At 38.6% G+C, this 278,282-nt stretch overlaps 17 protein-coding genes, 1 long non-coding RNA gene and 1 other non-coding gene across 21 annotated transcripts in view; 10 read left to right on the plus strand and 9 right to left on the minus strand.

The window, feature by feature from the left end:
- The window catches only part of LOC140928977 (DNA repair protein XRCC4-like), a 35,330-nt gene extending 18,123 nt beyond the window's left edge, over positions 1–17,207 (plus strand). Inside the window, exons 11-13 of the mRNA XM_073378788.1 lie at positions 11,845–11,960; positions 15,197–15,301; positions 15,879–17,207. Coding sequence (XP_073234889.1) covers positions 11,845–11,960; positions 15,197–15,301; positions 15,879–15,969 — 312 coding nt within the window. The 3' untranslated portion in view covers positions 15,970–17,207. The remainder of the gene's footprint in view (positions 1–11,844; positions 11,961–15,196; positions 15,302–15,878) is intronic.
- On the minus strand, positions 7,193–11,417 carry LOC140928917 (uncharacterized). Its single transcript, XM_073378718.1, has 5 exons — positions 11,387–11,417; positions 11,201–11,272; positions 9,062–9,625; positions 8,086–8,838; positions 7,193–7,941 (listed from the first exon to the last, which is right to left on the minus strand). The coding sequence occupies exons 1-5, from the start codon at positions 11,415–11,417 to the stop codon at positions 7,193–7,195; spliced, it is 2,169 nt and encodes a 722-aa protein (XP_073234819.1).
- A 1,854-nt stretch (positions 17,208–19,061) lies between the features above and the next one.
- Positions 19,062–29,734, minus strand: LOC140927173 (creatinase-like). Its single transcript, XM_073376819.1, has 7 exons — positions 29,600–29,734; positions 28,594–28,719; positions 27,431–27,629; positions 23,210–23,307; positions 21,958–22,264; positions 20,251–20,365; positions 19,062–19,710 (listed from the first exon to the last, which is right to left on the minus strand). Exons 2-7 carry the CDS (start codon positions 28,705–28,707, stop codon positions 19,260–19,262), a joined length of 1,284 nt encoding a protein of 427 aa, XP_073232920.1. The 5' UTR covers positions 28,708–28,719; positions 29,600–29,734; the 3' UTR covers positions 19,062–19,259.
- Positions 29,735–32,245: 2,511 nt separating this feature from the next.
- On the minus strand, positions 32,246–38,962 carry LOC140927174 (creatinase-like). The gene is made up of 6 exons (XM_073376820.1): positions 38,323–38,962; positions 37,713–37,911; positions 37,058–37,155; positions 35,885–36,194; positions 32,930–33,044; positions 32,246–32,792 (listed from the first exon to the last, which is right to left on the minus strand). The coding sequence occupies exons 1-6, from the start codon at positions 38,452–38,454 to the stop codon at positions 32,345–32,347; spliced, it is 1,302 nt and encodes a 433-aa protein (XP_073232921.1). The 5' UTR covers positions 38,455–38,962; the 3' UTR covers positions 32,246–32,344.
- A 7,440-nt stretch (positions 38,963–46,402) lies between these two features.
- Positions 46,403–89,289, plus strand: LOC140928978 (uncharacterized). Its single transcript, XM_073378789.1, has 45 exons — positions 46,403–46,951; positions 48,089–48,268; positions 49,401–49,476; positions 50,554–50,731; positions 51,688–51,747; positions 52,961–53,065; positions 53,202–53,348; positions 54,013–54,075; positions 54,690–54,804; positions 55,717–55,844; positions 57,524–57,552; positions 58,028–58,287; positions 60,591–60,754; positions 61,527–61,669; positions 62,351–62,593; positions 63,570–63,686; positions 64,186–64,285; positions 64,726–64,804; positions 65,551–65,681; positions 66,598–66,719; positions 67,235–67,456; positions 67,611–67,721; positions 68,555–68,722; positions 69,897–69,980; positions 70,287–70,363; positions 71,388–71,446; positions 72,396–72,451; positions 73,885–74,027; positions 74,719–74,822; positions 75,967–76,110; positions 76,733–76,773; positions 77,502–77,622; positions 78,291–78,407; positions 79,664–79,800; positions 80,812–81,004; positions 81,204–81,425; positions 83,009–83,080; positions 83,169–83,425; positions 84,240–84,373; positions 84,804–84,917; positions 86,188–86,315; positions 86,901–86,983; positions 87,325–87,415; positions 87,581–87,721; positions 88,887–89,289. The coding sequence occupies exons 1-45, from the start codon at positions 46,471–46,473 to the stop codon at positions 89,133–89,135; spliced, it is 6,189 nt and encodes a 2,062-aa protein (XP_073234890.1). The 5' UTR covers positions 46,403–46,470; the 3' UTR covers positions 89,136–89,289.
- A 2,705-nt stretch (positions 89,290–91,994) lies between these two features.
- Positions 91,995–105,343, minus strand: LOC140927175 (uncharacterized). 2 transcript variants are annotated; one of them, XM_073376822.1, is made up of 12 exons: positions 105,090–105,343; positions 101,627–101,697; positions 100,345–100,396; positions 98,485–98,552; positions 97,845–97,893; positions 96,297–96,394; positions 96,111–96,202; positions 95,706–95,766; positions 94,313–94,364; positions 93,704–93,768; positions 93,482–93,518; positions 91,995–92,281 (listed from the first exon to the last, which is right to left on the minus strand). In XM_073376822.1, the coding sequence occupies exons 1-12, from the start codon at positions 105,253–105,255 to the stop codon at positions 92,121–92,123; spliced, it is 972 nt and encodes a 323-aa protein (XP_073232923.1). In that variant the 5' UTR covers positions 105,256–105,343; the 3' UTR covers positions 91,995–92,120. The 2 variants fall into 2 exon arrangements, with proteins under 2 accessions (XP_073232923.1, XP_073232922.1); XM_073376821.1 differs by having other exon boundaries at positions 92,002–92,281; positions 96,297–96,397.
- A 211-nt stretch (positions 105,344–105,554) lies between these two features.
- Positions 105,555–121,775, plus strand: LOC140928979 (aldehyde dehydrogenase, dimeric NADP-preferring-like). Of its 2 annotated transcripts, none has more exons than XM_073378791.1 (15): positions 105,555–105,688; positions 106,892–107,038; positions 107,632–107,689; positions 108,189–108,362; positions 109,756–109,841; positions 110,299–110,465; positions 113,703–113,784; positions 113,914–114,009; positions 115,405–115,457; positions 115,924–116,050; positions 116,808–116,878; positions 116,985–117,100; positions 118,216–118,345; positions 118,829–119,026; positions 121,034–121,775. In XM_073378791.1, exons 1-14 carry the CDS (start codon positions 105,656–105,658, stop codon positions 118,989–118,991), a joined length of 1,503 nt encoding a protein of 500 aa, XP_073234892.1. In that variant the 5' UTR covers positions 105,555–105,655; the 3' UTR covers positions 118,992–119,026; positions 121,034–121,775. The 2 variants fall into 2 exon arrangements, with proteins under 2 accessions (XP_073234892.1, XP_073234891.1); XM_073378790.1 differs by having other exon boundaries at positions 118,829–118,964.
- Positions 121,776–124,452: 2,677 nt separating this feature from the next.
- LOC140927176 (putative aldolase class 2 protein CC_1201) lies at positions 124,453–129,909 on the minus strand. Its single transcript, XM_073376823.1, has 4 exons — positions 129,495–129,909; positions 126,685–126,847; positions 125,453–125,697; positions 124,453–125,113 (listed from the first exon to the last, which is right to left on the minus strand). The coding sequence occupies exons 1-4, from the start codon at positions 129,807–129,809 to the stop codon at positions 124,949–124,951; spliced, it is 888 nt and encodes a 295-aa protein (XP_073232924.1). The 5' UTR covers positions 129,810–129,909; the 3' UTR covers positions 124,453–124,948.
- Positions 129,910–132,687: 2,778 nt separating this feature from the next.
- Positions 132,688–140,449, minus strand: LOC140928980 (ATP-binding cassette sub-family C member 4-like). The gene is made up of 6 exons (XM_073378793.1): positions 139,790–140,449; positions 139,017–139,396; positions 136,287–137,701; positions 135,116–135,689; positions 134,259–134,395; positions 132,688–134,057 (listed from the first exon to the last, which is right to left on the minus strand). The coding sequence occupies exons 1-6, from the start codon at positions 140,357–140,359 to the stop codon at positions 133,144–133,146; spliced, it is 3,990 nt and encodes a 1,329-aa protein (XP_073234894.1). The 5' UTR covers positions 140,360–140,449; the 3' UTR covers positions 132,688–133,143.
- Positions 140,450–145,225: 4,776 nt separating this feature from the next.
- On the minus strand, positions 145,226–147,379 carry LOC140927177 (adenosine receptor A2a-like). Its single transcript, XM_073376824.1, has 2 exons — positions 147,343–147,379; positions 145,226–146,719 (listed from the first exon to the last, which is right to left on the minus strand). Exon 2 carries the CDS (start codon positions 146,701–146,703, stop codon positions 145,834–145,836), a length of 870 nt encoding a protein of 289 aa, XP_073232925.1. The 5' UTR covers positions 146,704–146,719; positions 147,343–147,379; the 3' UTR covers positions 145,226–145,833.
- Positions 147,380–162,577: 15,198 nt separating this feature from the next.
- On the plus strand, positions 162,578–177,339 carry LOC140928982 (NLR family CARD domain-containing protein 4-like). The gene is made up of 9 exons (XM_073378795.1): positions 162,578–162,754; positions 167,459–168,165; positions 168,498–168,683; positions 168,906–168,968; positions 169,986–170,237; positions 171,825–173,932; positions 175,475–175,591; positions 176,421–176,523; positions 177,200–177,339. Exons 2-7 carry the CDS (start codon positions 167,481–167,483, stop codon positions 175,589–175,591), a joined length of 3,411 nt encoding a protein of 1,136 aa, XP_073234896.1. The 5' UTR covers positions 162,578–162,754; positions 167,459–167,480; the 3' UTR covers positions 176,421–176,523; positions 177,200–177,339.
- Positions 177,340–185,932: 8,593 nt separating this feature from the next.
- LOC140927178 (uncharacterized) lies at positions 185,933–189,178 on the plus strand. Its single transcript, XR_012164538.1, has 3 exons — positions 185,933–186,003; positions 187,935–188,000; positions 188,584–189,178. It is a non-coding gene; the product is annotated as an uncharacterized lncRNA (long non-coding RNA).
- A 3,151-nt stretch (positions 189,179–192,329) lies between these two features.
- Positions 192,330–201,127, minus strand: LOC140928983 (vacuolar protein sorting-associated protein 26B-like). The gene is made up of 10 exons (XM_073378796.1): positions 201,030–201,127; positions 200,803–200,946; positions 200,254–200,329; positions 199,628–199,784; positions 198,641–198,742; positions 198,158–198,220; positions 197,514–197,620; positions 196,828–196,896; positions 195,439–195,581; positions 192,330–193,880 (listed from the first exon to the last, which is right to left on the minus strand). Exons 1-10 carry the CDS (start codon positions 201,030–201,032, stop codon positions 193,773–193,775), a joined length of 972 nt encoding a protein of 323 aa, XP_073234897.1. The 5' UTR covers positions 201,033–201,127; the 3' UTR covers positions 192,330–193,772.
- A 424-nt stretch (positions 201,128–201,551) lies between these two features.
- Positions 201,552–201,633, plus strand: Trnas-gcu (transfer RNA serine (anticodon GCU)). The gene has a single exon. It is a non-coding gene; the product is annotated as a tRNA-Ser (tRNA).
- Positions 201,634–205,248: 3,615 nt separating this feature from the next.
- LOC140928984 (uncharacterized) lies at positions 205,249–211,523 on the minus strand. The gene is made up of 5 exons (XM_073378797.1): positions 211,322–211,523; positions 208,667–208,886; positions 207,827–208,174; positions 206,473–206,773; positions 205,249–205,810 (listed from the first exon to the last, which is right to left on the minus strand). The coding sequence occupies exons 1-5, from the start codon at positions 211,499–211,501 to the stop codon at positions 205,465–205,467; spliced, it is 1,395 nt and encodes a 464-aa protein (XP_073234898.1). The 5' UTR covers positions 211,502–211,523; the 3' UTR covers positions 205,249–205,464.
- Positions 211,524–211,740: 217 nt separating this feature from the next.
- On the plus strand, positions 211,741–243,423 carry LOC140928985 (vacuolar protein sorting-associated protein 18 homolog). Its single transcript, XM_073378798.1, has 31 exons — positions 211,741–211,874; positions 212,097–212,170; positions 213,201–213,310; positions 214,990–215,138; positions 216,259–216,343; positions 216,944–217,017; positions 219,020–219,138; positions 219,559–219,644; positions 221,620–221,718; positions 222,504–222,585; positions 223,114–223,200; positions 224,448–224,508; positions 225,053–225,153; positions 226,406–226,466; positions 227,211–227,275; positions 227,823–227,958; positions 229,188–229,334; positions 229,737–229,830; positions 230,208–230,281; positions 230,892–231,047; positions 231,619–231,762; positions 234,084–234,215; positions 235,425–235,546; positions 237,000–237,090; positions 237,749–237,814; positions 238,313–238,368; positions 239,218–239,335; positions 239,437–239,465; positions 240,103–240,193; positions 240,667–240,725; positions 241,280–243,423. The coding sequence occupies exons 1-31, from the start codon at positions 211,791–211,793 to the stop codon at positions 241,341–241,343; spliced, it is 2,916 nt and encodes a 971-aa protein (XP_073234899.1). The 5' UTR covers positions 211,741–211,790; the 3' UTR covers positions 241,344–243,423.
- A 9,518-nt stretch (positions 243,424–252,941) lies between these two features.
- Positions 252,942–256,869, plus strand: LOC140928986 (tetratricopeptide repeat protein 28-like). Its single transcript, XM_073378799.1, has 2 exons — positions 252,942–253,919; positions 256,779–256,869. Exon 1 carries the CDS (start codon positions 253,069–253,071, stop codon positions 253,915–253,917), a length of 849 nt encoding a protein of 282 aa, XP_073234900.1. The 5' UTR covers positions 252,942–253,068; the 3' UTR covers positions 253,918–253,919; positions 256,779–256,869.
- A 5,635-nt stretch (positions 256,870–262,504) lies between these two features.
- Positions 262,505–268,497, plus strand: LOC140926391 (uncharacterized). The gene is made up of 3 exons (XM_073376142.1): positions 262,505–262,651; positions 262,769–268,400; positions 268,460–268,497. The coding sequence occupies exons 2-3, from the start codon at positions 262,949–262,951 to the stop codon at positions 268,495–268,497; spliced, it is 5,490 nt and encodes a 1,829-aa protein (XP_073232243.1). The 5' UTR covers positions 262,505–262,651; positions 262,769–262,948.
- On the plus strand, positions 268,478–269,753 carry LOC140928989 (uncharacterized). The gene is made up of 2 exons (XM_073378800.1): positions 268,478–269,481; positions 269,599–269,753. The coding sequence occupies exon 1, from the start codon at positions 268,514–268,516 to the stop codon at positions 269,210–269,212; it is 699 nt and encodes a 232-aa protein (XP_073234901.1). The 5' UTR covers positions 268,478–268,513; the 3' UTR covers positions 269,213–269,481; positions 269,599–269,753.
- Positions 269,754–278,282: the final 8,529 nt, after the last annotated feature.

A 278,282-nucleotide genomic window follows, 5' to 3' on the forward strand; every position in this document is an offset into this window, starting at 1 on the left:
TAACGAACAATCTTTAGATCATCCCTTTGCTAAGGGAATACAAGGTGCACCAGGAGTTGGATTTAATCTCACTTCAAGTGGGGATTATGATATGATAAATAAAAAACTAAGAAATGTTGGCGCACCTAGTGTTAATTCTGATGCTGCAACAAAAAAGTATGTTGATGACAATTCCACTGGAACTCCCTCAACATCAAGACTAACAGTTGATTCAGACATTGATATGAAGGATAATTACAGAATTACAAATCTTATCACACCACAAGATTCTAAAGATCCAGCAACAAAATATTACGTAGACAACACATTTCTTGACAGAGATGGATCTTACCCAATGAAAGGAAATCTTAATATGGCCAACAATCGAATATTAAATCTTCCTGCTCCAAATGGTGGTAATCAACCAACACCATTAGCTTTCACAGATTTGAAGTATCTCCACGTTGCTGGAACAAATAAAATGACTAATAATCTAAACATGGATAATAAAAAAATAATTAACCTTAGACCACCAACAGACTCCACAGACGGTGCAACCAAAAAATATGTGGATGACTCGATACCTGATACTAGTTCTTTTATAAAAAAGGATGGAAGTGTTGCAATGACTAGTAACCTAAATCTTGGAAACAAAAAAATAGTTGATCTCGCAACTCCAGTGTCAAACACAGATGCTGCAACAAAGAAATATGTGGATGATAATAGTGGAAGTCCAGATTTGAGTGATTACTTGGAAAAAGATGGTACTGTTGCAATGACTGGTAACCTTAATGTTGGTAATAATAAAATAGTTAACCTCAGTGACCCCACCACAGATAAACAAGCTGCTAATCGCGGATGGGTTCGTAAACAAATAGAAAGATTTGATCATCATTCTGGAGATGGAATAAGTGGTGTGTTTACTATAACAAATCCAGCTGCGGCAACGACTTTGTATCTACAATATATCTCAGGTTCATCATTTGATGATTTTGTTTTTACAACATCAGCACCTGGTCAACCTCTTGTAGGGTGGACACCAACTGCTAACACATACATTAACAAAATAGAATTTCAATTTGGTTCGCGAAATATAAACGTTGACTTTTTGTGGTTTACTCCTAGAGATAACTCTCATTCCAATTCTAACTTTTGGGTAAGTGGAAATCGCACTGGCACTTGGTCATTAAATATTCACAAGTCTTGGAATTATAATATGTCAGGAGTAAAACTAAGAACTCATAACAATTCAAATCACACTGCTATCACTTGTCGGTTATTCACTGATCTACCAAAAGCAATAACTAAACCACTTAAGAGAATAGAAATCAACACACCTAAAATTGTAATAAGTGGGGTTGTAAAAGCTGATGTCAACCTTGGTGGTAATAAAATAGAGAATCTGGGTCTACCAACCCAAGACAATGAAGCAGTAAACAAAGGTTATGTCGACAATCTAGTTCATCTTACTGCAGTTCAACCAAGTCATTATAAAGATGAGTTTGCTTATCTCATGTCAAGTGGGGCTCAATGGACTGATGAAACGGATGGAGGGTTTAGTTTTGTTATAACAAAAATAGGAGATTTAGCACCAAACAAAGGAAACTTTCACGACTATAATCACAAAGTAATTTACGCGACTATAGCAAAGAATGGATTTTTACAAAAATATAAGTATAAGATGGGAATTAATTTTTACAGACTAACTGCAAATACTGATTACACGTTGTGTTTGGAAATACTCAACACTGATTATAATCTTTGGAATAATACACAAATAAGTGTTGACAAAGGAACTTCAAAAGGATTATCAATTGGAAATGTAAGTGTAAAAAAACTTTCCCATAGGTATACTGATTCAACAGGGAAAACACAAACTATGTACTACCATAGAATAATAGTTAATTTCCGGAAGTTGTCATCTGGGAATAAGTTCTTTCTTCACATTTTGGTTGATATTCTTCAGGGTGGATATAACCTGTCTGCGTATCCGACATTGTTTAAAGGAGTTTACATCATTGCTTATGGAATTGAGGGTACATTTAGCAATATCGACCCAGATAAAGTTTACGACTATCACACCGCATTTGATATCAAACCAACAGAAGTAGTGTATAATGTTGATATTAATGCAAATCAAAAAGAAATTAAAAATATCAAACTTGACCGACAAAATGATAATAGTGCTGCAACAGTTGCATTAGTAAAAGAACTAGCTCCTCACACTAAAAATGCTTTGTATAGATTATACTTTAGTGATTTCTATGACTTTGCTGATGCGGATACTTACGGAATAAATATAGGCTCATTTGGAGTTATTATTAATTCTTTGAAACCTAATATAACACTACCAACAAATAAAGACCTAAGTGAAATAACGGAAAAAGGATTACATATTAATGGTTATGATATTACTTTTTCTCCTTCACATTCTTCAAAATCTACTTTATGTATTGTTTTTACTCATTGGAGAAATAGGAGTTCTACCCTAACTAAATATTTATCAACAAACAATAATATTTTAGTAAAATTGGATTATAATAAAACAAACAATAAAGTATTTTTAACTGTCAACAAAACAACTCAAAATTTTACTACGCTAAGTAGTTTTAATGGAAAAATAATTGTTTTATGGCTAGCAGAAAATCTTAGTGCAAATGTCACAAAAGCTTCAATAAGTAACTACAGCGCAACATTAACTATACCAGCTGTTCAATACAATGCTAATCAACGTTGGAAGTTTACAACTGAAGATGGAGTGATATTAAGATTAATGTACTCTACAAACTTTTACGACATCGGCTCTGAGCAATTTCACAAAGTAATGCTTCAAGAAAAAGTTAAGTGGAAGTTATGTAATGTAAAGAATAAATGAAAAGAAATAGTAGTAAAAGAAAGAGTATTTTTGAATTTAATCATATTGATAAATCTTTATCAGAGGAACAATATAATACTATTACTAATCTCTATAAACATTACCATAAGAAACATTGGTGTTATAAAAAATGTTATAAATCTTATAAATTTCTAGATAATTTTTTTTCTATTACTAGTTTATCTCTTATTGCCGTTGGCACTATTACAGGAGGATTAACACTCAATCCTGTTATTCTTGGTGTAATAAACGGAGCAGGAGTAATTGTGGCTGGAATTACAAAAAAGAAGGATTTTAAAAAGAAGATAGAAACATCAAAGCTGGCTTATACTACTTATGAGAAAGTGCTCATTGAATTACGATCAGCACTCAGAGGAGATGAGTGGGATAAGGAAGAGTTTGTAGATCGTATTAAGATTCTGGATGAAATGATAATTGATCAATCTCCATCTAGTGTTGATAACTTTGTTGAGAAGTATAAAAAGAAATTTAATATAGATTAAATATTAAAATTAATATTTAATCTTAATTACATTGTTTATATATTTTTTTATTCTTTTCTAAATTTATTTCATAATTATAATAACTTTCTTAAAAGTGTTTCTAATTTTAAAAAATTATTTACTTTATTACAATAATTTAATCTTGTTTTATCATATAAATCATCATGTGATTCACTAATTCTATTTAGAATTTTAATAACAGTATTTACTTCATTTAAATATTCTTTTTTAAATAAAATTTTTGGTTTAATACTATCTACATAGATTTCCATTTCTTTAATTAAATCTTCATTTGAATCTTTATAATTTAAATTTTTTTTAATATGTTCTAAAGTACTCTTACATGAACACCATTGGTGAGAATTTCTATTAATAAATATTTCTTCTTTAAGATCTAAATATTCTTTGTAAATATCAGGTTTATTTTTACTAGTATATTCTTCAAAAGAGTCAATGTTATTCAATCCCTCTTTAATCAACTCTTGTTCTCTTTTTTTAATTAAATCTTCCATTTTATATAATATTTTTTTATCTTTAAATTATTTTTCAATTTTATGAAATATTAGTTTTTGGTGAATTTAAATTTATATTAAATATTAATTCTTTTAAAAATCTTCTTATTATTAAAAAATCTCTTAATTTATCAATATATTTATATTTTGTTTTATTAGCCAACTCACTAATACTATTTATAATATTAACAACATCTTTTACTTCAATTAAATCTTCTTTTTTATAAAATTTTAGTTTAAGACTGTCTATGTAAATTTCAATTTCTTTAATTAAATCTTCATTTAGATCTTTAAAATTAATTTTTTTTTAATATTTTCTTTACCTCTATTAATAAAAAACCATTCTAATCTATTATTGTTAAATTTTCTTTTTTCAATAATATCTAAATATTCTTTATAAATATCAGGTTTATTTTTACTAGTATATCTTTCAAAAGATTCAATTATAAATAATCCCTCTTTAATCAACTCTTGTTCTCTTTTTTTAATTAAATCTTCCATTTATATCTATATAGTAATTCTTTAATTTATTTTTCAATTCTATGAAATATTTTCAAATGAGTATTCATAGTTTTTTTACTAAGAAATGCTTTTGGGCAGTATTTACAAAGAATACGAACACCACTCATATATTTATGTAATTTCTTACAAATATAATCATAATCATTACTTAGGATAAATGCAAAATCATTAGCTTTATATTTCTCTTTATTTTTTAGCTGTGATTCTGTTATGCAATAGTAGTTTGTGGGTGATTTGAATTCAATACAAAGCCCTTTATAATCTTTATGATAATCTAGTATCATTATATCTGGTTGCCCACGTGAAAAACCTTTCCTATAAATATCAAGTCTTTTTTCCTCTGTATCTTGATTTTCTCCGAGTCCAGCTACTAATATAGTTTCAGGATAATAATTTCTAATTAGCTGCACTACTTTGTAATGTAAATCTGTCTCATTTTCTATTTTGAACATTTTATTATTTGGGTTGTCAAACATTTTATAAAAACCATATTTACGTATGGATGGAAGAACTTGTGAGGTAATCCAATGTTTAAACTTTTTAGCTGATTCTAATTTAGAAGATAGTAAAAGTGAGTAAAAACCAGATTCATTTATGTAAAATGATTGTTGTAAACCCCCCGTCGTTTTGGCGGGGCCTTTATATTTATCTTCCTTATCAACATGACTCCGAATAGCTTTATCAGTATCTCGATATCCTAGTATTTTAGCTACATCTTTTCCAAGAAACCAAACATTTTGCTGTTTATCAATAAATGATTTTAACTCAATTCCTAAATCTTTATTTTTAAAACTTTTTTCAATCATGTTTGTCATTTTATATTAAATTTATATTCTTAAAGCTATAATTCATTTTTATTCTAATCATTAAATAGAAGATGATTAGTACAATAGTAAATTATGTTAATCTTTACTTTCCAACTTATAAAACTCCTCTTTACCCAGATAATTACATAAAAGCTTGTCTGATTTATCAGTTTCTCTATGCAAAGTATTTTACACAAAAACTAGAAATAGATAAAATTATTTACAAACTTATAGAAGCAAGACACTACCTAAATTCTGATTCAAATATCATTACCAACCATCTAATATTCAACCTCGCTTTTAAAGCTTTCTGGAAACACTATAGGATTGGAAGAGGATGTGTATATGCTATAAACACACCTTTCAAAAAATGTGAAGTACTTGGTTATCTCACTGGTATAATTTACTGGTGTTTTCATAAAGGTTTAATATAATTATTATATAAAATGGAAGAAGTAGTTATAAAGAAAAAAGATATAGATCGTCTTGCTAAAGTACTACTAAAAGAAGTTAAAAGAAGTATTTGATTTTTTTCATGATGAGTATATAATTGAAAATTTTTTAGAAATGAAAATACAAAAATCAAAATTCCTTAATAATCTTGTTTTTAATCATATTAGTTATTCCAACAAAAAAGATGAAAAAAATGAATTACATAATCAATTTTTAGAAAGTTTTTTTAGTAAAGAATTTAAAGGTTATTTATTTAAAAAAGAATTTGAACACCTTTCAAAACTTGTGGATGAAGCAATGAAAGATGATGGTATTGATACAGAAGGAATATATTTAACTCTTAATGATTTAAATTTAGATGTGGAAATTGATGGTGATTTATATTTTAAAAAAGAATCATTTTTAAATATTTTTAGAGTATTTGAAATTGGCCATAGTTACTTAAAAGAACTCACTGTCACTCCCCCCTCTAAAATAAGTTATCTATTAAGAGACCCCACTGACACTACTCTCTCTCAAATTATAAAAGATTAAATTTTATATTTTAAAAAATATAAAATTATTTTTCAACTAAACTTATTATATAAATCGTCCCATAACCATGATCTAAATATCTTCTAGCTATTTCTTTTACTTTTTTATCCATTTCTTCTGAATTAAGATTATATCTATTGTCATCCACTTTAGGTTCATTGTAATAATATATATACATTCTATCATAATCTTTTCCATGTACTATTACTCTAGGAGCTGGATAAGAATTAAAATAATAATATATTAAATTACTTTCATCTTCTTTACAAAATTCTAAAAATTCTTTTAATATTTTATCACTATGACAAATACATACTTTTTTATTAATATTATTTCCTATTTCAAATCTGTTACATGGATAATTTTCTTTTTGAAATATTATTGAGTAAATTTGACTAGGATTAGAAGCCATTTTATTTATTTAATTATTATCTTTAAATTTAAAATTATTTATTTAACCCTTTATAACAATTCCACCATTTTTCATAAATCTCTAAAGTTATAGAACTAATCTTAAGTTCAATAAGTTTATACTTTTCACAACCCATCTCCTCCAAAAATTTTTTAGTTAAATAATTAATATTTATCATTCTCTTTCTGAAGTATTGCTTGTTTAGTATTTCCATGATATGATTATCTATTTTTGTTAGTTTATCATAAAGTTCACATTTTTCTTCATCATTTAGGTTTATTCTTTTAGAAATTTCATTTACCTTTTTCTCATAGTGGTATTTCCTATGGTAAATACTCTTTTTTCTATAATGTAACCTATCCAAATCTTTTACATCAAATAATCCTAATACATTACCGTTTTGTGTTCCACATTCATCACAAATTTTGTACCCAGAATCTATTGTAAAAAATTCAGTATTTGAACAATTGGAGCAACCCCTTTTTACCTTTTTACTCTCAACTTTATATTTATTTAGTATACCCAGATATTTTTTTATTTCTTCTTCTGTATAAGACATTTATTATTTATACTTTATTTACTTTTAAAATGTTTTTTTATCTAAAAGCCAAAGTATGAAATTTATCATCTAAGACTATTCTTTTATCATCTTCATTACTTAACGCTACTTTATTTACTTCTTTCGAATATATATCATGATTTTCACTTCTTATTATCTTCATAGATCTCATTTGTTTTTCATCCAAGAATAAACAATTAACATAGTCATCAAAATCTATTTTCTTTTTTACAACATTTTTCTTTATTCCTTTACACTTTCTTACTTCCCTTTCCTCTTCAATTTTAAAACTATAAAGTTTGGGACGCAATCCAACAAAATGTGTTATCTGTTTTCCAGCTACTTCATCTTTAAACATTCCTATAACTTTTTTATTTACTCCTGTTGGTATTCCAGATTCATGATTAGTAGGATAATCTGAAGTATCAAACTTGGTTAAAATATCAGGACTTATATCTTTATAAAAATCTTTTGTTTTAATTTGATACATCAATGAATCCGTATCTGTAAACAATAATTCTGCGTTATTTCCATATTTTACTTTAATATATGTGTAATGAAAATTAAACATAAGTGTTTTTGATAAATCTAGAATTGCTTGACCAACATACACTGGTTTGTTAAAATACACTTCTGTCTTTTTCATATGAACTGCTATAAGATTTTTATCAAATATTGTCACTCTATCAAAGTTGGGTTTACTTGTTAGCTTGACAGCTTTTTTACGATTATCAACAAGTTCTATATTTTGTCTCTTCCTTATGTTTTCAATTGTCTTTCCAAAAACTGAGTTATTCATTAATTTAAAAAAGTCTTTCTCAAAACTGTTAGGTGCTGTTTTTCGAAGTTCTGTATTTTTTCTTATATATGGTTCCATCCAAGAAGACTGATAAAATGATATTCCTCTATGAACAGCAGTAATCCTCATACCCAACTCAAGATACTGTCTAAGATTTCGATAATGTACAACATAATTTTTTCGGGGTTTAAAATGACAAATTAGTTTTTCAACACCATTAACAATTATCTTCTCAGGTGCAAGAGGATAGTCATTATGTGTTTCCCATAGGTGAGGTGGATACTCTAAATCAACTTCAAATATATATCCTTTACTCCCAAGATTTGACATACTATGATTTGCTTTCTCAAGAATATCCATTACCTTTTCTTTTGTTATATTTTTCATCCATTTAAATCCATGTGTTGGAAGATTTTGAGACATCGCCCAACCGTATAGATTGTTTGCATCGAGATATTGAATAAATGTTGACTCCTTTTTAGGATTAAAATTTTTCATATATTTATTATTTGCTTCTGCATATCTTTTTGATATATGAGTTATACCTCCACGTATTCCGCGTTCAAACATCATTAACATATCATAATCATTTAATAACTGTAAATGCTGACCTGTTTCTTTTAGACATGCATCCCAAGCTAAACCTGGGGAAGTGTAATAGTGAACTGGATCTAATTTGTAATGTTTGAGACAAGTTTTCCTAAAGTTTTCAAATACATCTGCTAGCAGTAATACATCAGATTTGAGATAAAGATTGTGATAATCTCTTATTGTTTTACATTCAAAAGTATTCCAAACGTTAATAGCGTGTTGGTAATCATCATCGCTTATATCTTCATCATTTAGTTTTGAATAGAATTCCTCTTTGGGTGGAAGTTGTGTTTCTGTTCTTATCAAGTGATGAAACATAATCATAAGGATAAACTCCCTTACGAGTTAGTAGATCTACATTTTTCTTGAATACATGTTTTGTGTTATGAAAATCTTCTTTTGATCAATTTGAAACAAGATTGGCAAGTGATGTTTGAAGAAACTTGAATGAATCTAAAAATCGTATTTCAAAATTTACATCAATCATTTTTCCAAATTTTGAACAATAACACTCACCAACTTTAATACTTTTTGAAAAAGAAATATATTTTTCTTCCGTAGATGGAATACAGTTTAATTTTCCTTTTAATCTAGCAATTTGTTTTATAAACAAATGAGCATCATAACCTTGAAGATTATGAAATATAACTGGTAATACTTTTGGTTTACGACACATAAGATTACATTTGTTATGTGCTGCTCCACGATACTGGCCTGTAAAGTGACAATGATCTCTAACTTTATCATTTCTTAATTCACGACTACAAATGTGACAGTTAACTGCTTTCTCAAATAATTTTTGTTCTTCCTTAGTTAGTCTAAGAGGTTTTGGTTTTTGATAAAAATCGTTATAAATTCCTTTAGTTACTTCCACAAGTTTTTCTACAAATACTTTTGATATATCTTCATCTTCAGAAGTTTTTGTATAAATGATTGGTTTAATTTTTTTATCTACTATTCCCTTTACATAAAAACAAAATCCTGATGGTTCATGTTTTTGGTAGTTGTAATTATAAGAGTCTTTTGGATTAGGACTGCAACTATTCATTGGTTTGGTAAAGCATTCAAAATCTGCATAAACTACAAAAGGAACAGGAAGTTTCTTGTAATAATTTTTAAAATATAGCATTGTGTTTGGTTCAGGCATTTTTACAAACGCTGTTGCATTATTACTACAATATTTGATATGATTATCTAATAATTCTTCCTTTGTAAAATGACTAAAACATCTCTTACAAATAAATATTTTACCGTTATGACTTGTAGTTTTTTGAGACCTTACTAACCTGTGAAAATTTTTAATAAGAGTATAATGTGAAACACCATCTTCTTCATACAAAAATAAATCAATAGTATTTTTACAATCTCTCTTTGCCTCTCTCAAAGGATAAATAATCATTTTACCATCTTCAGAAAAAACATTTATTCCTGGAATATCTGGATTAAGTTTTTCAAATTGAGTAATATTATTTCCTTTCATTGGAAAAGTAATTCCTTTAGTGTTAAGTGAAAACTCATACTTTTCTAAATCTTTTATTCTTTCCTCATCTCTATCTCTTGGATGAAGATATCTAAGTATACACCAAAGAAAGCATTTGTCATCTTTATTTTTAATGTTAACAATTGCTTTTTTATTTTTTATCCAAGAAGGAAGATCAATATAAGATGAGCCCTTAGTTGGATTAAACTTAACAGTATTAACTTCAAGCTTTAAAACTTCTTTAAAATACCACCCGCTTCCCTTTTGATTAAAATCATCAATATCATTTAAAATTTTACTCATGCATTCTTTTACTATTTCTTCTTCATTTGATGATTCATAATTTTTAAAAGTTTTTGAACCAAAATATGCTTTAAATTCTTCTAATTCTTGAATTCCTTTATCTGTTTTAACTGCAATTCTTTCCATTAAACAAACCAAAATCATTTTTAATTTAATATTTCTATGCTCCTTCAATATATATAATAAAGTACCAAAAACTCTATTAAAATATTCAATTGGTCTAATACCAGGAATTCCTGCTAAAACATGCTTAACAGCAAAATTATTAAGAGCTGATTTTTCTATTTGAATTCCTTGCTCATGTTCATACATAGCACGCTCAAGAGATTTACGTAAGTAATCTGGAGTATCTTTGGGAATCTCTTTATTTTTTATACATTCCTCAAAATACTCTTCAAATGTTTTTATCTTTTTTTTCTTTTTATGTTCTTTTCTTATATCAATTCCTTTTCTAACTTTTTCTCTAGTTTTTGTTATTTTTTTATATAGTTTAATTAATCTTTTTCTTTCACCTAATTCTTTATAATCTTTCTTAAGTCCTTCTTTTTCTTCTTTTATTAAATGTTTTATTTCAGCTAAAGATAAATTCTGAAATTGTTTATCTGTTATAAAGGGTTGTGAACCCTGAAAACCATTAAGCGATTGGTTAGACATGACGTCTTCTAATAACTTATTATATTAAAAGACGAAAAATTTTAAATCATTTTTATAAGTTTAGAAATCATCACTATCATCATCACTAAATGGTAATATTATTTCATAATCTTCATAATCACTATAATCATCACTATCATCATCATCACTAAATTTTATTTGATTATATATTTTTTTAAATATATCATAGAATTCTATAAAACCAGGATAAGGTTTACCATCAACTAAATACTCTCCATTTTCATCATCACTATCATCATCATCACTATCTCTTCTATAAACAAAATCATCTTCACAAAAAGCATCATAACGTAGTTTATATAATTCAAAATTTTTATTAATAAAGATTAAATTGTTAGTACTATCACTTGGTATAATCATACCACTAATATTCTTTAATTTACCTTTTTCCTGTCCTTTAAGAAAATCTTTCATAATATTCTTAATTCTAACAACTGTTTTACTCTCAAATAATCCGTGATTTAATTTATCCAGTTTATTTATTAAATACTTAAAATCCTTATTTATTCCTCTTATGAAAAGATATTCTTTTTTATAATTTTCTGCATAATGTGGAATTTTATTATTTCTAATTTCCATCATTTTTCCGATTAATTCCGTTTGAGGGGGGGTACTAAAATGCGCTACAGATACCATTTTGCTAACTACTACAACACCTTTTGTTAGTGGTTTGAACGATTTACCGTAAATCCTCTATTTATTCCTCTCTTTGATGTTCGTAGAACTTAAGCTACGGGGGCGGGGAGGGGGGGGGGGAGGGGGGACGTAAATGAAGAAATTGTACAGGATGTTTTGACTCACTTGGCTTATACTACATGAAGTGAATTTTTTTCCATTTAAGTCGCCTGCCAAAGATTATATAAGAGAGACATTGGAGAAAAACGCTACGACTACAGTGTTGAGTCCATCGCTGTTGCTTGAAGAGGAAGATGAGGAGATTCAACCGACAGTTAAAAGGTTTGCAGAGGTTTATGTTGTTGTGGAAGAGTAATAAACGAAATTGGATTGCAACTGTAATTTAACCCCCGGTTAGTAACTTAACCAGAAGTTTGGTTCCGTCTGTGTCCCAGGCTAAATTGTCATCGACTGCATCCCAGTTCAGAAAGAGAAATGAAAGTCCCTTGTCGGTTCACGTCCTTCATGAAAAACGTGCCGAAAGGAACTGAGTTCGCGTCGTATTCGTGCAGTGATAGTGGAGACCTTAAGATAAACCGTATCCGTGTACGGGTACGGGTAAATTAGCCTTAAGCACGGGTAAATTGCCTCTTACCTGGGAGAAACAGGTATGCTACTGGGTAGAATGGTTACGCCATTATCACATCAGGTAAATAATGGTTGCCTTTTATAAAACTACGAGGTAAACATGTTCGCTTACCTGTACCCTTAGGCTGAAACAGTGTATCTTAAGGTCACTAGGAATAATCAGCTTTAAAATAATGTACCAAAAACGTCCGATGCATGTGCAGGGTTAAGCCTGTTGCTTTTTTGACGTATTTGTCTCCGTCGTTAACTACAGTGTGAGAGGAATTAGTACGATATGCTGTTCAGACTAGAGTTTATACAGACTCGTACCCAGTCGCTATTTAAGTGTTTTTTGGGGTGAGAGAAGATTGGGGATTAGGAAAATAAGAAAATTCCTTCTTCCCTTCCCATAAGACCCCGCGCGCGCCTCAACCCAATCCCCAATCTTCTCTCACCCCCAAAAACACTTAAATAGTGACTGGGTACAAGTCTGGAGTTTATGGGCACATTTTTTCTATTTCGAGAATCTGATACAAAGGCCTTGTCAATGTTTGTACTGCTTGTGTATTTTGAGATTTATGGTTGCCCTTGATGATTTGAGATAATATATAGATTTAGCCAGGGCTAAAAGCGAAGCTCCTATTAACTCGAATTTATGATTTAAATCAAACAATAAACTTGCAATTGTATTTTACAAATCAGTTAACTTTAGAGCACATTCATGCGACTTTTGAGGGAAAGGCTAAGTGATTTTAGAGAAAAATAATTTGCAAACAGTCCAAGCTAACAGTGAACTTAATCTTACATCGAGTTGATAGCCTTATATGTACACCCAAAAAATAGCAATCATCTTCGATCACATTCAGGAGCCATAATGGCTCTCGATCACTTACGAGATTAGGCCTGGCCCCGGTTGTTCAAACGTTGGATAGCGCTATCCACCGGATAAATCACTATCCAGCGGATAAGTATTACGGAAATCAATTACGCTATCCGCTATCAGTTAACTTTAGAGCACATTCAAATTCTCGGAAAACAAATCAGGCCCAATTTTTTGCGTTCGACAAGTTTACAATTTATTTTACAAAATCTTGCTAACAAGTCTGGAGACGTGCAAACCAACCTTTTATACTTTTTATACATCATCTGAGGTGAACAGTACCATGAGGCACTGTTTTTATCATACAGACCTCCGACAGATCACAATTTTGCAATACAAATTTTACTCATTCAACATTCAGGTCGATCGAAGCACGCGTGGGCTTTTACGGAAAACCGTTAAAAAAATTTCTAAAATCACCTATACGGCTTGCCGGTTCTCACTTTTGACAAGCGCCAAAGTCGACTGTTTAAATCAAGATTAATAGAGTTATACGCTTTAAAATGATAAAAAATTTATTATGTTTATTTCTTTGTTTAACGGTTTTATAACTATGTGTAATCTTCAAAAGCGTTTGATACACGCGGCATTTTGACTACTCCCGCAAGCGATGTTCGTGAGCGACTGAAAACAAACGGCACCGCGATTAAAATTGCAAAAGAGACTACTAACAATCGATAAAAGGATAATAATTCGGTGAAACATATACAGAGACAACAATTTTCATTCACGAAGACAAGTAAAAAGTGTCTCTGAAAATCCTTGTTTGTGTTTTAAGCCGGCTTCCCGGCGTTTGCTTTTTTCAAAGATGAACTCGAGGCAAGAAAATCGCTGAAAGCTTTCTTTTAAAGCCAGAATTATAACTAAATATTCTTTGGAACGTTTTCTTTCTATTTGCAGTGAGAAAATGTCTAAAGGCTTTTTAAGGTTCTATAAGCTTATAATCAAACCTGATACTCGGTCAGATCGATCATTGTCTCAAATCTTACAAACGTGCATAAACTAAATAGCCGCATAAACTACGCCCGACTTCATTAAATTAGATATAAAAAACAAACATCAAATACAATAATTACTCAGGCTTACCATTCGAGATGTTCTGAAAACTATCAAGTAAGGCAAGAATCGCTTCAGATTTTTCAACCCTCTTACGCATCAAGCAAGGTGAAAAACGAAAACGATGCCATCCGAAATCGGATTTCCAACTTTGACAAGTGACGTACTTCTCAACCAAAAACCCAATAAACAAGCCAGCTATGAATAACAGAAGACTCCTGATAGCAGCTGAATTTCATTTTGTCCACTCAGCGGAGAAAGACAGTTAAAAACATCACAAGTTGGCACAAAACTCTGTCAGCTTCAGCTGTCAAAGTAAACAAGTTTCAAGATGCTGCATAAATTTTCCGCGTGAACTCACCTGTCAAATTTTGACCAATCAGAGCATAAAAATTGGACGTAGAGCGTGACCAACGCGTGACCTTGGTGAGAAAAGTCAAAAGCAACTGGCATGTCTTCCCTGCCTGTAAAAACTGGCTGAATTTTAGCTTCCGAGGTCAGTTTGAAATCAAAATTTTAATTGTGCGGCACATATAAAACACAAAATATTTCATATGAATTAAAAAAATTAAACTTGAGCCTGCGATCATTTGAAAACTAGTAACTTGTCAGCGGATAACTTCAAAAAGATACTCGACCTCAATAGGTCGACACCTGAGCCCGCGATACGGTCAGGTGATACTGGTCAGCAGATACCCTGTTTTGACAGCTGTCAATTGATCACAACATTGATGTACAATATGTGTGCAATATCAGTCTTCCTGTGCTACCATTCTAGCTAGAAAGTGTGAGATTAAACATTGGTTTTCCTGTGGTGCGGACGGACGGTCGGGCGGGCGGGCGGTCGGTGTACGGTCACGTGATTACCAAATTTTCTCGGATGGGTAGTTTACCACATTTCTTTACCCATGGTGCTCCGCTGCGCGCTTCGCGCGCGAGAGCTCCGCTATTATCTGTTGGACACAAAATGTTATTTTTGAAACAATTAACAGTTTAATTCCTTCTTTTCTGTCAGACGTCGTCGACGAGAACCGAAGTCAAAGGAATCTCCTGCTGCCAAGCTTATTTTACCCAAGGTACCACCTATAAGGAAGACACCAAGCAGTTCCTCAGGGGAGAGGTGAGAGTGATTTTGCGAAAACAACAATAATCACGTATGCCGTTTGGCCTTATCAAATGAATCTCACTGATTCATAATTTAATTGCAAGAATTACATGCGGTATTTACCTGTATAAAATACGGAACAGTAATAATCAGTAGAGACCTCTAGATTCGATAGACTGCGAGCAGTCTCTTATTTTTCTTTGCAAAGTAACTCCACTCGTAACCCATGCGCACGGAAGATGGCTGCCACACCAATCCAAACATCAACCTCGTTGCCAGGGGTCTCTCCTGGGAACGAGGCTGTCCAAACATAATCAATTAGGGATTTGGAGTGGATTTATATCTGGTAAAAAAGGGAGGTTATAAGCGAAATAAGAAAAACGTCTCAAAACAAGCTGATAAGCCTACAGACGTTATATCATCATTTTAAGTCAAAATTTAAACTCTGATTTTAAATTTAAACGGAAGATTGGCAGAGATGCATGCATCTATAACCTAACCGTTGGGGGCCTTAGAGCGGGAATAAAATTTCTGTAACCATGGCCAAAGCTTAACAGGGAATTAATTAACCGTTGTCCGCTTCTTTTTTCAGTTCAACTTCATCTCGGTCTCGACTTGGGAAACGAACTTCAGTTAAGTCTCCACTAGATGCTGATGATTTGATGGCCGAAATGGAGATGTAAAGATCGTAGTGGAAGGCGAACCAAAGGATGGTATCGCTCAGCCTGCATGATAACAATAACATTTTAGGATTTGATATGTACCTTATTGGGACTTAATTTCGCGGGTCTTAAATTTCGCGTTTTTCGAGATTGTAAAAAAATCCTCGCGAAATATAAACACGAGAAATTTAATCCCATATAGAAAATGAAAATCACAGAGAAAAGGATTAACATGCAAGAACAACGACATTATACAGGATGTGTCTCGACAAATACGGACATTATTAACTAGTTTTATTGGTTAACTCCATTTTTTATCCTCTGTTCTGAAATAACATAAATTTGCAAAGACTAGCCTCACTCATCGAGTAGAGAATCTAGCTAACATCTTCAAATGAATCGGGTAGATTCGTACAAAAAAGAAATATGCCTTGTTATTGTACAAGTTTATCAAGAAATTTCTGAAAGTTCAGACTTGTTGAGAAATAAAGTGAAATTGAGAACGCTTTTTTAACGAAATTTAATGCCCGTTTTCATATTTTGCTATTTAAGTCTCGAAAATAAAACCCCTCGAGATACTGTCTCGCCCAATCGAGAAATTACTGAAGTACCAATAAGTTGTTACATATTGACAAAACGTTTTTTCCAGTACAGCTGCTAAGGATACTTAGTTCATATTCAGTAGAAAAAAAAAAAGACCGTTGTGTTAAAGTTATCAGGATCCTGAAGTATTAGAGTTGGCCATATGTTTTTCCTTCCAACTAAAGCTGCACCATACCTCTCTCCCCCCTAGAAGTCTCTTTATGCTACCAGTAGGAGGCTCGCGAGAGAGGAAAAGAGCACAGGGGACGATGGGTCTTTTCCCTCTTCCCTTGGTCCTCTGCGAGCTTACTTTTTTTTTCAAATAGGCCATTTCCGAGTTGCACAAAGCCTCCGTTTCAAAGCGAAGTTAAGTGCAAAGCTATTTATATGAAAATGACTTTTATTCTCTTGCAAATAAAAACTCATTTTCACAAGAAAGTAGGTAAGTTTTTGCACTAAGCCTCATTTTTTGAACTCGGGAATGGTCTATTGTTGTTTATTCTTGGATTACCAATAGGAACTTCTACAGTGGAGAGTGGGAAGGTAGTCAGTTCTTGCAAATATGCTCGTCTGATTTTAACTACCGTTACCTTTGTCTTTGCATTCTACTTTAAATACAGATCGATAATAAAAGATAATAAATCGATAATAAAAGGTATAATAATTTTTGTCTCCGACACAGGAGTCTTGATAGTTAGTTAGTTAAGCAGTCTGTCGAAGCGACTATGACTGTTCCATGAAGAGTTCAAGCTTTAATCAGGTTCGTCCAGGTCGTTCTGTCCTTTGCTCGCTACCTCCAAGAATCTACAAAAATGTTCCTCCGCTTCAGGTTTCTTGTCACGATGTCCTTGAATCTTAGCCTAGGCCGTCCTTGATTTCTCTTTCCATCGCGTAACTGGGAATACAATGGCCTAGGAATAAAACAGCTGCCTGAGAAGCCTTGCAAAGTCCACCCTCTCCACATGGCCGAGCCATCTCAGGTTCATGTGAATTAAAATATCAGCTATAGGCGGTAGGTCAGCCTTCTCTAGAATTAGTTTGTGATTTTGTCTTTCCAAGATATGTTCTTTATCTCTCTGAGATGGCGCATCATGTATGCCTGTAGCTTCTTCACTTGTGACTGGTACTGCCTCGTACCCAGACGTCTCTCTCTCGATGAAAATGTGCGCGCAAAGGAAGGCGGGGAGAAGACAACGGGCGAGACGTCGCTTCACCTTCTGTCTGTACCCTTTCCATGGTCTCTTGCTGTTCATTACCAGTCGCTTGCCTCTACCTTGCGAAAAACGAAGCGCTTGAGGAGGAGGCTGTGACTGGTATATGGTTCAAGTCTCTGCACTTTAGAGGAGTGTACTGAGCACAATAGCACGATATACCTTACATTTAGTCCTGATGGTAACATGTCGGTTTCTCCACAGTCTTTTCTGAAGTTTCCCGTAGGCAGCGCTAGCCTTACCCATTCTCAGCGTGATTTCTTGGTCGAGACTTGCGGATTGTGAGACTGTACTGCCCAGATAGGTGAAATTTGTGCACATTGGCGGAGCGGTTGGTTCTCCTCATTGATTGGTGTCGGCGCAGCAACAGTCAGGTATTTAGGTCGTTGGTAGAGGCACGCCGTCTTTTTAATGTTGATCTTAAGGCTAAACTGTGACGCGGCTTTGGCAAATTTGTCAACTAGGACTTGCCTATCGGTAGCACTGTGTGATATAAGAGCGCTGTCGTCTGCGAAGAACAATCCTCTGATGACTATCAGGTTAGTCTTGGTTCTAGCTTTCAATCGTGCCACATTGAACAGGTTGGCTTCCTTCCTAGTTTGGATGTGTACTCCTTCCGTGGCCATGTTTTAGGAGTCTTGATAGAGGGTGATAATGGAGTGTTGAAACGGTTAGCGGTTCATAAACAGGGAGATTAGGGAGCTTAAACAACAACGACGGCTACGGCAACGAAAACGTCTCTTAAAAAGAAAGCTCGTTCTTTTTCAGCTTCATCGCTTTTGTTCCACCGTGTTCAATTTGTCAAATTTTGGCGATGCTTTCTGGAGTTAAATCCTAAAGGTCAATGTCAAAGTTCACGAAAAGAATATGAAAGCTGTTGTCATGTGTTCACGTCCTCCATAAAACGCTAAAATATGACGTTTCACGTCGTAGTCGTGCGATAACGGCAAGTGTGTGGCGGTGATATGCAAAGTTGTTGTTTTGCCCATAAAATCTATTGCCTTTTTACCGTTCTCGTCGCCGTCGTCACTGCTTGAGCTCCCTATAATTATGGTTGAATTTCTTTCCAGTACGGTCGAGAGGAATCTTATAAAAAAGGAAACTGATTTAAAATTTGAAAATCGTTGAATTTCCAAGTTGCAAAAGTTGCTGTGGACCTTCAAGATTTTTAAAAAACCTTTATAATCTACGAGTCCAGGGGCCGGTTGCTCGAAGCCTGGTTAGCGCTAACGGTTGGTTAAGAGGTATCAAAATGTATAGGTTTCCATGGTATTTAACGCTGGTTAGCACTAACCATGCTTCGAGCAACCCGGGCCAGATAAGAAATTAGATTAAAAAAAAAAAAAAAGAAAAGAAATTAGATATTGTGGCTAGATAATGTTTTCGCGGGATATATTTTTACGACTATGCGGCTTATTTGTTTTAACTTTTACGCGCAAGGAAAAAATGTTTGCCGTTTTACGGTTGACAGTTAACCCTTTTTGAGACCGTCTGGACTGGTCTCTATTGCAAATGCCATCAGTCTTTGACAATATTCTGCTCTGGACCAATAGGAAACGAAGCAGTTGTATTTTCAGTTCCATTTTCCGTGATTATCAGCGTATCATGTTCCCTGTACCCGCCCGCTCCGGGTTGTCCCTCGGGAACCACTATCATGGGTTCCATGGTGATGACCATGCCTGGTTCTAAAACAGTGTCCACGTGTTCCAGGAACTCTAGACCCCAGTCCCTCCCGTAGTAATGAGTAAGAACACCCGTGGAATGACCATAACCAATGACACGGTACTGCAGCATGTCGTGTTCCATGTAGATCTCATTTAGCTCTCTTGCAACATCGCTACAGCGCATGCCTGGTTTGACTATCTCTAGTCCCTTTTTATGGACCTTATTGTTGACTTCCCATAGTTCCATGTGACGATCCGAAGGCACGTGATGGTAGAATAGAGTGCGCTCTAAAGCGGAGTAGTTTCTGTTTGAAACGAAGGAAAAATACCAGTCAACGCGGGAAGCAGGTGTTCTTCCTTGATTTGACGAACAGAAAATTTGCATGAATCCAAGAATGAAAACTTGCAACAATTTCAAGCGCTCGGTTACACATAATTAAGCACGGAAGAACATGGTAGCGTTTTAAGCAGGGAAATGCATGTGCAACGATTGCCAAGAACGAGAAAACATGCGACGTGTTCAAACAGGAAAAGTTCCATTAGCGGATACACAGTGTTCCCTAGGTCAAGCAGCGCTCTTGTGTAGCCAAAGAAAACAGCCAACATTTCGCGACGCCGGGAAACCACTAACCTCCCCGCAGACGTCCTTTGGGGTTCGTTTGTCACGCATTCATTTCTCTCGGGGAGAAATGAATGCGTGACAAACGAACCCCAAAGGACGTCTGCGGGGAGGCTAGGAAACCACCGGGGCGTCGTTTTCAGCTAGCCCTGACCTTACTAAACAAAATATAACGAGTTTTAAACATTCTCATCTGGCGAGGTGTTTAACAAATAATCATACTAACCCTGCTATCATAGGAAAGCAATTAAGACTGAGAATATCTCCTTTTTGCACTTGGCGAGTTGTTGGAAAGTTATGGGCTCCATCTGTGTTTACACTCGACTGAAACCAACTCCAAACTTAAAAAAAAAGCGCAAACAGACAATAAATCTCGTGTCAAGTTATAGGTCTAGTTCCTTATTCATAAAAACGGCTCTCAATACTATTTAGCCAGAAAGACTATTTACCTTTCAAGGTCCCGGATAAACAACTTCAAAACAACCAATCTCGTACTCAGATCTCACTCTGTTTTCAACTTAAACGAAACTTAATACACGCCATACTTGCTGTAAAATCAGCTTAAACGCCCAAAACAAACTGCTTACCACCTAAATCAGACGTAAGGTATTGATTCTACCCGATTTAGATCGAGTCGAAGCACTATTGGCCAGTGACTGGCAGTTTTTTCCTTGCTCTTCCCAGCCCCCTCCTCTTTACCATCAATTGAAATTTATTTTTGCCTGTAGGTTGACATTCTGATAATTACGGCAAACTCTACACACTAACGATAATTTACAGTAAGAGTAATATTGGAAAGTTTCGTGTCAACCGAAGCAAAAGACGAGGACTTAGATAGGAAAACTACAGTAGTTGTTACAAGCCCCGCAGAGCTCCATGTTAAGCCAAAGCGCAAAACACTAAGTAAAGGGGTGGCGAATTTTGAAATTAAAGACTAAGTTCGAAATATTCTCAATTCCACATACACACCCTAGAGTGTTGGGGTGTGGATGGAAATACTTGTCACGTGACTTTTTGAAACGCAAACCCCAGCCCAAGGCCACTCCTAACTTTAACTGTTAACTGATAACTCACTTGGAGGTCAAAGCATCAATACTTATTTTGTAATCCCAAGAAAGCCCCTTGGTTAGGGACGGACCATTAGAAAATTTATGTTGTGGGGCGGGCGAAGTACAAAAAAAATATTCGCACAAGGGAAAATTAAATGAAAAAAAAATTTCAAGCACGCCAATTAACCCTAAACAATATTCATGCTATGGCCTAAAAATATTCATACAAGGAATTTGATAACGAAAAAAAAATTTCTGCGGCTCAAAAATTCCCCATCCCCCCCCTCCATAACTTTTCTAATGGTCCGTCCCTTAGAGTCTAGCTGGGCCTTACATTTTCTGGGAGTGTCAAATATCTTGGTCACGTGAAGCATATCGTTCCCATAACGTCATCACCATCATCATCATCGTCGTCGTCGTCGTCGTTGTATCGTCAGAGAGCTTAAGCAACGACGGCGTCGACGGAGGCCAAAACGTCGCTAAAATGTACTGTTTCAAATTTTGTCGCTCCTATCACATTTCGTTCAGTTTGTCAAATGGTGGTGAATTTTTCCGGATTTGAATCTAAAGGACTGTATCTAAGGTTAAAAAGAAAAGTATACGACATTCGTTTCCTTGTGTTCACGTCCTCAACGAATTAGGCAGTTTCATTTCATTTTTCGTCGTGGTAGTGCGGTAATAGAAATGTACAAAAATGCGTGATGCACGTACAGAGCTTAGTTCTGCTAATCGAAACCTATTGCTTTTTGGCTGTCGTTGTCGTTGTTGTAGTCGTTGATGGTGCTTAAACTCCCTGTTATTACACTTTTTGCCTGTGACAGGGGTGGGGGAACCCCTCACCTGGGAAATAAGAAATAATGGTGTAAAACTAATAAACAACTCACCATCCCTGATATCAACGTGCGGATATGCCTTAGCTATTTCGCGTACCATGGTGTTGGTTGCAGAAAGAGTGACCTCATACTCTGGCACACCCTCATGAATCGTGTTTATCGCAGCGTATGCCCCAAGTTCAGCTATCCGAGATCCCTGGCGGATTATTTCAATTTCCTCCGGGGATTTAATACGACGTATATGCATCGCTGCATCCGCGACGTCGACTAGCTTGGCTTGTGGTAGAGCATCAGAGAAGTCTTTGAGGAATGCTCCTGCATCGGGGAACTCTAAACCAACGGTTTTTGCAGATTTAAGCTGGGGATTTAAACATTTCATTCATCAAAGACGATAGGGTCTAGGAATGGAGCAGCTTAAGACAGACCTATAAAGGGCTTCGTTTCTGATCTAGACTGCGAACAGTCCGCCTTTTTAAGATCCGTCGAGTTCTCAGACAGGGTGCGTTTGGCACTGAAAAAGCTTCAAGCCAAAAACGCACGCTCGACGATCTCTAGAGAGGAAATGGGGGTCTGTGTACAGAGAGAAGCGTACCTCTTACATGGAGGCAAAACCGTGTCACCAGACCGTCTGAACAGAAGGAATGAACATTGAACTGTTTTTATTTCTATTTTTATTGTATAATCATTTACCTGTATTTTATTCTATCCAGTATTTATACTTGTAGTTAATTGTTAACCACTTATGCGAATTTTCAATTCAAATTTTAAGAGCTGTTAAAAGATACGTTCTCTTGGTCTCTTGGGCTCTGGCCCTGAGGAAGGCTAATTTTGTTAGCCGAAATATTGGCCTATAATAAATCAGCCCTTTGCCGTAGTGCCAGCCCTGTATTGAGTTCTGTGTACAGCTAGGCTATTATTTTGATACAACGTACCTCCTTTCTGCTTTCGCGTGTAAATTATGTTTTTATAGTAACTAGTATTTTTTCAGTATAATTTCCATAAAAGTAGCTGGGAGGATTTACTAATTTAAGGTCATGTCACCTCCATGCAGCCTCACTCATAAAAAACTAAAATTCTACTCCATCTCTAAAAATGAAACAAAGTACTCTGAATTCACTAATCATATCAGGAATCTTGAACATAAACGTATCGCCTCCAAATTTAGGATAGGAAATCATAGCTCAGTTAGCTCCCTTACTTAGAAATCGAAACTGGAAGATTTATTATTCCCAAAACTCCTAAACAAGACTTACCATTCCATTCTACATGACCCCTTATTTCTCTGTATTTTATCCCTATTTACCTGTTGTTGAACTGCGTGGTAGAAATTATCTTTTTGCCAGTTAGTATAGCTGATGTTATCCCCGCTTGTTCGTCGCCATGGATATCCATAGTCGACGGCTGTAAAGCACAAAAGACCAGCCAATCATTAATTATTTGACGTTATTATTAATTCAAACTATTTCTCCGTTTCTGATTGGCTTAAATCCCCCGACTAATTCTTCATAACCATGTTTGTAATATCTGAAAAAAAACCAGAAAGGACTGTTTATTTGCGAAGATCTTTCGCAAGCGACGCTTGAAAAGAGGAAACCTCATTTGGAGAAGCTCAAGGAGGCCAAGCAAGCAGGAAAATCAGCATATTTTATCTTAGATCGTTTGATCATTCGTGATAAACCCTCCGGTTCTTCAAATGATTAAGTTAAGTATATTGCAAAATGTTTTTTGTTCGACTCATTAATGGGAGAATTACCGTTTACTCATTTAAACGAAGAAGACTTTCGTTTGGCTATATTTGAGAAGTTAAATGGACCTATACGTTACGATCCCGATAGGTTAGCTAGCCTCAGGTTTAATCCTTTATTATCTGAAACATATAAAAAATTTAGCCTTTCTAGCCATCATGATCCTGATGCTTATTTCTTCACGGAGTTAGTTGACTGCGAATATTATACCGAAGAAAACTTCAATGAAATGTTGCATCAGAAAAATATATCAGAAGTCAATAATTGTTTATCGCTTCTGCATCTTAATATTCGTAGCCTTCATCGTAATTTGGATAGCTTAACCACTTTACTAAAGAATCTAGAGTTGAGGTTCTCTTTTATTGGTATAACTGAGACCTGGCTTCGAGACTCATCGCATCATACCGATATCTCAGGTTATAATTTTGTCCACAATCCACGTAAAGATAGGACAGGTGGAGGTGTAGGTCTATATTTAGCGGACAATTTTGATTTTAAATGTCGACCTGACTTAGTTTTTTCTTGCACTGAATGTGCTGAGTCTTTGTTTGTGGAAATCAATAGGCCGAAAGAGAAAAATATAATTGTAGGTGTGGTTTACAGGCCACCAAATTCAAATTTACGCGATTTTATGAATAGCCTGGATTCGTTGCTTGCAAGTATCTCTAAGGAAAACAAGATTTGCTATGTTTTAGGTGACTGGAATCTAGACTTAATCAACCACCATTGTCACGACACAACTGGAGAATTGTTAGAAACTATGTATTCAAGGATGTTTTTTCCATTGATCACACGTCCGACAAGAATAACTTCTAACACGGCTACGCTAATTGATAATATTTTCACGAATAATTTAAACAACTTATCTGTTAGCGGGCTGATGTTTTGTGATATATCTGATCATCTTCCGATTTTCACACTGCTTCTTGATCAAAACAAGAACTTAAATAAAACTTCTTGGCTTTCTTTTCGTGACAAAAGTGGAAATAATGTCGCTAAGTTTAAAGATAGGCTTGCAAACGTTCATTGGGATGAATTATCTGAATGTAAAGATACTGATTGCGCTTATCGGTGTTTTCTTGATAAATACACTACCATTTACAATGACTGCTTTCCTCTCAAAAAAGTGAAAGTAAAGAATGTTACTTTGAGCAAACCATGGATAACTAAAGGTCTTCTTAAATCGGTAAGAAAAAAGAATTTATTATACAAGCGTTTCCTTGCTAACCCAACTCCATATCGTGAGAAACTTTACAAGAGTTATAAAAACAAATTGACACATTCCCTTCGCGTTGCTAAACGTCTCTACTACAGTAAAAAGTTAGATGAATATAAATCAAATGCAAAATCAACTTGGAAATTACTTAACGATCTTATTAACAAGAAGAAAATCAAGTGTAAGTTGCCTTCCATCTTCAAATCTAATGAAGAAGAAATATGTAATCCTACTCATATAGCAAACCGTTTTTGCGAGTATTTTACGAATATTGGACCTAACTTAGCTAAAACAATTCCGGCGTCTGACAAATCTCATCGCTCTTTTCTGAATGGAGGCTTTATTAATTCATTTTTTCTTCAATCGGCATCAGAACAAGAAGTCACTGAGATTTGTAGTAGCTTTCGATCCGGTACTGCTCCAGGATATGATAGTATCTCAATGAATGTTGTAAAAGAGTCTTTTAACTTAATCTGCGCACCATTGACGTATATAATTAACTTGTCTCTTAATTCTGGAGTTGTGCCCCAAGAGATGAAAATTGCACGAGTTATTCCATTGTTTAAATCTGGTGATAAATCTTTGTTCACAAATTACAGACCCGTATCGGTGTTACCAGTTTTCTCTAAATTCCTAGAGAGAATCGTCTACAATCGCCTCATTAATTTTTTAAATAAATATGATATTCTTTCCCATAATCAGTATGGATTCAGAAAAAATTATTCTACTGCACATGCTTTAATCCAATTGTATGACAAGATCTCAAATGCACTTGATAATAAAAGGGTAACTTTAGGCCTTTTCATTGACTTATCTAAGGCCTTTGATACAGTAAATCATGAAATTTTGCTCGACAAATTAGAACATTATGGAGTACGTGGTATTACTTTACAATGGTTTAAAAGTTATCTATCTTGTCGAAAACAATTTGTGCAATATAACGGTTACAACTCTTCATCATTAGATATCACTTGCGGAGTCCCTCAGGGATCTATCTTAGGTCCCCTGTTATTCTTAGTATATATAAATGATCTATGTAATGTGTCAAAGGTCTTAGAGCTGATACTATTTGCTGATGACACTAATATCTTCTATTCCCATACTGATGCTTCCTATCTTATGGAAGTTGTAAATTTAGAATTGAAAAAGATAACGTGTTGGTTTTATACAAATAAGCTATCTATTAATGTTAAGAAATCTAATTTTATCATATTCAGACCGAGACAAAACAGGCAAACACTTGATTTAGCTTTTAATATTAGTAATTATTCGATTGACCGTGTTAAGGAAGCTACTTTTCTTGGTGTAATTTTGGATGAACATTTAACATGGAAATCACATATACATAATGTTGCTAGGAAAGTGTCTAAAGCCATAGGTATAATTTATAAATCAAGTTTTTGCCTAAATAATTCCTCCTTACGAATGCTTTATTTTAGCCTTATCTACCCATACTTATTCTACTGTGTGAGCGTCTGGGCATCGACCTACCCATCAAACCTCAGAAGATTAATCACACTTCAAAAACGGGTCGTAAGAATAATGTCGAGGAGTGCTTTCGATGCTCACACTGACCCCTTATTTAAAAATTTAAAAATTCTGAATCTTGAGAGTATCTACAAACTTCAAATAGGAAAATTTATGTATCAATACAGATCTGGCTTACTTCCTTATAGCTTCAATAACATGTTTCTGGTGACACGCCAGGTGCATTCTTATGGCACTAGAAGTTCGGAGCATTTTTATTTACCACAATGCAGGACTAATATAAGAAAGTTCTCCATCAGTTTCCAAGGTCCTAAATTTTTTAACTCTCTTAGTTTTGAAATTCGAAATGCAACAAGTAGCGCTTCCTTTTGCTGTAAACTGAAAGCATTCCTCTTATCATAAATAGTAATTTATATATATATATATATGTATTTTTTTTTCTTCCTTGGCTCTTTTATTTTCATTTGTTTTGTTTTGTTTTTTCTTTTTGTCATTTCGCTTTTTTTAGCCTAGAACTATGATTAGTACGACTATCTAATATACTTATTTTAAGATTTACTGTAGCTCTGCCATTGATTTTCCCATGTGTAATTATGATAATATTTTGTTCTATTTATCTAACTGAGGGAGCCCATTCCTTATAAGCCTGGTGGCTTCTCTTAGGCTTCCTCGCCATGAGAGTTTAAGTAATTAGATTTCATTTGATTTGTATAATTTTTTGGCAAACAAAACAATAAACAATAAACAATCTGGTAAAATGATGTCAATAGTACATGTTATCGCAGAAGAAAGGGACGGCAACCAAAACTCCTCGGGGACGAGGTTGTGTTAGCCCAGCTGTTTGATAAATCCCCCCTTGATCTGCATAATTCTCAGGTAATACTCCGCCTTACTATAAAATTTGTTGAATATCCAACACACCGACTTAGTAGATCTTATTAGTAAGCTTTCCAGACTGACTGACTGATGGGAGGACGGACAGACGGAATGATGGATGAATTAAAAAAGAGAAAAGAGGGAAAAAGAAATACACGGATCTTCTCTTCTAATCATCCCTCAATGGGTACGTACTTACATGGAGTAATGGTGATGCTCGTTTCGTCAGTAACGATTAAACAGTATTGTCTTCCCATCGAACAATAAAGGAAATCGCTAAAATAGTACACGTTGTAGTATGATGTAAACACGCATGCGTCAATGCCTTCCTGTTCCATGTGACTGCGGATTCTGTTCAGTCGCCTATCCATTTCATTGGATGAAAACAGTTGCCTACACTGAGGAAAACAACAAAAACAACAACTCAGTTGAAGAATAAAATGTACATTGGTAACGTACAGGCCCCAGTTGTTCAAACGTTGGATAGCGCTATCCACCGGATAAATCACTATCCAGCAGATAAGTATTAGGGAAACCAATTACGCTATCCGCTGGATAGTGATTTATCCGGTGGATAGCGCTATCCAACGTTTGAACAACTGGGGCCAGATATACAAACAGTGGGGTTGTTTCTTCATCCCAAAATTCCCTTGACAAACTATAAGGTGGTGCTATGTCGACTGTAATATATCGTTATCTTTGTTGAAAATCAACATATTGAATGAAGGGCATAAATATATTGTAATTGTAAGGGTCTGATCTTTAGTTTAAAAACTAAATGCAAGGCTGATCTTTTCTATTTTCGTCATAAACATTCATCTCCAGGAGCTTCGCCGTATTGGAAACTGAGAAGACCCTAGGGACGAGGATGCAATTTGGTTACAGGTTTCCCTTGTATCCAAACTTTGTTGTTATGACCCGTTGTGGCAACGCTATTGAACATTCTCGGTGTTAATTTGTATAGGTAACAGCATGATTTGTAGTGATATTTGGCATAAATACCACGAGTGATATTTCAAAATTGTTATACGAAATTTCACGAGCCATAAGGCGAGTGAAATTTGAGGTAATTTTAAAATATTACGAGTGGTATTTATGCCAAATATCACGTTCAAATCATGCTATTATTTGTTTTTACTACTACCCACAAAAGGTTTGTAATTTTCACATGTAGGTATTTCAAATTAAGCTGAAATACCACTGCTTTAAGCCAATCAAATTGCTGAAACTTCTCATGTAGTAGTATAAAAGGTATAACATTTTGAAATGAAAGATCCAAAAAAAGTGTAGCTGAAATCTATTCTCAACGTCTTGCAAGTTCAGGAGTTTCTGAGATTAAGAGTACTGATTTATGTTCCTCACCTTCTTGCCATTGTATAGTTTCAGCGTACGTGGAAAGTAGTCATGTTTTTTTCGCAGAAACACCGGCATAACTACCTTGCCGAGCTTGCGGAAAAGTGACGATTGCGCAAGCATTGTCCTCGTAATCTGCAATGTTCCGAAAAGGAGATATAGAAAAGAAAACACCACTGAGAAAAGAACACAGAAAATAAACAAGTGAAAGAAGGAAAGTTTAAATACGCCACAGGAGATACGATACCCTTTAGGCGCAGATCTATAGGATAAATACTGGCCGATTTCCTAAATTTGTTTGGATTTCAACTTCCTGGGTTTCTGAGACATTCAGACAGGATGTTGGCCAGTTCCATTCTGGCCTCGGATGAAGCCTTACAAATCGGCGATTATTATTATTATCTCTTATGCACGGAAATTGGAAAAAAATATTATCCAAACCATTTTCCAGAAAATAAAAAATTGAAAATCTGACCGATTTCCGTAAAGCAGTGGAAACCGGAGTGATCCGCGCCTGCCGTTTTTGGAGGTTTGAGTTCCTAACAACAGCCCGTTCCCATCTCCCGTATCCAGAGTTTTAACAACCCTATTCCTCACTTTCAGTACAGACTACAGAAGTTTAGTTATGCAAATCGTGTGCCCCATTTTGTTTTTCTATAATAATTATTAAAGTGTAAATATCCGTATTGTTATTCTTTGGCAGAAATGAAGATTAAAATACATGCTAAATAGAACGCTATTTCCCAAGATCATCGTATAAACTTCGTTTAGCTGTCGAAGTATCCCGTCGGCCAACAATGATCGACGTGCAGGCAGGGTTGCTGCAGCTGTCGCTCGAGAGACCCTGTGTTAGAGCTTGAAAACTGGTTACGAAACGACCAGTTTCTTCATCTGATCTAGAGTGATAACAGCACTGATAAGCAGCTAGTAAAAACCCAATATTTTTGATTTTTTAACAGACTCAAGCTGGACTTGTCAACACTTGTGTACAAGTGATAAATTTTCAAAATCTCACCTTCGAAAAAGGACAACGCTTGTGGAATGGAGTATCGTCGACGCAGGACTTAATCAGTGAAAGAAAATTCGTTTAGGGCTCGTCAAGCCCGCCCGAAATACCGTCTGTGAAGAAGGCAACGGCTAATGTTACCGTACGTATCGATAGCCTCCTGCTTGAGCCGTTCTTTCCCTCGTCACGTAACGCTACGCCTGAGCCGTTCTTTGTCTCGTCAAGTAACGCTACTCTCTGCGTGACACGCAAAACAAAGAAGACTTCGTCAAAAAACAACTCTGTTCTGTAGGCTACATATACAAAAGAGGCCCAAAAAGAGCTAGCGTACGTCCTGCAGACTCGTCTACGCGGGACAACTATGCTCCGGACCGGTATGTCAATTAAAAATTTGAATGGCGGCTTTGTTAAAGATTTCACTCATCTGCACAATGTTAGAAAAATTTGGTTTTATCAACTGAGATTTCTTAGTTGATAAGGTAGTTTGGCCACCGCAGATATAGGAGACAGAGAAGCTGGCGGTTCGAGCCCCTAGCCCTTGCGTCGTCAGAGTGAGTCAGTGGGTGGCGAGTGTGGTTCGGAATTATCGGAATAACATTTTGTAAGCAGTTGGGAGTTTAATTGCGATGAAGGTGAAAGCCTCTACGGTTTAACAAGTTAAATCAACAATGAAGATTTTAGCAAGGTCAGGCCAGGCGAGCTACAAATCGTCCTTAAATTTAAAGTCGGCCTCAGATATAGGGGAGTATAGAAATATTAGCGCGTTTGTGACCGCAGCTACGTTTTGAGGTGCTCCATGTGACTCTTTTAAAAAGATGTCGCAGAAAAAAAAGGATAAGCAGATTACTGTACTGAATACCAAAAGCGTTTTTAAACTATAGTCAGGATTATACTTCATCGCAGTCCCCTTGTAAGGAAAAAGCGAGAAACAGAAACATACTTTTTAGTATCCATAACTGATATCTAGACTGACATTTCACTAGTCAGTTTTTGAAAAATGTTACATATAAAAAGAGATTTAATATATATCAAGAAACCTCTTCTGTTTCGACTACGCTTGATGCTCAGGCTTGGAATGTGTTCCTCACTTGATTTTAACATACAATCAGTTGATGGTATAGGGTTGACATACCAATGGCCACAAAACAAGCACCCAGTAAAAAAAATTACAACAATTTTAATATATTTTTGCACACCTGCGTTAGCTTCACAATCACATGAGTCTAAAATGATTCAGTTAGTAAGTTCCACTCCACACGACATCCAGAACGTAAAATCATAGGCTTTTACTAGGCAAACGGTTGATCATAATTTAAAATTTGTTGTTATCAACTGTGTGAGTCAATAAGTCAGTTCGTCGTAATAAAATGGTTGAAAAGGTGACGTTTCCCAGCGCAGGCCCTTCCTCAGGGCTGGCAAATTCTCTTAGAATCCGTCTCCTTGACAATCAATTCGTGGTGCTCCCTCCTAGGCTTTTCTTCTGAAATCGTTGTTATAGTCTCCATGGATACCAACATAGTAAGTTGAAAGACCGTCTTTATATCCATGAAGGATTCACAACGACTATTGCTTTAAAACGTTAGTTTTTCAATCTTTTAGGTGGCCTGGTGGCAAATTGCCTTTATCAACACACAGTTAGCACAAGCTCTACGTCTCTACTGAACTTTTTAATGTCACCTAATTTGAACACAATGCGTAATACGGAACAAAAAAATATCGAAATTTGTATGAAGGCAAAAATTTGCGATTTCATGACAAAATTACTTTTCATTTTTTTTCCATTAAATATCGCGTTCATTAAGTAAAGAAACTAAGACAGTAAGGAAGAAAGGGAGCCCTATAAGCTCATAGAGCTAGGGCTCCCTGTGTCGTTATCAACAAAGACATTTCCTCTGAAACTGACTCCTTCTTTTCTTGGTCATACTTAGACGCTATTGCAAGAGTGCGATAGTCGCGTATGCTAAAAAGTATAGCTAACTATTATTATTTATTCATTTATTCACTCATTGTATTCTGTTTTACTTCTCCTTCAACGTAACACTGACGTTTCTTTAGGAAAAGACCATCTTTTCAAATTAAAGATTGGTTCCTAACAGCAAAAAAAATACTAGTACTTTTTTTTTTTATAAAATTGCAACAAAAGAAAAGAAAAGAAATAGAATGTATAAAAAACGGCGAAAAAATATATATACCTAGCCGATTTTGGAAAATGAACCTAGCGAAAATTTCAGCCATCTGAGAGAAGACGGGACAAAAGCAAACGATTATTACTTGCAAGGACCACTTGGACAAACAGCAGCGAGGGAAAGCGGGATCTTGGGGTAGATCAGGATCAGTAATAAAAAAATTACCTATCCTTAGCTGTCCGATCAGCCTTGAATTCAATTTCTAAAGGACAAAAGGCAGAAAAATTTCGAAAATTACACTATCTAAAGAAAAGGAAAGAAAAGGAAAAAGAATAGAAAGATCCAGAAGGAAGAAAGGCGGAGAAGAGAAAAAGCTATGCTTGCACTCGTAGTTTATTACAGTGAAACCTCTATTAAGCGGACACCCTCTGTAAAGCGGAAACCAGGGAAGGTCCCGAAGGTGTCCGCTTAATAGGGGTTTCACTGTATATTGGCTTCCTTGGACATAATTTTTGGCCGAAAAAAACAAACTGCGTGACAGGAGGGGGCTATTTGGTGGTACTGTTTTCAAAAATCTTGCTAGATAAAATATATCATTAAGAATTCAAAAAGCTTTCGGCTGCAGTGGTTAATTTTTGATAATATTTTGCTCTGGTCCAAATGGAAACTTTGTTATATCCTCACTATCCGTCTCCTTGACAACCAATATATCGTGCTCTCTGTATCCACCCGCCCCAGGCTCTTCCTCGGGTATAGTTATCATCGGCTCCATGGATACTACCATATTAGGTTGTAAGACCGTGTCTATATCCTCGCGAAGTTCCAGTCCTGCTTCGCGACCGTAATAGTGGCTGAGAACACCGAAGGAATGGCCGTAACCAAACGTGCGGTATTTGAGAAGGTCGTGTTCAAGGTACAACTCATTCAGCTCTTTTGCTATGTCGCTGCAGCGTGTTCCTGGCTTAATTAGTTCCAGTCCCCGGCGGTGCACTTTGCAGTTGACTTCCCAGAGCTCCATGTGGCGGTCTGTTGGTACGTGATCACAAAATAGCGTACGCTCCAGAGCCGTGTAGTATCTAAAGAATAAATAAAATATAATAAGAAGCGATTTCGTCTTTTCCCCATTTTAAAAGTGTTATCTCAGCAAGTAATTTTAACAGAAATTTCTCTACTAAGATCCAAGTAACGTTTAAATAAACAAGTTTATACCCACCCTGCTATCATGGGAAAGCAGTTCAGGCTTAAAATATCGCCCTTTTGCAATCGCCGTGTCGTAACCGGATTGTGAGCTCCATCTGTGTTTATTCCTGACTGAAACCAGGTCCAAGCTAAAAAGAAACGTAACCAGAAAGGAAAAGTGAGGTACTGATTGTGGAGGGGAGGGAAGAGGAAGGAGTAGAAAGCAGGCAAGTCATCAGTTGGAACTCCACCTCAAGATTGTTCAGTCAAAACCAAGAGAGAATGAGCTCATTCTCTCTTGGTCAAAACAACATAGCAGTGGCGGATCCAGGCCTTCAGATAAGGGGGGTGGGGGGTGGGGGGAGGGGCAGTCATCCAGACCCACACTGGGGAAAGCAAAACACAAGCTAAAAGGAATTTACTGTCTCTTCTTAAGATGTAATACCACTGTCTAATATTCAGGATAAAAGCTACAATCCTGCATTGAAAGTCTATGGAACAATGATTGAGTATTTGTAATTTATTTGTGCCCTGGCTCATAGCCAGGTGCTACCCTTTTGAAAAATACCCTGTACTAAATCTATCACTGTTTCCCCACACCCTTTACATATTGAAATTGCGTGCATAAATCCAACGTAATTATTTCCTGTAGGGTGCAGAATAGGGTTGGGCATGCATGATTTTACATGAAAAACACAAATTAAGTCTAACTTGTTATAAGAATTTTGTCCATGCTTTTCTCAACAAAGGTATGATTAACAGCAATCCAACAGAGGAGGAAGGGTAAGCCTTGCTGGAAGCAGTGAAATATTGTTTCAACATGAGAAGAGAAATTTCATATCTCCGAGCGGCCATGCAATATGTTCCATTTATTTTATACCACTGAAATACTTAACTTCACTTATTAAATGAATAATTTTTTTTTCTGTAAAAGGTGTGAGTTGTTATATTGTACCATAGCAATGGTGATCTTTTCACATGCAAAGTAGACAACGAGTAGTCCCCCATTTTTCCTCAGGGATAGTAGAGCGAGCGCGTAAAAAAGTTCAATAACTTAGTACATTTTGTATCCATGTAATGTCAATTTCAATGTTATGCCTACCCCCTACCAGTATGTTTCTTTTAATAATTCTACTCAAGTGTAGCTCATATTATAGTTACCATTAAAGAACGAAGCATATACTTGTGTACTGTCCTCGTTTCGCGGGGCTTTTGCCCCGTTTCATAGCTTTACCGTGCTTGTTTTGACTCGTGGCTTTAAGCGTGCCAGTCCGTCTCGAATAAGGGCCCGGGGGACTTAGGGTTTAAAGAACGAGTTATGTTACGTGGGTACCGTGCTTGTTTCGACTCTTGGCTTTAAGAACGAGTTATGCCATTCGCGTAGCGTGCTCGTTTCGGCTCATTGCTTTAAGAACGAGTTATATTTTTTGTGTAGCGTGCTTGTTTTGACTCATCGCTTTAAGAACGACTTATGTGTACCGACGTCCGTGCTTGTTTCGACTCATGGCTTTAAGAACGAGTTCTGTTGCCTGTTAGGCTTGCCATTCTCGACTTAGGGCTTAAAGAACGAGTTATGTTACACGTGCAGTGTGCTTGTTTTGACTCATGGCACGACTAGACTTCCTGAGATTCCATCGGAATCGATGTGTTTCCAATGGATCCGATGGACTCCATCGGACGACTTTCCAACCCTCCTCTAAGTATTGTTTACACTTCCGGTTTCACTCATGACTAAACTTCCTGTTAGGCTTGCCATTCTCGCAGTGTGCTTGTTTTGACTCATGGCACGACTAGACTTCCTGAGATTCCATCGGAATCGATGTGTTTCCAATGGATCCGATGGACTCCATCGGACGACTTTCCAACCCTCCTCTAAGTATTGTTTACACTTCCGGTTTCACTCATGACTAAACTTCCTGTTAGGCTTGCCATTCTCGACTTAGGGCTTAAAGAACGAGTTATGTTACACGTGCAGTGTGCTTGTTTTGACTCATGGCACGACTAGACTTCCTGAGATTCCATCGGAATCGATGTGTTTCCAATGGAACCGATGGACTCCATCGGACGACTTTCCAACCCTCCTCTAAGTATTGTTTACACTTCCGGTTTCACTCATGACTAAACTTCCGGTAACTCAAGTGGACTCTACTGTACTTCCGGTTTTATTTTTCGACTAGACTCCGTCGGACTCCAGGTTTTGTCCACTGGAATCTGGTCGAGAGTATTGGACATGTGTGCTCAATTTGGTCTAAAAAAGCCCCTCTCCTGGATCCGCTTCTGTATAGTGCCTACCTAGCCGCGGCTTACCCAGGGTGTCGCAAAATTTGGTTTCGTCAACGTCAGTACCGTTTACAACCGTAAAGGGATTATATAAAAAGCTTACGCGTCGAGCGCTAGCCCTTCTACAGAGCAAGTCACGGGGAGGTCACGGGATTGGGGGTTGTATGTGGGATGAACATCAAACGGCGTGGTTATGGCATCGGTAGGGAAAATGTTAACCCAAAAAACAGGAATGAATTAGATGAATAAAAAAAAGGGTTACAAGAGTTTAAGAGGCTCCGAGAAGGAACTGAAAAGAGAGACCTTTGAACGTCTGAGAATCAGGCTATCCTAGGGTTTTGAGAGGAGCGCGAAAAGGGGGCCTATTGGAAACGTGTGCCTAGCGTAATTTATTGTAACTGAGAGGGAAGAAGGCTAACGGAAAGGAAAAAATGGGCAGAAGGACTTAAATTCCACTCATCTCTTCTTAACCTTTACCCTACTTTTCCTTTCGATTCTTTCAAGCCATTGAAGCAGTGTGCTTGTTCCTTTTTGCTTGTTCAAATTCTTTATAAACTGAATGATACAGCGCATTTTCATCTAACCAAGATGGCTGATTGACTGATTGACTGACTTACTGAAGGATCTTTGTGAGTTCTTATAATAAATAATGTACTCCATTAAATTTAACACGCCTGCAGTCTTCGCGAGCATGTAGCAAATAACTTACTGTCTCTGATTTCGCTGTGAGGATAAGTGGCAGCAATTTCTCTCACCATCACATCCGTCGATGCCAAAGCGATTTCGTGTTCCGCTGCACCTACTTTGATAGCCTTAGCGACCGCTTCCCCGCCAAGATCGGCGATCCGCGCGCCCTGCCTGATAAGTTCTATCTCTTCAGCGGACTTTAGCATTCTCATTTTCATGGTTGGTTGACCAACATCTACAAATTTCGCATTCGGCAAGGCATCGGTGAATTTCCGATAGTTGTCGAGGGTAACGAAGTCGAATTCCAGTCCAACGTTTTTGGCATCTCCAACCTTAAAAAATTGTTAGATTAATTTGGGTTAAGTGTTGGTATATACAAATATACATACCTCGATATAACGAAATACGGCTAAATCGGATTAAAAGGATAGTTTGTTACAGCAGGCTACGTTGTGTCGTAGTTCTATTTCCATACACATTTTACTAACAATTATATAGATTTAGCCAAGGCTAAAAGCAAAGCTCTCTTGGGATCTTTTAAGAAATGTCTTTCTGAAGCAATTCAACTTTCGCCATAAGCAAAAGGTCCACTGAATTCCTCTCGAAAAAATGGACCTGAGCCAGCGATCAGTTAAAAACCAATAACTACTCAGCGTGGAACTTAAAAAAAACGTCACCTCAATGAGTTGAACACATGAGAGCACGATACAGTCATGTGACACCGATCAGCGGTTTCACTTTTTTGGCAGTTGACAATTTATAACGTGGATGTCCAATATCAAGTTAAACACAGATTGGACTCCTTGGACTCCCAGCCCATTAACTCTCGCATTTCACATCCGCTAACAACTAAAATTTCTTGGATACATAGATAAACAAATTTAATACCCGAGGTGTTCCACTACCCGCGATTCACGCGCGCGCGCAAACTCCGCTATAACTGGCTTGTAAAATGCCATTCGCTATAGGAGAAGATTTTGCTATATCGAAGTAGTAGAACGATAAGATACTACCAGCGCAGATACAGAGGGAGGTAACCTACATGCTTTTTCGACGCCAAGGATGCCACGTTTTTTGACCACCAGAAACTTAATATTCACTTTTCTTGCCAGTTACCTGTCGCATAATCAGACGACAAATGTTCTATTTAGTGCGTAATAGAATGTTTAATTACTCAGGAATCATGTGTACCAACCTGCTGTTTCACAGCATAAAAATAGTTGTCTTTTTGCCAATCAGTGTAGACGATGTTATCTCCGAACGTCCGACGCCAGGGCTGGCCGTAGTCAATCCCTAACGAGAAACAATAAAGCACCAAAGATAAAAATAATGAAACATTGATAGAATATTGGACATACCTATCTAAAGATACTTCGTTGCAGTATGCTGGGGCCTTAATGAAGGATAGATGCCGGTAAAAACTATGGCAGTGATATTTCCTGCTAGGGGAACGATTTCATCGGTACTTACCCTGGTTTCTGAGTCATATTGTGAGAAGGGGTCGGGCATTGAAAATATATATTTTTTAGCCCTGTGGGCTTCAGATTGGCGTAAAAAAAGGCGCGCCTCCGGTAATTTTCCATAACTAACACTTTAACAAGAGTAATTTATAAGTGCAACTATAATTGTTTTCCGACTGTAAATATCTACACTTACAAAAGTTGTTTGAAATTTGCCCCTAAGTGAAGAGTGGCAGCTTAGAGAGAAGTTTCTTGTCGAGGAAACAACTCGTTGTCGCTGTCAAGGTTCGACCCGCCCTCTTTGCTTTGAAATTGGAGATATTAAATCTAAGAACACCATGCTCTCAAACTGTCATAATGAAACTTGGAAAAAAGATGAGATCGTCTTACCGGCAGAGACGCTAATTGTTTTGGTCGGTGTAACAATAAACGCGTAGGGGCGACCAAAATAGCAGAAAAGATAGTCACTGAAATAATGGATATTGTGATAGGAAGTAAATACGCATGCGTCCAGGTCGTTAGACTCCATGTGGCTTCGTACCATATCCAGGCGTCGATTCATCTCTTGGGCTGAAAAAGTTGGTTTTACCTGTAAATGGTAAAATTTTGTGTGAATGGACGCTTTTTTCCATATATTTTTTACATTCATTTTTTTCCTATTAATTTCTATTAACTTCTTTACGCTTCAAAGTCCAAGGACAACCTAAGGATGGAGAGGGGGAGGGGGAACGGTCAAGAGATGTCGGAGGGGGGAGGGGGTTATAAGGAGGCAATTCAAAACTTACTTTTGGCGCGCTCTTTGCTGCTCTTATCGTAACTAATTAATTACTTCCTTGTCTTTAGCAATCTGCGGATACTCGTGAATCCCATAGCTCATTTTCTTCCCCATAGAGAAAGACCAAATAAGCTAGTAATGCAGAGTTTTTGTTTCTTTCCAGTACGTTTAACGATCCAGGCAAAATCAACCCAAACTTCAGGGTTGATGATAATTATTACCCACCTTTTCACCATTGCGACATTCCATCACGCGCTGCTGGTTATGATCGCTAAGCCCACTCGCACTCAACATCCGCTGGAGGACTGGTACCCACGCTGAACGACATACCCGCACACTTCTGATCAAATGAAACATCTAGCAAAATCGAAAAAAACAACAACAAAAAACAAACAAAAACAAAAACAAAGAATAAAAAATTTCAATTAACAACACTAAAAGAAAAGATTTGAAATAAAACCTTTTCTCTTTTACTATTCACCCTGTTTTTAGCTTTTTCAGGCAACTTTGATCAGCAAAGGGTACTGAAATCCAAAGGATTTGATCCGCACCAAACTCTACTGTTCTCTTTTGCCCCAAATAAATCTAAAGGATTCTTTAAACCAAATACTTGTGGAAAAAACTACTAGCTACTTTTTGCTTGTAACAGAATGGCCCGCAAAAGTACGGACGAACAGACTACCCTTCAAGGTTCTAGTACGTATGCTCTAACCACTGATCTACTGCATGCTCTATGGCGAGCAGGGCCGAATTTTAACTATTATCACACCAGTCACAGAGAACCTGTATCGGGGACTTGTACGACATTTTTACGAAAAAAAAAATGTAAGGGTAATGTAACGAAAGAAAACAATTCGTGTGGCTCGAAAATCCCCCCCACCAAAATTCCTCGCGAAGCCAGGCGCGGAGCGCGAGCCGCGAGGTTTATAATCTCGTCGCGCGTGAAGCGTGCGTGTATCACTCAAGCATCTCAAGGCCAGCGTGATTTCCTCTTGGCTATAAATCTATCGAGTTTGGTTGGTGTCCGCCTTGAAGTCATCCAGAGTAGTGACGTTAAAGCGCATTATGGGTTTCCAGGCAACCGATTGCCATCGACGATAAAGCTCTGGTTTTAATTTTTCATCTGTGAATTATAACAATGTTTCATACAGTCGGCGAGTCACCGCCCAGTATCTCAGGTAAATAAAACAGAACAGCAAACTCAACAACGGTGGATTCAACAAGTGGCTGGAAATCCTCGCTGGGAAAGATTTACAAACAAAACCCCGTAATGTATCGGTCAAATCGAAGCTTCAACATGCTCCCCCGGGCAACCCCCCGGGCATTTGACTTTTTTGAAAATTATCGTTCAAATTCCCCCCTACCCGGGCCAAAATGCCGTTCAAATGCCCCACACTAGGGTCCATTCAGGTGATCAAATGCCCCCACCCCGGGGACATTTCACAGGCACAAAAATGACAGAAGGACAGCGGAAACACCTTCAGTTGTCGAACAAAATATTTATAAATATAACAAAAACTGAGAAACACTGTTAGCGTATTTACTACGAACAAAAGTCTCGTGCAAAACGGCGGAAATCGCTGCTACAAGGTCACTGAATGCTCAGCTTTTCTTCGTCATGCAACATACAAAAATTCTATAAAAAAAGCTTCCACCTATTGAGATTACTACATCATGACCATTTCACTGACATGCATCATCGTTCACTTTATTAATTAACATACTTGCAGAAGGTCAAAGTAGATGACCTGAGTTTTTTATCTTATTTTATTTATGTTGTTGCTGATTAAATCTCCGATATAGGTATTGTATTTCATTGTAAACACAACAATAAAATACATTCATACATACAAAGCCTGAATCCAATATTAAAAATTTTAAAATTTAAATACTTCAAATACGGCACAAAGCTTGTTTAAGCCCTTTCCTCGCAACCAATTGGCCACAAAGGCACAATCTTTTCCACGAAAATCCTCTAACACCGCGTCCCCCATGATAGCTCGCCACGCCAAAGATTTTACATGAAATCGAGGGTGCAGTTCAAATTCCCCACCCCTAAAGCATGGGGATCAAATTCCCCACCCCCTGGAAGACTCTGATAATCAAATTCCCTCCTCCCCGGGACGGCAAAGGTGTCAAATGCCCGGGGTATGCCCGGGGGGGGGGGCATGTTGAAGCTTCGATTTGACCGATACATAAGAGCGAGGACGTCGACTTTAAATTCAGCGCGAGTAACGGTACAGCGAAGGCAAACACTGTCAACTAGAGATACAGGTTATACAGCGACCACGAATATGTAAAGAGTAGCAACAAAATACTACAGTTACACTGCAAATTAAAGGAAGCCGAAGAAGAGAGGGAACACCGACTGCCGACGTTTCAGTATTCGGTCAATAGAATTCGCAAGGAGAGGCAAGTTCACAGTCAAATGCAACGGTAGGAAGCAAGAATTACACCATCTGTAAAATCGACACGAGGAGTATCTTTGCAACGGACTGAGGACAGCCGATCAGCCTTTTCACCGTTTTACAGTAAGCTTTATTTTACAATGAACAGTTTACAACACCGATAATGTGTGACATGTAGGGAAGCGTTACATTTTGTAAACAAAATCCTTACTGGGCAAAATTTTTCGTTTAAGCTTACAATTTTCATTCAATTTCCTTCACAAGTAAAATAAATGTATGTATAGCAGCCTTATACATAAACCCAGCTGTGTCTTTTAAGTCAAACATGACAAAAATTGGTTATTTCTGGCCCCCTATATTTTTGTTCCTATATTATTCGAAAATAACATCAGTATTTCGGATATCCTCAGAATATTAGTGTGTGACATGGTTGCCATACCAGGAACGTTAATTCCTTTCGCTGTTAGGGAAAATTTAACAGGTCACTCATAAAATTTCACTCTTTCAAAGAAGTCAGATAGAGGTGACATATTCACAAAAATAAAACATTTGTTTCATTGGCAGATGAAGATTGTTTCAAGAAATTAAACGACATGCAAGCAAATATTTATGTAGGGTTTCCCATAAGATCAATCCATCCTGCACTTAGCTTTACATTCACGATAAATGCATGTAATACAGGGAAAGTGTTCATTTGCCTCGTCTCAGTCTGGGAAATTAAAAATCTATGGCTCTGGCACTGTCTCAACAAGTTCATGCATGTTTAGAATTGAGACCAATGGAGAAACTGATTACCTTCAACATAACTTGTTTGTGGACATTTCATACAAATTCACTCTTGCATAGGGATTTGTTTCTTATGCATGTACACGAATCACTATGAACACTTGCCTAACTGGTAAAAAATTGGTACTTTTTACATGGATTCAGGTCTTGAAGGTGAATGCCCACATATACAATAATCATAAATCATGTTCACTTTAGTAATTCTCATGAACTGCATCCTTAATGACATTGCTACTTGTAATTTTCTATTTCAGTGATTATGTTTGCACTTTACTTTTACAAACAATATCAAGTGTGATTATGTACCAAAAAAAGTGCAAACACTTTTATAGCTGTAGTTTGCTGAACAATAAATTTTTTCTCCAATTAGCAGCATTTAGTTGTTGTTTTCACTTCAGCATTATCTGCTAGAATTGCCATCCACTCACTTCTACTGACACATTTCACAAATAATTATTGCACTTAATGGTGAGTTTTTATTAAGCAAATGCAACGGAATATTAGCTGGCAGTTATCCACTATCGCCCCCATTTCCTTTTGACCATAATTACACACATGTGGGAGGGTCAAATGGAGTGAACATGGGGTGATGGGACCTATGCAGCATTCACTAACAACAGCAACCCCATTTAAATCTCAGAAGATCCTTTTTAAAGCCACAGCACTAGGTTCAAATTTAATCCACAGGAGATTAAGTACATCTCAGCTTCCAATATTAGATCCACCCTCCCCAGTTACATGATTTACTTCATTTCTCTCCTGTCCTCCCACCCCTTATGGGCTACCCCCGAGCTTTGCGAGGTTCTGCGATACACGTATTTCTAGTATAACTTTATTTTCTAATGGCCGGCCGCCCCTGAAAATAGTGCTTTTCATTGACATACGTATAATTCTATTACGCAATAAGTGATTGGCTGTAGTCACTTTACTGAGACCAGGGATTTGTTTTCCCCGTTCTCCATTTCTGGTGTTGGTGATTAACTGCTTTGTTTATGAAACAAACCGTTATTTGTGTGATCTTGCAGGCGTTTTCTCAAAATTGTACGGTTGGATTGGTGGAGAATATGGCTTCCCATCTATCTGGTCACGTGAGTGAGTTGGGAGAGGGGACCCCACTGTCTCTGACAGCCTGCCTGCCTTGTGTGGCTCGGCCTCGTTCTCAAGCTTCCGCTGATCGCTGATCCATCCCTCGTGGTCAGTGGAGTTTCTTCAACAAAGTTCTCTCGAGAAGGAAGACTTTCTCAAAGCCCGTTTCCGGTTTATGCTTGTTAGGCGGTCAGTGTGATTTTCATCAAATCAGAAAAGGTATTAAAGTGCTTATTACGGTATGTATGATTTTGTATATTGGTAGTTTTTATCAGGTGATTTAAATGCGTTGCTTGTATCTAATTTCCACGAATACCATCGCTTTTTGTCAATTCAGTGAGTGAGAAAACAGCGGCGTTGAAATCGAAAAACAATATAAAAAACTGTAATCATTTCAACAGGTATTGTTAACAATGTCAAAAAATTGCTTAGTTATCGTTTAAGATAAGATTGTCTTTCACGTAGTCCGTCAAAGTAAAAGAAACTTTTTGATTTTGAAGGAACCTGGTATTTTTTCCACGAGAAATTGTATACCCTTTCACAAATTCTTTCTTCGATTAGCTTTACTAGGATGGTTGTTAACTGGGTAGCAAGTTTTACAACTAAATACGCGAATTTAAGGAAGAAAGATTGTTAGAGTGTAGCTAAATGTCGTGGGTCGTGGTTAGTGAGTAGAGATCGTGGGTCGTGGATGTGGGTCGTAAAACAAGAGTCTTTAATCAAAATGTCGGTGTCGACAGGCCAAGAACGGAAGCGCGAGTAATGTTTTTCCTTCGACCTATTTTTCAAAACGCTCTCCTTTTAAGAGCAGGGTAATCACTTTTTACTAAAGTTTTAAGTTTTTCGTTTGTTTTACTTACTGCATTATTCAAGGAAAAGACAAAAAAAAAAAAAAAAACGACGACTCGGCTACATAGAGTCTGGACTCTGGAACATCTAAACTTTAGCTAAAACAATTCACAAAGTCTTTAGCAACATCCTCGATCCTCGATCCCCGAATCTTGATTCTTAATCCTCGATCCCGATTTTCCAGGAAACCGCTACGCTTGCAATGTTCATGTCACAAAAAGCTGTCTTCTTCCGTTTCGCTCCCCCCGACCCTTAAACCAGGGGGGGTTAAATTTCAGTCACGATTGCTTTTACCAAGATCCAGAAACTTTTGCCCCATCCCGTACTAAAATTCTCGCTTTAGTCTTAAGAATGAACGTCACCGATCGTTCTTTTGTGGCGTCGGATTACGCGAGGCCTAATTCACGAGCACGGGATCGGAACGATCATTACAATCAGCTCTCACCTAACCTGCGATCAGGCGTTTTAGACAACCCGATAATGCATCTAAATCCCCGGCAAAATGAATCACAGATGTCTGACTGAAGTAAACACCCGTTATAATAGATCGACTCTCGCGACTGAGGACACCCTCGAACGTGTCGGCCGCAATATCTGGAGCTAAGCTAAGAGAGAGCTTTTAATAAACGGTTTATAGTTAATTTAGCTATTAAAAAAAAGCTTCAAAGAGAGCCCTTCATACGGTTAAACAATAATTCAACGTTTCACAGTAACGTACAAGATTATAAGGATTATAAATGGCTACACTCAGAAATTTGCATTGATGAAATTAACCCAGTCTGGCTTTGTGATCCCTTACTTACCACTAGCATGTTCGGTTCGGTCAGTGGAAACGAATTCTATCGGTTTCTGCAATAAGCTGGGCAATCAAACGACTAACGCGATCTTACCTTTGGCTTTTACCTATATGATCTTCGTAAACCAGAGATTCGTGACAAAGTAGGCTACATTCATATTAAAACCAAGGAAAGTACTGGCATGGGAGTAAATGGATCGGACTTCTGGATTGTCAGCTTATGGATCGGCACAAATATGGAGGCGAATGCTCGTTTTATTTATTTGCTTTTTTGTTTGTGTAGACTAATAGCTTTTTTTTCTTTCATTCAAATTGGGGTGAATGTCACGTTTTTTAAAACTTCGACGAGTGTTTTACATGATTAGAAAAAAAGTTGTGTGGAATCAGTTGTTTTCTTTGTGATGGATGGAAGATACCGGATTAGTCCAGAAGATTCCTTGGGTACTCTGAGTCCTCTGTTTCTTGTTTCTCTCCAAGAAATCACCGGAAAAACCATTTGTGCAATGACAAAGATTATAAATTTGAACATTAAAAACTTGCTCTTTGAGGCTGTTCATTGTTAAGCCTATTATTCAAGGATCTTTCAAGGTTGCTTCGCATGTCGAAATTTTACTCTAAGACGGCTTTATCACGACTCAGCTGGCGGCCGAGATGTGGTCTCAATAGATGACTGCTTTCGTGAAGCAGCTCAGGATATATATTACTATTATATTATATTATTTTATTATATGGAGGAGAGTGCTTTACTGGGAACTAAACCACTCGTAGATTCCATACGCCACTTCATCCGGGACCCGAGTGGCGTATTTTCCGTATGTCACCTTTGTGAGTGTCGTATCGTTCAATGACGTCACGATTCTCGCCTTTTGCTTTTGTTGAATTGGTTTCTCCATATAATAAAAAGAACATTACACGTTGGCTCGAAGATATGGATTTTATGTTCTCGTGGCAAGAACAATATCTCACTCGTTCGCTTCGCTCACTCGTGAGATATTGTTCTTGCCACTCGAACATAAAATTCATATCTTCTCGCCACCGTGTAATATCCTCTATATATTATTATGAATTTTGTTTTTAGAGGGCCACTGGGGAGGGAGAATAGTAGAATTTTTAAGATCTTTTATTATGATTACTATTTGTCAATAGGCTTTTTATCATGATTGTTGTAATTTATTATTTTTGTTTTTAGAGGGCCACTAGGGAGAATACTTTTCATAGTAATTGGTGCCACCCTCTTAAAATAAAGGTTATATAGGATGGCAAAAATGAACTTACCAAGTGGTGACGCGTTCGCCACGGTTCCTTCAAGTTTATACTGAGGAAACAGAAATTAAGTTTTGAACCGCTTATAGAAACTTTTACCAAAAACAGCATTTAATATGTGAATCTTCTTAAGATGCAAAAAGAAATCACTAAAACAGGGCTTTTTAAAGAGGAGGCGCAAAGCTTATTGTGTTTCATAACAGTTTTGCAGTTTTAAGTACATGTGTACTCTGTGTTTCGGTGTCGGAGATAATTGTTGTCTGAAACTGCGTAGAGTTTAAAGAACAGCCTTGAATTATGCAAACTCAAATAAAACAGGTTTACATAATGCCAAAGCGTAAGTGAGCGCAGCTTTCAATTTTTGTCACTTGTGGGTCACTTCTTGAAGAAGAAGCCTGTTTAAGGCTTCTGACACTTTTTAAATGTTTTTCAAGTTTTGATAAAATGGCTGACAGTCATCGAAACTGTCAGCATCATTAAGACGTTGAGACTGGCTATGTTTTAAGAACATTTAAATCGACTTGTGGGTCACTTGTTTCGAATAAGATTTCTCCTTGCTCGACCTCGCGAAGAAAAATTAAGGGGCAGCGGAAGATTAGGTGGCAAACTTATGGAGAATCGAGCAATTTTTCAGATAATTGCACTGAAATCATTCAAAAAAATCGATCGTTTTGGTTAACTTAGGAGCAATCCACACCGCAACGACGCAATTATTTACTTACTGCACAAGATTTGCCATTGACAATGTTGAGGATTAAAAGCTAATTCTTGCCACTTGTTTCAAAATAAAAGAACCCTCCCTATTAATTTTAACACGCTAGTTTTTGCAATCAGTCGCGGTGAGACGCCAAGTTTTCTCGAAACATTTCGTAGAACAGTTCGTTTAGCTATTCTATTTGATGAACGGGCCAGTTTGTGAAAGACACGGTTGTTAAAGACAAATATTGTTCTTGTTTTTTTGTTTTGCAGAGCTAAAGAACAAACTATGTCCTAAAGTATCCTTATTAGGTGCATCGGACAGCGTGAAAAATCGAATCAATGTCGCGCGCAAATTTTTCGCCAGCCCTTTAACACGTCATTGTAACGAGCACTAAAAACCGTTGCGTTTCATTTTGAAGGAGGTTTTGCGCTCGGCGCTACGTACACTATGTAGCGCCGAGAATTTTCCGTGATTTCCTCGCGAGTATGTCCTCTAATTGGGACCAACCCGTACAAGTAACGTTTCGAGGTGTATCTCTCGCTAATGAGGAACTTAGTTTCAAGAAAGCCTCTTTTGTTATCAATCCTCGTTCGGACATCCATCGCTACTGGGAAACTTTTAGCTCTGTTTGTATTTTCGTAACTTGCTTGATCGTCCCTTTTCAAGCAAGTTTCAATTCGGAATTTGCGACATTATGGGCTTTTGCCTACATCTGTGACGTGTTATTTTTCTTGGATATGGTGCTGAGATTTTGTGTTGGATATTTCAGCAAAGGAAACCTTATCACCGATAAATCATTTATCCGTAAACGCTATCTTCGCGGCAAGTTTTTGCTGGATTTACCGTCTATCGTCCCCTTGGATTTCTTAGTTTTCGGAGTTGGAAAACACCTCAGATGGCATCATACCTTGTCTTTGCTGAGATTAAACCGGGTTTTGAGAGTTTACAGACTCTTGTCGTTTTTCGGTAAGTTCACTCTGTAATACTGTAACGGTTTGAATTTGTGATTTGTTTAGTATTAAATATTGTTTTTTTATTACTTAGGATAATATCACCTTCAATTTAAGGCGCTAGCGTTAATAACATCGTAGTTTTTGAGGATATCGCCTCTTCGTAAAGACTTTAAAGAGCAAAATACATCAACGGAAGAAAAACACGCGCGTGCATAGTTTAAAACCTTCGCGTGCAACATAGCAACTTCACACGCAAGCAACTCCCTGGCAACGTAGTTCGCAACATCCACTAGCATTTTATATCTGTACGGCTTTGCTATGTTTCTCCAGTTGTATAAATCCATCGTCCATCGCTTACAAGAAATTGTAGCAAACTCTTGATTGTGCATGATAAATATAATTGAAAAATTTGCCAAAAGCTATATTGGGCCCAACTCAATATATAACCCATTCTTGCCTCATTCAAACTAAGCGTCAAGGTTATTCATAGGTTTTAAAGAAACTGTTTAATTAGTGTCTAAATCAAGTTTAAGAATTAAAATGCAACCACCATTTTGTACGATTTACTAGGCGGTAGTGGTCTTTTGCTTTCGATTTTTGACAAGCCTTGTTTCATGGTGCTTGCATGTAAGAAAAAACAACAACATCAACAATAACAACAACAAAACACCAGACGCTCTTTAATTGAGTGTCAGTGTATTTAGCAAGAAAATACGTGAGGACCCTGCCTTTATGTCTCCTCTACTGGAAACAAGACCGCCAATGTTGGCGTTGTTTATTATAAACCGCTTGCAGGACAGAGGAAGTAGCTTCATTTCTTAGTAGTCTTAGTTATTTTAAGACCCTGAGTAATTGTCCGGTCCGGAGATCGAACATGCGACCTTCCGCTCTACAACCAAGCGCTCTAACGACTGAGCTAGTCCTGCCATAATGGATTACCAGGCTATTTCCAAGTAAATTCCAAAAGGCCTCAAGTTGAAAAATGAGACTATGTACACTTTGCACTTACATTCGCTCAGGAATGAACGCCTGGACAATCTCGGGTTAAGAAAAATCGATTCTCTTTCTTCATTTGATGAAAACGTAGAAACAATATAAGGTCTTTAATAAGACTCAAAACTAAAACTTTTTTAATATTCCTAATTTTTAGGGTCACGAGAGAACGAACTCGGGACTAACACGTCTCTCATCCGGGCTATTAAATATGCTACGATCGGTACAATCACAGTTCATTTGATGTCTTGCGTGTGGTATTCACTGGCATGTCCAAACATCGGAGCAGCGGACACCTCATGTGATCCTAACAGCTGGGCAATGAAACTTAACACAGGTGAATCATTCTATACTTTCGTTTTAAGGGTACCTTACTAGACCAATATAAAAATAAAAAAAATGAAAAAAATTTTCTCCTTTTTTCTTGTTTTTGCATGCAAGTGAGATACCACTGATCGATACTTGGCGATTCATCTTGATACTTTTACACCGAAATATAAGGGCCCAGTTGTTTGAAAGCCGATTAGTTTTTTCTCGGATAATTTTCTCTATTCGTTTTAGAGCATCCAATTAAAATTAACAGCATTAATTTGCCTTTTAAGCTTTCATATCTAGATTCAAAATTCGCACTAACCCTGGGTTATCAAGACCTAGTTAATTTTGATTAACCCGGAAAAGAGACTTTTATTAGCTTATATTTTATCCTCTTAATTAATGAAATTCATCTCCTATAAAAAATACTCTAATCGTGTACTCATGTTCATTTTTGGATGAAAAGGTTTATGGAAGCATTTACCTTATCATAGAAAATTAACGCTTGTGTTTATTAAGGTATTAAAAGAAAACGTAACTTAAATTAGCATCGATGGATGGAAAAAACAACGTTTTCTATTAATTGAAACCAACGCGACATAAAATGAGTAGAGACAACAATGTTAGAAGAACTTTCCCCAAAGGAAGGGCTTTAGTTAAGCGAAGGAATTCAGCATCTTTTAGCGTTCTACGTGCAGTCAAGTGATACCGGTCCATCACCCACTCATGAAATAACGCTTTTTACTAGAAATCGGCACCAAAAAAATGTGAATTTAGGTCACAGAAATTAAAAACCCATTTAATTGCTTAATTTTGTTAATGAACGTAAGCAAAATCACGAAGCACTAATTTCCTAAAATAAGCTATCGAATTAATCATTTGCCTTCTGTACCATTTAAAAAAAAGAGTCGCATTGGATGATCATTTAAGTTCTCAAAACGCCAAAAATAAGCCTAAAATGTAGAAATAAACTTTAGCCCTCCTAAAGTTTGGGTGTCAGTTCTTCCTTTCTGTGTAACTTTGGTAGAATATGTGGTCATTTTAGGGTTCATATGGCACAGTTGGGGCTGCCTGTGCTTACTCAAAGAATTTTCCCTTCGCACTTCGCACTGGCCACAACTTCGCATTTTTTTCTTTTCATCTTTTTTCAAAAACAGGTATAGAGCTTGTTGGAGTTTGGAAGAAATACGTTCTATCACTGTACTGGGCAACGGCAACAGCAACATCCACCGGGTAAGACCACAGTCACTTGGTGCACATGAAACGTAATACAGTTTTTTATTTATCAGTAGAAATTATCAATCACAATCATTATCTCAATAACATCATCATCCTCATTGCCTCTCCTCAAGAAAGGAGTTTGAAGGACTATTTTAGCCTTTTATAGGCTTTCAGTTATTGACGACAACAGATACAAGTTTATCACATGGTCGCCTACGGAAACCCATTCTCGAAAACCACTACAGCTAGCACTAGTTGCGACCACCTTCATGAAATTCCCAAGGTGGTAGCAGAGGTAGCCTGCGAATACAGTCGTCTCTCTTTTTCTCTTCGCCGCTAGGGACTTTTCGCTGGAGAGAAAACGAAGGAAAAAAATGAAAAGAAAAGAAAAAGCGAAACGTCCCTTGTAGCGAGGAAAGACGGGTGTATTTTTAAGCTGCAAGGGAGGTCGCTTACAAGAGTATCACTGTGGGCCGAGTTAGCCAATACAATCCAATGTTAAACGAGAACACAAAAGCGAGCGGAAAAGTCTGGACACAACTTCCTTTGCTCAATTTCCCGCTTTGCCACTGGTCAAGATGGTTTTGATTTCTACGCGACCAATCCCCTGAGTTATGCATAAGTGATGAGTTCAAACAATAGAACTGATAATAATAATAATAATAATAATAGTTCTAATAATAATAATAACGTTTAAAATTTTATCATTGTAAAGGTGAAGGTAAAGCTCCTTATGTTACGTCAGTAACTCGTAACAACGGTGCGCTTATTTTACTCCCTCTCTCCATCAGTGCTCAGTTTTACAGCAATATTTTATAGTCACTTTAAACTACACGGAAAAAAAATGAGAAGGCGAATCAATGATTCTAGTAAGATCACGCCTGGGAATCAAACTCGGAATCTCGCGCACAGAAGGCTGCTCATGCGCACTTACCCACTGTGCTCAGTTCCTTGTTTGTCTTAATAATACCGCACTAATTATACTCCTTGTAATAAAACCACAATCAGAAAAGCAACTTTTAAATGCAGACATTTCGAAAACAGTAACAAAACTTGGATTTAAAATATCCGTTTTTGTTTCATTACCAGCTATGGGGATCTACACGCCGTGACCGAAGAAGAAAAATGGTTTTCAGTGTGCGCTATGTTAGTCGGAATCGGACTGTTTTTTGGTTTTATCTTGGGTGGAATGGCTTCCATGCTGACTAACTTGGATTCACAACGAGCAAGATATATACACCATCTTAACGTCATCAAGGATCATATGGTACGTACTGTGTCTTTTTTGATTAGTGAGTATTGCAAAAGAAAATTAGGAAATTTTTGTCAAAGAGTCCGCGGAACCTGCAATGTATACTTGGAACCGTAATTTGTCCTTTCCTATGAGGACGTGGGGTGCTGGGACTCGTTTCTCTAAAGTCTCGGTAACATTTCAAGCTCGAAATCAAATATCCCGATCAAATACTAAAGAATAAGAGCGCAGGTTCTTGATGATCAAGATCGATCTTGAAAAAAAAGAAAATACTGAACAGCACAGACATTCCGGGCCCGTTATATAATTATTTATTGAGTCTTTCAAGAAATGAGTTCCCGGGAGTTTTTCTTGCTGAGAGTCGCTTATTTCGTAGCTATGATAAAATTTAGCTGGAGAGGCAGGGCAAGTTCGAAGGGGTTGCATATTTAAAGTTGTGATGGTCAACTAGAAACTGAAGTGAATTCAGGTGCTCCTGGAAATCATAATTGATAATGTGCTATGGTTATGAAGCTTAGCTAAGCTTATCAGATTCCTTCACTTGTTGCTGTTAGCTTGATTGGACTTGACCGTGTACAAAGTTGGATAGCATTCCTATGACATCGCATTAATTTATTCAGACACAATTTGTGGACGAAAATTTAACGGATGGTGCACGGTCCTGGGAGCTCTCAACAAAGGCTAAGAAGCACCATTGTTTCTAATGTTTAGCTGCCTTAAATAATCAGTTTCCCCTTTCCTCCTTATAACTATGTTGAAATGGATCTGGTGAGTGAGGGTGCCCTTTGGGTATTCTACTCGTCTTTAATTTGTCAACCTCACCTGCAACAATCCCGCTTGTAAACATCTCTTCCCAATTAGCTGCCCATGTGTCTCCGTGGATGATACCTTACCATCCTTAAGCTCATTCAATCCCTTTAGTTTATAAAGTTTCACTTTCATTCATCAGTTCCCTTCTTTTTCTACTGCAGAACGACATGAAGATCTCGTCTTCTATACGCTCCAGAGTGATGGCCTACTACGAATACCTGGTAAAGACAGCCTTCTAATTTTTAGGTAGCATGCCGGCATCATATAGCTGGCGGTTTTGATGGAAGGATGGAACAGGGATTTTTCTATCCTAATCCAACAAATCCACCTGCTGCACAAGCTCCATTCTAAACAATCACTTTTTTATTTAAAAATCACGTTCAGTTAGCTTTTTAGGATTTCCTGCTTAGAATAAGGTATCCAAAATGATTTAACTGAGTGTACGTATTTACACATTAGGGAGATTTAGAGTGATGTTTATTGCAAACTGTAAACGTCAGATTCAAGTTCATAATTTCTCAAAATAGAAAACGTGCAGCTAAAACCAGTCCAAAACGATTGTTATGGACAAAACTAACGCGAAGTAATTAATTTTGGGGTAGAGCCTTGATCAGTAAAGCACAAGTTAAGGGGAAACATGGTCACTTGATACAAAACGTGACCTAAAATCTCTTTCAAATGAGGCATATAAATGGTGTCTTACAAAGGCAATTGTGCTGTAATCGTGTTTTGTCACCCGAGATAGCCGGATGAAACAATCGCGGTGAAAACTACAATTTGGGAATGATAAGTAGCAAGTAAGTAGGGTGAGATGGGGAGTTTAAGAGCTTAAGCAACGACTACGGCGACGGCAACGAGAACGGCAAAAATTATAAAAGTAGTAGGTTTAGATTTGCAAAAACACAACTCAGCACGCGCTTTAAGCTTTTTTGTACATTTCTTTGCCGTTGTTGCACGACTACGACAGGAAACGTCCTAATATCACGTTTTATGAATGACGTGAACACGAGAAAAAGATTAGATTTTTCTTTTTCAGAACTTAGATACAATATAATTCAAATCCAGAAAAATTCGCCCAAAATTGAACAAGATGGAAAGCGAAGAAGTTCGAAACAGCCCGAATTCACTTTTTTGTGACGTATTCGTTGCTTTCGCTGTCGTAGATTCTAAAGCTCCCAGTTGGCAAAGGCGACGGCAACGTGAACGTCAAAAAACACCGGGTTTGATTTTTAGTTAGCAAAACAACGACTCTGCACGTTTATCACACTGTTACGACATGGAATTTTCTTATAACTTCACGCTTCATAGAAAACGTAAACACAAGACGGTTTAAACTGCACGAGCTGTGTTGTGTTTATTGCATGATTGCATCCATTCTTTTAAAAAGTTTTTCTAGTTAAACTTGCTGACATTGTGATACATTTTACTTTTCAGTGGACTCATAATAGAGGCGTAAGTGGAGTCGGCATGTTCGATGATTTACCGCTAACGTTTCAGGCTGAATTGTCCCTTATGATCAACAAGAAAGTTTTGGAAAAGGTATTTAATAAACTTTTATAAACTCTTTTTATCCATTGGCTGATAAAACAAATAACGAATACTTGGCGAAACCATTTTTCAAGGTCATATACGAAAATCACTGTAATTGAATATCTGTATATTTGATCATTTGCAGGCGCCTTTGTTCAAGGGCCTTAACCCTGGCTTCAAGCGCATGCTCTCTTTGGTTATCCGTCCAGTTTTCTACATGCCCAATCAGATTATAGCCAGCAGAGGAGACATAGGCCATCACATGTTTTATATTCATCGAGGGCGCGCAGAGGTAAGTTGGTTTTACAGCCATCTCATGGGCCAAGTACTTACAAATTTGGCTGCAATTTGGGAGTTATTAGAGACATCTTTTCTGGCGATATACATGTATCATACGAGAGCATGAATTGAACAAATATCTGTAACTGACAAAAATGAATTAAAATTACTACAAAGGAGAATCGACCTGTTATTGAAAGGTAAATGTTACATCGGGTAGATTCAGCAAAGGAAACCGAAATCACAGTGATGCCGATGGTGCTTGCAGAGTTTAGAAACCGCTTTTTTGACCATTGGCAAACGGTAACCATATCAAAGAACCTGAAGTTTTGTCTGGTTCCTTGGGCGCTATTTCGCTTTCTCGTTTGACGTTGCTTTGTCTTAAAAGAAATCTACTTTGCGTGTACTTTTTGCTCAAGCTGAAATAGGTTCCCAAATAAGCACACCGAAATATCAAAAGCAGGCAAAAGTGGACCGCAAATTGTAACGTTTAGACTTGACACAAGTTAACCGCAAGAGCGTTGAAGGCACGAGGAACGCCTGCGCGCGACGCGTTTCCCACCTGACCACCTAACTAGCAGAAGCCGAAAACGGGCTTTGAAAAAGTCTAAATGACATTTCATGCTTTTGTTTTTCGTTGGATATGTTCTAGTGCGTTTTACATTTTTTCTCCAAAGATTCTTTGCGAAAACGATGATGAAGTCTTGGTAACTTTGAAAGAGGGAAAGTTATTTGGCGAAGTAAGTAAATAAGTCCATAAGCTCGACAAAGGCAATTTTTAAGAATCATTTGTACTTTTCTCGGGAAAAGAAAGGGGGATATCTTATGGGCGGAACGTGAAAGACTTGTCCAATATTTTTCAATTTGGCCATTTAGAATCAGTCCCCCTTTTAAATAGTAGAAAGCAGAAGAAAATTGATTCATCAAAAGTACGAAAACAAGCTAACTAAAGACATGAAGTAAAATTTCTTAGGGCGATTGAGTCTGTTGTAAACAAAACAATCCGCTTCACCGGCCCTCGAAGAGCTACTTATCGGGTAGACCCCTGAAACAAAAACTTTTATCATCTGACTGATTCCGCCCCAAGGATGTTAAGGGAATCCTGTGTCCTGATAGACTACTCGAGGAGACTGAAGATTGGCCTCTCTTTCTCGAAATGTAATGAAAAAAACCCTTTTTTAACCTTATTATAGCTTGAAATAGCAGGTCTTGTGCGCTTAATATGTGCTTTTATGGAGGAAACAAAGAACTTGGCCAATACCAGCCATCTTCATCATCCAAGTCCCAGCATATATGTATTTGGCTTGCTCATACTTATTTCTCAGTTTTTCATGATTGTATTCTCTTATATTAGGTAAGCATGGTATACAATCTCCCAAGGTCAGCTTCTGTACGCGCAGCCACACCATGTATTATCTTTTTACTGGATCGCGCGGATCTTAACAAGGTTCTTAAGCATTATCCTGAAGGTTAGTGAGTGTTTCCAGATTGAGCAAAACAAACACAGAATTGCTACAAATTTAAGCTCTTTTGTGATAACAATGAATTTATTTTCTACTTACTGTCAAGAGAAGTGCAGAGAATATTGAACCGGACAGTAGGCGACACCTTTCACGATGTCCACAGTACATAAACATCAAGACCTGTCTTACCCCAGTCACGTCTTGAGTAAGACGCGAACTTCTCGTACAAATTGCGCATTTGGTCGGAGATAAGACTAAACCTACCTAAGAAGTGTCTTATGTTTCCTTTTAAACCGATTCTTAATTAAAGCTCGTTTAAGCTAAGGCAGAGAAAACCTCGTACATACTCTTATGTTAGATGCGAACGCATAGCACGCTTGCGTTATTTCAATACGCGTCATATTGGAATTCCGTTGCTACAGGTAACATTCACACGAAAACGAGTCTTATTTTAAAGTTACTGAGCATAGACCTTGATAATGATGGGTAACACAGTAAACTTAGAACCTCTGTTGCGGACGGGAAAGAGATCCTAGGATCTTTAGGAGGCAAAGGCGGTTTGGAGACAGCCCATTTACTTTGCGGGGTGTTTTAATGACTCCCGTACAGGTAAAATATTGGCTTGGAGAATTACTCTCGAGGCATTTCCTAGTGTCCGATAACGTTTTCAGCAAGTATGGCTAGGAGCATTAGATGGCTGGTTGCACACGATGGCCAGTCACGTGACGCGTTTTGCATTTTTCCGAGAAGCTGCTAAAAATTTGTAGCCTACTAGTTAATTTGAAATTTTCTATATTGGAACCAGCCTGAAAATAAGCTCCAGACCAGTAATTGTTGTTTATTGGTGTTTATTTGGATTAATCGAGTAGTTTTTCTTCAAGTTTTATATTCAGTGTAGAAATATCTCTTAACTTTCAGTGGCTGAACAGCTGTATTTAGCAGTCGAACATCGATGTGACATCAACAACTTGCAAGTGGGAAGCGACCAAAATGTTTACCTGGATATGGAAAATGAGGAAGCAGAGCAATGGTTAAGGCAGAATGTGGTTAGTATGATTTTATGTTAGTAGTATACTTAACTGGCCATCGTTCCACGGATCACTGATTAAGAATTTGGGAAGAAGGACGGCTTGTCCGTCTCAAATATCGCGAAACCCTAAGTTGCTTGTCTCTTTGCTGTTTTGTTATTTATGTCTATAAGAATTGGACTCATTGTTCTGTGTATGAACAATGAGGCGGATCTAGAGCATTAGCCAGGAAAGATATCGGGAAAGAGGTTGGGTGGGTGGGCACCTCAAAAATACCTACAAACTATGTCTAGTGACTAACAGCCCCCCCCCCCCCCCCCAATACCCCAATCCCTCACACCATTTCTCTGGGAAAACACGCTTCCTTAAAAATTGGAAAATTGTGAGATATCCTTGAAAAGTCCTTGCATTTTTCACAGTCGCAAATATATAACTTTGTGTCAATTCCGTGCTTTTCTCACATTCAGCGCTTAATCAACTCCCGTGGAGCAGTTTTGGCCAGTTTGAATAGCGTGTAGATAAATGTAGTGGCAATGTAGTGATCACTGCATTTTCAACAGTCGCGAATACATAAATTTGTGTCAATTCCGTCCTTTTGTCACATTCAGCGCTTAATCAACTGCCGTGGAGCAGTTCCGGCCAGTTTGAATAGCGTGTAGATAAATTTAGTGGCAACGGATCTCTCGACTATGAAATGTACCTAAAAGAACTTGTTGTTCTTTCATTATCCTTTTCCAATTTTAGCGTAAATATTTTGACCGTTAATTCTCATTTATAAGCCACGTGACGAAAATTTGAGCTTCTAAAATGTCTCTCCAAAGGAGACAGTGTTGAATCTGGACAAGACTTCTTTATTACCCAGATTCAACACAGTCTCCTTTAGAAAGCACTCACTCAGGCATATGGGCCCAAAGGTAAGGAGTTCTGTTCCTAGTAACGTGAAAAAAGCTTTCACGTTGTACTCCTTCAAATATAACATCAGAAAAGTGGATCTTAGCATGCTATTAGATGACAATAACTGCTCTAACTGCTCTCTTTGCACTTCTTAATCTTTTATTTATTATTTTTTTATAAGATAATGGATACATTTGTACATATTGTATATAGTTCTCTCGAATTTCTCACTTGCTTATACTGTACATAGTTTTTCTTCATTTTAATTAATTTATTAATTGATTTATTTTTTTAAATTTATTTTAGCGTCCCCACTTAGTAGTTATACACCGCTATTACAGTTTTGACACTTTAATAAAGGTGTCATCATCATCATCATCATCATATTGCTAAGCCCATTTAGCTACATTTGAAGTCCAATTTTCAGGATCATTGACAGTGGCGAATCCAGACCTTCAGATAAATGGGGATGGGGGGGGGGGGGGGGGAGGGGGGGAGATAGTCATGCCTCAAGTGGCCTAAGTCGTCAATTTTCATTTGTTGTTACTTGAAGTAATAGCTTCATTGTGAAGAAACATGGGATCTTTTTCATACATCCTTGCCCATGTTCACACTTCATGAATCTTGTAATATCCTACTATATAAAATGGATTCACTGTAAAGAAAGCGTGTAGATGAGACGTCAAGGTTACGGAGTATCTTCATTCAAAAAACTCGCCCCTCAGACTTCTTTTCTTTAACAAAAACCGGCCAATCGTTTTGTCATTTGTAGTGACCTATGGCTTTGTCCAAATATTTTGCAGGGCTACAAGGAACAGGCGGAACCAAGGAGGTATCTAGAAAATCTGTTTATCGTTATATAAAAGGAGTCGACTTCTCTTTACTCAGACCGTAACTAATTGCATTTTATAATAAATTTGTTTGTGATTGAGAATGGCAACTGAAAAGGTTATAAAAAGACTGTTGTTTCATGTGTATCCCACGTGTAGCCCTACCCTCCCCCCCCCCCAAAGAAGCTAGGATAAAGTGGCCGAGGGCGAGGCTACTCGTAGGCTATTTCTTGTAGTGTAATGAGTATTCTTGCCTTGAGTGAAAGCGAGGCTGTAAATAACCTAGTTTTGAAAGAAACCTCGCTGCTTTTAAATGTAAACAAGTTCCTATGCATATGAATGGCTCTGAGGTTTATAGCGAAGCAAGTCTCCGTCAGCCACGCTTCAACTCGTAGGCTAGGTTACTTAGCATATAACTGTAAATTCGTCCGTTATATAAAAGGTTTATCTCTGATTACTACATTTTTTCAATTTTAGCCTCTTATGGAAGTTGAGTCATTACGTCATAAAGCCCGAATCGTTGTTCGCTCTAATGTGGGAACGAATAGTTCTCGTGGTACTCATAACCATCTGCTTTGTGTATACGTTCGTGGCCTCGTTTTCGATCAGCCTTCACGCCATTGGCTACGGTGAGACTATCGGCTCGCAAGTACTACTAGTCATCACTTACTTGCTGGATGTTGTTCTTCTGGCCGACTACCTTTTGAGGTTTAACATTGCTTCTGAAACAACAACAGGTAATTGGGCGAATTTGTCATGTGCATTCAGGTAACCTTCCTGTTAACACAAGCTGAGAAATCAGGCAATCAAGGACAAACTGGAGAGAGTTTTTGTGAAAATAATACATGGTCCGCTTTCCTTCAATAAGAAATAGTATGTAAGTTTTATATCGGAATTTAAGTAGGAGCTTTCTCTGAGCAATTTATTTCCACCATAACAAAACTATGGCCCCGTTCACACGTATCTATTCTTGTTTGAAAGCGGGCTATTTTTTGCCTCCGGTTTGACCTATCGTCCACACGTGTCTGGTGAACGCGAATCAAGCATCTCCTGGATAGGAAAACACTTTTGTTAGTAATAAATTCATTTGTCTTTAGTAAACTCCAATATTGTTCAACTGTCTGGAGTAATACCAGCAGCAGCAATATTGACAAGTTACAAAAAGTCCAAAACTTTGCTGGACGAATTATTCTGGGACTAAGAAAGTATGACCATATTTCGGATGGGTTGCGATCGATGAAATGGCTTCCTATTAGAGAGAAACTCATTCTAAATGACGCTACTATGATGCACAAATGTATTAACAAGCTTGTTCCAGACTATCTTGCTGATATGTTTAAATCACGTTCTCAAGTCCATAATAGACAAACTCGATCATCTGGTGCTTTGGATATACCTTTATGTCGCCTGTCAACAGGGCAGCGCTCCTTTGCTTTCAGAGGAGCAAAACTCTGGAACTCCTTGAATGATAATATTAAGTCCTTAAAATGCCCCAGGAATTGTAGGCGTCATCTTGCAAATGTTTTATTAAGTTGATATATTTTTTGTAATTATAATATTATTGTACTTACACATTTAATTAATTTATATAAATTTGTATTTTTTATTTTATTGAGCTGAAAAGCCCACTTAGGGAGCATCAATAAAATGTATGTATGTATGTATGTAACGCGGTCACCCAAAACGCATCCTTTCAAAAACGCTCTCCAGAGTAGAAACGTTTGACAACGCCGGCTTCTCGTTTACGCGTGGGCCGACGAAAATGGAGCTTTTTTTTAACACGATGATGACATACATTATATACTTCTAGCATGACGCATGCTCCGAAAGGCATGCTATCGTATTTCCATCGTTAAACGTTTTACGAGTAGGCGGGAGAAAACGATTCGAATACGCTACGTCTGGATGCGTATTTTATTGTTTTTCTTTTTTGTAGAAAGGACCTAAAACACATCGCATATCCTGATCTTTCTTGTCTTGTTCATACGCAATAAATATTCCTGAAATTTTTCTGACGTTCGCAGTTTTGGTGGTTGGGAGCTTTAGCAACGACGGCTGCGACGACAGCGAAGACGTCACTAGTAAAAAGTCATCGCGTTTTTTGAAAGTCTGTCGCGATTATTTTAAATTGCTTGCATGAAATGTCAAATGTAGGTAAATTTTTGCCAGGAATTCGTTGGGTGCCGAACTTAAGTTTATGTGCGTTTATGTCCTCCATAAAACGTCCTGTGAAGCAATTATGTGGTGACTGAAAAGAAATGTACAAAAAGGGTGTGCCAGTTGGACATGCGCGCTGAGTTGCTATTTTGCTTAATAAACCTATTGCTTTTTCGACATCCTCGTTCACGTGGCCGTCGTCATCACGTAAATTCCTTGTAATATCGGACAAAGCTGATACGACAATGAAAGTAGGGTATCTATAAATAAGATGTAGGTTAATTATATCAGGCAAAAAAATCAACATCAGATCTAGAAGAGAATAGCAACACTGGTTGTTGGATATTAATATCAGACGAATGATATCCGCAAGCCTCGGTACCAGGCGCAAAAACGGAAATGGAAAGGAGTAGAAAAAAAGCAAAAGGGAAACCCCTCTTCCCAAATCCCTTCCCCTTCCCTCTTCTCCCCCTCCCTCCCATTTCGACATAGCCTGCGTAGCAAGCGTTCCCAGTCGAGTTATAGCGCCAAAGTTAGAGCGGGAACAAAAAAAAAAAATAGAAGGAGGTGGGGGGGGGGGGGGGAGGGGAGAAGGGGAAACGCTGTTTCCTTCGCTCCCTTTCTCCTCCCCCCTCATTCCATTTTTTTTGCTCTCGTCCCAACTTTCTCGACGAACTCGCGCGGAAACGCTTGCTATGCAGGCTAATTTCGACACCCCGACGCCTGGCACGCATGCTAGTTATCCGCTGACCCTCTAATAATAATTCTATGTGCCATTCCTCTATTTCATTCTTACTAAATTATATCAGGAAAATTAATTGATGGTCTACAAAATGTGAACGATGATGTATTAAATCCTTATCGTTATTTCCATTTGCTTTAGAACTCAAGGAAATACGAAAGTCTTACAAATGGAGCCTGTTTTTCTGGATTGACTTGTTGGCTATCCTGCCGATTGAGGTCTTCGCCCCTTCTGGGACTGATTTTCACAATAGATGGCATTATTTCGCTTTCCTGCGCCTGAATCGACTTATAAAAGCCATCCGGGTAAGATAGCCCGGCTGGGACACCCTCTCGCTTTCACTACTCTAGCTACTGATTTTCATTTGCAAGTTGACGCCGTTATGATGCGCAATGATGAGTCGTTCTACCTACTGTACCTTAGCACAATTTCTATTTTGAAATTCTAAAACAATGTTAATGCAGAATTCTGAATAACTTTCTAGTTGAGGAAATCTGCGCGCTCCAATGAATGTTAAATGTCTGAAGTTTTTTTTGGCACAGTTATCATATCAATAAAAACTGATACTATATAGACATTTCAGCAAAAAATATCAGCAAAATTTTTCCCTATACGCGTTTTCTTTGATAGGTAGGGCCCAAAGCGTTTTTCTGGCAAAAAAAATACCGCAAGCTAAATCGGATTATTTTATTCTATTCCCAAATCATAGCTGTAATTCTTTTCAACTTTTTGTAACCATCATGTTAAAACTGAAAATGCTATGACGAAAGTTCGTCAAAGTTCAATGCGCGTTTTTCAGTTTTGATTAAGAAAAAGCGGCTGACAACTCTCACACAAGACTGTGCTTTGACTGTTGTCTAGACACCGAATAGTGGGTGAAGGAAATATGGTGTAAACGAATCTTTTATTCATGAAATTATTCGATGGAAAATATCAAAAAATTTTGTAGTACTTAATTATTATCCGATAAACAATTTGTTTTTAACAGCAGTAATTCTCCTTGTTTTCTCGTAATGAATTATCAATGACTTTCCAAGAAGTATCCCCAAAGAACAAATTTCACGTGGTCTTTTCCAGATCCCTCGTTTCTTCACCAACTTAGAGAACAGCCTGAGTTATAGCATCGGTAAAGTGCGAGCCTTAAAGTTTACAATTTATATCATCTTGATCACTCACATCAGTGGCTGTGTGTGGTTTCTGGACGCCTGCTATGGGAAAGAGTAAGTTGACAACTTAGCTGCTTTAAGCCAGCGAAGCTGGTGATTTGTTTGGCGAGAGGGCAAATGAGCGGCGAAGCTGTGAAAACGCCCTCGAACTATCGGCAACTTCTTCGAGAAAAAAATTCTCCTTGTTCGCGCCCTATTCTCCTCGCGGCTATGCCGCTCACTTAAGCGCTCGACAAACCAAATCTTTAGCTACGCAGGTGACTCTTTAAATCCCACCCTATCCTGATGAGTGGCTATGAGTACCAATTTAATAGGGCATGAAACCGCCCAAGTGCAGATTAAGTATTGATAGAGGTGAGAATATGTGAGGTTTCATATCTTAGTCATCGAGCCCATTAAATAGCTTTATTCCTGGTCCCGGTTGTCCAAAGGTAAATAGTGCTATCCACCGGGTAAATCACTGTCCAGTGGATATTAGGAAAACCAGTTGCGTTATCCACTGGACAGAAACTTGTCCGGTTGATGGCGCTTTCCAGCTTTTAAAAAACTGGGGCCTGTGCCACGCTGCCCTGCAATTCAAAGATACCTTGTACTCCCCCAAATTTTTAGAGACCCAATTGCACTGCATACTTGTCGTTTGCATGTGTTTTCAATAAGCCGACTACACAAGCTGGAATTACATCAGCTCATTTCCCTCAGGGAGTAAATACTCAACTTATTTTATTTTAATCCTAGATGCCATGATGGAAGCTGGGCGCAACACATTGGGCGAAGCGGAACAAAAGCAGGTCTTACTGACTACATCGCCAGTCTTTACTGGGCAGCGGCTACAATGTCCTCGACAGGTTACGGAGACATCCACGCCTACAATACAGAAAGCCAATTGATTGCCACAGTGGTCATGCTCGTTGGTTTGTTACTGTATGGCTATTGTCTCAGTAGTATCGCCGCCACACTCGCCAACTCGGCTGCTCCTAAGTAAGTTAAAAAAGCGTTTAGAGAGGAAATAGAGATGCTTACGCCTAATCGTTCACGGTATTTTAGGCAATGGTTGAACTGCGGGAGTTACACATAAATGTACCAAAGTTTTAGATTTCAATAATTTAAAAAAAATGTTCATTAATTGCGTCAGACGCCATATAAGTTAGCAAGAACCTTAAGATCTGATAACGGTGACGCCAGTTAAAACGTAACCGTAAACAGCTGTCTTAAGCTTCTTTCTCATCTTGAACTTGGTCATGGCCCTTAAGAATTCAATTTGAGGAAAGCTCGCCTGAAGGTGACAGATTAACCCCGATGGAATAATGCCATTAAAATCCAATGGACGCGAATTTACTTTATAATAATAATAGTAATTATGTGTCTTTCTTGTTAATCAGATGAAAATTGATAATTAACAGGTTAATTATTTTACAGAAGCGCGCACTACGAATAGTAAGCAAATCTTGGTATGATCCCCAGGACCCGATCTTCAAGGAGCAAAAGCTCTTGAAATGGTCCAAAGTTTTAGAACTCTCTGAATGCTAAGATTACAGATGTTCAGTCCTCCTTCCTTCTTATACAAGGCTAGTTCCTCAGATCTTAAAAATATGGAACTTCATTAGAACTTGATGCTCAGTTGTTTCTGGCATTGAATGGGTTTAGGATTGTCTTAAAGGGGCACCTTCAACCAGTGTGCATTGCAGTCGTGCACTTAACCGAAATCATTTGCTGTAATGCAGAAATTGCAAACGTTCTGATTTAGTTTGAAAATCGTATTGTATCTTCACAACCTAAGGAAATAGCAGGTTGTGATACCCTTTTTAAAAGAAACATAGATACAAACCTGTTATCAAACACCGAAATCATGTTCGCGATTTCTGTATTACAGCAAATGATTTCGGTAAGTGCACGACCGCAATGCACACTGGTTGAAGGTGCCCCTTTAGGACCTGCAGTCTCCCTTCCATTTTAGGGTAGAATTTTTTGCAAAGATGGCAGCTGTGCAGCAGTTTATGACAGAGCAAAACCTCAGCAGATCATTAATGGTGCGAACTCAGAGCTACTTGTCAATGCTATGGAGAGTGCACAGGTACACCAACAATTGAACGTACAATCTTTAAATTATAAATAAAAATTTGTGATGTACAATCAAACCTTTATTCAGCAGCCACCCTATATTGAACAGTCACTCGCCAAAATCCCGGAAAACGTTCTCCTTAATTACTGTAAAATTGTCCTGCATTAAGCGGTCAGGCGCGGCCACCTTTTCCGAGGTCCGAACGAGTTATGTTTAATTGTCTTCACCCCTTTTACAAGTGCAACGGTGACTTTGACATGATGTACCAACTGGTGCAAAGATACGCTGTGTATGCCCTTATTTTTTTTTAATTTTTGGTACAAGTAGAGGTAAAAACAGTTTGAGGCCAATTTGTCGTAGGATAGATCCTTCACCACCTTCATTTTTTTCAAAGAAAACCGTAAGTTACTGAACATGCCGCAATGCGTTTGCTTGTCGCTCCTTTGGGCACTTGCTACGCAGTCTCGCAACTCAGGATTCCGTTTAAAAACTAACAAGGAATGTTTTTTAGGGGTGAAGCCATTCCTGGAGGAAAGCGTCTCATTGAGGATATGCCACTAACACTTCAACAGGACGTCACCTATGAAGAATCGAAGAATGTTCTAGAAAGGGTAATCCGCCTTTACAACTCATGCATTCGCTCCTAGCTACGGGAAGCTTAGGCCCTTTCCTTGGGTGCTATAATTTTTCGGCCACTCTCTCTTTCCAGCATTGAGGAGTTCCCTGGCAGAGCCATTAGGCTGATTTAGCAACAGAACGGGAACGTCAGTTGACGACGGCGCGCGCAAATCAAACAACTGGCTTGTCCAATGGCTGAGTGGCAAACTCGGCACCGGAAGTAGAGTTAAGTCCTTTTCGCGCACTTTACCGACGTCAAATGACGTTCTCGTTCCCGCACTGTCCCCAAAAGCCTTTCTAGGAGACAGTGCGTAAATTACCATAAAAAGCGTAGAATTACGTACAGGGAAACACGACTCAATACGATCTTGAATTGTTGTCGTCGACTCCTCTGATACTGCAGTTGAGTTTATGATTTGGAAATCGTTTTTAGGTTCCCATCTTTATGGAGACAGATGCCGGTTTCCTGCGACAGTTGTCCCTGAAGACCACTTCGTACCTCTTCTCTCCAGGTGAGTAACGTGAGCTTTGTGTTGTAATGTATATTGTGGTCAATTTAGATTTTTTAAAAACTGCCCACCCAAGCAAACATTATCACTTTCTTCTCACTTGGGCCAAAATGTTGGCTTAGGGGAGGGGTGGGTAGGCAGTTTCCCAGAAACCCAAATCGCGTATTTTGGAGGTAGTCTTCAGCGGTTTATTTCATGTTTAAAGTACATTTTTTAATCAGATCAGCCCCTACAGTGGTCTGCCACACAGCCGTTTTTAGCGTCGTCACGCAACGCGTGACGACACTAAAAACGGCTGTGTAGCAGACTACCCCTACAGCTAGGACTAAGGAAGAACCTAGCTAACGGGGGTCTCCTGCATGAGACATAGAATTATTCGGGTCTGTAGCGTCCAAAAGGTTAAGACACAAACGTTATAGAATAAGGCATAGTAGAGATAAAGAGTGCCCACACAGTTAACGATATGATTATAGCGGTTTCTGTAACATCAGACAGCCTACACCGCTTTTTGCGATTGACGTTTGGAGAACGCAACCTAATCTCGTCCTAAATCTTCTTTTATGGATGCCATACCAAATGGCCCCCACAAAAAATTTTTGTAGGACAGCCTCGATCTTGTGCTGAAATTGCCTTGGAATGAGGCTGTAGGAGTCGCCGAAAACACTCTGATCCTTTGCATGGGGCATCATAGAGTCTGCTTGTTTTTGCCAAGAAAAAAGTTGTTTTAAAAACGCTTTTTTTGATTTAAGGTGACTACATTGTTTACGCTGGGGACATGGGTCGAGAGATGTACTGTGTCAGAAGAGGATTGGTAGAGGTTATAGGAGACGACGACATAACTGTGGTCGCAACTCTGGGACCCGGGGCGTACTTTGGAGAGGTATGAAAATCATTCGTCAAACTCGCAAACGTTTCGATCCGGACATCAAAAATGAGATACACGTCTAACTTTTTTAAACAAACAATTCCCATCTCTATGAAATTGCAGCAAACAACCACTTCCCATATTTTTCGTTATTCTTTTGACATTTCTTGAATCTAATTTTCTGGACACGTTATCACTGAAGTCAGCTTAAGGTGGCTGAACACAATTTGTCGTTAGGTTGAAAGTAGTTACCAAACATAGGGGTGTTTTACTTAAGACCCGGTACAGGTATATATAAAGCTCAAATGAGACAATGACGAAATATATTCACAAGACAAAACGTTTTTCAGATTTCGATCGTTTCCATGGCAACATGGATAATTTAACACACCACTAACATTTTGATTGAAGTAAAGGTACGATGTTATGTCATGTTATGCTTTGTCATTAGACATAATGACATAATGTAGTCATTAGATCATTTATGAATTTGCACACAGATTACCAATAGTAATCCTCATTTCTTAAAAACAACTTGACCGAATTATAACAAAAAGTTTTAAAATGTTTGTGTTCAGCCACTTTAAGTTTAAATGGCGATGGGCTTCACTTTATTTTACCATTTTAACGTTGTTCCGGTCACTTCCTTTATAACTTTCTTTCGTTTTTTCCATTCACCATTAATATTGTCTTCAACTTTTTGTCAACATTCGCGAACAAAGTTTACACTATCAGTTACTTCACGTCATGTACTATGTTACTTGAAAAGTCTAGACAAAATTGTTCGCCAGCCGTCCAATTTGTGCTTTCAAAACCGTCTCTAGCTTTAAATTCAAAAGTTTAAACTCTGTCGTAGAAAATGTGGGTTTATCATTTCTACATTTGCTTTGTACGCTCCTGTATTTATGTTGTGTTTTTTATGAAAATCTAGATTGGCCTTATTTTTGGCGAGAACCGCTTGGCAACAGTGAAGGCAAGGACATTCTGCGAAATTCTTATGTTGACCAAGCAAGACCTAGACGATGTGCTGGCAAATTTCCCGATTGTAGCAAGGTTTGATTAATGTGATAATAAAAAATTACTCAGCTGTATTTTAGGTACATTGTAGCTATACCCTGTGTAGGAATTCCATTTTCAATCGTCCGCTGCTTCGATTCCTACAAGGGTCACGGAGGACTTTCCCTTTGTGGCACATTTCTATACCTTGGCTAGCATTTGATGCAAACTCTTAGAATACTATGGCATTTGAACATGTCTTACGTTGAGATCATTTATCTGAAACAGAACCTGAAATGAGATTTTTGCTAGACTTTACGGATTGATTGTTTATGTCTAAGCCATGTTCAGTTTGCCCAACTCTTTTACCTAAACGCCATTTTTCATGAACAATTTGAATTAAGGTTTAGTCTGAAAAAGCACTTACTTTCTTAAATTAAGCCCTTAAGAAGAAGATCTAGAGGTCCAATTATTTCTTACACCGCGGCCTAAGTTAGACTTCGTTTAATTAACCGACACTTTACATCTCCGACTCTGTTTTGTTGGTTTGCTTGTTTGTTTTTCATTTTTAGGCAAATCTATGACGCAGGAATTAACAACGAGCATCTAAGGGATGTAAGAAAAGCTGCCTTAGAGTCTACCAAAGCCGCTGTTAGACGCCTCTCCGTGAAATGCGCCCAAAAGTCAAAGTCCTCGAGATTTTCACAGAAATCGAAAACTTCTCAGAAATCCCAATCCTTCCAAGAATCCAAGAAAAGCAAAAAGAAGGGTGGACGCGTGAGTCCAGAAATGGGGTAATTTTACTCAATTCTCTTTGACATTGGCTTCCATTTTTAGAGACCAGAGTCATCATATAAAGAGTTAAGTTGTCACATCCTCTGATTTACGTTTATTTACTTCTTGCTAGTCCATCAAGATAAAATCTCTTCTTTACGTTTGCTCTGTTAGGACCGTGCCGGCAGGCTTGATGTCAGTCGTGCAGGACTTAAAAGAAGACATAAACAAACCTCATCGCGAACTGCATCCAATCGCTAGAGTGTTTTCTTTCCTTTTAATGAGGTGAGAACTAAGAATGCGTAACAGATTCTTGTCGGACTGGTATAAGCAGTAGCGACCTTTATATTTGACTTAATCGGGTATGAGTACGAGTGCGATTTAGGAAACTTTGAGCCAGTTATTTCTCCCACAAACTCTCACTGCGCGCGACGATTCGAAGATGGCACACACAGATCTAAAAACTGAATTGACAAATGCAGGGCAACAAATTTATTGCCTGAAGCCGCGTCCAGACCGTTGCGCGTACTTTCGTTGTTTTCTTTCTGAAACTGCGCATTATGTAAAGCATCCATCAGAATCTTACACAATTTCTGGCGCGAAGCGTGACAACCAGGGTACTGACATACAGTGGAACCCGCTTCCCGTTTATGTGACAACCTGTTTTTTAACGACGATATTCTTTCGACCTAAACGTAAAAATCACCCTGAGCATTTTAAGCAGCCTGGTCGCGGATGGTCAAACGTTAGATAGCGCTAACCGCTGGATAATTCACTATCCAGTGGATTACTTTTAGAGGAAACCAACAGTGTTATCCGCTGGACAGAGATTTTAGCTTTTTACCCAACTTTTGAACAACTGGGCCCTAATCTATATATTATGAAGAAACCATTAGTACTTTTGAACAACTGGGCCCTGATCTATATACATTATGAAGAAACCATTAGTACTAGTTCAATTCGGTCGGAATGCCAGTACTTTGAATTTTCTTAGTGACCTTTGTGTATTTCCTATGTAATAAATACAAGTATATCTACTCCTCTCGTTTCAATATATAATATAAGAAGTATTCTTGAGGTAGTTTATAAATTTACAATATTTCTCTTGCAATGTACAGGCGCGTCATCTTGCCCGACGGTTTGTACTTCAGGGTGTGGCAGGGAGTGATCCTTGTGATAGCCGGAATCCTTCCTTTTACGTTGACCTTACAGGCGGCTTTCTTGCACACCAGCACAGCCCTATGGATCATGAATTACTGTTTTGACATCATCTGTTTGGTAGACATGTAAGTAGTAGATCACTGCTTTCTATTCCTCTACAAAGGCTTAGAAATGACCATTGTTTAGGAAGACAAAGCAAGAAACTGAATAATGTAAACTGCCGCTTATAAGATACGCTGGGTAGCAGAGGTTTTTTCTCGCGTGCGATGAGGGGCTTCGTCGATCGGCCGCAGGCCGAAGACAGGAGCGGGTTACTTTTTAAGACCTAACCGAAACTGTAAACCGCGCATGAAAAGCCTCTGGCACGCAGAGTACTTAAAAGAATCCACTTATAAAACCCGCAATTATAGGCACTCGTCATTGTTAATGAAAAATACATCCTATTATGAGCCTTCAGATGAAACTTGTGTCCGATAAATTAAAAATCGATCTTTGATACTAGCTTAAGGCTTTCGCGGTCGTTTTTCGGTAAAAGGAACTGATTTGGGCAAAAGGTAACCACTATTCCTTATGGCTAGAAAGATCACCCCTGTTATGGCTACATGTTTAATCGCGCCTTTCGCAGCAGAAATAAAAAAATATATTAAAGTGAATTGGTTTGGTATTTTATTGGTGTTCACATAATAAATAAAACATTACATGCCCGCTTGTGATGTAGAATTTTCGCATCTTCGCGCGGCCATGTAATATCCTCTATAAATAGTTTTCTTTTCGTGAATTGCTAATTTTTTTAAAAAGTGAGTTTGTTGAGAACACAACATCAGAGAACTCGAAGTCTGTCAAAAATCCGCTACGCGTAGGACATTATCGCTGTAATGTCACATATATCTAGTAGAATCATTTTTTTAAAATCCGTATAATCGTTGTTAATCAGTTTTAAGTTTTGAAGATATAAAGCTATCAAAGGCAGATATGCATCAAACAATCTCATCCATTCATCCTTCCATCCATTTATTCATTCATTCATTCGTCTATTGATGCAGAATCCATCCATCCTTCCATCCATTTTTTCATCCATATATTCATCAATCCAGCAATTAATTAATTAATTCATTCATTAAATAAGGCTTCTTTAAATGAGGAGGAAAAATGATAAATGATGACATAATTCGAAACTGAGACCTTTAACACCCGATTTCGTCACGTGTGTAACAAGCAGTGGTTTTTCTTTTTCACCGTCTTTATCTCATCTGGTTCATATAAGAACACACTGATCTTGTCTTTTTGTCTTGATTTTAGGTACATCAAGTTTCATTTGGCTTTTTATAATGAGAACAACGTACTTGTAACCCATCCACTGTACACTGCTCGAAATTATCTCAGGTAACGAATCAACTTTAATCCATTTGACTCTTCTTGCAATGAAATACTGTAAGTGTAAGCAGTAGGAGTACATATCCACTGACCGTCCAAAAAAATATTGAATACTTCAAGTGGTGCACGCCAAATGTATCATTGTGCGAACCATGATTCCCAGGTGAATAACATGTGAAAATAAAATGCTTAAATTAAACTGTGAATTTTGGTTCAAGAAGTTTCCCAGTGGCAATACATTCTCGCTTGTACGTGTAATAAAAGGAACTTTGACATTACAGAATTGATTTCCCCTTTTCTTTATTTTTCTTGCAGAACAAACTTTTCTTTGGATCTGCTTTTTTCCTTCCCTACTGACATCATCGTGTTGGCCATCTGGCCTGACAATCTTGGTAAGATACAGTTTTACGTCACTTAGCGCATGAAAACTTCTAATAGAGATTGGGACAGGTTTCTCGTATCTCTCGACTATCTCACCAGCCTCAGTGCCAATGATACCTGATCATTTCTGAAACGCTCATCGGTCAACTACCACATCAAGAATAAGGAAATGATTGCAAAAACCCTGGACGAAGATCCTGCTGGTTGTCATCTTTAGATCTAAAGAAAAGACTTCTAATCAGCTAAAATATTGAGAACAAAAAAACGAGAAGTCCAAAGACTAGTGCAAAGCTGATAACAACATGTATTGATTTTTTTAAACAATATTTCGACTGGCCATACCAGCTTTCTAATTCGCCTTTGCCACGCGGTTGACATTTTGTCAGGAGATTTAAAAAGCTTTATTTATGCTCCCCTAGTCTCATAGATAGAACGAGGCTAGGGGTGCATAAACAAAGCTTTTTAAATCTCCTCTGAGACAAAATGGCCGCCGCGTGACAAAGGCGAATTACAAGGCTGGTATGGCGGGTTGAAATATTGCTCTAAAAAATCAATAAATGTTGTTATCAGCTTTGCAGTAGTCTTTGGACTTCTCGATTTTTTGTTACCATATCAAGCTGTATGGTGGAAGTAGACCACTTACTCATTGCCCACTTCAGAAACTCAAGGGAGAATGGGTACAAGGTTTGGGTGCAGTGATTTCTGGGATCGCATGGGAGGAAAACGATTAGTTACGATTGCTCGATGATATTCAAGGTAACCATTCACAAAGCATAAGTAATGCTTCTCCACCCAAACAGTCCTAAGAATAGAAAAATAGAAACCTTGGGTCCATTCCTTTTATAGGGTCTGAAATACGAAATTCCGACACAATCACAGTGAACAAGGCCTTCTCTCTGGTGAATTGTGAAGAGATTTATGTGAAGACTTACTAGCAAGATAGAGTGACTTTGATCTTACCTCTTCGTTAATATGATTGTGGGCTTTTAAATCATTACCATACTCACAGCCTTCATCTTAATGCTTTTCCCTCAGGTGTTCTTCGTATTCTGGCCTTGGCCCGTCTTAACAGATGTTTCTATATTTACAAAGTGGTGAGCGAACAATCGATAACAATCAAGTTATCACCGTTGTCTATTTGTCAAAGTTAAAAGCTTGAAAGGAAAAAAACGTCTCTGACCTCTATGGCTTTGTATGAGATAAGTATTCGGACATAAAAAAAAAACATCCGCGCTTTTCCATTGATTACTTTTATTTTCGATAAATAGAAGAGTGGGCCATAATGACATAATGTTACTACGGGAGGTCATTACTAAAAACTATAACTTTCTGTCCGCCAGTTCAGTGACCACACGGCCTCAGAGCTCAGGTATCCTGAGATGCTTAAAGAGCTCTACTGGAGAAACTTAAAGAAGAGAAAAGTCGACGCGCGCCTGACTATATATAGGATCTCTAAAACCTTACTTGCAGTGAACCCAGGCGACAAGTTGCGTTCACCAACCGGCAGGAGTAGACATGTCCATGATCACTTCTTCATCCCGATTTCCACCTTTACAACCTCTCTCGTCTTTCTGTCCAAGAACAATAGTTCAGTGGAGCTCCCTGCCTCCAGATGCTTTTACTCTATAAGCTGATCCTGCTCAGTTCCGGGCCACAGTGTGTCTAAAATCACCCATCAACATCTGGAGTGATTTGGGACATAGTTTCGAAATTGAACAACGTGTACCAACTAATAGGCTACTAATCAACTAGTTACTTGTTTTGTTTGCTTGTTTTTACACTACTGGCTAACAATCCTCTTTTTGTGGGGTTGCTGTATTGGTAAACAAATAAACAAATAAATAAATACATTTTTTACATTCATTTTTAGTTTTACCGAGATCACAGCAAATGCGTATCTCCACCACTTAGGCCAAGATAGCGACTCAATTTTGTTGTTTCATTGTTCCCTACTTAGTGCTCTTGCAAACATTCGATTCCCCAATGGCCGGCATGATCTACATGTAGTGTTAATTTTTCTTCTTTATTATTTTTTTCTTGCAGCACCAATTTTTTCATTTCATGGCCGACTCGATTGGAAAGAACACGAACCTGATTGGGTAGGTGTAAATTTTGAAACTAACGCAAACTCTAAACAACTAGTCGGTGAATTATTTTCTGAAAAAAAAAACTGAACTTGAAGCAAAAGCAAGTACAGGCAACTTAAAGAACGGAGAGATGGAGCGGTTGTATGTTGATAACGGTAACAGGACTTATTGAAGTCTAATTCGGTTTGTAATCGTACAAGTAATTAACGAAATCACGCGGTCGTCCGATTTGTTAATCACGAGTATGCAGACCGAATTTGAACGACACGATGTCCTGTTACCAATAAATCATAACCATTCAATTTCCGAGGAAAAAAAATATTTTTTTTATTGTGAAAGAGCCTGTAATACCAAATTTCCAAAATTAGGGAAAATATCGCTGGCAGAGACACTGAGCTGTCACATGTTACAAATTCGTCCTTTTGGAGGGTAAGTGGTTGTTGCTATGGTTATTGTGATAAATTCTGCGATTGGTGAGTTTAGCTGAGTGCACTTAATATGATTGACTGATGTTACTTCCGATTACAGCCAACTGTCCGACTACAACCCTACACAATGATTAGTGAATAAAAACGTAGTTAATAACGCTCCGATCAAATTTGAGGAAATTGTTATAGTTATGATTAAGAATGTAATCTTTTTTTTCTTTTATTTTGTCTCAAACTGTTGAGTTGTCAATAAAGCCCTTGGCTTAGGTTTCATTACATGAATTTCCACCTGCACGAAGCGTTTTACTTGTCAGTAACCCCAGACTAACGCCGATTCCACACTAATACGTTTTCATTTTAAACCGCATACATTTCGAAACGTTAAGGCCTTCCGTCTACATTAATACGCCGAGCGATTTCATCGAAACGCATCGATTTGAAAACGCTCTAACTGTGATCTTACACGAGATGATTCGCAACAACGGTGCAAAACAGCGTTACAATATTGGTGCGTCATTGTTTTGAAAAGTTACAACATTGTTCCTACCATGATTGAAACGATGTGTTGCGCTAAAAATCGTCGTTGCGAATCGTGCCGTGTAACATCACCTTGAAAGTGGATCAATACGAAAACAAATACATATCGTATATACACAGGGTATCAGATAGATAATCGAGAACGGTCTAAGACGAATCAAAATAAAAAGGATGATAAAGAATATTTCAGGCGCTAGCGCATAAAGTTCAATTCACGTCACAACGTGCAATTCTATCGTTTTCCGACGTTTTAGTGAGGACAGTTGCAAACGTATCAAAACGCGCGGTGGTGTGGACGTGAATAATGTCGATCGATGCGTTTCCGATGACAACGCAAACGCAAACTTTTGAAAACGCATTAGTGTCGACACAGCCTAAAGTGAAGCTAACTGTTGTTAAAAGTCGATTAAAACCGTTTCAAAACTGTTCTAGATATAGAAACCTCTTCTAGTTCTTTTTTCAAACCTTTTTTCTGAACAGACAACTCAAGTTCGCATTGTACATGGCGGCATTTACCCATTGTATAGCTTGCGGATGGTTTCTGCTCGCTTGTAAAGGACTCGAAAATGGCAGTCATTCCTGCCAAGCAGATTCTTGGGCGGAAGTGGGTAACCGAGGGCTAGGTATGTTGAAAGTTGTTTGGATTACCGTATTTACTCAAAAGAGGGCTGCGGCGCTTATACGATAGTGGCCTTTTTCCGCGGATGGTATATATTTCAAACTACTTAGGCCCGGTTCAGGTGCTGTATTTCACATGTGCCGAATTCAATGCTACTATTGAGAAAAATCTAGTGTTCTCGTTTATTTACATTAGATTAGGCAAAATGTCAATTGCTTCACAGCTCGGAACATGGCACTATCTCACCATTTCTTTTTCTTTCTCCTTGTCAAAAACGATAACATAATTATAAAGAACGAACTCAATGAAAGTCAGTTTTGACATTGCCATTGTCAGAGAAAAAAACGGTGAGAAGTAAATGAAAGTGAAGCCAAGAGAGAATAATTCTTTCTTCTCCAGGGCGCATTAAGATGCTTAGAACTTAACTGGAACTGCTTTGTCTAGCGAGGGATAGAAATTTGCAGTTAATTTTTTCCTTGTTTCATTACATATATCAAAAGATTTCAGCTTGTGTGATTATGGTTTTAATTCTCGGACTGATGAGTATGAACGCTGTAAGGAGACATTTGATTTTGAAGCTGATTGTGAGGTACCTTCTCACATACCCAATAGAAAAAGCACATTTGAGTTAAACTGACACTTTTAGCGGAGGAATTTGGCGTTATTCACAACCGGTTTTAACCTTTTATCTACAGGAAATGAAGCTGTTGGTTTTCAATACGTAACAAGTCTTTACTGGGCAGCGGCTACTTCAGCCTCTGTTGGTTACGGGGACATTCATGCTCACACCATGACAGAGGTAACAAGAAAAGATTCCCTTTTGTTTAACAAAAACAAATAATGCTTAAAAAATTATAGTATTCACAAACGGTTAAATGAAGAAAACGTTAACAAGGAGAATAATTGTGGGCTTAAGAACGAAACGGCAATTTTTTTACTAAAACGATGCATCATTTACGTTTTTTGGTGATTAAGTTTCTTCCCTGTAAAGTATGGAGTGTTTTCACTCACGTGGCCAGCATCTATGCAAATTTATTAGAACAAACGGAAACGTTTGCATAAGAAAAGAGTTCAACTCCCACAGGACTGGTTTGGGACACCAATATGGCCGCCGTGACGTCATGCGAAAACACTCTATAACCTAATGACCACTCCAGAAAATACCATAACATACCATAATGCTCTTTGTTTGTCACCCCAAAATATTGCATAAGCATTGTCTTCAGTTTCTCTTGTGAGGTAAAATGGCCCCAAGAGAAACTGAAAACAATGCTTATGCAAAATTTCGGGGTGACAAACAAAGAGCATTATGGTATGTTATGGTATTTTCTGGAGTGGTCAATTGTAGTCTCCAGCGCAGCTGTTTTTGTCTATTCACGCGACGCTCCTACCCAAGATGCCTCCTTTCAGTTGGTTGAGGAGTCCCGTTATGCGACAAATTTCCATCGTGAGTGTAAACGCTATTTAGTGATTCCCCCGGGGGGTTACTTTAGGAATTTTTGGGTGGGAATGTACCGCTGGGACCCTGGAATCCGTTAGCCTATGCTAGAACTAGTTCAGCTGAATTTTGCAACCCTTTAATGAACTAAACTCCCCAAATCCTCCGCATCCACCTTTTAGGCGTAGTTGCGTAAATTTAAACTTGCCGATTTGTTTTTTATATATATATATTTTTTTGAGTGCCAATTCCCGCTTTCCCTAGTCTTGACTAAAATCTTTAACCAATTGATCAGTTTCCTGGGAAATGTTACCCTTTTCTTGACCCAAACTTCCTGATTTATATACCCTATCCCAGAGTAAACTCCTGGAAGCCCCCACCCTTCACAGCGACACCTACCTATATAGCCCATATGTGCCAGTACCCCCCACTCCCCGCCCCAGGGTGATTCTATTGATGCTTTGACTGGTAAATTGATACGGTTTGTGTCATGTGTGTTTTACAGATGACGTTTGCACTGTTTTGTATGATTATTGGCATCGTATTCTATGGTTACATCATTGCAAGTGTTGCTGCTGGTCTGGCAAACGCTGATGCACAGCGGGCTCGTTATCAAGAAAGACTCGATGCCATTAAAAGCTTCCTTCAGGTAGCTAATACATGGCCAATAAACTGAACTAGTTTAAACAGAGAAGTGGCATTATTGCACTTTTTTCCAAACTTTTACTACTGCTTGGAGTGAGACAGGGTGTAAAAGAACAAAATACAATAAGCTCCTCGGCAGGATTAGCTCAGTCGGTAGAGCGCTTGACTGCGGAGCGGGAGGTCGCGGGTTCCGCCCGGGACCGGAACCAACAATCAGGGTTTTAAAATAACTGAGAAATGAAGATACTCCCTTTGCCCTGCAAATGGCTAGACCGTCGTGTGGCTCAGATGACCAAGTAAAATGGTGGTCCCGTCTCCAGTAGGAGATGTTAAAATACTGTCACCAACTAGTGCTTTCGTGCTAAATACATTGACACTTAAACAAAAAGCTTTTTTAAAAGTTGTTTTGTAATAGCTAAAATTTGGATTTTTAGAACAAATTGCACCATGTAAGGGATCCGAATATCGGAATAAGGGATATGCACTAATCTTTCTTCGAACAACTCGACCCATTTAGAGGGTTAAAATAGCTGAAAATAAAGATGTATGTGGGTGTACACCTCACTCAGTGGTGATTGATTTAATAGCATAAGCATGTTAAGAGACATTTGCTTTTATCCTCCCAGGAACAAGGTATTTCAGAGAACCTTACATCACGTATTGTGAGGTATGTGGTTTCCATAAGTTTGTAAATAAGAAGTATCTCACCGTTAAAATTTAAACCTTTGCAAATTATAAACACTTCAATATTAAACCAGTGGCCATATTCATTTTGTCTTATTATATCAGAACGACGTTTTGAAAAGCTCTCGCTGAGTGCATTACAGTCATATTAAAACACTCTTCATAGTTGCTCGGCGTGTAAAAAGTAAAAACGAAGCACATTTTCCACATAAGTAAACTTCGATTTCAAATATCGTTAGAACATCATTAATTATCCTATATTCTTCATTCTGCAGTGTATAGCAGCATTTAAACCTTTTACGTCCTGTGATTGATCGAGTTAATAGTTTTCTTCATTTAAACAGCTATATTGTCCCCGCCTAGAACAGAATGCATTCTACTTGCGGATAGGACAATATTGTAAAACGTCTTACAAAAAAGACTTCGTATTTACCCCGTTTCCCTAACATGCTATGCAGGTGGAACGCGTCACTTAGAATCTAGATACAGACCGACGACGTAGAATATCTGGGACAAAGCAAGGCTACGCTCTCTCCGCCCCATCGTAATCCGAGGCACTTTCATTGTATCAGTTCTTTTCTATTAAATGCAAAGTTAAATAAAGAAGTTGTGAAGTCTTGTGAAATCAACTTTTGTACACTGCGACTGTGAAAGTAAGATTATCATAATTTCGAATTTTACATCTGACATTTACCTTCTTTTTTGTACCAGCTATTACGAATACCTCTGGCTCAGGAATAAAGGCGTGGACGCCAGTTCACTGTTTGAAGGTCTACCATTATCGCTACAGGCGGACATTTCCTTAAGCCTATATAAAGACTTGATCGAAAGGGTAAAGTGTCCTTTGTATTGCTGAATTATTTTTCATTCATTATTTTTCTCTTGTTTGTTTTGGTTTTAAGTTGATCTAATTAACAACAAAATTATCATGATCGTGAATCCATTTTGCAGTATTTACATCGAGAAATCGGTGGTGTGAAGCAAATAAGGACCTGTTTGTAAAAAATTAATGGCAACTTTAGTGGCTCAACATGCGTTAAAAACAGACAGATATAGAAAACTTCGGTTAATTATTTTGACTCAACAAAACTTTCCTTTCTTATACAAAGCACATACTCAAGACATAAAAAAGGCTGCATCACTGAGAACGTCCTGCCTAACGAAATTTTCATAAACCTTTGTCTTTAAACTCGCCCTCATTTAGTAATTTTACTGCGGAATTTCTTTTTGTTTCATGACTGCCATTTGACTCCAGTCTGCGCGCAGTAAAAAATGCGCAGTGCAAAAGTGACGAGCAAATTTAAAGAAGGAATAAACATTTCGTCCTTTTACTCAGCACATGACTCTACTTGAAAATAATTTTTGATAAATTTAAGGCTATGGAGATGTGTATCCAAAGTTCTTGCATCTTTGAATCTACATTTTAGTTAAAAAATTAAGACAAAAACACTGATCCCAACCACTGCCTACGTTTAATGTAGAGTGCCTTTGTCCAACCAGGTACCGTTGTTTGAGGGCACAGAGATCGGTTTCTTGAAGATGCTGTCCATGAAAGTCAAACCTGTTTATTTCCTCTCCAAGGAGTACGTGGTACGAAAAGGCGACATTGGACAGGAGGTAAGAGGGAGTGGCTTAATTAATACACCTCATTATAATGGTTTTAATGATAATACATATCAAAATGGTTACTGACCAAGCGCGAAGTCAAGACGGCTCGATACTGGCCAAGTTCTTTTTTGCGTATTTATGGACCGACACGAAGTGGAAGTCCATGTTGACCGAACAATGTTGGCCAATAAAAGATTTATAAAAGGCTGACTCGTCCCCAGTCGTCTCTCTTGAGAAAGGAGAGAAACGAGGGGTGATGGGAAGGAGGAAAGGGGAGAGACGACGTTTCTCCCTTCCCCTTTCCTCCTTCCCATCACCCCTCGCGCTTCTCTCCTTTCTCAAGAGAGACGACTGGGGACGAGTCAGTATAAAAGGAACTTTTTCTTGCGGGACTAACGGGGGAAATCCCGAGTGGGCAAGATTGGCGGATCTTACCCGCTCGGGTAGCCAATCAGAGAACAGGATTCGCTTCATCTTGCCCGCTTGCGGGTTCGGCCATATGATAAGCGCGATTGTTCTACAAGTTGCGCGGAAAGGTTCGTAAGGTAAGATAAAGCGCATACGAACCATAAAGCTAACATGGCCAGATATCCCGAGGGCCGCATTTCCCGATATTTAATAGACTCGGAAAGCTGTTGACGTTTACATTCAAGATAGAGTTTCAACATTTTTTTGCAGATAAAATGATAAAAAAATCAGTCAACAAAACAAAATAGACTGGTTTGCCAGCTTTTATTCTTTAGATTTTGATTTGAATGATTCTTTGCAAAACGGGCCTGAAAAATACCGAGACTTTCGAGAAACGTACAGGTTCCAAAGTCCGAAGCAGAGGGAAGGATTCCCTCCCCAGCTCTCCCGAGAGAATGGGATGTCAGTCCATTGCAGGTTTACCTACGAATGGTACACAATTAAGAGAAAAAGAGGAGCAAAGCTTTCTGTATAGGAAAACAAACGGACACTTAGGCTTCCAAAGTTAACCGTGTTAAGCGCTAGGCCACCATGCCTCCAGAAAAAGCTCGATCGTACGCTAATTAAAAGGTGCAAGTTATGTCTGTTGAACCATCAAAATGAGGAATTTATTCTTCGTTTCATCTTGATTTTTTATTAGGGAGCGCGCTGTTCTAAGTTATCTCTTATATACAAACAACCGTTCTCCCCTTCTGCGGTTATGGGTTGGTGGATTAAGGGTTGGAACTGCTCTTTAATTTTAAATTTTATCAAACTTAAATACGTATTCTAGCCAAGTCAAACTTCCTGTTCTGCAGATGTACTTCATTCACCGTGGTACTGTTGAAGTTGTTTCCGAGCACGATGAACCGATTGTGTTCGACACGATGGGGGAAGGAAGATTCTTTGGTGAGATTAGCGTGGTCTTCAGCTGTCCAAGAACAGCTTCTATCAGGTAAAACAGTTCGCCATGTATAAAAAACCCTTTACCTTTAGGTGATAGTGACTTGATTTCGAGCGTAGTTGTAAAATTGTGTCGCAACGGCTCGAATAAAATCTACAGCAGGAAAGGCCCGGGTGTATGCTAAATTCGCACTTTCGCCGAACTCGGGCAATCACGTGCACAAGATTTCCCGTTGAGCTATCCCGGGCAAGTACTCAAGTGACAAAATCAAATGTAACAGCTGGCCGAAAAGTCCTTCGCGAAAAGTTTTATGTGTGGTGGGTCCCAAGGTGGAGACGATGTCAGCAAGGTACCTACAATCCTGGACAAAAGTCCTTGGGACAGTAAGAGCATAACAGCAATTCAGTGCGTATCACAAGTAATATTAAAAAAAAAAAACAGTGCTATCGATCATTTTAAAAATCCATAACCCCTCCCTTTTCCCCACCCAGTACAATGTTAAAAGATAAAAAAAAAATTGCCTAGACGGTTTCAACACTCCATGATTGTATATTTTACAGCGATTAAACTTGCTTGATCAAGTGAGCAAAGACTGCCGAAAACTGAAACCGAAAAAACTGCAAACGATAGAGTGCACATGTGACATACAATCAATTTTGGTAAATTAGCTTATAGTAAGTAAAAAAGAAAACGGGAGCTAAGCGTTCTTATACAGGTACCAGCAAGGTAACCATTTATCGTAAAATCCAGCTAGTGGTCTATTATCAATGCTGCGTTCTGATTGATTGAGCTACTACTAGGCTATATGTTATAGCCCACTAGTAGCGCAAAGCGCCAGGTTTTGGCGGCAAAAAAGGAGTAAAGTCTGTCTTTAACTAGCTAAAATTTTTTTATTCTCAATATTTTTGACCAGCTAGTTGGACTTTACTAAAACAATTATTCCTCTCTGACTCAGAGCCCATTTGGACTCAAGGAATAATTGTTAAATAGCTTAGGTGGACTGTTAGACGCATAATGATTTTTTTTGGCCAAAATGGACCTGTTTCTTTCTTTCTCTTTCAGGGCGCAAACAAATTGCGATGTGTTTGTGTTGACCAAAAAGGACTTGGACGAGGTACTTACGCATTATCCACAAATTCGAAAGAAAATCCTTGAAACAGCTGAGGAAAGGCAGCGGATGGTGGCAGAACGTGCTAAGGCCTTTGCTAAGAAAAAAGAAGAGGACAAAAAAAGAGAAGAAGAAAACAAGCTCAAGGTTTTTTATTATCATTTTTATTTTTGCATGACCTACAGATGGATTAATTAACAGTTAATGATGTCTTAACTCAAATTAAAAGAGGCAGCCTGGTAAAGCATCTGGATCATGATTATACTTAAGACACGTCGCCTATTCTTGCCACTAAGATTTTGTTGCATCGTGTTAAAGACCCCGAAACTTGTTATTTTTTGTTTAGGAAAAAGAAGAAGGTACCGATCAAGAAACTCTTGTTATTGAAGAACCCGCTGAGCCTACACCAATGTTTCAACAACGCCTGCTTACCAGCGTTAAAGCATTTAAAGCCCGTTTGGCGGACCTGTTTATCCACTTTGTTATTTTGCCTGATAGCAACCTAAGGCTCATCAAGTACATCAACTGCCTGTTTGTGTTTGCTACGACCCTCACTATAACATACATGGTAAGTAAAACATGCGGTATTCAAGCTGACTCGTCTCCTGTCAAGTCGTCACTTAAAAAGTAAATTCGCGCTGCTTCAGTCTTTATTGCGCTTATTCAATCTCGTTAAACTCGTCAAATGTTGGCAAATTCTCCTGGAGTTGATTTCTAAAGGACTGTGTCTCAGTTTAGGAAAAGAAAAAGAAAGTCGTCTTTTATTCACGTCCTCCACAAAACGTGAAATTAGACACTTTCACGTTGTAGTTGCGCAGCGACGGCAACGAAAAGTGCAGAAAAGCGTGAAGCACATTCAAAGTTGTTGTTTTGCTAATCTGAACCTGTTGCTTTTTTGCCTTAACCGTCGTCGTTGCTCAAACTCCCTAGAGGGGCGATCAATGGGCGCATTCCCATCCACCCTTCCGCTCCCTTTGGTCACGTTTCTAGCGTTCAGTTCTCTGCGTGCGATCCAATTAGAGACGACTGGGAACGAGTCAGGTAATGTAGCATATTCATTGTTCTAGTCATGCAGTCCGTCGTCGTGAAGGTAACAGGTAGGGGAGGACAGGAGGATGGGAGCGCGGGAGGATAGGGGAGAGAGGGGTAGGCAGGCCTGGGGAGGAAAGTGTGGGAAGTGGGATCTCTAAAAGCGTAGGACTAAGGCGGGAGAAATCCTGGGGAAATTACACAAAAATGCCTAATAGAAAAAGAGCTAAAAGGAGGACACTGTCGTCAGTTGAACATGAACTGCAATATGTTTTCGAATTTCCTACTCTCACTATAACTTACATCTGTTAACAAGAGTCTGATAATAAGCAAAACACACACTAGTGACGCAGTACCAGCAGAGAGATGACCTTGACTTAGCGCAACTGAAGAAGGCATAATCCAGTTTTCTAAAGGACACGCTAAACACCTTTTATTCGCTAATGATCACATTCACTCTTTTCTCTTTCCAAAAAACTAGAACGTCACGTTACATTAGATGACGATTACGGCAAAAAGCAAACAAAAATTATATCAAAATTGCCCCAATTACCTCTGGATAAAAATGGCATGAAATTTCTTGTTTTGCGTGGGTAGAATAAACAGTGAATGACAGCAAAGGGAAAACTTGGTTAGGTGGTACAAATTGACTTTGCAGTTTGCCGTAAACGGCCAGGAGCGACCAACTTCCATGCACTCTTGTCGGCTCGATCGAGGAGTATCTTCACCGACCAGTTTATTTTTGAGAGATTTTGCACGAACTATCTTATAAGTACATCATGCAGTCCAGTCAGCAAAACCTACAGAACTAGAAATGGTCTTTTTGTGACGTTTAGTTTCCTTGAATGCATTCAAAGACGAGGGGAGCTTTCATTCTCGCAGGAAAAGGTGCTCCAAAATGTCTCTAGAAAGAAAACGGGTCCTGGAAAATGCCGGCAGTGACATAGGCCTAGTATGAAGTTGCTCGCTCCAGATTTGGGCTGCTGTGCAGACATGATTCTATATCTCTCTATTTCCTCTCAGTAACTTTTGATGGAGCTGGGCCAAACACATTTCATTTTTTAAATTTAAAGTTCTGTTGTGTTTACTGATGTTTACCATGGTATCTCGGTTTTAATTCAGGCTGCTTTTCAAGATCATCCTTGGTATCTCTTTGCCTTTAACTACTTATGCGAGTTATCGTTTTACGTAGAGGTAAGTAACTTACACATCACAGCTACATTTAACATTCTCATAAAATCCGACAGAACGAAAACTCCCCTTTAACGTTTGTCTTTTTCAGATCTACCTCAATTTCCACATGGCCTACAGGAACAACATTGGTGAAGTTATTTCTGATGGAAAAACATTATTGACTAATTACGTTAAAGGAAAGTTTCTTCTCGATATTTTGGCTTCTTTTCCTATTGACCTTTTCGCACTGGCTGCACCTTCGAACAAGCGGCTACTGGTGTTGTCATACCTACGGCTGCTTCATTTGCTTCGTCTCGTACGAATGCAACAGTTTTTCTCAGAACTGGCCCAGAGGTTAAACATCGAGTAAGTATCGTCTTCCAAGTACTGGGTAAACATGCTTTTTCTTCTTAGTCTGTTGTTTTAATTTTTCTAAATTTAATAAATGAAGAACGTTAGAGATCGGGGACAATGAAAGTGATACCAAGAGCCATTATGGCCCTTGGTGATACCTAGTCCCTCACGTCCACAAACACCACTCAGATAGAGAAAACCTGTCCAGGGGAGAGGGGTAACCCTACCAGCAGAGCAAGCGTACGGTATTTGAATGAGAAAGAAAGTTGACCCTTTGCCCTTAACCTTTTCCCGAGCCAACAGCCCTCGCGCATGCTTTGATTGTCTCGTCTTGATAGAGTTGACCTTGCCGAGCGAGCCAAGTTGTTTATATGGAGAAAAATTGGCCCGGTTCGAAGGGTGACCCAACGATCGCTAACGTGTGACCCGGCCAGTCGGGTCACTCTTTTAGCCAGGCCAACTCTTTGTTTCTAATGTAAATAGTTCGCCACATTTTGTAAGAGAATGTATGAAAAGTTGGCTCACCCAGGGTAGCTCGGGTAGGAACAGGTACATTTCTACCCTGGAAACTATTCTCCATATTAAAGGGGCTTTAGGAAAAATTTAATTGGAATCCAGTTTAGGTTAACTTCAAACACCAGTCTCAAGTCGATGAATTTCTCAAAATTTCTACAAAAAGCGAACAAAAGGTAAAGATAATACTTTGACATCTGGTAAAAATCGATTCTTGTTTCTTATTCGTAAACGTGATTCTAAATATGTGTTATTTTACGACCGCTGCACGAACGACAGTCATTAATTGATATTATTTTCCTTTCGTTTTTAGCGTGTTTAAAATGCGTATGAGCAAATTTTTCTTCCAGCTAGTGATAGTGATTCATGTATTTGCTTGCGCATGGTATTGTCTAGCCTGCCCGCTAAATGAGTGCTATCCAGAAGAAAATTGGGTCAAACATCAAGGTAATTCATGTCACCAGTTACAGGATAAACTAGACTCAAGCACGTGACGACTGTTAAATTTCAGTTTTATACTATGCCGCACGAATTGTCTGATTTTCCTTTTAATAATAATAATAATAATAATAATAATAATAATAATAATAATAATAATAATAATAATAAACTTTATTTAACAAGGGTAACACGGGACAGTACTTCAACTGAATAACTAGTGGCCGTCTTGAGGTAGTATTGCGCGCGCGGCTGACTTACAGCAGTTTTGGACCGAATGAAGATTGCGGATATACCTGACTCCATTCTACTAAGCTTTTTCTCTAAATACCAACGGAACAGATTCTTCCGTTTGTCTCATTCAAATGAACACCACAACTGCTTTAATAGAGCCATGTTTCTCATCTGCTTCACTGGTTTTGCTGTTTCCTTACTGCAGGTCTGCTGGACGCGCCCGCCCTCACCCGTTACTGTACAGCGGTTTATTGGGTCGTGGCAACGATGACTTCTACTGGGTATGGAGATATTCATGGCGATAACTCTTATGAAATGGGTGAGAAAAGCGAATAATATCTTATTCTCCCAGTGAATTATCCTAGGCCCATTTGCAAGCAATGATACTTTAACGGCAGCTAATTCAAAATAGTTAAATGAAAATATAACAGAAAAAGATACGCCAGTCTGTAGAGTCCTTTGCCTTCCACTTTTCTTCAGCAACATGCAAACAAATGCAGCAACTCCCAACAATGTTGGGACCTGTAGTGCATCGTGGGAAGGATACAACCCATAAGACTGTAGACCATGCGTAATGCACGTACGTGGCCCCACAATGTTGGAAGAGCTGTCCAAACGGTTGCAATATTCTTCTGCTACGCTTCGGTGATCACAGAACAAACTGTTGGGATTTGTTGATTCAAAAGTTTGACTGGTTTCAAACTTTGAGCAACAATTCCCAACAACACGAAACGCCATGCAAAAACAAACAACAGGGTGTACCTACGGACGCGACATGTTACATCCAACAATGCTGGGAGTTGTTGGCCTACAATGTTGCGCCTGTTTGTACAGGGCGTTACACATTGTCTCTTGATACTGTAGGCTAAGAGCTCTGGAGAAACAAGCGATAAACAGTCTTTGCCGCTCAGGTGGCTTACCAAATATTTCAGTTGTTTCACTGTTGGGGGTTTCTGTCGAAATTTTGAATTTTAGGCCGTACCAGATATAGCTGACTCGAACTCTTTCTATATTATATACCTTGTTTATTTGATTGAAGCGCCCAACTTCAAATTAGCGCCTGCCTCGAATAAACGCCCCTCCTCAAGGGGGGAGAAGTTAATAAGCGTCCAACCTCTGATAAGCACCCACCCCAAACTACCACCCGCGCAAAAAAAAACGAAGGTGGACGAGAAGAGTACTGGTTATTATTTTTTTACTGCACCATCTGCTTCTCGTCGACTGAACCATTTGCAGACGTTACGCCGTGAGACATCTACAAGGTAACATCAGAGAGTTGTTTGCTTGGTGATCTTACTGATACAAACAGTGAGATAGAAATTGGCGAGATACTGCTAAGAGACTTCCGCTGAGAGTTATTAGGTTTTTTAAAAAAAATAAACTTTTAATGTTCGTTGGAAAATTAACTAAAACTACTTGCTGGGAATAAGGAAAATTTAACAAGCGCCCAGGCTGGAACAAACGCCCACCTCGAATAATTATAAGTGGCACTCTCAAGGCCAAAAAATTTAATCAACGTCCACGGCGTCTAATCGAATAATATGGTATGTTTTATGTACGTGCACATTGATTTTCTCTCCTTCTTATAGTCCTGGCAAGCTTTGTGATGGTTTTTGGCAAGTTGCTTTTCGGTTTTATCCTCGGTAACATCGCTTCTACTTTGGCGAACGCAGAGGTTAGGAGAGTCAAGTACGAGGAGAAACTGGGCGCCATTCAGGTAATTTATGTAACAGTTTGGCACTTTGTTTCTATCATAAACCTGGGATACTGGCGGCATGCGGTAATACCCGGGGGGTTTTGGAATCGCCACACGTAGGAGTAAATGGCTTCAAAATGTTCAAAACGCAAGTGAAACCACGAACCACCAGTGGTTTCATAGCAAAGGTTTGAACGTCGTCAGCTATGTTCGGCTAGTTTATAAAAGTTCTACTTGATTTGCTTTTAATAATAACATTGACAATTCCCATCGTGTTTCTCAAACAAACAAAGAAGTGGCACCATCATCAAGTCATTTCCTTCGCCTAGTCCGCAGGATAGTTTAGGCTCGTGGTCCGAGACAGTTTTGTTGCTGTTGTTTTCTCCCGGCCTTTCGTCTCTGATACTTCACCGAAATGTATTTGAAAGGAAGACCTGGAAAGACGCCGTACATTTCCATGGTCTGTTATCTTATAGACCATAGCTCTCGACCAATCTGCGAGCGAGAAATAGCTGAGTTATTGTAAAATATCATTTGGCTAACGTGACAAATCGTACCGTTATGAATAAAAAAAAAATAATAAAAATACCCATTAACCACTTGCAGGCACATATGTCAGACCAACATATTCCCGGGACCCTACAAAGCCGAGTCATGAACTTCTACGAGTTTATTTGGAACAAAAACAAGTAAGTCTACAGTTCACAGTATTCGGCTACGCACTCAAATGGAACTGCGGTCGTGTCTTTAGAATCAAATATAAAGTTCCTGTGTCCAGTTATCTCAAATTAAAACTTCTTAAGCTGTTAACAACCACACTAAAATGCTGACAAAGAAATCTTTAAAAATTTCTGGGAAAGTTTTTTTATTCAGCAACAGTGTTGGTGAATTTCAGTTAAAGCAATACAGCCCAAATGCATCTGCAAAATGGACAACTCAAATCAAGCTCTACTGCGTGCTAAAAACCATACCCGCATAGCTTAGTTATGATATAATGGTTTAACTCATTTTTTATTTCTTTCATTACCAGGGGTGTTGATCACAGTACTTTGTTCTACGATATGCCTATTTGCATGAACGGTGAATTGTGCCTTGGAATGGTCAAGGAAATAATCTGTTCGGTAAATTATGCAGTCACGCTTTCTCTAATGTGATTGTGAACTTGCACTTTTTTCTTTCAGGTCAAATTTTAAGTACAGTTATATAGGGAAGATCCCATATCAAGAAACTGAGCTTTTCGCGTTCTTTATCCCCCTCATTTTTAATAAAGTTTCAATTTTCTTCAGGTTCCGTTGTTTGAGAACACTGATCTTGCATTTATTCGTCTGCTCTGCACCAAAGTAAAGCCAGCACACTTCCACGCTAGTGAGTACATTGTACGTAAGGGAGATATAGGACAGGAGATGTTTATCATCCGCAAAGGCCTGGTAAGGAAGTTATCAAGATACATAGAACATTTAAGTAATAGAAAACGTTTTCCGTGTTTGCATAGCCTGATATAAACACGAGAGGGGTTGGGAGAATTCGAGATAGTTATGCAAACCCGAGACGAAGTCGAGGGTTTGCATAACCGTCGAGAATTCTCCCAACGCCTCGAGTGTTTATATCAGGCTATGCAAACACAGGAAAAAAGTTTTCTATTGCTTTTATAAAATAACTTTCCCTAGAAAAAAACGCAAAACTCTTTGTATGGCACTGATTAAAAGAGAAGTTCTTACCAGTCGCAAAATCTTGTCCACGAAGTCTTGCACGCGTAATGAGTTCTTGTTTTGCAAAAAGATGCTTTGCAAAATACGGAGTTTTCTCGCTTAAAACGTCAGCTTAAGCGAAGAAAAATTGACTCACCTTCTTTGTAACGATTTTCCATGTTTCAGCCGACGAAGGAATGGACAAATAAAGTAAACTTGTCGAGTTTTGAACTCGAAAACTCGAGAAAACTTTTTCAAATTTGGTGCTTGCGTGATTAGCGCGCGAAAAGCCAAACAACTTGACGCCACAACCATGTTTACATACTCTCATGCAAACACTGCTCTCGGCCAATCAGAGCGCGCGACGCGCGTACTATCTTAGTTATTTTATAACATAGAACATTACAACACGCCTCGTTCCTTGAGAACCCTGGGAACGAGGTTGACGCTTCTTCTTAGCCGTAACTGGATCACTAGATAGACATACTCACTAAACTAAATACGGGAATATGGGAAGAGGTGGGAACGTGGTCCTCATATTATGAACTCATGAATAGTATTCGCAGAGCCTGGTCTGCATATAATCGTAGGATTGTCTCGATCGCGCCTCCGAAAAACGCAATTAATATGACATCATCGATCCATAAAGGACCAAATACCTGATCAAATGCTTAAACAAGGAACGGCACAAATTGCAAAAAGGTATGTCAGTAGACCAACTGTGGCATCATCGATGTAAAGAAACCTGTCAAACCGGTTAAACCACCAAATAATAGCACGTGACATTATCTTAATGATCGATTATGCGGTTACTAGGCTTAATAGAACGGTGCACTGACTAGTGTAGATTTCCTGGCATTTTAATGGGATAAAATAAACGCAGCATATACGAATTATTTTTCAGGTTGAGGTTGTAACTGATGAGGATCCCCCAGAAATCATCGAGACCTTGGAGAAGGGTGATTTTTACGGTGAAAGCAGCTTAGTTTACGCCAGTCCTCACAAATTGTCAGTTCGCGCAGTCACTCACGTAGACATGCTCGTCCTTACAAAAGTGGACTTGGACTCAGTGCTCGCTCACTACGATGATGTTGCTATTCAAGTTAAAGAAGTTGCGGAGAGGCTGTACCCTACTCCATCTAAAACTAAATGAACCTTCTTTTAAAAAGTATCTCAATCAGTCATTAAAAAAACTAGAACTGGAAAAGAATCTGTATTTGCCATTTTTTATCGTGAATGTAAAAAACTTACCTGACGTTACATTATTACTTTTTTTCTGTTTTTGCATTGGTTTACAACTAACAATAAACAAGGTTATTATTTTTTCCACTGTTTAAACTGTCTTCATTACTCTTGTCGTTATTACTTTCTTTTTTTTCTTCTTTCTTTTTGTCTAAATTATTCAAGCAGCAGTACAAATTAATGCCCGAGGGTTACTTGATCGATTCTTAGGCTTAGAGATGCTAATGAGGTTTGGAGCTCTGACTCTCTTTCAGAGGGGGACATTGGGGGGTACCCAATACCGCAATACCGTAAGAAAAAATGGCAAATACCGAAATACCGCGTCGAAAATCGTCTAAATACCGATACCGCATATTTTAATCACATTCATAATCGGTTCCGCATACTCACGGGTGCTTCCATCTAGGGCGTTTAATTATCTCAGGCATTTGCATGCACCAGATGTCCATGTTTTTTTTAATATTTTGGTAGTTGGCAAATTTTTGGCAAATTTTCACTGAAAAGAACCTTTTGGTAGATCGACCCAACAGCTAACTAACTCCAATAAAAATAACTCTTGAAAGCGCGAAAAAAACAAACAAACAAACAAACAAACAAACAAACAAACAGACAAACCAACCAAAACCCTTTCCACGCCTGTCTAGTACGAGTTTGGATGAGTCTATAGTCTCGTACTTCAGTATCTCAGGGGTCAACTATCTCGACTGTCTCACACGCCGCGCCGGTAAGAGGCAAACTTACCAAATTTTCTCTTTTAACTTTACAAGGCGTTTTTCAATTCGCGAAACCCGCCATCTAAACTTACTCTTGTTGCGATAATGCTCGCCTCCTTCGCCCTCTTCATAAAAAATTGCCACACAGTCAATGATGACCACGCCGTCTTCGCCGTCTCAGCGACCTCATTCATTGTGAGAAAACGTGTAAGACCTCGAATTGCCGGCACAGGTATAGTCTGCTACACAGCCGTTTTTAGTGTCGTCGAGCTGGGGAGGAGCGTTGCGTGATGGCACTAAAAACGGCTGTGTAGCAGACTGGCACACGTACACAGATCGAAAAGCCTGGTCAGAGGTAACTTGAGGCGACTCATTGTCATTGGATGCAACAACAATCACATTGTATATTATCGACCATTATTAAACTGTCACAAAATGACCCACAATGGTTTAATCATTTACCGTTCTGTCTCAAGACTTCTAAATATTAACTTTTAATGACCTTTATGTCCTACTGTGTTTTGTTTTGCGTATTGTATCGAAAGGAAAGCGCAAATAAACGGCTGAAACGGTACCGTAATACCGTGAACAATCTTATTTCACCGAATACCGTCAGCCAAAATGATGAAAAACCGCATACCGCAGAGCTAGATGATACCGCAATACCGCACGTTAAAATCAAAATTACCGAAATATCGCACGAAAAAAAGCCCAATACCGCAATACCGTAAGCCCCCATGTCCCCCTCCTTTCAGAAAGGAAATCAAAGTATCACCCCTTGACTTTCAATAAAACTGTGTTGATTAGGCAAGAAAAAAGTGTTGTCCGCATTAATGGTGTCCCGCTTACAGTAAGCGGGTTTGAATTTAGAGAAAATGTAAGAGCTTTCTTTCCCCAGGGACAACGAAAACTGTGCCAACTAAAGTTGTTTTGTCTCGATATTTTTGACCAACTAGTTGGATTTTACTAAAACATTTATTCCTCTCGCCCTCATGGGCTGTGAGTCAATAGGCCATTCGGCCTTCGGCTTCATGGGCTATTGATTCAGAGCCCATTCGGGCTCGAGGAATAATTGTTAATTACACCTGGGATGACCCCAGAAATCGCTCAGTATTCGAATCCTGAGGCGCGGGCGCTAAGCGCTTACATCTAGTCCAAATGCTGAACCCTGGGGGACCCCACAGAGTGTTAGTTATTGGCTTAATATAGCGTCATTAACAAGCTTTGTTTGCTTACAGTTTTATAGGTGATTTAAACTAGTTGTGCACGATAGTCATGACACCATAAATCTAGAGCGTAGATAAAAGGAAAGGAATTGATAAAATGATATTAATAATTATGATTCTCTGTACCAACAGGAGCCCATCATAGGCTCCTGGTATCAAACACTTTTTCAAGATCAATAAAGATTCCGATTGAAAGTCAAATAAAAATAATACTTATCATAGTAGTATCATTGTTTAGAAAAGGCTAAAAACAGCACAATGTAAGGCACCCCCGTAAAACCATCCGACCGTTTATCCGACCTGATTTGCATCATGGCCCAACAGTGTTCGTAAAAATGAGCTTTTACTGCAGTTTTCGATGGAAGCGTCCTAGTTTGGTGGATAAAACGTTAAACCGATGATACGAAGGTCCCAGTTAGAACTTTACCATTACGCTGTTTTCATGGAAAATAAACTTTGCCCCAAGTTGTCTCTCTTGAACCTGATGCATAAATGCCGTACCATCGACATATACATGAAGTGAGGATTATTCCTGCGACAAATTCGCCTGAGGGGGTAACCTGTGATCAGGTATCCTTCTTCCCTTGGGGGCCGCGTCTGTTCAAAACACTTGAGTGAAAGGCCTTTTAAATACTAAATGATAGATCATATACTTCAACTCGCGAAATTCTCTACCGCTTTAAAAACCTAACGCCTGAAAAGAATACCCCTTTCGGGCGGAGTCTCCCCGTATTGGTCATTATAGGGCATTATAGGGCATTATAGGGCATGGTCCCCCACAGTGGCTCAGTGATATGCGTAAATGTCCGATCATCTCCCCTTCTGACTCGAGTTTTTAACCACACAACTTGTTTACGTACATTTATTATTTTCAGATACAATAGTCATTTACGTATAAACATAATAAGTAGCTATCTAGACGGAAAGCAGTTTGAAATGCAAAAGTGCCGGCTGCTGTCATGACACTATTTTAGGCTTTTTGGCAGCGGATGTTAGATCAACAGCAGCAACAACACTAGGCCCCAGGCCTCCAACCCTGGTGGGCGGTGTCGCGGTTTTGACAGGAGCAGGTACGACGCTCACATCCCATTTGCTTTTACGCTTCTTTGGCTCCTCGCCTATAAAGAGAAGAAGAAGAAGAAGAAAAAGGAAACTCGCAGTTTTAAAATGACGCGAGGTTGCGCAAATTATTTTTTTTTTCTCTCGGTTTATTCTGTTTTAGAGCGGTTTTTGAAACAAAGATGGAGCTAATTTCTTATTGGTTAGCTTTCTCATTCACCGCAAAAGGACTAGCTTTAATACGTAGTTAGCGCTGTTCTGTGGAGCGGGAGGTCAAAGTTTCCATCACCAGGGGCCTGCTTCTCGAAACGACGATACGGACCCGGCAAGCTGTTGTTGTTGTTTACATTCAAGATAGAGGTTTAAATAGTTCTGCAACTAACATGACAAAAACTATCAGCTAACAAATTGAGATGGACTTGCTTGTTAGCTGGGACCGGCAAGTGTTTATTTAACCCGAAAAATTACCGGGAATTTCGAGAAACATTCCCCTGGGCTGGTCATAAAATAACCGGGGAAGAACGTACGTCAATGACGCTTACGTGCACTCCACCTCTTTTATCGCTCGTATTTTGTATCACATTAACCTTATTTCCCAGGTTCGAGGGAGAAAGATACATGTATAGGGAAGGCCCTTGGAACGAAGAGGTTTTATTACTAGGCTTTGTGTTTGGCTATAAATTAAATCTAGGCGATACAGTTGGCAGCGTTTTAGATAAAGCGCGTTTTGACAAATCTATACCATAACAAAAATTCAATTTCTTTCCCTTTTGGATGCACTTGAAAGGAAGGCTTGGCACAAACTGAGGTCTGAGGCTGGAATTGCCTTAGGCAGACTCTTATGTCTGTTTACTGCTTGGGGACTAACCTTCCGCCTTCATCCAGCTGAATAGTGGGTAACAAGTCATTACTTTGTAACAAACGGATACAAGGAAACCGGTCGTTGTTTCGATACGAACTTAAGCAGTGAAACTGCACAAAAATGTCGTTCACTTCAAGTATAGTTTGTGCGTGAACAAGAAAAACAGTTTGGGTAAATATTCTTCGTTCTTTAAGCCAAGGACGTCGTGAAACTATTTACAACTCGACTGAAGAACTTGTATCGAAACGACCGGTAACCTTATAAAATGATTTGAACCCAGGCGACAAGTAATATCAGTACAGCTGTAGGTCGCATATGAGACTGTTGATGACAATTACCGGTCCTTTTCAAGACTACATCGCGTTCAACTATCGAAAAAAAAGGCTACAACATTCACCTTGATTTGGTTTCTTGGTCCCTGACAAAAATTCCACCTTCAAGAAAAAAAAAATTAACTCCACATCAGCTGACAGCTTGATTCTTCATCAAGATTAGAAACTGGTTCAATAAAATCTCACGAACAAACCTACTAAACCTGTTTACTTACAAAATAATACCTCAAGGAATATCCCACACTCCCCACCATTTCTAGCCTGTAAGTTAACTATAAACAACTTACATGCGTCCTTGCTTGCTTTGCTTTTTCTTTTTCCTTTTTTTCATAAGCTTCTTTCTGAACTTTGGCTAAATTAAGAACGAAAAAAAATCAGTACTACAGAGTCCCAAGAAGACCAAGCAAATAAAACGGGCAAACAAACTGGTCACTAAGTAACTAAATTGTTTAAACTCAGGTCATGTCTTACAACGTAAGTAAGTGTAATATCTTACGATCTTCCACATTAACGTAAGTTTAGCTAAGTTTGAATAGGAAGGACCGTAATTATACATAAGCATGCTCAAAACAAAGGAAAATAAACTTTTTAAATTCCATTTAAAAAATCAAGGCTAAAAATTCAACAATAACATTAGGGCCATTTATACGAGGAAAAATAAGACGCGTCTTACATAAGACGCGTCTTAAATAAGACGCGAACTTTCCGTATAAACGGCACATTTCGTCTAAAATAAGACGCGGCTTAGCTAAGACGCGTCTTATTAGATAAGACATGGTCGTATAAATGGTACAGTTCGCGTCTTATTTAAGACGCGTCTTATTTTTCCTCGTATAAATGGCCCTATTGTGACTTCTCACCAAAGCACAACGATAAATGAATTTACTTGTACATACATAAATTTTCATAATACGACTCCTCTGTCCAACATGTGGGGTCAAACAAGCTCTACATCAGGAGAAAAAACACATACACACACTGAGTTAACAAAACTTTCTTGCTAGCAAATATGCAACTATAATAAACACCTCGCATAGTATTGCGGTGTAGGTTTATGCTTTACTAATAGGAATTAGGAAAGAGAGGAGAAGTGTGACGTCACGTTACCATGGTAGCACTATTTCTGGATGAAAACAAAATCAACGATGACGGAGATGACAAGGAGAACGGCAAAAAATAATAGATTTTTATTAACAAAACAACAACTTTGCACGTTCATCACGCTCTTTTGCACAATTCTTTTCAATCGTTGTACCACTGCGACATGAAACTTCCTAATTTTACACAATCGCTTTATGGAGTAAGTGAACACAAGACAGAAATTGTATTTTTTTTTTCTAATTTAGATATGGTCCTTTCGGATTTAACCCCAGAAAATTTCGCAAACATTTGACAAATTAAATAAAATTGAAATCGATGAAGTTTGAAGCAGTGCGAATTCACTTTTTAAGTGAAGTTTTCGGTTGGTTGTCATATAAATTTATGTCACCATGGCAACATGATGTAACGACTTCTCCTCTCTATTGTCACACACTTTTAGAACTGTCTTAAAAACACCTTAATGAACATCAATCTGTCATGGTCATGTACTATGGTATTTTTTCTGTTATTAGAGAATTTGAGATAAAAGACTTTAGTAAAATCCAACTAGTGGTCTATTATCATTGCTGTGTTCTGATTGGTTGAGCTACTACTAGGCTATATGTTATAGCCCCCTAGTAGCGAAAAGGGCGGGCTTTTTGGCGGCAAAAAAAGGATTAAAGTCTAGCTTTTAACTAGCTAAATTTTTTTTATTCTCGATTTTTTTGACCAACTAGTTGGATTTTACTAAAACATTATTATTTCTCACGCCCTCATGGCCTCTGAGCCCATTCGGGCTCGAAGAATAATTGTTAAATACACTGTACATTGAAGATCTACTGTATGGCAGGACAAGTCATCAAGGAACTTCTTAGGATCCAAAGCGTATCATTATTTTGTATAGTGCATGCAAGCACAATGCAACTCTGAGAAGAGAACATGCTACAGATAAAGTAATTGTCAACCCAAACAAGCAGGAAATTAACTTTATAGTTATTAGCTACAAGTTAATTTCTACTAAATTAGCAGAGCAGAATTATTTGGGTGGTGTTCATCCAACTGTTACAGTAATTTCTAGCTAAGATGTCATACATGACATTGTATCTTAAATTCCCTTTTTTCAACTACATTTGTCACAAATATCTAATCTATAAACAAAACATACGAAATTATGGTTCAGGTGAACATGACAAAAAGTTGATTCATTACCTTAGGGTAATTACTGCCTGTTTCATCCAGATTAAGGTATGACAGAAGCTTCTTGTAAATACTGAAACAAAGCATTATTATTTTTTAGAGTGGTTCTACTAAACCCATGAAACAGCATCTAATAAAAAGTGACAAATAGCTATTGTAACCAAAAGAAAAAAATGAAATGAGAGTATACATGTAACAGCATGGTACATGTACAATTTAGTCTATTAATCTATTTCAGAGGTTTAGTAAAATCAAAAAAATGTACTGAATTACAAATAATTATGTAATAATGATGTTTCCACATGAATAGACATTGGAAATTGTTCAGACTGGAGAAGCCATACCAAGATCTTCACGAACCTCATTCACAAATCAACAAATCATACCAATATCAATCAACATTTCCCCCCTGCTCACCTTGGGTTTCTAAAATCTTTTCTGTTCTGTATGTTGGTATTTAAGTCAAGATTTTTTTTGTGCTTCTTTTCTAAAAGATCAATTATTTTTTCCTGGAGAAGAAAGAAGAAACCATATTCAATTTTAATCAATTTTAACCTTTAACGGACGACAAAATACATTTTGTAAGTCAGTGAAGAGAAGTACCTGAAGTTTGTTAGAACATCGGCCAGTGGGTTCAGGCGGCAACTGAGGCATTGTTATTGCTGGAATTGGTTTTGATTTCACAGCAACATCAGAATCTTCTGCTAAAATAACAAGGAAAAGACTTTCATATAGATGTAGTGAACAAGAACAAGGCTAGATTAACAAATTACAAGTCTGCATATAATAAATATAAAAAAATTATGTACACTCCACAGCACTGTCCATGACCACTGCAAGTGGCATGCACCACCAACTTTTAACTCATGTCATCTAGATCATCCACTTGCAGTGGCAGGAGAGAAAAATGTATTTTTAAATACGTGGCTGGCAAGCTGGCAAGATTGGGTGAATCCTGAATTAAGCTACCCAAGTAGGCAAGATGGGCCTATCTTGTTCACTCGCAACAACACACTTTCTTCCACAAGAAATAATAAAAAATGATAAATCCTTTTAATACTGAACTTTATTGACTTAGCTTCTTGATCAAGATGACTATCAATACTACATTGTAAATCCTTTATTGACTAAGTTTTATTGACTAAGCTTTTCTCAACATCTTCTCAGTCCATACATATACATAACTGTTCATGCACATATTCACAGGAAAAAATAACAGATTCCCAATATTGGATATTTTAGGGTATTTAAAGAATACACACAAAAATCCCAAATTTGGCAACGTGAGACAAGTCCCAACCAGGGAATTCCCAACCAAGTTCCCTGATTGGGACTTGTCTCACTCTTCCAAATTTGGGATTTTTGTGGGTATTCTTTAACCCATTCGCCCCTGAACCGCCCGTAACCGCCCGTGCGGATCCAGGTCCTTTCTACCCATTGTGACGTCATCAGTTTTAACGGTCAAGGACAACTTTCTTCACTAACTTGTGCAGAGTGAAGAGATCTTTCAAACCATACCAGAATGAGCACAATTCAGTCAAGGACACCGGAGAAACAAGCAAAAAACCACGTGACATTGACCTGAAAATCTCCATGAAAATCTTGTCCCATTACCCACCTACCTTTCCTTTCGCCTAATCCTAAGATCCTAAAAGCTTTCCTAAAAACTCTTCCCACCAAAATCAAGCCTACTAAATGCCCAGCAAGAGAAAAAAAAAATGAGGCAAGAAAAGCAAAAAAAGAAGGGAGGAGAGAAAGCGAAAAGTAAAAGTCAAGACTGCTGTGTCACTTTTAAACCCAAAAACTATGTCGAAATTTTGCTTTCTGCGCATGCCCGAACTTCGCAAGCTGATATTTTGCATCTGGATCGGAAGACCGAGAAGTGTTCAACCTGTAAACCAGTTTGTGGTAAGTTTTAGCTCTTTATAGCACGACAGTGACCAGAAAACCACTCGACTAGCTTCAAAACGTGTTTTTCGGCAAAATCTCTAGGAGCAAATGGGTTAAATACCATAAAACATCCAAAAATGGGACCACAAAAAGCAGCTTGGCTAATAACCAGCCATGTAGACCTTGCTCTTGGTCAATAACACCCTTAACATTGTAAAGGACATTGGTAACAATCATGTCAATTTTGGTCACTTATTTTACCTGTTTCGGAGCTTTTTTCTTCAGGTGCAGTATTTTCAGCATCAGCTACCTGAAGATTTTAATAATATATTAGAGGTAATACTTATAATTGGAAATTTTATCATTCAATTGTGTTGCAGTCATAGAGAATAAGCAACAAGAGGCTGAGAGCCAATGGGATGAATTTGATTTAATACTCCAACTTAACGCTCTGAGTCGGGGTGTTCATTAGGCAGTGGAGATGAGAGAGAATTCACTGTTCACTGTGCAGAATTCTTTGGCTGATGTTCGGTAGCCTATGACTATTAATTTTTTATTCAGATGTGGAGCCTCTTTCAAAATATTCTCCTGTAACGGTACACCTTACTCCATTACTAGAATTCTTCATGAAAACCCTGCTGGGTAAAATTTCAGAAGCTCATTGGAGGGGTGTTAATTGCCTACATGTACATGACTTCCTTTCCTCTCAACAACCATTTAATTAACGTAAGAGAGTAAGCTTTAACCATCAAATAATAATGATGATAATAATAATAATAATAATAATAATAATAATAATAATAATAATAATAATAATAATAATAATATTAATAATAATAATACAATGTATTTTTATTATAAAAAGTCCTAATTAACAAGCACACTGCAATTTAAATTGTACCTCAGGCTCAGGAACCAATGGTTCAGTGATTGCCATTTCTTCAGAGCTATCATTAATTGTACTTGGAACTGACAATAAAAAAAGGAAACAAACAAACCAAAAAAAATAGAAACAGACAGCAATGGAATCATCACTTGATATGGTAATAATTCATGATTTAGCATGCAAAGAAACTGGTGTCCGATAGCCCTGGAGCTAGTGGATATTGCTACTGGGCTGTGAATTCTGTTCTCAAATTGCCTGATGGGCAGGTAAAGTTTTTTGAGGAATTCATATTACAGAAGAACTGTAATCAGTCCTGCTCACTTTCTTTGCACCCTGATGATTATCTAAAATTATCTTGACAAAGTACATGTTGTAGTTAATTTTTTATCCCAGGTAATTTTTGTTTCTCTTTTGTTTTTGGGTATGCTAATGTATGCTAATGAAGTTGAAACAAAAGAAAAATAAAAATTACCTGAGACAAAAAATTAACTACAACATACACTTGAGTTTGACAATTAAGTTGTGCAATAACAGGGCTCGAAATTGCGACTGATACGGTCGCCAATGCAACTAAAATTTTCTCCTTCAGTTGGCGACTAAAAACTAACTCTTTGGTGACCAGATTTCTCTCTGATTTAGATTTAAATTAAAAGAGTACAGTTAAAACAAACATTTCATCTTATCTTGCTTTGCTTTCATCATAAAAAATGTGCCAAGTCGATAAACAAAGCCAGTTTACCTCCAAATTTATACCAATTAATTTTCTGTCCATGACATTTTCAAGCAATCAGATCTGATGTATCACGCCATACTACAGGCTTCTGATAATTCGCGGAAAAAATTCAAATTTTTGAGGGATTTTCAGAGACAGATTCACAGAAATTTTCGGGCTAACTTTGCGGATAAACAATCAGTAAAAAACGGCCAATTTTGTGGGAATTTTCTGGGCCAATTTTGCTAGAAATCAATTGATTTTATGCTGATTTGATGCATGTTTAATGTTTTTTAACAGAGATAATCATTTGCTATTTTAACAGCAAAGTGCTCGAGAAATTAGCCAATGGCAAAGCTTTTAACATCATGACTAGTGCCCAGTTTTTCACAACATAATTTATGCCTTGTAGTTTTGGGACATTGTTCGCTTGTTGTGGTGATGAACTTTCAAGATAAATTTGCAAGTTTACAGCAGTTAAACAGCCCCAGTAACCAAGATAAGTTTCTAATATGTTGTATCGACATGTATTTGTTAAATTTTCCAGTGAATTTCCCGGTATTTTGCATGCTTTGGTGACTTTCACAAGATTTCACGGATTTACCTGAATTTCGCACCCCCACGCTATATATCAGAAGCCCTGATACTATAAGATGCGTCATTTACATTATACAAACTGGAGACTATATTTCTCCAGTTGGTCGCCAAAAGGTGACTTGAAGATTTTTTTAATTTTGAGCCCTGAATAATAATTATTCAATTCATTACCAATTATTAATTCATGTACTGAACATCCATATTACCCTGGCATCTTTCTCCAAGTATGTGATGCTGAAAATTTTTGATATAGCCTAATACTTAAAATAGCTGCAATTCAGGACCCAGTCTTCACTATTTTGTACAATGTCAGCTTCAAGTAGGCTTACAAGACAGTAATTTTGTTACCTCTGCGTCCTGCGTCCCTGATGTATAAATATCCCCAAAGATGCAATTTTTTTTTGAACTGGGACTCAATGGTTCTGGACTGGGACTCATGATTTTTCACAAGATGAGTCCCAGGACTCACCATAATTATTTGTAACAAAATCACTGCACAAGATCATACAAAATGTAATTTGATATGTAATTGATATGTCTTGGTTAGACACTAAGGCTGATCATACCTGTTTCTTTGTCTGTTGTGTCCTCTTGTGTCTCCACCAAGATTCCACTTTCCTATTATTCCAAAAACAGTCACCCAAAAATATCAATAAGTAATATTTTGGGTATTTCCTTGCATTGAATTATTGGTTACTTCAAGCCCTAGGATTTCAAATCCCACGGATAACAATTTTTCAGTTCCGTGCCTAGAGATCATGGGAAACTATTGGGAATAATTTTTTGGTTCCGTGAAAATTCATGGGAACCCACTTTTATTTCATTTTTCAGTTCAGTATCTGTTTCCTGGAAACATGTTGTTAAACATACTTTTAAATTAAAGAACATCAGTGTGTACTTATTATTTACAAAAAACTTCAATGTCTGTTAAAATGTCAGAAGAATGTCAATGTTAAATGTGTTAAATGTGTGTGCACTTTAGTGTCAAAAACTCCAGACCCCTCTTCGATTCAACTAAAGAAGTAAGTATTCTCACTTGAAATGTTCGCTACAGATCTTGTCTTTTCATAACGAGATTCGGGCCTTATTATCAGTTTAAACAGTGAAATTGTCACTGAAAGACTTCATTCTAATTATTACTTTTAAACTTTTGGAGACATATTTTTTTTCTTGGCACTGGAAGCCATAACAATCACTGCTGCTAACTGTAAAACATCTTTCATGCATGAGTCATCAGTAACATGTAATGCACTTTGGGAACGATTCAAGATGGTGGACGATAAAAAAATGGAACTTTTTTTAGAATTTTGTTTTTTACACAAGCTGAGTAATAAAGAATTGCTGTGCTAGTTAAGAATCCAAGTGGAAAAATATTATATTTTCGATTTTAATCCCTCAGTCTGAATATATCACGACATGTCACTGGGAAACTATTTTCCAGTTCTGTTATTTTAAGATCACAGTAATGACACAGTACAGGAAATGATCATTACCGTGAAATCCTAGGGCTTGTTACTTGTTGTTGTGAGGTAACAGTATTGTTAAGTATCTCTTCGACCTTTTGTACAGTATGACACATTTTGTGATTGCACCATTGGGCAACACCAACAAACTACTGATCTTTCAGGGTGGGACACTAAGAAGGGCCATCAAATAAATATACAGTAACTATCTGATTAGTTGAAGCAAACTTTTAACCAAACAGAAGCAACAGAAGCTCTACTTAGATCTAGTTAGCGTCACTTCATCAGTATGGAATATCTGCGCTTGTTCCTCAGACGCTATTTCGCAGGGAAACCAGTGGTAACAACCGGAAATGTGGGCTGTTCTCTCAGGTTAGCACATCACCTTAGTTTCCTTTTCTCCTTCTCCCTCATCCTCATCTGCTACTTCATCATCATATGATACCAGGCGGGCATCTTAGCAAGGAAGAAGCAAGTTAGTAAAACATATTGAGACAATAAAATGAGGATGCCACTCAGCGCGATTAGCTTTTGCTATTTCTGAGTGGCTGTGCTCTCTTTTTTCACAATTATTTCCTTTTAAAGTCTTTACACTTTTGTACCAAGAGCACAATAGGGATTGTGGTTGTTTGTTGTTGTTGTTGAGGCTACAGCAGAATAATCAGCGATAAAGCGTTTTTTGTGTCCTTTTAGTTTGGAGTACTGTGCTTAGTTACCTATCATGGTGAATTGCGTAACACTGGCCTTAATAAACATAGGCATGTTAAACGTGCATGAGCTATTTTGAATGCTTCAGTGTAACTTTAATGCCTCGGTGTAACCTTACCAAGAGTGATGAATCTACCTCTTTGATCCTATATGTAGATTGGGTTTTCGTGCGAAATTGCATATTGCAGTACATAAATGAAAACACGAAATGCTCAGCTGAGTCGATCCTCCAGCTATATATTCACTTTCCTCTGTCTTTCCCTGTTACATCACGCAAGTTAAACAAATCGTTAAAGTGAAATAAATTTCTACTCGCCAAACGTTGATTAGAAGGAAAACTCTAAGGTTTCCTCAGAGTTTCTTAAGCCAAAATGTGACTCATCGAATACGAATAGTTACGAAATACCAGGATTTTTATCATTGTGGTAGATGGTTGCATCATCATAATTCACAAGGTTTTCACGTGCGATTCTACTCAGTGAAACAGTCTTTAACTCCGACAACTTATTTCTTCATGTTTTAAAAGCTATTGCTTCTCAAAAGACAAGAGTCTTTTTTAAGGCATTGGTTACAAAACGAAACAGGTCTTCATACGTCCAAGTTACTATTTATCATTGTGAAAAGCCAATCTGCATGAGATGTACAGTCACACAGCTGGCACGTGAAAGTGTTGGACTTTGCCACCTTTCGTGGTTCATACGTGAGGGAATTCGAGTCATCACATAGTAATCTAGTAAACAGAATTATAAAAATAACTCATGCACACAATTTGCATGTGAAGATGTTGGTCTCTGGCCCTTTCACAATTTGTACGTAAAAAAGAGGCAAATTGTTTTACTACAAAATTTTCTCAAACGATTTTAAGAAATCACCTCAGCTTTATTACAACATCTGCAATAAAATTTAATAATTTAATTTATTAAATTATGTTTCATGCAACGCCAAGGTTGATAGGCTAACATTTATTAACTGCCAAGAAAATTATCAAACTGCTGAAATAATTATGTTTCTACTTATATCATGTTGCTCCACTCAATATAACAGTATCTAATTATTGTGTCAACTAGCTTCTGCCAATTTTATTCCCTAACGCTACTGTTTCTACTGAAGTTACGCATCTTTACTAAATAGAACGAAAAAGGTCGGTTGAACTTTGTAAGCAAGAGAATAATATTTTTAAAGCTTGTTTACAGGATAAACAATACTCGATACAGCTTTCAAAAAAATAAGCTGACTTTTAAACTTCTAAAACCACATTTTATAGGGCGCATACTTTCGAATTAAAGTCTGTATCTAAATATCAATTATTGCTTCATTGGAAGAGATTTGCAAATATATGATCTTTTATACTCTACCCAGTTGTAGCAGGTGAAACAGAACTCATACTGACGTGCGTTGTACCGATAGCCGAATTAGGTCAGAAATGCCTCAAAGCAGCATCCACACTTTAACATGAACCCTTAAACAGCTGCATCACTGTTGACAGCGTTTGAATCATGAAGATATTTTATGTAATGCTTCCAAACACCTGTACCCGTAATAAAAGATGAAAAAATTGTGAAGGATCAAGATGGCGGTCCAGTGCTCGACTTTCAGAAAAAAATCTTGGGGCCAACTGGCCCCCAAGTTTTCATTTTTGGTCGCCAGAACAAGTATTCTAGTCGCCAAAAATTATATTTAAGAACTAATGTGATAAAATAAACTTAACATCTTTAACTTAGCCTTAACAGAAAATGAATGGTTCAGACTTTCTTTGAACTTTCTTTCGAATGGTTTTCGCTGACGCTCGATTACCAGCCGGTGTTCTGTAAAATGAATCTGCACTCAAGCGTAAATCTCCTTAAAAAGGTATTCAAGCTTAAGGTTCAGGAAATGGAATACACATTAAAAAAACAAAATTTAGGAATCACAAAAAAACTTATTTGGGTTATGAAAGAACAAAATCAGCAAAATTTGTTTTGCGTCCCATGTATTTGCATGTTCAGAACTGAACATCGGTGAAACTTCATCTATTGCGCGGTTGCCTAACACGTGATCGAAAGTCTCCAGAAAGATCAGAAAGAGGAAACGTTGCTAATGTTTTCGGGCAAAGAAGTTGATTTTGCGAGAAGTCTGTTAGACAAACAGCATGACTTCAACTTTACTTCATTAGAAGTCAATAAAATACAGCAGAGCTTTTATTTGCGTCGTCACGCTCAACAGAAATTTGCGTAAAGTTGTTTACAAGAATTGCGAAGCTCGAGAAGTAAGCACCGTTCGTTCTCGATTAGCTTCGATTAGCTTGAGCTTTTATCAGACTAATCTGCTATCGAGTCTGCAATCGAGATACATGTTCGACATAAAGAAATTGTTTTAAATATCGATGCGCTAAAAGTCATTCCCGGAGAAACACGGGATGATCTGTTGAGAATTACGATCGATTTGTCCGAAAGTCGATAAGTCTTCCGTCGAATTCATTCATTTCACAATCCTCTTTCAAGTAAACGTAGATTAGAGTGTTGGAAGAAATCATTAAAGCCTTTAGACAAATCGTTAAAGCCTTTAGACAAATCGTTAAAACGTTTAGACAAACCGTTAGAGCGTTTGGGCAAAACGTTAGAGCGTTAGAAAAACCGTTAGCTATCCGTAAGTTGTGTAAAGGATAACAAATTATCATTAGTGTACATTTACCCAAACAAGAAAGTCACCTATCTTGGGGGCCAGGTTGGCGACCAGGCGTGAAAATTTAGTCGCCACTGAGTAAAAGCTGGTCGCATTGGCGACCCCACGGGTCGCAACGTCGAGCCCTGCCGGTCTCAAAGTGCCCTTGTTCAACCTTTACCAATGCCATGTTTAAATAGATGCCAAGATCTCATTGGTTCCTAAGCATCAACTGATAGTACCTTCAACCTTATTGGCTCTTGCAACAAACATCACAACATACAAAGATACAAAGCCACAAAGATACATACGCTCACACCACTGACATATGAGCTATTTTTTTCAAGATAGCTCAACAAGTACAATTAGAATGATGAAGTATTGGCGACCGAAGTACATGTAACTTTTATCTTGGTGATTTGTAAAAGCCTTTCATCTAGAAGGAATGCTGGTAACATCCTTTTGCATGACTATCCCAACTAAAACTTGACAAAACTTACTTGTTTTCACTCTTGCCTGAGCTGTAGGATTTGAAGCTGGTCTAGCCGGAATCACTTTGACTCGACTATCTTCGTCTTGTACTTCATCATCAGAATCTTCAATATCACTCTCACCGAGTCCATAATCAGCAAGAGAGTTTAATGATCCAATTCGTGGATTATCCATGTCTTTCCCAGTGAATAAAAAACACAGTTTTCAAGGTCTTTTAGCTGTAAATGACGTTTAATAAATGAAAGTGGCGGCCATATTGAAATCTGGATGCGCTGCTCGCTGACCAAAAAGACCGAAGACACTCGTTTTTAAATTATTCTAATTTTACGTCATGTAAACTCGTCATGTCATCTCGTCATGTATGATAAATTGATTGCGGGCGCAGAAGAGACAGTCTGTTAGATACTACATAACGCCCAAAATCAAAGTCTAAGTTGACTGAAGCAGGACTTGGAATCGAATCGGTGGAAGGAGCCATAGCCGTCCATAGCCGTCCGTAATCTGTGAGTTGGAGCAACTTCAAAATACCTCTCCACTTGTGGTTTTGCAGTTCAATTGATTAGGAGGAAAGAAAATGTCAGAAAGTGAAGAGTACACACACATACAGGTGAGCTTGATTTTTTGCACATTATCCAGTAACCCGAAATTTAGTTTTGAGCTTTAATAAGCTTACGTACGATTGCGTTCGAACTTCTTCCTTGCTTCACATTGAGCGATGCGGAGACTAAAAGTGATCCTGTTGTTTTTGAATTAGACGATGTTAAAATTATCCTTGTTCATTTTTCCCATGTACGTGCGTATCTTGCTCATAAAAGCCGAGTGGGTTCATTCTGATGGTCGCGTAACGTTGAACCGATGTGTGTAGTACGTGAGAAAATAAGACTGAAAATGCTTTAGTTTGGAATAAAAAGGGACGAGGTTGAGGGAATTCATGACGAAAGCTTGTCCTGTACTTAAATACGCCAATCTTTAGAATTGCCTGATCTTAACGCCAGCGCAACTTTTTAAAGTAACTTTAATTTTCTAAAAAATACACGGGTGTTGTGCAACGAGGATCAGCCAGGGCAGCGTATCCTCCAGGTTGATAAGCTTAAATATTACCAGTGTTAGCGTTGCACTGTATTTTGGACTTTCATCAGATACATACACGTATGCTATATGCATGGCAGACGACATTTCTCTATCTTTGTCATAAAAATAGTCGTTTCGATGTCACGAGGCCGGCTAGTTGTTGGTTTATGAGTCATCATCAAATTTTGGAATTTATCACCATAACACAATAAACCTAGTATCAATGTCATTGCCATTAGTTGTGTATCACATGTTTTACTCTTATTACTGTTGACATGTGATATCCTGCAGATTGTGGGACTGCATAACATTGTATCTTTACCCCCAGGCAAAGATTTATAATTTTATCGTACATGTAACAGTACACTCATTTTCAAGAGAGCATTATTTTTTCCTTTCGGATCTCAGTGTCATCATACAAAGTGATAAAGTGCTACAGTTTCCAAAACCTGTCAAATGTTTTTGTTATGTACATCAGTTTGTCAACAATGCAAAACAATAGCATTCCAATCCTATCTTTTCAAACTTACTGATCAATAGAAATGTCAAATAAATTTATTCAGTCACAGTTTGTGAACAAGAAGCAAAAAATTGTGCAGTAAGGGAGCTCCCAGCTATTGTGTTTATAGAAAGGCTCATATTAGGTGGAATGCTGGTCACTGGATAGATGCCTGGTCATGCATACATGTAAGCAAAGTAAAAGATACTTACATTTTCTATGGATTTAACTTTCTTGTAGGACGCATTTAAGAAATTAAAAGAATCATTTAGGTCTGGCAAGACAAGAGATGTGGAGTATAGAAAAGATCAGCTTAGAGAATTACTGAGGCTTATGGAAGAAAATGAAGATGCAATTGCAGAAGCTCTTGCCAAGGACATGCACAAGGTTTGACCATTATGAAATATCGTAAATCCTTTATTAAGTGCCCCCCCCCCTCACAAATAAGCCCCCCCTTTTCAGAGGAAGAAAGTTAATAAGCCCCCCCCCCCCTCTCTATTAAGCTCTCCTCTCCTTCCCTAATTCTCCTTCCCTTCTTCATTAATAAATAATAGACTGTGTTAATCAATAACAACTGTAAAGCTGCATGTGGACTGATCCAGGATGGTTGTTTTACCAACTGGAAGTTTGGATTTGATTCTGATCCTCCGCTTCATGACCTAAAAACTTCTTGTACTTGAGCTTTTCCACTTCGTATTCTAGTTCTTAATGGAGAACTGATACCATTGTCTTTTCTGAATTAGATAAGCTCCCCCTCTCAAATAAGCTCCCCATCTCTATTAAGCACCCCCCCCCCCTCAAATGGGCTTGAAATAAATGAGCCCCCCAGGGGGCTTGGTAGAGGATTTACCGTAAACTATCGGTGAAAACTTGGGTCCCAGTTGATATCATTACCCCTTTTATCCACCCAACCCTTGAAAGGTTGAGCAAATCGCCTTTGAAGACTTAATCTGTTTCTTTTCTTTATTATTTCTTCCCAGCCAAAGCAAGAAGCTGTTTTGGCAGAGGTTTTGATGGTTAAGAGTGATATCACATATGGTGAGATAGCTATCCAGTTCAGCTGATTAAGCAACAATAATGTGTTAACAGGCTCAGTGGTAACCTGAGAAAACAGCCTACATTTTGTGATGCCACCACAGGTTTTTCCCAAAATGACGTCTGAGAAACGAGTGTAGAAATTTCATGCTTATGACGCTTCACTACCCAGGTCTGGTTTGTGCCTCTGATTGGATAAGGCAAAATTTTCAACCAACCCAGATCTGGGTAGTGACATGTCATCAGTATGGGATTTGTGCGTTCATTCCTCAGACATCATTTTGTGCCAGAGAAAGCAGTGGTGGAGTTATGAAATGTCAGCTGTTACCTCAGGCTAGTTCAGCGGGTGAAAGTTGCACTTATTGAGAGAGGTTAATAAATTTGTCATCATTTACATCATGCATGGATTTCTTTGTTTAGACATCAGCAATTATTGTGCATGAGTCATTGATATAATTAGGTTCTTGTTAATTAAATATGATGTTGCTTCTATTTCCATCAGCTCTCAATAACTTATCTGATTGGGTCAAACCCGAAGCACCAGAAGTTCCATTGGTTAATAAAGCTGATAATTGCTTTGTAATCAGTGAGCCACTGGGCATGGCTTTAATTATTGGAGCATGGAATTATCCAGTACAACTCACCCTCCTTCCTCTTGTTGGGGCAATTGCTGCTGGTAGGTTGTATACCATTAATTAATCTAATAGACACCCTATCTCAAGCAAATGCCTCTTGTCTAACAAAAGTTCCACTACGTTTTTATCATACACCTCCTGTCTAATACATGTAGATGCCTTGCATAGCAAGAATAGTGCTCCAAAACTAATTCTAGGAAAAAGAGGGACCAGGGGGAGAACTCAGAATTTTAAGTGACAGGGGTAATCAAATGAAGGCAACAATCAAAACCCCAAAAATCCCTGCACCAAAAACTAACCCCCAAAATATCCCATGGTGAAGTTCCGCAACTAAAAAAGTTTGGTTTTACTGTATTCAAAGAACTACCCAACAGGGATATGTGGACACTACTAAGGATCTTCAGATTGTTTTGGATACCCCAAAAAGTCCCTACTTAAATCAAGCCATCTAAAAAAATACTTGCCAAATTTTCCTACCCCCCCCCCCCCCCCCCACCCTGCACAAATAAAAAACCTGCACTCGAACATTTTAAACCAAAAAAATTCCTTTGATTATCCCTGTCACTTGAAATCCAGAGTACCACGCCTGGGCAAAAAATAGTCAACTCTCTTGTAAGACAGACCTTTAGGACCAGCAATTAGTAAGACTATAGAGAGTCAAATAAAGAGAGTAAAGAAAAGCAGGGACCAACTCTAGGTGTCCTTTTTACCAAGGTGTGTGTCTTATAGAGGTGTCTGTAAAAAAAAAAGTTGGCTGTATATAGTAGTCATTCAATTTATTCAGTTTCTTGCTTGGCTTACCAAGTGTTTCGGCATTAATTAATTGTATGATTCTTGGTCACTGTCAAGTTCAAGCATGGATACTGACATTGAAATTAAGATTTTAAGAAATCAGTATGGATCTCTAAACAACCTACCCATTGATGTGTATTGATCTAGCAATGGACTGGATAGTCTGCTATTTGTAAATTGTGGTGATGTATTATTTACCAAAAGCATATTAGATTTTTGGAGTTACAATTTTCTGTTAAATGCCCCTGCTTAGTCTCTTAGGATTAAATAGGCGTCCCAGGCATTTATTACATGTGCATCATTTTTTTACTTGTGAATGATGACAACAAAATTTGCAAAAAAATTATAGACAATTATCTCTTACAAGCGTGAATTTCTAAGTAAATCTCATCTATCAATTCTGTGTACATATTATGATCTGGTTTGCGATTCATGGTGATGAAAGTGGCTTAAATATTATATTTTGTCAGTTTGTTTCAATTTATGCAGGTCATTTGTGATAGACCTAAAAGTTAAATTGGTTTGACAAATGTCTACCTAAAAAAATCTTGTGACCAGAAAATTTATGAAATAGCCTATAAGTATAACATTTTGTACACTGTTGGTGATTTCTGTGTTAAACTACATGTACTTTTGAAACAGGGAACTGTGCAATAGTCAAACCATCAGAAGTATCATCACATGCAGCAGAACTTGTAGAGGAGATGATACCAAAATATCTTGACCAGGTACATACATGTACATGTATTAGTTGCATGTTCCTGTTTTTTGTTGTTGTTTTAAAGTTTGTTTTTAGAGAAAGGGCGAGGTTAAAAATATTTTAACCCATTCGAGGTGCCCTGTTTCCTATACTTCAAACAGAAAATAAAATAGGAAATGTTTTTGTTAGTGTGCAGCTGTACAGAGTGGTTGTGCACAGGCTGACAGAACAAAGTTCACCCCAAGTGGGGTAATCCAAGACAGTTTTGGATTGTGGATTTCAGGCTGTGCATTCTTGATTCCAGGTACTGGATTCCGGATTGCTTGTCAGTAGAACTTGGATCCCAGATTCCAAGGATTCCGGATTCCAGAAGGAAAAATGAATCCAGATTACCTTACATGGAGTGATAGATGATGGGGTGACAAAGTGATGTGTAGATTGAAATAATAGTGCAGTAATGATCCAGGATTTTAATTCCATTCCAGGACTGTTATGCAGTTATCACTGGTGGAGTGGAGGAAACAAAGTATTTACTAAACAAGTGCAAATTTGACAAGATATTTTACACAGGTGGCAGTGCTGTGGGTAAAATTGTCATGGAAGCAGCATCAAAGAATCTAACACGTGTTACACTTGAGCTTGGAGGAAAAAGGTAGAATTGATAGAGATATGAAATCCTTACCCACTATAATCATAAATTCTGTTGTTGGAAATTAAATGGTTTAAGGGAACAATGTAATAAGTAATGGGAATATGACAGTCTGGGTGAGAGTGGTTCGAAACGGGACAGCTGTAAGCAGCGAGTGTCATTTCAACAATCTGTGTACTTAGTATTCACTAATCTGTTCATGTTGTCCGGCTTCAGCAGCATAATAAAAAAATATATAACTGTTCAAGTGAGGCCTTAAACTGCTGCTTAAAAAAGTAAAATCCAAAATCCAAGCTTTCGCCGATTAACGGCATCATCAGGGATGAGAAAATATTCCGCGCGCGCTGTCAGTGGAATACAACGCTCAAATGATGGAGTGTCTCTAGACAAAGGACCTCTAAAGGCGCTTAAAAATGGTCTCTAGAATACTAAAGTAAAAGGTCTGCGAATTCATTACATTCCTTCGCGAATTGAGTGTAGGCTTGCACTTTCTAATGTAAAATTCTTCATAAAGGCGTAGATTAGCGGGATCGTTTTCGCTCGTAATAATCTTGACCTCAATGCCTTTATAGTCTTTGTTCTGGCAGAAATAGTTATGTTTTTTTACATAGGAGCATTCATTATTGAAATGTTCTTTAACGCGGTCGTGGTTGAAGCGTGTCGTGCTATCTATGTATTGCTTATCGCAGCTGTTACACGTGAGCTGGTACACTGCATTTCTTTGTTAACACAACCCAGTGTTAGAGATAGGGCATTTGTCTCTAGTGCATTTGCGTTCCATGGAGGTGTGGGATGTGGCTCGTCTGAGAGTGTAGGATTTGTGGGAAATGCGTACCGGGATGTTTTCTTGTCTAAAAATGTTAGCGATCCTGTGATTGAGTCGTGTAGAAATGTACGGGATCTTAAGGTATGACCATTCTGTGTTGGCAGGTTGAGGGTTTCGTTGGGGGTTTTGTGGGCGTTTTGTCTGCTCTGTACTGTTCTCTGGATAACCGTTAAGGCCAAGAATGTCATCGAATGTGTTTAAATGTGGGGAGCATCTGTTTCGATGCGTTTTCGTTCGTTGCGAATGAAGTTGAGTTTGGATTTGGTGGGAATAGCTGATCGATGGTGGACAAATAGAGGTACCTTGGCTGGCTTTTTGTAGCATTCAAAAGAACTGTTGCCATCCTTGGATATGGTGACTGTGAAATCGACAATGACAGGCCACTCGGTGTTGTTTCTGCTTTTCAATTTCAAATTTCAAATTAGGGTGTACTTTGTTTATTACATGGTGGAAGTGGTCTGCTGTTGCTTCATTAGTTGTTTGGACATAATTGTCGTCAACATATCTCTTGTAAGGGCTCATCGTTAGGTGCGAGGAGAGGGCGATGGTTTCTCTCATTGTTAGAGACACGCCCCTCATCAAAACGAATCCGGAAATCTTTTAGCCTAATTCACAGACCCTCTATTTTCACATTAGATATCATTGAGCGCGCGAATGATAATAAAAACAGCGGGGGATTTTTTCACCGCAAATGCAAGAGGGGTGGGGGTGGGAAAAGGTTCCTTTCTTTTTTTCTCGCACTCTGCGCGCGCTGTACCCTGGCTCCAGAGGCCCATTCTCAAAATACCTAAGATGAAATAAACCGAGCTTGATAAGGCTCCCGAGCCGCTTTCTCTCGGCGCCTCGCCGCGAACCATCAGTATCGATAAGAAAAATATCCTCTGGAACCCAGGGTACGCGCGCTGTCGAATTGTCAAAAAAATCTTAGATAAACGTCCGTGGTCAGCCTAGAAATCTTTGTGACCGCATATTTTTCACACGAATCGGCCTTCCGTCCACATGCAAACAGTGAATCTGCTCACTGAAACTGCATCGTTTTGAAACCGGTCTCCAGAGAGTGTTTTTATTTGTCCGACGGAATTGCGTATTCGTGTATGAGACTATTGAAATCGGGTATTTCCGAATTCAATTAAGTAATGCGGGGTTCACGTGGATGGGGCCATAGTGAGTTGTGTATCGACACTCTATAGTTTCAGGTCTGTTTATTGATCAACTGCAACACTCGGGAAAGTGTTCCCGCCAAAGGAATTTCTGCTCGGTCAGGTCTCGTTTCTGACCAGTCAAAAATGGTATTGCACGAAAAAAAGCTAATAACGGCTTGTAAACCCAAATTTTAGCATTATACTCGTTCTAGTCGTCGCTTGACCGTTTGAAAAGTGACTTAATGGACAAAATGATTTGGCCGCGGTCAAGATAGACATCTTGTTTCGCTAAATAACAACAAAGGCTCGAGGATGATATTTACCGCAAGAAGATGTCTGTGTTGACTGCAAAAGTAACATGTTGCCCAACCGTGACTCTCTAAGTGTTTCCTCCAAAGTCCATAGTATTTAGCAAAACGTTTGAGGTCAAAGATTGTTTCGTTTAGTTTACTTTTTAGTACATATCCTTGACGTCCACTGCACGACTACGACATGAGACCTCCTAAAGCGACTTTTCAAAGAGGACGTGAACATACGACGACTTTCAATTTTCTATTTTGAACCTGGATAAAAATCCTGAAGAATTCAACTCCAGGTGAAATCGCCTACATTTGAGAAATTGAGTGGGTCCAAATAAACGGGATAAAATTTGAAAGGACGCAAATTCTTTTTTTAGCAAGGTTTTCACTGCTTCCGTCGTCTTTGTTGCTTAATAAGCCCCTACTTAGCAGTGACCGGTCAACATGACCGGTGTGGGAATTTTTGGGCTATAAAAGTTGCCATTCTGGCCGGACATTGTCCTTTGACCGGCCTTTATTTTGAGCCCTGAACTGGTTGATTAAATAGTGATGTCACCGGCTATGAAGCCACGAAACTTTGATCCATCTTTTTCATTGTCACTGATCTTTTGCCATTTTTGTTATTCCGATTTGTCAGTTTTTGTTCAGTTCAAGAACCAATACGCTTCTGGTTTGCAAATATCAATAGATGACGTCAATGCGAGTAACGTATTTACTCGAATAAGCGCCGCCCCCGATTAAGAAGCACCACTTCCGAATAAGTGTCGCGGCCCTGATGTAATCAAAGTAAAAAAGGCATTAATTCTGGTCGTTTAATACGAAAAATGTCGCGTACAACTTTCAAATAAACGCCGTCGTCAAATGAAGACCGTCGCATTGAGGCGTGAAAATTTTAAAAGCGTTGCGGCGCTCATTCGAGTAAATACGGTATCGCTATTTCATCATAATGAACCTCCTGTCGTCTTTTTTTCAGCCCGTGTTACGTTGACAAGGACTGCGATCTTGAGATAGTCGCTAAAAGAGTTTCTTGGGGAAAATTTGCAAATGCTGGACAGGTCCGTGTACACAATATACTGTAATTTTTAAATACTCACTATTAACATCATTCCGCAAAGTTCTCTTCTAGTACTATCCTTACAATGTACTTCATAAGCATTTCCGGTTTTTTCCTTTTCTTATTTCAGACATGTGTCGCCCCAGACTACCTTCTGTGTCACCCCGATGTCCAAGAGGAGCTCATCAAACGCTTCAAAGAAACTTTGTTTGATTTTTATGGAGAGGTGAGCGAGGGCTATTCCGTCATTCATTCGTAGGTTACAAGGACAGTTATCAGAGAGTTTACGCAACCACATCGGCGATGTATTCGCGCTTTTTTTTAACTTTATCGCGTTACCAGACTCTATCGAGTTAAATTTGTCAAATGTTGGCGAATTTCCTTATGGTTAAATTGTCAGGGACAGCAGCGAAGTTTTAAAAGAGGAAAAAAATTCTTCTTTCTATGTTCAAGTCACATTAGAAAGTTTCAGGTGTCAGTTGGACGACAAAGAAGTATACCAAAGATTGTGGTTCACGTGCGCAGTTGTATTGTTCATTTAACCTGTTGCTTTTATGACGTCGTTGCGGCGTCGTCGTTTTCGTTGAGTTAACTCCAAAGTAAATGATTGTCAGCTCCATAGTTTGCGTTGCTTAGGTCTTTTCTCTGTGGAAGAAAACTCGAAGTCAAGTTTGAAAATCCGGTGTCACAGAGCGTTCAGATGCAGAGAAAACCGGAGCTTTCTGTTGAAATCTTAAGGTTATAGTTCATTACGAGGAAACGTGTCCAGAAAAGATGGAAATCTTCAGGCCTATTCCTTTTTTCAATATTCTTTTATTACAATTCTTTTTTACCATTTCATCCCACTAAAGGGCATTTTTCCTTTATTTCAGCTCGAAAATTTCCGTCATTCTGTATTCATTATTTCTTTTCATTCCCAGATGAAAACTCAAATGGTACAACGGTTTATTCTGGTGCGAGTGGAATTTAGTAGTACCACTGGGACTAGCCTGTACACAGACGTTGTTAAATAAATCACCCGCGGTTTTTATTTTCCTACGTGCGCTCGGCGATACCGACCATTGGACTACCGGGTCCGTGGCTGGGGGCGCCTGAAAAACAAAAAACAAAAAACGCGCGCTCGACGATCTCTAAAGAGAAAGTAGAGGGTCTGTGAACAGACTACACTAAGATCGTTTCATTATGACAAGTTTTTCCTTGCAAATGGTAAAAGGCTTTACGGAATCTTTCTTACTAAAATAAAACATCTAGACTAGGTTCTTTTTCATCCTCGGACTCTAGGCAACTGTATCAAACCGTATATTGTAACGAAAATCCGAGCAAGAAATAACTCTGGCCAATCAAAACGGACACAGACGTGCCAATGAACCAATCAGAAGTTAGATATGTGTAGCCGACGTTAAGCGCGGGAAACTGAAAAAGCTGCCAGCAACGAGTCGTGATTTGTTATGTTTTTTTCTTCCAATTGGAGAAATAGAGGCGCGAAATGTTTCAGCCAATCACAAGACGTTGCAATCGAAAACGCAATCGTGGAATTACTTTGGACGCTGTAAAAACTGCTATCTATGCAAAAATATTGGCCTGTATTTTAAATGTGTTGCTATTCTTTTTCATTGCAAAGGACCCCAAGGAGTCACCAGACTATGCAAGGATTGTGAACAACAGGCATTTCAAGTAAGTTCACCTCTTTTACGGTGTAGTCTTAAAATTTGGAATATTTGAAAGCTAACTTGCCTCCAAATCACTGTTGCAACAAATAACACCTTGAAATGAAGACTATGTGAACCGATGTGAGCCTCGGAAAAGCAGATTTTTAAATGAAGACATGATCCTCTATGTTGTAATAGCAATTTAAGCAATTTAACCCGGAAAAAACGGGGCTTCAATGGCATTCCAACCCTAATCCAACCCACGGTCTCTGCGTGACACCATGCCAACTCCTTTGAAAAGAAGTTACATGACAAACTACAGATCTAAACAAGAAAATTGCACACGTCTAAACATTTCAGTAAAATCGCTTTGTTACAGTAAACGATCGCGCTTTTTTACTCGCCAAAATTAATATAAGTATAATGCTAAGGACTCGCCACGGAGCCTAGGGACATTTTTTCATCGCATTTTATTTCTTTCCTCATTTCAGCCGCTTAAAAAGTTTAATGTCCTCTGGGACTTGTGCAATTGGAGGCGAGACAGATGAGAGTGAAAACTACATCGCACCGACAGTAATCACGGGAGTCAAACCCACTGACCCACTCATGGAAAACGAGGTACGGACATTGTTTTCAAGGCCACTACACGTTTTTAGTGTAAACACAGCTTGACCTAGCCAATACAGCTGCCCGCGAAACATCCCCACCGACGGAGGGTAGTTGTAGGGTAGTCTTGTACATTCTTGCCATTCAGGGTATGCACTTCTGGGAACAATGTCGCATCGGCAATAGGACACATTCGATGGGGTCGATTTAAGCATGCCGTATTTATGAATAAACGCCAAATGTAAAGCAAAAGATATAATATTATGTCGACAAGAGCCGCACTTTTCCTGTACCAATGCAGCGCATGTGCTGATATGACTGATTAGATTACGAGATAGACTTTGTTTCTACGTTCTTAGCTTTTTCGAACAAAACAAAGAAAAAGAAACAACCTGTAGTCCGTGTTATTTGTGAATCAGAAAATTTATGTAAGCTCTACCCGCAACAAAACGCAGTACCGAGAAGTCGAGAAACTTAATACGAGGTGCGTACGTAGAGGCTGGGACTTGTGCTGAACATTCTGCCAACAGAGGACACTAATAATCAGCTCCATGACTGCTTGTGTGGCTTGACCTAATGCTTGCATTGTGCACATCAACACAAACTAAAAAACAAATCAACTCAAACTAAGTTTCACTTGAACAACTCGCGATCGAGTTATCTGAGAAACAGTAGCCTTAACAAATGGACAATATGTTGGCCTGAGTAATCATTTACTGAGAAGATTTACTCTGTATTGTTCTAATGAATGGAGTGATCTGTTTTGCAGGTATTTGGTCCTCTGTTGCCAATAGTTAACGTCGACAATGTGGACGAAGCCATAGAGTTTATTAATGACAGGTATGAAACGTATATGAGAGTGAGAGACCTTAACATAGTATACGTTAAGCATTATTATTATTATTATTAATTTTATTTTAATATGATTATTTTTCCGGGGCTGTAGGGACAAACCGCTAGCTCTGTACATCTTCTCTAACGACAAATCCAAAGTTGATCGTATCTTGAAGAACACGTCTTCAGGGGGATTCCTGGCAAATGACACGGTTGTACATGCTGGAGGTACGTTGTTGTTAAATAGACCATTTTACAGTTATGGATGGAGGCGAGGCTGGAGGCGACTTTGTTTTGATACAAACCTTCCTGCTTTATTATGCAAATGAAGTTGTTTTTATGCTAACTAGTATTTTCCAATTTCCATAACATAACAAAGGAGGTTTGTATCAAAACAAGGTCAACCTCAGCCTCACGTTCACGCGAAGGCTAGGGTACTAAGTCCATAACTGTAAAATGGTCTATTGAGAGATTTTGAATCACGCCCGAGGAAAACGGCAAACTTCAATCAGTACTACGTGACCGGAAATTCCATTTTTTTTCTGTTTGGGAAGTTTCAGAAAACATGCTCTGTGGTTTGTGTCAGTAGATTTGGATATACGTGTACTTTGTAGCGGGTAGTTCTTTCACCAGGTCAAATTTTCTTGTTCTCTGTTTATGCACAAGATTACCACCCGGATGGTTTGTGTAACTATAGTAAGCTCCCTTACAAGTTTTCCCTGTACTTGTTGTCTGCTACTCAGTTAAGCAACTACAATGACGACGGCTGCTAAAACGTCTCTTTAAGACTGAATTCTCGCTGTTTCAAAATTCATCAGTACAAACTGATGCAATAAGATTTTTGTACTTTAATAAATATTCCAATCCTTAGATACTCGCAATTTGTTTTTACACAATTAATTGGTCATGGGAAGCTTAAGCAAAGCCGACAACGAACGAGGACGACAAAAATGCTTAAGGCCTTGATAAGCACGTACATCATTCTTTTTTATACGTATACATTCCTCTGCCGCAGTTGTACGTTCACGATGTGAAACTGCCTAATTTCACGTTTTGTCGAGGACATGAACACAAGACGGCGGTTTTCTTATCCTCTTATTAAACCCAGATACCTTCCTTTAGAATTCAATCCCAGAAAAATTCACCTACATTTGAAAAATTAAACGACGTGGAATATCAGCAGTGAATTTTGAAACAGTGTGAGTTCATTTTCACCACCGTCGTCATTGCTTAAGCTCCGTAATAAGGCAGAATGGATTTCAGTTCGGGGAATAGTCGTATTACCATTGCAAATAAGATGTCTAGAATCCAATCAGTTTATTCCTTTCGGTATTTCATTGTAGTTCACACTCTGCCATTTGGCGGTGTTGGCGGAAGTGGAATGGGTGCATATCATGGCAAATATTCGTTTGATGCATTCTCACACAAGAAAGGTTGTGTTTTGAAGAAACAGATGTTGGAGTCTATTAATAGGTAAATAGCTTCCTTCATTCTAGGCGCTAAACAGCAAAGAGCAAGGGGTGTTACTACGTCTTGACAAGATGTAAAAAATGTCCGTGGACAGGAATCCAAGAATCACGCTGATGTTATATAAGTAGAAAGGCCACAACCGAACTTGGTTGGTCTCAGTGCCGAATCCAGACCTTAAGATAAGGGGGCGGTCATCCAGGCGCTTAGATGTGGGGGGAGGGGGAGGGGGGGGGAAGCGCCCTCCCTTGAGCCCTAGAAATCGATAAACAGGCTCGGGCGCTTTATTTCGTACTCAAATCCTTTCTTAGACCTCTGTGGTCGAGAATGCCTGGAGGTAACGCCTTACATGTAGATATTCAAAGTGTCCTAACGTCCAACACTGGTTTTACCAAAGGTTGTCGTTTCACCCATGGAACACTTTAATACTCTAGGGACAAACCTGCTCACTTTCCCGAAGGCTAAGGTGATTTCTTTCTGTATTTTCAGCTTACGTTATCCTCCGTATGAAGAGAAGCGTTTTGCCTGGATCCGTTGGCTTATGAGCTCGAAGGAAAATTCGATAAAATCACTTTCAGACGTGCCTCCTCTTCTCCTTTCAATACCGGTGGCGATAATTCGAAAGGTGCCCTGTTTTAATTGTCGTCGTTGATTATTTAACAACCTCGTCCCTTGGCTTTTCCTTAAGTAAGTCTGAAGTAAGTCATTAGGTAACATTTTTTTATTTAAAGAGGGTAATACATTATAGATGAAACAAGCTAACAAACTTATGGTTCTCGAATTGAAATTCAGAAACTAAAATATTTACACTATAATAATAATAATAATGATGATAATGATAATGATAATGATAATGATAATGATAATGATAATAATAATAATAATAATAATAACCGTACAAAAGTTCTGAAATACCAAGTAAGTTCACAAGTAAAAGTGTGTGATAAAATGTGTAATAAAAACTACTATACTTAAAATGAAAAAAATACGGCGGAAATTCTCGCATAAAAACCGGAATTTTAAAAATTACTCATTAAAACGTGTGTTGCTAGGAAGTGAAATAGTTTAAAAATCTCAAAAATTAAAGTAAACGAGAGATTGTTGTTGTCCAAAAATTAGGTTGCAAAGACCTTTTCGATAACAGAATCCTAAGGCGTCCTTTCCATTTAAAATAAACCGGCAAACCATACCGCTCCACACGCGACCACAAGTTAAACTGCATGAGTTATACATCCTTCACTTTCTCTTGTTAAGAATGGATAAAGTAAGGTATAGTTGTAGTATTTATTGATTCTTCCTGTTAAACTACTATTTACTTGAAAATTTCTTGAAGGTACGATGAAACGGAAAAGCTCTGGGGACGAGGCTGTTTATTTGGTTGTTGTATTACTAGACCCTCTATGTAGTAACACGATCAATAATTAAAGCACTTAACATACTTTAGGGGTCGTGTACAAATCTATAACAATAGGCCAATTGCACGATGACATCATTTACTACTACTACGACTAGAATCCATCAGGGTTTTCCTTTCTGATGCAAATTACGGCTTTTGTCATTTAAATCTCGCTGGGATTACCAAGATTTAAATATAAAAAGAAAAACGAAAAGGATTCTTGTCGTAGTAGTAAAATGACGCCATCGTGCAAATGGCCTATTAAGAGCAAGAAAAAGATGGGTTTTTTTTTTCAAGGACCAAAGTTTTTTTTTTTTTAACTCGCTTGACAACGAAGTCATCAACTCTAGATCCCTTCCTCTTTTAAATAAGTAGTTATGACACGTTAAACTGAAGTGTTGAAGACGGCCTAAGTTTGCACAAGTTCTCCCCGCCACTTTTCTTTCTGTATTTTTTCCTTTTGTGTGGCAAATGAATGAATAAATAAATAAATAACCAAATAAATGAATCCAGCTTTAAATGGAATAAATGGAAGGGGTCGTTAACACAAAAAACGCGCATGAAATTAGAAATTCAAATTAAAAGGTAAAATCAGATATCTTCTTAGCACTGACCGAACAGATAAACTCTTAAAATTGAGTTCTGTAAGTCGGTAATCTACTTTCACTTTTTTGGAAAATTGATGAAAATTATAGGAGTCACTGAAATGACCTGAGACAAAATCCCACAATACAGCGCCTTTATAACACTGAGTTTTCCGAATAATATGTAGAAAGTCACGGGACAACGGGCTTATTTTGTCCTCAGACGTTAAACGGAGTCTTTTCACACAGCTTACATAGGAAATCAACGTTATTAAACTGTTGTGAAATAATTTAACGAGACTTAATTTGTACTCGTATCATAAATCGAGTTGCACGAGGCTGGTAACTTCCATAACTGTTATCGATGGCATATCCCATTGATAATTATTAAAACTTACCCTTTAAGTAATACAATCCAGAGCAATCCTCGGAGACCCAGGGGCAGTCAGTCGGGTCGGGAGAAAAGGCGCGACGAAAGCCTGCCGCTGGGTCTCCGAGAATGGTCTAGAGCTTGCACGGATTTAACATGATCTAATTTAGTAAAATTCACCCTGATGGTGATGTTGTATGTTGACAGTAAGGAGGATCATCTTGAAACATAAGTCAAGAAGAGATTGTCCTTTTAGAAAAGAGATTTATGTCTCTCTAGAATTTATAAGTTTTAAGGAAATTTTGCTTATCTTCTCTTTTTTCTTGCCTTTTTTATTTGTATAGGTCTTTGGGCTGCCGAGGTATTTCCTTGAGAAGTAGATGCACTGAGCTGACAAGTCTCATAAGAATTGTGGGATTGATAGGGAGATAAACGGGTCACATCCTCCCTTGAAACTGTAGTTCTGGTTCATATCTTATATTATAATGTACTGTTAGTTTCCTGTAAGTTTGATTTCACTGTTACCGTGTTTTTTTTTTCCATCAATAGAGAGATTTAGAGTGAAGTTTACGGCAAACGTCAGATTCAACAAGAAAATTCCTTAAAAAAGGGGGTGCTTAAAGCAGTCCAAAACAATTGTTATAGACAAAAACAACGTGAAGCTGCTAATTTGGGGGCAGAAGTATTGATAACAGTAAAGCACAAGTGACTTGGTTACATGGTACAAATTCACGTTTGCCTTTTGCCGTAATGCGTGGTTCAATTTGACCTGTTACCATGCCTCCCCGGGCGTTTGCAATTTATTTTTTTCCCGGTGGTCCATTCCCCACCCCCGGAAACACAGAAGGAGACAATTCCCCATCCCCGAGCCCCTGCAAAACGAGACGTTTTCTGAACTAATATGAACGTTTTATAGTAAGAGTTATTGAGAGAAGAATAATACATGTATGCAGTTTAAACGCGAACAATACATTTGATAGATCAAATCTATGTTTATCTATCTAAATATTATATTAAAAGCCTTGTATCCGTTTCTATATATAGTCTATTGAAGTTGTCTTACTATTAAACTAGACAGAAGAAATATTTCTTTGTTTCTTTTGCAACTGAAAAAAAAAAACATTTAAGTACGCATCATACGCTTTGATAGGTTATTCCTCTTCAACCACTCTACAACAAATTCCTGGGTTTTCCCTTGAAAATACATAGCCTTGAACTGAGTTTCAAAGCTTCGTGCAAACTATGCGAGAAATAACACGTACTTCGCAAAATCAGAGAAAAGTAATTTTTGATTTCCGGCACCCCCTACCCTTGGACAGGACGGCTTCAAACAGTTCCCCACCCCGGCCAGAAGGGCAGGACTTGTCCCGGAGTTTGCCCGGGGGAATGGTGACACGTTTAACTGAACCATAAATAAGCGTGACTCTAAAAAGTAGTTAGAATATCACATCGTCTTGGCCTTTGGCCGAGATCACAACACAAATCACACGCTGTAGTCGTGTTTCCTGGCTCATTTTGAATACCTTTTTTTATAGTAAATGACTGTAACTACGCCGCCATTATGCTACCGTAGTCCTTAGTAGCCTGTGGTACATGGCGGTGGTTTCCACCCACCCTATTGTTCGCTGTGTCTACTCTTCCAGCCTATTTAGACTATTCACAGCCTCCTATTAAGGCACTTAAGCAACGATGACGGCGACCGCCACGAGAACGTCCACAAAGCAAAGCAACAACTCTGTACGTCTGGCATGTGCATCACCTCTTTTGGTGCCTTTTTTGCCATCACTACACGACTACGAGCTGAAACTTCCTAATTTCACATTTTAGATATGTCGTAAGCAGAACACGATTAATGTTTCTTTTTTCTGAAATTTGATACAATCCTTAAGAATTATACTCCAGGCTCCAGTTGTTAAAAGGGTGGATAACGCTATCCTCTGGATTAATTTCAATGCAGCGGATAACGCAATTGTTTCTCCTCATACTTATCCGCTGGATAGTGAATTATCCGGTGGATAGCCCTATCCAGGGCCACAAGAAATCGTCCACATTTGAAAGAGGTAGAATTATAGCAATAGTTACCAGCGCGAATCCACTTTTTAGGTGACGTTTTCGTAGCTGTCGCCGTTGCCGTGGCCATCGTTGTTGCTAAGCTCTCTGTTTTCTCGTTGGACGGGCGAGCTGGACGCGTATCTCCCTCATAGTTCGCGCATCTTTCTGTTGATAATTGTCGGGTCCATCCAGACTGCCATGAGAAGAAAGAAAGGCTGTGGACGGTCCATAGCATAGTCATGAACTGTGACCCACGCGTGTAATTTAGTGCACAAAGGCTAGCTTACGAAAGCCAAAAAATTATTATAGACCATCGCTTTATTATGCTAATACGACTGCCGGGGTAATTGCAGGATCACTTTTGATCGAAGTACCCTGCCATACTGTCCGGCTGCAGTGTCTGGGCGTGTAACTTTTTACTACATGTTAGCAATCCACCGTACCTAAAAAGATGGTGACTGGTACATTTACCCACAGTTCTTAGCGCATGAGAACCATAAAATTGCTCATAAAAACACACACAAATGTTTTATAAAGTTCAAACCTAGGATAGGCAATTTTGCTATTACAGGGACGAATTTCGTCCCCCCAAAATATGACTGTATGTGTAATTGGCCGTGTTAGGTTCGAAAGGAATTGTGGTAAAATGTACAGCCGCCATCTTTTTCCGTACGGCGGATTAAGATCGTGATTTAATTTCTGCGTTATGGAAAGCGTGAATTATTAAAGTCGTTGCCGCCTGCCGTTTTGCGTTTCCAACACAGGGAATAACGTCAGCGACATGTTTCCTGAAATTGAAGTAATATAATTATAAATTTAATGAACTGATTATGAGACAAGAAATAAAACATGACTATCAATTTTGTATTGCTACGCTGTGTTAAACCCTTCCGCTTTAAGCGGGGCATGGGGTCATGGGAAAGATTCAAAAACGTAAACCCCCTTCCCTTGACCCATCTTGCTGCGACTTCCGTTGAAAGTCCCACGATGCGCCTGCATACGAGGAAGGACTCATAGCCGGCAAACATTGTATGAACTCTTAAATACAACCCCGGGCCACATTGGTGGGAGGCGAGGCTGCATGCGGTGGGGACGAAAATAGAATGGCAAATACCCCACCCCGCGGATCTTCCCCAATCAACTTTAGAAGACAGAACTGCAGAGGTAAGGTGGATTTCCACTGTAGCGAAATTTTAACGTGCGTACGCACGTAGATTTTATGCTCGTAATTGAAACAGGGGCAATTTATGAAGTGTCGCGCGTAAACGTAAAAATTGAGCGAGTTTCATCTTTTACGTTTGCGCGCAACCTTTCATACATTGCCTCATTTGTTTTTTATGCACATAATTTTTACGCCCGTACGCATATGGAAATTACGCGACTGTGGATATTCATCCTAAAGGTGGATTTCCACTGTCGCGTAATTTTGTTTGTGCGTACGCACGTAAGATACCCGAGGTTCAACTTTTACCTTTAAACGCGGCCTTTCATACATTACCTCTATTTTATTTACGCACGAAAGAATTACGCGACAGTGGAAACCCACCTTTATTCGCGATTACTGACCGCTCGATTGAAAGTCTTTCATAAATATGTACAAGCGAGAAGATTTGCTATGGGGGCTATGTAAGAAATGACTTAATGAGTGATCCCTGAGGAAACAAGCTGACAAGATAACTTTGTTTCCCTCGAATGATTTTCTGAAGTCGAGATTTGAGGATTCTTGATTTCAAGTAAATCTCCGTTTATTTAACATAGGGTGAAACGTGATAATACATAAGCAAGCACTAATAGCTAACGCTTGTACCAGCAACCTTAAACCCTTACGTTAGCAAATACCATAATGACATTGTTTTGTTCCAAAAGACCTCGACAAGCAGCTTTGTGTCCACACTGACAGCATCTCTTTATAAATATTCAGCTGGACTCAATGCGAGTCCACGTTTTGTATGCCAAAGCATAATTTTCATGCGCTTATTTATCCTCAGACAATTTACTTTACGGCAAAATAAGCTGCAGAGAAGGAGAAAAATATTCTCTCTCCCTACCGCGTCTCACCTTGCTCGAGTGAGGTGATTTTCACCCGGCCGGGCTTACGTGTGTCCATAATAAGGAAAAATAAGTGACTCCTCCTATTCAACTTTTTTCTTCTTAATCACTACCTTTCGGAGAATGCTATAACGATCCCTGAAAAACTAATCTACTATCTACTTAATCAAAAATTCGGGATCTTTTTCCAGTAAGACAGCCTTAACTCCCTCAAAGTGAGCGTTAGCATAGTAATTTAATTCATCCTTGGTTTGCTTGTGAGTCAACTTGCTGACATCATCTGGTAACTTACGAAGTTTCTTTCCAGTTTGCATTGCAATCATCTGCAAAATAACAGTATGCAGAGATGACACTTATGTTTTTCAGGAGATAAATTTTTGGATGGGCATGTTTTTTGTGTGATAAGTTATAATCACTGCCTCTTCAAAGAGAAAAAATGCTTTTCAACTTACGGCATGGAGTGGCAGGCTTTGTAACGGGGGAATATAAGAGTGCGAGAATGGGATGAGTGCGCAAGAAAGGTGGAAGGGAATCTTTCTTCCTTCCTTCTCCCTTCTTCGTGTGCCGCCCTCCGCCTAAATCTCCCCCGCCCCCTCCCTCCGCCTTTCTCCTCATTAAACACCAGCCACGCTGTAAGCAAATGCATGTTAACTTGACATTACCTGCAGCATACAAGCTCTCTCCATGAAGTACGCGTTGTCAAATGTAACAGCCACAGTGGAACCAGTAAACAGTACTCCATGGTTGGCCATAAACAGGACAGATTTGTCTCCAATCAGCTTCGCCAAACGCTCACCCTCTGAACAGTCTTTTGCTGCTCCTTCAAAGTTTGAATCATAGGCAAAGTCATTATAGAAACGGCAGTGAGTCTGATGGTACATGTCAAAAACTTCTTCTTCCAACATTCCTGAAAACCAATTGAAACAAGGATCGTTGTTTCAAACAATCTTATCACTGTTCACCGTTGCCCTGAACTTCACACAGTTCTCAAATGGAGCGCTTGCTTAAAGGTTACCCTGTTATTTCTTTGCAAGCAAAAAACAAGTTCACATAGTATTGCCTGTTTAGCCTGAACTGAGCAACCGATTAACATGTAGAGTCAGATCCAAGTGGGTGGGTCCCGACCTCCTCTCCTCTCTTTTTGACAAAATATGCACAAAAAAATTATCTACTTAATGTAACTGTACACGACAAAAAAGCCTCTTACGTAGAACTCCTTTGGACTCTCCATGGATGACGACAAGATAGGATGTAAATCACTAGCTTTAAATAGTTCTTACAGTGAGAAAAAGCTGAAACCCTCTCCTAAACAAGATGCTCTTAACTCGGGCTACAATGGAAGGAGTTTAGGGATCAAACAAAACCAAAATAGTGGATGATTTTGGCTTGATTAAATAGTTATGTTATATATCACAGTCATAATACTAACAGTTAGTAAAGAAATGTAAACAGTGAGAGAAGAATAAGGGGGAAAACTTAGGACTAAAACTCTAGACCTTTTGCTCAAAGAACCAGTCAGTGTTGCCGCTTCACTAGGAACCCAGTCAGTCGAAAATTATCTGTTAAAATGAAAAATGCCCTATATGTTCTCACAATGGATAACAAAACCTACTTTCTAAAAGAGAATAAAAAACTTGTAAAGTGAGTCCTAGAAGATTTTTTTTGAAGTAATGATTACAACACGATAGAATGCAATTCAAGCTGCCAAAACATTATGGCCAACTCTTGTGTCCTCTCATACTTCAGTTTGTTTATCCCATTTCTATGACAACTCGTCCAACAATCCATCCATCTAGGATACATTTGCACATTTTATGACTTGGAAACCCTGACTTGTTATATACTGTCATCAGCTATTTTCTGTATTTCTCTCAAAAGACATAAGAGTTTCTACCTAAAGCTGTGGTGTATGGAGCATGAAGATGAAAAACGCAAACAGCATCTTTTCGTGCATCATGAACACCCTTGTGTATAGCAGTGGCCTCTATTTGAACTTCACCTTGGCCTTCCACCAGCTCACCTCTGTCATTTACGCCAATCAAAGAGGATGGGGTGGCCTGTGCAAATAGAAAAGCATGGAAATTTTATAGTAGCCTGTGTAGCCAGCGGTATGGTTAACATGAGCAAAGTTTTGGCAGAGGAGCTGCAAAGTTGTGTGGATAATGGGGAGGAGATACTTTGAAATCACTTCTCGCACCTTTTGCCAAGAGAATGCTACGCTGCTAAAACCCCCCACACAGGTAACATAGTTGGTGCTCCCTGATGAAATTTGTTTTTGAATATCTTCTTCATAATCTAAAGGAGATTTGCGTATTGGAAAAGGCAGTAATGACTTTAGCACAAAATTAAGCTTAAACAGTAATATCCTCATAACCTAGCCTCCCTAACAATAAATGGAAGAGTGGGTCACTGCAGAGGTGGAACAGGAGGTCATTATACATGGCCGTTAACAAAACGCGCATTGGATTGCTTGGATCAGATCATATTGCAGATCAGATGGGACTGGCATTTCTACTTTTGGGGCAGAAGAATTATTTCAAGAAACGACTTGCCCCCCAACAGAGTCAGACCTATGACTAGTCCAGATGTGTCTAGCCTGCGAGCAAGCTCTCCTATTGGGGCGAGTGAAGTGAGTGTCGCGAGAACGCGCGAGCGAGCGGCGAAGCCGCGAGGGGCCGGCGAAAGGAGAGCTTGCAACCATCCCTTACAAATTTTCATTTGTACTTCGCCCAGACGAAGGGAAATACCATTGGCTGGAAAATGACGTTCCGGAAATCAAAGTTGATTGATAACAGGCTAAGCTGGCACCCGCTTCGTCTGTGTGTCAAATTTGGTTCTCAGGGGGATCAGATTGGTACCGAGAACTTGTTTCAGCCCCCAAAGCAGACGGGCTCGTTTGATGTAATTCCCGTAACGAGAATATTGCGAGCCGAGGCTAAGTCGGATCGAGTTCGTAGTTCTTGCGGAAGGAAATGAAAACCCTTCATCGCTGAGTTGTATTCATTTGTGTCAAGCACCTCTTTTAGTTGTGAAAACCGGGAGAGTGAAAGTGAAGAGTGATTCAAGTATCGGTTTCTTCGCCCGGTTGAATTCTACTGGGTAGAAAAATTCAGAAACATGTACTTGACGGTGTAGCTGTGTAGCGTGACCGTAAAGAAGAAAAAGAGAAAGAGTTGGAAGCAACTGGAGTAAAACTTAAGAGAACCAAGTGCAGGAAAACGCTATTCTCCAGTTCCAGACGGACAAATATATGATGTTTTTGTTGGTGATTGCGATGGGGAGTAGTCTTCTACACTGCAGTAGGGATGACTTTTCAAAAGTAAACGAAACGAGAATCAAATTAGTGAGTTTTTATCCGAGCGGACACCTTGAAGTGCGATGTCTCCGTGGAAAAAAACATATAAAAACATTGCTTTGATGCTGTTGCGAAAGCGATTTATAAATAAATAAATAATTCTACGCGTCCTCGGCTGTCTTAACTTACTTGACAGGCGGTTGTCACTTTTCTAATCTGCGGCACGTTTGCGGTGACGGTTTTCACGCTTTGCGGAGTCCCGGGGTTTCCGGGGTGGAAATGAAAATTTATGAGAGATCGTTGCAAGCTCTCCTTTCCTCGCCCCCTCGCTCGCGCGTTCTCGCGAGGCACACTTCGCTTACCCAAATAGGAGAGCTTGCTCGCAGGCTAAGATGTGTCTGGACAAGAAACTAGTAGAACATAGGTTCGACTCTTGTTGGTGAGACTCAGATTTCTTCTTCTGAGCTGCCTGTGTCACAAATTTAACAACATTGTTTCTCATGATGATCGTTTCTCACCCTTCACTATTTTCACATAAACCATAATGCACCTTGTTCACCCCCGAAAATTTTGTATAACTATTGTTTCAAATTTCTCTTGGGTATTACGGTCTTCCCAAGAGAAATTGATAAAAACGGTTATTCAAAATTGTGGAGGTACTGTGGTATTATTGGCACTATGATTTAAGTGAATATAGTGAATTGGCTCTAAAATCATCACAAATAATAATTATCATTTTGAACTAAACTGCCATGGGAATTTATGTTGCATACAACTTCATAAGATTACAAATACCAAAAACATGTATGGTCATGTGACATCACCCGTATCAAAGATGGCAGAGAGAGAAGTATCTTGAAGCAGTAATTTTGTGTTATTTCTTTTCATCTCTACTCTCTTGTGAAGTGGAATTGAATGTTTCTTTTTCAGAGGAGATGATTGAGAAACCGTGGGGAATGTAAGTAAGAAAGGTACGATAGCAACGACTTGTTGTCATAAGCAAAGTACTAGTCTGATCCAATCCAGAATCTTATCTGATCCAGATTTTGTTGATGGCCGGTCATTAATTCGAATAATGACCTGTTAGTTCGAAAACAACGGAAAGGTGCTAAAAATAGGATTATGCCCTCGTTCCTAAGCCTTCTTAAAAATAATTAATTAATTATTAATTCATTTAATTTATTAATGAAAAATAATTACCTTGGAGCCCAGGCATCATTATATTAAAACAGCCTTAACTCTTTGTAGTAGCATTTTTATTGTTTTCGCCACCTTTATCATTGTTGTCGCCGTCGTTCCATAACACTGCAAAAACTCCCTTATGTCTGCAGTCTTCAAGTGTCTCATACTATCAAAGCCCTTGTAACACAAACTAGCATTTCACAAAGATGAACAAGATTGCTACAGACCTGACTCCAGTGAAGCCCGTGAGGTATCATGAGCATGACATCGCCGTCTCCATTCAAGGCTGGCGCAATCATCGTTAAATGAGTGCAAACACCTTCTCCCATGCCGTAAAAATCGAGGCCTCGAAATGCTGTAGCCAAATCTTGCCTGCATTTCCAATTGGTCCTTGCAGCTGTTTCAGCCGGACTTAAGTTGCTCTCCGAGCTCTTCGGTCTCTTAAACAGTAAAACTGGTGAATGCCTCAGAAGTTGGCGAGTGGAATAGTTCAGCACTTGGCGTGGAAAGCACTTCAGCGTTCGACAGACAAAGGAAGTCATACTTAAACTTAACTAACAAATAAAATAGTCCAATCCTAATTCACTATGGAGCAACTACAAAAAGCAAGGACTTTCTACATGAAGTCAAACAAATACAAAACACCTCCGCTAATCTTAAACTTCGGCAGTGAACTCAATTACACCTGATTTACATAAGTTACTGCATGTTGTACCACCGCGCATCATTGCGTGAATGCACCGTGAGCTGTGACGTCGTCACGAAATCTGTTTCGCCTCGCTTTCGATCCTGGGGCGGGGGTACTTCCCTATAAAACTGACGGAGTGCTCTTCGCTACTCTTAATTTAAAACTTGTAGGATATGGGTCAGACTGCAGCACTGCAGCCGCAAAGGGCATGATCGTAACTGTTCTTTTGCCGTATTGCTAGCTTTGCAATTGTGCTGGCTTTATTATCCCTGTTGATGTTATTCGAGGACTTCTCACGTCATTAGTACCTTTTATCATGTGGGTCTCGATAAAAGTTTACCTCGTTCTAGTGCGACTATGTGTAAAGAGCGCTAACAAAAGGTCGAGGCCTGGGCATACACAGCCTGCAAAAAGAGGCGTCGCTCCTCGAGCGGCGAGGAGCGTAGCCTGTGCCAGGCTCTCAGATAGTATAGTGCGGACGTATTAAAACGAGCAAAGTGAAAATAAGACGCGCGCGACTTATTTCTTTTTACTGAACGACTTTTCACCACTATCTCGGAGCCTGGAACAGGCTACGAGGAGCGAGACGGCAGTTTTCACAGGCTATGTCAATCCATGCTGTGTGCTGCATGTTCACCGCCTGCAGTAGGCCGTGCTACTTTACTCGGATCCTTACTATACGTTATTGACTTCGTTGAATGTTATCAGTTAATATGTACAAAAAAATATAAAATACATCAGATAAAGAAAACAAAGTAAAATAAAATAAAATAGGTCAATATTGCAACTGAAGCAAGAGACAGGACAATGTCCCAGTTGATATCTTGCCCCGAGAACCAAATGGAATAATAATAATAATAATAATAATAATAATAATAATAATAATAATAATAATAATAATATATTTTTTTTAATATTAATTCGCTTAAAAAAAAAGAAAAAACTATTCTGTCGATTTAAAAAGCACTTAATTTAGCTTACAAAAAAAAGTTAATTAAAACTAAGAAAAATTTTTTCGAATTAAAAAAACATTTCATTTCAATAAAAAAAAAACTGTCAACTTCTAAAATTCAAAAGTTTCTTTTAACTGCTAAAAAACAAAAAAAATAGTAATAATAATAATGAAATAAAAAGATATATATGAAGTAAGGAAACACATCAATAGTCCGATAATAATAATAATAATAATAATAATAATAATAATAATAATAATAATAATAATAGAAAACATAAATAACAGAACCCCACAAAGCTTAACCATCCTTTGCCCTCCTCCCATAAATGGGCAAACCGACGTTCCACCATTCCTTATATAAATTTCTTCACTGCACATTAGCCACTCATCCACTCATAAATTAAGGGGAAAAATGTTTGCCCAGGGACGGAATGTGGACAGGTACGGTCCCTCCTATGGCTGTTGCATGGCTGCATTTACCGTATTTATTCGATTTACCGCCCTGGGCGCTTATTAAATTTTTGGACCTTGAGAGTGGGCGCTAATTCGAAGGTGGGCGCTTATTCGAAGCTGGGCGCTCATTAAATTTTCAACATTTTCAGCAAGTGTAGTATGTTTATTTTGCAACAAAACGATAAAGAGTTACAACCAAACGCGAAGATGTAACAAAGCAAGGTTCCTGTAAAATACTTTGAAGAAAACTCCATCTTCGGGGAAGTCTCTTAGTCGTACTTATTCAATTTTTGGGGGGTGGGGTGGGGGTAGTCGCTTATTTGAGTTTGAGTGGGAGGGGGGTGGGGTGGGCGCTTATTAACTTTTTCTGCCTTTAGGATGGGCGCTTATTCGAGGTGGGCACTAATTCGAGGTTGGGCACTTATTCGAATAAATACGGTACACGTCGCCAAAGTGGAGGTGGGTAGGAAAACATTTGGTTACTTATTTCAGAGCGCAAAACGTAGCTAAAAGAGGGCCGTAAATCCGAAACCATGACTACAAAGAAGGTTAACGTTCGGTACACAAGGACCAGTCACAGGCTCAGTGTCAAAAGAATAAGATGATGAAAAAATGCTTATCGAAAGCCCCGGGGGGAACTTCCCTACAAAAGTGACGGGAGTGCTCGTCGGAAATTTTTGAGAACAACCCTAATTAAAACACCAGAATCTTCTTTTATGGGCGTGTCCCAAATTAATTTCCACCCCTAAAAGGTACCAATTCAATAACAACAAATTATATAACTGGCACTGCAAATTTTAATAGTAATAAAGATAACTTTCGACCACTTTCTTCTCAAGGACGTTTTGAAAGTATTGTCATAAATCTTCATCCTAATAAGCGTTTTAACTCTGGCAGCAGTCATGTTAGGTTTTAGTACCCTAAGCAGTAGCAATCCAGCAATTCGCTAAAGCAAAATTTGAGATGATACTTTGTGAAAATTTCAACTCGTGTAATTAAGGCAGATGATTTCCCTCAAGAAGTTTGGCTCGACCATAAAATCTGAACCCATTAAAGTACAACCGTTGGAGCGTACTGTCCATAAGAAGCGACTTTTTGAAAAGTCTTGCTATAATTTGCTAACTATTAAAAATATAACTTAAAACCATTTCAATGATTTAGAAAAGTAAAGGCAATCAAATTTTCTTTAGCAATTTCTTAAAATACGAAACTGATTTATTTTTCAGTGTTGCTATGAGTTTCAATTATATTACCGATCACCGAATTTTGTTGCTCAACAATGCACTGATGAGAATGTCTGGAGTGGCGCACGCAATTTGCTTTGCACATATCACATGGAAAGAGACTGCTGTTTTATAATAGGTAGAACTGGTAATCAATACACTAGATGGGAATAATGATCCCCAAGGAAAGCAACCGTTAAGTAATTCTCAAAATAACATGCAAGAGCTAATGCACCCAAAAGACTGAAATGTGTCTCAGAATGGGCTGCAGGGTTAGCTTCCCAATCTCTAAACGGTGGCCAATTTTTTAGTTTTTCAAGTCCTTTGACAAGCCAATTTATTGTGTCTCAGTCCCCACACAACCTAGATGTTGCTCACCTCCGAGGCAACACTACAGTCCTATTATCCATTTGAAATAGCTCTGTCCTGATAGCGCTATTTTGGCCTAACTTATATTTAAGTGACTCATTTAGAGGCTTAATCAGTCTTTGGTTCCAAAAGGCTAAATATTGGCTGAAATAGACCTCAGTAGAGTATATGTTTGATTAATAGACGCTCTAATAGCAAAAATTTTGAGACGCGGCCATGTTATAAAAAATACCCCCCTCCCGTCCAAGAAGTGATTCAATGGTGTCCATCTCAGCCACCTGGCCCTCTCTAAGCACTAAGATTGTATCACAGTCTTTGATCGTGTTCAGTCTATGAGCTATGGTAATGATGGTGGAATCTTTTAGCTTCTCGTACACTGCACCCCAGATGATCCTTTCCGTGTTGGGGTCCACGTGAGCAGTCGGTTCATCCAAGATGACGATCTTACTTTGTTGCAGTAACGTGCGAGCCAAGCAGACTAGTTGTCGTTCACCAACACTCAGGTTTTCGCCTCTTCCTAAAAGCTCGTAGTCAAGTTGGCCCTGCAGATTTTTTACCAAATTATGAAGTTTCACTTCTTCCAGAACATTCCATAGCTCATCATCTCTGTGTTGCTCCAAAGGATCGAGGTTCCTTCTGAGTGACCCACTAAAGAGGACAGGCGATTGGCCGAGAACAGAAATGCATCTTCTCGATTCCCGCAGTTGGATGCTATTTACAGGGACACCATCTATACATATCTCCCCGTCAGCTTCCGGCATGCGCAAAAGAGCCGCTATAATGGATGATTTTCCATCTCCTGTTCGCCCAACAATTCCCAGCTTCCTTCTCCCTTGAGCTGTAAAGGTTAGATTCTTCAGCACTTGTGGTCCACCTGGATAATACCTCAGGAAAACATTTCTGAATGTTACTTGACCACTATAAGGCCAAGTTGCTGGTGGGAGTGTTTTTATTTTGTATCCTGGTTCTGAGTCGATGCTGGAGTAGGCCATGACTCGTTCGACTGATGTCATGAGATTCTCAACCTCTGAAAATTGTCGCACGGCATATTGGGACATGTTAGATGTTTCAATAACGTAGACAAGGACGAGGCCAGCTATTGCTGCAACAGAAGGTAAATATTATTTAAGTTATTCACTTGTAAAATCGAAAAAGCGCCGCATCCTCAGAGCGAAAAATGTCGTCCTTATTGATTTTTGATATAGTTACTGCTGAAATGCTAATTTAGAGATGCGGTTATTGCTCTTACTTAGATTTGGAAAGGGGCAAAGGTTGTAAAATCACCCGTCGTATAGGACCATACCTGGATTTTGGGAGAGAAAAACTACCATCAAAGCCACTGCAGTTATTAAAACTGAACATAGGGCATCAGCTCTTACGCCAAGCCACCGACTGCTAGCTAATACCATGGAAAACACTCGGTTGTGTACATCTTGATGTCTGAGAAAAAGGAAAAAAAATTGTAGAAAGTTTAACATAGCTGTGATCCCTTTCGTCGAATATATTCTCTGCGACAAACAGGAAAAAAAGAATGGTAATTGCTTTGTTCATACTGTAAGTGGACTCATCTTTTTCGTCTAGTCTACACGTACCACTCAAATAAGTATTCCAAATAGATAGAAACTGGGATTTAAAAGGACTGAGATCCCCAAGCATGCCCGACTACGTGACTCTGGATGACTGAGAGACAAATCCAGCTAGTGCTCAGAGAGGGTCTCGAACCATGCCAGGGACAGCCTGGTTGCGAGTTCGATGCGTTGACCACTCGCTGCGTTACCTTCCGTCTTGACACCGACGGGTGCATACATGAGTGATTGAACAAAAGAAAGATTTACTGAATGTCAAACAAAGTAAAGAATCAGACACTAGAAGGGGTGACGTCCCGAAAACGAAAGGTCAGTTCGGAAAAGAAGAGGCAGCCAAGTTTTTAAAATTGACCTCAGTTGTTTGAATATCAAACGAGACACTCTTTCTTAGTGTTTCATTTACACTGTAACTTCTCAAATGACCAGCCAATCATGTTTCAAGAATTTTAAAGCAAAGATTGTCAACAAATTAGATTGCCATTTCCAAATTTCCTTTAAAGTGGATTTCTTTTAACTTGTTAGACTGAATTGTGGCTACAAGAGCAGTACTCCCAACCATTGCTATTACACTTACTGATAAAGGTGCTCGATGAAGTACTTTTCTCTTTTTCGAGTTCGTATTGTGTCCAAGCCAGCTATGGTCTCTGAAAAGTGTGAGAAGACAGGACTGCGGCAGATTGACTCTAGTCTCTTTAGATCCCGTGAAGTCTTCAAGTAGTACCATGCCAGAAATACAAAAGTCATAAATATGGGAACTGTAACTAAAAAGACCCAGAAACTTGTAAACGATGGCAAGAGAGCTGCGGTGAACACAAACAAGAGCGACTGAGAAGCCAACAGAAACATTTTGGGCAAAAGCTCGTCAATTGCTCCGATGTCTTTGGAGAATCTGTTTAAAATTCGTCCTGCAGGATTTGTGTCGAAAAACAACACCGGAGCTTGAAGAACGTTGGTTACCATTTTATTGTGGAGCTTTTCAGCGGACCTGAGGGAAATGTAGAAGAAAGTACAAGCACGGATGATGGCAAATATAAACGCAGCGGAGGTGAACCCAGCATAAATACGTAAGGGGGTTGAGGTCATATCTTGTTTGTTCTGCGCCATCTTTGACAAATGCGAAAGCCAGACATTTGGAGACACCATAACAGCTACGGGAGAAGAAAGAGTAATCCATGTTTAGTCTTTATATCTTGGCATTGTCCGCAAGCATTTAAGTGGGATACAAATTAGTGAGTGATTCAATGACTTCTCGAAGTAATTTTGGCACTGATTTACTTTGCATTCGGCCTTAACCAACAGGACGTGAACCCAAAAGCAATTCGCGGCGGTCTGATCACGTACGTTTCACCGCGTTTGACCCCGACTAAAGCATTTCGCTTGCCTCGGTTCAGTCGCTCACGATCACTTTTGAGGGAAATTTGATATAATCTGCCCTAGTTCCCATCATACCCCTCTCGCGCTTCTGGTTTGTTTCTAATCTCGTACCCAGATCTCCCACGGCCAAGGTAAAACAGAGTGAGATCTGGTTACAAGATTAGTTTGTTTCAGCACTCCCTTCTTGCTTGTTCCGTGCTTCCCACTTAGCCTTGGGAAAACCTGTGGAGGAGGCAGCGCTTTTGCTACGAATTCTGATAGTTTGATTGGATTGCCTTTGTCTTTTGAGATTAGCTCTAATAATTGTTCTGCAGAATTTTGGTCGTGCTTTGCTCAGGTAGAAGTCACTATTCAAGATCAGTTATACTAACCTTGGACAACTAGGAAAAGAATAACCACAGCAAAAATCGCAAGTGGGTGCATTCCAGCTCTAAAATAATCCCAGTACAATGCTGCTGAAATATTCCCTGCGGCCATTTCTTCTTCTGAGATCTCTAAATGATTGTCAAGGCTGCCACTGGTTGAAGTGGGCGTCACGTGCGTTTTTTTACCTTCAATTTTTAATTCGGCAATAGCCCTTTCTTCGTTTATTGTTGCGTTGACCCCTATGATAGATTCCAGGACGCAACCGCGATTTTCTAATTCACGATAGGTGCCAGTTTCTGTTACGGAGCCGTCATGAAGAACCACAATCTGGGTTGCGGCCTTCATGCTTCTTTCTGCATAGGTCGATAAAATAGTGATCTTCTCTTTAAGAAGCCTGCACACGCACTCATTGAATATGTGCTCACTGACTTTGGCATCTACAGCACTTAGAGGATCATCCAGTAGATACACATCTGCATCAACGTAAACTGCGCGTGCCAAGCTAATGCGTGCCCGCTGCCCTCCACTCAAGGCGACCCCATGCTCACCAACAAACGAAAGATCACCATTTGGAAGCCTGCTTATATCCTCCCTAAGTGCGCATGCTTCGATCACTTCATTGTATCTCTTTTCATCGTATAGTTCACCAAATAAAACGTTTTCTCGAAGACTTCCCGGGAAAACCCAGGCAGTTTGGGGAACATAAGCCATAGTTCCAGAACAGGACACGTCGCCACTTGTTTTAGTTACTTCGCCCGCGATCGCAGCCAAGAGGGTTGACTTTCCACTTCCCACTTCACCAGTAATAGCAATAAGGCATTTCTCAGTAGCTTGAAAGCTAACGTCTCGAATAAGATACTTTTCTTGGTGCTCAGCATCAGTCAGTTTACACGTGAGCCTTGAAACTTGCAAGTGCACACCACGATCTTTAAGTCCACTAAATTGCTGGATATCTTTGGTTAGATAAACAGGATGCATTTGTTCCTTGTTTGCGAAATGATTCCCAGAATTACCATTTAGATACCATTTAGATTCACTGTTTGGTGAACAATTTCTTACTACGATTTGACCATCCAAATGTACATAAGCTGGAAAGCCATTTTCTTTTCCACTTGAACTTCTTTTGTATTCTGAAGGATCTAAAGGGATGTTACTCAACAATAGAAATCTTTCAATCCTTCTGAAGGAGATAATCAGCTCAAACATCAAAGGAATGGCATTACCCAACCGAAGAGATAAGGTTATTCGAAGTATGTTCATGAAAGAGAGTACCATGAAGGCTTTTGTGGGCGAAAGTATTTGTCCAGTTGCCATAAGAGTCAAGATTGCTAAAAAGGTTGCCACGGTGCTAGAGGTAAATAGTAAACTCTCAACTATCGACAACAGGCCACTCTTTTTAAGGAGAATCCAAATTTCAGCCCTGAAACATAAAAAAACCACACAACCGTCTAGTTTTAATTGTAACAAGAAAAATCTTAAAATGTATTTTAGACAAAGAGATTTGACCCCAAAAAGTTGTATATTATTCTAGTGAGCTGTGATGCATATACTTCCCGGAATTACTCAGAGTTTCTGAGACTGGAGCCTCCTTTGGCCCAATGAATAATCTGATGTTCTTCCATTTCAGGCTTTTTTCAAGATTTCTCGGCATGAAATCCCTGTAATGCGTTTGTGGAAGCACAGTCTGAAGAATTGGCATGATTTTCCAATAACTTCATTAGGCCAAAAAAGATTTTTCTCTGGAATTCCTGGAAATTTTGCATGGAAAAGATAACTTAAACCCGAACATAGAGGTCCATTTTTCCTCGGGAAGGAGGTCTGTAACAATAAGTACATTCCTTTAGAATTTCTTCGTTTAACAGTAGTATAGAAACACTTCATCATGACCAGCTATATAGGTTCCCAATGAGCAGCCTCATTACCAGGATGGCTGGCTCCAAGTCATCCAAGACATTTTTTGTAACGTTGCTTTCCTAGGATAAGGATGATGAGGCGGGTAAGAGTTAAAGTGCCCATCACCTAAAATTTTTTATTTTCTTATCTGAAACTACACCTTATTAAAATAACTTCAGTGTGCGAAAAAATTTTGCGATTTGAACCAAAGACGATTTTTTGCGAATTTTTTAAAAACGTTCAAATTTGCCGCAGTTTTGGCGCACCATTCGTCTTAGTCTTCTCTCGGAGTATGACGTACTTTAAGGAACACGTGACTTTGTCGACAGGAAAATATTAAGAGTTCTGTTAGGTTTTTCTGTTTCAGAAAAACTTTCTTCTTGCGAACACACTGTGATTCAATCCTTACTTGTAATTGATCTTTTTTGTGTACAGCTGATGAAGGCAAGGCAGTGCGAGTTCCTTAATTTACGTCACATGACGTCATATGTGAGCCTGCTAGTTTGCGTGATCAGCTGCGCGGGTGTACTGCAAAAATGTAGACTTCAAAAATTGGTAAAAAAATCGCTTTTTGTTCAAATCGCAAAATTTTTTCGCAGAAGTTATTTCAATAAGATATAGTTTCAGTTAAGAAAATAAAAAAAAATTAGGTGACGGGCACTTTGAGACAACAGAAATAATAACGAGACGCTTGATGATTGTTTAGCAGCTATCCAGAAGATTTGTGATTTTACTCCTGAATGCTTAAAGCGACAGACAGTCTGGAAAAGAGAGAGTTGAACGTCTGACCTGAAAAAAAAAAACCTTAAGTCCCCACAAAAACCTGACTTCCATTTCCTTACCTTCTCACGTCTTGCACCTTAGTCCGGTAGTTTTCTTCCCACGCATGCGCCTTGAGTGCGCGGATTCCAGATATCAATTCGTTCATTAGTGAAATACGTCGATCGGTCACCGCAGCGGTCGCTTGTCGTAATCGCGCGCAGATAGAGGATATTTTCATGACCAGAGGGATTAATGCAGTCAGGAATAGTATTCCCATTAATGCCTGCCAGCCGACGAGGTAAAAAACTAAACAGATTACAGCGACCAACTCGAAAACAGCCAACAGCGAAGTTAGAATCCATCTGGGAGCCAGTTCTATTCTCTCGACATCGTTTGATATCAGGGAAATGATGTTACCCTCTGTAGTTTCTCTAAGGTTTTGTTGACTAATGAGGGGGATCTGCAGAAAAACAATTCGAAGGCTTACTAAAAACTCGTTAAGTGTAAACATTGTTAGTTGGCAATTGGTTTTCATATTTAATCGCTGGAAAGTGATTTATTCGTTGATTAGCGCGCGCTATGAAATGAACAACCGACTCAGTCCGTAAGCTATATTTGTTAGATAAGACCATGACTCTTGAACCTTATGGCCCAAACCGCCGTGACGAATTTTAATCTATATCCTTATCTATTTTTATATTGTACGTCGTTTCCGACTCTCTCCCTTTTAAACAATTTTTATTGCGACATTGTCCATTTATTTTACTTAGTACTAGCCTAAATATTGTTTAAAAATCAATACACGTTGTTATCAGCTTTGCAGTAGTCTCAAAACACATATATACAAGCTCACCTTTAAGTAAATTATTCCTTTCAGAGCACTGCTGAGCCTCATACCAAGCAACTCAAATCTGTAGGCGGAATAATGTGTACAGGCGGTGGACAATCCACCCATTGCTAAGAGAAAACAGAAAACGTATACAAGAGCATGATCCGGCTTCTCAGTCGAGCTCAACAAATGGATGAGTAAACCCAGAACGAGGGGCTGAGAAATGCGAAACAAGGATTCCATGAGCCAAAAGTTCATTAGCAAGACAATCTCCCTCCAAGGAAGCATTCTCAAGACACATTTCCAGAGTGTGGGTTTCTTTCCATCCGTGGCCTCGCTATTACATTCCTCTACCTGGTCATTCCATTCTTTCTGAAGTTGCTCCGTCAGGTCACGTGTTCTGTCATTCTCGTGTAGCGGCAAAAAGTCTGCCTGATTCAGCGGTCTCTTGCTTCCAGTTTTGAAAATACTATTCATCCACCCAAAGGTCAGAAGAGAGCAAAAACTGGTAGATGACCGGACTGTAGGATGACAAGGCTCCTCAGTGTCATAATTTTCATCTGTTGCTAAGGTCTTGTAACGTATCTTTGACATGTCACTGTCAAAGAAAGTTACAACAGGTTGGTTACAAGTCGTTGTAAACTTGGACAAATAAGAAAGTCAACATTTAGGTTCCTCTTATTACTCCAACTTCAATTTTAATGGTACACAGGTAGAAAGGAATGATCAGAATACCACTGAATACTCTTAGCTGACCTGTTTAGGCTAACTTGGGAAAATCCAGGTTCTTAGTCGCGAGTTTTTACTGTATTCGTTTGCTCTTTGACAGAATCACCGGATATCTTTCTTCTGGAGTTTTGAAGAGTAGTGTGAGAAAAAAAAATCACTGAGGGTGCGTTGATATAATCATAGCTAGAATGATTAACTGTGACCCAGGTGCCAAAAATTGTGAACTAAATGCTTCCATGGAACAGCCATAGGAGGGACCGTATCTATGTTAGGCTGAAATAGACCTGTTTTCAGGCTTGTCTGGCAATTTAAGGGGTTTACCTGCCAGAGATTTTTCGCGTCGTAACTTCGCCCGAAGATCAGTCGGTTTGCTGCCGACACCGAAGCATTCAGCCGCACGCGAGAAAAAAACCTCTGCTACGGAGGGAAGTGATGGAACAAAGTTGCGGCGAACATTGCCACCTCTAGTCAAAGTCAGAAAAAAACTCGACATTTGTAAAAGAATCTAAATTCAGATATTTCACTGTTAAGTAAATGAACGAATATTCTCATTTTGGACATTTTGGTATGAAGTTACAATTTTGGTAAACGGGCACGAGGGAGACTGTGGGAACTCCGTCGAGTTATATTTTTATTGTGCAAACCTTTTATGGATTTTTTGGAGGAATGCCTCCAGACCAGTTTGGAATTTCAGGGGCACCCAACGACAATTTTCGGAAAAATATCTGTTCGGAAGACAATTTGAGATCTAGAATTTTCGAAACATTTTGTTGTAAAATTTCTTGCTTGCCTGCCTCTCCTAGGATTTTCGAACATCTACGAAACGGTATAATTGCCCATTTCTAACGGATTTTCACCCTAAAAAGGTCACCTAGAATTTCCGGGAGCCTTTTTTCTCGCTGAAAGTTTCGAAAAGGTGAGTTTTGATTCCTATAATTTTCGGATCACTAGACTTTCAGCTAGGAAATCAGAACAGATTAAAAAATTTTAGGGGATAAAAATATGCCTATATCTACCGTTTAAATACTAAAATACGTTCATCAATGCTATGTTTAAGTGGTTTTGAACTATATTCTCGTTGGGTGCCCCTGGAATTTCAAAGCCTCTGAAACACTAGTTTCATATCCATTAGGTAGTTCTCTGACAACATCATCCTTGGCTATTTTTAGAGTAGACTAGTGTCTTGTTTTGCTTTATACTAGCCACGGCCGCCTGAAAACATGACATAGCGGATGGCGATCTCTTGAGAATATCAGTAAGAAGCCGAGTTCTTTATTACTTTTGAGAAGTCAACGGAAAGAAGCAAAATCTTCACCGACTAAGGGGGATGAAATTCAGTAGAAGAGTAAAAAACCGACGCAAAATTGTAGATAACTTAACTTGGCTGTTATCACTTAACTTGGCTGTTATCAAACCACTTGATCCGCTTGAGATATGATAATTCAGATAATTCGAGTTGCATTTTCAATCGTATTGTAATGTTGTGTGTGACACCGGAAATAGATGTTTCTTCGCTAAAAGACATCTAAAAAAGCATCTTTTGACCAAATTTTCCGCTAAAACGATAGCAAAGGTGAGAATTTCGGTTTTTAGGGCAATAAAGCCAAAAAAATTATGGCGGGCTTATGGTCACACACCATTAACCCTTTCACTGCCAAATGAAGCCATAGGCAAATTTCGAGTAAGTTTGCAAATCAGTCATTCAGTAAAATTTTGAAAAACAAATAGCGCCATGTGTAAGTACAGGTAGAGAGCGTTCATTTGAATGGTCACATCATAGGATTTGGTCCCCAGACTCAAAAGGTAGAGTCACCTTACAAAACTCCATCAAGCACTCTGGCAGTGAGAGAGTTAATTAAAATTATTAAATCTTAGAGAAATAGAACTCACAACACTTACCGCTTAGGATCTGTTCGAGGCTTCCGCATTCCTTCGCGATCGACACAGCCGTATCAGAAACCTTTTCTATTGCCAGCAGGATCCGATCGATGTAAAATTTTTAATTCTCTTTTTTGCTTCAGTATAAGTATTAAATAAATCACTGATCATACATCGTTTTTTCTAGGCCATGTTGCTACTAAATCTTTGTGCTACGAAACGTATGCAAATCAACATATTTTCGTGTTGATTTTTCATCTTTACAACTGATAGACGTGGCGAAATAGAAACGGATGTGAAGTGTTAAAATTAGAGTCCGACTACAGCGTGAAAATATAGACCAGACTGTCCATTTCTCCACAAAAAATCCCTTTTATGTTTGAATCGGTTTTCTTTTCCCAGTGGAAAGGGAAGGATTATTACTTATTGTTGATTCCTTTGATACTAGTAATTATTCACTCATTGATCATTCCTGTACAAGAGTTGCTATTAAATTGAATCAATTTGACATATATGCGTGCTATTATTATGAAAGCCAAAATTTCATCGATGGAAAGACACACTGATTTGATTTTTTAAAATGAAATTTCACTCAGAGTTTCAATCAATCTTAAGCTCGTACCTAAAAATGGAAGCATAAGGAGAAGTTTAAGTATTTTCTTCAATGATTTGTACACTTTTTTTATTAATCTTATTCATTCATGCATTAAATCTGAAAATTCAAACGCGAGTGTGAGTACTTCACACCAAATTTTAGCTCATTTTGCAGTGTTGTTAACCTCTCGCTATGAAACCAAACTTTCAAGGGATGAAATTAATTGGTTTTTAATGTCAAAAAAGAGTAATTAAGTGAAGACAGCTTCGAGACAAACACGTCCCCAATAAAAATCTAACGTTAGAAGTCAAGAAACATGCAGATCTTCAAAGACCCCAATGGCAATCGTTTTAATATTCTCAGTCAATTTTGTCCACCAGTGCCTTCTTTTAAAATGGTTTCTTCACCCTTGATTTATTTTCCGACTGCTTAACTACAGCTGTTATTTTTATATTTCACTCTTGAATTTGATGGAGGGCGGTTCGAAATTTTCGATGGTAAAGCTACGTACAAACGGACTGAACAAATCTCAACATTATTGGGCCAACAATGTTGGGAGTTGTTGGGTCCGTGTTGACAGTGGTGTGCAAACCCATGCAACAACTCCCAACAATGGTGGGACCTACAGTGCATCGTGGGAAGGACAAATCCCATCTAAAGACTTGAGAGACCATAAGTGTAATCCCAACAATGTTGGAAGAGCTGTGCAAACGAATCCAACATTGTTGCGCTTCCCTTCGGTGATCAAGGAACATGTTGGAGTACAGATTTGGAGAGAATCGAGCTTCTTGGTTCTTCTAAGTTCCAAGATTTTTCAAGCGAAGCTAGGCTTACAAAGTGGTTGTATTCATACTAAACAATTAAGTTAAGTAGTTTCTAAGAAAAGTCAATAGTATTCTTAAGCGTAAAAATAGGTGTCTGAGGAGGAGGTAGAACTGATAGAACAAAAGATACTGAATTAAGTTGAATTCAGCTGCAGGTGGAAAAAAGTGATTTGCAAAACTGAAAAGATCTCTTTAGCCAAATTTCTATACAAGAGGGTAAAACGTTGGTTTGAAAGAAAGCAAATTTTTCTAAGATTCTGTCAAAAGAAATTTTAGTTTGAAAGTAAGAATTTTAGTGAATTGTAGCTGAAAATAGCCCAGCCGAGAACAAAGGACTAAAAAGGTATTAGGTAACGTGGCCCCAACAAGATTTTAATGAGATAAGGAAATCTGATTATGATTCAAGTTTGGAAGCGAAAGTGAGAACTAACATCAGGTTTAAATAAACGAACTTCGTTAACAGAAAACGCTTATTTTCTCATTTCACAGCTGAAAAAATACATCTACCAAGGGAAGTAATTATTTTTATCTTTCGAACTTGTTTCTGTGTTTCTTAAATAAGCTTGAAGAGGTGTTTCTTAACCTCAGTTAAACCTTTAATTGTGAAAGAATGAAGCCACACTCAGTATTATGTTTTCTACAATTAACAGTGCGTCCAACTTCTATTTTTTATTGATCCCAACACCAAAGAGGTCGGTGCAAAAATCTTTTAGTCAAGGCCTTAACTGACCAGCAAAGGTTTGCTAGTATGAATCTAAAGTGTGTCCAGCTGTTCTGATAGCTTGTAAACACCATCCTTTGTCCATTAACAAAGGATATTTGAGATATAGTGGAACTTTTGATTTCCGGACCGACCTAAAAACAAACTTATTTATATATTATATATCCCTGAATAAAGTTAAAATACTCAACGCCGAAATAAGTAGAAAAACTGAATAATATTAATGATTACGAAGGGAAGCGCATTACAATAAAGCAGACTGAGCAAAAGTGTACCCTAACAAACAAAAGAAATGTCGGGAGTTGTTGCCTCAAAAGTTTTACCGGTTTTAAAATTTGGCCATCAACTCCCAACAACACGCAACAACATGCAACAACGGGCAAAAGGTCGTGAAAACAGACGCAACATGTAATTTAAACAATGTTGGAAGTTTTTGGCTAAAAATGTTGCGTCCGTCTGCATTGGGCTTGATGTCACGTTTATCATGTTTTGAGTCCTTTTTGATGAAAAGTTTTACAGTTTGCGGCACTCCCTTAATTATGCACTTCTGCGTCGATTCTGAGTTTTGATAGAAATGTTATTGAAGCTACAAAGAAAAAGTTTCTGATGCATCGCAAAGGACATCTTTTTATTGTTCTTCTACTAAGTATAATTAATAGCAGCGTTAGTTGCTTTCTTAAATTCGCACAAAAGCTTTGGAACAGTTAGTTCTACAGTATAAATCTAAACTTGTACGCACGTTTCTATTTAAATTCGTCTCCAATGAAGACATAAACTGGCTGTAGTCTCGTCCTTTTCACTCCTAGTAATTAACTTATAGGCCTAAAATAATGTCGCCGGTATTGAAGCCGGTAAAATGTCGCGAATGAAGTATATTAAAATGCTTCGAGTGAAGTTAAATGTCTACATCAGTGTCGCACGGCTGGCCTTTAATTTTGCACTACAGGGATTGTTTTGCGTAGCAGTAGCCGTGGCGTTTGGTTTTCCACTTAAACTGGCCATGTTCAAGACAAGAGGGAACCGCTAAGACTTTAATGTAAACCCAAAGGCTTTAGGGAAGGACAGCAAAAACATGGCAGACAGCAGCAAGCCAAGGTTATGCTGGCTGGATGACTGTGGAGACTCGCTTGGTGCATCAGGCTTTTTGAGCTGTCTGTTATGAATTTTTGCATTCTGGAACTGTTTTTGAAATTTAGAACACAGCTCTTGTAGTACATCATTTTTGTTGATCTTCAAGCTGTTCCTTTAAACGTTCCGAAGAAACTTTGTAGTGGTACACTGTACTCAGTTTTTCACTAGTTTAAAAGATGGCGAATTGACTCTAGACAGTAGAGCTGGTGTGACTGGCTTGACGCCTTATGACTTTATGATTAGAGCATGTACAAGGAAAAAACAACGCAATGAGAGCTTTCTTGTATTGGCGAATTCGTAATGGATAGATCAATGCATTAATAAAGGAATTACTAAACTGCAAGAGCTTTACGATACGAAAAACGATAATAGGCCATCTATTATAGACCGAGCAAAAGTGAAGGGCAAGGTTGATAATGTGAAATGGCAGCCATGTTATCATAAATGCACCTGTAATAATCAACAATGTCTTTGTTAATCGATCATTCCAAACATCCCTTAGTGCAAGCTCAAGGCGAGACTTTCTTCGTCCACTATATATCAAAAAGTAAGCGGTGAAAATGACCACAGAGGGAGCTGAAAGAAACGCAACAATAATCACCGTAAAAGCCATCGCTGAAATAATATTGAATCGTTTCATAAGTCGAAATGAGGTGGCAAATGCCGCTAAAACCCATGGGATGCCAACAACGGATGAGTAGAATCGTGACGTCACTGCGCGATGACGTAGAGGCCATAAAACAGAATGCATCCTTTCCAAAGAAATGCTTGCCAGGGTGAATATTGATAATAGACCGGTGAATATATCCACGCACTGGAAGAATACTACCAAGAGTTTTTCATCTGTTTGAAAACCGGCGACAACAACGTACAGTGGTACTGCTAAAGCTCCGACCATTAGATCCGCGATGGCCAAACTTATTAGCGAGAAATGCGAGCGTTTGCGAAGTTTCTCTTTTAGAAACACTACAACGGTGACTAGGTTGGCTATGGTAATTACTAACGCAGTTGAGCCAAAAACCACCGTCCATAAATTGTTCCAGTATTTAGCGAATGCCATTAGGAGTCAAAAGTTTCTGAAAAATAAATGGTAAATTGACAGCCTTTCAGAAATGATACCGTCATTGAGGAAATATATAGTACGTGAACAATGCCCAACGGGGGGAATAATATGAATAGACACGGAAAATGAAAAAAAATGTTTGCTGGTGTTTTTTTCTGTATTTTAGTGATTTTCAGCGCGATCTGAGGAGTTTAACATCATCGAGCCTTACACTGTGTACAATGGACTCACCGTTAGGCCTATTATCGTCCCTTGCATATGAAGTCGAAAAATGACTTTACTTTAGACAGTAATTAACCTTCATGTACATGGTGCAGCGATATCAGAAATGTTTGTCGCCAGCCACCAAGGCTTTTGTAAACTTCATTAAGGGATGAGTTGCCCGTTATATCTTAACCGGGCCAATACACCGTGAGGTTTTGCTATGATACCAGTATCAAACAAATTCAAAGTTACAAATAGCTGACTGGTTATATTTTCATGCGATAATTCACCACTTTGTAAGCTTTACCCCGGGAATGTATTCTGCTGTTTAGCTTGTAGTTAAGGTTCAACCGGTTTTGTTGTTGTTGTTACTGATGTTTTTTTGTTTGTTTTGTTTTTTAACATAATGGTTATATTTGTCACTTCGCCTACCTTGCAGTGGTGGAAAATACGACGGATTCAATTCTAGTCCCTTCACTCATGAAAAAGATTTGGGGAGCTACAAGCCTGATCAGAGTTTTCGTGATGCATTACCATTATCAGTGTCATAAGTATCGCCATTATCTTGTCTCACCCGTGTCATATGTTGAAAACTTGCATTAGTCGCATCCTTATTTCATCGATTATCGAAAAGTAAATATTATACGATCGAGCCCGGTGGTAAAATTGTATCCTTTAGATCATTCATTTCCTGTTTTAATATTGCCGTTTGCTGATGAGAAACTTCTGACGTATCATAGCTAACAATAACATGCTGTTTTACCTTCTTCAGCCTTCTGGGATTATGGGGTCTCGTTAAAAAAGTGGTGTAGGGTACCTAAAACTCCGCTGCCCATTTTAAGGTTTGTTTCTCTATTTGTTGGAGATAGAACGATATTTAACAATTATTCCACGAGTGTGCGTAGCGCCGAGTTGGCTATAATCATCTCATATCCAACAAGCGCGAGTAGAATAATTGTTTTATTAAAAACGCCCACAAAATATCGAGAATTCTTTCCGCCTTTATTTGTAAAAACAACCGATTTTCAGCTTGTTTTTGATTTTGAGCAGGGGCGTACAGTTACCATATTTGGAGAGCCTGGTATAATGGCTCATATACCATGATGGCTAAACCAATCAGAGTTCTAGAATTGCGTTATCCAGTGATTCAGTTTTTAATAAACGCTACTAGCGTGAGGCACTTTCTTGATATATGCCAACGGGTGTCTATCAGCTTTCATGCGGAGTGCATTAAAGTTGGTAGAAGTTAGACTATTACATATAGATTAAAAAACAACTACGCAACTTCCAATTAAGCAGATGTCTTCACTAATTGTCCCTTGGTGCAGATTGTACTTTAGACTAAATAGAAGACTATAAATTATAAGCTATGTAAAACAAAATGTTTATGGAACTTAAAAGGGCTGTTTTTTAAAACTGCGATAAATACTAAAGCGCATTTTTCACTATTGAGGCTAGAACATTTACAGACATTTAAGGGTGAACGTCAGGGGAGGTGACGTGTTTGCAGGATTATATTTCTGCGCGCAGATGGAATTGTTTAGTCATCGTACTCACGTATCATCACGTACGATTTTAACTTTCATACTTTTGAATGATATGTAAATATGAAGAGGAATAGACATTTCACTGGCCCATAATTTTGGCTTGACAAGTGAGGTTACGTTGATCGCTGTAATCTGTTGCAATATAGGGAGCTTAAGCAAATACGACGACGACCACAACTTTAAAAAACAATAGGTTTAATGATCAAAACAACAGCTCTGCACGTGCATCACGCTTTTTAGTACATTTCTTTGACGTCCACTGCACGACTACGACGTGAAACCTCCTGATTTGACGTTTTATGGAGGACGTGGACATACCACGACGAATTTTTCTTCCTGTTTTTGAACTTGAATAAAATCTTGAGAATTCAACTCCAGGAAAAGTCGCCTGCACTTGGCATATTCAACGGTTCATATAGACTTGACTAAGTTTGAAAGAACACAAATTCATTTTTTTAGTGACGTTTTCCGCACTTCCGTCGTCGTCGTCGGTCCCTAATAACATCAAGCGGTCTGCGAAAAAGAAAAAAAAAAAAACAACAACAACAACAACCAAACCGAACAAAATAGGTCCACTAAATATAATGAAAGATATTATTCATTGTGGTTTATGTATGATGGCCTTTGTCTATCGTTGTTTTTGGTGGTCACCTTGTTATGGTTAGCGACCGGTATGGTCCGCACTCGCTGCCGGTCCTCATCAGGGCTGATAAAGGTTGGGCGGTGAAACGAGCGCATCCGAGCAAAAAGGTGTGATGCAGTGGACTGGGACTCTGCTTAGAAATGTCGCTTGTTTTCGACTTCGTTGAGGGCTTGCGATGTGGTTTATACATTAGACACTGCCGCTGTCACTGAATTATGGAGGCTTGATGTGTTTTCTTGCACTTCTTCCTCGTTTCTTTGTGCTGGTACGCTGTCTCCGAGAGGCAAATGTTGCTATTTTTTGCGGGAGGTTTAATTGGAGTAGACAAACATCTCTTTCAAAGGGTTTCTCTTATTACTTCCATGACTCTACCACTGAATTATATTTTCGTGCTCCGCTCGCCAATGTCGATTTTATTCCAAAACAAAAACAACAAAGTACTGTCTAAAACACGAACGAAAAATCTCATCCATGTCATCCATGGCAAAACTAAAAGGCAGCAGATCGTGTTTCATAACTAGATGACGTGTATTTTATAAATGCGTGCAGCTCATGCAAGGTGAAATTATGCTAATTTCTGATCACCATCATCCTTCTTTTTAATTTTGAAAAAACATCTCATACGTCTTTCTGTTTCTTCGAAACTTCAAAATTAGTTTCCCCTCAGTTTTTACTGTTTACCTTTTTTTTGTTTTAGAGAGAAAAACGGAGGAAAAACCTTACAACTAACCTTAATAAATTTTGTTTACATGCGGTTGCCGGATTTGCGACGCATTGCGCGCGTCGCCATGGCGCGTTGCACCCGAGAAGCAAAGTTTGAAGCAGTACAACGCCACTATATCAAAATATATCAATCTAATTTTTTGTTATGTTATATAAAATTTATCTCCCTTTAACATATGTAAAAATTGAGGTTAAGAAGTGTTAAGCTTTTACAAACGAAACGGCGAAAGACGATTAGGTGATATTTGGTGGAAGGAGGAGGTATTCAACACTTTCAAATTAAACTCAAATTTTGGCATTATACGACCAACAAGTTTGACTTATAGGCATACAGACACAAACATATGAAACTGTTTTATTGATATTGTTATGAAACGAATTTATCTATTCAACTTTGTAGCTTGAAATTACAGAAAGAAAATAGGATTTCCGGTTTGCAAAAAGGAAAATTTCGCCGGCCTTCAAGCGCACCGGAAGCGCGGAAAGAGCGCTCGTGCCAGTCCTACTCCGCATCACACATTAAATGAAGAGCGGGGCGCTCGTTTCACCGCCCAACATCTATCCGCCCTGGTCCTCATCGGATGATGATGCGCTCTGACTTACTAGGAGACACAATTAGTCCAATTGTGTTTCATTTTGGTTATCCAGTTGATGATTGGTCACTGATGCATTTTGAACCTCACTCGTGGCTGGTGGATCGTTTTTCTTTCGTTCGCTCTTTCTTTCTTTCCTTTCTTTCTTTGTTTTTGTTTTCGGTTTGTGTAACTTATTCATGAATTAAACGAAACACATTAATGAGCTTCTTCTATGGGATTAGAGATCAAAAAAACATGAAAAAAGAGATCTTAGTTGATGAGGCCCCCATGGGAAGCTGATCGGGACGGATCTTCTTTAATCCCTTTCCTGCTTGGTAACCACACGGACCCAGATTTCTCTTTGTAAACACAAAGAAAAGTTGTTCCACTTTCTAGGACCTTCCTGATGCTAGGATCTTCTCCTCCCCCACCTCCCCTTCTAAGTTAATCCATACCCGTCTAGATTTTTTAAAACTGTGAAAGATGCTTTTGAAATAGCCTGAAATCTCCAAGAGATTGTCTGTCATCTTATTTAAGTAGCAAAAAGTTACATAATACCGTAAAATTCCGAAAATAAGCCCCGGGGCTTATATTTTTCAAAGGCCCTTTTTAAGGGGCTTATTTTTGGAGGGGCTTATATTCGGAGGGGCTTATCTACGGAGGGAAATTTGCGTTTCAAAATTGATTGGGCTAGCTTATAGTTGGAAGTAAATTTACCGTTTCCTTTGTTTTACTTTATAGTTAACGGCAATTTTTCAAGTACAAGCCCCTGGGAGGCTTATATTTGGAGGGGCGATTTAATGGAGGGTTTTTTGCGTTATCGCTAATAGGGGGCTTATATTTGGAGGGGCTTATTTTCGGAATTTTTACGGTATTCACTTTTACTGAAAGAATGTCCTTGAAGGAAAAGGGGGCATATCAACCATCCGTTCCTAGCCTTAAATTTTTATAAAACACTGACAACTGATAGAGAACCAACCTCTTCTTAGACAGATCTACAAAGAACCTCCAATTATATCGTACAAACGAGGAAAAGAGTGCGTGACAGGCGAAAAAAGGGGAGGGGAGGGGGCGTTATATTGACGACATCTTCCTTCTATGGTCACATGGCGAGGATAATATTCATCACGTAATTAAACAACCTACATCCCACAATCAAATTCACTGGTTCGTTTCCTAAATCTGAAATCCCTTTCCTTGATGTCAACATTCTACTAATCAAAGGCAAACTGACCTTTATGTCAATCCTACAGACAAGAACCAATACCTCCTCAAATCATCCTGCCATCCATCCAACATTAAAAGGTCGATCCCTTACAGCATGGCATTACCACTAAGAAGAATTTGCTCGACAGATGATTTCTTTAACAGACGTCTCAACGTACTCACCACACATCTCATTAACAGAGGATATAAACACCGTTTCATCCAGCAAGAAATAAACAAAGTACGCCTTATTCCACTCAGCTACCCCCTCGAAACATCCGCAAGACAGGAATCTGACAGCTCTTTCTAACATAAACCATATTATTTCTGGCAATCTTAACATTCTTCATTCTTTACAACTGTGGAAAGATGCACTTCCTTCTCATCCTCTTACATCCTACCGCCTTTGCAATAATCTACGTGATATCCTTGTCAGAGCTAAACACCGCATGCCACCCCCCAAAACACCTGGAGCTTTCTGCTGTAACAGAAGTAGGTGCAAGACGTGTCCTTTTATTACAGAAGAAACCACGTCTTACACCTTCTTCTCTACCAACGAACAACGACGCATCGGACACCACATCTCCCGTTCATCTTCCAATCTCATGGCTGTGTATAAAACTGGGACGGGGACATTGGGACGCGTGTGTGGGGACTTGGGATTTGGGGACATCAAGTATGGGACGCGGGGACGAGTGGGACGGGGACGCGGGGGACGTTTAATGATCATTGCAAAAATCGGAGGTAAATGCGATATCTCTTTCTTCATGAAAATGTGACATTTATGGTCAACATTAGATTCCATCGTCCAGAACCACAATGGACACCTTATTATGTTTACACAAAATATTTCCTAATATAGGAGTTAGCACACTGACTATCGTCATTAAGGTTAAGCACTGTTAGCAAGTATTTACTTTTAGGTTTGCCACTAAAAATATGTGAAACAAAGTAAAATTTTGTTACAATAGTTGAATCCCCCGTGGAAGAGTGGTACAGGCGATCGATTTCGGAGCTAGCACTTCGAGGTTCGAAGCTCGCTTATGCCACTTAATTTAGTTGCCTTTTTTTATTTATTTGGAATCGAACGCTGTTATTCTATATAAATTTTGGCGACCATAACCCACCCTACCCTGTTTAGGGCTCCAATATTCCATCAGCAAGAAGACCAGGACAGCAGTTTCACTTTCTTCAATGCAGGGGGTCTTCGCCGCGTCTTTGCTTCGTAAGGAGGGCAGGGTGGGTTGTGTTTACCAAGACATATTCAGGAGGATCATTCTTCATTTGGTGTCATGTTTGTAGATGGGAGGGAAAATAGGCGCCAAATATGTTTAGAGAATTATTGTTCTCGAGCGGAGCTGGTGCAATTTTAGGGAAGTTTATTGGTTTTGTGGGCGGGTACAATCACCAAATGACGTAGCACAAAAAATTGAAAATAGAGTAAAAAATACTCGCACCACAATTCAAGAGCAAAATAATAATGGTTTCCGCAATACAGTGGAACCCCGCCTTACGAAGACCTCGGTAATACGGTCACCTAGTTATTACGGCCTCTTTTCTTTGGCCGCACAGCATAACGGCCATACATTTTCTTGTAAAAAAAACCCTCGTTAATAAGGTCACCCGTTAATACGGCCAAATTTTTTTTGACCCGTTGGTTACCTTATCGACGGGGTTCTACTGTACGAAGAACAATCATTTTCAAAGTTTAATTTATTAAGTATCGGCGAATTCATTTCTAATAAAAAGTGTTTTTGTGTTGTAAGGATCTTCGGGAGGTGGTACGACTTTTCCGAAATTGAAAAGGCAGCAGTGATTGGTGGACCTCTATTGTTCATCATTATAATAGTCATCACATGTTGTTGTTTTTGCGGCTGCTGCAATGGCTGGTACAGTGTGCAAAAAACGCGTAGTTTTCGCTTAAATTTTGCTTTGTTTGTAATAGCTTTTAAAAGCCGTTCTCGACACAATTATGTTTAGTTACTGTTAAGCACAATCGTGTCAATCATACAAATTTGATTTTGGGCCCAGAAACCAATCTTTAACCTAGTCGAATTAAAGCTTCAAAATGCAGTAAGAATATACCAAATTTTTTTCAGAATTATGCAGTTAGTACGGCTAAAATTTAAAGTTCGGTGTCTGTATTAACGCTGATCCACAGACGTTTTGAATTGATTCTCCGTCTTAATACTACTTCTGTGGAAGTGCAGCGTCTGAATCGAGCCTCAAAGTACCTTTGTTGCTAGATGTTTCCTGCTATCGTTTATAATCCCATGCTTTAATAAAATATTACATCGATCGATTTGGAGCATTAAATATTACTTCGGATTTTCGTATTGGACTCGTTAGGTGAACCTATATCCAACAGCCAAAGCTGCAATGTGGAACGCTATCAATTAAGACTGTTATTTAAGCGTGTGTTACGTATAAGTGACATTACATACCTATACATACATACATACTTTATTGACTTTCCTCACGGAGGCAATTGGCGAAAATTTACTACAATAAAACCTGCTTCAAGGACGCTTAAAATATTTACAATGATATTTATCACAAGTATAATGTATTAATTAATTTAAAAACTTGTACTTAAAAACTCTAATAAAAATATTCACACTAAAATTTAAATGACATGATAAAAACTTAAGGGTCTATAAAATCCTTGACAAGTTTACGTCTCAGATTGGACTTAAAGGCACATACGGATACATTGCATTGTATACTGTCTATTGATAGTACGAAGCCCAACAGCAATTAACACAACTTTCAGTAGTGGTCATGGTTCTTCCAATTTTTTTTTTTTTACTATTTTTTTCCAGTTTTTGCCCTTTTCTTTCTTCCCTTACCGACTTCAGTATATTTTAGACCAAAAAATTATTTTTTCCTGCCGCGTGCTTTCTCATACAAAGGCCTGGGACTAAGGGGTTTGCTGTAGAAAATGAATTATTGGCTATAACTAGACGCATAGATGCTGGATCAAAATTTGGCTCACATAAAGAAATCATCGTCCTTACATTTTAATGTATAAATACTGTGTTAATAAGTCACGTGGCTTGTCACGTGACCATTTAGCTAAAAATTGTAAGTTTTTGAGCAATTGGTGGGCGGTTTAAAAAAAAAAATCGAGCAATAACATTTTTATAATTCATATTAAATATTTTTAACACTTAACATTTGGAAAGACCATCCATTGCACTTCAATAAAAAATTATGAGGAAAAATATCATTTTAAATGCCCAGATTTCAACTTTTATTACATCCACTTTGAAATCGCTGGCTATCCGTGCAATCTGATTGGCTCTCAGCAGTGTGATTTATTCCTAAATCGCACCATTTTTTGCTCTAAATCGCATCTGTTCCAAATCGCGTCATTCACGTTCTAAATCGGATCATTTCTGTTTTAAATCGCACCATTTTTGTTCTATATCGCATCATTTCTGTTTCGAATACAAAATGAGATGTAAAAGCTTTTTTGTTTCGGCTTTTTAACAAACCGGCTACTCGATCAATAAACTATAGTACTGACTAAATTCTGCGATTTCAAAATGGATGTAATAAAGTGGTAATTGAACTTCGTGTCGTGCAATTTTGGTCTGAAATCATACTTGTGATTCAAATCAAACTCGCGCTGCGCGCTCGTTCGATTTTGAAATCACGCGTATGATTTCAGACCAAATTGCACTCCACTCAGTTCAATTACCATTATTAATGTTAAACTTCGCGTACATTTATTCCGAAAGTAGAAAGCTAGTTATGTTTATCCTCTTTCAGAGATGGCAATTTGTTTATCCTAACAAGATAAATTCGCCAGCAATTCGCCAATTGCCTTCATTTTCAATTTTTGGTCACGTGACATGTCACGTGATCATAATTAAACGTTAAGGCACAAGAAAACCTCAAGATATGCTTTTGGGGAAAAAAATCATTTAGTTCTAGGTCTCCTAGCGATAGATATTGCCAATCATTCTTATCCACAGAACACATCCTTGACCCAGGCCTTAAAACCCTTGAGTTACCCAATATGAATTTCTACTTTAAAAAAAACATTTAGAAATGGTACTCTGATTTCCAGACTTTAACACAGAAGTGAACGGGTTGTAAATTCGAATGCAAAACTGCACTCTCTGAGGCTGGCAGATACTTTCTAAAATAAGTCCGACCGTTTTTGGATGGGTATATAATTAGGACAGCAGGAACAACTTCTCGCGGCTTATTTCCATCGTCCCTCAAAAAAGTCGTATGGTGGCAAATCTTAGGCTGGCACTAAAACTAACTAGAGTTCCAAGATGCGATAGTACACCTTGAAGCCCTGCTTAGTTTTAGTGCCAGCCTAAGATTTGCCACCGTGCGACTTTTTTGAGGGACGGACACTAATTCTCCTTCGCAGCCGCTTGGAACGGAGTCAGCGAACTAGACTAGGCACCAAACCATGGAACAAAAAGGTGTCGCCACGCATTTATAAATAGTATACACTGTAGGAATTGTATGACGTTTTAGTTCTTCTACACTGGGTGCCAGAGGCTTTTCATGCGCAGTTTCCGGTTTCGGTCAAGTCTTAAAAAGTGACCCGCGCGAAAAGCCTCTAGGCCAGAGCGCCATCCCTTTGATAGCGCCGAGCCAATTACAACCCCGCTTATACCAAAACATCCAGAATCACAGGGTCCAGAGGAGATGTGTTTGTCGTTAGATCATCAAAACCCGTCGAAAACCTTTGAAAAAATGGGTTATTTTGATCGCGTTACAGTTTCGTTTCACATTCTATAGAACGAAAAACCAAGAGACTGAGGGCTCACAAGATCGGCTTACAGTATAAAATTTATATTTATATAAACTTCGTGCCTCGGTCGCCCTTCTGGCGGCGGCCTTCGGTCACCCTTCGGGAGACGTGCCGTGCGCCAGCGAGGATATGGCTTGCTGTTATTGATTTTCAAAATGGCGAACAACAAAGTCGATCTGGGTCAGATAAGAAGCGATGAAATCGTTTACAGTAGATTCATAAAGATCCCATTGGGCTAATTAATCGTGCTAAGCGACAGGTATAGACATTTTCCAAGGTGAGACTTTAAATAAGTAATTCATTTATTCACAAGAAGCTCCTCTGGACCCTATGCCAGAATCTGGATGTTTTGCTGATTGGTTCCTTGGAGATATCGAATGTTTCAAATGGTGGCCGTCTAATCTCGTAAATTACTTGTCACCGCCTGCCGGAAACAATCAATGAAGCCCTTTTTTTCTCTCAGTATCTTGTTTCATTTGTTAGATTTACCGAGGTTGTCGCGACTGTCGCGCGTGAATATTTCGCTAAAGTTTCTGTCGCTTTACTATATAACGCTGGTTGCATTTGCGAAGCTATGAGCAAAATGGCTAGATTTCTAATTACTCCTGGCAAGTGTTAAATCTACTTTAATTTAACGGGAAGATGCCGGCAAAACGAATCCGTTTTAACCTACGTCAAGTTCGACCACTACACTGCTAAACGAGAGTGGCAAATTATTTCTGTAGGAAATACTTACTTGGTTATCGACTTCGGTAAGTTTAGCTTTGTTTAGCCGAGCAATTGATGGTAAGTTGTGATTTTTAATATTTCGGTTTTTTGTCGATGAAAAATTACGAGAAAAAATATCGAGCGGAAATTATTTTTTTCGCACGTGCTCTCTGATGATGTATTTCACATAATTTTTGATAATGTATTACAAAAAGATTCTGTCCAGATTTCTCAATATTTTATCAGTTTCACTCTATCACACGCCGCCCAACAAACGATCGCTAGCCTCTAGCAATTTGGCGCCGGCTTTCCTATTAGTTTGCTTTTGCATTTTGATCACCGTCTCATGAAAGTGCGTTTAATAATTTGTGGCGGGAAATATGTACCGCGCGCGTTTGTTTGGCGCCCAGATCATTGACATCAGTGGAAGAGACTCCAGACAGGTAAGAAAACTTAATAATTATATCAGTAGCATTTGATGTTTAAAATTATAATTCTGGATTATTCTATTCTAGTTCAACACTCGAGAGAGTCAGCTCTTTTCTCAAACAATTTCGCAGACAAGTAGCCTCGCTGGGTCATGCAGGGTCCGCTTGTTTCCTGAGCTTTTGTTATCTGCGTTGCATAGTATTAACCTGTAGTATCCTGGGTAGTGTATACCTGAAATCTACAGTTAACTCGTAAAAATTCTCTAATCAATGCTGTAGTATCCTGGGTAGCGTATACCTGAAATCTACAGTTAACTTGCAAAAATGCTCTAATCATTCCTGTAGTATCCTGGGTAGCGTATACCTGAAATCTACAGTTGACTTGCAAAAATGCTCTAATCAATGCTGTAGTATCCTGGGTAGTGTATACCTGAAATCTACAGTTAACTTGCAAAAACACTCTAATCAATGCTGTAGTATCCCGGCTAATGTATACCTGAAAAATACATAGCATTGACTTATTTGACTTATGGAGGTGATAATCTTATTCAACTCTTTCTCTTTTGAATATTCATGGTCAATTAACAGCTTTCTCTCGATCCATCTTATTTTTTTAGCACGCGCTCGAACTTGATTTTGGCACGAGTGTTGCCTTAACAAAACGGAGGAAAAGAGCAGTATAAGAACTTGTATTGCAGTATTTTGTGTTAGTGATCTAGGAACCTCTGAATTTGGCGATTTTGCGATAATGACATATCGCCAGGGCTATTTCCTTTGCTTGATATAAAAGCAGTACAAAAAAATCTTAAATCATATTAGTACTTGTCTGTTAATTGTTGTTTCTGTCGGCTTTATAAGGATTTGATGCCTTTACATACTGATACAGGACCATAACGTAGTTAGCGCGTTTGTTAAATTTGGTAATGTTAAATTAGAGTATAAGGAGCTACTTTTACGAATTTTACGAAAAACATTTTCCCGGCCTTTTAGGAAGCGGCTTAAATAGTTTCAAAGTTGCAGGGCAGTCACAAAACTGAATTCTTGAGTTTACCTCCTTTTCATACTATAATTTACTGCCCGAGACTGAAAAAGGCGCTACATAAAATGTTAATGACGTTACATTATTACCAAAATAGTAAGTCCCTCGGAAGAGGGTTAGCCGAGCAGAAAAAGATTTAAACCTTGCTTTAATCGGATATTGCGGTTACTTTCATTTCAGTTTATGGTAGCTTGAGTTACTCTTTTGTGGGCAATTTACGGAAGTCCTAGGGTTTTCAGCCGACACCTCAAGAGCCTAGAGCTGCCAGACCTTGGTTTTGAATTACTTATGCAAATTAGCTGGCTGCACATTGAATGTGCAGCCAGCTAATTTGCATAAAATTTTTTCGCGCTTCAAAGCTCGTCATTGTGGATTCACAATAGGCGTGTGATCGGGACGCGGGTGGTTTGAAGGTGATAAAGATCAAATCCAAACAATCCAAGTACACATCACGTACGTTTAGAACTGGAAATATCAGATGCCTGTATGTACGGAACATTCGATGGTGTGGAGGAAATAAGTGCGGAACTAGGAGAGAGCCTTGTAAATTATATTTAAAGGAGAAACATACTGACGGTCTTCCCGACCGGCTAGGTGGAAAATCACTGCTGTTCCAGTTACTACCTGGAATATGGAGTCGGTGGGCAACACACGACATTTACCTCGTGCCATAATGCTACTTGTTCCAATGAATTTTTTCCCCAGCGGGTAGATTATGACTGAGCAAATGTGCATTATTTTTACCGCTTGTTTCATACTGAAAGGTCGTGACACGCATTGATTTTCTGCGGTTTATTCGGTCGGCATTAGCTGTGGTCACACTACAGACTTTTACCTAGGTAAAACCGATTTACCTAGGGCAAATTCATTAAAAATCTGTCTAGGTAAATTCATCCCGGGTTTTGTTTTACCTCGGTAAAAATTCAGGGAAGGTTACACTACTGATATCGGCTCACGCCAGTTGAATTTTTTGGAGTGTAAATTCAAGAAGGCAAAATGGGCAGGCATCTAGCTTCTCAAAGAGACGTTTTTTTCTTTTATATCGCTGTTATTTCTTACGCTAATTCAACGTGTAAGGTGAAGAAAGGCGAAGACGTAGACGACTTGTGCTCCCAAAATTTCTTTCACAGCGTGATCTATGTCCGGTTCTGTCATCAACACCTTCGCCGATGAGCGTCTATTGGCTAGCAACCTCGGTAGTTTATTTTCCCCTAGCTATTGCTTTGGGGTAGCTGTCAAGGGAAACTCTATTGTTTTCGAGACATATCCAAGACCCAGACGATAAAATTCTCCCGAGGTAAAATACCCGGGGAAAAATCAGTCACACTTAAAAAATTAAGTTTCCCTAGGTAAAAAGTCTGTAGTGTGACCACAGCTATTATCACGGGCGGCCCAGACGTAGTATTTGTCAAATGAATACATTAATACCTATTCACATGTACAAAATAGGATGAGTCGTCGAAACTCCCATGAACTAAAATAGTCCAAAAGTCAAAATATAACAAAACCATACCTTTAACTGAACGTTTCCTTCTTCTTCCTGGGTGGTTAAAGTGGCATTTTGTTGAGTTTTGCAATCGTAACCCGGGGGGGTGGGGTACTGCCATATATGGGCTATATAGGTATGCGCCGCTGTAAAGGGTATGGTTTTCAACCAGTTTACTCTAGGATAGGGTATATAAATCAGAGCGCTTAGGTCTAGGATAGAGTATCATTTTTCAGGAAACTGGTCAGTTGGTTGAAGATTTTATCTAGACTAGGGATTGTGGTATAAGGTTTCGTTTTGGCTAGACTACAATCAATCAATCAATCAATCAACTTTATTTAAACACGGTAAATGGCTCAGCAAGCTGGTTTTCAGACATGCCGTGTGATAATTACAATTTATAAAAATTAAGACTAGTGATTAACTAACAATACAATATAACAGCAAGAAATGAGTATTAGAAATAAGATAAAAACATAATAAAAGTTATATCCTAAGATATGGCGAGTTTAAAGCTAGTAAGATCCCCTATCTCACGTGTTTCATTTGACAGTTGGTTGCAAGCCACTGTGGCTAGCCTACTGTGCTAGTGACCTCAGTAGTTTTTGGAAAACAGCTACTCTAGGATAGGGGGGATTTGGGGAGTTTACTCTAGTATAGGGTAGCAAAATTCAGCTGAACTAGCTCTGGTATAGGTTAAGAGTTCCAGGGTCCCAGCGGCACATCCCCACCCAGAAATTCCTAAAGTACCCCCCCCCCCCTCCCCGGGAATCGTAAGTACTATCCACTAAAGAAGAATCTAATTCTTCTTTTTGATAATTACTTTTTAAAAACAGTCTCGCGACCGCGGCTTTGATTGACAGATAAGAGACAACGTCAAGGTCCATCTAGCACGGTAAATCAAGACGCTCTGCGCCAGAGGTTTTTTTTGTCGCGGCTTCGCCGCTCGTGTCTTTGGCCCTTGAAACGAAGCTCCCCGTCTCACGAAAAACCTCTGGTACCCAGGGTATAGATCTTCGGAACCAAAGAAAAAATGTCTGCAATAGAATTTAGGGTGTGCCTAAAGAAAGTTAGGGTAGTATGGGACAAAACCGACTTATCCTTTTGTCAGTTGGATTTTCCGGCCTTTAAAATGGTATCGTATTCAAAATTTAAGGAGTGTCATCTTGCTCTGTCATCCTCAAAAAAACGTAGTCGTGCGGCTTTTCTAGGCAAACTTGAAATAGACGACTTATCGCGTCACAATGGTCTGTTTTTCCATCACATGCACATGAAACAACAATGCTGCTGACTCATTCCCAAGGACGTACCGACATCAATACACAGGGGCGGATCCAGGATTTTTTTAGGAGGGGGGGCACTCTTCTCTTGCTCTACTTCAACACCAATAAACCACATAGTTTGGCAGAATACCAGTTGTATTAGAAAACCGAAGGTCATCTCGGGGGGGGGGGGGGTGCGCACCCCCTGCACCCTCCCCCTAGATCCGCCCCTGATACAGGTCATTTTCACGATGACGATTTTTGACTAAACTACCAGAATTCATTTCGTTTTTTCTTTCGCTTAATGCGCCTATCAATGGTTTGCCCTAGGATGGGGGGGCCGGGCAACCCACGGGAATTAGACTTCGTAAAGCGCACGTGGGTGGGGATTTTGACATCCACAACGGTCCCCAGGGTGGGAAATTTGACTCGACCGTCATCTTGAAAAGTGGAGAGGACCTGGGAATGAGTGAGTGGTCCGCCATCTTGGAAAATTATACCCAGAAGTCATTTGAGCGAGTTTCCCGCATCCAAGGTACGGAGTACCGTGCTGCTTTTTTTTAAGCAAAAATATTTTTTATGCCCATCAGTGCGCTGTCTTTAAAGTTCTAATAACATAAGGTATTTTTCCTTCAGCTTTGAGAAGAAATATTCGCACAAGAGCTCATTTAGATCAAAATTTACTTCCTACTTACCTGTCTTCAGAGGATGGCGCCCTACATCAAGTTTTCGATACTCTCTGTGTTTATAGATTTGCTAGTATACTCCAAATGTTAAATTAAATGAAATTCTGGTCTGTTGTGGACCTCAGTTACAAACATCAGTTGGATGAAAGCGGAATACGACCTATTCCAGGCGTGACATAGAAGATGAGAAACCTGTGCCAAATCTCACCAAACAATGACAAGTAGTGCTTTATTAAATAATCTTATTTTTTGATACTTTCTAGGTCAATTGTTTAATAATTCTACCCTAAAAAAATTTTGCCTACAAGAAATACAATTTGGATTGTTTTGAGAGGATCTTGTTTAATCGTTGTTTGTTCAAATCAGTGTTGTGTCTGGAGGACTGCTGCAATAAACTTGTTGTGAGTGCCTATCATTTCGTTTAACTTACTATGAAGGTCTGTGGTCCTCAGAGGTGGGAATTTGACTTACAATGGAGACCCAAGGGTGGGGAAATTGACATTTGAAAACCTGAAAATGTCAAATTTCCCGTGGGTTGCCCGGCCCCCCCATCCTGGGGCAAACCATTGATAGGTGCATTAAAAACACAATAGGCCTAATTTGCACAAGAAAACAACAAACTGAAGGATTCTGGTAGTTGTAGTAAAAGCGAGTCGACATCGTGCAATTGCCATATTTACTGCATACTAGCCCGAAGAATCCATGCCAACCACTGCACTGATCTTCAAACAAAACGTCCCACTTTTGGCTGTCAAACAAAGGTTTGTTTTTAGATATCGTGTTTAAAAACATGATATTTATATTTGGGATTTTAAGGCATTTAGTTCACTTATAAATCTATAAATATGCGGTGTGTGTGCCTGTTGAAGTGGGAAAGATATAGTCCGTTTCAAGCTTGGTCTAAAAGTGCTCGAACTGTCATATCATCTGTTCATGCCTCGTAGGTGATTTTAAGCTCGTATTCGACCGTACGCACGGGTTACAATATCCCCCTTAACTAGCATTTTAACGGGCATTTTAACTCTTTCTTCAAAGTCACGGCGAGGAGGTCGCGGGATCGGAAGTCGTTGCCCATAACCAATTAATGCTTTTACTTATGAGTATTCTCTTCGCTCTTCTCAGTTTTCAGTGGGTTAAGTCATATCTAGTTTGCATTAAAGACCTATGGAGCGGACTTTGTAGGGTTAAATATTTCGCCTATAAATATAATTGAAGACAATGGACTTAAAAAGGCGCGAAAGTGAAAGCATGAAGACAACGCTATTTCTGGTTATTTTCGAAATTTGATTATGTCATGTCGCTTCCGTCCACCAGTCGGTTAGCGTCTGCAGTTGGCAGTGGACTGAACTTAGCAAACTGAACAAGCTAAAATTAAAGTAACATAGTGAAGAAATGCAGTGTCCCTAACTCTTTCGCTAAAATCGCGTGATTTGTGGAAAAAATTCACAAGATTTGCGTGAATTATTACGCTATTTATAAATAACATTTAGAACATCCACACGCCGCGACGGCTCCCAAGCGTAACTTCTCTCGTGCCTAATCGATCAGTTTCTTCCTTCACTTTTACTGTCTTTAACGAATTATCACTTAGCGTCAAGTTGGAAAGATTAAAAAAGGAATTTTTTGCGCGAAAAATGAGCGGTAAAATAATCATGAAATGTTCAGCTTTAATATTCGGCCAACTCAAGATCATAATTTATTCACTATTTGGACTCTATTCACGACGATCATAATACTACAGTAAAAACCCGCGTTTAAGAAACTGTTAGGCTAAAATTTTCATTTTAAACCCGGTTTTCATTAGAACTTATTTAGCCTAAGATTTCAGTAGGTTTTTATTTTACAAAAAATGAAGGCACAGATAAAAATACAGAAAAAAGTTTAGTCTAGGTTTCAGTCAGTAAAATTTAAAATGTAACACAGCATTTCATGGACACTGCAAGCGTGAAAAACATGCATGCTAGTACTTTGGAAAGAAAAATTCACTGTATGGTTATCATCTAAACTGTATTCTAGATACAGCAATATATTCCATATCACATATAGCCTGTGACGATAGGTTTTGCCCTTCCAAGCACAAATCGGGGAAATAAGCGTTAATAGAATTCGAGCGTCTTCGGCGTGTGAACTCGTCACTGTTCCACGGCCGTACTAGGAACTACTAAAACTGGGAAACAGGACAGCACTCAAACTTGGACTTCAACAGTTTGATCTTCAGCTCGTGAACGTAAATCATATACATGCATGTAAATCTCCAATGTAAAATCGAAAAACAGGGATAACCGTGCTCTATTTATACTAACAGACCAACTTACTACAACATCACAAAACAAATGGAAAGAAGGCTGAATAAAATCAGCTGATGACTGAAAACGAATCTGGATAAATTCAGCTTTAAAGTTCATATATAAAAACTGGACAACTCAAAATTAAAGGCCAGTCAAGGAAATGAATTTCGGAAACTCAGCGGTAATTAAAAGCTGTGTAAAAGATTTTCAGGTTTCCTTTGCTCAGGATCCCTCAAAATGAAAAAAACTAAAACGGTTGGTATTTGAACAGGAGAAAGATCCAGTTGTTCAGTGACTAAGCTGTATAATTATCCAAAAACAAATCATGCTTTCAACATTGAATTGAAAAGTGCATAATTTAAGGGAACTAAAACAAATCAATGCAAATTCAATGTAAATTAAGGCTAAAACAACTTCAAAAGGAATATTTAAATGCTAGATATGAAATTTGAGGCAGATAAAGAACATAACAACATAACATAACATAATTTATATAGCGCTAACTCCACTAATTGACCAAAGCGCTTGATACATGGAAAATCTCTCCTTACAACCCAGTACAGTGAAACCTGTATGAAGAGGACACCGTATTAAGTGGACAACCTCTATTAAGCGGACAGTAGCCGAAGTCCCCAAATTTATTTCCCTTTCAGGGGCGGATCCAGGATTTTTTTCAGGAGGGGGTGCACTCGTCTCTTGCTCTACTTCAACACCAATAAACCACATAGTTTTTTTCTTTTTTTTTTTGGCAGAATACCAGTTGTATTAGAAAACCGCAGGTCATCTCGGGGGGGGGGGGGGGGGGGCGCACCCCCTGCACCTTGCCCCTAGATCCGCCCCTGCCTTTTTTACTTTAAATAGAACCTTTATTAAGCGGACACCTCTATTAAGCGGACGCGGACACCTAAAAAGTACCTGAAACGGTCATTTGTATCATTGCAAACCTGTATTAAACGGACACTTGCAATTAAATTTCACCACCCAACATGCCAGACACCGGAAATGCGAAAGATTGCCACCCACAAATTTTTCGATTTTTACATTAAAAAACGTGACTTGAGGAAAAAATTTGATTAGTTTCACATTTCAGCATTGTTTTCTGTTTCGTTTTGTTTGTATAGAGCTTGTTTCACTCATCTGAATTCTTCAAATTTGAGTTGCAATCTATGTTTATGGTACTATGATCAATTGGTCCTCTTTAATAAAGAAATTAATCCAAATGTGTATAGTGATATAGACTCTGGGAGTATTCTAAACGTTTCCACTGTTCATTTGAATGGCATTTTACACCTCATGACGTTATCTATCGAAACCCGTATTAGGCGGACACCCTGTATTAAGCGGACACTACAGCATTCTCCAAGGGTGCCCGCTTAATACAGGTTTCACTGTAGTAATTATCTGACTGTGCTGTGCTGTGCTTATCGCTAGTGCCCTTATCAAACTACTGGAGAGCCTTTTAAGAACCTAAGTAGCTTGAAATCCCACTAAATACGATCTCTACAAGAACATATCTAGGCTACGTTGGAAAAATCTAGGTTCTTATTCGCGTCAGGTTTTTACTGTATCACAAGTCTTGACCTCTTTAAAGACTTCTTAAAAATAATCATAGGCTTGTCGCTTCTGTTTCGCTTCTGAACACTCATGTCGTTCGAATAAAATGCAACAGTTTTAAAATGAAGCAAAAAAGACTTATAAATCTACACTAAAATTGCTTTGTTGTCTCAAACGTCGCGCGATTCTGCGTATATATGTCATATGCATATCAAGTGTCGTAATTAAATCTGCAAATCAACATGACTCTATTAACATACAAATTTTCAATCATATATGTAATCAACAACTGCGTTGAAACACAGGAAGTACGTATCGTGTACGCAAAGAAAGCACCGAAAAAAATTAGTTTTCCGCTCCATTTTTAGTTCAGACTTCCTGCCAGCCTCGCGGACGGGCTTTTTTTTATAATCGCATGCACTTCATGAACAGCATAGATTTTCATCTTCTTAGGGGAAAATCCAAACCTTGATTTCCGAATCCAAAGACGTATTTTGGCTTCTTTTGGGCAAATCCAAAAATGAATCGTGAATCCATAAAAATCAATCCACACTCTGGGTGGATTTCTCAGATCAAATTTTGAGATTCGCAATCTGAGCCGGGTTTTCTTTTGGGAAAGGATTTGAAAAAAGTATTTTTGACAAGCGGTTTTCCGGACAAAAATGGTACACAACAGATGTGATGTATGATATTCCTATGTTGGTGGCGCCTTAACTTATACATTCTCAAAGCCCTTCGCTTCTTTCCAGGCCGAAAACACGCGCTTTACGCTCCAGAAAATTTTGAGGTCGACTTGTAGGCAAGTCTAGCCTTAACTCTGAGCCATTAGTTACACATATCATTCCGTTTTGGATTCTCCCAAAAAGCGCAGCCTTGGTGTTTAAGAAATTTAAAACAGACTGAAGATCAACGTTTGCGTGTAGTATGTCGCACTTACTCCTTTTTACGAAACAATGAATTATATTAGGAATAGACAGGCCGATAGACAGATAGTCGCACCGGGCCACTTACTTACAAATCTCATGGCCAATTTCGATTAATCCAAGGCGAAATCCTCTCATTCAAGTTGGTTTTTTTTCTCTTCCATTTTTAGTTTCTTCTTTCATTTTTTAAACTCAAGCCGAAAGGAACTTGCTAAAACGTCAAATACAGTGGAACCTAGATATAACGAAGGGCCAAGAGACAGGCAAAATTGGTTCGCTATAACGAGATTTCGTTATATCGATCGAGGTTCTTTTTCATAAAGGGTGAAGAATATCTTTCGTTATACCGAGGACTTCGTTATAGTACATAGAGGTTCGTTATATCGAGGTTCTACCGTGTACTCCATCTGTGAAGAATTTTATTGTTCAGATCACGACTTAAGACTAACTTCAAAATTCGTCTCAAGGTGGTTGCACTGAAATTTGTAAACAAACACTCCATATTATTAGACAGTTTGTCACATATGTGAACACCTCGATCTCTTACCTGTATAGGTGGACACTTATCCTGGCCACAGTGATGTCCACTTACATATCGAGAGGTTTTGACTCTACATAAATAGCTGCGACAATAATTGTAATTGACTGTTTAATTTTTGATTGCAACTTTATAGATTAATTATATATTTACATACTTTAGGTAAATCTTTAACTGAGACTCAATGGCGCAGCATCAAGACCTTAAAAGAAAAGGAGGTGCTGATCCCGATCATCAGATGTCAAGAAATCATGCCCCTCCTCCTCCTCTAAGTATTGAAGTGCCTAAAATGAGAGATCTTCCAAACAAGTCAAACCCTTGGAGTGATGTCCAGCTTCCTGTTGACATTCTTCTGTTGACAGTAGAAGACATCGAGTTTTTAGCTTGTTATTATTTCTTGGAAAATTCTTTTAAAAGTTATCACCAGACCCTGGGATACGTTTACTTTGGGACCATGGGTGAAAGCGGAGAAGAGGCACTGAAAGTTGCGTTAATGAGATGTTGTAAAGGTTCTTCTGGTCCAGGTGGCTCTCAAAATGTTATTAAAAATGCAGTGATGCAACTGAGACCCAAGGCTGCTTTTTCCGTAGGCGAATGCATGGGTTTAAATCCAGAAGATACTAAGCTAGGAGATGTAGTGGTATCCTCTAAACTTTCAACTGAACAATTCACAACTCCAGTAAGAAGAAATATTGGCAACCTTAACTTGTCTTCAACTGAAGGCTGGAATCCACCATTGAAAGATCCAGTAGGGGAAAAAACAGTACTGGTACACCGTGACAGTGTCATATTCAGTGGTAGTCAATTCATCACCAAACAACGCCGCATGTCTCAATCGTGCGAGATTGCAGTTGAAGGGGAAGGGGAAGGTAAGATTAGATGCATATAACTATTAAAACAAGTTGACGTAGCATTCGATTTGAGGTCTACAACTTTTAACTGTCCTTTTCGGCAACATCTTGTAACTATGGCAGAACCACTGATAGGTCCAATGGTGTGTGAGCAGGTTATTCTGGGGATGTACTTTACACTTATTGTGCAGGGAACATAAATTATTGAGCTTAAAAGATTAAGAAGTTTTAGTCACTACACTGCAGAGAAAAATCTGAGCTTTTATCTCCTCTAGATTCTTCTTCACAGTGGATTGAATAAGGATCATTTTCATATTGTATGCCGGTCTGTTTTTTCTTTCCACTTACAGGACTGTTTGCTGCAGCCTATGATATGAACATTGAATGGCTGATTGTTAAAGGGATATCACACTTTTCTGATGATAACAACACTCCTGATGAGTCTTGGAAGTCATTTGCTTCCATTATGGCAGCTTCTGTTGTGTCCAACATGTTAAATGATCCTGTTGTTTTTAAAGAATGGCCTCACTATGAAGGTATGTCACATCCCTGCCTGTTCTAAGAGACTGATTATTAATAGCGATGAATTTTCTGTTGAGATATTTTTGTGTAACCTGGTTCAATATTACCCTTGGTCCAAATCTTTGTCTCTGTTTCAAACTGAAATCATATATTAACATTGAAATATCAAAATCAAACGCCAAGAAAAAAATTGTTTTTAGGGCTTTTCAAATATATAATACTTTTCTTCTTTACAGACTCAGACTTGACAGCAAAAAATCACCCAGAGACAACCACAAAGCCACACAAACAGATACCAGGTAATATTCTGTCAATGTAATTACACTGTCCAGGAGTTTTTCCAGATCAAATGATTGAACACTGGTTTCAGTAGAATAAACACTAGACTTTAGATATAGTTGTTTGCCGCATCTTAGAGCACCATCATGTTTTCTTATTATTGTGAGATATGTCTTTGACAAGAGAGCAGCCTATTTTTGCCTGCTATTTATAACTCCTTTATTTTTCTTAGAAATTTTGCAGAAAAATGCCGCTTGAAGCATGCTGATCCATTCTCTACTCACTATCTGGTCAAAAAGATCCAAAACTTCCTAAAATGCGTTAAGTCCAACACTACGTACGCTGCCTTTTGTTCCTTATGTTAAATAGAAGTGTTGTTTTGAAAAGTGACACAGCCTTCTCAACTCAGTTTCCCCTGTTCCCTTCTCTCCTCCCTACTTCTATATCGCTTTCCCTGCCCCACTTTTTTCCTTATCTTGGGGATTTAGTTGGCTTCTTTTTGGTGAGACATGTTTTCAAGAAGTGAAACTTCTTGAAAACATTCCTGTCTTTTTTTCAGCTGTGTTTGTCATGAATTATTTCAATAATTCAACTGTCTAGGGAAATTTACAAAATTGAAAGGGATGTTGTAGAGGGAGGGTCCACTCCCACACTTTTTGGTGTTATGGTATGGTCTCAGTCTATCTATCCACCCACCCACCCACCTACAACCTACATGTAACCTCAACAAAACAACCTATGACCTGCTCACCATATGCGTCGCCCATAGCTCCGTGGTTCTAGCATCTTACTTGTATCTGGAAGGTTGTGGGTATGATTCCTGCTAAGGGATCGGATTATCAGCATTTCTTTGTTGTACCTAACATTAATATTTTATTTCTAGCAATCATTCATCCACGTGCTATTTTCTCTAATTTATTCATGTTTCTGTAAATTGACTGTCTGCCATTCCTGGTAAGAATTGCTAGTGAAGTCAATCAACAACGATAAACTATTAGAAAAACTGTTTGGAATTGACGAAAAATTCTTGTTAACAGATGCTGTATGCCTTGAGGAGTGCCAGAAACAGCTGCGATCACTTTATGAAACCAGTAGCAAAGTCAAAATCATTCCATGGGACCAGAATGCTGCTGTTGATATTGATGAGATCTACACAGACTTGTCTTGGGTCAAGGATCACAGGAGACCCAGTGGAGTAACACAAGAAAAACTTAACCACTACACTGAGATTTTTGGCAGTAGAGGTTCTCTTCCTGCGCTAAAGCGAATTTTGGTTTATGGACAGCCAGGTAAGTGAGTCAATTTAGTAATAATTGTCTTATGTAACTAGAGTGTAAGTACGTGCCGACGACAAGCAGGAACACAGGAACTATTCGTTTACTGGCATAATACATCTACACACCTGTTAGCGAATGCAATGGTGCAGTTTTCTTGAGTGTTTTGCTGACATGTACATTCCAAGTGGGGTAATTTTTTTCCATGCTGGCAAACCCAATGGAAAGTCTGTTCCTGTGTCTGTCTGTTGTCTGTTGTCTGTTGTCTGTTGTCTGTTCCTGTGAAAAATAAATTAATAGTTTAAGCAAAGTTCTTTTAGAACAATACATACACTGTAGGATTCAATTAATGCCGTAATAATGGCAATTTCAGTTAAAATTATCTGAAATTTAAGTTCATTAAATGTATGGTAAAAGGATAAAACTTCCAATCATAAAATTGCACCACAACCTTCACAGCAGACTAATGAGTAGCAGTTTGGCCCAGTTGTTTGAAGGCGAATCGCCCGCGCTAACATACATACATACATACTTTATTTGAACAGCTCCCTGTCTAGGGCTCTTCCGCCGTCAATACTAACAACTAATTACATGAATATATCCTAATGCTAAAAACTAAAAGTTACAAATTTAACAAATATTTACAGACTTTAGCCTTAAACTTTTTAAGATCGGAAGTTTGCTTAATCTCGTTTGGGAGGTTGTTATACAACTTTGCACCCCGAAAAGCAAATGATCGTTGCGCGCTAACCTGGGGATAAAGCACTTTCTCAGATAATTTTCTCTATTCTTTTTAGAGTATCTAATCATCAAATTGCAGACAAAAGGAATTAAACTCAATTTGCTTTTGAAGCTTTCATATCTGAATTCAAATTTCGCACTAACCTAGATAACCCAGTTTTGAACAACCATGCAGGCCCTAAATAGTCTGTGTATTTCACACTTTTGTGAAGGATTTATTTCCATTGTCTTTATCATGAATAATTTTGAATACGTAAATGAGATACATTATCGATGAATGTAACTCTGGTCTGTAATCAAAGCTAAGAATTCCAAAATACCCCCTTAGAGACAGAGAAACATCTTTTTGGAATAACCTTAAAGGCAAAGGCTACTCTAGTGTTGTTCACTCTGCATATGGCATAAAAAGTTTAGACATAATTCCGTAAAAAAATAAAATAAAATAAAATAAATTCTCTTAGACGGCGAGCGGTCGTCCTTTTTACTGCTCGTAGTTTTATGAAAATTATAAATTCACATTTCAATATTTTAGATTCCACTCCACGTGTCGCCCCATATAAGGGAATCCAAGACAGTCTTGGATTCTGGATTGCATATCGTAGATTCCGGGTTCCAATTACTGGATTCCAGATCTCTTTCATTGGAACTTCTGGAACTTGGATTCCGGATTCCGGATTCCAATTGTTAGCGGGATTCCGGATTCCTACAGCTTCATTCCGGATTCCAAGGCCCAGGATTCCGGATTCTACATAAAATTTTTTCCCAGATCCTGGAATCCGAATTCACTTATATGGAACGACACGTGACTTCACATGATTCTGCTGAAGACGTATTGATAGTTTGTTCATATATGTCACCTAGGTATCGGCAAGACTGTTTTCACGAAGAAAGCAACTTTTGACTGGTCCCAGCAGAGATATTCAGAAACATTAGGGGAATTTGATCTTGTCCTTCTGGTGAGATTACGTCACGTTAGTAATCTCCAAGATGTTCCGTCAATTCTGAGGGCTTCTGAAGTGCTGGATAGTAATGGTGCAATTTCCGTAAACAACATGTATGATTACGTTTGTCGCCATCAAGAAAATGTCTTGCTTATCTTGGACGGCTACGATGAGTATGTTTACAGTTCAAAAAACGAGTCGCCTGTCTTCAAAATCTGGAAAAAAAGCCAATTAAGGGATTGTTGTGTTGTAATTACTTCAAGGGAAATGAAAGCTGAGACGTTGAGAAATTTTAGTGATGCTCAATTTAAAATTGACGGCTTTAATGATCAGCGCCAAGAAGAGTTCGCTCGTAGATTTTTGAAAGATGATGAAGATGTTGGAGCTTTTTTGGAATACTTGGAGGAGCACGACCTAAGAGAACTAGCACAAATTCCCCTTTTAATGTTAATGTTGTGCTTACTCTGGACAAAAACAAAACGCGAAGAACTACCAAAAGAACGCGCAGACATCTTCGCCCAGTTTGTTAAGACTTTGTTTGATCACTTGCGTGAAAAACACTCTGCTGAATCAGTGGTTGTTAAAGATTACTCAGATGAATTATACGCATTAGGACGCTTGGCCTTTGAAGCCCTTTTACAAGGACAACTTTATTTCCCTGTTAATCAGTTACCTAGCTACATTTTGATCGAGAGGCTGATTGAAGTCGGCCTTTTTCAGGTTTTAAATGTGGCGAGTTTGAATCCTGAAAAAGGCGTGTACTTTATTCACAAATCCGTACAAGAATACCTTGCTGGGAAATTCCTGAAAGAAGAGCTGACATCTAAAAAGGCTGAAAGTACAAGTTCCCTTTTAAAGTTGGACTCAGTTAAAAAGATCGAAAAGATGTGCGAGGTTTTAAAATTTGCTGCTCAGTTGTCAGGAGAAGCTGCGCGCGAGATTGTGATTCACATTGGAATGAAGAGCGAACGGACAGAGTTCAGATTCGACAACGAAACACCGTCAAAGGAGGACTTGTCAGGGGAACAAACAGATTTTATTAATCTTTGTAATCAGTTATTTTTCTCCTGCTCAGCTGAGACAAGAAAAAACCTCTTTCCTACATTTCTTTCTTCCTTAGGAGGAATTCTTGTAATTAGTGCAGAGCAGCTAAATGTTATCGTACGTGAAAAATTAGTTCAAACTGCCGAAACACCCAACTACGTTTTTTTCAATAAACACAATTATAGAATTTCTACAGAGCACGAATTAGAAATTTATGGTAATTTAGAAATGTTATCACAGCAATTAAACGCAGTTATTGTCAGCTGTGGAGGAGAAAAGAAAGCATCAGAATTCTTAAGCAACTCAACATGTCGTAGCATTGATGAATTTTTTTTAAAGAAAGAAGAAAACAACACTCACCTTTATTTAGCTCAAATTTTAAAAAATACGTTTAGCGACATTCCTTTTCTTCCTTCTATAACTAAGGCGCTTATTAGTAAAAAAGACACAACAAAGAAGACAAAAGTGAATGCTGATAAGTCAAGTGAAGAGAGCAGCAGCAGCTATTCAAAGCGCCATAGTCTCTCCAGGGTTCGGGAGATTGATGCTTGGTATGTGGACAGGTCAGATGTGGAACTCCTGAGTGGGATGATGGCGTTTATCACCGCTCCACACGGGATAGTGATTTATGGTCAGAAAGGTGAAGTGTACGATGCTGAGGTAACAGGGTCTCTGATAAGGAGCATGCAACCAACTCACAAACTGAAGATATTAGTACTCCATGGTATCAATGTAACATCATCACCTGCTGTGGAGTTCATCAAGAATTTATTTAAACAAGCTCCATACTTGGAGGTGCTCAGCTTGTCAGTCAATCCTCTTCTGGGTGAAGGAGTCAGCAGCGTAATTCAACTTCTGAGCTGCGCTCCTCATCTGGACACACTGGGACTTATCAAGGTGAAGATGACTCCACAGCAGGTGAGGGATCTGACAGCAGCAGTACAGCAACACGGCAACATCACTAATCTGCTGTCATCCTACCACGTAAGATATCCAATTTTATCGCACTTTGTTTCTTTATTCTTTTTTTACAGTTTTTTTTCTACTCAGCTCCTGCCTTTCGCCATTTTCCTTTTTTTGTCATTTTTATACTCAACAAAACACAAGATTTAAGCTTACTATTGAAAACAAATTGCAGGCTTTAGCAGATTCAAAGTCATCGTTTCAAATTCATTCTTTTCAATCGATTAAACTAAGTCGAAAAAATGTTTAAACCGAGAACAAGTAAATTAATCTGAAGGTGTCTTCCCTGTGCAAAATAATGGATCAGCGATTTCTCTGCGAAGTCTGCTTCGGCAACTCGATATGAGCTCACTTAACAAACTTCTGAATGATATATGTATTAACACAAAAATTCCATAGCATTAACTTATAAATCAATTTTAATTCCTTACTTTTCATGAAATGGTGAATTACAAGCATTAAGTCAAAATATGTTCTGTTCATGTTCAATTCACAGGGGCACCCAACGACAGTAAAATATTTGTTCGGAGAAGCAAAAATTGCCTAGAACTTTCTATAACATGAAGACAGCTAGAAAGTTCTAGAGAACTGTTCCATTCATGTAAAATTTTTGAACCTTATTTATTAAGTTCCCTATGATTTTTAACTTTCTCATTTTACTCCCCAATTTGGGCTATTTTTCTTAGAAAAAAGGAAACCTGAAATTTTCGGATTCAAAAATGTGATGGAGAGAAAATTTTCGGGAAAATAAGACTCGAGGCCTTGAAATTTCGAAAAGGTGCAAGTTCCCCTAGGATAACCGAACAGACACAAAGTTTACAGCGTCGCTTAGAATGCTTTTCTAGAGATCTAAAAGTACTAGCTCTGGATAGCCTCAAAAGTGTTTTCATTACATTTAGGGGGAAAACTTCGTTGGGTGCCCCTGAATTCAAGCAAACAATTTGCAAAAATTAAGAGGAAAAAGTTTCTCCACTCACAATTTCACTTTTATAGCTAAGGTTTTCCTAAAATCAGCCAACTCAAGTAAAGTTTCTTTGAGATTCCAGAAAACGAAGAAGTCCTTTCAGAGCTGTTCTTTTGTTTGAATGTCCCTTGCGTTTCGGTAAATACTTGTCCTCCCGTAAGGGCCAATCGACATATTCACTTTTCCCTCGCTGGTCGCCAACTGGACGTATAGGTCAGACAACCACCGCCCCCCCCCCTCCCCTTCTTAACGTTCACTTGAAATGTTGCCCCAAACGTCACTGTATTCAAGAAAGAATACCGGCTGACATGCACGTGCGTGAAGATGTCGACATTGACACAATTTACTGCTTTTAAAACGTGGTAAAAACTTCATTCTTTGAATAAAGCTTTCTCTTACCTGTTCTCTCTCAACATCTGCATAACTGCTTTTTCCTGTCGATTCTTTTGATTTCCTGAGCTAGAATCAGTTTACCCCTGGGGTTATTTTTATCCTTTAATTGCTTACCGCTTAAAGAAAGGTTTAGACTACACTTTCGATCTTTTAAACGATACTTTAAAAATTGAATGTTGTTAGTGTTATTTTGTGATTTGTTGTAGGATTTGATAGGGAACCCCAAGCCTGAACGCGAATGGCCATCTGAAGAAGACTGGAAGAGTTGGTATCCCAGTCTCTTTTCTCACTCATCAAACGAATCACAGCCGCAAAAACAATAGGTTGGTCATCAACTTTGCTAAAGAAAACGGAGTATAATATTTCCTGAGTTTGGTTATTTCTTGAAGAAAAAAAAAACTGAAAAAAAAGCATACCGTTTAAAAGTATGTTTTTTTTTCAGCTTTTCAGGAGGTCACTTAGCTTAAACCCTGGGCAAACGGGAAATGTGTTTTGTATCAAAGTAGTTTCTGGCGGTTGTTTTTTTTTTTCCTTAAATTAATTTGTCACGATTTCATAAAAACTGAGTCAAACCAAAACAGTGGAGTTGAATGTAAGTCTTACTGATAGTAATAAGTTGTTTCTGTTGTCTTAGGTTCCCTAGCTCACTTCTTTTAAAATCTTTCAGTCATACCAAAACGGTTGTCTTACAACCATGGCATTTAATTGTGGACGTTACCGTCCGAACAATATTGCAACGGACTGCCATCTGTTCCATACGTTTTTTACCGCTCGGGAAGTCGATTTAATCGTTTTAAGTGCACCTTGAAAAAAATTGCTGATTTTCGTTCGTGAAGTTTATACGAGCCGTATTTTGGTAGAAAAATGGGGATCTTTGTGATGTTTACTGACTTGCAAGTTTCACCGTTATCGCTGTAGTAGAGCATTTTACGCAGTTTAAGAAAACATGGAGCTTGAAGCTTGGATCAAACCAGTCAAAAGTAGACGAGGTTCTGTCTTGGCATAGTCTTGTTCTCATTACTTACAGAAGAGTTTCTTTTTGCCAGCCTGTTCCTGGCGTTCAGAAAGTGGAAAGCGCCACTCTCTTCTATCTGAAAGCCTGGAACAGGCTCATCAACTTTTCTTTTCTCCATTCTTTTACCACTCGCACAGATTCTGGCAGAGACTCTCCCCCTCAGTATTTACGTCTCACCATTCCCCGCTGACGATCAAGACACCATGGGAAGAACATTTCCAGCGCCTCCTGATCCTTCTGGTAAGGTTTTTTTTGTCCCCTAGCCCCCCTCCCCCCTAGTTCCCTGCCTTCCCAATTATAGATGTAACAAAACCTATTGGCGATTAACGCCCTGAGCACTAATGAGAAGTTGCACATAAGTTCGTTGCGGTCAAAAGTCAGTTTTGGTTTGTGAGATTGCCTTCTTTTTAATAATTGCGGGTAGACGTGCGACAAGTTGCTGTTGTCACATTCTGTCCGTAATTTAAATGAAAGAAATCGGACTTCCTTGATTATGTTTATTCACTAGTCTGTTTATATAGACCAAAAAGGTATTCTACGTAGTACTACCCGGCATGAGCATTTGACAGACCAGGCCTTTCTACCATATACAGAAGCGAAAAGCATGTTAATAGTTAGAACAGTCACTGAGTGAGGGAGTTTAAAGGGAAAAGATCTTGTTTCGATGTAGACATTTTTTGGTGTTACCTAAAGTGAGCACCGTTTGCAATAATTATTTAAACTTACGTAGTAAAACAAGGGTTCATAACCTTAGAAAAAGGATAATTGTTCTGAAGGTCTATCAGTCTGAAACGATGTTTTTCTTTATACCATCATGGGTCGTTGGGTCCTTATTTCTTCCTTTAGCTGATCCAATGTTAGTAGGCCGTCCATTCCTTCTCGTAGGATGCTAATTTCTACCTTTTTTCGTCAACAGCTGATCCGATGTTAACAGAAGCGTCTATTCCTAAAGCCCATGGATCCAGCCACGGTCCGGTACCTCACGTTCAGTATTCACAGCATTTCTCCTCACCAGATATCCACACCCATCATCACAGTGTCAGGAGCCCATAACCCGGAGCATGCAACTCCCTTACTAGGCCTATGTCAAGGCGTTTTTACGGACAGGTTTAATTTTAGACGCATTTTAGGGCAATTTTTCCCGCGAAAATGGAATCTACGCCACGACTATAAACACATTCGAAGTATAAAATATCAAAAAGTAAAACGTAACGTCATCAAAAGGCAAAAATTATTATGTTTAGGTCTGTAGATTTTGCTGACTGGTTTATGAGACTTCACGCCAAAACCGTTCTAAAAATAAACTGGTCCGTGAAAACGCCGTGACACGAGTACATGGAAGTTGCTCGCTCCAGGTTATGGGCTCCTGACAGTGCCCCATCCACCATCTTTACACCTGGAGGCTCCTTGGCTACCAATCCGTATCTTATCAGTGGTCCTAGCCCTTCTACAGTCACACAGGACGAGCCCTTTGATGAGATAATGAGGCCGAACAAGAGCGATGGGCCGGATTCACATAGTTGCCCTTGTTTATTAGTTTGAAACAGTGTTAAGGATTATTGAGAACGACTTTATGGATCAGTTGTTGATAGGAATGTAAGAGTGTCAGAGCTCAAGGTCGTACCCTTATTTTCGTGGTCTGAAGTGTTTAGAGGACTTTGTTCAGTATTCATCTTCACTGGGATGCCTTTTGGATCAGACGCATCAGACTTGTTGAGGAGCGTTATGCACCTATCAATGTAAACCCCGTCGGGGGGGGGGGGGGAGTGCGGGCAAGGGGTGGGGATTTGACAAATTTTAAAATTTTTTGATCAAATTCCCCAGGGTGGGAAACGAAAGGTCAATCAAAAGTGTCAAAAAAGACCCCACCCCAGGGAAAAAAATCTAAACAAACAATACTATAATACTATATAAAACGAATAAAAGAACATTTCAAAAGTACGTTCTTACTACTTTTATTTAATGTTAACTTAAGCTCCATTAAGTTACTCGCAGTAATTAAGTATTTTCTCTCTCCACTAGCATTTCTTATTTTGAACAACAAAATCACTCCAGGAAGATTGACCGTGCTATTATAATATTAATGAAACGTAAACTGCTTTATTACATCTGTTCAACTTGTCGGAACAGGTCGGATCAGTGACTCGTAAAAAATCCTCTGACTTTCATGGTGGAATTCGATTTCAATCGAGTTTTAAAATCAGATGGGAACTTGAAGATACAAACTTTCTTAAAATAGACATTATCTGTTTAGACGACAGTTTAAAGTATCGGATTATGGCGATTAAAACAAATGAAAACTTCATACCTTTCTCCATCCTCGGAGACCCAGGGGCAGATAAAGGTAGCGAGGGAAAGTCTAAACGGGCGGAAAAATATATATGGAACGACGAAAAGTAAAGAACGGCGAGAAGAGCCCCTGGGGACAATGTCTTACCAGACCCTTTCCAAACGGTCGCCGCCGTTCTGGCTTCTGATTGGTGCCAGAAATCTTGTGTTTTTCTTGCACCAATCAGAAGCCAGAACGGCGGCGACCGTTTGGGACTGATATCGTAAGACATTGTCCCCAGGGGCTCTTCTCGCCGTTCTTTGCTTTTCTTCGCACCACATTTTTCCGCCCGTTTAGACTTTCCCTCGTCCCCACTATCTGCCCCTGGGTCTCCGAGGATGACCTTTCTCCAACAGCGTGACTTTCAGAAAGCCTCGAGGAACGGACATGGTAACTGCTTCTGAATTGATACCAGGAATACCAGGCTTCTGTCGGTCAAAGTCAAATGTCCCGACCCCGGGGTCGCTTTGCACGATCAAAAGCCCGACAGCGGGGATAGTCTCAGGCATCAAATCCCCACCCCTTTCCCGCACTCCCCCCCCCCTCCCCCACGGGATTTACATTGATAGGTGCATTATTCACCCTAGCTGGGCTCTAACAATGTAAGACACCTGAAAGACATTAACACCCGTAATGAGTTAAAAGAAAAAAATGCCATTGATTATTTGGAAGCAATTTGGGTCAGATTATTAACGAACAAAGATGAAAATATTAAAATAAAATTATTAACAAACAAAGATAAACGGGGTTGGTCGAGAGGGGTCTGTTTGACTGACATGTTTCACTTTAGCAGGAGGCGTATCAATTTGGTTTGACCAAATCTTAAAAAAAAAATGGTATTTTGTTATTCAAATGTTTTTAAAGCATAGCCCGAAAGCAAAATCCTAATGATGCTGATGGTTTCGATATCTGACAGCCAATTTCTTTCGGGCTATGCTTTAAGAACATTTGAGTAGTTATTTGAACTTTCTAGCCCTAGGAATTTCTTCAAGAGTATTTTGCTGTATTAACTACGGTATAAAAGTTTTGAACTGGCTTTTCTGCGAGATAAACCGTACGTTTTTCTTTATTTACTCCATAGGACATGTGGCCACAGACTGAGATTCAAGATTTGCCCCAGTCGGAACGCTTGTCCCTTAAACAGGTAACTAGGCCGGATAACGATCAATCCTTTCAAGGGCATTATTTGAAACAGTATTCCGAGTAGACCTTTTTCGTTAAAAGCTTGTCAATCAGGCTCTTGTTGATGGAGGAGTCAGCCAGCCTTGGTGTTTAGCAAAGTTACTATAACTTCACTCTTCTTCGGAGCCTCATTCTCATCAACGAAGGAATTTTGACCGGACATGTCGTTGATACGGGACCGTTCAATATTTTCACTCTGTTCACACGCAAATCTGAATGGCTAGGCGTCTGATTTTTGTGGTTCTGGGTGAATAGACCAATTCGGCTAACTCAATGTTGTACCTAATTCAAACCCTTTGGGAATAAAACGCTTTGTTTCAGGATTTTCCATATCATTAATGTGAATACCACATTGTATGCAAATACAGTACACAAATAATCTTAACCCAAGTCCTTAGTGGATGTATATTGTGCCTTCAAGACAGCGTCGACGTGTTTGTTTCTGGAGCATGCTTGAGCTACTTTTGGTCTAACAAGTCTAAAAGTTTTTAACGACTTTCGTGAAGTCTGAAAACTTTGCCTAAGGGTGTTTTGAAAGGAAATTTTGGTCGAGTACTATGTACTATTACAGTGTAGTTGTCACTAACATTTCATTTTGATTGAACTTTGGGTATATAACTAAACGACCATTTTAAGTCGTATAAGTAAGTGACGCTTCTGTCAGTCGATTGGTCAGTCCTCAACAGCTTACATATATAATCACTCGAACTACATGGCACTATTTACTCGTTTGCAGGAGTTGAATCTTCCCAGCTCGCCTTCCAGCGCGTACAATGAACAAGGTTCCTTACAAGGTTGGTTGTAAACAATAATTAAGAAAAAAGCGTAAATTTATAGCGGAGCTCTCGCGCGCGAAGCCCGCCATCGGAGCACCATGGGTAAGAAAATGAAGTAATCTATCCATCCGAGAAAATTTGGTAATCACGTGACCGTACACCAACCGCCCGCCCGAGAGACCGTCAGTCCGCACCACAGGCATACCAATGTAAAATATCTCAATCAACAGTTATGGCAACCCAAATGCAACTCGAGGTTATTTTGGTGGGAAATTGCATAGCCACCAGCGTCTTGAAAAGTAAATTAGTCAATAAAGACGAAAACGGAAAGCGAAAATTGTTTCTGTACCTGTGTTTGCTAAAGTCATTAAGCTTAGATAAATTGTCATGTCCACAGATTTGGAGTATAGAGCAAGAGAAAGACAGAGAAAAAGAGAAAGTGGGCGGCAGTCCAGCGAAGCTCAACGAGAAAAAGGGTGACAGGCATTTAGAGCGAGAGATAAAAAACCGAACGAGACATTTTTTTGTTGGAAGAACAACATAAAAATTTTGTAGCGACGACAAAATGAGAAATGCTAGCCGCCACCAATGCAAGGTGAAAATGAGCGGCAGTGAAAAAAAGTGAACGGAAACACGTACGACATTTCCTCCATAAAACGTGTAACTAAGAAGTTTCTGGAAGTTTCACGTTGTAGTGTGCAAAACAACGGCAAAGAAATGTACATAAATTAAAAAATGTGCTGCTTGTGCAAAGTTGCTTTTGCTAATTAGGGCTATTGTTGTTTTTCACCGTTTTCCGGCGTTGCATGCCTTCGCCGCTTAGCATTACACGATTTTATATTTTGTTTGAACAAACTATAAATATTATCGAGAGCTTCGCTTTTAGCCCTGGCTAAATCTATTTAGTATATACTAAAACAGTGGATAGTGTTTTTCGCGCGCTCTGATTGGCGACTCAATCAGTGAATATCAGGGCGGATAAAGGTTGGGCGGTGAAACGAGCGTGTCCGAGCAAAAAGGTGTGATGCAGTGGACTGGGACTCTGCTTAGAAATGTCGCTTGTTTTCGACTTCGGTCAGGGCTTGCGATGTGGTTTGTACATTAGACACTGCCGCTGTCACTGAATTTAGCGGCTTGATTTGTTTTCTTGTACTTCTTCCTCGTTCCTTTGTGCTGGTACGCTGTCTCCGAGAGGCAAATGTTGCTATTTTTTGCGGGAGGTTTAGTTGCAGTAGACAAACATCGCTTTCAAAGGGTTTCTTTTATTACTTCCATGACTCTACCACTGAATTATATTTTCGTTCTGCTACTCGCCAATGTCGATGTTATTCCAAAACAAAAACATCTAAGTACTGTCTAAAACACGAAGGAAAATCTCATCCATGTCACCCATGGCAAAACTAAAAGACAGCAGATCGTGTTTTATAACTAGATGACGTGTATTTTATAAATGCGTGCAGCTCGTGCAAGGTGAAATTATGCTAATTTCAATCACCATCATCCTTCTTTTTAATTTTGAAAAAAAAAACCATCTCATACGTCTTTCTGTTTCTTCGAAACTTCAAAATTAGTTTTCCCTCAGTTTTTACTGTTTACCTTGTTTTGTTTTAGAGAGAAAAACGGAGAAAAAACCTTACAACTGACCTCAATAAATTTTGTTTACATGCGGTTGCCGGATTTGCAACGCATTGCGCGAATCGCCATGGCGCGTTGCACCCGAGAAGCAAAGTTTGAAGAAATATAACGCCACTATATCAATATATATCAATCTAATTTTTTGTTATGTTATACAAAATTTATCCCCCTTTAACATATGTAAAAATTGAGGTTAAGAAGTGTTAAGCTTTTGCAAACGAAACGGCGAAAGACGATTAGGTGATATTTAGTGGAAGGAGGAGGTATTCAACACTTTCAAATTAAACTCAAATTTTGGTATTATACGACCAACAAGTTTGACTTAAAGACATACAGACACAAACATATGAAACTGTTTATTGATATTGTTATGAAACGAATTTATCTATTTAACACTGTAGCCTGAAATTACAGAAAGAAAATAGGATTTCCGGTTTGCAAAAAGGAAGATTTCGCCGGCCTTCAAGCGCACCGGAAGCGCGGAAAGAGCGCTCGTGCCAGTCCTACTCCGCATCACACATTAAATGAAGAGCGGAGCGCTCGTTTCACCGCCCAACCTTTATCCGCCCTGGTGAATATCCTGCACTATTCACTGATTCACCTCCAGTTCCTCCGAGCGAGCGATGCCGCTACTCGCGTAGGTTGAGAGCAAAATGCCTTTCCGGTTTGCTGCCGTATCAAACTAAGAAATTTCACAACTAATCAAGCAAGCTATTTCCGAAATACATGAAGAAGTTGACGAAGTTCGGTTTGGAAGTTTTAACAGGTAGCTTTTTGTCTTTTAGACTTGAATTTATCGATAAAACCGGTGAAAAAGTTTTTTGTTTACAAATGCAAATTAAGCTTAAGTCTTGTATTACTTTATTTAGTTGACTTGTTCATAAATAAACTTAAAACTAAATTGAATAATCTTTTTTACAGAATTTTTTTAAATACAAAAAGAATTCACAACTCCTTTTAAAGAAACTTCCCCGCAAGAGCTAAACAAACGCCTTCAAAAGTTTTATTTGTCGCTAAGAAAAAGCGACGACCGCGGCCGTTCGGTCATCGCGCGCCAAAATTGTAATCGTTGGCAACAGTATTTCAGTTAAAAATCATCATTTTTCTGCTAAATTATCTCACTGTTTTAGTATATACTAAAACAATTATTCACCTCAGTGTCGGTGGCTAGTATTGGATATTTACCTCGCCGCTTCGCGGCCTCGATAAACATCCAACACTAGCCACCTCTACTTCGGTGAATAATTGTTATATATTGTACGATCTTACAGTATAACCAAGGCTTTCCATTCCGCTCACAATACGGACACTTTGCCGGCATGTCGCTTTGGTGTCCGTATTAACAGGGCTTCACTGTATGTCTGTTTGAATCTCAAAGAATTCTTAGAAACTGAGTCATTCAAAATTGATTTTATAATTACAGACGAATCCCTTGAAAGAAAACAGAAAGCAAGAAAAAAGCGGAAAGTGCAGGAGATGACTGAAGGTATACTAAAGGTCAATTAAATCCTTTTTATACAGTTGAACCTCTCTACAACGGCCACCTTGGTCGGACAGAACAAAGTGACCATTGACTGAAACAAGAGTGAGCGTATGGACTGTCCGCCAAAAAGAATGGCCGTTGTAGAGAGGTGGCCGTTAGTGGAGATTCGACTGTAGTTGATAACAGAAAGGAGAGACCTTACTTAGTTCTTTAGGGTCCATTTTGTTCCGACACCCTTTGACTAGAAAGACGAAAACTCATGTCGTTTTTCGCTATTTGTTGATATGAGGCTTAAATTATGTAGCGTTCTATTACTTTGGATACATCGTTAAACACTCGCTACTATTTCGGAATACAGTCGAGCCTCCACTAACGGCGACCTCTCTACAACAACCATTTTTCTTGGCGGACAGTCCATACATTCACTCTTGTTTCAACCTGTCTGCAACGGCCACCTCTCTACTATGGCCACTTTCTTCCGTCCCCAAGGTGGCCGTTAATTGTAGAGAGGTTCAACTGTACTTGGAGGCAACTCCCTCTTGTTGGAAAGTAGGAGAGACTGGCACTACTGAAAATCCCTCATAAAGCCCTCTACGATGATGTTTGGCCTGATTACTTACGCCTTAAATTCCATACTATCAGTGCCTATAACTTAAGATCTCTTGAAGCACCAAAGTTGGCTATTCCAACTGAAAGCGGCACTTTTCAGGACTCAGCAGCGAGATTATTTAATACGTTACCTGATGGGTTAAGGCAAGAGCCTGACTATAACAAGTTCGTTAGGTTAGCGAAGAAGCTCATCAGTCTCCGAAGGAGAAAGCGTGTGACTGATTTTTATTATTACTGTACATATTTTTTTATCAAAACTTTTGTATTTATTCTTAATTTATTGTATATATCATTTTTAATTTAAAATCGGCTTGATTTTTTGTTGCGTTCGACGAAACGCAACCCCTAATTTCTGTTGGGTGTTCTGTGCATTATTGGGTGTCCTCTGCAATAAAAAAGCGAGGTTTTTGAGATTGCATTTGTGTCGACACACATTTGCTTCGCTTTGAGGCGCTTGCTTACGTTTTCGTGTGTCCTTGGCGTTCATCTTTCAAACGTTTGCTGATGCTATTCTGCTATTCTGTCTTTGTAAAGCGTTCATCTTTTAAAAGTTTGCTGAATCTTCGTAAAGCGTACATATTTCAAGAGTTTACTGAAGGTCTTTTATTTATCTGTGTTTGCTGAATCTTCCAAAGCCTTCATTGTTCAAAAGTTTCGGCGGTTGTTGGTGCCACACAGTAAATCTACTGAGTTGTGTAGCTCGGCGGCCGTTGTGCCACAAAAAAAGCTACCGAGATGTGTAGCTCGGCGGCACCATTTCATCATGACTTGTGATATTTCCTGCACCGGACAAACGAGCATTTTAGGTCTATGTTATTTAGACGGCAAACTTATAAACAACCCACAGGAGCTCCACTCAAGTCATTGAAATCAACACATTCGACAAAATTACTGCAGCCGTTGAAACGAACCACACGATATCACTAGCCTTCACGACTTTTTATAATGATACACAATCCTTACGTTTAAAATATAATATACCATGATCAAACTGCTAGCGGTACGCCTAACAAGCACATCGAACGCACTCTCCTAAGCTCCGATTACTCCTAGTGTATACTGTGGTTGGGGCTTTAGTAGGTGAAGAGCCACCTCGTGGAAGTACTACTAATAAAATCGTTATTATTATTATTATTATTATTATTATTATTATTATTATTATCATAACTATAACAAAATTGTCAAATCTGATTGGCTATCAACTGCCCTGATTTCAGCCTTAATTGGACAGTTTAATCGGACAGTACGCTTCATGCCTAAGTAATTGGACAGTACGCGCCATCACGCGCGCGCTTAAATGGCTTTTTTTTCACTGCTAGCAAAACAAAATTTCGAATTTCTTGAGTTTTTATTTAAAAAATAGCCTATTATATCACAAATTTTGTTAAAGTTATGATTAATTGGTAACAGAACTTCGTGTCGTCCAATTCGGTCCGTAATCATACTCGTTATTAAACAAATCGGACTCCCGCTACGCGGTCGTCCGATTTTGTTAATCACTCGTATGATTACAGACCGAATTGGACTCCACTCAGTCCTGTTACCATTACTTATTATTGTTATTATTATTATTATTATTATTATTATTACTATTATTAAGTAATGAACTTCCTCGCGGTTTTTTTTTTCAATACTAGAAATTGCCGAGCCTCAGCGAAAGAAAAGGAAAAGGAAAAGTGGGAAGGCAGAACAAGGCACCGAAGCTGGTGAGCTATGTGCAGGCAGAACGTTTCAATTAAATCCATAGATTATGACAGAATGCTTATTTCTTTGTTCCGTGAAAATCGAAGGTCAGTTCGCTTAAAAACCTCTGAGATTGGACAGTAGGCGTAGTTGTAGAACCTTTTTATCAACGTTCGAATGAGTGAAAACCTGTGTCTTCATAGAACATTTGGACAATCAGCCAATCAAAATCACTACCCGGTTTTAGGGTAGTGACGTCACTGGACAGCATTAGCGGCTCGTTGATTCAGAAGTCTTTCTCAGGAGTTTGCGATCGACTCGACGAGACGAATGAAATTCAGGCTAACAGTGGTTACCATAGTATCATTGCACACTGTGGCAGCTATTTAGTTCTTAGAAAGCCATGAACACAAAATTTATTTCTTTCCGTTGTCGTCTTAGGCCCCGTAAATTCGAAAACGCTCTCCAAAGTGGATAAATTTGAAAACGCTGTTTATGCGTCTTCGTGTGGACGGCCGTAATGTATCGGTCAAATCGAAGCTTCAACATGCCCCCCCCCCCCCCCGGGCATACCCCGGGCATTTGACACCTTCCCCGTCCCGGGGAGGAGGGAATTTGATCATCAAAGTCTTCCAGGGGGTGGGGAATTTGAACTCCACCCTCGATTTCATGTAAAATCTTTCGCGTGGCGAGCTATCATGGGGGACGCGGTGTTCGAGGATTTTCGTGGAAAAGATTGTGCCTTTGTGGCCAATTGGTTACGAGGAAAGGGCTTAAACAAGCTTTGTGCCGTATTTGAAGTATTTAAATTTTAAAATTTTTGTTAGTGGATTCAGGCTTTGAATGTATGAATGTATTTTATTGTTGTGTTTACAATGAAGTACAATACCTATACCGGCGATTCAGTACAACAACATAAAATAAAATAAAATAAAACAAAACGGTCAACTACTTTGACCTACTGCAGGTATGTTAATTAATAAGGTGAGCAATGATGCATGTCAGTGAAATGGTCATGATGTAGTAATCTCAAAAGGTGGGATCTTTTTTAAATGAACGCTTTGTATGTTGCATGACGAAGAAAAGCTGAGCATTCAGTGACCTTGTAGCAGCGATTTCAGCCGCTTTGCACGAGACTTTTGTTCGTAGTAAATACGCTAGCAGTGTTCCTCAGTTTTTGTTATATTTATAAAGATTTTGTTCGACAACTGAAGGCGTTTCCGCCGTCCGTCTGTCATTTTTGTGCCCGTGAAATGTTCCCGGGGTGGGGGCATTTGATCACCTGAATGGACCCTAGTGTGGGGCATTTGAACGGCATTTTGGCCCGGGTAGGGGGGAATTTGAACAATAATTTTAAAAAAAGTCAAATGCCCGGGGGGGGGGGGGCATGTTGAAGCTTCGATTTGACCGATACATAAACGTATATTTTCGTAAACGATGTGAAAACGCTGACGTCAGATGTCAGCGCCAGTCTCTTTTATCGAGTGCGTTTCCAAGATGGCGTACAAACGAGTGTTGAGCTGTGCCATGCTTGCGCTTATTTCAAGCATAATTGCGAGCATTCAACTGAATCATGCAATAATCGATATACAGGAAAACTACAAAAGAAGAAGACTAAACCTCTCAAGATTGTTATCCACAACTACAAGCACTGTTACTCGAGTAAAACGACTTAGATGCAGACGTGAGAGCAAAGAGAGAAGATTCTGGACCAGACCAGGTCGTACAAGCGCCTGGTGGAACAACTTTGCCGATCAAGTGGTGATACCAGAAGAGTGGAAAGAGAACTTTCGGTGTATGACATCGTTTTATGCGTTTACGAGCGTTTTCGTGTGGACGGGTTAAAACGCTATGTAAACGATGATCGTTTTCGTGTGGACGGAGATAAAAATATGCGTTTACTAGCGTTTGCGTTTACAATCGTCTTCGTGTGGACGGGGCCTTATATATGTAGGCGGCGAAGAATCTACGAGGAAGGGAAAGACAAAAAAAAAGCGTAAAGAGGGTCGGGTAACAAAAGGTATGGTGAAAGTGATACGCTTCATGTAAACCAATGATGAATGTCGACAATTCCAAAACTAATGGCCCCTCGAAAGTGACGATTATTTTTTCAGAAAAAAAAATGAAAAATATTCTTCAACAGCAACAATTTATTGAAAGTTTAGCAGAGCGTTCAGGACCCATCCGGATTCCTTCATGTTTGCTGTTATTCACAGCCTCGGTTTGATGAGACACGTGCGACACGTCGTAGCGACAAATCGCTTGGAGTGTACTGGAGAATTTTTGTGAAAATCTTTGTCGCTGCAACAGAATTTTGTCGCCGCAAAAAGTCGCACAAATTCAGTCTGATTTTATTTTTTTCTGACTTGTTGCAGCGACAAAACTTTGTTGCGGAGACAAAGATTTTCACAAAAATTCTCCAGTACACTCGAAACGATTTGTCGCTGCGACGTGTTGCCTCACCGTGTTGCTGCAACTAGTCGCCCGACCTTTACACATGAAGTGATCTTTCGCCGTGATGTGTTGCTGCAAGTTGTCTCTTAGTGTGTAGCGACCTCAATGTCACTTGGGGTGATCCTAATTTTAGCTTTGTTTGTCTGCAGATGGTCCGGTTTTAACTGAAGCTCCTATAATTCCTATAGAGTACATTAATCCAGCCACGGTCTGGCACCCTTCGATGAATACCTCCCTCTTGATTCATGGTTTGTTGGGATCGCCAGGGAATTGTAACAGTGGTTCTGTTATGTTCTCAGTTAGGCCACCCTCCAGTAATCCTAGGGGTATTTTTCCCGTAAGGAGTGCCGGCCGGAACTGCCACTACGTGGATTGCAATCGGAAAGTACAATTCCTAGCGGGACGCATCTCTTTCTGGAATCGTCATTGCCTGGGATGAAGAATAAAAGTCCAGTTGTCTTAAAACTAGTACAAAATCCTGGCAATCCCTTCGTTGCATGAGCCTTGGATCTGACGCAAGTCCAAGCGACTAAACTACGGCGTACATAAACGTTTGAATGATTACAAATTCTTGTTATCACTGTAAATAACAATTTTTTTTTGACACGAAAAAGTACAAGTAATTATGCTGTGCGTTGTGACATCGAACACGTACTAAATGCAGGCAGTCCTTCGAATCAAACTGAAATAAGTCCGTGGGCGACAATATTACTCTGCGCATACTTGTTATGATGTAAGATTTGTACAAATAGGTGGTTTTCATGCAATCTCGGGAGACACAAATAACAATGGTGAAATGAACAAATGCTGGTGGACAAACAAAGCGAGCTAATGAGCGATCTTTTGTTTACCGTCCACCAGCATGGCGGCGATGACGTAGCGTGAAAACCACCTATTCTGATCTGTGTGTAGTGTAATCGATTTTTGTATATTTATTTCTGTAAATAATATTCAATTAAACTTATTGACACGAACAAAACTGTAATTCTGCCGTGCGATCTGTACTGTTATCGTCTTATTTTTTCCGCTTTTATAAAAACAACATTATCGTATTTAGTGCTTACTGCAGCGCAAGTTATATCAATACAGGGGGCATATACATTTATTACGCGCTCCACCACTATGGGTCAATAGTAGTAAAAAAGAGTTTTTTTCATGTTGACGTTGCCAGCTGCGTTTTTCGTATCTTTTCCAAGTACTAAGTACCCAAAAATCAACGACAAATATGAAAATCTTCTATCATTTTTGGAATTTAGCTTCTTATGACTAGTTATAGCTATCGCTAAGTGCCAACGAGCGGTAGGCAGTAAATAAATTCCAGCGGGCAAATGAATGCAAATGCTATTCGCGCATGATGCAAATGATCCACCCGACGATTGGTTGAAGACGGGATGAGCACGGGACTCACAAACACGCGCACAGCTCGTGGATTCTCTGATCTGTGTGATCGATCGTTCGCTCAAAAACAATGCATTCTCTGTCCTGCATTACGTCATAAATGTTGCCTTACATTATACACTAAAGGGTGTATTTGTTTGGGAAAATCCAAATCCGGATTTCCGAATCCAAAAACGGATCATGAATCCATAAAATCCTCACTCAGGGTGGATTCTTCGGATCAAATCCAAATCCAGATTTTTGAGATTCACAATTTTGGGAAGGTTTTTTAAAATGTATTTTTGATAAGCGGTTTTTCGGAAAAAGAGATGGTACGCAACAGATGCCTAACATGTATGACACTGAACCTATGTTGGTGACGTCTTATTAAAAAAGACTGTTCTTAAACTCTTACTTGTCATGTTTTTTGTACTTATGTAGTGTCTGCTTTACGCCGGTTTATGTTCCAAGTAATTAAAAAAAAGAACTCATCGGCTTCAGTTTTATGCCGGTGTCATTCTACGGTCGGCCTCGCCGCGTCAACTTACTTTATTTAGTCTAGTTTTCACTTATTCTGTTAGCCTTAATTTCGTTACCATCTGTACTGGTCCCGATGTTTCTTAGCTATTTTATGTAGCTTCTCGTTTACTGCTCGTCTTCATGTTATTAGGCTTTATTTTATTAGTTTTGCCTTATAACCCCAAAGGCGACACCATAGCATAGGTTGGGGTTGCACGGTCCCTATTTTTTCAACAGTTGGTTTTTTCGGGTTTACGTGTCCGGCTGAGGCGTGTTCTTAGAATTACTGTAACAGTGGAGTTTTTCACGTTAGTTAATAAAGTGTATCATGGGCCTGGCTGACCGACGCGCCCATGCCTCCTAGCGTTGTTTTGTTTGTTCGGTTGTGTAGTGGAAGCAAAATAGTCAGTTATCTGCTGCAGCTGCTGCCATTCTCGTTCCCAGAGCTTCGATCCTTTTGGTCAGCGTCGGGGATCGATCCCGACACTGACCAAAAGGATCGAAGCGCTGGAAACGAGAATGGTTATCTGCAAGCAAATAACCACAGGCCGCCCAACTCTGTGGGAGTTCGTTGGACTTTGAATTTTAGAAGTGAATGTATGAAAATAAACAAAATACGTCCTGTTTTTTTTTTGACAAAAAATGGGGATAAAAATGACTTACCTTGTGGTTTTGTTTTGTTTTTTTACTGTCTCTTCGCCTCTAGAGCCATTTGGAAGCCGTTTTGTCGACGTTTAAGATTTTGAGTTGTACTAACAATAAGAAAAATGGGAAGGCTGAGAATTCTGCAGCCGACCATTACAGCTCGAAGCTCCATAAACCCCATAAATATAGTCCAAACTCGCCAAAATTGCCGTCAAAGGATCTGTCGATAATTTGTCTTTCCCTTCTATTCTTCTGGAGTCTCGGCGGGTGAAACTAGAAATTAGAGCCGAGAAAACGGGATGCTCTCGCAGGCTAATAAATACTATGATAAGACTAGAGTAGATTTAACAGTGTGTTAGAATAATATTCCTATCCGAGTAAATAGAGTAGAGTACAAGAGAAGAGATTTATGTAAAAGAAGATAAAAGTCGAGGCAAGTCGAAATTACAGGAACTGGATCCACCAGTAGCAGGTGTGAGTTAAAGCTTTTTCATTTCAGTTGAGTGGAGCATGTAATATGGGGAGACGATTGATAACGGGAGATTGCAGTTGAGGCGAGTGGAAATATATGGATCATGAGGTCTCAGTAATACAACCAATGAGCAGAGTAATGTAGAGGAGAAAAGAGATGATTGACAATATAAGCCTATGGTAGGGTAAAGAAGAGTCGAGTTAACATTTAGCTAATTCCCATTCCAGAAAGTAGAGTAGGGTCTAGAGCAGATGAAAATAGAGGGGTGGTCAGATTATGTAATAAGATTAAAGTCAAGGCACGCAGAAGGGACTGAGTAAAGTTGAAGATTGCAGTTGAGGAGAGCGAAAAGGAATTGAATAGATACATGCAAGTCTGAATAATTCCATTTTCATTCCAGCAAAGTAGATGAGAAGAGAGATGATTATTGAAATAAATTATAATAATAGAACTGAGGCAACTGGAAATTACAGGTCGAAAAAAATTGAATTAAAGGTCTTGGTTCAACCTTTTTAAGGAAAATAAAATGTAGAGAGGAGAAGAAAGGAAAAGGAAAAAAAAAATCGTCTGATATCAGAAAGGAAAATGAGAAAGGCATTGAAGAAGAACACCACTACAAAAATCTTCTAGTTTTCGGCACACAATGTTAATGGGATCAACAGTCTTTCATGTGGCCAAACGTGTGCTCTCTATAAAACAAGTTTAGCCTTCTTTTGACATTTATTATGACTAGCATCCTTGAGATGCTGAGAAGCCTTCAGAAAAAAATGGACAACCTGAATTTAATTCCGCACGGGTGATAGAGATTAACTTGGCTTTAACTGTGTGCTGAACTTACTGACATACATGTAGTTTTCAAATTTACTTAGAAACCATTACAAGTTCCATGAAAAAATGAATTTCTTCATTGTTTAATAATAAAATCTCATGTGAGTTCATTTCTTATGAACAGTAACAATGATGAAAATGTTGATTCCCCTAAGCAACCTCAACTAAAAGATAACCATTTCAGTTGTTCCTTGAAGGAACTTCAGGCAATTCAGCTTATGCTGTTTCGTAACCAGTGGCGGATCCAGGGGAGGGGCCTGGGGCTGAGCCCCACCCCCTTGCCTATGTTTAGACCAAAATGAGGCATCAAGGGCCGAACAAAATTTTTTTTTGAGGCCGCCCCCACTTCTTATCTCAGAGTCTAGATGACCGGGCATCCCCTCACCCCTCCCCCCTTATCTGAAGGCCTGGATCCGCCACTGGTAACTCCTCAGTATCTTGCGCATTTAACTTGTGGGTGTCTTTCACCCATGAGCAGTGGACCTACAATCCTCCTTGAGAAATTGGGAAGATGAGGGACCAGCCTTTCCCTCTCCAATTCAATATTATTAATTTCTATAGTATAAAGTTTGGATGGCCTCTGCTTACAGGGTAATCTCTAAATCCACCTGTTACCCATTCCTAGAATATTATTTTGGGAGGTTAAAAAATACACAACCATTACATACATGTATACAAATGTATATTTCGATTTTATAATATTAATAGTTCAAGGTCCCTATCGAAACTGCATAGAAACATAAAGCAGCTTTGAAGGACCACAACAACAGTAGTTATGGATACTAGTTGTTTCAAAATCGGCAAGTTTATTACCTAAGGAGACACTACTTAGTGGCAGACATTTACAGATTAAGAAACTGAATTCCCCTTTACAAAATCAATCACTTTTCACCTGCTATTCACTGTACTCACACCCATAAAGCAGAGCCTCATTTTGAGCAAGCAATAGAAAGACTCTGCTGGCAGGGTGCTTCACTCACTAACAAGCTTGTAATTCATTTTGATCATGATGGCTGCATGATAATGCTTCTTTCAAAATCATACAGACTGTGTCTTCATGCCCTCAATGATCTGATTGAGAGCCACAAGAAGTGCAATGCAATCACTAGTTGCAAAACTCATAAAGTTACAGTGGCGAGTTTTGAAAGGCACATAAGCAGTGGAAGTGAAGCCATGCCATTATAAAAAAAAAACCCCTTCACTCCTCGTCTAAAATGTATGTTATGGTGAGACTATTTTGGTACTTTAACTTTGCTATCTTGGGATGAGAATCTGCGATGTTACCATTCAAATGAAACCTATACTATATGGCAGAACTTTTCTGTAGGACTCTTTTCATTTCTTAGGAATTTACAAGTAAAAATTTGAGTTTTTGTGTGAATTTTTTGGACCACTATTAAGAAGTGACGGGTTAAACACCCCCAATCTTGTTCTTAAACTTATAGCTCTTATTACTCTTCTACTTTTTGTTTATTTTCTAATCAAAAAAGTTCTATTTTACTCTTCATCGTCTGCTGGCTTGTTTTCATCTCTTGAGTGTTTTAGCTTCTCTGTTAGGATCCCTGATTTTTTCTTTATGTCTCCTTTTCTCCACAAAACTATTTCCTTTAAGAGACAATCGCAGATGGATGATGTTAATACTGTGTGTATGCCCTACTACATTGTAATTAAATACCTCTTTCATTGGCCCCTTATCTTAAACACCCTAGGCCACTAGAGGATTCCCTACCTATGTTATCTATATGCCACTTGTATTTATATTTAATTGTACCTGTAGACCTGTAGGCGAATGGAAGAAACTTAAAATTCAAATAAAAATAAATTAATTTTTCTGCATGACCAACTTTTCTTTATATCGATATCCATTCACTCCTGTAAAGCAGTAGCCTGCACCACAGAAAAAATCAAACTCTGGTTAAGTCTGTCTGCAAAACAGCACCAAAATCCTTGTTCTGGGGCCCTATCTGTGTACCAGGATTTGATTACTTGCCATGATTGGCCTGTCAAAAAACACATTGCCGATTTGCCAATCAGGATGAAAGTAAATTTGAAACACACTTCCGGTAATTTGTTGAGTCCGCTGGGGCCCAGAACAAGGATCTCGGCACTGCTTTGCAGACGTTGCTAACCGAGATAAAATTATGTCTGTGACACTGGCTAGTAATACAGTCATCCCCTCTATACATCTTTTCCACCAAAACAGGGTTCTTTTACGTCAAGAAAGCAGTGTTTGTACTGTACTGTGCGACACTGCATGCAACCATTCATTATTTATTTCATAAACCGGTTAACATGTTAACTGGAGATAAATGTACTGTTTGTGATTATGTACTGATAGAGAAATTAAATGCTACTTACAGGGTTTCTAACTACTAAGTAGGGAGAAAGAGATTCCAATATTTTTCAGGAATACAGGGTTCATACAAAAATTTACAACCATTTTTAAAGGACTTTTCAAGGGATGCATTCACTTTTCAAGGTTCACCTACCAGGAATGTAATATCACAGATTGTACAAAAACGCACATTCCCAGTCCATTCTAATAGGACAGCATGCAAAGAAAGTAGTGTCCGATAGCATGGGGCTAATGGATTTTGTTATAGGGCTAGTCAATTCTGTTTTTAACTTGTCCAATGCGCAAGTGATGTTTTTTGAGGAATTTGAATAACAGAGAACTGTGAAATCAATTCTGCTGGACAAAGAGTTTTTGGGGCTTGTTAAAATGACGTCTGGGCTAGTAAATGCTGCTTCAGCTTTTCCACATGGCAAGCTGTAAAAATGATTTCCTTTGCACCCTGTAGGACGTTTACGGGTTGAACTGCTTCCTTCACCAACTTCTCAACATTTTTCAGTTCACTTGATTAAATTGATCAATAGTTAATTCTTGCATAAAACAACAAATATAAGAGATAATACAAAAGAAAATGCAAGGACTTTTCAAGACTGTGTGAACCCTGGAATGCCACAGTAGAAAATATGCTCCAGTGCCAATAACTACACTAGAAGCTGGTTAATATGCTGAAAATGGAAATGGAAATGCCATAACAATTTATGTAACACAACGGACATGACAAATAAAGCCACAGCTTTATAGTGGAGGAGATTATTTAACAGTAATTTGCAGTCTGTCTTCTTTGAATTATTAATAATAAAAGTGGCATACCTGCTGCTTGAAGTATCTTCTTTCTTCTTCATCAACTAGCACAAGATTTAAGAAGTACCTCACAGAAAACTTTTTGTTGACATCTTTAAAAGTTGGTGTCAGTTCATAACCAGCAAGAAAAAGTCTGATAGGTATAGATTCTCCTAAAACAAAAAAGAATATACATAAAACAAAATTAATGTAGCTGCTAGAAAAGAAACACACTTCATTGCCAAATTGGGGCTAAAAAAACCCTAAAGTGACTTCTGCTAAACTGCTAGATTGTTGTTACTAGCTACTTCATATTTCGTGAAAACAGAGATAAATGTCTTTTTAGCATTGTACATGTAGGGCCATTTACATGTACCATGAGACCTGGGACTTCAAGTAGAGTCCACCCTTAGCTTTGATGAGCATATTACAAAACCTGTTTTGTCATGTTTACTGCAGTTGGTAGTTTATGTCGGATAAATAGGGTGAGACATCTTCTCAACACCAGGACATTGGAGAAGGTTCTAAATACGTTGGTATTTTGAAGATTATACTATTGTTCTACAGTATGGTCTAGCACATCAACTCTAGGAAAATTAATATCTCAAAGCTGCAAAAAATCCAGAATTATTTTGCAGCAAGAATTATAACTACAGCTGTGTAATAACATGTTTTCTTGACCATATAACACCACTTCTTCTGGAGTGAGGTAGGTCCTCATGCATTAAAATGTGTAAGATGCTGTCCCTGTAGGGCTTCGCATGTATGTGCAAGATGTAATGCTTGTTATCCTGGCGAAACCAGCCAACATTTTCTCCACACTAATACGCAAACACTAACTTTCAAACAGATTGTTTTAGACGTCTACAGAGTTCAGAGTTTTGTCGAACATCCTGCACACTGGACTCCTTCAAGATCTTTGACTCTGCAGCTACTAAGTACTGAGTTAAGCTTAAGGAATCCATGTAATAAAATGGGAGAAAACCGACCTCAACCGGCAGGTGAAACACATAAACCTGCCTCTCTCCCTTTAAGTCCCTTGATGTCACTAATTGAAACTTTGAAGTATGCAACAAACTTGGTAACACTGCCCACGAATTAAATTCAAGAGCAATTTCACAATAATTATGTAACACTGAAGATGACGCATACATGTACATGTACTATTGAAACACGTCTGGTAAATTAAAGAAAGTTGTTTTGATAATGCGGCTATTATTCTTAACCTTTTAATAAGAGATTAGTTTGAGCCTGTCCAGCTAAGGAAAGGGTGCAAATAAATTAGTTACCAAATCTCCATTTGTACTAAGTAACAGCACTACAGCATTAGGAAAATCTCAATTATAATTACTGTTGATCACAGCTACTGTAGGGTGTGAGGGGTTATGGGAAACCTGAGAAATGATTCAGGGGCAATACCTCTGACTGGTGCTCCATCCATGATTTCATATTTGGCAATTGTTTCATTTTCATTGTAGGTATTGGGTCCTAAAGAAAAAAAAAAAATGAATAAAAGAATGAGTTACTATGACCAATATTTGAATATGACAGTTTCATAAGTTTAAAACTTCTTTACATCGTCAAGCTGTTTGGAAATAAACCAGTATGTTATAGACATTCACTACTGAATGTTATCTAATAAATATTTATTGTAGTCACTATTGTATGATTTTTTTGTTACAGATCAAAATTAAATTAAGGTAAAATTTTTTTCACCTGGGTTGATTCTCAATTTCTCTTGTCTCGTAGCCCTAACTATTCATGAATTATGGCTAGGAGACAAAGGAAACAGAGAATCAACCTGGGTTAAAAGATTTTAACCTGAATTTAATTTTGACCTGTGACACATACACCAGTACTGTAGCTGAAGAACTACATACTGGTAACGATAATCACTCTGGGGAAAAGGGCTAATAACAAAGATGACGGAGCACGGCTGCTAAGATTCATACATTGAACATCAACAGAAGAGATGACTCCTGTAAACTTTTCATTTTCTGTTACCTAATGTACATTGTACAACTTGACTTCCAACCGCAGTATTAGCTATACTATTAAATTAAGCAAAAGTAACTAGATCATCATAATAACAATAAAAGATCTACCTGTGCCAGTTGTTTCCCTTTTGATAATTGCTAACTCCATGTGTTTTATCTTGATCCGCACAAGAAGAAAATAAATCTTACCCACAATTACATCCTTCAAGTGATATCTGGATAAAAATTCACTTAAATTAGAACTTAGATGGACAAGCATTATTGAAGTAAAAATATTGTTAATGATAAACATGTTAAAAATGGTTTGTAGAGAATCTGCTACGTATGTGTGAAAGTAAAGGGATGCATTAGAGTAAAACATTTTAACTTAAAGTTCAAGCAAAATTCAAGAACTACAAAAAAGGCTGCACCATCTGAAGTATTATTGCAAGCAAATGTTGATATGAAAACAAATCACTAATAATGAGCAAAAGGTATTTCAGAGACCTTTAAAAAATTGGCCAATATTCTGGAAGAGTAAACACCAAAGTCAGGCAATATCTTTAATTTCAGAAAATGCATGTACCAAGTACAACGTACCAGCATGTTTAGTGCCTTCATTGGTAGTACAGTGTACAGTGTTTGACAAGAACAATTAGTAAAAGCAATAGTGTCTTCATTGCAGCAAGCCAAACCAAGAAAATGATATAAATGTACAATGTAACAGCAATCACATGCCAGCTGCATAAACATCTGCTGTTACTTGATCTTACTTTGACTTGTTGTATTCAAATTCTATATGCAAACAATCTTCAATTCCAACTTCCATCTTGATGCTAAAAGAAACAACACCATAATTAATGATCTATATTACGATGATTTCATCCTACATGTATTGAATTGTATATTGCTATTTTTAATATCCACAATAATAATTATCTTACAACCCAGCACTTATGCCCAAGCATCAGAATAATCGAAATGAACAGAATCATCAGAATGGAAAACCTAAGCCATCGAAAAAGAACCTGAAAATATTCAAGCCTAAATGCTTCCGAGTTCTTTTTCAACCACTTACATATATGAAGATGAAATGATCAGTCACAAGAGTGGGACAAAGAAAAAATCCCCAACCGGATTCAAACCTACATGTATGACCTCCCAAGCACCGGGCGGGCGCTCTGTCCACTTTGAGCAACGGAGAACTCATATATTGGCTTAGAACCTTTCTTTTTGTTATATATTTTAATTAGTACCTGTTATTCATCTCAGGGAAGCTTGACAGAGTGTGGACTGCAAGATCTAACTCTTTAGAGATGTCACTGATTCGCCTGATGATGGAGACTCGCAGGAAATACCTTAAGACAGTGCAAAATCAAAGAATGACTATCAGTGAATAGGGGGTTACAAAATTCATTAATATCATTACAATAAGCAAAGATAGTATTTCAATATACATGAGGCAGCGTTTCATATACCATTTCAATGACCATTTCAACACATAGTGATAGAGCATATTTACAATTTTTCTACAACTTTAGCAGGGCTGTCACTCATATTGAAATTTAAATTGTAAATTAGAATATTTTCTAGTTGCCTGGTCAGCAATTACATAGGCAGGGACTTATACAATTAGGAAGTTCTTTTGGTTCCAAATTCCTTTAGTTCTTATAAGAGTAGACAGGGGCAGGGGCAGGGAAATCTCCCAACACTTATTGACCATCCTGTTTGATGTACTTCTAAATGTAGGATTTTGCTTCTCAAGCATTGCAGAAAGTACAAAAATGACAGGTGCAGATCTTGAATAATCCTGATTGACATCCTAAACAAGCACCAGAAGGACAAGCTTCTAAAGGGGGTCCAGTGACATGCTCCCATTCAGACAGGATATTTACTGACTGTCCAAACCATTTTCCAGATTTCAACTTGGAAAGTTTTGTTTTTTCCTAAAAACATATTTATTACAAAAAAATTCTGACCGATAAGTGTGAAACGGTGGAAACTGGTATAGATCCACACCTGAACGATCTAAGTAAGTTTGCAATAAAATGTTACATGTCCATTTCATGGCGTGTTCCATTATTGACTAAGTAATGTCTGATTGAACTTGTCTTGCTATGGTGCAACAAAAATAATAATTATTTCAAGGCAAGTTGCACAAACATTAGCAAGTGTTACATGCACTATAGCAGTGTCTCAAATGAGATGACATATAGTTACCTAGTAAAAGGGTACAAACTCACCTTAGCCTGACATTTGCTCCTGTGTAAGTTTCATAAGGCTTCTCCACATTGACAAACTCAAAATCATAATTTGTACTCTGTGTCAACTCTCCAGGGGGTGCCAAATCTCTTACTAATGATGTGAATTCATGATGATTACCACGGTCATAAAAAAGCTCTGAAAATAGAGAGAATAATGATTGCAGACTTTAAAAACACATTATATTTCAGACCAAATGTTTCTGAAATGTAGTTGTGACATCTTCCAAAGTCATTAAAATGGCAAAGGCCCATTCCTTTAAAGTCTTCACCTGGTAATTTTTTAGGCATAGCCATTTTATGCGCATAATGTTTGTATCAAAGATTCACTATTGAATGTCAGGTAATAAAATATTCTTAATATTTATTTTTTTACTATTAATAAAACAAAATACAGGTATATACTTCATTTTTGTTCTGGACCAAAACTCATTCCAAAACTGTGTAGATTTATAAAGCGCATCCCTGACCTAAAACCTTCCAGGACTTTCATCAAATTAATGAACCCACTATGACAAAGTGCCATTGAACATACAGCAGCCTCAATTAAAAAATCACACAATGTTGCATCAGTGTAACAAAATAACATACACACAATCTCTGCATACCTATCTGTCCGACAAACTCAATTTTAATTCCATGGTGTTCCAGTTTCTTTCCAGGAACTTTCAGCTTTACATTCACCTTTTCAATAAAAGAGAACAACAATATCACAAATTAAATAATTGTAATGAGAAGTATTCTACACTAAGCCTTAATTCATCAGTCTGGTTCAGAAATACAACATAGTATTATTTCACTGGGACAAAAGCATAATTTGTAGAAATCATATCAGACTGTCCAACCTTTTGGGTAAATAAAGAGGGTATGTAAAATCAAGATACTTTTTAACCACCAACAAATCACACAAGCGCTAAAGGCGTGAGCTGCTAGAGGGGTCTTGCTAAATCGATTGCCATACTTTTGCTTATTTTAGTACTTGATTTTATTGTAAATTTCATACATTTTTTATGATTTCTAGCTATTAGTTTCAGTTAAGACAGTAACTCTGTGAGTCTAGGTGTTCTTGTATAAGTATCATAAGAATTCATTTGAAAATATAAAAACAGATATCAAAATCAGGATTCTCAATACTACTAATTAATAGAACTCGGTACCTTCCCAGAAACAGTTTCTCCGTCGTAGAAAAGAAACAATTTCTCCTTCTTTCCGTCTTCATTCTTAACGTCCACTTGCTTACGAGTTGCCGAGTTTGCGAGCTCTACTTCTAGCTCGGCAGACTGACCAAATCCAAAGAAACTCTACAGAGAGAAAGAAGAAGTAGTAAGGTTTATCCTTCTGAGCAATGCTGATGCAAATTGGAGCTGTAATTGGCGGTACACACCATCTTGAAACTGCGACAACTACACCAGACACTATTTCCAAGATGGCCTTCTTCTCTCCAGCTAGCCTCGTTCTCAAGAGAGAAGCGCGTGATCCCAATCCAAGCCGACCGAGCGAGCCGGGGGTAGACTAAGGATAGTACTTTTCGGGAATTACTTTTCGGGTAGGTGTCAGGTTTTCAAAGCCTGGCTGAATAGGATTTTCATAGGTTTCAGACGTTTCGTACTTTTGTATATGTTTACCTACCGAAAACTAAAAACATTGCCTGTGTCTGTGTCGGCCTTTCAGGGAAATCTCTACTCTTAAAAACTGTGCAACACTGTACACACTGTGAAAGTTAAAGTTTCGTTGAACCTTATTCCTCCCTTGAATGTATTAGATCGCGCGGCGAAGCCATAAGCCAGAGCTTGTCATCGACCTCCATCGGAAATCGGTCAGCTCTGCAGGCTATTAAAGCACATTTGGATTTTTTTCCCACTGATTTTTCATTATTTCCATTTCTTTGCGAGTTATGGTAGGTCACGACGAGGTGGCCGAGTGGTTAAGGCGTTGGACTGCTAATCCAATGTGCTCTGCACGCGTGGGTTCGAATCCCATCCTCGTCGAAATTTTTAGCAAAATTTAAAACTGAGTCCAATGGTTCAAGAACTGAAAAATGACACATAACAGTACTCAGTCTCAATTCAAGGTCAAGAAAGGGTAAAGAAAGGAAGGATCCTCTCTTTAGAAACCCAAGTGGGGCGGGAGCAGGGGTTACCGATCTGTTTCTTTTTCATCTACAATCAATCAATCAATCAATCAATCATTTATTTATTTTAACACGTTACGTCAAAGAGCTAAAAAACTCGTTCAAAATACGAACGTGTATAATTAAAATCTATAATCATTACAGCTATATAATATTATTCAATTTTAAAAACAACTCAACAAATAAATACGAGGTGCTAAGGCTGCTAAGAACTTAGAAATATTTTGAGTGAATAATAAAACAATTACTGAATACAGCTTTTGTATGATATGAAGAATTGTTCAGATTTCGGAGGCTGTTATCCACATCGGCCTTCGGTCTCTCAGTCTTCATATCATTTTTCACACCGCCCACAGGCAGCCCAAGCTCAAAATGAGAGTTTAATCATTAATACATGTGGTTTCATTTGCGTAATTCTTAAAATGGCCGTGAATATAAAAGATTTGTATGGGAATTCAGGTAAAAGATTCAAGTAGATAAGTTGAAAGTTTTGCTGCTCTGCGTGAAAAGTTGTTTACCGGCCGCTGCACAAGATGGCGTTGGGCTCGGATAAGAAAAAAATCGATTGGCTTTTAAATGGTATTTCTACTGCTGATTTTCAAATTAACGTTACAGGGGCACCCAAGGTCAATTTTCGGAAAATATCTGTTCGGAAGACGATTTGAGATCTAGATTTTTCGGAACATTTGTTGTAGAATTTCTTGCTTGCCTGCCTCTCCTAGGATTTTCGAACATCTAAAAAATGGTATAATTGCCCATTTTTAACAGATTTTTACCCTAAAAAGGTCACCTAGAATTTTCGGGAGCCTTTTCTCTGGCTGAAATTTTCGAAAAGGTAAGTTTTGATCCCTATAATTTTCGGATCACTAGACTTTCAGCTAGGAAATCCGAACAGATGAAAAATTTGTAGGGGATAAAAATATGCCCATATCTACCGTTTAAATACTAAAATAAGTTTAACAATGCTATGTTTAAGTGGTTTTGAACTATATTCTCGTTGGGTGCCCCTGACGTTAGTTTGTTTCAGCTTGTCCAGTCTTTTATTTCGCTATCAAATTGCTTTTGTTAGTTGCTTTTTTTTTTGTTTTTATTCTTTCGCTTTTTTTATGTGTCGGTGTGTTCGATCTCGACGTGCATTTGTATTTTTAAAAAAATTGAATGTAAACAGCGTAAGCTCTCTAGATGAGTCAGGCTCTTTGAGCAAACGTTGACATAAATATTGTTTATAAACAAAACTGAGATAAAAAAACGTTAGAATTTTCAATAAGATACAGGTTACGTTATTTAGTTTACTTGAAAGCAAAGACAAGTAAAGTAAATAAGCTGTATTTTACCTGAATTGTCATACAAATCCTTTATATTCACGGCGATTTTAAGGATTACGCAATATGAAACCACATGTATGATGATTAAACTCTCTCGTACTGAGCTTGGGCTGCCTGTGCACCGCCATGGCGCGAAGGGTTGGTTTCTAAAGAGGGGATTGTGACCGATTGTGGGGTATGTGTGGTTCAGGGCGGAGCTGAAGAATTTTTGGCTCTAGATTTTTGCGAGTTTCCGTCACGGTGTTGCCTTGTTGATGAGAGAGACCACAGGACCGGGTTGTTCAAAGCAGGGTTAAGATAACCCTGGGTTAGTGCAAAATTTCAATTCAGAGTATGAAAGCTTAAAAAGCAAATTCAATATTATTGTTTTTGCCTACAATCTGATGATTGGATGCTCTCAAAAGGGTCGAGAAAATTATCTGGGAAAATGCTTTTGAACAAAAGACAAAGAATCCCAGGTTAAAATTTAACCCCGAGTCAGCGCTAATCGGCCTTCGAACAACTGGGTCCAGATTGCCAAGTTTTGACTGCTGTAATGATTGGCGGGAGTAAAATGATGAACCATGCACTTGTTCCGATGTATCTATGTAATTTTTTCAGTATATATCTCGAAGACTTTTACGGAAACGGTGGCCAAATATTCGCCTATGTACAACTTTTTACATAGCGTATATAGCTGATTCAACTAATTATTCTTGTTTCTGAAGTTACCATGTTCCATCGAAATGTAAGGTCCTAGACTAGGGGAGCTTAACATTAACAAATATGGATAAACGGGTATTCCGATAAGAAACTTCAGAAACTATGAGTGGTCATTTAAGTCGAGACATTTTTTACTCTTTATCATAGCCAGCATTCTGTATTCCAGGCATTCGGATTGCGAAGGGCGGGGCGAAGTCAGAGAGCGGTACACCTCTAGCTGTTTTTCCTGCTCACATCTCTTTGCGAAATCCCCACAATCTGAACGCGTATAACAGGGTTAAGGCTTCGTAACTTGCAATTTTTTTCCGGCGAGCAAACAAGTAGCGGCAAACTGAAAACGAAGGCGTGTGCGCATCGAACAAGCGGCGAAGCGTTTCTCGCTGTCCCCGCCCCTCGCCGATCGCTCGCACTCTTCCAGGGTTCGTCCCCTTTCTTGAACAAAAAATTTAAGGACTTTTCAAGGACACATTTCCCTTTTTTCACAGACTCCATTCAGTGCAAAAAAGAGCCTTGACTCTATGTCTTTTTTATTTCTTCCACAGCATGTGTAATTTTATCGCGAAGGTCTTTCTGTGTTTGCTCCTTTTTCTTTGGAGTTCTATTTTGCATCGAAATTCAAGGACTTTCCAGCACCGACTGCAATTTTCAAGGACTTTCAAGGTGCGTGCGAACCCTACTCTTCCCTACATTGCCCTTCCCCAACCAAACCACCAGTTAGGTAGTCTAATTTTTAGACTCTCTATGGTTACATTTTAGAGAGGGTCTTTCTCTAACAAGGTCACATTTAAAAACTGGATTGTTAAAGTAAATGGGCTGATAAGCAAACCAATTGTACCAATCTAAAATTGGCGATTGAACAAACCTGGACCTTTTGTACTAGCCTTACACAATAGAGACTTTTAGACGAGTACGACTACGAGAACGAGATTTCTCAATACTTTAAGTCATGTTACAGTAGGACGCGCGCGTGAATCAGAGTCGCTTTGGCGGGAAAAAGTGAGAGCTGTCGTCATTTCACTACGAGTTTTAGGGAGAATGTCGCAGTAGCGCAAAGAAGTACAAAAAGTAAAACGAAGCTTTCCGGGATTTTTTTTTTATCCCTTGTTGAAGGAGTTCCTACCCTGGGTACCAAAAGGTTTTTCTCGCGTGTGGTGAGAATCTTCGGTGCTGGCCGAAGGCCGACACATCTTCGGCCATAGGCCGAAGCCACGAGCGGGCCACTATAAAGACTTGACAGAAACCGGAAACCGCGCTAGAAAAGTCTCTGGCACCCAGGGTAAGGAGTTCCAGAAAGAAATACAAAATTGATTGCAGTGCCGAGCGGTGGAGGTAAATTTACCGTTTTTTCTTTGTGTTCCTTTAACTTTGCACCAGTACAAAAGTGACTTTTATTATGTTATATATTCATGCAGGCTGTGGTAATCGTTTTTGAAGAAAAAAGGAAGTTGAGGAAAGATTACGACTACTGCGTTTAATATTCCTAAAAAAGCCGAAGTTCCTTAAATGAGCAACGCATTGAAATTGAACAAGCATGGCGCTCTTTCAAGTAACGGTAACTACTAACTAGTCGTGTAGACCACAGCCTCTGTAAATGGGCTAGTTAGTTCTGTCACGGAGGAAATGGAAAATAGGACTAAAGTCCCGAAAAAGGCCACAAGGTTCTAATCACGAGAAAGTGTTCTTTCTAAGCTCTCTACGTACTCCAGGTGAATGTGTAGAAACCTTCTCGCTGATTCGGCCAATCTTTTAAGAATTCGATCAAAATCAACTCTTCGTCCTGTTTTAAGAAAGAGTTTGACCATTTTCCTAAGTGCTTGAATCGCTTGCGCGGTAACTTCGTTGTTTGACTTTTGCAAAGGCGCTCCTCGCAGAATAGAGATAAAGTTCGAGTCCAGAAGCTTGATAATCCATTGGTTCTCATCGAGCCAAGTTTTTAACTTTTCAAGTCCTTCAAAATTCAACTTGAGAGTTTTGAAGTGAGATTCGTTTCCTGTCTGGATGTATGCACTGAGAATGAGAAAAACACGCTGTTGTTAGTAATGAGCCGATCAAACTGACAAACAATACCAATCTCGTCCGCAAGGCTTCTCCCTTAAAAAAAAGGGGGGGGGGGGGGTTGAGGGTCACGTGTAGTACGTAAATATTGCTGAGAATCTAATTTTTGCAAACCGGCCGGTTTTGCGCTGACAGCAGGCAGTTAAAATAAAGCCGCCCCTCCCGTTTTAAATGGAAAATCCGTGAGAACGAGGACCCTAGCATCGTGCAACGCTTTGCTGCACTAAAATGTTGAAATGCAGGTTCACTTCATGGTAGTTACAACTGTGAATTGTGTCGCGGAACAACTGCGAAACAAGTAGCAAAAAAAAATTCCAAATGTAAAAGAGTTGTGTTACGCGAGGCAAATAACCACCCGGTAGATCTTCTTGAACGTGATAGAAGATTTATGTAAAGAATCGGAACGCTTTGAATGACTTAAAGCACCTGCTTTAAGTCACCAAACCTTGCCCAAAGTTATCTCAAATTTTATAGCACGCGTAGCTAGTATCAAGGTCAAGCGTTTAACGAAACTGTCAGTGGAAAGGTCTTAGTCATCTGCAAAAACAGAGTCAGAGAAAGAAAAAATAATTACCATATTGCTAAAAACCTATAATAAACATGTCAAACATTACCTATAGGATGGATGAGCTTTTACTACAGGACAATCTCGGAAAGTCTTCCTTACTTCAGTACCATTTTCATTCTGCCACCTCCACACACGTTTAACTCTTTCTAAGTATTCTTTCGCAACATCTAGAAATTCCTCAGCTTGAATGAATCGCTGGTGCGCCGTTGGCGAAAGTTTTTCATAAACCAGAAGAACACATTCAGGGATGTCTTTAGTAAGCTCTGCTATGTCGAGCCCCTGTTCAAGCTGCGTCGCAAACTCGATGTAACTTTCCAGTTGTTTTATACCACTCTTGTGAAGATAGCCTAGAAAATATATGAATAATTATTTTTATATGAGCTTCTTTGACAAGGGAGTTGATCAAAACATTGTCCAACTCTAAAGAATATGAAAGTATGTTGATACAAGAGCCATCCCATTTTGGCTATTTTTTGATAACAGTATTATTACAAAAAGAAAGAAAACAGACATCATCAATACCCATTGAATCATAAAAATTATATGAACACAGACAAAAGAAATTTGTTTTAGGCACTTCACAGAGGCATATTAGAGTTGTTCACGAGCGGTTCCAACTTACAACTCAAACTTTGAATTGGAGACTTACTGTGTTTTGAATATAAAGTGGTCACTTTTTAAGTAACCATATTAAAAATATGGGAGGTGGTTGCACATAAAGAATCGACTGGTCACCTGCAAAGTACACATTATTTAAACAGTTCTCTTTGTCCCAAGGATACTTAAGTTCATGTAATTTATGAGAAAGATGTCTGTTTTTTTTTATGGTTAGTGACAAAGGCGGCTCAGAAGAAAAAAAAATGACACCTAACTTTTTGCCTCTGGTGTCTGCATTAATCTTTGGTGATAGCCAGCGAGTAGCGAAAAAACGCATTTTTCACCAATTCCTTTTCTTTGGACTGGTTTTTAGAAAATTAGCATATGATTGGCTAAAAAATGAGTTTTGCAACCAAAGGGGCATATTTCGCACATGCACAAAGGTTTTTTTGCGAATGAGGGCTGGTTAGCTTTTTAGGGAAGGGACAAACTTAATGTTCAAAGAGTAATAGGAAAACCCAAAATTGGAAGTGGATTTTTCTCCAAAATGTTACTTTTTTGTGAGTGTAGCTCTGTTAGGATTGGTCAGAATATCGAAAACGAGGTACATGTATCAGTCAAAGGATCTATCTTTGCTTAAGTTGTTGCTTCACAACTTATTAGCTTAAACAGAAAGCTTAATGGGTCCAGGAAAGAAAATATGCATCGTTCATTCATATGGAACGAAAACGACCAAAGCAGTCATCAAAGGGTTAAAGAGATTTCACTGTATTAAATATAGAAAATAAATGTTGTATTACTACCTTCAATATAATCCTGCCCAATTTTGTGAGGACTCTGATAACTCAAAAACTCGCCAGACCCTTCCTTTTGCTTGGAAAGAATATTTTTCAGGCTTCGATGTTCATTCTGGAATTTATTAAATGCCCTTTTCCGTTGGTTCCTAGATGCCTTTGGAAATGTTTTGTGTATTTGTTTCTGACTTCGCATGCATCGTTTGAGAGCTACTTCATGGAATCTTTGCCTACTTTGGTGTTTACACAAAGCTGCTTCTAGTCCATCTGTCCAGCTGTAATATCGTTCCAGCCTGACGATTTCTCTGGACTTACTAGACTGTAGCTGATAATTAGTCAAGTCCTCTTCAGTGAGACCTTGAGACAAATAACAAAAAAAAAATAAATCAGTTAGGATATGGATAATACAACAACAAAGAGTGCACTGCTATAGCCCTCACTGAAAATGCAAGAGAAAACTTAATCATACATGTACATGAATTTTAAGGCCGTCATAACTTTAACTGAAATAATACTTTTAATTTCAGATACCTGTTTGGTTTTTTTATAAATGCATTAGACCATTAAAAAACAAAAAATAAAAATAAAAAGTCAATATTCTTAGGGATGTTGGGAGAAGACTTAAAGAGCTTGCAAATCACTAATCATTCCAAAATCTCTCATGGTATTCCTACCTATTGAAAGCAGCTCAACAAGCTAAACATGACCTATTTAATACTGATACTTTCTATGGCCCTCTTAGTGTTTCTACTGACTTGGCTGGACAGCATTTGCCAATAAAATTATTTTGAGCTTCAAAATCAGATTTGAGAGGCAGAGAAATAATATAAATCTTAACTCGAATCCTACCCCATGTTTTCTTTGTTCTCCCAGCTGGCAAGTTTCGAAATCCAGGGAGAGGTGGTTTAGTACTGAGAGCACTCCAATAATACAGCCAGTCAGGTAGGTATCCACTGAAGGTACTGTAGTCTGTGTCTTCAAGTATGATACGTGATTTATACAATAGCTGATACAAAATATAGAAGGATGGGAAGGAACCTTTGACTGTCAAATCAGCATCAAAATCAATCTAAAAAAATATTCAGGGAAAAGAACTCATTAACAGCTTATCTGTACTTTTGGAAACTCACAAAAAAATTTACATCAAAATGCATTATGTACAATGTATATCTTTTTTAGTTACAATGTATGAAGAGACAGGAATTTGAAGGATTTTTTGATTACTAAACTCATCACAAAAAGATATATGTTGTACTTCATTAGCATACATTACCATGCCAAAAAAAAAAGAAAAAAAAAATTACCTGAGATAAGAAATTAACTACAACATATATACTAAACTTTTTAAAATTATTATTTAAAATTGAAGGTACCTTTGACCAATTGAAGGTCATTACCATTAAAATATTGCCTTAGACCAGAAATCATAGTGAGGGAAAGAGGCAAAAACGAGGTAAAACAGCTTGTCAAGTGGTGGACTAGCAAGGGAGAAAGAGCGCCCTTTCCCCTCCCCAGACTCCTGCTCAACTTGCTTTGCTTGCCAATATTTTTGCCTCTTTGCCCCACTGCAGAGCCTGGTCCCAGGCTATAAAATAGTGAGTGCAGGCTCTGTGAAAGATGAAACAGGCTTTTATGATGAATGAAAGGAGGAAAACAAGAGTCTACAGAGAAAAGAGAGAGGGTGCAATAAAATATTGTTTCCATTCTGAAACAACGTAATTACTCAAAGTTAGGCCAGAGAAGCACAATCTCAGGGAATCCTAATATGTTTTGCCTACTAAGGGATTACAGCTTGTAATCTGACTATTAAGTAGAACTCGGAGGAAATGAAAGCTTAAGACTTCGGTAAGAATAATGGCTTTCTTAACATTTGAACTCAAATGAAGAAAGTGTGTTTAAAAAACTATCCTAGTCAACTAAATTATTTTATTAAATGCTGTAATTTTGTTCATCAAAATAAAGTACAGGAAACCAGCAAATGAGTTTAATATTGTAAAGGAAGTTTTCTGGTTTCACAGCCTAAATGGACAAACATTGTGCTTCTGATCTTCCCTATAAGCTACCTGCTCCTATTCTAAAAATTTTTCAGCAGTGATCATGACTTTCCTCTAAAAGGTACCTTAAATTCACGTACTTGGGTTTTGGGAATTAAATTATGGTTCAAGTTTATTTGTTTGCATCTCTAAGAGGAATAAAATATTCAAAAACATCAAATAAGCTGGCGCTGGCTATTTATATATTAGGTGATACATCAATAACAGTTCAGTTGAGTAACACATTGTGTACTTCATTTTTTGGCTTCATTATCCAAAATGCCCCTAAAAGGTCGAAACACATAAAGGGTAAAGCATCACATACAAGCCAAGTGGGCCATCAGACAGGAGCTTTTTTAATTTGGTTGCCATGGTGTGAAGTGATTCACCATTTATTTAGGTCCTATAGGCATTTCTATTTATTTTCCATACATTTTTCAAAATGAACCTTTATTATATTAATAAGCAATTACCTTAAGAAACAGAAAGTTATTATTACCTTGAGAAACAGAAATGTGAACAAAAAATGTATCATATGTTAAATTATGTATTGTATAAAAATAGTTCAATTCCCTCCATGGATGGGATGCTACTCCATCGTAGGTTTAACCCCAGCAGTAGGTTGAGGGCCATTTTGGGACGGGCCATTTTTAGAATGGGAGCAGGTAGGGAAGATCAAAAGCACAATGTTTGTCCATTTAGGCTGTGAAAATGTCTAAGGACACAATGCAAAGGCAAGGCTCGAACGTGACCCTCCTGATCCGAAGTTCAAGGTTGTAACTGCTCAGCACTGCCCCTCCTCCCACCCTCTTCACAGAAAAGGCAGTAACATGGCAACACTGCCGTATTATCCACAAACTTTGCTCTGTTAAAATACTGGTATGTCAGTGGGCATCCCATCCTACATGTATTTCTAGGGAGCCTTTCCTTGTCCCTGGAAACCACCTATAGTTCAACACTATACTAACATTCATTTAAGGCATGTGCCCTCTATACAAGGCTTGCTGCATAGGTTAAGCAAATCCTTGAGCCACTCATAAATTCATTATACATCGTAACATTCCACATCATGCGACCCATAAAATAAGTGGTCATCATCGGATCGAGGAGCTGGCCATAATAAAGGTGGGAAACCATATCAAGAAAGGATTATCTTTGATCTTTCATCTCGTACTATATCATGAATTACTTTTAAAACTATCTTCAGATATAAATAACATATACATTTTTTATAGGAAAAAGAATGTTTCAGATGGAACCACAAACAAAAGCAGGCATTTGCCAGCTGCATAAACTGGCAAAGAAAAAGTGTACCCGCTGTCTACAATCAAGCGAACTTAAAGATAAAGTGCTGGGCTTACTAATTTTTCTGAGAAGAACGGAATAAAATGAGTTGAACATCGAGGGAAAGCAAGAAAGGCACTGAAACTTCCTCGAGCATCGACTCACAGGAAACCGGAAAAGGGCTTACCTTGCAAAGATGTTTCCAGAGGGAATTACAATTCTGACATAAATCTCTCAGTCGACGATTGCATTCACTTACGTTCAGCAAAGACTTTGCTGGAAGATACGACAATATTATATAAAGAACCTCCGCGCTTAGGCTAGACAACAGATCTTTTGGAAAGTAATCACTGTAGAAGGATGCCATCTTGTGCCGAGCGAGTGTTTACTTTGAGAGCCTCGGTTTCGCGCCCATGCACGTCTCTGAAAGCAATAACCTTACTAGGGTACCCAAGGAAAGTACTTTTATAACTTTTAAAACAACAAATTTAGCTTTAAATACTGCAATAAGGCTATGAATTTGATTCCTAGCAATTAAATTAGCTTAGTGCTGCACTTTTTCCAGATGAAGCCAAAGTAAAAAAGTTTTTTAAACGAAATAGATAAATTTCCTTCCCTCCCCTCCCAGAAGAATTCGAAGAGCGCTCTACATCAACATGGCGTCCATTCTCGATCAGTACTTACAAGCATCGGCGGGGGAAAATTTAAATCCTTTCCTTGGACCAGATGTAACAGAACCGGTCAGTGTAACTCGTATCTTCCTTATTTTAAATCATGGAACACCACTTTCCCAATTTTTCTATTTCTACGCTATTGCTTGCTATCCCAATGTATCCCAACTGTCCCATAACTTTCATTTTGCAATTCGCATTCTCGACAGTACTGTAGGTGTTCTTTTAATATTGTGAAGAATAATTTAATAATAAGTTTTTCTTCTGTGAAACTGGTCAAAAATAAAACAGATCTTAACTGGATATGTCGACGTAAGAAGCGAGGACGAAGTGCCCATTTTCCGGCGCCAAAAAATCAACTTCAGGTAAACCGATAACCTACAACTAACAGGCCATTTCCGAGTTTCCAAACACTCTTACTTTCAAAACTAGGCTAAATGCACAGCTTTTCTTCCTAAAATTATTTGCATGAGAAAAAAGATGCATTTGCATATCAATGGATTCACAATTAGCCTCACTTTGAATCTAAGGCTTGGGCCAACTCAGAAATGGCCTTATGTAAAATTTTCATGTTGTATTTTGATAAGCCATATACAGTCTGTTACATTAAGAGACTGAGTCAAGTTTGAATCAAAAGAATGATATAAAGTGACTGCAGTATTATGGTCCAGTTAAAATTAGGGACAGGGGGTGTGGGTGGGGTGGTATGTATGTCTCCAGGCTGAATTTCAAACATAGTTGTTATTTTATTTGTGTTTTACAGGTAGGCTATGTCCCTGTCGGTATTTAACCCATCTTTATGTCATTTGTTTATCTAGTCTTCTGTTGCTGTTTAAAGGCCAAGTCACTTGTCGGGATTTAACCCTAGAAAAGAGCCTTTGACCTTCTGAATTCTTCTTCAGAAATTAAGGGTGGTTCATTGAGTGGATTCATGAAAAAATGGTCTATAGACTAGGTCCACAAAGGTGGTCCATAGACCAGAGATCCCTATTTTGAATGAATGAAGGAATGAATGAATGAATGAATGAATGAAGTTTATCTATCGTCGATGATGTGGGGAGTGCAGCTGGTTGCCCAGTCTCCCAAGCTAGGGGCTCATGTATAAAATTTTCGACTAAACACTCTTATTAATTTGATTTTTCCCTGAGAATTAAGTATTTATTATGAAGACACTTTGATACCATGCACATGTAGACTGCACCCCACCACTATATATCCACTCCCCATTCAAAGTTTTCGGAAATTGACCATGCATACATGTATATTAACATTTATTTTTTGCTTTATGTTTTTGAAAGAAATTAAATCAGGTGTTAGATTACACCAATGTTGGAGGTTAGGGCCATAATGTTATTATTAAGGATGATTACTTATATTCTTTGTTCACACACACAGGCCTCCAAGTAACATTGTAGATGTCGCAGTGAGTAACAACATAGTAGCCATAGCTCTGAACAACAATGAGTTAATGAGGCTAGATTTGTCCAACCCAAGCGAAATAGATCGTAAGTATACAGAGAGAATGTTGTTAACTGGATATAACTCTATTTCCTCTAATGAGTGTCTGTGCTCTGATAAGCAGCAGAGTTCAGAGTTCAAAGTAATGGCTGGTCAATGAGCAGTTTCTGGCCAGAATGGCAACTTAAGCGGCTAAAAACTTCACTTGTCAGGCATGTTGCCTGGTCATACTTGCTCTCATTCATGAACAAACAGCCAAATCCTCCCCTCTGTTTAAATCATTGATCATTTTGTTTCTCTATTGTTACGAAAAATTGTATTGCGTGACTAGTGAGACTTTCTAGAAGGTTCGCGAGAGTTCGTAGTTTGTTTATTTTAGGATCTTGTGTAAGTGTTTCTAAAAGCGGTATATTTTGTAATCTTTCTATAATTAGACTATTAATTTTAGAAAGTTCTAGAATGTTATTGTAAACCTATATAAGTAGGCCAGCCCGAGTTAAGTTTTAACTAGTTTTCACAAGCGAAGAGAGTTTGACGTCGGTCGTGTTTAGTCAAGTGTGACGAAGGCAGTGTTTATCCAAGTTGGCGGAGGCCGTGTAAGTTTATCAAGTTAATTGAAGTTGGCGGAGGCCGTGTAAGTTATCGAGTTACGTGCTGTTGTGGAGTTTTACTTCGTGGAAACTACGTTCATTCTTGGAATAAATCTTCTTGTTGCTGTTCCGACAACCCTGCGTTCAGTTTAGTTTGCAAGCTACCCGTCCTCTAAAAGATTACCCGCGTAACATCTATAAAAATACAATCACATTCACAAATAGAAAATTACACAAGGATTAGTCAACTTTTTTCCCAATATTTTGACCTGTCAGCAAAAATTTCTTTAGCCAGTCATCGTGTCCGGCCACCGTCCAAAAATAAAATTATTTTGAGCACTGGAGGTGCAGGGACCAAGCAGTTAACTCCTCAAACTTCAGATGTGGGTTCAAGCCCTGTCTTGTTGTTTCCTCAGACAAGAAACTATGCTCCATTTCTTTCAATATCTCTCCTTATGCCCAGTCAGGGTTCATACAGGTCATGGAAAACCTGGAAAGTCATAAAATTTAAGAATTTCATTTTTTAGGCTTTGAAAGTCATGGAATATAATTTTTGGTCCTGTTTCTGTATCATGTGTTTTTGTGAATTTTGCAAGATTTCGCAGATTTACCTGAATTTTGCAGCTCTGCGACTACACTAAAATCATATCAGAAGCCCTGCAAAAAGTATGATCCTTGCCAGTTGTAAAATTGGTTTGCAACATACTCTAAAGGGGAACTTTGTAATTCAGTGTTATTGGTATTACATCTGAATAATTATTTGAATTAGATCAGATCTGTGTACAGCTGTAGTCAGTAATTTTTGAACCTATGAACTGTCTATGTAACTAAGACAAGATGGGCCCATTACCATCTAATCTTGCCTCCTTGAGTGGCCAATTTGAACATAACCTGCGTCGCAGATGTAAATTTAACCTCAGTTAGCAACATCTGTGAAACAGCGCCGACGGCAATGTCTTTTGTAACAGGCCAATCATGGTACGTACTCAAATCCTGGTACACAGGTGAGGGACCAGAACAAGGATTTTGGCACTGTTTCACAGAACCAGTCATAGTACATGTATGTGTAATAAAAAACAGGTCTAAAGGAGCTACAAGTCAAAAAAAGGCTTTGTCTTTCACATCTCTCCTCCTAGGTGTTGACATTACCAAGAGAGTGGATGATTCAATTCATCGCATCTTTTTGGACCCCACTGCAAGGCATCTCATTGTCTGTATGAAATCTCAAGAATCTTTCTATCTAGCGAGAAATTCCAAAAAACCCAAACCATTGGCAAAGATGAAGGTATGGGATCAGTGATACCACCGGATAGTTATAAAAAGTTCATGTTTTATCAACTCTTAAAACATTTTGCAATACAACCAGCTTGCGAGTAGAGCCTCCTTTTGTCTTCTTGATCAAGAAGGAGGAAAGGAAGCTGTGCCTGAATTGCGTCAAACTGTCCCCAATGTTCCCCTTATCAGGCGATAACTGGTCAAATTTACTGCCTGAAGCAACACTTCTTACCGCCTGCAACCGCTTGAAGGTTTACTAAAATTAAAACATACGCAAGTTTGGTATCTGATCCAATTCTCACAAGGAAATTAATGAATAAAATTATTATGGAAAAGTACTAAAGTATGCACAGCTTTTCTTTTTATGGGCCACACATTTTGGAAAGAGAACATTGAAGACAGAGTAAAATTATTGGAATCAAACGTTTTATGTTATTATTTTAAGATAACAATGGCCAATTTGGGTAAAGTAGGTCTTAACAATTGACTATTTTCCAATTGCCCATAATACACTCTGTTTGCCCCCCAAATTTTGCATAACTTATTGTCTTAAAATGCTCTTGGGAAAATGCAATACTCCCAGGAGCATTTAAAAACAATGGTTTATGCAGAATTTGGGGGGCAAACAGAGTGTATTATGGGCAATTGGAAAATAGAGAATGAGGGAATGATGTTTCAGAGAACTTAGCTCCTAAATAATTTCCAAGCAAGGGTGGGCCATGTCCCTCCCTCCACTACTCCCTCCCCTCAAGGAAAGTGCTCAACAAAGATCTTACTCAATTCATGCAGTCTTTGTTGAGTACGCCAAAATGGAGCAAGCATAAGAAATACTCTGCTGGCAGGGTGCAAAACAATGTGAGCAAAACACTTGTTGGTAATAATTAATAGGCCTGTTGCAGTAGTTGGTCTTATGACCAACAACATAAAAACTTGCAAATAGAAAGAGCAAGAGTTAAAATTAGTGTCATAAGGCTAATTTTCAAGGGCCAGTGTATCTCAATGGAGAGATTGTCTGACCCCATCCATTTTCCTTTGTTTGTCATTATTTCAGTGACTAATTCCTGGGGATGATGCTATCCAGGGTTTGCTGATGCCTAATATACACCCTGTTTTTCCTTTAATTAATACAGGGACATCTTATCAATGCCATTGCATGGAATAAGGCTAAATTAACTGAGAGTTCTACCCAAACAATCCTTCTTGGGACTTCTAAAGGTTTGTTATAAATCAGATTGCAATCATGATTCAACCTTCTCCTCAGTACAGTCATGTACCATCTTTGTTTTCCAGAGGTGATAATAGTGCATAGAGGCTCTTAGATTCTGAATTCATTTAAAAATTAATGAATAATTTATAGCACAGTTCTAACAAAATAATAGAAACTTACGTCAACATTTTTAAAAACAATCTCACTTGGGCATACAGGCCCCATATGGTAATAGGGACCACTTTCTGTTATGTTTTAAATGGTGCAGTATCTTAATTATTAAACTATATAATAAATTTTCTTTTCAAAAGGCGTACACAAAATTTGACAGTTTTCTTGCTGTATGCAACTGTCTTACTTCCTGTATCTTATGCTAGTTGCCTCTAAACAGGCCTGTTGTCTTGGAAACCCTGAACAACATGTAAGGCAGAAGTATATAACCTCCAGGGTTATATTCTTCTGTGTAAGGTCATTTGTATATAACAAACAAACAAAACAAAACAAACAACAAAACTAATTGATCCTTAAGACTTACTTGACTACAATATTAATATTATTTGACCTTGTAATATTCTCAAGATACATGCTTGTTAATACACTTTTCACAGGCCTGATATTTCAGACAGAGATAGAACCAGAGGAAAAGTTTTTTCAGGGTGGTCTGGAAAAGTTTTGGAAACAGGTGGGATTTCTCAGCAGTAAATTCTTTCCACTTCGTAAAGTCAAGAAGTATAATGACTTGTATAATAACTGTTTTTATTTTTATTTTTTATTTTTCTCTTTGTGTCATTACAATGTAAAACAACTATTAAAATATTATAATGACATTAACCATGTAAGCTCAAATTAAAAACATTATAATTTATTTGTCATCTTTTCTAAACTAGGTTTCCAACTCTGTGAGTCCCTGTCCCTGTATGTTCTTTAACATAAAATGAATTACAATATGAATTTAATTCAGTTATGGCTGTAAGCAAACAAATTAACTTTGAATGTTAAGAAAACTAAGTACATGCTCAAGGAGTCAATTTAATTTATCCCAAATAAATAACTACTGCACAGTCAAGGTCAATAATACACCAGGGTCCGAAATTGCGCCTTCCTGGTCGCCAATGCGACTAAAAATGTAGTCCTGGCAACCAGAAGTTCAAAGCTGGTCGCCAGCTAGCGACTTGTAAAGCTGGTTGTTATTGTGGACTTTAACGTTCGGAGAAACTGATTAAGAATTGAAACCTCGAAGCTATTTGCAAACAGGTGTCTTCCTTTTTGTCCTGCTGATATTTTTTAATTAAAAGTGAAACGAATCTTCCTGTAATAATACCTCCACAACAGCTACGATCAATACGAGTTGAACGTTTCCGAGCCGCCATGTTGTTTTCAGCTGAAATACGGTAAGTATGTTACGTACTTTGTGGACTGGTACGAGTAATGTGGCACAGTCGTAATGTGGCACAGTCGTGGCCTGGTCGGCCTGGTATGACATGGCGGCTTGACTCGTGTTTACGTTTCTTGATAGTTATCGGAAGAAAATAGAGTTTTGACATGATCAGTGCAGTCATGGGCAGACAGCTTTCTGTTCCTACGTTCTAGGTCAGATAGCTTTATATCTCCAAAAAGTAATTTATGGAAAAAATAAGACTTCACTCGTACACGTATGGTTGCTTTCTGGTATTGGGAGCGAAAGTAGTGCAATTTTTGAGCATAAAAACGTCCATACCATGCATTTTTTATTCGTGTTTAAACTTTTATTGAAAAAAAGGGAGGGGGGATTTTTGGCGACCACAATTTGCCCTCTGGCGACCAAAAATTTATACTTGATTGCCAGTTGGCGCCAGTATTAAAAAGTTAATTTCGGACCCTGTACACCGTTAGAAAGAGTACTTAATCATAAATCTCGTGGAGTTCAAATTGTCATGAATCTCTGAACTGGTGCCCACACATTAATACCATTTCAAAGAAAATATCTGCTGGTCTTGCTATCTTAAAGTGTGTAAGTCCTATAAATACCCTTTGATACTAGCTAGAATGAATGTTTACTATATTACAATGCACTGGTAATCCCATATTTTAATTACTGTAGTGTTGTATGGGGTAATGTCAAACAAACTTCAAAAGATACAGAATATTAACCCTTTAAGCCCCAGTATCCACATACAAATTCTCCAAACTGGTCTCCATACATTTCCTTTAAGAATTAGTTGAGAGAATTTAATAAAACATCACGGCATTTTCTCTTTCGTGATCATTTTTTATATTCTCAATGTATGGACATTGTTAGGAGAAAATTGCTGTTGGTCACTACTGGGACTTAAAGGGTTAAGGCTGCTAGAACTCTTACCTTTTCTAACTGTGAGGTTTGCTTAAATGTTTTGTTGGATGAGCTTGGCTGGCTAAGGTTGGAAAAAAATTCATTTCGTGGGAGAGATATATTATTTCAATACACCATGAACCATTGTAACTATAGTATTTTTAACTTTATAGTCAAGTAGTTCCTTAGGGTATTTTAGTTAAATTTTACACACGATTCCCAGGAAGACCATGTAAAAGTGATACAATTTCGTGTATAAAATAACAATTGATGATGATGATGATGGTGATGAGGATGATGATGATGATGATGATGTGTTTGGTAAATGACTGATGAATGGTTCCACCTGTGTGTTGTTTCATGTTTTAACTTGCAGTTGTATGATGTTAACTCAAGTGGGGACCCAGAGGAATCAATTTATGGCATAATGTTTGAGAAATTCCCTGTGTCTCCAAAATCTGATAGAAAATATTTCATCATGGTTTCTACACTCAGGTACATGTATAAAGTTTCTTTAAAGGTTACTACTATATACAACAATGTACGTATATCATCAGGCATGGGTGAAATAACGCATTGTTTAATAGTGTTACCTAGTTGTAGCAACCTGTGGTCTTTTTTGATTACCTAAGAATGGACTATTGTCTATGTGATTGTTATTTTAAAGAGCTTCATAAAATTACTTGTTACTATATTTGTACTATATGCAATGCAGCAATAATCCTTGGGGTCCAACTCCCCCCTCCGCTTTCTCCTAGAGCCGTGGTGGGGGTATCAATTTGCTTGCCCCGGGCAGTTTTTGGACCAAAGGAAAAATGACTTTAAATTCAACGCTTATGCCCTAGGCTCTTCTTTGTTTCTATTTTACTAAAGTTCTTTGATAATAGTCAGTATGTCTTCCTTGTTTTGCTCCAGTCGCATGTATCAGTTTATTGGTGATGCATCAGGTACAGATTTACTGGACTTTCAGCCATTGTTCATAGAGTATGAAAACAATCCAGGTATGTGATTTTCCCTCCCTTCCTCCCTGACTTCCTTCCTTCCTTCCTTCCTTCCTTCCTTCTTTCCATCCCTCCTACCCCTGGTGGGAGGAACTCAACAAACCTTTATACAGGGAGGCTCCACCCAGAGGTCCCTTCCCTTACCCTTTTATATACTATTTTTTTTACGAAAAAGGTACCCCTTTTGTATACCTTCTATTGACTAAAGAGGCTCTTTTCATGTAGCTAATTTAGAACTTCACATCCCTTTCAACCGCTTTAAACACAGTATCTTTGAAATTTCACAGCCATAAAAATGCATCTATTATCCCATTTGGGCCTAATTTTACTGACAGACCAAAATGACAGATTTCCCTAATTAAGCAATAGACCACACTTTCTATGGGTTTACCGGCGTGATAACCCACGCGGGATGTTGGGAGAACACGAGAAAAGCCTTCGGCTCGTGATTTACAAGCTTTTCTCGTGTTCTCCCAACATCCCGCGTGGGTTATCACGCCGGTAAACCCATAGAAAGTGTGGTCTATTGCTTTTATAAAATAACTTTTAATAAACTTTTAGGCAAAAAATATGATTTTAGTACCGTGATCAAGTCATGTCTTCTCTCTAAAGTCATCATAAGCCAATCACGACTCACGATTTAATAGCGCTAAACTTTCTCAAAACTCAGTTCAGTCAAACAACAAACAGCAGCACTTCAAAACACGAGTTTTTGCACTCATTACATGATAACTTATGAAAGCTGTTTTACAGGAAAAGTCAACACATATTCATGCGAACGTACAATGAAAGAATACGTTCATGGTTTGTTTACTACAGAAGTAGAAATTGATTGAACATCAGACTGTACGCAGCTGTATTTTGTTGAGTCGATCCGTAAGAATTTCGTGCTTACAGAGGAAACTGGCAGCTATTGTAATGGAGGACTTCATTCACTTTTTACAAGCCGCAGTGGTTTAAGATCTGTTTCCTGGACTTTATTATGATCAAGAAATGCTGCGGTAACGACGTGGCTGCATTTGCGAAGTTGTCGCATGTAACTTTATATGCACGTACAGCGACCGATGGAAATATGTCAGTGGTGGAGAAAGGTTTCTTTGCCGTAGCCACATATTGGCGTTAATATTTGTCGATTTGTGAAGTCAGGTGGTGTGAGGTAGGTCATGGCATCGATATCATCGAATAATTTGTGCAAATGTTGGAAAAAACTAGCCCGAAACTCTGACATCTTTCATCATCGTTGGCAGCTTGTTTACAACCTCCAGCGGCCGATTTTGTACCATATCTTGATCAGAGATCTCTTTTTGAAACAATTTCTTTGATTAAGGAATTTAATTTTGAAATGAAATAAATCAAGAATGCTAAAACTATCCGTTTTGTTGCTGGTTGGCACGTGGTTAAGTTTTCCTAGAGACTTTCTACACCAGCAATTCACACAGTTGTTGTCTTTCTCTGCGATTTGGCATCGTCGTGAAATGTAAACTGCTTTCCAGCTTTGTACTTTATAACTTCTGAAGCTATGGCAGTAGCGAATTGTAATGCTCAGTAATAAAATATGGAAACCAACTATTTTAATATTAAGAAGGACTGGGTAAGTAACTTGTTATATTTTTTTAGCCTAATTTCTAAAATCGTTGTTTGCAGATCAATAGTCGGTTTTGTTTATGGCTTGTGGTCCGGATGCCTTTTTCTATGGGTTTACCGGTATAATAAACCATAGGTTTTTGACCAATCAGATCACGCGTACTATCTCAGTTATTTTATAAACTGTCATATACTTCAATGAGTGAAATCCCTACCCTTTCATATACATGTACCTGTACCTGAAAAAGGGCAGAGCCTCCCTTAATAGGCTCTTACAGGGAGAACCCCCCCCCCCCCCTTAAGGCTTCAGACTTCCTACATTCCTCCATCCCTTCCTTCCTTCTTACCTTTCTTCCTTATTGGAGTCTTCGTTTGAACTTTTTTTTGACAGCACCCTTCCTTCAGATGCCTGGTCATTTGGAAGCCAGCGAGTTAGTGTTATTTTATCCTAAAGTAAGAGGTCTACCAAGAACATTTGCATGGCTCACAGGTCAGTCATGTGTATCTACATTAGCAGTTATCAGTAGTCCTCTCATTTCTCTGACATTCCAAGCGAATATCATGGTTTTTGTGCCCTAATATCATGGGTGACAAATTACACCTTGAGTTTGGCCCAAAATTTCAGCGTTTATACTACTACATGAGAAATTTCTGCAATTTGATTGGCTTAGAGCATTGGTATTTCAGCTTAATTTGAAATTCCTACTTGTGAAAATTACAAAACCTTTGCAGGTAGTAGTATGAACAATACATGTAATAGCCTGATTCGTATGTGATATATTTTGGCATAAATACCACTCGTAATATTTCAAAATGGTCTCAAATTTTGAAATATAACTTGTGGTATTTGTGCCAAATATCACTACAAATCATTCTATTACCTATACTAATTTGAAATTTCACTTGATTATTGCCACGGCAATGTTCTGTAAGTGTCAGTGCCAAGATGGTGGCAGAGTTTTAAAATGATATTCATGAATGAAGAGGTCAGGGCATTAAAAGATGCTTTAGAAAACCTAAACACACGACAGAGCACATCAAGAAGGATTCTATAAGGTATTTCATAAAAAAATTCTGAACTTAATCCAAAATTTTAGCTTTAAAGTTTTCATTGTGTGGAGTTGTCCATCGATAATCAGTTTGGATGGACGATGTCGTTGAACGTAGAAGCCATTTTAAACCATTTTTCATGTTTAACTACAAAATGTTTATCCTTCCATTTACATGTATAAATTAGTTATGTATTTTTCTTCTACCTCTGATTTTAACATATAGGTAGTGGAGTATACTTTGGACACTTAGATTTCAATCCTCAAGATTCATCTGATAACATTACAACAGAAACAAAACTCCTTCAGTATCCTTTCAAGTCACAAGAATTCTTGAATATTAATTTTTAGCTAGAGTATAGTGGTCTCTACAGTCTTTAACTGTTTCATTATCCAGACAGAATGCCTGTGTTTTTTATTTCTGGTTTTGACTTGAGTATGTTGTGAAAAACACCTAGCAATACAGTGCTGTTTACTCATATAGATAGACTCTTCATGATGTATTTCATTAGGTTCAAAAATGCTCTTTCAACGAAAGGCCTTAAGAGATCTCCCTTGTGTAAGGGCTGGGGCAGAACTTGTTCACCATTGTATTTTAGTGTAAATCTATCATACTTACTGAGTGGTCTGGAAGACATATGGCTAGTGCCTCTAGAATTGGTTTCATTCAGTTTTTTTCAAGGAAATGGAAATGACCACTATGTAGGCTTGGTATAAAATACACCTTTAAGCTGAAAAAAATCAATCTGAACATTTTCAGCTTTACAAGCCAAGTGTTGTTCAAACTCCTACAACAGTGTTTTACAGAAGTTTTTTTCTTATAACTGAATTTCAAGATATAAATTATCTGGTGGAATGGAGGCTCTCCCTCCACTATCTGTTGGCCTTACTGGTTTCCATGCTCTTATGCTCTACAAAAACAGGTAATTGCAACCATGCACTCATGGTATGTGACCTGGTCAAAGAGATATGAGGGCTGTCACTAAAATTTCTAAAAACTGCTGGGGGTCATGCTCATAATCGCCCAGTGATTTTGTTACAAATAGTTATGTTGAGTCCCGGGACTCAACTTGTGAAAAATCATGAGTCCCAGTTCAAAAGACAATAGGGCCATTTATACGAGGAAAAATAAGACGCGTCTTACATAAGACGCGTCTTAAATAAGACGCGAATTGTATGTACCATTTATACGAGCATGTCTTATCTAATAAGACGCGTCTTAGCTAAGCCGCGTCTTATTTTAGACGAAATGTGCCGTTTATACGGAAAGTTCGCGTCTTATTTAAGACGCGTCTTATGTAAGACGCGTCTTATTTTTACTCGTATAAATGGCCCTAATATATGAGTCCTAAATTGAAAATGCTCGGGCCTTTATGTAACCAGGCAGTTAATCTGAAGACAGGCTCCAAAACGCTGCGGTACAGTTTACTGAAATTAAAATATAGTCCTTCTATTTGAAGCACAAAAAAGACTGAAATAAATATGCATCATTCAAAAACATCTGCAATAACAGCCACAGAAATCACATGAACTGGATAGTCCACGAAAACATCTTCAGATCGATCATCGATCTTTGCGTTTTACGGGACACATGCCATGAATTATTTTGAGTCTTTGGGGATTTTTATGCATCAGGGACGCAGGATGAGGAGGTAACAAAATCACTGAAAGCCATGGGAAATCCCCAGCCCCAGCCCTTGGTGACAGCCCTGCCTATAGCTTACAGCTGTAGTAACTGGAAGGTCATGGCCTTACTGAGTTCCTGCTCAGGTGCTTGGATTGTTATTCTGAGCTTTTCTTTTATGTTCTTAATATCTATGTGCGATTGAAACATTACACAAAGTATCAAGACTTCAATTCTTACACATTTTTTATACTACTGCTTTTAAGATAAACTCTTGGAGACTTTGAACTTGCATGCATTTTATTGGTTCATACGATGGCAGTGCAGTTGCAGATATAATGAAGAACAACAATTTTGTTAAACTTGACTGATGCCATGTATTATCCTTTCCTATTACCGGCCAAAGAAAGAATTTTGTCCACAGATTTAAAAGTTAGAGTAACAAATATATAAAACTCTCCATAACATGCTGTAAGAGTAAAAGAGTAAAGAAATCTTGGCACTATTTCATTATTATTCTTTTTGTGCCGTAATTGAATTTTATAGATTTGAGGCAGTGTCGCTTCTTAGTGAACAAGCTGTGTTTGAAGATCAACTTCCACCTCGGGTTTGTATAAAATTCCTTGTTATAAAATTTTTCATTGTAATAGGTACAAATGTTATATCACCAGAAACTCAGACGAGGTAGAATCGTTTTGTTCAATGCTCATCCCTATTTATTTTTACAAGCACCGTAATTATTTAAACAATAAAAGAAGAAAGCAATAAACCAATTCAACTTCTTAAGTGTGCAAGAGTGTTAGATAACAGATCACTGTAATTTGGTATCTAAAGTAGACAGTTTGCAACATAAAAGCACATTTTAGATAGTTATTATACCTGCCTTCGCAAATTCCTACATATCAGAGTTTTTCTGAATGGGGTATTGTAACAAGTCACTTAACGAATGTTCGGCAAACTCGTCAATTTTTAAATTAATTGTCTCACTCAGGACCTGTGGCATTTAAGTCTATAACACTTTTGAGCATAGAAATCATTCAAGAATATGTTTCACGTTCATGCATCTTGAAAAAATACTAAAACTAAATCAAGGGGAAATAATTTCACTCGCTCTTATAGATCAATATGTAACTTGCATCTTTTCTTTGTAGTATGGTGCTATGAGAGGCCTCTGCATTGACTCTGTAAAGAAAACTGTTTGGATATTTTCAGATTCAGCTATTTTTCAGTACCATGTTACCAGAGAAAGCAGGTTTGTAAATTCACTAGGAATATTGTCTTAACTGGTGTTGTATTATTACGGTGCAATCAATGGTAAGTGGCCTTGCCTAACTGACTACTTACTCCTCCCCTAAGTCAGCATTAACACTTACCGGTACTTCTCACTTAGGGCAAAATTGTGACTTAGGGGAGGGTAGGTGGTCAGTTACCTAGATTACTTAGCCCCAGACTGTTCACAGTCCCCTATATTTCCGTAAGATTGTGGAGGTCGGGCGGCCATCTTGGGTGCATGTCAAATCTACTTGGGGGGCGGTAGACGGTTTGGGAAGAAGCGAGAAAATTATTTTTCTATTTTCTCGCCTACCTCCGCCAACCCTATAAACCCCGACGCCCGTCCCCTCGATACATATCAAACCAAGATGGCCGACCGTACCGGTGAGCGCTTGATCCTGACGATCTTACGAGAAAATAGTGGACTGTGAACAGCCTAAATGAACCCTTTCTTGAAAACTCAAATTAGTCTGAGAATACAGTAGCCTGCGAAAACACCCGTTTCTCCTCGCTCTGCGTAGCTGGGGACGTTTCGCGCGGAGGAACGTCTGCGACTTAGCGGCAGAAATTCCATACTGATGACGCAAATCAATGTTTACATAATAAATCCGTTAGTCATGGGGTTCCAAATATAAATTTGTCCAATTTTTTGTGTTTTCTGGTCGATTTTGGTAAAGTGTTGTGTTCATCTGCCACAGAGCTCCAGCAAAACTCTAATACTTCTTCTAGAGAAGACTATATTCCACAAATATTGATTGTTTTGTTAGAGATTCTTCACATTTACAGTTGACCTCTGTGGCCTTTTGTCTTTTGTCTGTCAAGACTGTCATTCTTAAACAATAGCTAAAACATTGTAACTACTCCGTCGACCAATCAGCGCTTCTGCCCGTATTCCGGACAGATTTTACGTCATCACTATGGAATTTCTGTCGCTGAGTCGCAGACGTTCCTCCGCGCGAAACGTCCCCAGCAGCGAAGAGCGAGGAGAAACGGAGGTTTTCGCAGGCTATGAATACAGCCGCCTCTCATTGCCCCCCCCCCCCCCCCCCCCCTGCTGTGACTACTGTCGGGACGTTCTGGGAGGGAGGCGTCTGTGTCCTAATATTCCATACCGCCCGGCGAATCTATTCGAACAAAATCGAACCAAATTTCAATCGAACCCAATCGATACCTATTCCCAATACTGAAGTCATGGAATCGTATATTATTATTACACATGTTATTGTTATCAGGGATGTGTGGAGAATGTATCTTGAAAGAGGAGAGTTTGAATTAGCAAAGGAATATTGTAAGGTATGAAATATCATGAAGGTCTGTTGGCCAAATTGCACTTAGTCAGTCCAGTTTGTAACATATCATTGAAACATTATTTGTTCCTTTTGTAAATAATGATGACTGTTAAAAGTCCGTGATTCTTCGTTTAATCAAAAAGCCTACCAGAAACAGAGAAATTAAGTATTTTCAATGAATAATAATAGTAATCCCTCAGTGAATTGTCCATAACCATCTATCGTTGACCTAATTTGGGAGATGTTTGCAGATATCAGTAGAAAGGACGTAAGTTGTACTGATATTGTCAAAAAATGGACCGCAGAAGGTGCAGTAGCTCAGCTGTTTTAGTAGAGTAGGTGAAAAAGCATACGATTTCACACGTTTTGCGAAGTACACTGAATAAACGAACTACTGCCTTAAAATTGAAAAAATATGTCAACTGCTATAAAAATCTCCTTATAACTTGAAACTACCGAGGAACGGGCAAACGGTTATGAAGGCGGGAACTTTACATAGATGGAATTAAGTATGTTTTGTTGAAGTTTGAATTATTCAAATGAATAGTAAAACAATTATAAGTTTCGATGATGAAACATGATATGAAGAATTATGCAGACCTCGTAGGGTGTTATCCACCAAGGCCGTATATGTACACCCTCCTTGATCTGCATTATTCTTCATATCATACCCAACCACATCCAATATTTGCTAATTATTGTACAGTATGTAAAATGATATTGCTGTTCTTTTTTGCATCATGAACAGGACAATCCTGCAAATTTGGACAAAGTGTTAACGAAGCAGGCTGAAGAACTGTTTGATGGCAAAAGGTAACTTTGAGCTATAACAGGTGCCATTTTGTCTATGCATAGAAGCTGCTTTTATTAGAAGGGTGGTTCCTCAAGCGGGTAAAGTGAAGCGAATGCTGTCTTCTGATTGGCTACGCGAGCGGGCAGGATGGACTTATCTTGCACGCTCCGGATTACCTGCTTTAAATTGTCCCACAAGAAAAGATTCTGTTGTGGCGACATAATAAAGCGTTTAACGATCAATCTTGTTTGGTCAAGATCGCTAAATACATTCGCCTTGGTCTTTTTTTGCGCTTTCGGAGCGCAAAAGAAGACTTAATATTCAGGTATTAATAACCCTAACCCTCGGGCTTGGCCTATAACACTTACGTGTAAAGTATGTGTTAAGGCGGTTGAAGGCTTACATTGATTGACTTGCTCAAAATGTTTGATTGGTGAATTTGGACAAAGATTGATTTACCGACTGACTTATTGGTTTATTTGTTAAAATCAAGGATGTGTTGATTAACCGATTTCTCTGAGGTTTGACTCACTGCTATTTTTTGACTGTTTTAATCATTGTTTATAGCTACTCCTCTGCCGCGAAGTGCTATGCCCAGACACAGGTTTCATTTGAGGAAGTTGCATTAAAGTTTATTCAAGTGGAGGAAAGACAGGCCCTGAGAATGTTTCTTTTAAAAAAGCTGGATAGCCTCAAGAACCAAGTAAGAACTTCTGTTATTTATTTGACTACAAGTAGTCCCTCATTTTACTCACGGATAGAAGATCGAGCGAAACACATGCACCCTCGTAGAAGGTGACATGTGGAGAGAACTATTTCCTCCGCGTGTCACGTTCCTTGCGAGTGGTGATTTTCACGCGCGCACGTGTATTCCGCCCTTCCTCGTTCCAGTACCGCTGAGGGACTACGAAGGCCCTGTTAGGGTAAAATTGCCATAGGCGACGTGGCCTTGAAACAGTGGCATAAGACAGATGAAATGGCGTTAAGTGAATCCAAGACGGAGTAAAACAACGACAGCGATGATTAAGCAAATTATACAACCGCAAAATACAGACGGGGACATGGCTTTCTGCTCATTTTGTGAAATTAAGGGTTTTGAAACTTAGTGTAGGGACATACACACCCCTCACCACTATAAGACAGCCTCACTCCTCAAAGTCTACTCCATTAGTTAGTGAATGAAAAAATTTCTACACCTATACCTATTCCGAAGTCATGATGACTGTTGAGACGCCAGGAATCTAGCAACCGTTTTTTAAGATTCCCTTAATGTGTGGCAAAACCTCAGCCCTTCCCAATCAGAGATTATTCTCCCAACGCTTCTTTTGTCTTCCTCGTCCTCTCCCTCCTTGCACTTTAAAATTGTCTTGGCAAGCCCTTCTGATCTTGATAGATGCCCAAACAACTTCACCTTGCGTTTCTTTACCGTGGTTTAATAAGGTGTCATCATAGGGCCCTATGGCTTGCCTGATTGTGTCCCTGACTGTATCGTTGGTGATTTGGTCTTTGTATGAGATGCCAAGCAGTTTTCTAAAGCATCATATCTCAGGGGCTGGCAATTTTTTCTGAGTGTCCGATGTTAGTGTCCAGGTTTCGTAAGCGTACAAGAGGACCGAGACAACCAGGAAGCGCATGAGTCTGATCTTTGAGCTAAGAGAGATATGCTTATCGTTCCAGATGATCTTCAGTCTTACTAGTGCTGTTGTCGTCCGTCAAATTCTGGACAGTACTTCAGGCTTGGAATCCTGATTTCACTGTGGCGACTGCTCCCTGACACTTAAAACTGCCAACTTCGTTCAGTTTTTCACTGATGACATTTTTGTACATTTTCATTTCTAACTTTTTATACTTCTGCATTCTGAAAATCTAGGAAACATTATACTCTTTGGTATTTACTGATAGAACTGTTTGATGATTATTTTTGCGATTAAGGACAAGACTCAGATGACCATGTTGATAATGTGGTTGATTGAGCTTTACCTAAATGACCTTGGTGGACTCAAAGAAGAAGGTGCCATTGCTAAGCATGAAGACTTAGAAGACGAGTTTAGAAAATTCCTGGCACAAACCAAAGTTAAGGTGAGTATACGGCGCAAAGGAACCTGAAATTATTCACCACAGTTTGCATGGGCAGTCTTTGCAAAGTTTTTGTATTCCATATTCATCCCTGACTTCAATTTGTTTTTGGCTTTGCAGTTCCTTAATTTTTTCAGTTCCGAATTAGACTAGAAGAGATTCTTAGCAAAGTTGTCGAGTCGGGTGATGTTGCAAGATCCCTTTTCCTATCCTAAGCCAGGCTGCAAAATGGGAAAATGATCTTGTGATTATTGTTGCACTGAAGGGGATTAACTGACTTTTGTCTACTTATTTTTTATTATTGCCCTACTTTGTATGTGGCCTTAATTTATATGTGACATGTTACCTGGAAAATTTTTCTTTACCGCATCACACTGCTAATAGGTCTTTTTTTTATCATTGCAGACTTGTCTTGATCAGAACAGAAAGACAGCTTATGAATTGATTGCCAGCCATGGCGATGTAGAAAACTTAATATTTTTTGCTATGCTCATGCAAGGTTTGTATATACTAATTCCATCATGACAGTAGTTTATTTAACAAATAGATTCCATGTTGCCCGGTGCAGTAATAGAGATAAGAACAAAAAAGTGGCACATGGGCAAATTTTTACGTCAGTGCAATCCTGGACATAAGTGACACGGGCCGCAAGCGAATGTGTCAGTGATAGACAGACCGAAATCAGCCTTTGCAATCTTTAATAAGAACAGCAGTGAGTTAAATTCAGCGAATTTACTTTCTCAGTCTTGCCGGTGTGAACCCTTAATATCAAAATTGATGCCGCTCTCTACCATCACTATAATATGTCGATTTTTTTTCCTTTTTTTATCTTATTCAATGTAACTACAGTAGCATATTCTGTTAAACATTTTTCAGATTTTGAACATGTCATAAGCCATCACATTCAGCATGATGACTTTGTAGCAGCACTAGATGTCCTCACAAAGCAGGCAAGTATTCAGCCCCAGCCAATCTCGGTTCCGGTTATCCAGCTACACAGAGTTCAGCAGTCCAACGCTCTCTCTTTCTCAGAGAATCCCAATACGATTCCAATAAAAAATAGTTTTTTAAAAAAATGTGGGAGCCTCTGTCATTTTAATGCATTCAAGATGGCGCCGATTTCCGTGGAAGGGATTATTTCCAGTGTCGCGTAACTTTTACTGGCGTACGTGCGTAAAATTTACGTTCGCAAATGAAATAGAAGCTAAGCATTTAAGGTCGCTCGTAAGCGTAAAAGTTGAACCTCGCTCAACTTCACGTTTAATCTCAACACTTTATATCGTGCCTCTATTTCATTTACGTGATTAAAATTTACGTGGGTTAACTTGCGTAGCCAACAACGCGTCAGTGGAAATCAGCCCGAAGACAGGAGCTACGCAGGTCACAATCTCATGGATGTTTACAACATGGTGGATCTATCAGGATTTCATCAAGTCCCCCGCGCGCTTTCTTTTTTCCCTGTCCCCAGCCATGACAGAAAGAGACCTCTGCGGAGGAGAAAAGGCGTCCAACTGTAGAGAGTTGTAATACTTCTTTTGTTCCAAATTCTGTGCATTTTAGACAGATACAGAGCTTTATTACAAGTTCTCTCCAGTACTGATGCAGCACATACCACGTCAAACAGTAACTGCATGGATTGAACAGAAGAAGAAGCTAGATCCACGCAGACTTATTCCTGCTCTGGTTCATTACCATCAACAGGGTAAATCAACACAGGTTAGAAAGACATAATGTAATTATCACTAGGAAGCGCCGGCTGATTGAGTCGAGATACAAATTTTTCGTTTAGTCCGTTTTCCGTCATAAACATCTTTGCCGTGTTGTCTGGCTTGTAAAATGCACGGCGCAACAAAAATGCTGTTCGATAGCGCACGGCTAGTGGAGCAACCTTTGGACTAGCTTGTTTTAATTACGAATTGTCCGACGGACCACCAACATTTGCCGCGATAAAGTAAATATCGGTGAAAAAGAAGGTAGATAGGCTTGCATGACTGCACCGACATAGTAATCTCCTGCAAACACTTGCCCACAACTAAGAAGGGCATGCGCTTTTTTACTTTCTTATCTAACCCAGAATGTGACTGCTTAAGTGTAAGGAATCAGACTATTAAATTTTCATACAAGCTGGTTCAGTGTGAATGCCAGACAATTTTAATTTTTATGTATAGTTTCGTGTTGTTGGTGAATAGTACAGAGCTTTTATTACCGAATAACGTTTTCAGTGTACCTTTCCACTAGATTACTTTCATCTCTGTAGGAAGTGCCGATCTTTGCGTTTATATTGTAGACCGAGGAAGCAATTCGATACTTAGAAATCTGTATAGAGAGGCTGGGGAACAGGGACCAAGCCATTCATAACTACCTGCTGTCTCTGTACATTGAACAAGAAGATGATCTGTCATTACTGCGATACTTGCAGATGCAAGGCCAGGTTAGTATTGATGGAAGAGTCCGTCAGTGGATCAAAGCCAAAGTATAATGAAATCCCCCCACACGACCTAACCGAACTCTAACGGCAACTTTTTTCTTAGCCCGAACAAAGGTTCAGTCATTTCCTTATTCCGGTTTATACAATCAATTCTGGGGTCCCTATGCGGTCATTAGAGAGATTTAGAATCACGTTCGGGGCAAAGGTGAAGGTTAGATTCAAGTTTAAAAGTAAAAACTGTCCAAGGTACTTCTTATGTTTGAAAATTAGGTGGAAGCAGTAATTTTCTAGGTAGATACAATGAGCAGTAAACGGCAAAAAATGAGGAATAAATAATGAAATAAATAAAGTATAGGACAACTTAGTCATGTGTCAGTGTAAATTGACGTTGGCCGTTTACCTTAAGGTGTTTCGATACAGTTTTTCAGAGGCCATACCGATATTTTTCAATCGCCTTAAAAGTGGTTTTTTCCTTGTCAGATCGCTATAAAATTTTTACCAGTAATTGGCTATGGATTGAGATTTGTGAAAATGTAGTTTTAAATAAAATCGATGTTACTATGACAACAATAAACAAAAAACTTTGAAATTGATAAAAGCCGAATTTTGTGTGATCAAGACCTGCTACTGAAAATCCAACACTAGGAACTTAAAGTTTGGTGTTTAGCAAACAATCTCCGAAAGAAGTAAAAAATTCTGTATGTTTGAATTCGACTAAAACGAAAATGTATTTCAAACCTTAAATTTTCAATAGCGGTGATAGATTATTTAATGAAAACGTTATAAATGACTCAAATTATTCTTAAGTAGCGTAAGAATGATGCTTAATATCATATTTTGATGCTAGGAAATTTTGGTGTACTTTCGTTCATGCGATCTTGAAATCTAACCCGTTTTCTCACCACCTGTATAAGTGCAACTTCATTCAGAATTTGGACTTTTAGCGCTTTCTTGTATATCTCCAAAACGACTCGAACGAATTTTTTTAAAAATCTCTTCACATAATCTTCATAATGTATATAAAAATGTCTGTAACTTTCATTAAGATTGATTCACTGCAACACCTTGAAATTTCAAGAGAAACCTATCCTACGAACCAGTCAAAAATCTGCGTTACAATATTCACTGTTTGGACGTTATGCTAATTTTTCCAAATTAATGCGGACAATACATATATCCATGACTAGAATATTTCAGTGTGAGTATTGCCAATGTTTTACATTCAAAAGATGCGATAAATTCAAACTAAAATGTACTAGTCATGGAGGTATGTATAGTGCGCACTATTTTGGAAAAATTAGCATAACGTCAAAACAGTGAATGTTGTAACGCAGATTTTTGTCCGGTTCGTAGGATAAGTTTGTCCTGAAATTTCAAGGTGCTGCAGTGAATCAATCTTAATGAAAGTTTCAGACATTTTTATATACATTATGAAGATTATGTGAAGAGATTTTAAAAAAATTCGTTCGAGTCGTTTTGGAGATATACAAGAAAGCGCTAAAAGTCCAAATCCTGAATGAAGTTACACTTATACAGGTGGTGAGAAAACGGGTTAGATTTCAAGATCGCATGAACGAAAGTGCACCAAAATTTCCTAGCATCAAAATATGATATTAAGCATCATTCTTATGCTACTTAAGAATAATTTGAGTCATTTATAACGTTTTTATTAAATAACCTATCACGGCTATTGAAAGTTTAAGGTTTGAAATATATTTTCGTTTTAGTCGAATTCAAACATACAGAATTTTTTACTTCTTACGGATATTGTTTGCTAAACACCAAACTTTAAGTTCCTAGTGTTGGATTTTCAGTAGCAGGTCTAGATCACACAAAATTTGGCTTTTATCAATTTCAAAGTTTTTTGTTTATTTTTGTCATAGTAATATCGATTTTATTTAAAACTAGATTTTCCCATATTTCAATCCATAGCCAATTACTGGTAAAAATTTTATAGCGATCGGACAAGGAAAAAATCACTTTTAAGGCGATTGAAAAATATCGGTATCGCCTCTGAAAAACTGTATCGAAACACCTTAAATCCCTCTATTATCTCCCTCACAATTTAACGTCTTTAATACTATAGGGCCAGTCGAATTCCTGGTTAGACTGGCAAATGAGAAAGGTAATCAATGTAACAATCGTTAACCTCTTTTATTGAAAGTCTGAAGTGTTCTTAGTAATACCTGGCCAATTAACAGTCAGAATTATAATACGAGCAGCCAGCTATATTCGACAAAATTTCCATGGACAGCCGCCGATCATAAAACAATATCCATGTATTCTTGGGATTGGAATCACAATGAATATATTATTTTTGGCAGGATCCTGAAGAAGTGTGTTACGACTTAAAGTACGCTCTCAGGCTCTGTTCAGAGCACAATAAGCAGAAAGCCTGTGTACATATCTACAGCACCATGGGACTGTTTGAGGAAGCTGTTGATCTGTCTCTCAAGGTACCCCCTTCTGTAATCATTTGAGTATTTACTTCAGTCACCTTTCCCCGCCCCAACAGAAATTCCCGTTAGCCTAAACAAGCTCTAGATTATCAGTGACCACTACTTTTGCCTTTTGTGGGCTCTGGGAATGTGTAAGGAGAACATCTCAAATAGAACTGGCGAGACCTGTTCGGGTCCATCGCCATGCTGTGTGGTCTGCACTAAAAAGCTAGAAGAAAAAAACTTTTCCTGCTTTTGACTGCTTAACTACTAGGCGACGTCAATGAGAATAGCAAAATAGCAATAGGTTCAGATTGGCAAAACAACGGTTGTTTACCACTCACATGGGCAAAGTGATCGGTTCAGAGTTTGGGTAAATGGTAAGCAAAATTCTGGACTGGTACATTTCCTCCTGGAATCGTGTTTACCGCTTGTAGAAAATCATTTCCATTTACCGAAAAACTGCCACGAAAGCCTGAAACTGGTATCAAAGTTGGCTTTGAAGAAATGGAACACGAATTTCCGTTTGGAACATCCCGTCCGGAAAAAACCGGACTACGTTTTGAGATTTTCCGTTGCTCTCGGAATTTTTCCGCTGGGATGACTCAAAAAGTCATTTTCCATTTACTTTCCAACCGAATTTTGCAAAAACGTCTCTTCAATGGTAAACAAGCAACACCTCTGCACGTGCATCCCGCTTTTTTGTACATTTCTTTGCCTTCACTAAACGACTACGACGTGAAACATGCATGCATCCTTCTGTTTATATTTCGTCGTAATAATCACTTGAGGAAGCCTGTTCCTTGCATTAAGCCCGGTGGTTTCCCTTGGGCTTCTTCACCATTATCCTTTATTATTTAGAAATATTTAGACTGTAGTTCTTTTCTTGTATAACTTATATAATGGCGATACAAAACTTGAACTTGAAACTGCCTAATTTCAGGTTTTCTTGAGGACGTGAACACAAGGCAACGACTTTCTTTTTCTTTTCCTGAACCTCTATACAGTCTTTTATAATTCAACTCCAGAACATATTGGCAACATTTGACGAACTGAACGAGATGGGATAAGCGTGATACGGTTTGAAGCAGTGCGAATTCACTTTTTAAGTGACGTTTTCGTAGCCGTCGCCGTCCTTGTTACTTGAGCTCCCTAATGTATTCTTCTCTACCTTATCGGTAGTAGCCACTATGAACAGAGTTATATTATTATTTCTTTGATTTCAAGGTTGATGTAGACCTTGCTAAAATCCAAGCGCAGAAGCCTCCAGAAGATGATGAAGTGTTGAGGAAGAAACTGTGGCTGAGAATAGCCAGACATGTGGTGGAGGAAGAGAGAGACGTCAAGAAGTAACTTCACTTGTCTTATATACACAGCGTGGTAGAAATTCGAGCATGGTCATGCCCTTGAGTTGTATTCTGAAAAGGACTCTTGGTGATTGTCGATTTGACGGCATGCGCTACTGAAAGGCATCATGCTGTCAATTATTGTCGTTAAATCATCTATGTAAACGTCACTTTCAGTTCATTATGATGGCGACTTTTGCAAACTTGTCGAAATGTTGGTGACCAAGAGTCCTGTCCAGGAATACATTTACGCTGAAGATCAAACTAAGTCCCTATGAAATAATTAACAATTAATGAATGAGGCTGAGTATCTTATGAAGAATTATGGAGATCGAGGAGGGTGTTATCACCCTCCGAGTTCTCCTTAATTCTTCATATGATACGAAAGTCGAATTCAATAATTGTTTCGTATTCATTCAAAATAATTCCTAATTTAAAAACATAGCTAAAAGATGCTTACCTCCATCGATGTTAAGTTCATCTTCGATAGTGCACGTTTAGGGTTGTTCAGCTCCACAAATATTCTTCAAATAGCAGATGTCGCCCTTCGAGTTGTGTTCTTGCTGTTCTTGACATGTTTTAGCTATGGTTTCGGCTAGTTCTTACTCTTGAAACGAGTGAAATGTCAGCCATTTTTGTTTTCACAACCAAAACAACTCAACTTCGTCCCCAGTTCTTCTCGGTTAACAGTGCATTAACGTGCAAGACCGCTGCACTTTTGACGTCATCGGTTCATTTAACGCAAAATTCTTTCAAATTTGGTCATCAGTAGCTTGTTGTGGTGAATTATGCGTGTGCTAATCGGGGAAATATTTTGAATGAACAATAAGGCTACTTAAGTAATGGGTAACGTCAGACGTAAATACTTCTAACGTCTGCCATTAAAATGCATCGTTTAAGTGTAAGGTTAGAAGTTAAGGTTTTTTTGCAACTGGCCCCACCACTCAAACAGTTTATAGCTATAGTTATCTCTATAGTCAAATGCTTTCTAGTGCAAAACTTAGAGAGATCAAATTTTCTAAGGTATTCCTGCAAAATAACCTTGTCAAGTGTTAAAAGAAAACATTTCACATGAACAGAGAACTATATGATAGTAGTTGTTGAAAGGAAACTAAATCGAGATAGTGAGTGTGCATGGCATGCGGGACGTTTCTGTACATCGCCTCCGAAATGATCCCTGATCAACCTTGAGATGTAGCGAACCCAAATGTTAGAATATGATGGTGTAAATCTGTCCAAGAAAATTGTACTGATCAATTTGGGTTCGTATTTAATTTATTTGGGTTCAGAATCTGTTTCCCTGGAGAGATGGTTGCTTTCCAATAGGGTTTGTCGGTTTGTCACCATTTTCGGGGACCCACTAGAAGTAAATGAGAATTTAAACCGAGGATAAAATTGTTCCTCAATAAATCGGTTGTAATCTATAAACTTAATGCTTTTGATTTTTTTTTTTCAGGGCCATGGAATTTCTGAACCAATGTGAACTGCTGAAGATTGAAGATATTCTTCCTTTCTTCCAAGATTTTGTCACAATCGATCATTTTAAGGTCAGACTAGGTGCCTTGGCATTGTTGTAATCACTCAAGTTTTGCTTCGAAAGTAAGAACTGTTTGCCAGTAAACACGTCCCTCTGCCAAGCATTGAGAAAGATGTCCCTTTTCATCTTAATCCTTTCACTCACATAGTCAACTCTGAAATCATAAAGTTCAATTTGAACTTTTGAGTATGTTGATAAAATCTTATGCTGAAGTCATTCAACTGAGACCTTCTCAGCAGTCGCAATTTGTTGTACAATTCGTTTGCCGCATATATTTGGTGTGAAATGGTTTATTGTGTTGGGAATTTATACCCAAGGAAGGACAGTGGTCGTTGGCAATAATGGTCACGCCAGATTTGTGTAGGCGGCAATGTTTGCTGAACGTGTTGTAAACCTTTCTTTTCTATTACTGTGTAGTTTTAACATCGGTGAACAAAGAAGTCTCTTCATCCTTCCTCGTACTTTATGCTATTCAAAATTCGCTTGTCTTTAGTTTTGATCTTAACTATTTCATTTTCGGAGTTAATATGTTATTAACTGGCTTCATTCTGCTTGCACAAACTTGAAGATGGTGAGAATGTTGCAACCTTGCCTGCCTGCTGTTATTAACAATGTTTTGTCAAAGTGTACTTTGTTGCTAACATATGGTACTATATTTCCCTCGTCAGGATGCTATTTGCTCATCCCTTCATGAATATAACCAACACATTGAAGAGCTTAAAAGCGAAATGCAGGTAAAGTATTAGCATTTGTGCAAGCTCTCCTATTTGGGCGAGCGAAGCGAGCCGCGCGAGAACGCGCCCCCCGCCCCTCGCAGTCGCGTCTCCTCTCGCGCGTGTACTTTTCACGATATCCCCCAAGTGGAGAGCTTACTCGCAGGCTAGTAAATTATTGTATGTTTTGACAACCTTTGGTGCACTGTTAGTCCACCTTTTCTAGCTTTTTCTAAACAGCACCTCCTCTTTTCAACTCGTTAAAGTTGCAGCCATCCAAGTCAGATAATTTCAACGTTTAAATACCTTATTTAGTTATGCACAATCAATTTTAGTTGAAGTTAGGCTGAATGTTTCTTGCTATACAAGTAACAATTGCTGAATAATGAAAAAAAGAAGAGAAAAAGAAAGGGAATTTGTTGGTGACGAGCGACATTTTTGTAGTGCTTATAATAAAATGTCGCTATTTTGAACAATGTGGATAATTTGTGAAAAGAAACTTTCAATTTCTTTTTCTAGGAAGCAACAGAAAGTGCGAGAACAATAAGAGCTGGCATCCACGAAATGAGAAACAAGTGAGTTCAATTAAAACCGACTGATTTTTCTTTTTGTTGTAAAAACTTAGTTAGTGCAATGATTATTTCTTGATAATAAGGTAGGTGTAAACGTGTGAAATATACTTGCATGTTTTTAGATTTAAAAAGGGTCACAAGTTTACCGGTAATTTTAATTGACCACTCCAGAAAAAACCATACTCTTGGGAGTTAAAATGGCCCCAGGAGAAACTGAAGATAATGCTTATGCAAAATTTTGGGGGTAACAAACAAAGACCATTATGGTATGTTATGGTATTTTCTTGAGTGGTCAATTGCTGTCACGTGTAACCCTCGTTAAATAAAGTCGCTTATCTTATCTTATTTCGTTTCAGCTGAGTTTCAACATCCCGAGCGGGGGTCTCAACAAAGTTTTAAACGGGGGTAAAACCCCTTACCCTTTCATATACCTTTTTTTTTTTTTACAAAAAAGGTACCCCTTTCGTATACCTTCTATTGACAAATGTTACCCCCCTGGGATCCATTTTAGCTGCTGTAAATAACTGAAGGAGGAAGTTTTCTTGCCTTTTTCACAATGCCGTAAAATGAGTCTGTTAGCCCTTTTAAGTCCTCTCACTGACCGCAATCACAAATTTCCCTGTCCTTTTATATACTTTAACTGGCGATATCCCTACCCTTTCATATACCCGAAGCCTGAAAAAGCTACCCCCTTCGGGCGGAACCTCCCTGTATAAGCCATTATAGGGAGTACCCCAAGGGGGGCTCACATATTATTGACCGTTCATAGAACTTTTTCTACCAGCTACGCTATCAAGAGTATTGGAGAGCTGTATCCTCAACTCTTCTTTTCTCTTTGGCTTTTTATTTCAGATACAGTATAGTTCCTGCTCAAGAAAAATGTTCCATCTGCTCATATCCTCTTCTCACAAGAGGCTTCTATGTCTTCCCATGTCACCATGCTTTCCACTGCGATTGTCTAAAAAATGAGGTGCGACTGTTAAGATTATTTTTATGATTATTTTTAAAAGTTTATATTTACAATTTATTTTTCAAAAAATTGTGTTCGTAATTTTTTTTATTATTTTTCAGATTTTACCCAATCTTAAAGAGAAACAAAGGTATAAATTTTTCTCTTATCGTTTTTTCACAATGCTGCTCTCTACCTTTCTGGCCCTAGTTGTCGTTGAATTGGTTCGTTATAAACCCGTGAAAGGTTGGTGATGAAGTTATGAATATATGAAAATCATATATGTGAACTGTGGGTTGAAGAATTATATGAAATAGTAGATCATCGCAGTTATGGAAGCAACTTTTGCAGTTGCGAAAACAAAGCCTGAAAAAAATTCAGGCTTGTACGGAATTCGAATGCCTCTGCGATACTGGTCCAGAGCTCTTGAGTACCAGTTGAGATAACTGGTAATTGGTTTTTCGTAATACGTGGTGGGTGGTTATTTATCCTGCGGATAGTCCTATCCACCTTTCTAACAAGTGTCTCACTTATTAATCGGTTATATGGCCCAGCTCAGCCTTCGCAGCTCAGTAGTCAGCTCAGTGGTGAGACCAGCATCTGAAATTTCACTGATTCTGTATCTCTGGCCTCCTCGTAGATTTCAATGAAATTCTTTTTTCCCCGTCTGTGAAGCAGGGAAATCATTAGCTCCATGAGCTGGACTTTATTAAAATGACAAGTAAATGTGTCCTTTTATGCTGGTCATTTTACCGCCATTTTATCTTAAATGCATCTTGAATTTGCAGAGCAAAGGTTCAAGATCTGTTTAATCAGCTGTACAGGTCACCAAGATCTGACTCCGTCACAGCTACACCAGCATCAAGAGAGTCTCTCAAGGTAAGATAAATCCTATATGCATACCCGGTTTTTTGAAGTTTATAATTATTATTTTTCTTATTCCTGGCATTTCTCCTGTAACTGAGACACTTGGAACGAATTAATGGGGTTTTCCTGTCTGTTTAAGGTTTCCATTTATTTAGGTATTTAGAACATTGCTATTGCACGAAATGATCATCGATGAAATACCACCTTATCTTGACGAGGGCTCAATGACCTAACGAGAACAAGTCTCTCGGGTACCAAACAACCCAAGCTCTCTTCCTCGAAAGGTCAATGGGTGGGGGTGTCTGACAGAGGCGTCCGCGTGATGGGCAGCAAATAAATGACCAAAGAACAGAGTTTACGGAGTTGTCTTTTGTTGACTGCAGTTCGAGTAGTCAATTTATCTTACAGACACCTGTGTTAAGCATTTATTAGATGGGTCAGTTACATATAACGCTGACTAAACTTAGTTTGTTATCTATTTTTAGAATGAACTGGATGACCTAATAGCATCTGAATGCCTTTATTGCGGGGAAATTATGATCAGGTAAGGGAATCCTAACATCATTACAACAGTCGACTGTGCCAGAGGATTTGTGTAAGCCCTTTGAACATAATAAATGACTTCCACACATCTACAAGAAAATACTGAAAACTTATGAGATCAAAGATGTATAGTTTTTTTCTTAACAGCAACGTCTTTTCTCTTCCTTTTCTTCGTTTCGCGGAGCCAGAAAACGAAAGATTGAAAAGCACAGCCATTTCTAGTCTTTATGGTTTAAGGTTGCATCCGAAAATGGGAAGAGAATCACACATTTAGATAGCGGGCAAGGTTTTTCCTTAATCCTAAAGGACGCGAGAGAAAAGCCTTCCCTTTCTGACCTTGTTTTCACTGAATAAGAACCTCGGAATACATGCAGGTACCAGTGTGGCATAACTATGAAGGTCAAGTAACGTTTAGTTTCAATCAATCAACCAACCAATCAATCGATCAATCAATCAAACTTTATATAACGAGGGTGATATGTTCTAGTGAAAAAAAAAAACACTTATGAACTTGTGGTCCTCAAGTCTGTGATGTATGTCTTCCTTTCTTTTCAGGACCATTGACCAACCCTTTATTTTGCCTGAGGAATATGACAGTGTTCTTGAAAGCTGGATGTGATTATCAAAGCTCAGCCATAGTTGTTCAAGAATCATCTTTGAATGTTGGACATTTTTACAGCAGCTACCAAGGTTTTTTTGTCTATTTCTGTTTGACGTAATTCGCCCTGATTTTCGTGCACAAGAAACAAAAACTTGGATCGAATCTGGATGAAGAAAAAGTTGTGGTAATATGTCAACAGCGTGGAAATAGCTTTTTGTGGACTTCGGTAAACAACAGACGCTGTTCTTCTCACTTACTGAAAATGCTGCTCGTTTATGACAAAACGTATGGCGGTCGTTGGATACACTTTCGACCCGAGGCATGCGCAAAAACAAGAGGAGCTTTGGGATTGCGAATTACTTGGGGAGTATTACACATCCTACAAACTACGCAAACGCAACCGTCATAGTGAATATGCATATGTTTCTGAAAAAAAAAGTTACGTGCCGCAGTACATGATCTTCATGAAGCTAAAAAGAACAGGGCTGATACACACTGCTGGGAGGACAGTTGTCTAAAATAAATTAAAAAAATACAAGGGGCCTCCAGTTGGCGTTAAGATTTAAAGGATGATGGCCTTTTAGAAAATAACTTGTGAGTAAAAGATTTATGAATGAACAAAATGTATTTTTAGAATCTTTGGCAGACTTTGTATATTTACCTTCAAGATAGAAACATTAAATACATGGTATAGTTGATCATGTCGGAACGCGTAACTGTGTTGGAAAGGGAAAGCGCATTCAAAAGCGAACAAGACCGTTAAAAAATCGTGGAAAACAAGTCCCTTCCCCTGCAGTTTTCGCTGCGTTCTTACGTCGAACGCACCCACTTCTAGTCTCAGCTTTATGCATACCAAGTTGCCATGCTTTCTTAATACCATTTGACGACATTTTGATCGTAAGTCACGTGACTTTGCCTAATAAAGGAACAGTTCGTCAAATGGTTGCGGTAATAAACTTTACCCAACAGGACGGGAAAGGAAAGAAGATGACAAACCTTGTGTGACAAGCGGGACAATAATTATACCTGTAAACGTTCTACCAAACGTCACCTTACTTTTAACAGATCTTTTTGTAAAAGACTAGAAAACATTGATGTTAAATGAAGATCACGACAAAACACAAAGGTAATAGTCCTGACACATTTCCGGTCACGCACAAACGTTCTGCCCTCGTCCTGGCGGGTCCCGGTTGTTCAAAAATTGGATAGCGCTATCCACCGGATAAATCGCTATCTGTTGCGGAATTCTTTTAACCCCGCTCCGCTGGTTCAAACAAATCAAGAGGACTGTATCTTTCGATGTAACAACACGATTTAATGCAATCCAACCATCTACTGCGATGTACAACTCTCACATACGGAACGTTCGTAACCGGCAACGATCAACGATCAACGAATCGATCAACTTTGAACGATCAACTATCAACTAAAACATTCTAAGTATACAGTGGTTTTTCTACTATCCTTGCGTAAGGCAGTATTTTTACATTAATATCATGTACAGTAAAAGTTCCCATTGTAATGTATCTAAATTAAGCGTCTATTACAAAATCGCACGTTCTTTCACCTTATTTAGCCTAAGAAAATGCATGCAGTCACATCATTTTATATCGTAAATATACTCGGACTTTGTCTACATTATTGTGAAATCTAATGTCACGAAATCTAACTTCTTTGCGCTACAAATGTCAATTTCTAATTAATATTTAATCTCAAAATAATCAAGTTAAGTATCACCTATTTCTTTCCCGACACTATCCAGCGGATAAGTAGTACAAAAGCCAATTGTGTTATCCACTGGATAGTGATTTATTTTGAACAACCGCGGCCTGTGGCGTAAATTCACTAATTGTGAAGAGCAAACTGCTTGCTAAGTTTCACAAAGATCAGGAAAAGGTTTCTACTTGAATCACTGGACTAGTGGTTGGTCCTCGCTTTAAATAAGTAACATCGAACTAGTGGGCTACATTGTATTATCAATGCTGCGTTCTGATTGGTTGAGCTACTACAAGGCTATATTTTATAGCCCACTTTGTAGCGAAAAGAGGCGGCTTTTTGGCGGCAAAAAAGGATTAAAGTCTAGCTTTAACCAGCTAAAGTTGTTTTGTCTCGATATTTTTGACCAGCTAATTGGATTTTACTAAAACAGTTATTCCTCTCGCCCTCATGACCTCTGAGTCAATAGCTCATTCGGCCTTCGGCCTCGTGGGCTATTGACTCAGAGCCCATTCGGGCTCGTTGAATAATTGTTAAATATCTGTATACCTAACCAATTAAGGGGAAAAAAAATAATTTTTTGTCGTACCCTCTCTGCACATTAAAAAGGAACGTAGTCCCTACTCCAATCTGCTTATTAAACGAATAGACAAACTCCTAAACAGTTGTTTAAAACAGAGTTCACTTCCAGCGCAGTATTCAAACGATTGGAGCTAATATTTAGTGAGAACATTTCAGGAAAAGATCAAATAATTATGTTATTTACCTAGGTCGGTTCGTACTCTTATATCAAAGTTTAGTACGTATGGAAGCGAAGTCAAGATTTGTGTTGTAAAGTTTATTGTTTCAAGTTAACAGTCAGTATTTAAAAGGAGCTGGACATTTAGGCTCTAGGGCCCATTTCTCGAAAGCCCCGGTAACGTTTCGAGCCCGAAATCAAATTTTCAAATCAGAATATAAAGAATAAGAGCGCGGGTTATGGCTAGCAAACTACTCCATTCTGTTTCATTAACTGTTAGTTTTATCATGTTAGATGCAAAACTATTGAAACCTCTACCTTGCATGTAAACAACAACAGCTTTACGGGCCCGTTAATCATCGGAACTTTCGAGAAACGGGCCCCTGGACCTAAAATTTATTTTGTATTCACGTTAAAAGAGCAAGAAACCGTTCACCTTTGCACACAGTGACTAATCCTATTCATGGTATATCGGTAAGGGGATATAACCGTTCAGAAATTTTTTGCATAAAAAGAGCAGAAGGATCAGCTTTGACAACCGCTTTAAAATATCCATAACGAAAAAAAAACAAAAAACAAAAAAAAAAATATCCATAAGGATACTGCTTTTTCTAAGGAAACAAGAATATGAATGAAAAATCGCTGAAAGAATGTAAAGAATAAATTTTTTAATAGTTAAACCTTTTAAAGGGTGCTTGTATAATTAACTAGAAACTTTATCACAGAATTTTCTCCTTGCCACCAGCAATGATCATATGTTAATGGATAGTTTCTACAAAACTATAAAAATAATAAAATAATTCCTGTTCTGTAGGCTGCTGACTGGGCTTTTAAATTGATAAGAAAAATATGCTATTCCAATATTACAAGCTTTCTCAAGGAAATAGAAACTGGACGGTTGTGCAAGGAAATTGAACTTCACTTTTTGCTTTGACTAGTTCGCTTACTGAGTTTAAATACAGTCTAAATGTAAACCACAGGTTGCAAAAATTCAGGACCTGACTCACGAAAAAAAGCAGGTCTAAATCTTCTAGAAGGACCACGAAAATAAAAAATGTAAATAGATGAAAAACTAAAATTACATACACTTACACTATAGCGCGAAAGTGTCTCGGTTTCTATTTAACTCTCAATTCTCTTAAGTCTCCGATTTGAACATACTCCACATTTGTAAAGACTTTGGCGAATATTAGCCATTTTTGCAGAATGTGCCATTTTCACCAAAATCGGCACTCCTAAAGGGAACCCTTTGCTACCTCTAGGGGCGTAGCCAGGATTTTTTCAGTTTAAACTTTCTTGATAAAAGGTTTGGTTATGTTGTAAGCTTAAGAGTCTTTTTTTGCTTATGAATTACTTTGTTGGGTGTTTGGGTCCATTGACTGATGCACCTCACTCATCTATCACACAATAAGACTACATACTTTTCCGGGTTCGCTACTTTAATTTGTTACTGGGTTCCTTTCGTCGTTTTTAAGCAGATGCAGCGCGTGCAAGTGCAAGTGCAAGTCTCAGAAGTCTCCATGGATTTTGAAACCGAAATCTAATCACTAATAATAATAATAATACAATTCACTAATATTTTGTCAGAAATTTTGCCTTCACAAGAGAGAGTCTCTGATTATTCAGGGTATTGTCTCAAGGTTTCATTTCCACGTGAACAGCAGTGTCTAACAATGCATTTGACATATGCAAAAATGCTAGCTATTGTTGTGCACAAAAATAAGAATTTTGGAGACAATACCCCTGAATAATGAGAGGCTATCACTTGTAAACACAAAACTCTTGACAAAATATTAGCGAATTCAAGCCCTTATTTTACGGCCTTACAATATATCAATAATCTTGAAATTAAGAAGTCATATAAAAGGACGGTTAATCTCAAGATTCTTAAATTTTCTAAAAAATTTATCGAGCGGTTTAAAAATTATTCGCTAATTTGTTAAAGTAGACCGAAATGTTTACATTGCTGCTAAAAAGAGCGCCTTGATACATACTAATCAAATCCTTCTTTCTAGCAATCGGCTGGAGGTATCTCCATGATCTTTTACACACGTTTTTAAAAAGATTGAAACTACTATGAGGTGAAATTGCATGTGAAAAGCGCTTCGTTTAGTACAGATAACAGTCGAACATCACGATTGTCCATTTTTTACCGTATTTCTAACCATAAAAACTTCTTCTCCATAACGCTCTTACAGATTTCGCTTAAACTTCACGAACAACGAGGCGGCTATTGTAGGAAAAAGGTCCAGTAAACAATTTTGGAAGAACAGTTCCCAGTGCCGAGAAATACTGCTGCAAGTAAAATAGGTAATGGCGTCATTTCGTTGCTATAACAACTCCGATGTCATTGCAACCCCGATCATAACAAATTTTCATCTTTATCTAATACAACTGTGGTGTTAATTTTTCCAAATCTTTGTTTATGGCGACGTAGTGTACGCTCAAACTTGGGAGGTATTGACCTTGAAAAACTATATCGAGCCACCTTAAGTCTAGAACTTTTAAAGTTGAGTGAACTGCAGCGAAAATGTGCCTGGTTAAGGCTTACATAACAACTTAAATAGTTAGCAAAACACTACTTTTTTCGCGGTCCGATACATGACAGGGTTTCGTATGTAATAGACAACAAACTGAATGAAGCATACTACACAAATTATCACCTTCGTATCTGCAAAAACCGGCCGTTTGGCTCAAAGCCATTAGAGCCCGCTGAAACTAGACCTCTAATTGTAGATCCAATTTTCCTGAGTCGAGAGTTACTTTTCCAAGGTACAATCAGCTAACCTAAACACCGAAGAGACGTTTTATGGCTGGTAAAAAAATATGTTAGCGAAACAGCTCAACCACACGACCACATACCTGTCAACACCATGCGGAAATCACACAATCACACACTTTCGCGGTACTGATAAGATTATCCACAGCCACGCATAATCCGCTGACGTTTAACACATGCCAAAGATCATCGAATAACTCTCGGAAAAACTCAGCTTATAGGCAGATACACACCTCTGGACTTTTCTCTTACACTCGTCTTATTCAAGTTCCCGGATGTAGAGTCGAAGGTCGGCAGACCAGCGTAGACCCTGATTTCACACCAGAAAAAACTAAATCTTGGCCGAATTCATTTGACTCCGAAGAGCCTGTTCCCGAGACCAAAGACTTAGTTATCACCTTAGAAAAGCGAACCATATCGTGCCTTTCTGTCTCAGCCCGGATCTGGGTGATTGATCCGTTTAGCAAAATGAAACTAGAATACAATACAATATTAGACGATGCAGTCTCTGCGAATCGTAATAGCTTTGTCCCATCTCAGAGCTTTACAAGATGCTCTCCGGGAAACTTTTCTCAAGGTGGCCAATAACGAGATGTAAACTGCTAAACGGCACCGAAGCTAGCTTTTGGCGCGCACTGATTTCATGTAACTGTCACTTGTGTTTAAGAGAGAATTGTGGGTAGGATGACAAACAAAGAAGAAAAAAAAGACGGAGGGATATTGTATTTTTGCCTGATGTTTTTGCCGTGTATAAATAAACGTGATGAGGATGATGATGAGGATGATGATGATGATGATGATGATGAGGATGATGATGATGATGATGATGATGATAATGATGATGATGATGATGATGATGATGATGATGATAATGATGATGATGAAGGCGGGGGGAAATTCGCGAAATTCTGTGTACAGCCACATCTACACAAAGCCCTAACCACAAAACGAACAAAAAAAAAGGACATAAGCAAACAACTCAATAAACAAGCGATTAGACAGGGGAAGTTGAGGGGAATTACGAAATGTTTGCTAACCCGGGTTTTCATAACTCCAGGCAGATATGCATATATAAAATTTCGAAAGATTTGATATGCATGTATTCGGAGAGAAATTTTCGGAATCCAACTCTAGGTGGAAGCCTTACCCTGATCAGCATAATGTTGATCAGATTTGAAAAACAAAGATCAATTCTATTTCATTTTCGAATGTTGACGTCAAGCAGTATATTTTCTTTATAAAACAATAGAAGCCGAGAGCTAAGCCATACGCTCATAACAGACCTCCTCGAACAAGCTTTCACTATTCCAGTGGAAATATCCGTGTAAGCACAGGTTTTCTTTCTAGGATGGTCCCTATGAATAAGAGATTTGAAGCCTAATTACCATAATCGGCAGAATGTTGATCAGCTTTTAATAAGAAATGATGAGTTGTTTCATTTTCGAACCTTGGCTTCGTGCTATGATATTCCATGCGGTGCTTTATTTATCCCTATTACAAGTATAGGCTAAACCCACATAACTGTGTTTCCACGACTGGACTAGCTCTCATTATATCATTGCGCTAGAAATTTCCGATCCCTGTAACCGGTAACTACAGTTTGGTTTCTTCTTTTTTTTTCTTTAATTTATTGTAAGCTTAATTTTCGATTATGCTTTTAAAACGCAATGATCAATTTCTTCACTTTCGTACTTTCACGTCATATTAGAAATTTCCTTACTTGACGCAACGCTAAGCCACACCCCACAACTGAGGCTCCACGAACCAGGTTTCAACTGACTCCGGTGGACATATCAGAATTCCTGTGAGTACAGATTTGTTTTTTATTCCTTACAAATTATAGATTTTATAAATTATCAGAAGTGGAAGAATAATAGGGATTCAAGAAGCTACAAGACTTTTGATGTTCTATTTAATATAGTTGTACTGTATATTCATATGCTTTTTGATTGAAGTAATGAAGAAATAGATATTGATAACGACCATTCAAGCTGATGGCATTAAAAATCAAGAAAAATCATATCACTCATCATATAGAGTTCTTTACGTAATAGAAAGTAACGAGTGAATCATTCTCACAAGCGAATGATACATTCACCCAAACCTGCTTTCCAAGCTTCAATTAAATCTGCAGATTTAAGGGTAAAATAATGTTGTGGAGATCAGATCTGAGCAGTAAATCGTGTCAATTCAAAAATGGTATGGCAGGCTCACGTCGCAGAAGCGATGTTGACTTTTCTCTGTGTGTCTTTCTAATCATGACAAATCTTTTATTTCACAGAAACTGAAATATCAAGTAAAAACGCCAAGCAAGCACAATATTGCGTGAATAGGCTCCTGCAAGGGTCTTCAAGCCTTTAGGTGTTTTCAGGTTTGTTTACAGTTTTTAATCTTTCTAGTATCAATAATGTTGTCAAGATCAGATCTGAGCAGTAAAATGTGTCAATTCAAAAATGGTATGGATAATGTTGTCAGTTGCTGTTGTTGTTATTTTTTATTATTATATGGTGGGCTTATTTAGTGATCAAGTTTAAAAATTATAATAGTGCGGCATAAGTTGCTGAGCATTACGTAGGAGCAACTTTTCTTCTCAGTTAGCTTTAACATGGACCCAGGTACTGCGGACCTTTTTTTTATTGATATTTATTGGTAAGTCTAGCTCACGCGTAGCTCGAGTTCAACGAATGGCGAAATCGGAGTTTATCTCCGGGAGCCCTGGTCATGCTCCCCCGGAAAATTTAAACTAAAAAATTAGAGATTCCGGAATCACCGGCATTGCGCTTATTTCTATCAATCCTGAGAAAATTTTGTCCAATTTTTATCTGCATTCTTTCAGTTTTCTGCTCAAAAAAGTATAAACAAAGAAAATTGAAAATAAATAGCAAGTGCCAAGGTATTAAACAAAGGTGCCAAATCCTGATGGATCTAATCAGCAACATTTTTGTAAGCAAACAGTGAAAAAAGCAGGTCTAACTGTACAACTATGAGAATATATTTTCTTCCATAGAAAATATAATTGTGTGCTTTTAATTTTAACTCAAAGATTAGAAGTACAGTCCAACCTCCACTAACCGCCACTTTTCTACAACAGCCACTTCTTTTGGTGGATAGTCCATACACCAAATCTTGTTTAAACCTCTCTACAACTTTCACTTTTTTTCTGTCCCCAAGGTGGCCGTTGTGAAAGGGTTCAACTGTACTGTTGTAAATGCTAAAAATAAGCCGTCGAAATTATTGGTTGGGCTATAGCCCACCCGGCCCATAACACGGCTGTATTTTCTCGTGACCGATCGATTTGTTTTTCTTTATGTTTTTGTAATTTGGAGAAAGATAAATGGTCCAGTAAGTGCTTGTCATCCCTTCTACTTGGTGATCAGATGTGTCAGTTCATGAGAATGTAAAACTAGAAACTGAGACTTATCCGGAACAATCCCGAACAGTAAATTGGCCGCCAAACAGAAATTTTAAAATGTTGTTTGAGAACTCAATATATTATTTATACCCATGATTCGGCTAACACTCAAAATTTCAGCACAGGTGGCAAATCCGTTTAGTTAACATGCGCGGGATGGAGCTGCAGAAACAACGCCCTCTTACGGTCCCCACGAGAAAAGCTTCAACTCTTTACAGTTCTCTCCCTTCGCGTCAAAAGTAGCTAAAGGTCTCTCCTTACAAGAAGGAATATACTATTTGTAGATCGCTACGTAAAACAGAGACATATTCACTTGGATACCGATAGTTAGAAGGGCTTTAAATGCTCGCCTTTTCTCTTTTGAGGTCATCAGAGATAGTAGTAACAGAACGTGTCTATACATTTCCTACCATGGTGAAGATATATTTCTTTGGACTGCAAAACAAAGCAAGCCGATAGCTTTCCGAAAAACAAAACTTTCTGAAAGCTATGTTAGCAAGCACGGAGAAACGTCTGGGGATGACCTTTTTAAAAAGGAAAGCTTATTAAGAAGTTTTCACCTTTTACCTAACCTGTGAACAGGCTCTCGGTTTTGGGAATGGTGAAAAACTCGCAAGGTGAGGAATTTTTTCACCCTTTCCCCAAACAGAGAGGCTGTTCACAGGCTAAATTATTATAACATTTCGAACTGCCTTTCGTATTTTTTCTCAATATATAATCTTGATAACTCTACTTCCGTAGAACTATTAGCTAAACAAATCTGGTCCTGTTTTTACCTTAATTATATGTTTTAGACAAGACCCTCATGGACAGGATTCTACAATCGATTTACCCCAGCATAACTGCTGCAGATTTTCTTGCGAACACTAAACGAGTTTTCCAAGCTATCGTGCTGTGGAAAGAATGCTTAACATTCCTAAATAACAAAGCCTTAGAAAAAGAAAATGACCTTGCCAGAAAAGTGAGTATGGAGCTGTACAATAGGCTGTGTCATGGGTATGCTGCTATTGACAAACTTTCTCCGGCTATAGAATCTGGCAAAAAACTTTTAGTCCTACTCCGTAAATGTAAGAGAAAAAAGGAAGAAGGTGACACAGCCTGCATGCTAGCAAGACTGCACTACCAAAAAAGTGACTACAAGGAAGCACAAGAATATTTTCAGAAAGCACTTACCATCACGAAAGAAGTTGGCGACAAAGACGGACAAGCGTCATGCTACGGAAACCTAGGAAACGTGTTTCGTGCTGTCGGAGAATATGCCAATGCTGAAGAATATCTTCAGAAAGCACTTACCATCATGACAGAAATTGGCGACAAACACGGACAAGCGTCATGCTACGGAAACCTAGGAAACGTGTTTCGTGCTGTCGGAGAATATGCCAAGGCTGAAGAATATCTTCAGAAAGCACTTACCATCACGACAGAAATTGGCGACAAACACGGACAAGCGTCATGCTACGGAAACCTAGGAGACGTGTTTCAGTCTGTCGGAGAATATGCCAAGGCTGAAGAATATCTTCAGAAAGCACTTACCATCACGACAGAAATTGGCGACAAACCCGGACAAGCGTCATGCTACATAAACCTAGGAAAAGTGTTTCAGTCTGTCGGAGAATATGCCAAGGCTGAAGAATATTTTCAGAAAGCACTTACCATCACGACAGAAATTGGCGACAAACACGGACAAGCGTCATGCTACATAAACCTAGGAGACGTGTTTCGTGCTGTCGGAGAATATGCCAAGGCTAAAGAATATCAACAGAAAGCACTTACCATCACGACAGAAATTGGCGACAAACACGGACAAGGGTCATGCTACATAAACCTAGGAAACGTGTTTTATTTTGTCGGAGAATATGCCAATGCTGAAGAATATCTTCAGAAAGCACTTACCATCACGACAAAAATTGGCGACAAACACGGACAAGCGTCATGCTACGGAAACCTAGGAAACGTGTTTCTTGCTGTCGGAGAATATGCCAAGGCTGAAGAATATTTTCAGAAAGCACTTACCATCATGACAGAAATTGGCGACAAACGCGGACAAGCGTCATCCTACATAAACCTAGGAAAAGTGTTTTATTCTGTCGGAGAATATGCCAAGCCTGAAGAATATTTTCAGAAAGCACTTACCATCGTGACAGAAATTGGCAACAAACACGGACAAGCGTCATGCTACGGAAACCTAGGTAACGTGTTTGATTCTGTCGGAGAATATGCCAATGCTGAAGAATATCTTCAGAAAGCACTTACCATCATGACAGAAATTGGCGACAATCACGGACAAGCGACATTCTACGGAGCCCTAGGAAAAGTGTTTCAGACTGTTGGAGAACATACCAAGGCTGAAGAATGTTTTAAAAAGTCTCTTCAAATAAGCAAGAACACTGGAAACATCGAAGTGCAGTTTTTAAGTCACCTAAATCTACATTATTGTTTTTTAGCATTAACAGGAAACGCATCTGAAGCTTTATCGAATCTCCGTGCCAGCATTGAGAAGTGCGAGAGAATTCTTAACTTTCTACCAAACAAAGATCGATATAAGATATCATTTTTTGATGAGCACGCGTCTCCCTATCGACTGTTTAGTTCACTGTGTTGTGCTTCTGGGAAACACTATGAGGCTTTACACGTTGCTGAGCTTGGAAGAGCCAAAGCTCTAGTAGACCTAGTATCAGATCGGTATTTTGTGGAGAAAGAAGTATCCCTCAACCCAGAATCGTTTGCTTGCATCTTGAAAGTCATCAGAGACAGTGGTAACAGAACGTGCCTATACATTTCCTACCATGGTGAAGACATATTTCTTTGGACTGTGAAAAAGTCGATAGCTTTCCAGAAAACGAAACTTTGTAAAAGCTATGTTAGCAAGCACCGAGGAATCTCTGTGGATAACCTTTTTAAAAGAGAAAGCTTATTACGAAATTTTCACCTTTTACCTCAAGAGCAATGCGAAGACCGATCACTCTTCTCCTCGTACTCCAACCAACTTACAAACGAAGCAAATCTGGAAAATAGTCTCTCATCCTTGCGTCCTCTTTTAGATGAGGAAGAAGTAATCACAGACCCTGAACCGCCAACACTGTTTCAGGTTTACAACATGTTGATTGCTCCCGTAAGTGACTTGCTAGAAGGATCTGAAGAAATCATTGTTGTTCCCGATCGCTGCTTCTTCCAAGTTCCGTTTGCAGCATTGCATGATAAATGTAACCGCTATTTATCAGACACTTTCAAGATACGCATTGTCCCTTCTTTGACGACTCTCAAGCTCATTCTGGACAGTCCAGCGGGCTCTCACAGCGAAACTGGTGCATTGATTGTGGGTGAGCCAAGTGTGACGGATGTGTATTTCAAGGGAGAGTTAAGGAAACTCTGTAAATTGCCTGGCGCGAAAGCGGAAGCAGAGATGATAGCAAGACTACTACCTGAATCTCACCTTTTAATAGGAGAGCAAGCAACAAAGCAGGCGGTTCTTCAGGGGATGCCCTCAGTAAGTCTCGTACATTTCGCTGCTCATGGTGACGCCGAAAGAGGAGAAATTGCTCTTACCCCTTCTGACTCTACTAAGGGGATTCCACATGAACAAGACTACTTACTCTCAATGGCCGACATTTCACAAGTTAGACTAACCGCCAAACTGGTGGTCCTTAGCTGCTGCCATACCGCACGTGGACAGATCAAAACAGAAGGCGTTGTTGGAATCGCTCGAGCATTCTTAGGATCTGGTGCACGCTCAGTGTTGGTGGCACTGTGGGCCTTACAAGACGATGCAACAGAGCAGTTCATGAGAAGATTCTACGAAAACCTTGTCCAAGGAGAAAGTGCGAGTGAATGTCTTCACCGGGCCATGAAGTGGATGCGAAATAACGGTTTCTCTGAAGTGAGGCAGTGGGCACCTTTTATGCTGATTGGGGATGACGTGTCATTTCACTTTGGTAAAGAAAAGTGAAGGTAATTGCTTTCTGATAATTAGGGCCATAGGAAATCTGCCAGGTCTTATTGTATTTTAGTTTTATCAACTTGGGTACATTTCGTCCTTTTAAGTTCTAAATAAAAAGCAGTATTTACTCTTAGAAGCCACATTATTGACTACACCTGAAGACAGATTTTACTATGACTGAGGTAAAATATCAATCAACCGCTTTTTAACATCGAAGATACGAAACAACACAATTATTCGACCCCACTTCTGTACTTATCAGTCAAAATCACAACCTATGCATATGTGGGCTTTGCATTAAAAAAAAAATACTCTAAAGCCCCGTATTCCTACAGTAACACAGAATGATTTTAAATCTTTTCTCTTTTTCCTGATATCAGGAAGGCACAAATAATTTAATATTATATTATTTGTTACCGCTCAATATGAACGTAAGGGTTTGCTGACAAACTGTTTTCTTTCTGAATATAATGGGATGTGAATTCCAGAAATGAAACCAAAACAAACAGCTTAAGGTGGCTCGACTGGATTTTTTGGGGTTGATACCTCCCAACTTTGAGCATTAACTACGTCGGCATGAGTAAAGATATGGAAAAATTGTTACCACAACTGTATTATATAAAGATGAAAATTTCTTATGATCTGGGTTTTATTGCAATCGGAGTCGCCATGGCAACGTAATGACGCCATTACGTTTTTCATTTATCTTTGTGTTTCTCTGTTCCAGGAGTTTTTTGAAGAAATCGCTTTAGGGAGTATGTACCTGCTATAATTGCCTCCATTATGGCGTAGTTTGAACAAATTCTATGAGAGCGTTTTCGAAATATTTTGAAATATAGTTTTAAGAATAATAAAAACAGTGAAATAGCATGCTACCTACACAATTCGCTAATATTTTAAGAAAATGATAAGCTTTGGAAACGAGGCTTCATCTCATAGCGGTTTGATTCCATTGAAAACTGCATACGAAAAAAGAGGGGAATTGCTCTGGGCGATCGCGAGTAAGAAGAATTTTATTAACTTGCGTTCAGCTGCTTTTTATACAGTTTTTGGACGTAATTTGGTCCATGCCTAAAAATTTCGCATTTTTCCAAAAACCGCTCGATAAATTTTTCTATAAATTCGACAATCCCGAGATCAATTGTCAAGAAATATTCCCTGCAAGTTTCAAGAACATTGAAAACAGGGAAGGCTTTTAAATAGGGCCTCAAATATAGCCAATTTTCCCCCCAGATTTTATGTTTACAAGTGAGCGTCCTCATTATTCACTGGCATTGTTTTCAAGTTTCATATACATGTGCACATTTAGCCAAAAGATAGAATTTGCATCAATAAGGACCCTCGATTAAATCTCCGGGATATGCTAATTACCGGGTAAAGAGACTAATGATATATTATAATATTAGAGCAACTCTTTGTGAGAGTTTCTGTGATGTTATAACCCGAGTAAGATAATGAAGAATTCCATCCTACACGATGAGCCGTGACGTTCACCGTTTCGGCTCTCACTGCTGTCTGTGACGACAAGCCAATTATTAGCATACTCCAGCTATTTCTTCGGAAAGTAATCGAGAGTTCTTTTTGATGCAAATTTATAACTTTTGCTAGTTGTGCACGTGCATATGAAACTTGAAAACAATGCCAGTGAATAATGAGGGCGCTCACTTGTAAACACAAAATCTGGGGGGAATATTGGCTATATTTGAGGCCCTATTTAAAAGCCTTCCCTGTTTTCAATGTTCTTGAAACTTGCAGGGAATATTTCTTGACAATTGATCTCGGGATTGTCGAATTTGTAAAAAAATTTATCGAGCGGTTTTTGGAAAAATGCGAAATTTTTAGGCATGGACCAAATTACGTCCAAAAACTGTATAAAAAGCAGCTGAACGCAAGTTAATAAAATTCTTCTTACTCGCGATCGCCCAGAGCAATTCCCCTCTTTTTTTGTATGCAGTTTTCAATGGAATCAAACCACTATGAGATGAACCCTCGTTTCCAAAGCTTATCATTTTCTTAAAATATTAGCGAATTGTGTAGGTAGCATGCTATTTCACTGTTTTTATTATTCTTAAAACTATATTTCAAAATATTTCGAAAACGCTCTCATAGAATTTGTTCAAACTACGCCATAATGGAGGCAATTATAGCAGGTACATACTCCTTAAAGCGATTTCTTCAAAAAACTCCTGGAACAGAGAAACACAAAGATAAATGAAAAACGTAATGGCGTCATTACGTTGCCATGGCGACTCCGATTGCAATAGAACCCAGATCATAAGAAATTTTCATCTTTATATAATACAGTTGTGGTAACAATTTTTCCATATCTTTACTCATGCCGATGTAGTTAATGCTCAAAGTTGGGAGGTATCAACCCCAAAAAATCCAGTCGAGCCACCTTAAGGTAGTTTTTGTTTGATATAAAGATAATCGGAATAAAACTCATGTTATGGCGGAGACCTAGATCTGAGAATTGATCGAAAGCAATGAAAACTACAAATTGTGGACTGTGTATGGAGTTTTGACCGTAACTAGAGGGATTTTTGCGGACACTGACTGAAGTACGGCAGTACACTGGTTCTTAACTTGGACCAAAGAGGAAAGACCGAGATTTCAAAGGTCGTCAAGGAAAGAAGTTTCAAACCTGTTTTAGCTGTGCACCCTGATTTTCATTTATGATGGAAATAATTGGAAAGTTTTAGCGGTGAGATAAACTTAAATAAGTAAACCTCTTCCTTCACGATAAAGCCAGAGGATCCCTCTTCCATGTCAGTAAAATGAACCTAAATGCCACTTACCCAGCTGGAGTCTTTTGAAATGAATATATGTGTTTTACTAATTTTTATGTTTCTTATACATTACGGTTACAGGTATTACACTAACGACACACCATGGAATACCCAAACGGCCCTTCCGCAGAATTCAAATGAAGTTAAGTCCCTGCCGTAGAATGTAGAGGGTCGACCATGCAGCATACGAACATAACCCAGACTAGAAGAATTAAAAGAGAACTGATTTGTTTGGCCCCAGCTGTTCATCTTTGGCGGTCTTATTATTTTTTCCCGCTGGTTTTAATTTTTGTGACTCACAAAACACACACACACTACACACTCATACACACAGTCACGTACATAGTTCATCGGTAGCTCGGAAAATGATACAACTGTAGTTGCGACACGAATAACATCAGGATTAATGAGATAATTTCCCTATCTATTAAGGTAATTTGTTAACTTACTGTCTTAATTAGTCTTTAAGGCTACAACTAAAAAATACTTTTCACGTAAACGAGATTCTAAATCGCAAATTGCAGTTTGATTACAATGGAAACACCATTGCAAGGTTTTTAATTTAGTACAGTTGTATATATTTTAGAGCTTTTGGGAACATAGAGGTAGTAGTTTTGCACGTTGTATTATGAAATAAGGTTTGACTTCAAAGTTAAGAGCCTTATTACATGGAGGTGGGGGACCCCAGATAGGTGAGGTAAAATGTGGTGGGTCACCCCACCTATCATGTAAACCTGATCAAATTAACATGATAGATTATATGAACAGGCGTGTTACCCCACCTAAGCGGGTTACTTCGCCTACCTGAGGGCCCCCACCTCCATGTACACAGGCCTTAAGTCAACTAATAGTCTATCGAAACCAAACTCCAAACTAGCCATCGCAGTTGTAAACTAAAGGTTATTACATTGTATAATGTTCATAGTGCCTGAGCATAGGTTAGTATGTTGGTATAGAAGTCAAGAGCACTTACTTTAAGTATCCGCCTAATATGCCAAGATTTGGTGGTCCAGTTGTCAGTAGTGCTTCGAGTGGGTAAACTAACTTAAATACTTCAAACAGCATGTCGCGTATCCGAGAAGGTCGCACATGGAGGTTTCATTGCATTCTGTACATATGTAATCTATATAAAATGCCAAGATTTGGTGGTCCAGTTTTCAGTAGTGCTTTGAGTAGCGAAACTAATTTTAGCAGTTTGAACAGCATGTCGCGTATCCGAGAAGGTCGCACATGGAGGTTTCATTGTAATCTGTATATATGTAATCTAAAGTATATAAAATGCCAGGATTTGGTGGCCCAGTTTTCAGTAATGCTTTGAGTAGGAAAACTAATTTTAGCAGTTTAAACAGTATGTCGCGTATCCGAGAAGGTCGCACATGCAGGTTTCATTGTGTTCTGTAAATGTGTAGTCTATATAAAATGCCAGGATTTGGTGGTCCAGTTTTCAGTAGTGCTTTGAGTAGGAAAACTAATTTTAGCAGTTTGAACAGCATGTGGCGAATCCGAGAAGGTCGCACATGGATGTTTCATTATCATCTGTACCTACATGTAATCAGGTTTTTAAAAATAAAGCGTATTTGGGATAGCAAATTCTACGGCGAAACTTTATTGAGCCTTTTGTTGTTAAGACCTCTGGTGTTTATCTTTAATTATCTATTTGCTCTTTAACAAAGAATATGCCCTATCAGAATATCAGAGAGATTTAGAATCACACTCACGTTAAACGGCAACGTTAATTTTTACGTGACCAAGGTATCAGTTTAGTCTCCCTTGCAGCCGTTTTTTTTATCAGTCTAAGAAAATAAATAAACAAAATTGTAATTTGTAATTTGTTTTCACATGGAGCACTTAGAAGTTGTTAAGAACTCGTCAGTATAAACTTGTCCGTGCGTTCCGGGTCGAATTGGAATTTGGAAGCGTTGGTTTTTGGAGGGAGAGGAAAACCGGAGCACCCAGAGAAAAACCTCTCGGCAAGGCAGAGAACCAACATACCCTTTCATACACCTGAAGCATGAAAAAGGTCGAAGCCTCCCCATAAAGACAATTATAGGGAGTATCTCCTACCCCCCCCCCCACCCCCGGGAGAAGGAAGGGAAGTGCCCTTATTACTGCTCCACTCTTGCTCAGTTTTCGTCAGAAGCCGATTTACTTGTTGTATTTGTTCTCCTTGTTGTATCTACACAAAAAAGTAAGTAGTTTCATGTCCATCAGTTTACTAACAAACCATAACAATTATTTTCAAAGTTTGTACCTGTTTATTTCCTTATTAAAATAAAATTTCACCTTGGGTCTTACTAATGTATGCCGTTTGCCGTAACCGCGAATTAAAAAATCTGTCGACTTTCCTCTCAACGACTACTACAATCCATAAATTTTGTCTCATAAAAGTTACTGCCACGATCACACCCGTTGATTCGGAATCGTAGTACGTTGACGGCAAAGTCGAAACGTCAGGTTCAAGTATTACAGTTACTCAAGTTGGGAAATCAACAGATAAAAAGTGAGAAAATTATCCTTACGGATAAACGTGGCATGAGTGTCTTTATAAAATCCCGAGCTGATCCTTTTTTCAACTACTGTTCGTGCTTTGACCATATACCAGAAAATAAATTCAATACTTTTTCCAGACCTTTTTCCTAGACAATAATTTCTTTTTCCAGACTCAAGGTTATCAGATAGGTCGGTGGTCAATAGAGACCTTAAAAAACTTAGGAACAAAGCTTTTTTCATGATAGGCTGCAAACAAACGGGCCAAATTGAATACGATTTGACCAAAACGAAAACATTTTCACTTATAAGGCACTAATTGTTGTAGCTTTGAAAAAAAAAAAATTCAAGGCTTTTTACTATTTTTCCAGGCTTTGGCTCCACTTTCCAGATTTTTTTTTCAGTTCTGGAAAATTGCTGAGAAAATTTCAAGACTTTTTTAAGAATTCAAGACTCTGTACGAACCCTGAGTTTTGTGCAAGGTATTTCAATCCATGACGTTGTACGTGCACACCCCCGTAGTGAAAGCTAGTTCGCGACCCACCGGGGATGGATTTTTATTTTTGTTTCTATCCAGATCTGGGTAGTACTTCTGACTGGTTAAAGCAAATTTTTAACCAATCAGAAGTACTACTCAGATCTTGGTAGTGACGGGTCATCAGTATGGAATTTCTGCGCTCGTTCTCTGACGTCATTTCCCGAGAGCGGAAACCTGCAGTGGTAACGTCGCGAAATGTCAGTTGTTTTCTCAGGCTAAGCTGGTCACCTACCAGTGGAAATGCCACACGTGAAGCGCTTATCAACGATGCTAAAGTAAGGTGATTATTGATTACAGTGTGAACACACCTTTTACCCAGGTGGGAACGAGTGCAAGCCCCATTTTAAGCTTCATTAGGGTTAGCTTTTTCCAGGGTATTTACCCTGAAAACTAGTTTAACACTGGCGTACAAGAGCTGTAGCACGAAATTTATCATAATTCAATCAATCAATCACTCAAATAACGTTAAATCAGGTGTAACTCGTTAGTGACAAGTATGCAATTTAATTGGGTTAGCTTTGGGCCGTAGTTAAATTTTACTTCTTTTAATTTTTAGTGTCAATTTTAGTATGCAGTTTAATTAGGTTGGTTTTGGGCGGCATTTAAATTTTACAATCTTAATTTTTTTCCCAGGAGTCCTGGTGATTAAAGTAGGGAAAGTATGGCTTCGTTTCACTCAAGTTGTCTCAGTCAGTTCCTCAGTTAAAGGCCGAATAACAAGCGTAGTTTATGCGGCTATTTAGTTTATGCACGTTTGTAAGGTTTGAGACAATGATCTGACCGAGTATCATGGTCTGATATAAGCTTACAGAACTTTAAAAATCCTTTAGACATTTTCTCACCACAAATAGAAAGAAACCGTTTCAAAGAATATTTTGTTATAATTCTGGCTGTAAAAGAAAAGCTTTGAGCGATTTTCTGGCCTCGGGTTCATCTTTGAAAATAGCAAACACAACGAAGCCAGCTTAAAACATAAACTTAAGCTTAAGCTGTAAACTTGAAGACTCAGGATTTTTAGAGACACTTCAATATTAAATACTTGTCTTCGTGAATGAAAATTGTTATTATATATGTTTCACCGAATTATATTTCTTTTATTGATTGTTAGTAGTCTCTCTTGTAATTTTAATCGCTCTGCCGTTTGTTTTCAGTCGTTTAGTGATAACTGCTTGCAGGAGTACTCAAAATGCCGCGTTAAACCATTAAATAAAAAATAAACATAATAACCATCAATTTTCCTAGCACACTTAGAAGATAAATAGGCCTGTAAGTCTGATCATCAGTTTGATCGTCACTTTTATAGAGAGCTGAAATGTTTGCAGCCTTCCATGTAGCTGGTACAGTGTCGGTGCAGGTGGCGCCTATATTAAACACAGACAACAAGGATGGAATAATTGAGTCACCAGCAAACTTGAAAAGTTTTGGGGCAACACTGTCGGGTTGAGAGATTATCTAAGGTTTCTTTGTCACAGGTGTTCACATTCCAACCGCTGTCTCGGAGCGCACGAAGCAAACGCACCGTTTGATCGACAACATCAACATGCTGCTCCACAATTTCCTCATCCACTTTCGACTGGGAAATCTGGTCAGCTCTAAGGGAACCTTGGAAAGTCAGACTCTACATCGAAGTGGAGACTTAATTCATCTTCATGAGATTCTATTTCCTTAGCCGGCATTCTAGCCACCGCCGCCATGTTTTAAACAAGCAATGATATGCGTCACTGACCAGAAGTAATGAGGGCTAAAAAGACTTAATGAATTGAAACGAATAGTTGAATACTGAATGAATATAATATATTGAATGTTGAATGTATAATTGAATGTTGAATAAATAGTTGAAATTGTTGAATAGATAATTGAATTCAAAATGAATAGTTGAATGTTGAATGGAAAGTCGAACATTGAATAACGCGTTGAATGTTGAATATAAGTTGAATATAAAACGCATAGTTGAATATATAGTACAAAATTACATAAAAAATTAAACGAATCGAATATTGCTACATTTAGCTTGCCATACTCAATCAAAACACTTTTAGTTAGTAAATTATGTCACCTGAAAAAAAAGCGGTAAAATGATCACATGCACTAGAAAAAGTTTCGGAATTTGAGATTTGGGTACCCGATTATACTTCTCTTCAAACGCCAATATACGGGGGCACCCAACGATGGTTCCATCCAAAATACGTTGAAAACACTTTTTAGGCTATCTAGAGCACTTTAAGATCTCTAGAAATCCATTCTAAGCGGCGCTACGAAATTTTTATCTGTTCGGTCATCCTAGCGGAACTTAAGTCTTTTTCAAATTACAAGGGCTTCAGTATTATTTTTCTGAAAATTTTAGGTGCATTTAACGTTTTACGAAAATGAGAATTTTTTTATCCCTCTCTCCATCACATTGTGAGAATCCGAAAATTTTAGGTTTCCTCTTTCTAAGAAAAATAGTGTAACCTGGGTACTAAAATATGAAAAATATAACTTCAGGTAATCGTATGGAATTTATTAGATAAACTTCGAAAGTTGTGCACGAATGGAAGTTTCATATAGTTTCATCTAGAAATTTTTAACCGTCCCCAAGCAAAAGAAAATTCTAAGCAATATTTTATGGAATTCCATTTGTATCAAAAATACTTCTTACCATATGTAAACCTTTACTTTAAGTATATAAAACATTTTGCTCTATGAATAAAACATCTTAGTTTTAGTATTAAGGTTATAGTGCACAATTCAAACTTGTTGAAAAATATAAAACTTGTGACGTAATATATCAAACTTGTTGTGACTGCAGCGCTGCGCAGTCAGCGGTATGTTGTAAAAGCTTAGCAGCCGCACCAGATTTTAGTAAGCGGCCGCCATGTTAGCCCTTTCTCGTGTTGTTCAAGTTTTTGGATAGTTATCGCCATCCATCGGACATTATACGGCCTAAACGGTAAGAACTGTTAAAAGAACATTTTACGGAAAATCCCAAGAGAGTATTTCACACGACACTTTGAAGTTTAGTACTTACGAATCACGTATTTAGCCTATCATGTATTTGTCATGTCAGATTGTTATCTCGGGACTCAGGATCCAAGAACTAAGGAGTAAAAAGAATGTGTTGTACCGAGGACCTGTGAATAAACTACGTTTGGGACGTTCGTGTTGATTGTTAGCAACTCCTCTTGTTGTATGTACTACGGGAGGCCAGCCACAATAACAATCGTTTGACGATCTTCGTGTAGCAGTCATGTCCGTCAACAAAGAAGCAAGACCCGAAGACCAGGTCAATGTGGCGCTGGAAGAAGAAACTGATGAATCAAGGAAGCGTTTCCTGACGGAGAAAGGGTATACGTATCAACTCAACTTGAAAACAAGTAACTTGAAAACTAAGAAATGTGAACTGGTGAAGCGAATGAGAGGTACTCTACTGAAGCGAGGTCAGTCAACTAAACTAGTAGAATTTAAGAAAGAATTCAGCGAAGCTCAGATTTTGTATTGCGAATTTCAAGACATGGTTGAAGAGATTAAGGTTTTTGCGAACCCAGATGAGAATGTGGAAAATATTGAAAGAATGGTTGATCAAGTTGGCAGAGAATGGTCAAATTTTGAGTGTGACATTAGATCAGAGATAAAGTTTCTGGAATTTGTCGAACACCACGTGGATGATTCAATCTCTGAAGCATCCAAAAGGTCCAGTCGAGCATCCAAGAAAAGTAGTAGGTCAAAAATAAGTTCCAATGATAATGTTGAAGAAGATAGGTTTCAGTTACAAAAGGAGGAAGCTGCCTTAAAGGCTAAACTGGCCTATATAGAGAAGGAACGGTTACTGAGATTAGAACACAGAAAGACTGAGTTGACCAAATTAGAACAAGAAAGAAAGTTGGAAGAGCTAAGATTACAAAGTGAACTTGCTCAGAATCAAGCAAAGCTTAATGTATGCATGTCAGCAGATAAAGTAGAACTGTTTGATGATCAGGATCTAAACTCGATTCCCCCCGCTGATAAAGTCAAGGACATGGACAAATTCCTTAATTCAATTCCAGTCACAAGTAAGAGTGATCTCTCTCCTGGTCAGCAAGAACCTATCTACTCTTCAACTCAGTTAAGTGGAGCCCAACCCACTTTCAGTCTTCCGCGTGTAGAAAATGGAGTGCACAGTACGTTAAGCCCCAGTGCCACACCCTTTCAACCACACTCTGTCGTCTTAGAAAAGTGTATGGACAAATTAGTGGAAACAAGTAGTATGTTGGTGGCAGCTACTATGGAGCAGAACCTAGTGAACAGGCAACTAGCAATCTCAGGGCAACTGCCTAAGATTTCAATCCCAGTTTTTAGTGGAGATCCTTTGGAGTATCCTACATGGAACAGTTCCTTCAGTGCCCTTATTGATTCCAAACCAATGGACGCGCAGACAAAATTGAACTTCCTACATCAGTACATCTCAGGAAAGCCCAAACAAGTTGTTGATCAGTATATGTTAATTGGTACTGAAGATGCCTATCAGTCTGCGAGAAAGTTGTTAAAGGAAAGGTATGGTAACTGCAATGTAGTAGGGACAGCCTTTATGAACAAACTGGAGAACTGGCCTAAGATTGGCGTAAGAGATGCGGAGGCCCTAAGAGATCTTTCTGACTTCCTGCAAAAGATAATTGCCGCCAGAGAAACTACTCCTAGTCTTGCTGTCTTAGACTTTGCGAAGGAGAACGTTAAAACTCTAAACAAGTTGCCATTTCAAATTCAGAATAAGTGGAGAGGAATAGTACAACAGTGTAGAGTCTCAAAAGGAAATGGTACTTACCCTACCTTCTCTGAATTTGCTTCATTTGTGAAAGAGTGTGCAGAGAGAGCGAACATTCCCGAACTTGAGGAGCTGTCCAAAACCAAAGAGTTTGTTAGGCCTAGAGGACCATTCAGACGCTCACCAAAAGGCGAGGAGGCCTTTTCCTTCGAAACTCATGTATTGGATCCAAGCAAGAACGTGACTGCCCAGGGTCAAGGTGAAAAGGAGAGACCCCCAACCTGTTCGCAAGGGAGGAGCGAGAAGAAAAAGACCGAAGTATGTCTGTTTTGCAAGGAAGAACATCAGCTAGACGAGTGTAAAAAGTTTGCAGAGAAGCCGCACAAGGAAAGGAAGGACTTCTTCTATAAGAAATTTCTTTGTCTTGGATGTGCCTCTAGCAGTCAACATCAAGTATCCTCCTGTAAGAACAGACTTAAATGTCGCACGTGTTCTGGAAATCACCCTACATGTCTCCATATTCAGAAAACTCCCAAGGAAAGTATTACGAACTGTACAAATGTTTGTACCATCCCAGAGCAAGAGGGCGGCTCGGATCATGCCATGATTGTACCTGTTTGGGTTAGACAAGTTAGCCAACCCAGTAAAGAAGTCTTACAATATGCAGTGCTAGATGACCAGTCCAATGTGAGTTTTGTGTCGCAAAGTTTGTGTGAAAAATTGGACTTGCAAGGCCCACCAACCGACTTGCTGCTGACAACAGTGCAAGAGAGAAATGTACATGTACCAAGCAACCGTATTTGTGGAGTTGAGGTGTTGGATTTTAGAAGGGAGCATGCTGTGAAGCTACCCATGATGTTCAAGCGAGATATCATCCCAGCCAGTCGGTCGCAGATTCCAAAAGCCAGTGTTGCCCGGAAATGGGAACATCTGTGTCCTATTGCTGACGAGCTCATGCCCTACAATCCAAGTGTGGAAATCTCCTTGCTGATTGGCAATAATTGCCCTAGTATCGTCAGACCCAGAGAAGTCCTAGTGGGAGGTGAAGACGACCCTTACGGCCAAAGATCTTTAATGGGGTGGGGTATAATCGGCAAGGTGTGCAAATCTACAGGTGAAGCCAACCATAAGGAAGGAGTGTGCAACAAGGTGATGGTCAAAGAAACCCATGAACACTTTGCCTTTACGACAAAGGTGAAAGAGATTATCAACCCACAGAAGATTATTAAGATTCTTGAGTCAGACTTTACAGAAAGTTCTGCAAATACCAAGCCCTGTTCAGCTGAAGACAGGAGATTCCTCAACATCCTTGAGAATGGTATTGTGAAGAGATCGGATGGGCACTACGAGATGCCTCTCCCTTTGAAGACAGACAAACCGTCTCTACCCTTCAACCGCGAACTAGCTGTCAAGAGATGGCACCAACTTTTAGCAAGGTTTAAGAGAAACCCCAAGTTTCTGGAAGATTATCGCTTATTCATGAAAGATGTGATTGCTTTGTGTGCAGAAGAGGTACCACCGGACCGCCATGGAGTTCAGGATGGAATGGTTAACTATGTACCACACACCGGTGTTTACCACCCAAAAAAACCAGACCAGATCAGGGTTGTTTTTGATTGTTCGGCCCAGTATGAAGGGGTGTCCCTGAACGATCACTTGTTACAAGGACCCGACCTCATGAACACTCTTCTGGGGATCCTGTGCAGATTCAGACAAGAAAATGTTGCGTTTATGACTGACATTAAGAGTATGTTTCATCAGTTTATGGTGTCAGAGGAACACAGAGATCTCCTGCGCTTTTTGTGGTGGAAGGATGGGAATCCTGCAAATGAAGTGACTGAGTATAGGATGAAGGTTCATCTTTTCGGTGCTGGTAGTTCACCTGGCTGCGCAAATTTTGGTCTGAAGAGAGCAGCAGATGATGGGGAGAAAGAGTTTGGTGAAGAAGCTGCTGAGTTTATACGACAGGACTTTTATGTGGATGATGGACTAAAATCAGTCCCTACCGTGGAGCGAGCTGTTACACTGATAAAAGCAAGTCAAGGCATTTGCGCCAAGGCCGGCCTGAGACTGCACAAAATTTCATCAAACAAAAGAGAAGTTCTTGAACAGATTCCGGCCGAAGATCGCGCCAAAGGATTAAAGGAGCTAGACTTGAAGGTTGATCCACTGCCCTTAGAACGTGCCTTAGGAGTAGTGTGGTGCATTGAGAATGACAGTTTTCAATTCCGCATCGAGCTGCGTGACCGTCCCCTAACGCGACGTGGCGTACTTTCCACAATCAGTTCAATCTACGATCCTAGTGGTTTCGTTGCCCCAGTTACCTTGAAAGGAAAACAAGTTTTGCAGCAAATGTGCCGAGACAAGCTTGATTGGGACAGCCCAATTCCAGAGAGTTTGTATACTCATTGGGAGAAATGGCGTCAGGATGTTCTGAATCTCGATCAGCTGCAAATTCAACGTTGTTTTAAGCCGGAGAACTTTGGGCAGGTCAAAGCCAGCGAGTTGCATCATTTCTCAGATGCTAGTGTAGAGGGTTATGGACAGTGCTCGTACCTTCGACTAATCAATGTGGAGGACAAGGCGTACTGTTCCCTTGTCATTGGGAAATCTAGAGTGGCCCCGTTAAAGCAAATCACTGTGCCGAGGCTAGAATTGGCTGCAGCTACTGTTTCAGCAAACGTGAGTGAATTTCTTCGTCGAGAATTGTCTTACACGGACATTAAGGAACATTTCTGGACAGACAGCAAAATCGTCCTTGGTTATGTTAACAACGAAGCTAAGAGGTTTCATGTGTATGTGGCAAATCGTGTGCAGCAGATTCGTGACGTCACTAACCCGAGTTCTTGGTTGTATGTCAGCACTGAACTTAATCCTGCTGACCATGCCTCGCGAGGCCTTACAGCGTCACAGTTATTACAAGGAACCAACTGGCTAACTGGACCCTTATTTCTTTGGAAGAGTGGAACTTTCCAGCCTGAGAAGATAGAAGAATTTCAAGTGACCGAAAGTGATCCTGAAGTAAGGAAAGCAGCCGTTTTCACATCTCGTGTAGAGAGCAGAGCTACTCAAGCCCCTGAACCGTTAACGTCAAGCCGTTTGCGCCACATGTCAAGCTGGCAGCATGTGCTGAAGGCAATAGCTTTGTGTCTACGACTGAAGAGCAAACTGGCAAGTAGAGAAGTGAAGTTGACGAGACAAACGGGTGGTGAGAGCATCAGACCATTACCGAAGGTATCAGTCACACTTACAGAACTTCACGCAGCAGAGAGGGAAGTTCTTAAGGTTGTTCAACGTGAACATTTCCATGACGAGATGCAAGTTTTAAAGGAACTTAAGGAAGTTGGAGAGCTTACTACTAGAAAGATCGCAAGAGAAAGAAATCTAGCCGTCAAGAAGTCTAGTTGCTTATATCGTTTGGATCCATTTCTCGATGAAAACGGTGTTATCCGCGTTGGTGGCCGCGTGAGACGAGCTAACCTTCCATTTGCAACGAAGCATCCTGTGATACTTCCTCGTAAAAGTCATATTACAGATTTGCTGATTCGATTCTGGCATGCCAAAGTGAACCACATGGGACGAGGTATCACCCAAAATGAGTTGCGCCAGAGAGGCTACTGGGTTGTTGGTGGATCGTCAGCAGTGTCAAATTGTATTTCCAAGTGTGTTACATGCAGAAAAATGCGCGGCCCCCTGCAAATTCAGAAGATGGCCGATTTGCCTGTGGATCGAGTTGAACCTTCGGCCCCCTTCTCGTATTGTGCTGTAGATTTCTTTGGACCTTTCCCGATCAAGGAAAAGAGGAGTGAAGTTAAACGTTACGGAGTTATTTTTACCTGTATGGCCAGCAGAGGTGTACACTTGGAGACAGCCAACTCGTTAAGTACCAGTTCCTTCATCAACGCACTTAGTCGCTTCCTCAACCGACGTGGTCCAGTCAGACAGCTCCGCTGTGATCAGGGTACAAACTTTGTAGGAGCGAGGAATGAGCTAAAAGCTGCCTTAGAAGAACTGGATCAGAACCGGGTGCAAGAGTACTTAGTGGAGAACGGATGTGATTGGATACCATTTCAGATGAATGTACCTCATGCCAGCCACATGGGTGGCACATGGGAAAGGTTAATCCGTACTGTTCGTAGTGCACTGGAGACGTTACTTCTGAGCGCTGGCACACAGTTGGACGACGAAGCGTTCAGAACCTTCATGACTGAAGCAGAGTGTATTGTTAATTCCAGACCCTTGTCTACGAACGACTTAAATGACCCAGAGGCACCAGAACCACTTACGCCCAGTCATTTACTTACCTTGAAAGCTAAAGTTGTACTTCCACCGCCTGGAAGGTTCCAGCGAGCAGATCTATATTCCCGCAAGTGGTGGCGCCGAGTACAATATCTCGCGAACGAATTTTGGCTTAGATGGCGCCGTGAGTTTCTTCATAGCCTGCAGGCTCGTAACAAGTGGATGTATCCAAAGCGAAATCTATCAGTTGGAGATGTAGTCGTATCCAAGGAAGACGAAGGACCACGTAACCAATGGCCACTCGCTAGAGTCGTAGAAGTCTACCCTAGCGAAGACGGATGTATCAGAAAAGTCAAAATTGTGAAAGCTGATGGAGAACTTGACAACCAAGGCAGACGTCGAAAGCCATCTACGTTCCTGGATAGACCAATCCACAAATTAGTCTTACTGGTACCCTCTGCAGATGAAGCGGATGTTGGTGATAGCAGCAGGGAGACCGAGGAATTCCCCAACGAGGAGCCAACTACTCAGTGAAGTCGCCCCGACAGGTGTAGAAGACACAAGTGACCGCCTTTATGAACATTTGTTTTGTTTAACTGTCTAGTATGGACATTAACTTAAGTAATTGTTAGGCAACAATTAGGGGAGCCATGTGACTGCAGCGCTGCGCAGTCAGCGGTATGTTGTAAAAGCTTAGCAGCCGCACCAGATTTTAGTAAGCGGCCGCCATGTTAGCCCTTTCTCGTGTTGTTCAAGTTTTTGGATAGTTATCGCCATCCATCGGACATTATACGGCCTAAACGGTAAGAACTGTTAAAAGAACATTTTACGGAAAATCCCAAGAGAGTATTTCACACGACACTTTGAAGTTTAGTACTTACGAATCACGTATTTAGCCTATCATGTATTTGTCATGTCAGATTGTTATCTCGGGACTCAGGATCCAAGAACTAAGGAGTAAAAAGAATGTGTTGTACCGAGGACCTGTGAATAAACTACGTTTGGGACGTTCGTGTTGATTGTTAGCAACTCCTCTTGTTGTATGTACTACGGGAGGCCAGCCACACTTGTTAAAATATAAAACTTGTCATGCAATTTATAAAACATGTTGCAAATATAAACTTGATTTTCTACAAATAAAAGTCATGAATATTCTTGTTGTAAATGTGAGTATATAAAACTTGTTAAAAATTAAAACTTGTCACGATATATTAAACTTGGCAATATATAAAACTTGTCACGCAATCCTGAAACACGCAGGGGCGGTTGCTTGGCAAAGGGTTGGTACCCAGTGATAAGCTAGTTATTCCTCCATCACGGCGGATGACTTTAAACGCATTTTGGGCGATAAATTCAAACGATTTATTGAAGAACTTCTCTAGGAAGAGATGAGGCAAAGTATTTTTACAGAAGAATTAGTAGTTGCGGATCGGTTACTTGTTCTTTCAGAAAGGATTTGCTGCGAATTTGTGTTTTTCCTTCGCATCTTTGAGTCTCGGACATAACTGAGCTGATCAAGCAACTCCTTAAATTGTACGAAGCTCTAACTTATGAGGGGTGATTTCCGCCAATATTAATTTTCAAATTTTGTTATGCCATTCTCCTATGCTGTTATTCAGTCTTCGAATCCTATTATTCCCTTTCGAATTCTGTTATTCATTTTTCTGATTTTATTATGCCATTATATATGAATTCTCTTATTCAGTTTCCAATTCTATTATTCGCTTTCGAATTATGTTATGCTGTTTTCCAATCCTATTATTCGATTGTACAGTTCTGTCATGCAGTTTCGAATCCTATTATTTCCTTTCAAATTCTGTTGTTCTCTTTTCCAATTCTATTATGCCATTATGAATTCTTTTATTCAGTTACCAATTCTATTATTCGCTTTCGAATTATGTTCTTCCAAATCTGGGACTTCGTTTATTTGGCCGACAGTGCCCTGGGGACCAGTAACAAGATGATTTCCAGAGTTCCCGCGATATAGAAAAACATGGCGGACTTGGACGTCGACGTTTTACGGAATCGATTACGAGCATGTGTAAATACAATTCTACAGTAACTTGATTCACCAAATTTTGACTCTGATAGTTACGATTCTGTATTCTACCGCGTCGAGAGTCTTAAAATACCGTTGAAAGGATTGATGGGGCTATAAGGATTGGGCTATTACATTTAATATCCGTCCCCCGTCTCCCCCAACCCCCCCCCCCCCCAGCTGAGGACTTACCTTTTCTTCTTACCCCTGAAGACTTCCATAGAATATGAGTTTACCCCTGAAGAATATGGCTTACCCCTGAAGAATTTAGTGAAAATTAAAACTTCACCCCAAAAGAATTCCATATTTTTTTACTCAACCCCTAAAGAAATCCTCAGTTTTTATAACTTACCCCTAGAGGTCCCCCTAGAGAATTCCATGGTTCCTCAACCGGGGAGGTACTGATTAACAGTGCCGGATCCAGACCTTCAGATAATGTGGGAGGGGGGCGGTCATCCAGACCCTGAGATAAAGGGGGGGGGGGGGGGGTCCCGGCCTCAAAAAAAAGTTTTTTGGCCCCTAGGGCCTCAGTTTGGGCTAACAATAAGGGAGAAGGGGGGGTGTCCCTCCCCTGGATCCACCACTATATTAATAATCAAAGGCATCGTTAAAAAGCTACATGCGGCAAGTGGCTGCCATTCTTTTATATCCAGCGTTGGGAAAATCGGTCAGCATTAGATCCCATCGCCCTAAGCCCATTTCTCCCCTCATGAAATTTACACAAGGTAGAACTGTTTTCTGCTTTTATATCACACTTAGATGATATTTCAAGCTGGAAATGTTCATGGAAGTAAAAGTCTGGTCAATTTGGAAGAAAAAAAAATTGATATGGAAGAGAGTAGGATTCGAACCGACGACCCAGATGATCCAATATTCTAAGCCACCACTAGACCACTGGATTTGCTGGATGGGGGTGAAATAATTTAAGTACATATACCACAAACCCCAACCCAAAAAGAGAACTTAACCAGTTTCGAAACAGTGCTTAACGTAATCAGTAAAGGAAGTGCTTAACCCTGATCAGAAAAATGTCTTTCTATTAGAAATTCAACCTGTTCTTGTGGAACTACATATTTGGGTATTCCACGACTTAGGATTACCAGTGAAAAGCTTTTCTGCCACAGATGAAGAGGAAGTTGGGCTATGAGAGCTCAAGCAATCTCTGACTTGCCGTATGAAGCTTACGATGTTATTATCAAACCTTGCAACGGTATTATAACTTAGTAGAATATAGAATCGTGACTATCAGAGTCAAAATTTGGTGAATTAAGTTGCTTTTGCATTTATGCAGGCTCGTAATCGATTCCGCAAAGCGTCGACGTCCAAGTCCGCCATGTTTTTCTATACTGGGAAATCAATTTGTTACTGGTCCCCAGGGCGCCGTCGGCCAAATAAACGAAGTCCCGGATTTGGAAGAACATAATTCGAAAGCGAATAATAGAATTGGAAACAGAACATAATAGAATTGGAAAAGAGAACAACAGAATTTGAAAGGAAATAATAGGATTCGAAACTGCATGACAGAACTGTACAATCGATTAATGGGATTGGAAAACTGCATAACATAATTCAAAAGCGAATAACAGAATTGGAAACTGAATAAAAGAATTCATATATAATGGAATAATAAAATCAGAAAAATGAATAACAGAATTCGAAAGGGAATAATAGGATTCGAAAACTGAATAACAGCATAGGAGAATGGCATAACAAAATTTGAAAGTTAATATTGGCGGAAATCACCCCTCATACTAACTGAGAGGTATAGTGAGTGCGTAAATTGGCTCGAGGAGGACCGTAATGACAATATAGTTTTCGATGCCAACCTGAACCCATCGACAAAGGCAATGCAAGGTCAAGAGCAAGGCCGAGGTTTAGAGTTTCTAAGTCGCAAATCGAAGGACTAAGAGACCTTGGTTTTACGTGGTCAAAGATTGCAGCAATGATTGGTGTGTCTCGAATAACATTGCACAGGCGTGTTAGAGAAAGAAACACGCTACGGTGAAATGATGATCAGGGGCTTGATGTTTTTGTCTGGACGATTTTGGCGCTGTTACCTAATTCTGGGGAGGTAATGATTCGAGGTGCACTTTGTGGTCGAAAATCTTGGCTAAGAGAGTCAATACAACGAGTTGACCCCACAAGAAGAGGGCGCAGGCAGCGTTTACGAATAAGAAGAAGAGTTTATAGGGTCCCAGGCCCCAACAGCCTGTGGTAAGTACCCTGTTAACGATAAAATAGTTTTTGGGCACCTTTATACCAACGTTTTTTATCGATTATTGAATAGGGCTTTTTCAAAAAAAACTATAACAGTCTTTGTTATCCCTTCAAAATTTTTCATAAGCATTGTTTTCAATTTCTCTTGGGGCGATTATAAATCCTAAGAGAAATCGTAAACAATGCGCTCTCTTCTTGTGGGGTCAACTCGTTGTATTGACTCTCTTAGCCAAGATTTTTGAATTCTGACACCTCGACCACAAAGTGCACCTCGAATCATTACCTCCCCAGAATTAGGTAACAACGCCAAAATAGTCCAGACAAAAACATCAAGCTCCTAATCATCAATATCACTGTAGCGTGTTTCTTCCTCAAGACCCAATTCTCTAACACGCCTGTGCAATGTTATTAGAGAGCAGCAATCTTTGATCACTTAAAACCAAGGTCCCTTAGTCCTTTGATTTGCGACTTAGAAACTCTAAACCTCGGCCTTGCTCTTGACCTTGCATTGCAGCCTTCGTCGACAGGTACAGGTTGGCATCGAAAACTATTGTCATTACAGTCTTCCTCAAGCCAATTTATGCGCTCTCCATACCTCTCAGTTAGACCTTCGTACAATTTAAGGAGTTGCTTGATCAGCTCAGTTATGTCCGAGACTCAAGATGCGAAGGAAAAACACAAATTCGCGGTAAATCCTTTCTGAAAGAACAAGTAACCGATCCGTAACTGCTTATGCTTCTGTAAAAATATTTTGCCTCATCTCTTCGTAGGGAAGTTCTTCAATAAATCATTTGAATGCATGTAAAATCATCCGCCTTGATGGAGGAATAATAAGAGACTGGGAACCAACCCTTTGCCAAGCAACCGCCCCTGCGTGTTTCAGGATTGCGTGACAAGTTTTATATATCGTGACAAGTTTTATTTTTTAACAAGTTTTATATACGTATATTTACAACGAGAATATTCATGACTTTTATTTACAGAAAAACAAGTTTATATTTGCCACATGATTTATAAATTGCACGACAAGTTTTATATTTTAACAAGTTTGATATATTACGTAACAAGTGTTAAAATGTTTCAACAAGTTTTATGTATTTTGTTACAAGTTTTAATTGTGTACTATAACCTTTAAACTAAAACTAAAATGTTTCATTCATAAAGCAAAATGTTTTGTATATTTAATGTAAAGGTTTACATATGGTAAGAAGTATTTTTGATACAAACGGCATTCCATAATATTTGCCCCTCCGAACAGACATTTTACAGAAAACAGTCGTTGGGTGCCCCTGAATATAGAAGTACTATATAGTTATAAAAGAGAGAGCTTCACTCTGCAACAATCACCTCCTTTCCTTTATCTGTTAAAAAAGACCCTGTTCATTGAATGGAAAAAACTAAATATTATGTCTAAAAAATATCCAAAAGAACAGTTAAAGAATAAGAGGTTAAAATAGTTGAAAGGGTATCTACATAACTGAGAAACTTAATAACAGACTTCACATTTTTCCATCAGCAGTGATAATATCAAAATAAACAGTTTCCTCAAGATGACTGAAAATGCAAATGACATTCATGATTTTATTTTCGAGGTCACAAACTTTTATCCATCTTTAGTATGAGTAGCAAAAGCCACCAATAAAAGTGATAATATAAATATAAGTAGGCTGCAATAGCTTTGAAAGGAAACCTAGCTGATTTTGCAAAAAATATCCAAATTAATAAAATAAAATAATTCCTGTTCTGTAGGCTGCTAACTGGGCTTTTAAATTGATTAAAAAAAGCTTTCTCAAGGAAACAGAAACTGAACGATTGTGCAAGGAAATTGAACTTCACTTTTTTCTTTGACTAGTTCGCTTACTAAATATAAATACAGTCTAAATGTAAACCACAGGTTGCAAAAATTCAGGATCTGATAAATTAACGAACAAATGCAGGACTAAATCTTCTTGAAGGATCACGAAAATAAAAAAATGTAAACGGATGAAACACTGAAAATACATACACTTACACTATAGCGTGAAAGTGTCTCGGTTTCTATCTAACTCTCAAATCTCTTCAAAATCTCCGATTTCAACATGGTCCACTTTTGTAAAGACTTTGGCGAATACTCGCCATTTTTGCCGAATGTGCCATTTTCACCAAAATCGCCACTCCCGACTGGAACCCTTTGCTACCTCCAGGGGCGTAGCCAGGATTTTTTCAGAAGTACGCACAATCCTCCAAATCGCTTTGCACCCCGTAACTCCCACCAATAAAAACATTCTTGATAAAAGGTTTGGTTATGTTGTAAGCTTAAGAGTCTTTTTTTGCTTATGAATTACCTTGTTGGGTGTTTGGGTCCATTGACTGATGCACCTCACTCATCTCCCAATTCGTTACTTTATTTTGTTACTAAGTTCGTTTCGTCGTTTTTAAGCAAATGTAGCGCGTGCACCCGAATTGAAAAGGTGCCTATTTTGGTCAAGTCTCTATGGATTTTGAAACCGAAATCTAAAGTGAATCCGACGCCTTGTAGATTCGCAATGTTTTGTAGTGTAAACAATTTGTCCAACTTATCTGGTACTTTTCCGCATTTGATCATACGAGTCTGCAGTAAAACCAAAATGGAACTGTCACTTTCTGTCATAAATATAGGGTGCCTTAGCAACGACGACGGCGAGGGCAATGAAAACGTCACGAGCTATTAAAATGAAATGCGTTTCTTTTTTTAACTTTTCCGCGTTTATTTCCGTCGACTCTCTTAAAATGGCAAATAAAGTTGAACTTCTCTACGGAGTCTTGGGGGCTGCACCCAAGGAAATTGATTTTGTTCCTGTGTTTACGTCCTCCAAACATCGTTGCAAAAGGAACTTTACGGTCGTGTTCGTACAGGTTGTAAAGAAAAGCGCACTGGACGTGCAAAATTTGTTGTTTTTCATTTACTTATTGGGCTCGGTTATGAATCCGAACACATTTTAGTAAAAACGCCTGCCATCTTTTCACTAGTCAGATATATGTGTAACTGGATTTTTGAAAACCAGGTTAGCAAAAAAATTAACGTTAACTCACTCTACTACTTGGCAGTTTAAAAAAATAAAACTTCATTCAAAGGCCGTTTAAAAGCCTTTAATTGACTCCGGGAAGTAAGTTAGTAGTTACTAGAAGCATTGCAACGAGCAGTCCAAATTTAAAATGACGCAAATCTTGGAACATTTATTTGGTAATCTGACTCCGTGAACTTTCAAGCTGGTGTCATTTAAGTCTAGAAATTTGAAAGTTGAGTGAACCGCAGCGAAAATGTGCCTGGTTAAGGCTTACATAATAACTTAAATAGTTAGCAAAACACTACCTTTTTCGCGGTCCGATACATGACAGGGTTTCGTATGTAATAGACAACAAACTGAATGAAACCTACTACACAAATTTTAATATCACCTTCGTATCTGTAAAAACCGGCCGTTTGGTTCAAAGCCATTAGAGTCCGCTGAAACTAGACCTACAATTGTAGATCCAATTTTCCTGAGTCGAGAGTTGCTTTTCCAAGGTACAATCAGCTAACCTAAACACCGAAGAAACGCTTTTATGGCTGGTAAAAAAATATGTTAGCGAAACAGCTCTACCACACGACCACATACCTGTCAACACCATGCGGAAATCACACAATCACACACTTTCGCGGCACTGATAAGATTATCCACAACCACGCATATAATCCTCTGACGTTTAACACAAGCCAAAGATCATCGAATAACTCGAAAAAACTCAGCCTATTGGCAGATACACACTTCTGGGCTTTTATCTTACACTCGTCCTATTCAAGTTCTCGGATGTAGAGTCTCGCGGTCGGCAGACCAGCGTAGACCCTAGGTTCATACCAGAAAAAACTAAGTCTTGGCCCGGGCCAAAGTTCAGCTGCAATTTTGCTCTCACCTAATTCATTTGACTCCTAAGAGACTTTGTTCCCGAGGCCAAAGACTGATTAGTGGTCATCTTAGAAAAGAGAACCATATCGTGCCTTTCTGTCTCATCCCGGATCTGGGTGATTGACCCGTTTAGCAAAATGAAACGAGAATACAATTCGATATGGGACGATGTAGACTCTGCGAATCGTTATAACTTTGTCCCATCTCAGGACTTTACAAGACGCTCTCCGGGAAACTTTTCTCAAGGTGACCAATAACGAAATGTAAACTGCTAAGCGGCACCGAAGCTAGGTTTAGGCGCGCACTGATTTCAAATAATACCCACAATTCTCTCTTAAACACAAGTGACTAGCATGGAAAAAAAAAAAAAAAAAAACAGAGGGAGGGATATTGCATTTTTGCCTGATGTTTTTGCAGTGTGTAAATAAAAGTGATGATAATGATGATGATGATGATGATGATGATGATGATGATGATGATGATGATGATGAAGGGGGCGGGGAGGGGGAGATAGAAATTCGCGAAATTCTGTTTACAGCCACATCTACACAAAGCCCTAACCACAAAACGAACAACAACAAAAAACGACATTAGCAAGCAACTCAGTAAACAAGCCATTGACGTAGCAGTATATTTTCTTCATAATACAATAGAAGCCGAGAGCTAAGCCATACGCTCATAACAGACCTCCTCAAACTAGCTTTCATCATTCCAGTGGAAATATCCGTTTCTTTCTAGGACGGTCCCTATGAATAAAAGATTTGAAGTCTAGTTAACTTAATCGGAAGAAAGTTGATCACCTTTTAAAAAGGAATGATCAGTTGTTTCATTTTCGAAGCTTGGTTTCGTGCTATAATATTCCATGCTGTGCTTTACTTATCCCAATTACAAGCATAGGCTAAACACACGACTGGACTTGCTCTCACCATATCATTGCCCTAGAAATGACCGATCCCTGTAACCGGTAACTACAGTTTGGTTTCTTTTTTTCTTTAATTTATTTTAAGCCTAGTTTTCGATTATACATTTAAAACGCAATGATCAATTGTTCCATTTTCGAACTTTGACATCATACTATAAATTTCCTTACCTGACGCAACGCTAAGCCACACCCCACAACTGAGCCTCCACGAACCAGATTTCAACTGACTCCGGTGGACATATCAGAATTCCTGTGAGTACAGATTTGTTTTCTATTCCTTACAAATTATAGATTTTATAAATTATCAGAAGTGGAAGAATAATAGCTAAGGGATTAAAAAAGCTACAAGACTTTTGATGTTCTATTTAATATAGTTGTACTGTATATTCATATGCTTTTTGATAAGTAATGGATAAATAGATATAACGACCATTCAAGCTGATGGCATTAAAAATCAAGAAAAATCATATCTCTCATTATTCTAGTTCGTTCACCAATAACATGAAAAGAAGGAACAACAGA

This window comes from Porites lutea, chromosome 2 (genome assembly GCF_958299795.1).
Source record: "Porites lutea chromosome 2, jaPorLute2.1, whole genome shotgun sequence".
In the NCBI taxonomy this organism is placed as follows: Eukaryota; Metazoa; Cnidaria; class Anthozoa; order Scleractinia; family Poritidae; genus Porites; species Porites lutea.

Excerpts from the sequence above, each read along its gene's own strand:
- LOC140927176 (XM_073376823.1), bottom strand. The coding sequence starts at position 129,809 with ATGACTTCCTTTGTCTGTCGAACGCTGAAGTGCTTTCCACGCCAAGTG. Across the intron at positions 126,848-129,494 it reads ACGGGCTTCACTGGAGTCAG|GCCACCCCATCCTCTTTGAT; the intron begins GTCTGTAGCAAT and ends CTATTTGCACAG. Across the intron at positions 125,114-125,452 it reads AGAGAGCTTGTATGCTGCAG|ATGATTGCAATGCAAACTGG; the intron begins GTAATGTCAAGT and ends GTTATTTTGCAG.
- LOC140927173 (XM_073376819.1), bottom strand. The coding sequence starts at position 28,707 with ATGCTTGCGCAATCGTCACTTTTCCGCAAGCTCGGCAAGGTAGTTATG. Across the intron at positions 23,308-27,430 it reads GAGCATCACCATTACTCCAT|CCGTCGACTATGGATATCCA; the intron begins GTAAGTACGTAC and ends TGTGCTTTACAG. Across the intron at positions 19,711-20,250 it reads TGCTTTCCTATGATAGCAGG|AAACTACTCCGCTTTAGAGC; the intron begins GTTAGTATGATT and ends CGTTTCAAACAG.
- LOC140928982 (XM_073378795.1), top strand. The coding sequence starts at position 167,481 with ATGGCGCAGCATCAAGACCTTAAAAGAAAAGGAGGTGCTGATCCCGAT. Across the intron at positions 170,238-171,824 it reads TTTGGTTTATGGACAGCCAG|GTATCGGCAAGACTGTTTTC; the intron begins GTAAGTGAGTCA and ends TATGTCACCTAG. Across the intron at positions 173,933-175,474 it reads ATCTGCTGTCATCCTACCAC|GATTTGATAGGGAACCCCAA; the intron begins GTAAGATATCCA and ends GATTTGTTGTAG.
- LOC140928983 (XM_073378796.1), bottom strand. Across the intron at positions 200,330-200,802 it reads GAGAAACTGTTTCTGGGAAG|GTGAATGTAAAGCTGAAAGT; the intron begins GTACCGAGTTCT and ends TTTATTGAAAAG. Across the intron at positions 195,582-196,827 it reads GGATGGAGCACCAGTCAGAG|GAGAATCTATACCTATCAGA; the intron begins GTATTGCCCCTG and ends TTTTTGTTTTAG.
- LOC140928980 (XM_073378793.1), bottom strand. The coding sequence starts at position 140,359 with ATGTCAAAGATACGTTACAAGACCTTAGCAACAGATGAAAATTATGAC. Across the intron at positions 134,396-135,115 it reads TTCATCGAGCACCTTTATCA|ACATCAAGATGTACACAACC; the intron begins GTAAGTGTAATA and ends CCTTTTTCTCAG. Across the intron at positions 134,058-134,258 it reads TTTTCTCTCCCAAAATCCAG|CAATAGCTGGCCTCGTCCTT; the intron begins GTATGGTCCTAT and ends CTTCTGTTGCAG.
- LOC140928986 (XM_073378799.1), top strand. The coding sequence starts at position 253,069 with ATGTTGATTGCTCCCGTAAGTGACTTGCTAGAAGGATCTGAAGAAATC.
- LOC140926391 (XM_073376142.1), top strand. The coding sequence starts at position 262,949 with ATGTCCGTCAACAAAGAAGCAAGACCCGAAGACCAGGTCAATGTGGCG. Across the intron at positions 268,401-268,459 it reads ACAGCTCCGCTGTGATCAGG|AACCGGGTGCAAGAGTACTT; the intron begins GTACAAACTTTG and ends GAACTGGATCAG.
- LOC140927174 (XM_073376820.1), bottom strand. The coding sequence starts at position 38,454 with ATGTTTCATTTGATCAGAAGTGTGCGGGTATGTCGTTCAGCGTGGGTA. Across the intron at positions 36,195-37,057 it reads TTTATGCTGTGAAACAGCAG|GTTGGAGATGCCAAAAACGT; the intron begins GTTGGTACACAT and ends CAATTTTTTAAG. Across the intron at positions 32,793-32,929 it reads TGCTTTCCCATGATAGCAGG|ATACTACACGGCTCTGGAGC; the intron begins GTGGGTATAAAC and ends TTTATTCTTTAG.
- LOC140928978 (XM_073378789.1), top strand. The coding sequence starts at position 46,471 with ATGTCCTCTAATTGGGACCAACCCGTACAAGTAACGTTTCGAGGTGTA. Across the intron at positions 46,952-48,088 it reads CAGACTCTTGTCGTTTTTCG|GGTCACGAGAGAACGAACTC; the intron begins GTAAGTTCACTC and ends CCTAATTTTTAG. Across the intron at positions 87,416-87,580 it reads TCAAGGAAATAATCTGTTCG|GTTCCGTTGTTTGAGAACAC; the intron begins GTAAATTATGCA and ends AATTTTCTTCAG.
- LOC140927177 (XM_073376824.1), bottom strand. The coding sequence starts at position 146,703 with ATGGCATTCGCTAAATACTGGAACAATTTATGGACGGTGGTTTTTGGC.
- LOC140927175 (XM_073376821.1), bottom strand. The coding sequence starts at position 105,255 with ATGGATAATCCACGAATTGGATCATTAAACTCTCTTGCTGATTATGGA. Across the intron at positions 101,698-105,089 it reads TCAGGCAAGAGTGAAAACAA|ATGCCCGCCTGGTATCATAT; the intron begins GTAAGTTTTGTC and ends TTCCTTGCTAAG. Across the intron at positions 94,365-95,705 it reads CAGGCAGTAATTACCCTAAG|AGCTTGTTTGACCCCACATG; the intron begins GTAATGAATCAA and ends CTCCTGATGTAG.
- LOC140928989 (XM_073378800.1), top strand. The coding sequence starts at position 268,514 with ATGAATGTACCTCATGCCAGCCACATGGGTGGCACATGGGAAAGGTTA.
- LOC140928984 (XM_073378797.1), bottom strand. The coding sequence starts at position 211,501 with ATGGCATCCTTCTACAGTGATTACTTTCCAAAAGATCTGTTGTCTAGC. Across the intron at positions 208,175-208,666 it reads GAGAACAAAGAAAACATGGG|GTCTCACTGAAGAGGACTTG; the intron begins GTAGGATTCGAG and ends ATTTGTCTCAAG. Across the intron at positions 206,774-207,826 it reads TGGGCAGGATTATATTGAAG|GCTATCTTCACAAGAGTGGT; the intron begins GTAGTAATACAA and ends TATATTTTCTAG.
- LOC140928917 (XM_073378718.1), bottom strand. The coding sequence starts at position 11,417 with ATGAAAGATTTTCTTAAAGGACAGGAAAAAG. Across the intron at positions 9,626-11,200 it reads TGGAGAGTATTTAGTTGATG|TTTATGCAGATTTTGAATGC; the intron begins GTAAACCTTATC and ends TTCCTTTTGTAG. Across the intron at positions 8,839-9,061 it reads TTCAAAAAGTATTAAAGTTG|AAACACAACTTCCACCCAAA; the intron begins GTGAGTGTTATT and ends TGATAAGAACAG.
- LOC140928985 (XM_073378798.1), top strand. The coding sequence starts at position 211,791 with ATGGCGTCCATTCTCGATCAGTACTTACAAGCATCGGCGGGGGAAAAT. Across the intron at positions 216,344-216,943 it reads CCTTCTTGGGACTTCTAAAG|GCCTGATATTTCAGACAGAG; the intron begins GTTTGTTATAAA and ends CACTTTTCACAG. Across the intron at positions 238,369-239,217 it reads ATCCACGAAATGAGAAACAA|ATACAGTATAGTTCCTGCTC; the intron begins GTGAGTTCAATT and ends TTTTTATTTCAG.
- LOC140928979 (XM_073378790.1), top strand. The coding sequence starts at position 105,656 with ATGTCAGAAAGTGAAGAGTACACACACATACAG. Across the intron at positions 105,689-106,891 it reads AAGAGTACACACACATACAG|GACGCATTTAAGAAATTAAA; the intron begins GTGAGCTTGATT and ends ACTTTCTTGTAG. Across the intron at positions 113,785-113,913 it reads AATTTGCAAATGCTGGACAG|ACATGTGTCGCCCCAGACTA; the intron begins GTCCGTGTACAC and ends TTCTTATTTCAG.